This window comes from Falco punctatus, assembly GCF_963210335.1.
Source record: "Falco punctatus genome assembly, chromosome: 5".
Lineage (NCBI taxonomy): Eukaryota > Metazoa > Chordata > Aves > Falconiformes > Falconidae > Falco > Falco punctatus.
Window position 1 is genome coordinate 73,306,011 of NC_137584.1, and position 213,152 is coordinate 73,519,162.

Genomic DNA, 213,152 nt, shown 5'->3' on the forward strand with positions numbered 1-213,152 from the left:
GTTGCAGAGGGTCTACACCTGGGCTGGGCTTTGCAGGGCAGAGCCCCCCAAGTCATACAGAGCAGGGACCTCCATCCCACAACCATACCCCTTCTGCTCAGACCATCCAAAGCATTATCACCTGCCCCACACCATGCATGACCATGCCAGCCTGTGGTCCTGAGTGCCCTGTGGTCAGGATGCATCCTACAGCAGCTGTGACGTCCCCTCTTCTTGCCCAGCACGTTGGAGGAACAGCCAGATGCAGCTTTTGGGTTTTGGGTAGGACTTGCAGTGTCTCAAGGAAAAAAAAAACTCTCTGAGATGCCTAGTGGAGCTGTACCATGCCTTCCTCAATGCCAGGAGGGCTGTGACCACCCAGTGAAGGATGGCAGGCAGCGGTCCCTCCCCAAGTCACCCCTTGGCACAGCCCTTGCTCCACTCTGCATTTCCCATCTGAGGGTCCTCCATAATCGCCACTGTGTCCTCCCAGGGAGAGGCAAGGGTCCGTCTGGACCTGGGCACCACCATGCCCACTCCCTGGGAGGAGGCAGCGTGCATCGCTCGCTGTCCCCACCGCAGCCTGGCCCGGCTCCTAGATCATCCCTGCCAGGTAGGGTGGGAGGAAGAGCCCCACGGTGCCCAGCAAGCAGACGATGATGAACATCCAGAGGAAGATGCGGTCGATCACCATGGCCACGTACTTCCAGTCCTCCTTCACCTGCCAAGCGGAGAGGGGCCATGAGCATGTGAACCCCCGACCTGTGGGGACCCCTTGGGGTTAGGAGACCACCCAGGGCTTCCTCTACATCTGTTGTTTGCCTCAGGATGAGGAGATACTCTGTGTCTTGGGGTATCTTGGAGCAGCAAGGCTGGGGGATGGACCTCTCCGGGGAGGCTCCTTGGGGCAAAGGTAATCCCACCCAGGGTTTTCTGAAACCACTTGGGTAAAATTAGGGGTTCAGCCTCTGAGCCGGGTCCCAGCAGGGCAGGCTGGGCCATCTCTGCTCTCCAAGGGCGGGATACCACAGGCAGGAGAGCAACCTCCAACATCCTTGCAGCCAGCAGGGATGGGAGCTGGAGGAACCCTCAGCTGACCCTGTGGACCAGGCATCTCCCAGGTGCTCATGAATCTTCTCCCTGGGGTCCTCAGCAGCCAGGAAACTAACCAGGGGTCCCAGCACTGACACCACACCACCCCCCATGGAGATCCAAGTGGCAGGAGGCAGGACCCAAGGTGGGACCCTACCCTCACCCTCCAGCTCCCAGGGGCACCCACTCACCGAGAAATCAGCATCCTCAGCTCGCAGGTGGTCCGCAATGTACTGCACCCCTTCCAGGGCCTTCAGGATGCTGGGAGACAGCATCAGCCCCTGGTCTGAGCCCACCTCCTCCTCCTCCCCCTTGGGGGGAACCCGGGGAGCTGACTCCCCCAATGCCTTCCCAGCTTGGCGCCCACAGCCATAGTGGCACTGGGTGCCCTGGCCATGGGAGCCATCCTGGGACATGCGGCTGGGATATGTCTTCTCTTCCTCTTCCTCCTCCTCTTCCTCCTCCTCTTCTTCCTCCTCCTCCTCCTCCCACTTGTCATCCACATCTGTCTCCAGCCAGCACCGTGAGGTGCTGAGCCTTGTCCCTGGGAGGTCATACTGCCCCATGGTCCCCTCGGGGAGAGGCGGTGCTGGGGGTCGCTTCATGAAGAGCCAGCGAGGGATGAAGTCCAGGAAGAAGCTGCGTACCCAGTGGGGCATCGTGTGGGTGCTGGGGGAGCGGTGATGGACGTTTAGGACGAACACAGTGATGATGATGGAGAGCGTGACAAAGATCATGGTGAAGAGGAGGTACTCTCCAATGAGAGGGATGACCAGCGAGGTGGATGGGATGATTTCCGTGATGAGCAGCAGGAAGACAGTGAGGGACAGCAGGACAGAGATGCAGAGGGTGATCTTCTCCCCACAGTCAGAGGGCAAGTAGAAGACCAGCACGGTCAGGCAGGAGATAAGCAGGCAGGGTATGATGAGATTGATGGTGTAGAAGAGTGGCAGACGACGGATGACAAAGCAGAAGGTGATGTCAGGGTAGATCTCAGTGCAGCAGTCATACTTCTTAGAGTTATAGGTGCCAATGGCATTTATGATAGCCCACTCGCCGCTCTCCCAGTAATCCTTGAGGTCCACGTGATGCTCCATGTTCTCCAGGTCGATTTTGGCCTTGTCATAGGTCCAGGAGCCAAACTTCATCTTGCAGTTCTGCTGGTCGAAGGGGAAGAAGGTGACATCGATGCTGCATGAGCTTTTGTAGATGGCAGGTGGCACCCACTTCACCTTCCCGTTGGAGAAGAGGTGGGCCTTTGTCATGTGGGTCACAGCGAACTCCCCATCGGCGCTGCAGGCATGGAGAGATGCAAAGGTCAGAGGAGGATGAAGCGTTTCTCCCAAGAAATAGGGCCAGGAGCTCCCTCAGCTCTCAGGGCTGGTATGAGCCTTGATTTGAGGCTGTGGCCTCATCCAGCATCCCTGAAAGGTGCTGGGTTCATCCTCCTGGGCATCATCCAGAGCACGGAGATGGGTGGGAACAGGAGCACTGGGCATGGGGAGATGGACGCAGGCTGATCTGCATCACGGAGATGGGTGGGAACAGGAGCACTGGGCATGGGGAGATGGATGCAGGCTGATCTGCATCCTTGCCAGTGGGGTGGGATAGAGGGCAGGAGGCCCATGGGAGCTGGCAGTGCGGGGAGCTGCCGTGATGGGATGGGATGAGGAAGGGAAGGGAAGGGAAGGGAAGGGAAGGGAAGGGAAGGGAAGGGAAGGGAAGGGAAGGGAAGGGAAGGGAAGGGAAGGGAAGGGAAGGGAAGGGAACCTGGTCCAAGGGATGCCCCATCTCAGCAGCATCACTCACTTGTTGTAGAGCACAATGTCAGGGATCCAGATCATCTCAGAGGGCACCCGGATGGAGGTGACATTGTCAAATTCTGCTGGGTCCCAGCGCAGCTTGTAGTCACTCCACTCCTGGAGGGAGACACGGAAGGGAGGGCGTCAGGTGGCCCTGTGGACCAAGCTGTCCAATGCCACCTTCCTCCTCCTCTTCTGGCAGCGTCCCTCTGAGGAACAGCCCCATGGAGATGCCACCAAGCCCCTCTGGGCAGGGTCTCTCTGCCCCAAATGATGTGCCTTCCTTGATGTGCTCCTGCCCTTGCCCTAGAGAGGGAACAGGCTCCTACCTGCTTCAGCCACACGTTTGTCGTCATCATTTGGTTCTTCTCATCCTGTAGTGGGAAAGAGGGAGTGATGAGAGGAGACAGGCAGAAAAAGCCCAAGGGTTTGTCCCACCACTGCACTGGCCCCCAGATTCTTCCTTTTACTTTCTGCCTTCTGCCTTTGGGATTCAGCTCCTGGGAGCAGCTGGAACCAGTCCAAGTCCAAGGAGACACCGTGTTTCCCCATGGTATCTGCTCACTAGATGGCAGCAAGAAATCGCATTTTGCAGTGTGCAGCTCTGAGCTGCTCGGATGGGTGGACAAATGCACATGGATAGAGGAATGGATGGGTGGTGGATGGGGGGATAGCTGGATAGGTAGGTAGGTGGGTAGATGGATAGGTAGATAGGTGGATGGGTGAAGAGGTGGGTAGATGGATAGGTAGATAGGTGGATGGGTGGATAGATGGATAGGTTGATACTTGGACAGATGGAAAGGTAGGTGGGTGGATAGATGCATAGGTAGATAGGTGGGTGGGTGGGCACGTATAGATGGATGGATGGACAGACAAGCCCAGAGGTGCTCCAGGGCAGGTAGATGGTGGATGAGGACACGGCAGGGATGGAGACCTGTGGTTTTACTTGATGCTCTCCTGCTGTCAGGGAAAGGGAGGGTTTGAGATGGAGAGGAGAGGTGCAGATCCCCCTGCTCATTGGAGGTCTGAGGGAGGCAGGGTGGGTGATTTGTCACCTGCTGGAGATGGCCAGGAGGTTGCTAGTGCCCAAACCCAATCTCTCACTCGTGTCCTCAGGCCCTAGTCTGCCAGACCAGTAGGACCAACTGGTGAAAAGTCAGATGCCACACGGGCCAGGGAATCTCCGCCAGTAAGCTACGCACCACGTCGATCAGCTGTGCAATGGACAGCCCAAACTTCACGATGACCACGTCAGAGGTGTTGGGCACCGGCCGCGACCAACGGTTGTAGCCAGTGAAGAGGTGCTTGAAGAGGCGCTCCTCGGCATGGCTTCCAGGCTGGTCCGGCAGGCAGGTGGCTGTGGGGAGACAGGGATGGGGATGGGATGGGATGGGATGAGATGGGATGGGGGAGAGCTTGCTGACCCCTCCCTTCCCCTACCTGCACCCCACTGAAATTGGGTGCCCATTCTGGACAAGCCCCCTCTCCGCTGCAGCAGGCAGGGATGGTAACCCTCACCCTAGGATAGAAATTAGTCCCCTCAAAGCTGCCCCGTGCTCGTCCTGGGGAGCAGAAAGCGGTGCAAGGTCAGCCTTGCAATGCTGGTCAAGAAAATCCCACTCTGGAGTGGCTGAGGTCCCTCTCTGGTGCTAACTGGTCCAGCTTTGCAAGGTGGAGGCTGACCCAGTGCTTGAGACAACTGCAGCCTGCTCAGAGACCATCCCTCAGGCTGGGCTGGAGGCAGGACTGGGAAGGAGTGCAACACTCTTTGCTCTGCCTAGAAATCACTGACATTGGTCTTCAGCACCGTCAGCTTGCGGTGCATCGCTCGGCTGTCCTTGCTGGCTGCAGAGCCCCATAAATTTTCACCAGCAAGTCGAGGGAAGCCAAGGGAGGGAGGGAGGGAGGACTCTGCACAGTGAAGTGCAGCCAAAGGCACGTTGTATGGGTGGCTTTACCCTGAAGAAAGACGGGTGTACGGCCCCATAGCATGCCCCATGTCCCATGCAAGCTCTCCTCACTGGGCAGGCAAGCCCAGCAAGGACCCTGGTTATTGCACTTTGGCCAGGGATTGAGTATCTTAGAGATGTTGGGGAGGGCTGGTCCCAAGTGAAGGGACAAGCAAGATTCCCAGCTCATGGGAGGTCTTGTGTTGATGGCAGGTGGAAGCACTATCCATATTTTTTTCCTATCCCTCCAACACTTCTAGCTTGAACAGGATGGATCTGGGTCCCAGAGGTACTTCCCTGGGGGGGATGACCCAGCAGAGCAGATCACCCCACCCAAGGGTCTGGGTGGTGCCAAGCTGCTCTGCAGACACAAAGCCCCTCCTAGCACGGCACGTGGTGGAGGACACCATGCCACTGTGGAGACTAGGGATGCTGAGAGACTGCATCGGGGTAAACTGGGAACCAACCGGTTTTTCATGCACATGCACCACAGCCCCCTCATCTTCCCCTCCCCTTTCCTCAAATTTAACCCCCCTGGGGCCCAATGGGTGATACCCAAGGGAAGGCAGGGTCAAGCAAAGGAAATTCATGTACCCCAGGGAAAGCTGGAGCTGCCCTTACCCGCCTGGAAGGTGACAAAGCACCATGCGACAAGGGGGGTGATGCCATGGGACAGCCGCCCCATGCTCCCCGTGCTGGACCCCCTCCCTGGAGCAGTTTGCAAAGCCCCCCAGGAGGGACCAGGGGGAGCGATGAGCTGAGATGGTGGCGGGAGAGGAGGGTCAGCAGGGAAAGCCACCATAAGGGACCTCCGACGGGGTGTCCTGCATGTCCCCACCATTAGCAAGTGCTGGAGGAGCCACGGATGGAGCTGGACGTGGGCTGGGATGGCTTCAGCAGGGACACAGCCGGGCCAGGGCGGGCACGTGGTTTGGGACGCTCTGCCAAGTCACCTGCCCCAAATTTCATTCCTGGAATGACAGCAGAGAGCAAGACTGTCACAACGATGCCACTGCGGCACTGGTCTGGGAGGTGACGGTCACCACAATGTCACAGTGGTGCAGGTCTGAGAGGTGACAGTCTTGCTACAGTCCCCTGAAGGCCGCTCCCAGCCATGCTCCAGGGCTTGGAGCTAATCTGAGCTGCCACCATAGCAGAGTTAAGGGAAAATGTCCCCAAAGATTCTGCTCCCCGCTTCACGAGTGCTCCTTTGGCAGGCAGGGCATGAATCTGGGCAGCATTGATCACAGCTGGGCAGCTGGAGCGGGTAAGCTAAAGCAATTGGGAGCCCAGGACTCCCTCCAGGTGATTTAATAGCTGAGATGGAGCCTGGTGCTTCAACTTTTACTGGGATGACCGGAAAATAATAGGTTTCAACTATCCTTCTGCCCTCCCTGACTTGAAACTGCTTCATGCCCTTGGAGGGAGGGAGAAGGAAACATCTCAGCTGCTCCAAGAGGCTGAGCCACCCCAAACGGGCTCCTGAGTCTGGTTTCTCCAGTAGCACTCATCTCTGAGAAGAATGCTCATCCTTTTTCCATCCACCCTCATCCATTCAACCATCCATCCATGTAGCTGTTCAGCCACGCATGCATGCACGCATCCATCATTGCATCCACTACTTATGCACCCATCCACCCATCCATGGATGTGTTGGGTTACCCTCCCCAACACAGTAAAGCTCTGCAAGGGGAGGAATTCCTTGCTCTGCAGAGGCTCCAAAATCTGCTCCTGCTTAGAAGGTGACTTCTCCACACCTGACCTATGCCCCCAGGAGCAGCCTCTCCTCTCTAGGAGGCAACCTCCATTCCTGAGGAGTAGGAGGCTCCCAGCCCAGCACTGATGTTGCTAAACAAGAAGCTCCTTTAGCTTCAATTCCTCCCTGGACCGGTAAAACCATGAAGCCCTCCTGAACACATCACCATTTTCCACACAGTTTTCAACTGATTAGTACAAGGATGGTGGAGGGCTGGAAAACAGGAGAAACACTGTCCAATGCACTGAGATGGAGAGAAAATTATGGGTATGTCTCTCTTGGCTGAGATACTGAAATATACTGAAGAGTACAGGAGGGTGCTGGGGGAGCTGCTCTCACTCTAGGCTTGGTTATAGGGTCATGAGTGTGGAATTCGTGGCTTCCCCAAAGCTCTGATAAATAGTGGAGAGGGAAAAGAGGTGCCCTGGGTGATGCAAAGCTGTACATGAAACTGCCTGTACATGGCAAAGGGGGTTTGGGGGGGACATGGGTAGAGGGGAGCCCACGTGGGACATGCACCTGTGGGTTGCGGTGGGGATGGGTAGGTGAGCGGGAGGGGGGCCATGTGGGTGGGAGACCGCACACAGACCACCCCAGGGTGCTGAGGCACCCCGCAACCTGGCTGACACCTCGCACCCGCATCCCCCTTCCCTCTCTGGCCACTGCTTCACCCACTTCAGTGCTGCTCCGGCTGCATCAGGCAGCTCTGGCAGAGCCTGCCAGCAGGGTGGGCAGCCCTACCCTCCTGCCTGACCTTTACCTACAGCCCTGCCTCATCTCCCTGCATCCAAACCATTTCCCTGATGGATTTTCCATCACCCCGTGACACAAAGCACTTGGTTTGAAGTGCTGAGCCTGCAGCAGAGATGCCCCGGGAGGCACCTCCATGCCTGCAAAATGCTGCTCCCTGGTACTTGCCGACCACTTCCCTGAGGGATGCAGAAACCTGCCCTGCACTATGCTAAGGGCTGGAGCAGAGGATGCCTGTGACCATGGCAAGCCCAGTGAAGCTGTTGGCAATCCTAACCTGCAGTCAGGAGGCAGCGAGAATAAATAACTTATTTATTGGAATTTAAAGGTGGACAGCTGGGAATTTTTAGTTTTTAGATGGGAACTTCATGCAGAGCTGGGAAACTTTCCCTGCTGCTGCCTCCGCACCGCTCCCTGATTTTCCTTGGCACTCTGCAAACAGCTTTCATCGTGGATTTTTGCAGGGAAAAACAGCTTCTCTCCTTCCCACCAGCCTGGACCCAACGAACCCCCTTACCTGCTGCGGGGAGAACAGGGAGGGGTCCCCGAAGCCCCTGTTCCCTCTGCCATGCCGAGGTTGGGATGCTGTGCTGCGGAGGGCTCCGGAGAGGACTGGGATCCAGTGAAGGATGTCTCAGCTTTTACTCGAAGCTGTGGCAGTGACGACAGGGGCTGGGGGAGGAGGGAAAGCCATGCCCAGGCAGGGAAGGAGGGGTGGCTGGGGGAATGAGAGGGAGGACGGCTGGAGGGGCATCAGCTGCCCTGGCCCTTCTGGTCCCCCATGCATTGGCAAAGCTTCCCCAGGGTTGGAAAAGGCTGGATGTGCTAGGGTTTTCTCAGCCTCTTCCAAGGCACTGCTCGGCCAGGGGAGTGGGAAGGGGGTGGTGGGCTTTGTGGGTGAGGCTAAGGAGGCAGAGGGAAGGAGACCAGGAGACGAAGTGCCATGGAGTAGGAGAGCTGGAGCATGGAACAGGGTGTTGCAGGGCACATTGTTTGGGGTATTGCAGGGGGCATCACCACGGGGCATTGCAGAGGGCATTGCATGGGGCAGTACATGCAGTATTGCATGAGGCATCACACAGGGCATCACAGGAGGCATTGCACGGGGCATCACGTGAGGCATTGCACAGGGCATTGCACGAGGCATCACGTGAGGCATTGCACAGGGCATGACACAGGGCATTGCACATGGTATTGCGTCAGGCATCACATTGGGCACGGTGAAGTTCCAGGCTCTTGCACCAGTGCGGAGAGGCAGGGTGCTGCTTGCCCCAGTCCCCCCACCAGACCAGGGTTTCCCCATTTGCCCTGCAGCCCTGGGCTAGGGGTTTGGTGCCAACCTGTCCATGGGCAGGGCAGCTCCGGGAAGCAGCAATGTCCCCTGCTCTGGGGAAAGCCAGGTGCAAGGTCTTGAGCTGGCCCCACACAGCACCTGCCTCAGGCCCCATAAAACGCTGCCATGGGGATGGTTGCCAAATTGGGAAAGCAAAGTCAGCACAACATCCAGCACCACCACCACCCCTGCAGACCCCTTCCCCCTGCTGTCTCGGGGATGGGGACAGGGTGACTTTGGGCCGGGAACGTGGTTCTTCCACTGCAAGAGGATGGGAAACGCAGGGCTCCCCACTGCTTCCCGACCACCCGGGCAGGGCAAGACCCAGCCTTCCCAGACCAGCCTCTCTCCTTCCTTCCTGCTAGGAAATGCAATGTGCAAACTTCCTGTAAATGAAGCCCAAGGGTGCAATTTGCAGCCCTGGGGGCCCTGCCCGATGATTTGCTTCCTTTCCCCTGGAAGATAAATGCAAAAGCAGACCCAGGCATGGAGGGCACCTAAATTTGCTGCTTCCCCCAACTCCACTGCAGGACCCCTCTATCCTGCCTGCATCCATGCCCACTACTCTTGGGATGCTGAATACCAGAAATCCATGGGGAAGAGGACCACAGAGTTGGTACCCTGCCACCCCACCACCCCAGCAGCAGTGGGTGGCAAACCCAAATAGATAATGGGTGGTTCCGTCTGCAGCCCCATGGCCACAAACATCTCAGTGATGCAAGCATCGCACTGGGATGATCCAGATATCTCATCTATGTCATGATTGCATCAAACCACCTTTCTGGGTTTTTTTAAAGCCTGGCAACCTCCCCCTTCCCTAGGCAACCACACTGCAGCCAGTGGTGTGGTGCAAAGCCCTGTCCCCATGCCACAGCACAGAGCCCTGAGGCCACGTCCCAAGGCTGCCCGCAAGGCCAAAGGGAGGGTGTTTGGTGCTGGATGGACCCCTGAAGCTGGGGTGATGGGGAGTGGGGGGAGATGGAACAATGGATGCCAGAGGGATGGGGAGCAGCTGGCAATTGCAAGGACTGCTCCAAGAGATCGATCTGGGCCCACCAAAGGGAGGGAATTAGGGAGAAGGATGAGTCAAGTAAGACCATGGAAAATTAATCAGGAAAAAAAAGACAACCTACATTGATTTTTCTGGGGAGGAAAAAAGAGAGCTGACTGCAGGGATAGTGGATTGAAGGCTCAGAGGGTGGTGGGAAGCACTGTGGGTGCTAGGGAGCCTGTCTCCTTCGCTGGGCTCCTGACTGGAGGTGGAGGGCCAGTTAACACCACAACCAAACCGATCCACCCTCCTTTCCCCCTAGACAGCAGAGGAGGGAGAGAAAACAGACGCAGAGATAACACTGACGCCTGGCAGAGCGCAATGCATCTTTATTTTGCTGCCTGCAGCTCCTGCAGAAGCGCCGCTGCTACTGCCCAGGGATATTTCTGCCTCTTGCCCATCCCTAGGGTGCACCACGGGGATAGCAGGGTGCCCCAAGCCCGACGTGCCGGGGTGGCCCTGGCCATTCCCTCCAGCCTCCCGGAAGAACATCCAGGCTTGCAAACACAGAGAGATTTTCTGCCTCCAGCTGTTCTGCTGCCCAGACCTCAGTGGGTTGGGAACACTGGAGTTGCCAGTTTCAATTTATTGCCAAGCAGCTCATCTCCAACCGCTCTCCTGCTGCCTGCTCTGCCCTGCGCAGGCTGGGCAGCTCCCTCCCCTCCGCCCTGCCTGCAGCTCCAGAGCCAGCCTCCGCTCCTGCCACCCCAGGGGCAAAAAGGCTCTTCCAAGCCTGGACAAGGTGTTCCCAAGAGTGAAGGATTAACTGGGGCTGGCAGTGGCAGCACCCATGCCAGGAGGGCAGTGATGCTGCTGGACTACCGGCGAGATGCAGCTAAGTGCCAAAAGAGCTGGACTTAATTTTTAAGACCCTCTGGGGAGCCCTGGGAGCCCGGTTCAGGCCAGGCTCGGGGTGTGATGACTTAGCTGTTGGCACATGGGGCTGGATAGCTGTGAAAAAAGGGAGCCCGTGTGGCTAAAGCTCTTCCAGGGAGGACCAAAGGGATGCAGAGGTCTGCTGGGGATAGGGATAGGAAGTAACTCCCCACAGAAGGGTTTTCCCCCGGGCAAGGGGCTGAGTACATACGGTGGCACCAGGCTCTGCTATATGATGGCTGAGCTCCTGCAGGATAAATGCATCAAACACTTGGGGCCGGGGTGAAGGGCATCGCATATGCGATGGCATCATATGTGTGATGGTGACACATGTGCAACAGCATCATGTGTGCAATGGCATCACGAGTGATGGCATCGTGTGTGCGATGGCACCAGGTAGAGGGTACCAACCTCCTGTCCCTTCCTGGTGCTGCCAGCTCCAGTGTCTAGACCTCTCTGCAACCACCTCATGCAAACAAAGTCTCAGCTCCCAGAGCCGGGGAGAGGAGCCAGGACACCCCAAAATCTGTGGAGATGAGCTGGGTTGGGGTCCTACCAGCAAGCAAGGCCATACACAGGGTGACAGTGGAGCCCGTCCCCACTGTCCTAGGGCTCGGCGGTGGTGGTGGCTTGGGCAGCCAAGCTCTGCCAGTGCCGGCTCAGCTCAGCGTGGAGGTGGTGGGAGGCATCGTCGAGGGTCTGGGCCAGGCGTCTAGTGAGACGTAGCATGTGGGCCATTACGCGGACACCCTTCCACAGCCTGGGGAGGAGAAGAGTCGACTTAGTGTCCCCTGTGTCCACACCAGCCTTCCTGCAATGGGGTGTGGAAGGTGATGCTGAAGCACTGGGGCTCCTGGGACGGGGTCCCAACCTAGAGGAGCAGGTACCCCAATTCTTCCATCCTGGTGAACACTGCTCCATCATCACATTGTGGCTCAGCTGCACTGGGTCACTGGTTCAGGAGTGACAATCCCTGCTCCTGACACCTCATCCCCCAACCCTGCCCTCAGAGGACCCCTCACCGGCCCTGCTGTGGTGGCTTTAGGGCAGAGACACACGCACGGATGTTAATGGTGGTGGTCTGCTGAGCATCTGAACACCATGTGTCACCTGAGAGCCACCACAAAGGCTGTGGGACCCTTGGGGACACCCAGACACCACCACCCCCAGATGTCTGCAGCCTGGGGCTGCTCCCACCTGAAGAGTTTGGGATATCTGCTCCATGGAGCATCTCCATTCTCTTCCCATGGCACTTACTTCTCCTTCTTCTCAGCTGTTTGTGGGTGATCAGCCTCAGCCATGTGAGCCTCCAGCTCCCTGCGGATATTATCCAGGCTCTCCTGAAATTCCAGGTTGGCCCCATGGATGGCAGGCAGCGCCTCGGTGATGATGTCCTGGTAGCGGGTCTGGTTGTCCTCCAGTGTGGCTGCCATCTCCACATCCTTCAGGCTGGCCTTGGTGTCCTGCAAGAGGTTCTTGAGATGATCCAGCTCATCACGAGAGACAGAGACAGGAGGTCCAAGGGGGCTGCAAGGGCTGGGGGTGTGGAAGGTGATGCCACAGCGCTGGGGGTCCTGGAGGGGGTCCACATCCTGGGCGAGGTGGTATCCCAGCTCCTCTGTCCTGGTGCTGAGTGTCACATCCTCTTCAGGTACCCCCTGGATGGTGGCAGGGGGACCGAGGGTGCAGAACCCCACCAGCAGACACCAGCTGGGGGGCCCTGGGACCATGGTGTCCTGCAATAGCAAAGAGAAATGGGGAGGGGGTCAAGACTGTGGCTGAGACAGCCTCTGAGACCCTTTTGGGTCCCCCTCTACTTTGCACCAGCAAAATCCTCCAGGCACCCTTACTTTCCCCTGCATACGCATCTCTGGCTGCTGGGATCTGGGGGTGCTGTACCCCACTCTCCTCACACCACGGAAGACCCTCCCTGGGCGGGAGGGAGGACCCTTTATGCACCCCCTCAGCACATCACATGGAGTATAGCAATGGGGAAACTGAGGCACGGAGGGGTTAAGATGAGGGTTGGAAGGGCCGGGGTGAGGCTGATCCAGATCATCCTCCCAAAACCCCCTCCGGAGCCATGGAAAAGCAGCCAGGCTGCGGTGGCTGGGGAGGGGGGGGTGTGTGGGGGGTGGGGGGTGGGCAGACAATACAGCTCTTTCAAAACCACCGCCGGAAAACCTTGGCGCCAGGGCTGGGGAAGCGGATGCCAGAGGCTGCTGCCACGGCAGCTGCAGGGATTTGGCGTTTGAGGGTGTCCCCACCGGCACCTCACATCCTCCCAGCCAGCCCCGAGCCCCTTTGCAGAGGGAAGGGGGGGGGGACCCCCATCGGTACCACAGCTCCCTGCCAGCACCCTGGGGTGCAACGAGCTCCTCAGGTCTCAGGCCAGCACCCGGCAGGGGTGAGTGGCTCTCACTTTAGAGCAAAGGGCCCCAAAAAGCAGGATGGGGGGTGGGGTGAGGGGGGTGCAGTGGGGAGCCCCCAGCACGGAGCTCAGCACCGCAGCCCAGCCCTGCCAGGAGCCGGCCATGCTGGCACTTCTCTGGCACCAAGGCTGCTGGGTTGTTCCTCCCAGCTCTTCCCACCAGAACAGCACCAGGCCAGTAACGTTTTTCCTTCCCCCGCCCCCCCCTCCCCCCAATTGCTCCCACCTTTTGGCCACGGCAGCTGGGACTCGGGGGCGCTTGCAGCCCTACTTTTGGGGTGAGCAGAGGGGGTGCGCTGGAGCTGCCCCCACTGCGATGGGAGGAGGAAAAGCCTTCGCCCCCCCGCCGATCTGAGCCATGCCAGGAATCGGGGAAGGGGGTTTCACCCGCCTGCCCGGCACTGGACCACCCTGGGAGGGTGCTGGGAGGTCCCATCAGGTGTCCCAGGGACAGTGGGAGGTTGGCGACAGGGAACGGGGGACACGGAGCCTCAGCAGCAGGCTGCTGCTGATTAACGCATGGCTTGTCTGGGCTTGAGCCCCCTTAAAATAACTCTTCTTCCCCCCTCCCCCCCCCCAGTAGCCATCCTAGCAAGGAACAGACCCCGCCAGCCCCGCTCCAGCGGGCAGGGGTGCAGTTACCCCCCTAAGCACCCCCCCTCCCCCCCCGCGCCAAAGCTGTGCCCCAGCCAGCATCCCACCGCTTGTTTTGCAGGTGTGGAAACTGAGGCAGGGGGCTGGGATTGCGTGTGAACCCACTGCCGACCGCCCCCCCCCGCCCCCGCCACCACCCTCGCTCACCACTTAGCGTCCTGCCACCGCACTGCCAGCGGCTCCTCGAGGCAGGGCCGGCCCCCACGCACGCACACGCATGGCCACAGTCATGGCCACGGTCACGGCCACCGCCACGGCCACGGCCACCGCCACGGTCGAGTGTGCCAGGGCTGGCTCAGGGTGCACGGAAGCCGCGTGTCCCCACCGGCTGTGGGGCTGCCTCTCCGGGTTGCCGCTCGGGATTGCTGAAATGGCCAGGCAGCATGCACGTGTGTGCACGTATGTGCTTGGCATGTAGACCTGTGCTGAGCATGCACATATGTGCTCAGGGCCCACGCAGCTGCCTGGTGGTGTGCAACTGTGCTCAGCAGTGCATACACCTGCTTAGCAGTGCACGCGTGTGGTGAGTGTACACGCACATGCCTAGAAGTGCACACATGTGCTGAGTGTGCACACGTACACTGGCTGTGCCTGCACATGCCTGGCAGTGCATGCACATGCTGACTGTTCACACGTGTGCTGAGTGTGCATGCACATGCTTAGTTAGCAGTGCACACACATGTCCTGAGTGTGCCTGCACATGCATGTATGCCTGGCAGCATACAGACATGCTGACTGTGCACATGTATGCTGACTGTGCATGCACATGCTTAGTTAGCAGTGCACACACGTTGAGTGTGCATGCATGTGCTGAGTGTGCACATGTGCTCAATGTGCACACACATGCCTGGTAGTGCTTGCGCAGCCTCACTGTGCACACATGCTTAGAGACGCACACACATGCTTAAAGGTGCACACACATCCTCAGCAATGTGCCTGGTGGTGTGCATACATGGTCAGCATGCACATGTGTTTCACATGTGCACATGCACATACGTGTGTGCATTTATGTGCACATGTGTGTATGCATGTCTACATACATTGTGTGTGCGCATGTATACTTACATGTATGCATGCATGCAGGTGTGCACATGTGCATATAGGTTTGCATGTGTGCATGTATGTGTGTGCGTCTGTGCATGTGAACATGCATGTATGCATGTATGTGTGCACAAGTGCATATAACTGTGCATGCATGCACGTGTGCACGTGTGCATATATGTGTGCATGCATGTATGCAGACATGTGCATTTGCATCTCTGTGCATGTGAACATGTGTGCATGCATGTGTGTGTGCACGTGTGTGCCCGCCTGCAGCACATGGCCAGTCCTGCCCGTGCACCCCTGCCCCCTCCTACTTTCAGCCCGATCAGGCTGCTCGGAGTTGGGTGCGGGCAGGTTGGGTCAGAGGGTGCTGCTGCACCTTGGGGTGCCGCGGGAGCTGAGGGGGAAGCCCGGACTCCCCGTTAATGGGAGAAAACGCGATTACGGACAAAACCCGGGCAGCAGGGAGCCGGGGGGCTGCCACCACCAGACGTGGGGCCGGAATCCCACAGCCCCACGGGTCCGGGAGGGTGCTGGTGGGGCGGAGCGGCGTGTCCTCCGCGCAGGGGTGACCTGCGGAGGGTCGCAGGCGTCCGGGAGCGCACCCTCCGTGACGGGCGCAGGCGGCGGCGCTAGGACCCAGCCCGCCGCCGGCCCGGGGGCGGGGCGAGGCCGTGGGGGCGGGGCTGCAGTGCGGCGGAGGGGCCTCAGCGCCGGCGGCGGAGGTGCCGCGGGTTCGAGCCTGGGTGCCGGCGCGGCGGCTGTGGGGCGGCCATGGCGCGGCGGGCCGTGTTGTTCGGTCTGGGCGGTGTGCTCCTCCGGCCCGGCCTGCAGCACTTCCTGGGCTCCTGCGAGCGGGACTGCGCTCTGCCCAGGTATGGCCTGGCCCGGCGGCACTCACTCGCCCGCCCGCCCGCGTTTCGGCGGGTGGCCGCTCGGCTGGAGGCACGTAAATACGAGGCGACAACACTTGTGCGTGTGCGGCCGCCGCCCGCGCGGGGTCTGCGCAACCGGGGCCGTCCCAGCAAGAGGACAGGGCTGGGGACCCTCTGTCCTGAACGGGAGGTGGGGGTCCCAGTGTATACAACGGGGTACAGGCTGAGGACCTCCTGCCTGGATTTGGGGTGCAGGCTGGGGGAAGGTGGGGGGGCTCTCCTGGATGTGGGTGCAGGTTAATTAAGCCCATCCCAGCCCCAGTGCTGAGACCCGACACAACTCAGTGCACAGGCTGGAGCTGCCGAAACCCAAAGCACCGACCCCCTGGAGTGGCTTCCCAAAGCACCGACCCCCTGGAGTGGCTTCCGAACAGCTCCTCGCGTCCTAGTGAACCCTTTGCCCCATGGAATGTGGGGTGTTGGGGAACTGGTAACACCAAAAGCTCCCAAAGAGGAGCCAGACTGGTTCTGTCTGTCAGCACCTCCCAACAGCTCAGGCTTTCCTGGCAGCGCCTGGGTGTTTGGAAAGGAAAAAAAAAAAAAAAAGCTGGGAGTTAAAAAAGGAAGAATAAAATATTAAATAACTAAATGCTGGAGGATGTGGAACAGATGGAGCAATAAATTCCCAGATTATCAGGTCATCAAACATCTTTTTGCTTCGCTTTATAGTAAAAAAAAAAGTGACAGCAATCTTGCTGGAACAGGTAAAGCCACTTTATTTTTAACTGAGCTGTGCTTTTATCGACTTGGAGGAGAGCTTTGTCCCAAAGCCAGTCGCTGTAATCTTGTTTTATTGCTGCCTAAGAAGGCCTTTTGTGATCTTGTGATAGGGACACATTATTTTCCCTGAGGTACAGCTTACAAAATACCTTGCTCTTTGCACTTCTTTTTTTTTTTTTTTTTTTTTTTAATTCCTGGCAAAACTCCCTGCTCCTCTGTCCACAGGGTGAAGTAATTGAGCTGCCAGTGGAAATAAATGGGCAGCAAATCTCTTGGTCCTGTGATGGAGATGGACCGTCTGGGTGGAGATGGAGGATGGAGCTCCATATCCCCAGTGCAGAGCATCCCCCTCCCCACAGAGCACCCCAACACCCCCTGGTATTGGGGTCCTCTCCCAGCTGACCTCTTCTCCCTTGTCTGGCAGGAATTTCTTGCAGGAGGTCATGTTTGCCAGTGGCTCTGATGGTCCTTACGCCAAAGCGATGAGGGGGCAGATCACCCTGACCCAGGTGAGCCCTCGGGTACCAGCATGGAGCATTGCCAGCTTGATGGGGCTCGGGAGGGAGCCGAGGGGAGCAGGCTCGGGGGTGCACTGTGCTTCGCGTTTTGGGTGTCGGGGGTACGCTGTGCTTTGGGTTTTGGGTGTCAGTGGAATGCACGCAACTCCAGAGGACTACAGGGATGTTGTGAGGTTATGCAGGGAGAAAATTAGAAGGACCCAAACCCAACTAGAACTTAACCCAGCTACTGCTGTTAAAAGACAATAAGAAATATTTTTAGCAATTTGTTAGCAAGAAAAAGAGAGCTGAGGAGAATCTCCATCCTTTATTGGATGCTGGGGGGCAGCGGGTGGAACACAGTGAGAAAGGATGGGGAAGCGGCTGAGATACCTAACGCCGTCTTTGTGTCAGACTTTTAATAGTCAAACCAGTTGTTCTCTGGGTACCCAGCCCCCTGCGCTGGAAGACAGGGACAGGGAGCAGGGTGAAGCTCCCATAATCCAAGGGGAAGTGGTCAGTGACCTGCTGCACCACTTAGCCACACAGCAGTCTATGGAGCTGGATGGGACCCACCCAAGGGTACAGAGGGAGCTGGTGGAAGTGCTCACCCAGCCACTTTCCATCATTTATCATCAGTGCTGGCTCACCGGGGAGGTCCCACTTGGCCGGAGGGAAGCCAATGTGATACCTGTCTACAGGAAGGGCTGAAGGAGGATCTGCAGCCTGGCCTGGGTGCCAGGGAAGGTTACGGAGCAGATCACTCCGAGTGCCGTCACACAACATGGGCAGGACAAGGGGGATCAGGCCCAGCCAGCCTGGGGTTATGACAGGCAGGTCCTGCTTGACGCGCCTGATCTCCTTCGATGACAAGGTGGTTCAGCGTGTGAGGGAAGGCTGTGATGTCTGCCTGGACTTTAGTGAAGCCTTTGGCACATCCCACAGCATCTCCTGGAGAAACCAGCCGCTCATGGCTGGGACGGGTGTACTTTATGTTGGGTTAAAAGCTGGCTGATGGCTGAGCCCAAAGTGCGGTGGGGAATGGGATCACACCCCGCTGGCAGCCAGGCACCAGTGGTGTTCCCCAGGGATCTGTGCTGGGGCCAGCCCTGGTTAATGCCTTTATCAATGATCTGGACGAGGGGATCGAGTGCTCCCTCTGCACCTTTGCAGATGATGCCAAGCTGGGCAGGAGTGTTGACCTGCTGAGGGGCAGGGGGCTCTGCAGGGGGGTCTGGGCAGGCTGGATCGATGAGCCGAGGCCAATTGCGTGAGGGTCACCCCGGGCGGTGCCGGCCCCGCGCTGGGGTCACACCAGCCCCAGGCAGCTGCGGGCCGGGGCCGGGGGCTGGGAACTGCCCGGCGGGAAAGGGCCGGGGGGGCTGGGCGGCAGCGGCTGGGCATGAGCCGGCAGCGAGCCCAGGTGGCCGAGGCCAGCGGCACCCTGGCTGGTGTCAGCCATGGCGTGGCCAGCAGGGCCGGGGCAGGGACCGTCCCCCTGCGCTGGGCACCAGTGCGGCCGCCCCTCGAGCCCTGGGGTCCGTTCTGGCCCCTCACCCCCAGACAGAGCTTGGGGGGCCGGAGCGTGTCCAGAGCCGGGCAGGGGGCTGGGGCAGGGGCTGGGGCACCAGTCTGATGGGGGGGCTGGGGGGTCAGCCTGGAGAGGAGGGGGCTCGGGGGGGACCCGATCGCTCCCTACAGCTGCCTGGGAGGGGGCTGCAGCCAGGGGGGTCGGTCTCTGCTCCCAGGTCACAAGCGACAGGACAAGGGGGAACGGCCTCAGGTTGCACCAGGGCAGGTTTAGGTTGGAGACTGGGAAACATTTCTTCACCGAAAGGGTGTCCAGCACTGGGACAGGCTGCCCAGGGAGGGGGGGGGAGGGGCACCATCCCTGGAGGGATGTAAAAGACGTGTAGATGCGGCGCTTGGGGACTTGGGTTAGTGGTGGGCTTGGCAGTGCTGGGTTAACAGTTGGGCTTGATGCTCTTAATGGTCTTTTCCAACCTAAACAATCCCATTATTCTATGACTGCACGGGTGTTTTCCAGCTCTTGTCACTGATGGAAGAGGGCTGCAGGCAGCACGCCTCTGCCTCAGGCATCACCCTGCCACCCACCTTCTCTGTCACCCAAGCCTTTGAAGAGATGACGGCCAAGGGGATGATTAATGCCCCCCTTCTGCAGGCAGCAAGGGTGCTGCGGAGGAACGGTGGGTGCTGAGGATTTTTAGGCAAGGGGTGCTGGAGTAAGGGTGCTGTTCCCCTCCCAGGCAGGTGCCACGAGGTTCCTGGTCTATCTCACCACCGGATGCTGGTCGATCCCACCAAGGCCTACATCATCATCTGGGCAATCCTGATTCTCAGCATCCTCTAATGAAATATTCTAAGCCCAGCTACCAAGTCCATCAGAGATGTTATCACCCAGCCAGCAATTAGGAGGATGTTGTAGCCCTTGGCCCCACACCATGGCTGGTCCATGGGCTCAGCATCTCACTGTGCCTGAGCTCTGGCTCATGTCCTACTTGCACTGGGGTGGTCAAGCCTTGCTTTCCTGGAAGTACAAATTTGGCATAAGCTCCTGCTGAGCATCCTTTGATCTCGGGCTGGGGTGTCCTGGTCTGGACAGAGCCTTGCAAATTGGAGATTTTAGGATGAGGTCTAAGAAATGCGGCCAGGCAGGAGAGGTGAAAACAAAGGCGCTCTGGAGAGCTGGAATGGGAAAACCAGCACTCTCTGCTTTGCCTTTCCCTAGGACTTAAGACGGGCATCCTCACCAACAACTGGGTGGATGACAGTGCTGGGAGGCTCTTCACGGCCACGCTGATGAACCTGCTGCATCGCCACTTCGACCTAGTGATCGAGTCCTGCCGGCTCGGAGTGCAGAAGCCAGATCCCAAGATCTACACCTACGCCCTGGATGTGCTGCAAGCGAAGCCGCAGGAGGTACAACCATCACCCCAGAAACAGGGCATGGAGGGTCCCTCCAAGCACCCAAAATCCTTGGCCAAACACCGTGGCTGCCCTTCCCGGAGAGCTGAGCCTCTTGCTGGTGTACCTCCAGGTCATCCTTCTGGATGACATCGGGGAGAACTTGAAACCGGCCCAAGAGATGGGCATAGCCACTGTCCTCATCAGGGACACCGAAACCGTCCTGAAGGAGCTGGAGGAGCTCTTGGGCATCCAGGCATGTAGAGGTCGTCTGAGTCCCCTCTGTCCCCAGCTCTTCTGGTGATCATCTGGGTCTTTCTGCGATGCGGTGCTGGTGGAGGACTTGCAGGTGGCTTTGGAAACGAATGGGATGGGGGCTGTGATCTCCTGCAAACCCTGCCCATCCCCAGTAACCTCATCCCCTGGACCTGCTGAGCCATGCTGATATCAAAGGGATGGATATCTCAGCAGCAGTAGGGTGGTGGGGATATCCCATGGAGCTCCAGCCTTGCTCAGGAGCTTGCCCTGTCCTCCTCGCCCTGCAGCTTCTCACCCAAGAAGAGCCCCTGCCAACTGCGTGTGATCCATCTGTTGTGAGCCACGGATACGTGCCCATCCGGGTAGGTGGAGGTGACTGCCTTGGTGACAAGGTGTCCCTGGGTTTGGCAAGGCTTGGAGGGGGGCAGGTGTCCTGGGGAGAGTGTTGAGCCCTGTGCAAGGACGTGCCAGCCAAGAGGTGGCTTGTCGGGTTGTCCACCCTCCTGCATGAGCTGCTGTGAGTGGAGGATGCTGAGGTTGCCCCATCATTCAGGTCTTCTCCATCCACCCCAGGGGCTAAAACGTGGTTGTGTGGCTCTGGGGTGGCAGGCTGGGGCAGGTGGAGGGTTGGAGGGGTGAAGCTGTGCCACCTGCAGCCAGCAAGGGCTCTCCGTCCCTTCCAGCCCGGCATCCAGCTGCACTTCGTGGAAATGGGGCACGGCCCTGTCATCTGCCTCTGCCACGGCTTCCCTGAGTCCTGGCTTTCCTGGCGCTACCAGGTGATGGAGGAGACTGGGAGGAGGGTGGTGATGGGATGCTGGAGCATTGTGGAGGGTGTACATGGCCACCACTCCTGGGGGTCCCAGGGCTGTCCCACCACCCTGCCTTGAGCTGTGAGGGACACAACCCAGGAGTGTTCCTCACCCTCCAGCCTCACCAGCCCATGTTTGCCCTCCTGGGGACATCTCCAGGCATGCTGGGGTGGGCAGGTGTGGGATGGGTGCTGGCACCAGGGGAGAGTGGGATCCAAGGGTCTCTGCATCCTTCAGAGGCTGCTGCTTTCCCTTACAGATCCCAGCTTTGGCTGATGCTGGCTTCAGGGTGATTGCTGTGGAGATGAAGGGCTACGGGGAGTCCACGGCCCCACCAGGTGAGCTGGGCTTGCCAGGGTGTAGGGGGGACGGGGAGGTGTGGGGCTGGAGCTGCCGACCCCAAGGCTAAGACCCAGGAGGAGGTGAGCAGAAAAGCCTTTTCCTGGGGGGGTGGAAGCTGTCCTGCTCCTGCAGCCCCAGCAGCTCTGGTGGATGCAAAACACATCCTTAGAAATGTGTAGATATTAAAATGATGGCGATTATGTCCTTTGTGCAGATGTCAAAGAATATTCCCAGGAGCAGATATGCAAGGTGAGGAGCTGCAGGGTATGGGCATGGGCAGAATGAGTGCAGTGTGGAGGGTGGCATGGGCTAGTAAGGCATGTTCCCTGGCAGGATCTGACCCTTTCTCTCTTCCCCAGGACCTGGTGGTTTTTCTGGACAAACTGGTGAGGAACCCCCCATGCTAGGTCCTTCCTTTGCAAGGTTTGGGTGTGTGTCCCCCTAGCTGCCTTTCACCTCTGCCTTCCCATGCAGGGACAGCTGAACTCCCTGGTGACTTTGTTGCATGCTGGGACATCTGAGCTCCCCAGTGACTTTGGTCCAAAATTGGGGTAGCACCAAGCCCCATCTTTGTGTTCCCCATGGCTAGGATTTTAGGGATGGGGATGTTCCTACAACCCATTGCCAGTGGAGACAACCCATCCTTGGGAGGGTTTCCAGTTCTTTGTCACCTTCTCGTGGACCTTGTGTCCTTGCTGAGGATGGGGGGATGGGCTGGTGGCATCTGTGGCTCGGCAGGGTTTTGGTAAGGCAGCGAGATACTCATGGAGAAGGATGCTGGGCTGCGTCCCCTTCATCCTCCTTAAATCCCAACTGCAGCAGCTCCCAAGTGGCTGGGGTGGCTAGGGGACCAACGTTGCCTCGGCACAGCTCAAATCCAGTGTCATCTCGGCATCTGATCCACTTGGGTTTGGGAGGTCCAGGTTTGATTCCCGTCCTGGCGAGGGGATGGGGTTGATTCCTGCACCTTTTAAAAGAGATGAAGGGTAGGGAAGGGAAGGCACAGCCCACAGATATGCCAGCATCTCCAGGGCTTTTTCCTTGTGAAATGGCTTCCAAGGGAATGAGTCCTTCAAAAAGAACAGTGCTAAAAAAACCAAAGAAACAAGGGGGAAAAAAAGCCCTTGAGGTTTTGCAACGGCTCCTTTTTGAGGAGCCATGGTGGTTTTGTACCAGCATCAGAGCTGGGATGGGTTTTCAGTAGGGAACCAAGCTGGGCACCACAGGAGCAGCAGCTCTGGTTTGGTGCTGAGCGGGTGAGGATAATGACCCTGACGTTTTGCTGGGGAACTGCCTTCATGCTGAATTAAAAATTATAAGGAAAATGGATATAGAGGTGCCTATTGATGTGCAGCCTGGCAAGTGGGTGGGCACCCCTTTGCTTTGGGGTGAGCTTGGTAGATGGGATGTGAAGTTGTTGCATGCTGTATGGCTGAGAATTCAGTTTTCCCTGCTCCTCTACTACCATCAGGGCCCATCCTGCTCCTCTGCCTCCCAGGAGAGCTCCTCCTCCTTCCCCCGGGACAACCTGGGGGATTTGGAGGAAGATAAATGACTTTGTGAAGCTTTGCATGTTGTTTGAGCCTGTATCGGGGATGCAGAAGATGCAGAGTGGTCCAGGAGCTAGCACAGTGATGGCCAGGGGTGGTGGGATGAAACCTATCAGCATGGAGGGGGACCTACTCAGCCCCACATCGGAGGTGGGAGATGTTGGGACTCCCACCAAACCCTCTGCCCCTTGTTGGGGGTCTTAGATGCCGGGTTTCATGCTGTGGAACAGCAGCAAGCAGGGCTTGCTGACACACAGCTGGTCCCGAGCCACGTCTGCCAGGAGGGAATTTTAATTATACTTCTAAATATCAGCTAATTATGAACCAGCCGCTGTGTTGTCAGGAGCACCGGTTTTAATTGGATTTATTTGTAGGTGCACAGAGAGGTCAGAAAAATGGAATAGAAGGGGGGGAACAGTGACCTCGGGGTACCCAGCTCCAGGCAGGATCCAGCCAGCCCTGGGGGATTCTCCAGCCCCTGGGGATTTGGTTGGCTCCACCAATACCAAGACGTTCCCGGTGCTGTCACCCAGTGTGCTGGCAGTGGTGGGACCCGTATCGGTGATCCCAGGGGACAAGCAGCCTCCAGACATGTTTTTGGTGGATAATATCGAATCTCTTTCCTCCAGAGGCTCAGGTACTTTAAATGTTTAATTAAGTTGGAGCAAATTGCTCCAGGGGATCAGGTAATGCTGCTTCCTTGGGGGAAAAAGAAAAGAAAAAAACACAAAAAAGGGTGGTGGTGGGGGAATAAATTATTGCTGTTTTCTCATCTCTCTGCTGCTTCAGAGGAAGGCAAATCTCTCCTGCTGATCGCTCGTGGGCCCTGGTTTTGGGGAGGATTTCGAGGTGCTCCCCAGGCTGCGGCTGGGGGGACACGCTGACGGTCCCCCTCCCCACAGGGCATCCCACAGGCTGTGCTGGTCGGCCACGACTGGGGCGGTGCCGTGGTCTGGAACATGGCTCTCTTCTACCCCGAGAGGGTGAGGTGGGTCTGTGCCATGCAGGTGGCTCCTTGGGGACTGCCCCTACCCCCAGGCATCCTGCCCTCTCCATTCCCCCTGCTGGAGCAAAGCCCTGGCTCATGCAGGGCACCCCAAATCTGGCTGCGATGCTGACTCTGCCCCTCTCTGTGATGTCCCAGAGCTGTGGCCTCGCTCAACACCCCATACAGACCCGCTGACCCCACTGTGGACATCGTGGAGAAGATGAAAACCTATCCCACCTTTGAGTATCAGTTCTACTTCCAGGAGCCGGTGAGTCCAGGACCACAGGTTTTATCCTCTCCCTCTCTTTTGGGGCTTAAATCCCTCCAAGTACGGGAACGTGCCCATGTCGGGGTCCTCAGCTCATGGCTGGGCATCACCTGCCCCGTTAGCCAGGGTGCCACGCCGTGGGGCTCTCGCTGTCACCCCAGCTGCAAATGGCTTGTGGTCCCCCTGCCAGACCTTGTTCCCGTGCTGAACTCAGCAAAGAAACATGCCCAGCTTCCACCCAAGCCCCAATGGGCAGCAGGATCCAGCCCTGGGGTGGGTTGGGTCCCTGGGGAGGGTTGGCTTCACCTGTGGTGTTTCCCCCCCCCGTGCAGGGCATCGCAGAAGCAGAGCTCGAGAAGGACATTGGCCGGACCCTGAAGGTCCTGATCCGCTCCGTGCGCCAGGAGGTAGGCTGAGGGTGGACCCAGAGCGGGAGCAGAGGTGTCCTCTCCAAGCCCTGCTAGCTTTCTTGGGGTTCTGCATGTGGCACCCTCTGCCCTTCCACCTCACCCACACCAGGAGCCAAAAGCTTCAGGGATGGCTTTGCAGTGGCCCGCAGTGACCCTCAGGCATGCTCCACCCTGTGTCTGCCATCCTTTTGCTGCCCATCCACAGCAAGGTCTGCGTTCGAGTCAGCCATCAGTAGGGACCAGAGTGAATGCATCCTTGTAAGCAGCGAAGGCCTGCACCTCTTCAGGACTCAGAGCTGACCCTGAGTGGGGATGGAGAAGACCCCTAGAAAGCTGTGCTGCCTGGGGGGTGGCAGCCCAGCCCGGGGCACAACATACCTGCAGGGTGACTGTGCCAGCGTGGCAGTGCTTCCTTACCCCCTGCAAATGTTAATGTCTCGCTGCAGGGTGAAAAACTTTGCAGTTTAAAATAACAGTGCCCCAGGAGTGCGCAGGAGGCCATGCTTTGCTGGCAGCATCCTTCTGCCATCCCAGCCGCCTGCTCCTGGCTGCTCCCGGCTTCGTGGCCTGGGGCTGCGCTGTCGGGTCTTGGCATCCCTCAGGATGCAGCGGTGCTTGGTGTCTGCTCCCAGCTCCACAGCCCAGAGCCGTGCGGTCAGTTCCTGCATCCCTGAGGATGCAGCAGTGCTCGGTGCTGGCTCCCAGTGAGGAGAGGCATGGAGCCCCAGGTGCCTGCAGCCCCCCTGGGTGGTTTTCCTCCCTGGGCATGGTGCTGCCCCTGCCTTCCCTCAGTCCCCTCTCTCCACAGGACCGCCTGCCCTTCACGCTCAACTTCCACAAGGTCTGGGAGCGAGGTAAGGCTGGGGGGACCTGGCTTGGATGGGGATGCTGCGGGTGGTGATGCTGCAGGTGGGCAGTACTGTGCTGCTTCTTGCAGGGGGGCTGCTGGTGGGCTTCCCAGAAGACCCCCCTGCCAGCCAGATCCTGCACGGCCCCGAGCTGCAGTACTACATCCAGTGCTTCAAGAAATCTGGCTTCAGGTAAGCTCAGGAGCCCAGGGGGCTGGTGGGGTACCCCCCTTTGCAGAAGGGGGACCCCCGACCTGCCTTGGCCTTGCTTCATAACCCCAAGAAGGCACGAGGCTGCCGGAGGGGGGCTGCTTTCCCCTTGCAGGCTCTTCCTGCGCTGGCCATGCTGTGGGCAGTGGGCTGGTCCCCATGGTGGTGTCGGCAGGAGCTGAGTCCCAGCATCTCCATCCCATTCCCCTCCTTCCCAGTGGTCCCCTGAACTGGTACCGTAACATGCGACCCAACTGGCACTGGGCACTCTCTGCCAAGGACAGGAAGGTGGGGACCGATCCTGCCCCGTGGGGAGTATTTGCAGAACCAGCACGTTGCCCACCTTTGTCACCTGTGTCTCCTATAGATCACAATGCCAGCGCTGATGGTCACAGCTGGGAAGGATGTGGTGCTGCATCCCAGCTTGAGCAGGGGCATGGAGGAGTGGGTAAGCCAGTGTCCTCCCATCCCACCCCTGCCCAGGATCAGCATGCACCAAAGCTATCCTGTTTCCATAAGTTCCCACTGCTGGAGAGCCCTGGGGCAGGGCCATCGTGCTGAGAGGAGCTGGATTTGGCCCAGGCGCAGGGACTTCACTTGATAAGGGGGGACAGGCTGATACAGGGTGGGGGGAGAAGGGGGTATTTGTCTCCTCTCCTAACTGCAGTGGGCAGGAGGGGATTTGCTGCTGCCAAAATAAAGAGCTGAGGGTGCAGGGGCAACCTGGGGTGGGCTCCTGATGCCCAGTGTGCCAGACGCTGCCACAAACCAGCCCCTCTCCACTCTCGCGCATCCCTCCGTAGATCCCACAGCTGCACCGGGAGCACATTGAGGAGTGTGGGCACTGGACGCAGATGGAGAGGTACTGCAGGCAGCGTGGTACACGGCCTCGCTCCATCGGAGCTGGGCTCCCCTGTGTCCCAGGGGTTGCTGGCTCCCACCCCAGCTTTGTGCTGTGCCCCCAGGCCGGCGGTGGTGAACAGGATCCTGGTGAAATGGCTGGAGGGGCTCCCCCCCGACATCCCCCTGCCCAAGATCTCCAGGCTGTGAGCAGGACTGGCAGGCAGAGCCCTGCCCCGTACCTCCCTCCTCCCTGGCCTGATTTTGCCTTTAGGGTTGGATTTTTGCCTTTAGGGCTCGATTTGTGTTTTTTTTAGAGCTTGATAGGTGGAAGTGATGGGTGAGCCAGGGCTAGGAGGAGGGTGGCGCACCACATTGTCCCTGCTGTGTGGCAGCTAAAAGGGTATCGGTGAGCTCTCTGAGGGGGGGAGCCTGGGGTGTTGGGAGATGGTTTGGGGCTGGAGCCATCCTCGTGCCACGTGGTTTGTTTTGGTGTGGAGGTTTTAATGCACTAATAATAATTAACGCTGCCTTCTGCTTTGTTGAGAAATAAAGCACAAAGTGACCCCAGCACCTCGGCTCGTCCTGTAGTCTTTACGGTGCAGGGTCGTGCAGCATCTTGCTGCCTCTTCCCTGTGGTGCCAGGGCTCAGCCCCTGCCTGCAGCCCCCTTCCCCTGAGCTCTCGGCCCTTCTCCTGGCCCCAACAGATGTGGTAAACAGGCATCCAGCACAGCATAAGGATTTGTGCAAACATGCTTGGTATTTCCACCCCCACACCCCTGCCTCCCAGATTTTCCCCAGCCCTCAACTATTTTCAGCTGGAGCGTTGTGGTTTGTCTGTCTGCATCCCTCCTCCCAGCCCATCCCTGCTCTGCCAGCAAACCCAAGGGAATGTTTCGCATCCGGATTCATCCCTGAAAAAGGAACTGCGTGGATTTGGGGTGGGGGGAGAGAATAAAGCCAGCCCCTGGGTAGGCAGCGAGGTGTTTAAACCTGCTCCCCCCAGCCTGGAGTTATCTGTAACCCTGGCTGTCGTCCTCTCTGGGTTTGCTGGCAGGGAAGGCAGCCTCGGAAGCAAGTGCCAGAGCTGCGCTGGACTCTGCTGATGAAATGTAAAATCCAAAAGCAGCATCCCCGGGCAGCTGGGAGCTGCAGACAAGCACCCGCCCCTCGGCCCTGCCCAGGGAGCCAGACAGGCGCTGCCAGGACAGCCTCTCCCATGGCACTGGCATCTGGGCTTGTGGTTTTAATAGGTGTTGGCAGCTTCCCACCAGCCTTCCCTGCACGCCAGCCCTTGACAGGGGCCTGACCTGGGTGTTTCCACCCAGCCCAGGGCAGGCTGCAAGGCTGCATTGGTGCCCAGCAGTGCACCAGCCCTTCTGCAGATCCAGGGAATGATTTTGGGAGGCAGGAGGACCTGCAAAGAGCTTCTAAGCCCCCTTCCCACCTTGCACACCACGTAATACCTCCCCGTGCACCATGCATTGCCACAGCAGGGCATCCCTCTGCTCCAGCAGCCCCCTTCCTGCAAATTCCCACCCCATGCCAGCTCCATGCCCTCTCCCCTGCAGCCTAGACTGGCTTCTCCAGCTCCCATCCCCCACCCTGGCTGTGTATGCCCTTGGCCCCATGGGATGCATGCATCTACAGTGCCCCAGGCATATGTGTCCTCAGCACCCTGGAGTGCACACGCCCTTGGTCCCCTGGGTACATGCATCCCCAGCCCCACAGGTACACATGTCCTCTTGTCCTCATCCCCCCCCCCGTGCATGCATCCCCAGTCCCTGGGATGCACGTGTCCTCAGTCCCCATAGTGCACGTGTCCTCGGCTCCTTGGGTGTACATGTGCTTGGCCCCCCAGGTGCACGTGGCCTTGGTCCCTTGGGTGCATGCAGCCTCCATCCCTGGGGCGTACGTGTCCTCGGGTGCACGCATCCTCGGCATGTTCAATGAGCTCTGATGCCCATGCAGGCTGGTGGGATGCAGTTAGCCCAGGGCACCTGGTTTAGGATGGAGACACCCCACTGCTTGCAGAGCAGGGACCCAGGAAACCAGCCAAGCCAAAGCAGACTTGGGCTTTGATGCTGACAGTTTTGGGAGGGCATGGCCAGAGCAATGCAAACACCATCAGAAGAGATGCAAAGTCCAGTCTAGGTTTCCTCGGAGGCCTCACCCTGTCTGTCAGAGGGTTTATTCCCAGGAGAAACCCTTCAGCTATTAACATGAGCAATGGCATTGGCTGCTGCTAACAGTACCCATGGGACCGGGCCCTGATGCGATGGATGGAGTCTGCAATGAAAAAAGAAGTCTGGCTTTGGACTGGGCTCCTCTGAGCCATTTCTTTTCACAGCTCACAGTGGCATTGGGCACAGCAGAGGGAGAGGGACCACATCCCTTGGGATGCTGCAGAGCTTGCATCAGCAGACCCCTCCCCCGGGGTGGATGTGGTATCCATCTGCATGAACCGTGGTGGTCCTATCCTGCTCCCCTCTCAACTCTTCGATGTGAAAAAGAAGAAACTGTCTGGAAAACCTCAGGGTGGGTTTCAAAGCCCTGATCCAGCAGCAGAGGCTTGGATAAAATCTCCCAAAGCCCTGGCATTAGGGGCAGCTCCTGGAGCTCCCAGGGCAGCACACAAAAGACTGGGTTTATTTTTTGGGAGGTACTTGCAATTCCCACTCTACAAATCTAAACACTCACCTTGGTGAACAACAACAAAAAAATGGATATTGAGAAGAAGAATCACGACATGTCCCTGGGGGAGCAGAGGCTCAGCTGCTCTGAGCAGTTCAGTTCTGGCAAAGAATAAATCCCACCGGGGGTGTGAAGTTACTCTTCCACTGGGCTCAGCAGCAGTGGCTGGACCCAGCTGCATCCGCTGCTGCGTCTTGGGGTTTACAAGCTGCAAGGGTGCAGGGTGCAAGGTTTTGGTGGTCACTCCTGTTATGTGGGGGAGTAGCCCCCAAAGCAAACCAACTCTCTGGTGCAGAGCAGCCCTTGCTCTGGCTGTGGCACTGCAAACCTGGGGGGTTCAGGGCTTTCCCAGGCCAGCCAGGGCTTTCTTGCTCTTCCAAAGAAGGAGGTGGTGCACAGAGGGTAAAATCACAGATTAGTTTAATTTGCTTAATCCCTCGGGGCCTTATCTCACAGGGTTCGTCTGCCAGTGGGCATGAGGGGGCTGCAGGGGAGTGCTGACAAGGCATTGCACTCAGAGAAACTGTGAAACCCAGCCTGGAGCCAGCCCAGCCCAGCAGCATCCCCTGGCTCCATCCTCTGCTCTAGCTGGGATGCTCCGATAGTGACCATGTGGGCGACAGCGGCGGCACCCAGTGTGTCCAGGACCCGGCCACAAAGACAGGGCTGGGTTTGCGAGGCTGCTTGCAGGGTGTTTGCAAAGTGATGCACAGCTAAAACCCCCAAATCTCCAATTCTGGCACTGCTGGTGCAATTGGGCACCCCCCCCTTCCATGCTCTGTGCTCATCCGTGCTGGTGCTGATGAATGTGACTGTGAATCCTTCCAAAGGTCAGCGAGCACGAAGCCGGGAGGTCTGACCTCCACCATCCCTGGGATGTGTTGCTCCAATCACCAAGGACAGGCAGCAACCTTCCACTGCCACTGCTGTTCCCCAGGACACTCATTCCCCTGAGGAGCGCCATGCGCAGGAATTAAAGCTTCAGCTCCTGTTACTTATCCTCCATCGGCTTTTTTACCACTTAAGCAAGATGCTGGTATGGCAGTGGAGGTGCATGTTCTGTTGCCCTCCCCAGCCTGGTTCTGCTTCAGAGAAGCTGGTGGCAGTCACACCATGGTCAGGGGACAAGTGTATCTGGTAGGGACAGTCACCCCTAGGGTTCCTCCTACCCCTCTGACCCCACCAGTGTCTCTGCAATGGGTGAGATGAGTTTCTGCTGGAAATATCTGCTGGATGGCATGGATGGGGTGCAGGCTGAGCATGCAGGGCGCAGAGTGCACACACACAGGGTGAATGGTGCACATGTATGGTGCAAAGTGCACACATGGGGTGCAGGATGCACATATATGGTGTAAGGTGTACACACAGGGTGCATGCACAGGGTGCACAGCATGGGTACTGGGGTGCAGGGTGCAGGCACCAGAATGCAAGGGATGGGCAGCAGCGTGCAGGATGCACACACAGCGTGCAGGGTGCACAAGTACAGTGCAGGTGATGCAAGGGTCGGCAGCACCCAAACCGCCTCGATTTTCAACTTCCCTTGTGGAAGCGGTTAGCTAGGTGCAGCTGGGTAAGGAGTCTGATAGAGTAAAAATAACAGCAGGCTGTTATTCAGCAAGGCAGCCTTTATTGGAGCACGGGGGGGCACTGGAGGTAGCTTCACCATCAGTGCAAACTGCCAGAGCCTAAATACCCTAACATTACAGTCCCAAGATCGCTGAGAACTCCTTAAGAAACCTGAGATTAAAATCTCTGGTCCAAGTGCACAGTCGTCTATCCTGGTGGTCTTTGGGTGGCTGCCGGGGTCTGCAGATGAAGGCTTGTAGTCTTCTTCACTGCACCCACCCACTGACCTTTACTTCTGCCACGTGTTCTCCCAGGCTGTTGTTGCCATTCTCTTGTGACTTTCTTATCTTTATGGCCCCGAGCACCTCTTATGCAGGTGCCTCCTCCTCACACCCATCCGGAGCCACTTTTGTTCAGCTGAGTACCTGTATCTGAGGTATTTAGGACATCTCCCTTGTTCTCGGGGCCTTAACCCTTTCACAAGGTGTGCACATGCGATGCAAAGGACACATGAGGTGCAGGGTGCATAGTGCAGGGTGCATGCAGGCAGTGCAACGTGCGCACTCAGGGTGCACAGCGTGAGTACTGGGGTGCAGGGTGCACACACAGATTGCAGGGAGCGGGCACCAGAGTGCAAGGCGGGGGCAGCAGCATGCAGGGTGCAGGCACTGGGGGTGTCGGGGTGCACAAGCAGGATGCTGGATGCACACATCAGGTGCAGGGTGCAGGTACCAGAGTGCAGGGCACACACATGAGGTGCAGGGTGCAGGCACCAGGCTGCAGGGTGCACACACGGGGTGCAGGGAGCAGGTACCAGAATGCAAGGTGCATCCACAGGGTGCATGCATGGGGTGCAGGCTGCACACACAGGATGCCCAATGTGGGTATTGGGGTGCAAGGTGCACACTTGGAGTGCATGCAGGGGGTGCAGGGTGCAGGCAGAGCCTGGCAGGGTCATGCTGGGGAACTGTGGAGGGTGCAGAGCCCCAGCCCCGGGGCCGGCCTACTGGCAGGGTCTGGCAGGGTGACCCTGCCCCATGCATGCAGCAGGCGGGCTGGAAAACCCACAGCTGCTGGGGTTCACCTTTGAAACCTGTCAGAAAAGAAAAGAAAAGAAAAGAAAAGAAAAGAAAAGAAAAGAAAAGAAAAGAAAAGAAAAGAAAAGAAAAGAAAAGAAAAGAAAAGAAAAGAAAAGAAAAGAAAAGAAAAGAAAAGAAAAGAAAAGAAAAGAAAAGAAAAGAAAAGAAAAGAAAAGAAAAGAAAAGAAAAGAAAAGAAAAGAAAAGAAAAGAAAAGAAAAGAAAAGAGTGTATAGGCGGAACCCACAAAACCACAGTTGCTTTGGGGCACTGGCTCAGGGCTGCTGTGGGAAGGAGGTGGGCCTCATCCTGCACCTCCAGGACCTTACCCCACAACAGACCCCTGCTCTGCCACTAGCTTTGCCCCATGGGGTTTGGATGCAGGGGGGCAGGACTGCACCCAGCCATAGTCACTTGCACCCACCAAGCTTGAGGGCACCAGGTTAAATTTCAACCCAGCGCATCCCTGGACTCTGGGATAGCTACGGCTTTGCCACAGGGATGCTCAGTTAATATTTCAGCCCTGCTGGGACTGAAAATGCCCCATTTGCTGGGTGCCAAGGGCGAAGGTCCCTCTGGGGCCAACACGCCTTTGCACAGGTCAAGCCAGAGCTCAAACTGCAGCATCAACTCCCTGGGAGCCAAACCCACCCTGGTGTGAGGGTGGACGATGTGGCCAGCACCCTGGACCAAAAAAACCCTGGAAATGTGCTGTTTTAATTGGCTTCTCCCTCAAAGGCTGCCAGGTACCCATCAGCAGGGATGCTGATCCGCAGGGAGGACATGGTGGGACTCGGCCTGTGCCCAGTGGTGAGGATTAAAGGAAAATATCTCCCTGCTTCCATACTGGCTCCAACTCTGGTCCTGTCGTCCCCTCCTCCAGACGTTGTTCTCTGGCCCCATTTCTGAAAGGAAGCAATTAACTTGGAAAAGAGAAAAGAAAGCCCTTGGAGATTGAGAAATAAAGAATAAAAGCTGCCTATAATTAAATTTCAACTATTTTATTTTTAAACTGAGAAGAAAGGAGACCAAAAAAACACCCTCACCTGATTTCTGCCTGACCTGAGGCACTGCTTGAACAGCTCTCAAGATTCAGACACTCAGAGCTTCAGCAGATCTCCTGCCTCACTTGCCCCCACTGATGTAGGGGACGTAGCAGCTCTGGGAGCCCCCCAAGCGTAGGCAGCTCTGGGGAAGAGCACAACTGGCAGAGGAGGGGGGCAAGGCTCCAGCCACAAGCCAGTTTTTTGGGCAAACCCAATCTCCAGGCTCCTGCAGTGGCTCCGTGGGCAGAGCCTCAGGTGTCCACCCCTGCAGCAGGGTGGCAAGGCAGGCTCCCTGAGTGCATTGCAACTTGGGCATGCACTGCAACTGGTAATCCGTTGAAATATGGGAATGAATGAATTGCAATTTGTGAATGCATTGTAATTTGTGAATGGATTGGCCATTCCTGGTGCAGATGTGACAGTGACAAGAGTGGCTGCAAGGGCAGGAGATTCCAGCAGGACCCCACTGCTGGGTCAGCTCAATGCCAGCAGCTGCAGAGGTGCCTGTGAGGGTGCAGAGAGGGGCTTCTCCCAGCTCCCAACCCCATTTTGGCTGCCTCAGAGAACCCCAGCTAAGCCACAGCAGCCGATAACCCTGTGTCACCCTGGCAGTGCCGGAGAGCTGGCAGTGTTCAGGGTCCGCAGCCCTGTCCTCCCTGTGCAAATTGCACACCCCGGCGTGGCAAACCCACCCGATGCATCTGCTGGCATTGTGCTCCCAGGATTTATGCCAGTGACCGCTGGTCTCCCGATCCCCAGGGTAAACCTGGGGGACTGAATCCTTCCCTGACCTGGACGTATTATCTAGGAGCTGCAGAAGAGCCCCCAGCCAAGCACTGCTGTCAGGATGTCTCCAGGAGAGACTCTGCTGCTCACCGGGGCATTTTCCATCCCACCAAAAATGTCATCGATGCACAAATAAATTCACAAATAGCTTCCACATCTGGCAAAACGCCACTGTTTTCTTTTTTATTTTTATGCTTTCTTTCATCCTTTAATTGAACTATTCCCGGCCGTGCTGTTCTGCTGTAATTAGCCAAGATGTGACATCCCTCCTGGATGTAGCTGAGAGCTGGCAGAGGCTGAGGTGGTGGTGGTGGTGAGCTGCATCCCTCCCCATGTGCATCCCCTTCACCCTGCACTGTTAATGAATAATCTCTTGAGTTGGTGTTTTTTTGGTTTGGTTTTTTTTTTTTTTAGATTTTGATGACCTTTGCACAGCACTTGGACCCAGAGCTATTGGCTGGGCAGCCCTGGAGGTGTCTGACCCCAGTCAGCTGGACCCCTTGGTGTCTATCTGGACTTGAAGGTGTGTCAGAAGATTATTCATTAATTTGCTGCATTGCAGCCAGGAAAACATCAGCAGAGTTTCAGGATGGCCAGGAGGTCAAGGAGGTTTGAAGGTAGATGTGAAGACCCAAAGCAAAAGCTGCTGGACATGCTGTGAGGCCCTTTGCAGGCTGCACAGCTCTTGTTCTGTAATTAAGAAGCAATTTCCCCCCTGGTTCATGATTGTTTTAAGGTTGGGTCTCTGAAAGCATCCCATGGTCACGGAAAGCAGCTGCCTGCAGTGGTGGTTCCCTGCCTGCTCGGGGCTTGGAGCAGTGCTCCCAAAGGTCACCTTGCCTGAGTTAGCCAGCTCAGAAAAATTGTTATCATCCCCTCCTTAATGAGGAACCAGGGAGGGTTTGCTTATCACCGAAGCACAGCCACAGAGCGCTGCAGAGCTCCTGCAAATCGCTGCTCCTTGCCTGTCCTTCAGATGAGACCCATTCCCCAGCTGTCTCCTGTCCCCCCTCTCTGCTCCGGATGGGATGGTGGGGTGCGTTTGGGGTGCAAGGCACGGAGCATCCTCCTCCTTGCAAGGCAGGGAGTGAAGACCCCCAGCACCTGTCTTGCGCGTGGTGATGTGATACAGCAAGGTTGTCGCATCACTCAGTGCCTGAAGCTCCCCCGTGCACCCACTGCTGGGTCCCCCCAAACCTGGCAGGGCCTTTTCCCTATTTCCTGCATTGCCCAGCTTTGCCTGGTGCAAAGGCTGCGGGTTCAGGAGACTTGCTCCAGGGCTAGGACGCCCCAGAAGAGAAATGGCTTCTCCCCAAAACACTCGAGTTTGCAGCATCCCTGTAAGATGCAGGACTCCAGGTTCAAATCCATGGGTGGATCCTGCTCTGCCAGCCAGGAGCAAAGGGCTCAGCCCCTCTCCTCCCCCAGGGAATCAGGCAAATCCCTAGGGAAGGGCTGTTATTCATTATCCTTACAGCCTGGAGAGGAGCTCCTCGTTGACCCACAGGGCAGGAGCAAGCTCTGCCAGCCTTGGACCTGCTGGGATCACCCCTCGTCCCAGGGCAGGAGCAGCCAGAGTCATTCCAGCAGCATCTCACAGGGAGGCTGACGGGATGGTAAGGAAAAGACAGCGCAGCCAAGATGGGAATTTCTCAGGTTTTGGGGTGGGAAATGTGGTCCAGGCAGCGTGGAGCCATGTGCCGTGGTCAGAGCAACGCGATTTTATTACCATCTTTGATACGGATTTAATAACCACCATCTCCGTGATGAGACATGGGAAGGTGTCCCAGAAAAGGGAGAGGGAAAGAAAGCCAACAGATTCCCTGGATAGATCAGGTCAGGCTCTGGCTGCTGAGCAGGAGCATTTTCTAACTCCTGGATTTTCACTTTCCTCTATTTTTTTTTGTTGTTTTTGTTTTTTCGGTTGGGTTTTTTCCCATTTTTTTCCTCTCTCTCTCTCCGCACCTGGCTCGCAGACCATCCCTACATTTGAACTTGCCTGGGGGATGCTGCCCAGCCCCATCCCCCACCCCCCACCCCCAGGACTCCCTGCAGCTGTCTGGGCCATCTGCAATAGCTTCCTGATGGCTCTGGCTCCAGGCAGTGTCACCTCCCTGGGCAGGGTGATGGGCCACCCACTATCCCTGCCCTGCCCAGCCCCTAAAAGCAGCCTATGGGGGGATGGGGGTGGGGGGGTGTGAAGGGATGGGGAGGCGCGAAGGGATGGGGCCTGCAGGGAAGGGTGCTGCCGACACCCCTGGAAGAGCCCTTTCTGCATCCCTGGAGAAGTTTGGCCAGTTTGGGGCCAAAGTTTCTCTTTGGCTGGAAGCTGAAGCCATCACAGAGGTGGGGGAAGGAGAATGAGCTGTGGGCAGAGGAGGGAGCCTGGGTGGGACGGGGGAAGGCGGAGGGTTTGCTGATGGAGAGGGAACAGGAGGAAGGAGACTGCATGAGGTGGCATGGGAACAAGTCATCCCCTGCAGCCAAGGTGGGACATGTGTTGGCAGGGCAGCAAGTTGGATCCAGTCCTGCCTGGGGCAAGGGGATTGCCCATCTTCTCTAGGGCTTGATGCCCAAACCCACACCAGGTCCTTTCTTGCCCAAGCCCCAGCCTGGGCTGGCCACAGCCAGGGAGAAACTGTCCCCCGTGTCCCCCCCAGCCAGGACTCATCTAAACCACCCTGGGGATGCCCTGCCTTGACTTACCACCTGCCTGGAGATGGGATGGGGCTGGGTCTTTTGGCTGCACCCCTTCATGCCAGGCCTGGGGACAGTGTCTCAGGATGGATGGCTGAGGTGGGAGGGAGGTCCCAGCCTGGATCCAGTCAGCCCCTTGTAGTGGGACCATCTGGGAACACTGGGACATGAGGCCATGCCCATGGGCCATGAGGTAGCTATGGGTGCCGAGACCAGGTCTGAGAGGACACCAGAGCAGAAAAGGCCATGCAAACAAAGGGGACCCTGGCACACATCATGCTGTAGAAGGGAAGGGTGGACTGTGCTCAAGGGAAATGTCTCAAACAGCCCAGGAGTCCTTCTAATTCTCCCCACTGACTGCAAAGGGAGTTCAGGCTGACTTGCTCACGTGGAAACATCTCTGCTCTATGGACTCAAGGGGTTGAGATGAACCTCTGTGTCCATAAATAATTAATCCTTTTGGAAACCTGGCTCTGGTACAGTGGTCTTGACAGACAAAGGATGGGCTGTGTGGAAAAGCAGGGAAGGCACTTGCTTTCTTCTGGTTTAACACTTGTTTTCGGTCCAGGTTCATGGCCAAGGAGGAGTCAAGTTCCAGAACTGGGCCAAGACTTACGGCTCCTCTCCGGAGCTGTACTTCCAGCCCACCTCAGTGGAAGAGATCCGGGAGGTGAGGACGGTGCTTCCAGATGACAAACTGTTTGAAATAAGGAAGAGGAAAGACCAGGAAGGGCTGTAATGCTCCATCATGTTCAGTCAGAGAGGTCCCAGATGGTGGCAACATGAGTCCTTCCATTAGCTCCAGGAGGTGGCACATCCTACTGAGCTGCACATGTTCTTCAGCAGATGTGCCAAACACCTAAAAAATGTAGAAAACTGGCACGCCTGGCCCCAGTTGGACTCTGTTCTTTGGGCATCAGCATCTGGCATCCTTCTGGCATGCCCTGCCTGCCCCAGCTGCCATGCTGAGGGATGGGACTCCTGTGTCACTTTTGTCTCCCCAGAGATGCCTGTCACCCTAGGGTGTTTCAGGTGGGCATCGCCTCTTTTGGGATCATAGAATGGTTTGGGTTGGAAGGAACCTTTAAGGTCATCTAGTCCAACCCTCAAGGATGATCCTAAGGGTTGTCTTAGGAGGTGTCTGGGCTCCAGGGGTGGTTTTAATCCCAGATGATGGAGTTATCCAAGTAAATGGATGTCCACCATGGGTGAGATTTTAGTTTGGGATGTTTCACAGTGCCTCTGGCATCTCTCTTAGCACATGGCATTGAGGGAGATGTTGGATGCTGTTGTCTTTACAGATCCTGGATATGGCCAGGCAGCGGGACAAGAGGGTGAAGGTGGTGGGGGGTGGTCACTCTCCTTCGGACATCGCCTGCACCGATGACTTCATGATCCAGATGGGAAAGATGAACAGAGTCCTCAAGGTGAGACTGGCTTCTAGGAGGTGGTGTGGTGGCCCTGAAATGTGGTGGCACCCCTGTTCGTAAGGCCACCGAGGGTTGGGATGTGTTGCACCAACACTGCCATACCCAGGGTGGGAGGTGGAAGGATGGAGAGGCTTTCCTCTCCTCACAAGCAGGAGTTTTCCCAAACCAGACCCTGAAATGCTGGCACAAGACTGGGGGATACATTTTCCCGGTGTAAAAGCATCCCTTGTGCATTGGAAGCGTATGGAGCGGCTATAAAAATGGAAAGAAGTGATGTCTTCCCAGCAAGCATTCAGTGAGGGCTTAGCCTTGGAACATTGTCCTCATCACAGCATGGTCTGCTGGATGGGAAGGAGGTACCTGGCAGGATCACCTTCTGTGGCGAGCTTGCAAAGGTGCCTCAGGGAGAACAGCCTGGCAAAGACCCGGCTGGATGTTCATGGTCCATGGTTTGTTCCTGTGTCAGGTGGGAAACGTCCCTGTGGGAGATTGCTCCATTCAGTGATGCTGGGAAGGAAACAGTTCTTCCTGGTTGCCTGTGAATCATATCCTGAACAACTCTGGGAAAAGGAGAGCTGCTGAGGAGGGGTTTTCCCGACCTCTGCTTTGCATCCAGACCCCCAGCGTGTAGGAAGATAGTGGGGTCTTACTGGGGCTGTATGGATGACTGGTTATAAACAGTGAGAGAACTGACTCTTGTGCACACCTCTGTGTCATGTGTGCATGCAAATGTATGTGTGTGCACGCCTGTGTCGTGTGTGCATACACATGTATGTGTGTGCATGCTTCTTGCGTGTGCATGCATGCATTTGTGCCTATATATATGCATGCATGTTTCTGTACATGTGCATGTGTGTGTATGTGTGCAGCTGAAGATGAAAAATCCTGACTCTAGCAGCATATTCTGGGAGCTGGCTCATGAGTGGTAATTAACAGCGATAATTAGTTAAGGAACAGCTCCCTCCCTGACAGCTCTGTCTGTCAGAAACAGGATGAATAGCTCCTAATGGTGAGAACCAGGAGCTGGTTGAGCAGGGCAGGAGGGCAGAGAGAAGAGGTTTGCTGCAGGCAAAGCTTTGCTGGGGGGACAATGTCTTCCCCCCTTGCGTTGACCAGCACCTGGGAGAAGCTACGGGAGAGGTTACACACCCTGAGACTGGGGAGAGCAGAGGGGAGGCGGGTCTGGACCAGGGGCAGGAACCAGTGGCACCATTGGGTTGGATGAGGTTTAGGTTGAGTGAAGGTCTGAGGAAGGTGGCAGCTCAGGATGGAACAGGTCCCTCGTGGTCTGTGGCTTTTCTGTAGAGACGTTATCAGCTGCATGGGTAAGAGCAGAGGTGTTTTCCATGGGGTGTTTTCTCCTCTGAGCTGTGTGACCTTCTCCTCTCCCAACCTATCCTTTGCAGGTGGACAAGGAGAAGCAGCAAGTGACGGTGGAAGGTGGGATTTTCCTCTCAGATCTGAATGTTGAGCTGAGCAAGCATGGGCTGGCCCTGGCCAAGTAAGTGGGATACGTGTGCAGGGCTGTCCCTGGGCATCCTCCCAGGTATCCAGCCTTGCCCCACATCAAGTGCTGGGATGTAGCAAAACAAAGATGTTTGAAGAGATTTTACTGTGGAATAGGGGTGTTTCCTTCAGGATCTGGTCTTCTACCAGTGTTCCGCAGACTACAGGTCAACCTTCTCCACGATAGAGTAGCTGATCCTGCCTCAAAGCAGGAGGCTGGACTTTATCCCTACCCTAACCCTATTATTCTCACTGCCCCCACCAGTCTGGTCCTTTCCATTTCATCAAGGAAAACTGCATTCCCTGACCCTCCAAAGGTGAAAGCGAGCGCCCTTCCTAGGAATGCCTTGCATGGGGCAGAGGCGGATAGCAGTCAGCTCTGGGCAAAGAAGGCTGATGGTGGGCAAAATTAGGTTAGAAATGAGTCTTTGGTGGAAAAGGGCAATTAGCCATTGGAATATCTTAGCAGGAGGTGTGGGAGTATCTTTGCTCTGCATTGTTTGGCGATGTCTGGTGTCCGCAGAAGAGGAGGTGGAACTGGTGGGCAATCAGGGCAGAGGGTGGGATGCTTTAATCTGATCACAGCTGATCCCTTTGCCTCCAGTACTGTGGTTCTCCCTTGCTGTGGGTGTATTGTCAAGGTCTTGGTAAGAGCCACGTTCAGACAGGGGTTTGCAAAGGAAATAGCCATGGAGAGCGTTTCTCACACTCAATCTCTTTCATTTGCTGACCTCAGGGAAGAAATGGCTCTTGTCTTACAGTCTAGCTCAATAGCTGTGTTCCTCTGTCAGTGAAAGTGATGGGTTTGTCAGAGCCAGGGACAGGGTGAGAGTTCAGAGGAATAAGCCCTACCTGAGCAGATGGCCAACAGTATGAGCAGGAGACCCTCACAGTGGAGGAATCCACTGAGGGTTGCAGTGGTCACAGAAACCATCGCTGGTTCAGGAGGTCCCTGCTCCCCAGCTGCTGGAAGCTGTAGGAGTATTTGGGGGAAATGGCAGGAACAGCACTGTTTGCTTTAACCTTCTACCATCCCCATGTGCCCACCTTGGCGATGGTTGGAGGGACAGACCTTGGTCTGCAGACCTTGTGCTTGTGGATGCCACTTCCAGCCTTGCTGCACAGTGATGTTCCTGGGGTAAACCCAGGTTCCTCACCCCGTGCTCTGAATGCATGTGGGAAGGATTGCCTCCACCCCAATGAGTCACTCTAGGTTGGTAGGGAGAGATGGGATACAGCTGAGCTGACCATGGTGATCTGTGCTCGCCAGCTGACTCTTCCTCCCCATGGACTATAGCAACATCCTGATCGATATGTACCCTGAAGGGTGGGAAACCCTGCTCGTTGAGGCTCGAGAGTCCTGGGGGTCTCTCTACAGGGTCTGCATGTGGGGTAATGCCTGGCATGGTGGGCTGTGCCCCACACCATGTCCTGTGCACAAAGAGCCTCACTCAGCCCCTTTGTCTACCCCCAGCTTAGGAGCCATTTCGGAGGTGGCAGCAGCTGGTGTGATTGGGACAGGGACGCACAACACCGGGATCAAGCATGGCATCCTCTCCACCCAGGTGAGACAAGTTGGGAGCGTGTCGATGCATGGACATCAGCATCTTGTGGGCTTTGGGGTAGATGTCCCACCACCCCAGTCTGAGCCTGGTGTGCCTGGCCCTGGGGTAAGGAAGGAGCACACTGCAAGCAGGCAGGGTTCTGTCCCCCCATCATGGAGCTGCTGTGGGGGACCCCCATGCCCCCCATGCATAGTGGGACCTCGTCTGCCAGCCAAAACATCATGCAGCTTAAAACTGCCCTGTCCCTGTGCTTTATGCTTTTATAATCTAATGAATAAACTCTGTACCAAAGGGAAAACAATTCTTGTATCGGAGTCCCCCGACACCAAGTCTCTGCAGGGCCCAGGTCTGTTTTTAATTAGACACTTATGAAAACCCTCAACTCAGCTCAAATGGAGAAGGGGCTGGGGCACCAATCTGATGGGGGGGCTGGGGGGTCAGCCTGGAGAGGAGGGGGCTCAGGGGGGACCCGATCGCTCCCTACAGCTGCCTGGGAGGGGGCTGCAGCCAGGGGGTCGGTCTCTGCTCCCAGGTCACAAGCGACAGGACAAGGGGGAACGGCCTCAGGTTGCACCAGGGCAGGTTTAGGTTGGAGACTGGGAAACATTTCTTCACTGAAAGGGTGTCCAGCACTGGGACAGGCTGCCCAGGGAGGGGGGGAGGCACCGTCCCTGGAGGGATTTAAACACGTGTAGATGTGGCGCTCGGGGCCATGCCATGGGTTGGTGATGGGCTTGGCAGTGCTGGGTTAACAGTTGGACCTGATGATCTTGAAGATCTTTTCCAGCCTAAATGATTCTGTGATTCCATGATTCTGTGAAATCCTGTATGGTGATTCCACTGATGGTTATGGAGAAGTGAATCAATCTGGGGGAGTTTTACTTCTTTATTTGATGGTTTTTCCTAGCATACTCCAGAGAGAGAAGGATCTTTTTCATCCAAGGTAGCAGGAGGGGCTGGTGTAGGCAAGCTCTGCAGAAAGCACCCTGTGATGATGGTCATGCTACAGGGGTCTCCCTGCTTAGCCCCCAGCCCTAAGTTTTGGAGTTTTGGGTTGAATGCAGGATCTTGGCATGGAGATGGGGCGCATGGAATGCTTGCTGAAGCTTTGCTCCCCTCTCAACAGGTCGTAGCGCTCACACTCCTGACAGCCTCAGGAGAGATCCTGGAGTGCTCCGAGTCCATCAATGCAGATATATTCCAGGCTGCCCGCCTGCACCTTGGCTGCCTGGGCATCGTGCTCACTGTCACCTTCCAGTGTGTGCCCCAGTTCCACCTGCACGAGGTGGCCTTCCCCTCCACCCTCACTGAGGTATGATGTGGGAGATGCTTTTAAAGCCACCTTGGGGATAAGCAACGTTGTCAGTGAGGTAACATGGTTGGAGGAAGATTGGGAAGTGGTCGCATGCTGGTGGAAAATCCCACATGTGTGTGTAGGTTGTACTTCTCCTGCATCTTCATGGTGTCCTTTAAGCTGGAAAGTTCTCCAGGGTGATGAAGGAAAAGAGATGTTTCTTAGGGAATGCCACTTTAACTTCCCACAGATGGAACAGCATCTTCTGGGACCAGAGAGGTGCAGGTAGTGGGGTGGGGAGGAGAGGTACACGTGAGTGCCATCTCCATGCCACGTAGGGCAGTGGGGTGCTTGGGAGCTGCAGCAAGATGTGCATTGCTTTGCGCAGTTGGTGCTCAGGAGCAAAGCAGGGCTTAGGGTGCAGCCCCTCGCTTGGCTGCAAACTGAGCCAGTGGGGCGGTGGGAAATGGAGGTGCTGAGTCCCCTTGAGTTGGGGGAAGACATCTGCTTTGTTCTCAGGGGGGCTGCATGGAGCAGAGGCAAGGGCTGAGCCTGCTCTGGCAGCTTTGCTGGCCACAAAATCTGGGAGGAGGCTGGGTGGGGAAGCCCAAGCTGCTGTGAGTCTACAAGGAGGAGTCCTTCGGTCCTCACAAAAGAGCAGATGGGACCTCTGCACCTCGCACTGGGACCCTCTGCAGCCACCCCTCTGTGTCCAGCCTGGGGGAGCTGGGCAGAGAGGCTGAGCTGTGTGTGAAAGACATGGAGATGAAAGTAATTTCCCTTATTTATTATTCCTGGTGCTTTTTTTGAGAACTGCAAGGCATCACCTGCTCTTAGGAGAACTTGCTTTAGCAGAGGGTTGAATTAGGTGATCTCCAGAGGTCCCTTCCAGCCGTGACCATTCTGTGATTCTGTGATCTCTGGGAGAAGTTGTGTCCATCCCCAGCTCCCTTCAGCTTCACATCTGGCCCAGGACAGCTCAGGGGTGTGAAGGTGATGTGAAACCTCACCTCTTTTGTTATTGCCACACTCACCCCTGAGCTGTTCCCAGGCTCCTCTTTTAAAACTGGTCCAGACTGATAGAGATTTTTTGCATTTATCCAGCCTGAGATTCAAATAACTGATTTCACTGTCCTGGACCAAACTCTGTGCAGCCCCAAGGTGGCTCTTAGCTGCAGGAGATGGCTAGTGGCTTCCAGTGTCCTCAGGAACCTGCCAAAGAGTTTCTGCACTCACCTTGAGCTGCGGAGAGCGACTCTGAGCTGGAACATGGCTGTGTCCTTCAGAGACATCCCCTGGGTCCTGGCAGGGGAGATGGGACCGCTATGCTGTGGGAGGATGCTGTGGGAGGGCTGGCCCACCTGGCAGGTGGGAGGCGGGCAGGGACTGCTGCCTGCTGTTCTGGGCATGATCCCCAGCTCGGAGGGGCTGCGTGGGCTTGGGGTACATTGCAAACCTGAGATCTAGGGGGGCAGAGGGTTCCTGCCTGGGAGGGGACTCCTGGCTGGGCTTGGGTTTACTGGGGGGAGCTGCATGTCACAGGTGAGACCAAGGTGGGGGAAAGGAGGGTGAAAACACTTCTACTCTTCTTGATTTCACCTCTGATTTACATTTGGGTCTGGCGAGGTGCATGCCCTCTGGAAGTGCCCTCTTTAGGGAAAAGAATGGACATCCCCATGTCCTGGCCTCTCTGCATCATCATCCTCACTTCTCAGCATCAGTTGTCCCCTGCCTGACTCAGCGCAAAGGTGACAGAAATCAGACCCCCTCCTCCAGCTGTGGGTCTGTCCTTCACGCACAACTCTGTGGGTTTTCAACTGTTCTCCTGCCTGGTGAGCAGTGCCTTAACCTCAGTGATGGCAGGGACAAGCAAGGGAAGGGCAGCCGCAGTGGTGGGGAGCTGTTTCGGGCTGTGCAACACCAGTGGTCCCACTGGAGCAGGCATGGAAGTTTGCCCATGGTCATCAGCTTCATCTTCCCTGGGCTGCCTCCAAGCCACGGCGGGGCTGAGCACAGAGGCTCCAGCGCAATCAGGTTAGAGATACTGAATGAGTCTGCAGGCGTCAGCGCTGCCACACTCAGCATTTGCTTCTTCATGGGAAACGTCACCGTGAGATGGATGAGCCAACACCTCTGCTCCGTTTAACTCAGCATTCACGGGCGCCGGCAGGTCAGTGATCTGGTAACTCCAGGCACGCATGACTAAGCCTAATGCAGATTTAATATTCCAGCTGGAGAAAATTGCCCTTGCTGGAAATCTTGGGTTGGCCTGATGAGCTGATGTGCTGCCTGGACCAAGGAAGAACAGGGAGAAGAGTTGCCTGCGCTGAGCCAGCATCCCTCGAGGCAGGCAGCGCCTAGCTGGGTCCCAGAGGAGCAGAGCAGCATCCCGCAGGGCAGAGCTGCTCCCATGAGCCGTGCGCTCTCCGAGGAAGTGCCGACTCCCATCTCGTTGTCTCCTGCTGCTCAGCTAACAGAAAGCCTTGCTTTTTCCAGCAACAGATGGGCCACTTAAAATAGTCCATGAGCATCTTGTGCTCTAGATAATAACTTGGTCCTTCCCTGTGTGTGAGGTCTGGGTATTTTTTGGGATGGACTCTCTATCTCCCAGTGTGAAGTTGGGTTTAACTCTTTTTTTTTTTTTTTGAGCTGAACTTGGGACAAACCGTGCTGGGGATGAGAAGGAGTGGGATGGGTGACACGGTTCAAGAGCCAGATTGAACAAATCCCTTTATCAGGATCCAACCTCAGAGCTGCATTTGGGAAACTCCCTTTAAACCGATTGTTCTGTTGAATTGGGCTTGTCTGTCTCCATTTTACCAAAGTGCTAAATCACTCAGACTATGTTGTATGGTGCTAGTAACTGGGATGTCCCCAAGGGAGGTAGCTTTCTGAGGAGGGTGTCTGACCTGCTCTCTCACAGATCAGGATCTTGCATGGCTCTGACGGTTGCACATGCTGTTTTCTCCTGGCAAGCTCTGCTGTCCCGCCATCCATCCTCTCCCTCTTGTCTCCGCTTCATGGCCATGTCCCTCCTGAAGACAACATCTTGCATTAACCTATGAAAGGGCACTTAGTTGACCGTGGAGCACACAAGAAGTTTAGATTCTTGTTCAGTGTGTGGCTGAGGCACTGGGGACAGTGTCCTGGGATGCTGGTACAGAGATGCTTAGTGCTGGAGAGTGGTTTCCTTCAGCCGAGCCTTCCATCCCCGGGAGGAGCCAGGTTGAGACAGACTGATTTCTCTCAAAAGAGGCATGAAATGCCCCTTTTTGGGGCAGTGCATCTCCTGGGCTTTACGAGCTTGGATCTCCATGTGGCTTTGTGGCCAATGTTGGGTGCGATCTGGTTCCCTCAGAAAGCCTTTTGAAGGCCCAGTGGGCATTTCTACAGAGTGATTTGAAGGAATTCTTTCTCCTGGGAACACATCGAAACCAACTTGCCCTGTCTCTGCAGTTATGTAAACTCCTTTTAACTGCTGGATGCATTTCTTTGGAGCCCTCCCACCCTCACGGTGTTGGGAAGCCAGATGGAGCAAGCTGGTTTTGTGATGCTGAGCCCCTTCACAGCTGGGACAGCTGGACACAGCTGCTGTGTCGGGATGTGATCTACTGCCTTTCGTTGAGCAATCGTCCAGCTTGTCCCAGATCATCGCTGGAGGCCGCAGCATTGCAGAGGGTAAAGCCTACAGAGAAGGGGCCACCTGCAAGTTGAGAGACCTGGTGGCCTTCTAAATGCTGTGCTGCCTCACTGTGTTCACTGGAAACAATGAAGATTTCTGGATGGGGAAACAGGCATTAAGTCTACCAGGAGGGAGAAACCAGGAGGTGGCAGAAAGGGACCTCTCCAGGAGATTGGATCTGCTTCAACCACCGATTGTCTTTGTCTTCCTGTGAGGTCTGACATCCCTGTTAGTGCATCCTCAGCAGCATCCTCATCTGTCGTCTCATTTGGGTCTCACAGGTCCAGTCCCAGTCCTGGCTTATGACAGCACAAGCCTTCGTTAAGTTGGGCTCATGAAAAAAAAATATCCCTTGGACAAATGCAGCAAAATTTGTTGCAGGATTGATCAGAGCTGCAGCACTAATAAAGCTCTGAGAAATGCTGTCCTTAATTTTTTAAGGACTGAATAATTCAGTGCCCCATTGGGGTGGCTCAAACACCACCTGGAATGTGAATGTAATGCGGTTTTGCAGTATCTGCTTCGTCAGCCCTGATCCACAGGCACCCAGTGGTCCTCGTGCTGAGCTGCAGGTGGCTGGGCTGACTGGGGAGGGGGGCAGAGGGGTCCGTGCACAGTATCCAAGTCCATTAGCATGTCTGCCTGCCTGCTCTCACCCCTCTTAAGAGCAGCTGCACCACAGCAGTCGAGAGCTGGAGCACTTCAGGGTCTTGTTCTTCCTGGGAGGTGGGAAAGGAAGACAGAGGAATAAGAGAAACCCACCAAGATATTTCCCCAGGGTGCCCTCCCAGTCTGCAGTGAGTTCATTACCAGTGGTTCCAGTTGCAGAGGTGATGGGTTTGAGTTTAAAGGCTCAGGAGTGTTTTTTGCTTGTGAATGGCCTCTTTGCACCCTGAGCTGGGACTTCCCTGGTGCCCTGCAGCAGGGAGTTCCTCACTGTAAATGGATTTATTTTTAAATGTGGTGGGAGCCTGCCAGCTCCTTACATCTTGGCCCTCACCTACCCTGCCAGACTGCTTGGACCTTCACTGCATCCTCTAGCACCTTTCCTCAGCCACATTACCAGATTGAGTGTTGGTTTACACCTCCTGAACTGCCTCTTAGCTAGGAAACTTAAGCTCATGTGCAGGATAACCCTGCTGTCCTGAGCAGGGCAGGTACCCTGCTCAGCATCATCTCCCCAGGCTATGCCCTCTGCACAGCTCAACCCATCTTTCCGCATCCCTCGGGGCTGTTAGGAGGGTGAAACAAGAATGCACTCTATAAATATTAATGCCATTATCAATTCTCAGTCATTGCTGCTCCTCGCCTGCTTCCCCGATCTCTGGCTTTCATGTCGAGTGGCTCAGTGAGGCGGAAGAGAATAATGGCAAGGGAGCAGGTTGCTTGAAATATTTAAGCCTGAGTTATCTAAGACATTGCGAATAATATATGTGTCAGAGGAGCCGGGCTTGGATTTGTGGTTATATAAGAACTGCATGCTTTCTTTTCTGGCCTCGTGATCATCTTTATCACTGGGATAAACTCAGCTGCCCTAGCTGCTGACAATGACCACGAACAAGGCGCAGGACTGAGAGGGTTTATTGCACAGCTGAGGTCACCAGAGAGACCTGCAGAGCCTCCCTGGGTGGTGGCAGGGATGCACTCAGCATCCCCTTGCCTCAGATGTGCTGGGAGGCTGATGAGAATGAAGATGGGTTAGTCTTAGATATGATACTTCTTCCCCTGATCTGTGCAGCCTTGGGGCTTCCTGAGCTGGGGGTGGTTTGTATGTATGGCGTAAGGCAGTGGGTTTCTCTTCCAGGAAGGTCTCTGCTCTGCTTCTGAACCCATGCAAACTTTTAACTGCCTGCAGACTTGCACAGCTTAGCAAGCTGGTGGGTGAAGAAGTGCTTCTTTCGGTCTGAGCCCTACCACATCCTAACCCTAACCCAAACCTGAAGCCTTTGGGGGATGTCCTAGGCACTGGGGATAGATCCCTCAAGCCTCATCCCTCCAAGACCACCCTGCACCTAAACCCCCTCTCCATTGCTGGGCCTGACCTCATCCCTCTTAGCCAGAGGGACTGTTGGTTTTGGACTCAGTGCGTGGAAGTGACTCTTCCAACCAGGACTCAGACACCGTCCCCTGCTGCGGTAGGACCCTGCCAGGCACAAGGCAGCACACAGGCAAAGGGGGAGGCTGAGCATCCGTCTCTCCCAAAATGAGAGCTCCCCATGCTCCCTTGCTGCCCTTCATTGCTCTCACAAACCTATGGGACATGTGCTCGTGACTTCTTGTGTTTCATCCTCCACAGCACCTTGGCCACAACTGCCCCACGTCCCATCCTAGCCCTTTCCCCGAGGACAATCCAGAGCCACCAGACCTACACTGCAGCAGGCGCAGTGCCTGACCCTCGGCTCAGTGAGCTCTTGAGGGTGTTTGCAAGCGAGAAAGCAAGTGACTTCTTTTGACCCAGTCTTTATGAAGCAAAGGGATTTGTTCTGGGCTCCTGGGAAGGAAATGAAGGCGAGCAAAATCCCCCAGATCTCTGCATGCTTCAGGGTCATCTCTGTTGTGTGCGTTGGCCATGTCACAGTGACGAGATTTCCACCGCCTGACCTCTGCCTCCGACTCCGGCGCTCAGCCAGCAGACAACGTCCCCAAGGACTCCTGAAGCCGGCTCGCTGTGCTGTAATTATCCTACAAAGTCGCAGGCTTATTTTCTTCAGACTGATATCACCAGAATCAAAAGCGCACATTGAAAAGGTCACCCTGCTAGCTATTTGCTTCTGCACTCAAACGCCACAGCTGGAAGACAAACAGACGTCGGCAGGATCACCTTGGGAAAGCTGCATCCTTCTTTTCCCCACTTCTTTTACTACTTTGATGCGTTTGTTCCTAAACGGGACCAATGAAAACCATGGGATTGCTGCTTTTGCCCTGCTTCTACTTGCACGATTGTTAACTGTTTCCAACATAGGACCTTTTCTAGCCAGAAAATGGGTTGTTTTGGGAACATCTTAGATTTTGTGGCTCTTTGGGAGCTGCAGATGTGAAGATGAAGACAACAGCATTAGCTGTCTCACCAGTTAGCAATTAGCAATTCTCACCAATTACGGGAATACACTAGTTGTCTTCCTATCCTCCCTGCTTTAACAGGACCACAGCCCTCACTTTATGGCAGGGTCACAGCAAGATGCTCGGTGCTAAAGCAGCCCAGCCTGGTTGATTAATAGCTCATTAAGACAAGTAACTTAAATGACCTAGCCGGAAAGGAGCCGAGACCGTCCTGGGGTTATATCCATGGGTCATTGCACCTTCTCTTGTGTCAAGCAAACTCCTCAAAGCAAAGCTGCTGGGTTTTGAAGCCTTTCTGCTAAGCTATGGGAGATCTCTGCAGGGGGTGGTGGGAGAGGCTGTTTGCAAGAAAGAAAAGTGCTGGCCCAGCCAAAATAGCACTGTGGGCACAGGGTCCCTCTATGCTTGCACAAACGGGCAGAGAGAAGGGATGCAGGATGCAGGGTCTTTTAATTTCTGCAGGTGCTGCCGTGTCAGGCAGCCTGGGACGGGACCCCGGTGACCCTGGGAACAGGCTGAGTATGTCCTGAGGCTATGGTCACCCCTTCGAGCCCCATTATCTGTGTTGTCCTGCCTGTTCCCTGCCCACTCAGAATCCCCATGCCTTGCTGTCCTTGGCTGCTGGGCAGGCAGCTTATCCGAGGAAGCTGCCTTTCTTAAAGCCCTTTTTGGTGTCTTTATGTACGATTTGGCAATTCTGCATTTGAAGCAGGGGATGTCTCTAGGACAGGGCCGTGTAATGCCTCCCGGCTCCATCCTCTGTTGCATTCTGGCTCCATCATCCACTGCATTCCAGCTCCATCCCCTGTGGCATCCCAGCTCCACTCCCTGTTGCCCTGGGGCTCCAGAGCTGCAGAGAGCTGTGCTGCCAGGGTGTCAAAACTAGGGAGAGCATCCCTGACACTGCAGCAGGAGGTGGCTTTTGGTAGCCACCAGTCAGTATAGAGTTCTTGGCTTTATGGCTGGAGGGGGCCCTTCTAGCCCTAGCTGTGCTGCCTCATGTCTGAGAATGCCTGATGGAGCAGTTTGCGGGCTGCAGAGGTATGATGGCGGGAGGACACAGGGTCTGAGCTTGGACACATGCCAGATGCAGGTCCAGCAGCATCTTCAAGATGGGGAGCTCCATCACAACTGAGAGGAGACAACAGGCATGCCCTGTTCCCTTACCCAGATGTCGGGTCCATGGGCTCTGTTAGCCCCTTGGTGCACGGCTGGGCTGTATTGACTCCCCTCCAACCCAGGGCTCGCTGAGACTCTGCAGACAGACTCCTTGGACCAGCCCCACCGTCTCTGGGAGTCCTCTGAGGTCCCTCCACCCCTGGCTCCTGGGATCCCTGCTGCAGGGCAGGGGACAATCACCATGGTGGATTTCTTTGGTTATTGCAGGTACTCGATCACCTCGAGGACCACCTGAAGAGATCCCAGTACTTCCGATTCCTGTGGTTCCCTCACAGTGAGAACGTCAGCATCATTTACCAGGACCCCACCAACAAGGCAGGTCCCACCGGGCTCCATGTGTGAAGGGAGAAGGGCCCGTGCATGAAGCTGGGTGCCCTCCCAGAGCTGGCCTTGCACCATGGGCTTGCAGTGCAAGGGCTGCTGGGGTGGCTGATCAGGGAAACAGCATTTTGGGGCTGGGCTGGACACTGCCCGTGCTCCACAGTCAGAGGGTCTCAGGAAACAGATGTAGTTGGGGCTGTCCAAGCTCTTAGCATCCTCATGACAAAGCCTGGTTTCTTTCTGGGGCTGTATGCGACCCTGTTTCATCACAGGAGAGAGATCTGGGGAGTCCTGGGGTACCCTTCTCCAAACCCCTGCTCCCAGCTTGCTTCTGGTCCGGGCTTGTGCTCCCACCTTCGTGCCTGCTGGCAAGAGAGCTGCAAACCCTGCTAGTCCCTGATAACCATCATCTTCCTCTGCTTGGCTTTGCAGCCCCCCTCTTCCTCTGCCAGCTGGCTGTGGGATTATGCTGTTGGCTATTACTTGCTGGAGTTTCTGCTCTGGATCAGGTAGGAGCATGCCCTGGGCAGCAGCTGGGGCAAGTGTAGGTTGGCCTCATCCAGATCTGTTCTCTGCACCTTTACAATGAAACCTGTGCTGCTTCGCTGAGAGCCCCAGGGCTGACGGCAAGGTGGGACTGGGACCCGGAGAACCCCCATCCCGGGGAAAGGAGGAGGCGCCTGCCCTCCGAGCGAGCCCAGCCCCTGCGCAGGCGGAGCGGGCTCGGGCTGGGACCGACGCCTGGGGCCGCACTGCCCTCGTGTGCACGGAGGTGGACCGGCACACCGAGGCGGCACGGGTCGGCAGCGGCACGGGAGGGTTTGGGGGAACGATGTTGGCTGTCGGCATGTCCCGAGCACCAGGGTGGAGAGAGGAGATCCGGCCGGGTCATGGCGGCTGGGCTGGGAAACTGGACCCTGGTGGCACAGGAGAGCTGGGCTGGACCCCGTGAAGAGGGAGAAGAGAGGCTGTGGCTGCTTAGGACTCTGCCAAGGGGTCCACCCTGGCACTCCACCCTGTTCCCAGTATCTCTCAGTCCCCCAGTGCTAGGATGCTCTGAGGAGGTACAGAGGCCACAGGGGGCAGGGAAGGTGATGACCAAGCACCCCTTTTCTAGCTTGCAGCAGGAGGCAGAAAAGGGAGCTGAGGGCAAGGGTGCAAGGTCCAAGATCACGTGGGATGAGCATGGGTGAGCTCGAGGCAGGGCTGAAGGACCCCATGGGCTCCAGCACCCTTGGAGGATTGCAGCTTTGCTTACAGCCCCTTGGGAGAGCATCCCCTTGCCCAGCATCCCCAGGCCTGTGGCACCACAGCTCACAGCCTGCCCTTGGCAAATCCCTGGGCAACAGCTCTGGGATCAGACCTCACCTCCTGCTCTCTTCCCTGCAGCACCTTCGTGCCCAGCTTGGTATCCTGGATCAACCGCTTCTTCTTCTGGCTCCTCTTCAGCTCCCGAGTGGAGAATATTTCCATCAGCTACAAGATCTTCAACTACGAGTGTCGCTTCAAGCAGCACGTTCAAGACTGGGCCATCCCCATGTAAATGGCCCTGCAGGCCCTCCCTGGCCACCCCCAGCTGGGCTTCATGCCCAGACCCCATCCCCTGCCTGTGCTCTACCTCAGCCCAGGCTGCCTGGAGCAGGGGCAAAGCCATGGACGAAAGGAACTGGTCCAGGAGGAGGCACCATTCCTTCCTCCAAGCCTAGCATGGGGACCCTTCTGCATGCCTGCCCTGGGGTACCAAATCCATGCCACACCATATCTTGGGGCTTTGTGAGCACAAAGCAATGGGAGGGGTGTGCTGGGACATGCCAAGCCATTCCCTGAATTAGCGTGGGGCCAGGGATGGAGCTGTGGTGATGGGGGTTCAAACCTGAAGGGAGCTGGCTATGCCCATGTCGGCATTAACTGGGGCTGGGGGCTTCTCCTGGGCAGTGAGAAGACGAAGGAAGCCCTGCTGGAGCTGAAGGGTGCCTTGGAGAACAACCCCAAGTTGGTGGCTCACTACCCCGTGGAGGTGCGCTTCACTCGGGGGGATGAGATCTGGCTGAGTCCCTGCTTCCAGCGAGACAGCTGCTACATGAACATCATCATGTACAGGTGAGCCATGTTCCCACTGCATCCCACTCTGCTCCTCCTCTTCCTCCCCAGGTCAGTATGCTGGTGCACCGGGAGCCGCTCCCAGAGTCCTGGCAGCAGCGAACGCCCAGCCCAAACACCCCAACACTGGTTCTCTGCTGGCTCTGGAGAGTTGAATCAAACGAGCTCCTGCACCTTTGTCCACTCACCCCACTCAGACATTTGCAGACATCAAGCCAGCAGGGATGGGGTGGCCTTGGAGCACCCTAGAGCCACCCAGCCCTGTTTCTTGAGGATGTTGTCCACGTGAGGGTCCACTGGCCAAGAGCTGGTGGAGTGCTTGTTCCTGGAGGGTTTCCATCACCTGGTACTGGTCAAAGAGCCCATGGTGATTCCCTAGGTTGTCCTCCCCAGGAGGGGAGTTTCTTGGGGAGGTTTCATGCGTGTGCAAAAATCCTCCCACAGGTCCCACTAATGCCCTCCCTACCTGACCCCCCCCCCAGGCCCTACGGGAAGAACGTTCCCCGCCTCAACTACTGGCTGACCTATGAAGGCATCATGAAGAAATACGGTGGGAGACCACACTGGGCAAAGGTACCGTTGGCCCCACTCCTCTGGGAGGAGAGGGTCTGCAGAAGGCTGTCCCTTCTGCTTCTCCATCACAGCTCCTCATGGGAGTGGGGGGGTTTGCAGTTGAATGGGGTTCAGAGAAGGGCCCCCACATCAGGCTGATCCAAGAGGGAGATGGGTGCCTGAAGGAGATGGTGTTGCCCTGTTTGCTGCCCGCCTTGGGCACGTAGATAAGGGGATGGAGGTCCCACCACTTCTGCAGGGGCTTGCCACAGGGGTGGTGGGGGTCCAGGGCCAGTGACACACTCCCCAGTGATGGGCAGCCCCCCCAGATGCTTTCTCTCCTGCAGGCCCACAGCTGTACTCGGAAGGACTTTGAGAAGATGTACCCAGCCTTCCCCAAATTCTGCTCCATCCGGGAGAAGCTGGACCCCACGGGGATCTTCCTGAACTCCTATCTGGAAAAGGTGTTCTACTAATGGGGGCAATGCCAGGGATGGAGGAAAAATCAGCCATTGCCCCCTTCTCAGGACACCCAGGTCCTCTGTGGTCTCAAGCTGCTGTACCCCCAGCTCTGCCCTTGTCTATGTGACAGCAGGTGGCAAGTGCTGGCCTCATGGGCAGGGACATGCTCTGATCTTGATGTTAACAACACTCTGCAGTGCCTGGAAATCTCTCCTGGATACCAGCAGCTTGCGGGGGGACCATCTCCCTGTCCCCCCAAGACCTGTACAGTCCCAAGTGGCTCCTGTCCAATCCAACATCTCAATAAAGACCTTTCTTTGAGCTGACTTTAGCTGTGCCTGGGCTTTCAGCCTGGATGTGTGTCCGATGGAGGCACTGTGGGAAAATTAGCTTTTTTTTTTGTGGGGAGGGGCAGGGAATTGGAGAAAACTGGGACCTAACAGAAGCATAGTATTACAGAAAAGATTTTAGGGTAAAATCCAGCTGTCACTTTCAGGACAGTTGGCATGCACGGGGTCCACTTCACCATGGCTCCCCGAGCAGCACAGCCTGCCAGCTCAGCGCATGCTGGTAAGGGTGACAGAAGGTGGAGCGGAGCGGGGATGCTCCCTGCGGGAATGGGAAGGTGATGGTACCACACAGCTGATAGGCTGCATAGCAGTCATCAAATGAAGACTCTATGAGAAGATGTCCACTGCCGAGCCAACCGTTGTGGCTAAATTACTTTCCCCAGATGAAATAATCTCACTGTAATGCTAACACACACCTCCATCTCAGAGTTACCTGCCTCCGAGGTATGGCCACACTCACTGGGCATGTGGTACCAGCCAGTAACAACAATATGTATGACTAGAGTCACTCAAACACCACGTAAATGTAAAGAAAATGGACTAGTCCTGGTCCGAAATAAGTCCCAAGAGGGGGGATTGTGGTCTAACCTCCTGAACTACCAAATTCTGATTTAGTGTTCAACTATACACAAGTCTGTGCATAAAGTTAGGTCAAGCTGACCCGCTCTCTAAAGGTGTTCTGAATGGAAGGGCTTCTGATCGAGGGAGCCAGCCTTGGGGAGGTGGGAAACAAAGAACCAGAATGAAAAGAACACCATTCCCTAAATTACACAGAAAGAAGCCTTCAAGTGAGGAAAGCTCTGGTTATAAGAGGAGACAGACTGACAAGGTGTTGCAGTGCAGTGACATCCACAGAAAACTGAAAATAGAACAAAGATAATTGTGCTAGTGGGAGATTGTGACATCCAACTCAAACAACCCCCCGGAAACAGGGCAAACCCTGGCTTGAGGAGCACGCGTAGTTAGCAAATCCGTCAGCAGTGCTCTCTGAGGAGGTGTACTGATTTGCTTTAGATGTGAGAAACTTGTAAACAGTCCTGTGCATGATGAATGAATATGCATTACACTCTGAAGTATAAAAAGTGGACAAATAAGGGGAGAAGTTAGGGAAGACTCCATCGTAACTTGGATCAGTCCATGCGCTGAACCTGTCTTCTCCCCCACAGGGACGCCTACTGGGTAAGAGCTTTATTCTGTGACTAACTCAGGCTAGCTGTTACTGGGTGTGTTGTTCTGAGCTTGCTTTGCAGTCAGTGTATTATCACTGACAATCTTTGAACCTTGTTCTGTCACAAACTTGCATTTTGTATAACAAAACTCTTCAGCTGAAGTTCATTTTGTATAGATCTCCAGAGATCTGAGTGGTTGTTATAAGGGATTTGACGCAGGGATGCTGTTGGGGTGTGTGTCCCTGAATAGGCTGGTTGAATCACCCCCCAACACCCCGGGCTCTCAAAGCGCAGGTGGTGGGCAGGCTGGGGGGGGCACAAGGGTCTCGTTTTCCTTGGGAAACTGCCAGGCTGATCAAATATAAGGGGTTCAAGGAAACCCCCCTTCTTAATGTGACAGGTGCCCAGCCCAGGGGACTGGGGAAGGGGCTTGGTGTCCCTGTACAGCCCTACTGCGGGGGTCAGGGCTGGGCACGGAGACCAGAGCCCATTGCACAGCCTGGGGCTGGTGCCAGCTGTGTCCTTAAGCTCAGGCCATCACCCCCCCCGAGGCACACAGGCAGGTTTTGGGAGGAAGAGGCTGCCTGCCAGGTCCACCCCAGCATGGCTTGTGTTGGTGTAAGGGAAGCCATGCATGGGCAGATGGGTTGTGTCCTCTTCCAGGTGGGACCACAGCTGTCCCATGCTGCCAAAACCTGCAGTAGATGTTCCTCAGGATCCAGTGGGGTGATGCCTGTGCTCCTGACCCTCCTCTCCTGAAAACCGTCCCTGCTAGACCAACCTGAACGGTACCAGTCTGAGCCCTGCTGACATCGCCAAGAGATGGGGAACGGAACATGGGTTTCTCAAGAGGAGTGGCAGGATTTCTCAGGATGGCCAGGACAGTTGGACAGCAAGTTGACAATGCTTTCAGAGAGATACATTGTCAGCTTGCTCAGTTGGTTGTTCAGAGAGGTTCCCAGTGCCATGCAGCCTCCCTGCCCTGCAGGGTTATGTAGGAAGAGAGTGCAAGATTTTATGGGGGTGACACATCCCCAGATCTTGTGACACTGCTTGGTTTGACTCTCTCCCACTCACTGCTGCCATGGTTTCTGTGTGTGTCATCTCCCCACAGCTTCACAAGCATCATGGCCTGGGTGTCTGGTGGCATGGCCAGGATTGCTGGTGTGCAGGACAGGATGAGGGGCACCAGCAATGATGTCTCTGGGGTTGATCTTGATGGACCATGACAACCCATTGATGGGCAGATGTGCTTTGGCTTCTACAGCCATCGGCTGGCACACGGGTATGCTGCAGCTCATGCATCTTACTGAGCTCAGGTCATGCAAGGTAAGATGCTGGAGTCATGTCCAATGCCAGCTAACAAACCTGGCGTTGCAGCCATGTCTGAGCAAACAGGTTGAAGAACACGGGAGGAAGGCTTCAGCAAAAGCATGGATGTCACTGCTGGTCCCCAGGAGCATCAGGGATGAAACAGTGGGAGATGCTGGAAAAAGTGCATTGTCTCGGGGAAAAAAATAGGCACAGTGGCTCGGCTGGTGGTCTGGTGGTTCCTCCTAGAAGCTGCCAGTTCACTGAGGTTTAACCTGGTCTCCAGCCCTCAGAGCCAGGCAGGGTGTAAGGTCTGAAATTTTTCTTTCTATCTTTTACATTTATGCAAGATCTTGAGAACACAACCTGAGGGCAACCTAGAGAGGAAGGTCAATTGTTTTTTGAACAAATAGTTAAAAAGTGTGAAAAGGAAGCAGGTGAAGATTCACATGAGTGAGCTGGCCACCCTCCTGGGAGGAGGGTTTTATCCACCCTCAGATTCTGCTGCAGTTTCATTTCTGCTGTGCCAGTTTCTGACAACTCTACAAATCTGAAGGTTGTATAAACTGACATAAATTTCAATTTCTTTTGCAATGGACTTCTTTTGTGGTCATACTTCTTCTTCCTACAGAGCTGATATTTGAATGACTTTAGTATCTAAATAACACACTCTCTAATTTTAGCTGTATTTATTGACAGAAACTTTGGGGAAGATTTCTTTCCAAGGAAAAGGTTTAAGTCTCTCAGCACTTGTATTTCAGTTGTTGGACTTGGTTTGCTTAGAGAAACTTTAGTCCGATTAAATGCAAGAAACTCTTTGAACTCTTGGAAAATTAAACTGACACCATTGTCTCAAAACTTGTGCTTTCAGCCGAGGGTGTGCTGCATCCAGTGTCTAGTTTGGTGCTGTAGAATGTGGATGCTTTTTTATATTTTCTCTGAAAATTCTTCCACAATTTTCTCTGCATAGTAGTTTTGCTGGCATATCCACAGGTCCTACATGAAGCATTTTAGGTGAAAAAATGCCAATCAAAATCACAAAAAAAAAGTACACGATATAAAAGAGTAAATATAATCCTAATGCTAATTATACTTGCTTTTTTATATTTTTTAATAGTCCAGGTTTAAAGATGTATTTGTCTGTTATCTCTAGGACTGCTGTGATTAGCAGCACACGTAAGGGTAGCGGTATATCCAATCTGTGACAATTATAGAATCATGGAATCATATATGTTAGGAAAAGACCTTCAAGAGCATCAAGTCCAACCATTAACCCAGCACTGCCAAGCCCACCACTAACCCATGGCCCCAAGCGTCACATCTACGCATCTTTTAAATCCCTCCAGGGACGGTGCCTCCCCCCCTCCCTGGGCAGCCTGTCCCAGTGCTGGACACCCTTTCGGTGAAGAAATGTTTCCCAGTCTCCAACCTAAACCTGCCCTGGTGCAGCCTGAGGCCATTTCCCCTTGTCCTGTCACTTGTGACCTGGGAGCAGAGACCAACACCCCACACCACCTCGCCTTATCCAGTTGCAAGGAATTGTCTGTTTAAAAGTAAATGTCACATCTGCTGCGGAGTCTGGTCTGCCAGCCTCCATGTCTCTAGGAAGTCTCTGTCTTCTCCCACTGTCGTGCATTAAATTATGCACCCACCACTGGAGCTGACCTGAAGGACACTTCAACATTAAGCTGTGGAGTCCTGTGAAGAAGTCAGAAATAGAAAACTTCATAAAAGCCCTGCTGTAACCCTGGAGGAGGTAGTGGTAATGTCCTTCTCAAATCAAAGCAGTGAAGAATGTTGACTATGCTCCTCTCTCCCCTTCAGGAGGATCTTGCAATACTTTCTTCCCTCGGGACCATCACCTTCTGATCTGCAAACAGTTCAGTTTCCAGTAAACGATAACACCCCACCACCCACTTAAGGTCACCCCCAGTTTGGTGTTGGTCTATTAGGATGGTAGGACGAAGACTCAGAAAATTTGATGAGTTCAAGGGGATCTCACGCCATGTCCTCTGTCACTGTGAACATTGCTGGGAGGGAGTCCTGTAATTCTGCACCCTTTGAAGTACAACTGATGCAGAGGGCATCCAGATAGTCATTCTTAACATCTCCTCCCTGTCCAGGGATGCCGGAAGCATGGCCACCACCTCCTATAGCAGCCCTAGTCCAGGATGCTCCGGCCCAGATGATGGAGCCCGGCCCATTGCCCAGGGACCTGGTGTCTGTCCTGGCAGAGGGATGATGCTGCTTTCCCATTTGCAGGGTCAACCAGCAGCAAAGCTGAGCACATGTGCAGAGGACACCCTCAGGTTTCACAGGCGTGTGCACATTCGCAGGTCCTTCAAGCACCAGCATGGCCCCTCTGTCCCCCCAGCACCCCTGCCTGGATCCCCACATCCCCAGTTTACCGGCTGGTCCACTGCTAGCTGGAAACATGCAGCACCCACACACTCATCCTATAGGCACCCTACACTGTGGGTCTGCCTGGGTACCAACCAAGACTCTCCACCTGCCTGATACCCCTGCTCTTGCACAGCTTGAGATTCACATAGCAAACGGGAAATGGAAAGGTGGGGACAGAAAAGAGAGTCACAGAGAAAGAAGTGGCTCACCAGTGAACAGAGCTATGATGAAGACAAATTTTCATCTGGTTGCATGCTTAACCTGAAGAACATTGTGTCTCCTGTGGCTACCAACTGCCCAGCACTCAGCAGACTTGGGAAGCAGGGAAATGCCACAGCACCCCAAAACCTGGACCCATTGCATGTTGTGACTGACTTCAAGTAGGATATGAACATCACCCCAACCACTGTGTCCTAGAGGAGACCTGCTCAGGTCGTTGCTGCAGGACCAGGAGAGCTTCCTCCAGCCAAGATGGACCCTGGTAACATTTCTATCTTCAGGCTTTAGAAAGGGACAACTCATTGTGTCCAGCATTTACTCTCTTTCAAAGAAAAAAAAAAAAAGGCCACATCCTCAGTCTGCACTACCTAAAGGAAGTTTCCCTTTCTGGGACCACAGAAACCATGCTGCTCTGCGTGCTTTGTCCCACCTGGCATTCCTGTGGCTTCCCCTTGGTTTCCTTCTCCACCAGGGTAGGGAGATGATGGATGATCCATCATCTTTTTCTCTGTCCTTGATGAATTTATTACCTCAACAGGATCCAGATGGGTGCCTGCTCCCAACTGAAAGTCCATTCAAAGATGCCATGCACAGCAGCTGCAGAAAACCATGAGGAAATACCCATGGCTGGGGTAAAAGACAAGCTCCTTCAGCAGGAGGTACACTTGCCTTGCAAGGGGAGAGGGAAGGACACCCACGAGGGGCTTTGCAAGCAAGAATGAGCACTAGGAGAGAGGGTGGGGGAAAGCAGTCTTTGTAGCACCTGTTGAAGTGATTAGCTCTGTTAAAAGGTCCTGTAGAGGTACGCAAGTGAGATCAAGAGACGTTCTACCTTGGCTTCAGCAACCGTGGTGTTGAGGAGGGTGTGGAATCCATGCACCTGTTCTTGTATCCAGGCATAAAATTTCCCAGTTGGACATTGGAATAGAAGGGAATGGAATGGGATAGAATGGAATGGAATGGAATGGAAGGGAATGGAAGGGAATGGAAGGGAATGGAATGTGTGGTGTATGATGCATGGACTCCAGGAGCGGATCAAAGGCACGAAGATACTCGAAGACACCTCAAAGACACTTTATTAAAATGAAGCAAGCCTTTCATACCATACCTTTACAGGGGGCTGACATGTCAGCCTGTAACTGTGCTCAGTAATTTTCCACTCTTGGCTCTTTTTCTATTGCAGACACAGCGACTTAGCAACTCCCTTCATCTACAAGGCCACAAGCCCTGTAGATGATACTCTGTATCTTAGAGTTTCTCTCCTTGCTCCCATGGCTTCCTTCCAACAAGCGTAACTGTCTCTCTCCCAAGGCCGGTTTTTGCTCACTGACTTTGTCGAGCTAGCTCGAGAAACACCCACAGGAATGGAATGGAATGGAATGGAATGGAATGGAATGGAGTATTTTCAGCTGGAAGGGAGATCTTCCATGCTAAGTCAGAGCAAGAGGTGATGTCCACTGGCACCAACCATTCCGGTCATCTGATGAATGCCAGACTGTAGTTTAGATCATCATTATGATATTATTGTTATTGTGTTGTTGGTGTAGAACATTTTTTATGATGGAAACGATGGTAGCAAGCATTTGAAGTTAATAGAGAACTATTTAGACTCTGGCCCAAGTGATTTCTGGGGACAGAGAACATCAGCTACCCAAACTTTTCTTCAAAGGTTTTTCATTTATTATTTTTTAAAGAACTATTTCACATGATTCCGCATACGTTCAGGGAAGACCTGAGTCGCTGTCCCTGGAGGTATTTAAAAGATGTGTAGATGTGGCACCCAGGGACATGGATTGGTGGGTTTGACACTGTTGGGTTAAAGATCTTTTCCAATCTAAATGATTCCATGTTTCTATGATCAGGGAGACTGAAAATGTCATCCTCCCAAAGAAAGCAGAAATCTACCACTCCCTTACCGTATCCATTCACAACGACCTGCTGCCATGCTAGGAAGGTACGACAAGTCACCTCATTTTTTCTTCATTTTATACTGAAGTTTCTTCTGATTTCTACAGAATAACACCAATACAGTTTCAGAAGAAGAGTCCAGGCTTACAGTCATAGAATCAGAGAATCATAGGACTTCCAAGACGACCACTAATCTGTGTCCCTAAGTGCCACATCTATGTGTTTTTTAAACATCTCCCGGGATGGTGACTCCACCACATCCCTGGGCAGCCTGTCCCAGTGCTGGACACCCTTTCGGTGAAGAAATTTTTCCTTATATTGAACTGGAACCTCATCTGGAACAATTTGCCTGTTGAAAGGTTGGATAGAAATCCACAGGGCAAAAACTTTCCTTGGTGATCAACTCAGAGAATTCTGAAGTCCAAAGTACATCATGCTCAAATGCAGAAAATTAGCTGCCTGTTTTACTCTAATTTGCTATTTCTTGTAAACTATGGATTATTTTTTTTTAATTAATCCCTTGTTGTTTGTCTACCTTTGAAGGACATCCTTCATGTCTCCTTTAGCATTGTAAAGTAATAAGCTCATGAATTCGTTACTGCCTTCCTTTCCCATCAGTAGGTGGCATACTCAGAAAATGAAAAAGTTAAAACACCAGAATCCAGGAGTCACTCATGTCTGCTTTAGGAAGATCCCTTCATTACTTGATTAGTTAATTCTGAAAATGGACTGCTGGGCCAGTTAGCCAAGCCTAAGCAGGAAAGTGTCCTGGAGGTGGGCCACCTCCAGTACAGCAGTGTAAAGCACCACATCTTACTTTCCCGACCCACACCCCTGCCCCTCCTCCCCACGAGCATCTTGGGTCTGGATCTCAGTGTGACAGTCACTGCTTCACCAACAGATGCTGCCAGGAAAAGTGGAGTACAAGCCTACAAGAGGATGCAACCCATCCTTAGCAAGGGCATAAAGAGAGAGTTGGAAAGGGGAATGTTTGAAACAGCGCAAGCGAGCATGAAAAGGTACTTCCAGGACCTGAAGGTAAGTTGTGCACGTTCTTGTTCCTTGGGAGCCTCTCTACAGCCATGGGTAGTGTTTAGGGGTAGAGGACAACATCCCAAAAAAGGGTCTGGTGAATACGTGTGGTAAGATGAAGGCATCTCCTTGCGAGACGTTGGCATCAGGAGGCTTTCATGTGCACTGGGAGGCTACTGCTGGCATTGCTTTTGTGGCACGAGTCATCTCCAGTGGTGCCCAGGAGCATTATTAATGTCATTAATTCATTATGGCTGCTCACCAGTGTTGACCCACCTTAGCTCAAGGAACTGATGTGGGCCTGAGCCCCATACTCGAGGGTCTGCCCACAAATACCTAACTTAACTAGTAGCTGTCACCCATAATTGTCAACTGGATCACTCCTATCCTCAAATTAATAATGATTTGGGCTTTGGAGTAGCTCAAACTGCTGCCTCTGCATCGGAGAGCTCCTCAGCCCCAGCAGGCAGGAACAGGGTAGGGCTGGAGGGGGGAGGGGCTCTGAGCCCTGTCCCCTCCTCATATGCTGGGCCATGTGATGGCTGCAGGTGGAGATAATCAAGAAGATGGAGAAGGACTTCTCTGACATGCTCAGCCTCACCTTTTGCCTGTGGGACCAACCCAACAGCAAGCTGCCAGGTACAGCCTCGGTGCACCAGCTTGAGGTGGATGTTTTGTGCCATGCATGCAGCCCCAGGTCCTGCACCCCCCTTTTGGAGGTACAGCAGGGAAGAGCAACAGGATTTCCCAGCTGTGGCTTAGAGCTGCAAAACTCTCAGGTGCAAAGATATTTCTGCTGCTGCGGCCAGGGATGGTCTTTGCAGTCTAAGTGGGGCACCAGGGAAGAGGGATGAGAAGAACCTGAGCCAGTCCCAAAGAGTGGGTGCAGGGCATGGCTTGGGGAGGGTTTCCTGCAGCCAGTTTTGGTTTTTCAGTTTCAAGAACAGATTTCAAAACCTCACTCTGCTTGTCATTCTTTGCGGGAAAAAAGAAAACTTTGGGATAAATCTGTAGGCATATACTTTATTCAAGCCAGTGGCAGCTTCTTTCCTGCTTGAACACACCTATGTCTTGGAGATCGGTGGTAAACGCTTTGGGGTGAAGTGAGGACTATGGGCTCATGCAGCTCAATAAACCTGCCCAAAGAGAGGGGAAAATGCAATTTGTGACAAATGGCCTAGCTAGGAAAGCTGGCCCATGCACTGCAGGTAGGTGTTAAAACCCTGATGGCTGTGCTGCGGGAAGCATGTGCCCGTAGATAATTAACCTGCTGCAGCATCATAAACGAGCATCTGGGCCAAGTTTCTTGTTCGAAATCCAGGGTGACTCCTGCACAAACAAACGAATTAGTGCTAAGGCTGGTTATGGCCCTTCAGGCACAGTGTGATGCTGTGCCCGTGGGGGTCCCAACCAATGCCCCTGGCCCTGGGATTGCTTTGGAGAGAGTTTAGCAGATCGCCTGTGGCTGGATGGGTGAGCTCTGGCCAAAGAGCAGCCCTGGGCAGGTTTAATTTAGTAGTAGAGCCCTTTCTACGCTGCAATGAGAAAGGAGCTCATGAATGTCTTTTTCTGAGGTGTGGTTCTTCTGTAGGGTGGGAACAAGTGATGGTCGAGCTGCCGGGAGCTGTTTTTGCTCTCCTGCATGTTTCCCAGGTGGGGAACCAGCCCTGGCTTTCTGCTCACTGAAAACAGCTCCCAGGGCTGACCCTGCCTTTGCACCTCAGCCAAAAGCCAAGCATCCAAGTTGCTGGGGCAGTTCAAGCTCCAAGCTTCCCAGGGTGAGCTTGGAGGCAGTGGATGTGCTTGGCCATGGGTCTTCTGGACCCCAGCTGAGCACACTTACCTCCTGGCTGGTCCACATCAAGGAGCAAGCCTTCTCCTGGCTTTTCATCCCTGCATCTTGTATATGTTTATCATCCTCTAGACTTTCGTAGGGTATAAATCAAGTCCCCTGCCCTTCTGCTGATCCAGCACCCTGGGGCAGCTGTGCTGGAGGCTTCCTGGACTAACAAAGCTGTCCCATGCCAGGACCAACCATCAAAGGGGTGAGTGGTGAGCACCAGTCATGCTCCTGTGCCTGAGTGATGACACAAGTGACCTCAGCTGGAAAATGTCTTAATTATCTTCTTTTTCTCCCTTAAGTGGTTCTTGAAATACAGACCACTGTGAGGTCTTACCACCACTCCTCTGAGCACAGTCTGTTGTGGAAAACCAGGGCTGACCTGGGGCTGAGAGATTGAAACTGCAGAAGCTCAAGGAGAGGGGGCAACCTTGCCACCACATGCTCTGCTTCTGCAAGCATGGGAGGGGACCTTCCCCAGGCTTCTGCTGCCCTCCACCCTGTCCACTGCACCAGCTCACGCCAAATTATTACACTTTCACACTTGCAGATTTCAGGAGGATAAAGCTTCCCAATTTTAGCTAGATGCCAAGACATGAGAAGTCACAGGATCTTTTAAACCTCATTTCCTAACAGAGGAATTGGCTTTTTAGAATTTCTTCACTTTGCTTGGGGACAAAGCATGCAATCACCATAGCAGGAGTGGAGATGGGATGCCTGCACAATAGTTTCTTCACCCAAGTATACCATTCATTTTAGGGAGCTACCCTTGTGGTAGCATGTCCATCATGCCAATCCTGCTCTGCTCTTTCTGCTCTTGCCTTAAACATCCCACAAAAACCACAGCCAGGAGCAATTTGCCCGGCTAAGGGGACTTTGGGGCTGATCCATGGCTGGCTGTAATCTCTCCCCTTGGGCAAAGTCTGTCCTCAGGGATTTTGGAGACTTGAATTCAGGTCTGTGTCAAGGCTGATTAGAGAAAACTGGCTAGGAAAAGAATTTCAAAGTGGAGGGATTTCAACACCCATGCATTTTGGGTGTGAAGAGTTGTGCTGGCCATCCCCAGCTTCTGGGATGCCCCTTTCAGTTCTGGTGAGAATGGGCAGTTGAGTTTGGGCAGCTCCCTGCCCTGAAGTAGACATCTATCCCAGGTCAGGTGAGCCACCACCTCGGCCTTAACTCCAGGGTTTATGAGGGTAATGAACTCAGATGTCCCAGCCTGGGTGATTTGACTTTCATCCCTATACACCTTCAATTCAGGTTTCAGAGACAGATTTCTCCCAGCATCGGTGATAAAAGCTTAGATTATTTACTATGAGGCTTTCACGCCCAGTGGGATTGTGACAATAAGAATGCCCTTTCAACATGAAAAAGTGCAGAAGGTGAAAAGGCAGCTGAAACACCCTGAAAGTGCCTGAGGACACTGCAAGAGAAACAAGGGTCTTTTAAAAACGGTGAGTATGAGAATGCATGAGCGCATCTCAGCACTGGGTAGGCCAGGGACATGCCCCAAACAGGGCATGTTTTGGAGAGGGATCATAGCCCTGCCTGTAGCAAAGGGAAGAGAGACAAGAATGCTGCAGCAGCATGCAGCGCTGGCCATTTCTATGGAGAATCAGGTCCCCAGATCCTGATGGAGTGATCTTGGCGCTGTCTGAGGGACCAGAGCATCCCATACAGGTCCCTTATGCCTGCAGCAACTCATTCTGATTGCTCCCTGAGAAAAGAGACCCTTGGCCCTGGGTATCTTCCCTACCAAACTGCGCTGAGTAGAAATAACGCAAACTTTGCAAATAATACAGATTGAGCTCCAAGGTTCAGCTCTGCTTGGAGGGTTTGGCGGAGGCTTGTTTCCAGAGAGTAAAATAAAATCAGGAATTGCCTACTTGGATTGCTCCAGAGGGGTGCATAAAGCAGATCTGGCTCTCTGACAACTTCCTGCCGTAAGGAAAATTAGCTGTCCTTCTTGGCATCCCATGGAAATGTCAGAGGAGGGATTATAGCTTGCAGCAAAGCAGAGGGAAGTACAACAGGGTCTGCTGGGACAGAGGCCAGAAGTGAGTGGAGAGCTGTGTGCCATCTCCTGCAGAGCTCCCTGGGAGCTTCTCCCACTTTGGAATGGGCTGGCCAGGGTTTGGAGCAGGGAAATGAGGGAAGAGTAAGGATGTTGAGATCAGAGGCCATCCTGCAGGAATAGCTCTTTTGGGAGGTGTTGGTGATGGAATTAATGCACCTAGCAAGGAGAAAACTCCCCCAGTATTTGCATCTGCTGCAGTGGTCTGCATTCAGACCAGATAGAATGAAGAAATTTTTTTATGCTGGGGGCGGCGAGGCGGTGGCCCAGGCTGCCCAGAGCAGCTGTGGGTGCCCCATCCCTGGCAGGGCTCAAGGCCAGGCTGGACAGGGCTGGGGGCAGCCTGGGCTGCTGGGAGGGGTCCCTGCCCGTGGTGGGGGGTGGGACTGGGTGGTCTTTAAGGTCCCTTCCCACCCGAACCATTCTGTGATTCTATGACTTCTTCTTGCACCGCTCCTTCAAGTCTGCCTTTGACCCGATTTGCATTGGGCTCTTCAGCACCTTTGTGCATTGAGCATTGCTGAGCAATGCTGAACCTTGGTCTGTTTGGGACAACGCAAGGGAAGACCAGGGAAAGTGATAGCTGTCTCCTTTCTGCTCCAGACAGCTGGCTTTTGCTTTCCATTAGTGGTAGGAAAGTAACAGAAATACAGGATTTTGTTCCAAACCAGCATGCCGTTATGAGGAACATCATTCCATCCCTCTGATCATTTTTGTGGCCTCCTCTGGCCCTGCTCCAATAGGTCCATGTGTTTCCTGTGCTGAGGACCCCAGAGCTGGACACAGCGCCGCAGGGGGGGGTCTCACCAGAGCAGAGTAGAGAGGCAGAGTCCCCTCCCTCAACCTGCCGATCACACTTCTTTTGACGCAGCCCAGGATGCTATTGATGCTGTGCCTAAGGCAGGTGGTCAGGGACCTGCCCAAGTTGCTCCACGGTTACATGCCAGCAGGATTAGCCAGGTCTTGGGAAGTGCACTGAACAAAGACGGTGGTCAACAAGGTCATGCCAGGGGCCAGAGCCTGATGTCCTCTCAACCGGCAGCAAGTTCTTCCAGGACTTGTTCTTCAGCAGCATTCCTGGAAAGAGTGCAACAGTATTGCAGTCCCGGGATGATGTTTTTCTGCCATTTTCCTCTGAGAGCTCTGCTGTGCCTGGGTTTTGTCTGGGATGGATGCTTAGCTTTCTTGCTGAGGCATTGTCTGGGGGCATGGGGCAAGGCATGGGAGACCTAGCATCTGAGCTGAGCTTGTGGTTTGGGTTTCTCCTACAGCTGGTGAACAGAGAGGCCATACAGGAGGTATTTTTAGCCCCACCTGTTTTAGGATAGGATGCAATATCCTGCAGAGTTCTTTACATTGTGCTCACACAGGCTGCTAGTGGCCAAAGGAGGCTACGGGGCTGACAAAGGAGAGGCAGAGTGTTTCTGACTGTCCTTTCCTTATGTTGAGACAAGTAGGAATGACCTGGAAATCCAGGAACAAAATGATCACAATGGGATGTATCAAAGAGCAGCAGAATTGTAGAATCATAGAATCACAGAATGGTTTAGTTGGAAGGGACCTTAAAGACCACCCAGTCCCACCCCCTGCCGTGTGCAGGGACCCCTCCCCCCAACCCAGGCTGCCCCCAGCCCCGTCCAGCCTGGCCTTGAGCCCTGCCAGGGATGGGGCACCCACAGCTGCTCTGGGCAGCCTGGGCCAGCGCCTCGCCGCCCTCACAGAGAAGAATTTCTTCCTCATCTCTCATCTCCATCTCCCCTCTCTCAGGTAAAGCCATTCCCCCGTGTGCCATCGCCACCTGCCCTTGCCCAAAGCCCCTCCCCAGCTTTCTTGCCGGCCCCTTTAGGCACTGGCAGGTGCTCTAAGGTCTCCCCGCAGCCTTCTCCTCCCCAGGCTGAGCCACCCCAGCTCTCCCAGCCTGTCCCCACAGCAGAGCTGCTCCAGCCCCTGAGCATCTCCCTGGCCTCCTCTGACCCTGCTCCAGCAGCTCCATGGCCTTCTTATGTTGGGGGTCTCAGAACTGGCCAATAGAGTTTTTTTCTTGTTTGATTTTTCTGACTAGTTAAACAGAAATTGCCACCAGGAGTTTTGAAATTTTTTAAGCCACCACTCATTCTTTAGTAGAAGCAAAGCAACACATGAGCTAATTGTCTTACTAAAGCCAAATAAACACAAAGAAGCAAAATCTCATAAGCCATGCTTTTGGCTTGGCAGGACAAGATGATCCAACTTTCATCCTTGATAAAACAACTCTAAAGAACTTTTTGTATCCTAGTACATCTTGTCTTCATTCCCTCAGTGATACACATGCACGGTGAAATGTTTGCTGCCATCTAAACTTGCGTGCTTTCTTCTCAAATACCCACACTAATTTAACCTTGGAAACTCAGCTGCAGGCAGCCTGGTGTAGGAAGCAGTCAGGTCTTTCTTCTTCCCCAAGAAACCTATAATGGCATGATTTTGTTCAGCTACTGAGCAAACTAAAAGTATCTCACCATTACTCATTTACTTAGGCAAAGCTTCTAATTGACTTACATGTCTCAGCAACGTGCTCATCTCTGCCCCCATTGCTTCTAATCTTCCTGCAGCCAACAGCCCCCAGCCCTTGTTTGCCTGGAAAACCAGGACTGATGTACCGCATTAGTGGTGCAATATATATAAGTCATGGTGGTGTTTGCAACTCCATCCTTTTATGCTCTGTGTTTTACAGGAGTTCAGACAGAATAAGAAAGAAAATTACTATCATCCTATATACCACTACCCAAAGAAAAAAAAAAAGAAAGTGAATTGATCTTGTGTCTTCTGATAAACTTGCCTTAGCTGCCAGAGAATAAAACAGCAACAATTAAATCTGGGCTGGCCTGGGGATAGGATCAATCTACAGACAACATCAGCAGCATCCCCTACCTGCGCTATCCCCTGCTCCCCTACCCTGGCTGTCCTCTCAATCCTTCTGTCCCTGGGAAAACAATGACTCCTGGAGAGTCAGCAAGCTGGGGGAAGACCATCATCTATCTGATGGTCTTTTAGGAGGGACCTCTAATGACTGGCAGCTATTATTGAGCATTGGGTACAGCAGAACTGTTTAATGCTAAGCCACAGTCAGTCAGCTCCTGCTTCATCCTTGGGGCAACACTAGATGATTTGCAAGACACCCTGCTAGAAGGTAATGGAAAGTAAACAGGAACCTCAGGTGACAAGAGCATGATGGAGCTGGTCCTAAACTTGAAAGCTAATAACAATACCCTGCACTGCAAGGAGCTCCTGGTAGTATGGTTGGGTATGTCCAGCCCAGGATGTAAACTCAGTCTTAAAAGTCTGTGCAATACATGCCTTGGAGGCCATGCTATTAAAACACCGCTCAAGCCAGCTTGAAGACAGGTTCATTGATATTATGGGCACTTGGAACTGGAAAAATCACACATGTACACACAAATTTCTGCCCGTTGGCCATGGAGACACCACCAGTGTGCCTCGACAGGGTGCAGAGGGAGCATTCTGAATCCCTGTCCACCATCTGGCCCATTGGTCAGAGACCACTGTTCTCATGAATGTCTTTAGCAGGGCAGATGCAGCCCAATATCCCTCAATTTAACATCTCTACTCCACGTAACCACCTGGTGTGCTCTGCCTCCTCCTGGGCTCGGAAGTGTTTGTTTGGGTACTGCTGGCAAACGAGGCTTTGGAGAGATGCTGGCATCACTTGACGTCAATTCCTGCAGACAGAGATCATCATGAAAGCCCTTGAAAGATAAATTCTTTTGAAGAAGAAGAGTACCTACGAGTCCTTTGTGTTGTCCATCCAAGGCACCTTATTGCTGTGAAGGTAAGACTGGTTCTCCATCTAATTCTGCGTCTGCCCCTGTGAGTTTGCTGTCTGGCCCTGGGATGTGTTTTCCCAGCTCTCGTGTGGAGTCTAGGTACAGAAGCCTTTAGTTGCACTGGCTGAAAGAGGACGTGTAAATGTGTGCCCTTGGGCGATGTCCTCAGTGGCTCACAATCTTATTTCCAGGGAAAATGTTTGAGTTCCAAAACCTACTGCATAAATCCCTTGTGTTGTTGATACTGTTCTCCCATCCCTTGACTGTCAAAGCACATAAATGCATCATGCTTCTCTTGTGGGTCAACTGGAAGGTCTTCATCCCTGGGATGGAGAAAGCAGCATGTGGGGTAGGGGAGCAGAGACCTTGTCAAAAGCTACTGGGAAAAGCTGGAGGGGAACTGGAAGAAGTTACTTGAAGATTTTGCTGTTGAATAAAGGAACTTTTTTAGGTTGGCAAAAGTAGGTTGGGAAGAGGGGGATTGGGAGGTGGAAATCTGCCACTGGCTGGTTCCCAGGCAGCGTGGCTTTAGGATCAACAAGAGCGTGTTGGTGTTTCCTATCATTGCAAGAGGGGCTGCTCAGATAAGTGGGAAGGAGACATGTGAGCGGATAAAAACTCATCTGGAACATGACATTGAGGTGGAAGGTGGGAGGGAGATGTTTGAAAAAGCAAAGGAGAAGATGAAGAGCCAGTTCCAGGGTCTGATGGTGAGTGATGCTTCGAAACTTGCTGTTGGCAATCCAGAAAGTGTGATAGACAAATTAATGGCTGGACTGGTGGTCACTGCAGAGTGCTTTTAACGCTGTTATGGACCATGTGGGGTGCAGCTAGTAAGACGACAGAGTGGTTGTGCAAGAAGCAGCTTGCTCTGCAATGTCATAAATGTGATCGTCTGGAAATTTCAATGACAAAATCAGCTCTTGATCAGCTTCTTCTGATTTTTGGTTGGATTCAATTCCCTGGTTGCCCCCAAAACCAGCTTTGCCATCTTCTTACGTAGCAAGCAAAATTATGGTTTTCTAGGTAGTAATTTCCCAGCTTGGTTCCTTCCTTTCCTGATTTCTGACCTCACATGAGCTCTTCCACCTCATCTCTGACCATTCAGACCATTCTTGCATGTTGAAACCTGATGGATTCAGGCCGTGATCACACAGGCCAAGACTCATCACAGTTATTTGAGGGAAGTTCCTTTATACTGGCCAGAGATCCAGTGATGGACACCCGGTCCCACCCGGGCGGGATGCGGACTCACCTAATAAACTCATCTGCTTTGCGTATGGAAGATCAGTTTTGATGCTTTCCCAGCAGGTTTCTTGGGTATGACCAGGTCAAAGCTGCCATCACTAATGTTACAACCATGGTGATCCCAGCAGGTAGTAGTGCAAATTGGGAGTTCCTGGAGCTTAATGGCTCTTTCATCTGATGTCTGATGCTGTCATCCTCTGTGATAGCAGAAACATCTCACCAACATGCTGGAGAAGGATTATTCCAACATGCTCAGCCTCACCTTTCGTCCATGGGACCAGCTGGTTGGGACGTGGCCAGGTATGGTCCAACCTCTCTGGTGTAAATGTGGTGGATGGAAAAGTGTTTGGAGACAGACTTGGGGTGCTCTCTGTGTGTCTTTTCACACCATATATTCCTAAATAAACAACTGAAGTCCATGACCGCTGAGCGTACTTGCATGTTCTCATTCATTTCTACCGGACACATTATGATTTTCTTCCCCTTCTACAGAAAAAAGAGTCCAAAACCTAAATCTGTTTCATTTAGCTCTTCTCCTTGCTGTTTTCCAGAAGGCATGCCAAGAAATCCGGGCTTTGCTGAAATCCCTGTGACAGCTCGAGCGACCAAAAAGATCTGCAAGTAGAGTCTTTCTTTTCTTCTTTTTCATCAGATTTGGGTTTTTTTTGGTTTTTATCCTTAATTGCTTTTAAATGATCAGTTCATTGCTCTTCTATGTTGACCATCACGTGAGTGGGAATTTTAGAGGTATTATAGATTAGATTCGGTAGGTTAAATGCAGGCTTGTAAGGACCCAGGAGGGTGTGAATCTCTTGTTGGTCCTGTGTCACATCTGCCAACCCCTCATGAAGGGGCTTTTCCCCATTGCTGGCCTTGCTTGATGAGCACTGGAGGTGCCTCAACTGCTTTGTTGAACATCTTTTAGGGAACAGAATAGTAGATGAGGTGTATGAGTTTAATTGCACTTATACTAAAAGTTAGCTGTAGCTTGTGCATAGTTTTACACTCTTTTTGTAAAGGTAAATCCCTTTTTTCCTCATGTATTTGAGTTTTTCAAGAAGCCAGCAGATTGAGACTCACCTACACCTGAATCAAACCCAGGACCTTCCATGACAAATTTATTGTGTGGTGTATAAACAGAGAAGGATGTAAAGGTGCAAAAGAGCAATTCTGCTGGAAATTACCGGAAATCTCATAAAATATTAACCTCTTTGGATTACACGTGACTGGTACTATGAAAGAAGTAACCAGGCTGCTTGGTCAGGTGTTTTGTATTAAGATGAGACCTTGGGAGTACTCTGCAGTAATTGTCTTTATTTGCTGCAGCTTTGGTTTCACTGGGGTAAGTGTTGCAGATGTTTGGCCAGGTCTGGACGGAGCATGCTTTGATGATGGTTTTGGCCTTTCTTAGAGGAAAGGCAGCTCAGCAGTCAGAGCCCTACCCCAAGCTGTTCAGACCTGCAGTGCGTTGTCTTTCCTTGTCCCAGACTTTCAGGGTGTCCTTTGGTAGGTGTCCCAAGGAGAAGCCTTGGTCAGGGGTGGCTGTGGGAGACAGCTGCCATGGATTCACATTGCACCGCGGTAGGAGGAGACCTGCAGCCACCTGGCTGCACCCCTGGAGATCTTTCCTCCTGATGGAAGAGGCAATGTGTGTCCTCAGGATGGCACCACGGCTGGAGATGCCCCTGGGCAAGGAGCGCTTGCCCTTCTCCCCCTAGGTCTTGTCATCCTTTTTCCAAGTCTAGGTCTTGGTCCCAGTAGGTTTATGGCTTCCAAAAAGGTGTGTTGTCATGGCCTGTCTGATGGCACCTGGGGGGGGGCGAGTGGCTCAGCCTGTGATGCAGCATGCTCAGCTCTCCAGGCACGCCTCTGCCTGGCCCCATCATCCCTATGGATGGTGAGCCAGCCACCAGCCAGCAGTGACCCACCATCCCAGTCTGCCCAGTGCTCGCTCTGGCAGTGTTCCCAGACAAGGAGCAGTACACCCATGCAAAGCCACCCCAAGGGGACAGCAGTCACCCTCCTGATTGTGCCACTGGGCCAAGCTAGCCACCACCACCCCCAACCCTGTAGAGATGTTGGAGGGTGCTTTGCTCTGCTCCAGGACCAGGGATGGGGTGGGGACAGGGGGTCCAGGGGACCAGGCTAGGGGCCCAAATGGCCTGGGGCAGCTGCAAGCTGCAGCAGGGAGCAGGCAGCACCCCACAGGCAGCAAAGGACTTGCAGCAGCACCTTTAAGCTTCCTCCCCACCTTGCCCCATCCCAGAGACTGACCCTGGTGTGTGCATCTTGCACTGCTCTGCACAGCCCACACCGAGGCTGAGAGCAGCGCTGGTCTGGGGTCACCTCAGCTTATCTCTGGTCCTCCGTGCCTCAGTTTCCCCATGGGTGCAGGGTGGACAAGCACCTTTCCCCTCTCCGGGGGCCGCAGTTGCTCCTGCCCGTTGTGGGCTGAGCTGGGCAAGCGAGCGGAGAGTGAAAGGTGTGGACACCCGCTGGAGCTGGGACACGGACCACCTCATGCACCCACCTCCTGCCCCAGGGGCAGGACTCCTAGGGGGAATCCCCCGACCACAGGCCAAGCGCACGTGGAGGATGCTCCTGCCCCGGTCCCCCCTCCCCCTGCCAGATCCTCCCAGGGGATGCTCCTGCCCCGGCCACCCCTCCCCCAGCCCGGCTCCCCGCTGCCGGGGCGGCCCGAGGCCGGCGAATGGGCGGCGGGGGCGGCCCCGGAGGGTGGGGGGGGCGTGGGCAGCCGGCCCCCCTCCCGTTCCCCGCCTACAAAACTCTCCCGGCCGAGCGGTCTTCGCTCACAGCCTCTCGGCTCCGCAGCCGCCCCGCCGGCCCCGCACATCGCCCACCCCGGGGACACCCCCCACCCATGGGAGGCTGGCGGGGAGCGACGGCCGCCCCTCTGCGTCCGTGGGGAGCTGGCGGTGAGGTCGGGGGGTCCCCTTGCTCTCCTCGCCTCCCTGTCCCGGCCACCATGGCGCAGCCGGGGGACTGAGCGCGAGGGAGCCACGGGAAACTCGGTCCCGCGTGGGTCCGTCCAGGAGGTGAGTGGCACCGGGGCGGGAGGAACGAGGGACACGCAGCTCCGGGAGAAGGGAGAGGGGTGAGTGTGGGGATGGGTCCCCCTACACGCGTGGGTGTGTGTGTGGAGGCGCTGGTGTCTCCCCGAGCATCCCTGCGTGGTGAGCCGCCCCCCCTGGGTGCTGCCGCCGCGCCCTGGCCCTGGGATGCAGGAGCGGGGAGCGACTCCGGGGTGCTGTGCGACCCCCTCCCCACGGGGTTACACGGGTGATGTCTCCCCCGCGGGAGTGGGACCAAGGGCCTGGGATGCTGCTCCCGGCCAGGCAGTCCCTGCCCAGCCTGCTGCCAGCGGGACTGGTTTTAGCTGCCGGTGGAGTGGCAGAAGCTGGGGGTCTCCATGGAGCACAGCACCCATATGCTGACAGTGGGGGGTGGCTGGGGAAGACACAGCAGTGCAGGGAATGAGTTTGGGAGTGCTCAGCAGGTCCCACTTAGCAGGTGGTTTTGACTCCTGCCACACCAGAGCCCAGCTGAGGGCTGATTCCCCCCTGCCAGGCTGGGTGCTGTGATGAAACGTTTGTGGCAGCAGAGACACAACCCTCCCAGTGCCAACAGTCCTCACTGTGGGCATGGACCTGTCGCTGGGACCAGCCCAACTCAAGAAGTGACAGCAGGATCAGGCCTGTGGGGAGCACAGGCTTGGCTCACGGTCAGGGTGCTGGGATATCTAGAGGAGGCGTGGGTGCAGGGGTACCCCAAGCCCTAGAGCTGAAAAAGGTCCTGGGAGGCTTGCATGCATACACTGGGCCCCCATCTCCCCAGCCCTGGGGGAGGGGCAGACATCCAGGGCACACCCAGAGTGGACACCAAGGCTCGACATCTGTAGGGCGTGTGGTCAAGCACAGGTGGGTGGTTGACCCCTTGGCCAAAGAGGGGCTCCTGTGTTGGTGGTGAGCATTTCATGGAGCTGCAAGGACATGGGCAGGACTTGTGGTCCTGCCGAGCTTGCCCATCAGCTTCTCCCTGCCTTCACCGGGGTGGTCTAGCTCTTGTTTTGGGCACTGCCAAGCCCAGATGGGACCATGGTCAAGTCAGGATACTTGGTGGTTAGCTTTGCCAAGTGAGGGCAGAGGTCCATGTCACCAGCCCCAGCCCACACCATGTTGTATTGACCCATGGGGCCAGAGCCATGCAGGGTACATGGATTAGCCAGGATCAGGCCCCTGCCATGTCAGGCTGTACCAAGCTGCCAAGCACCATCTCACATATCTGTTCTGCTCCACCAGTGGCAGGACAATGGAGAACAAGGCCATGTACCTTCACACCTTCAATGAGAGAGAGAACGGCTCCATCTTTGAGGAGCCCTTTGAGGGAAGGAACCTCTCCAAACTGAACCTCTGCGAGGATGGTGAGTAGGGGCTCCACATGCAGTTTGGTCTGGGGGGAGCTTTGAGCCTGGTGGTAGAAACCTGGAGAGATTCTGCGGCGGGACAGGAGAGTTTGGATTGCTCAGCTCAGGAAAAAGCTCAGCAATTTGGCTCCACACAGGCAAAGGTGCCTGGCCAGAGTTGGGTGCTCAGCTCCAGCTGCAGGTCCCAGGGAACCAGAGCAGAGGAGCAATCCCTGCCCTTGGGAAGGGGAGGGTGCCTTGGTGGGAGCAGCACCGTGATAGATGTGCATGTCCCAAATGGAGCACATGCATTCGTGTGATGGATGATGATGATGGAGAGAATGGAGAGAAACTCCTTTCCTGCTGGCACAGCTTCACTGGGAGAAACACTCAGGGAACCCCAGTGCAAGGTGGTTTCTGTGCCTCCTCTCCTATCCCCCCCCTTTCTGGTCGGACGGGGGAATGACAGACCCAGGGCACCATGGACCTCTCGAGGTGCCCAGGCTCTTGTTTGGTTCTGCCACACTGACCAAGGCTGTGCTCCAGGGAAAGTCCCTTTCCTTGCTGAAGGCTGATGTTTTGGTTGGTTTTTTTTTTAATCCTCTAAGCCTGTGGCTCTCTTTTATTGGGTCTTCTCCAGAGATGCCCTGGAGTGGGGTTGGTGGCACCAGAGCTATGCAGCAGGACACAGCAAGACCTGCTTCTGTCTCCTGCATGTCTTAGCTGGCCTCTCTCTCCACTGTGGACTTGCTGAGCCCTTTTCCTTCACTCTTGCCCCATGAAATGCTATCCATGTTTCACCAGATCCAGGCTTGGTCCCCAAGCAAACAGCCCTGATGCATTTTTCCCGAGGCCTTTGCAGCCTGGGTGGGAGAGGCCAGGGTGGCAGAGGTGCCTGCTCAAGCAGAGATGTGAGGTCCTCTTTGCTGGCAGTTGTCCTTGGAGAGGCTCGCCAAGGCTCGTGGCTCCGGCACGATCAGCAGCAGAGTGCTCCAGCACGGTGCACAGGGTTGTTTCCCTGTCCTCTCTCCTCTTGGCTGAACATGGTGACTTAAGGGATAGGATGAATGGCAACAAGTTCCTCCGCAGCGCAGCAGGCACGTCTCCGTGACCACCCCACCTTCCCGGGTGCCTTTGCGTAATAGGTACCAGTGGAACTGGACAGTGATGAGGATGATGGCTCTTCTAGCCTGGAGGTGTCACTGAGGTCCAGCTGGCCTACACCCTGTGTCAAAACTGCTTCCATAGGAAGGAGTCTCCATAGGAAGGAGTCTCCACAGGAGCGAGACTCCCTTCTGAAGGGAACAAAAAACCTTTGCACACTGGTGCACACTGGACCCCCTTCTTAGGGAAGTCTGCTGCTTCCCTGGAGCACAGATTAAAAATGTGAAGAGAAAGCTTCCCACCCTACGGCCCTAAAGTTATTATCCAGGAGTCATTTTTTTCAGGTGGGCAGGAATGAAGTTGCAACAAGAAGTCTGAGGGCAATCAAGAGACTTCAGGGCCATGGGACAACAGGACAAGGGATCAGGAGCACAAGCAGTGTTCTCCTTTGCCCTTCTAGCTGCAGGGAGTGATGAGGGAAGAAACAGGAAGACCCAGCAGATCTATACCTGGCTCTGAGCCTGGTGTCACTGGCAGAATTTTGTGTCTTTTGATCATGGGTTGGTCTACATGACACCAGACCTGCTGACAACAGATGGGGTACACCCATCTCAAAGTGGGGAGAGGATCTTTGCACAGGAGTTAGCAGGGCTCATGGAAAGAGCTTTAAACTAGATTTGAAGGGGGAAAGGGATAAACCCAGGCTGGCTAGAGATAAGCCTGGGGGCAGCACGTCCGTGTTTGAAGGACAGCGTGCTAGCGAGGTCCTTTGGTCTGCTGTCTTAGGGGAGGTAGGGGATGGAGGTCCATGCGGCAGCAAAGATGCAAGGGTGATTGATTTGTTAAGTGCCTGAGAACAATCATATAGGAACTGGGGCTTCTCCCACAAAAAAGGTGGTGGGATTTGGTTAACAGTTGGCTTGAATATGAGCCGGCAGTGAGCCCAGGTGGCTGAGAAGGCCAATGGCGTCCTGGCTTGTGTCAGCGATAGTGCGGCCAGCAGGGCCAGGGAAGTAATTGTCCCCTGTACTTGGCACTGGTGAGGCTGCACCTTGAGCCCTGGGGTCCGTTCTGGCCCCTCACCCCCAGACAGAGCTTGGGGGGCCGGAGCGTGTCCAGAGCCGGGCAGGGGGCTGGGGCAGGGGCTGGGGCACCAGTCTGATGGGGGGCTGGGGGGTCAGCCTGGAGAGGAGGGGGCTCAGGGGGGACCCGATCGCTCCCTACAGCTGCCTGGGAGGGGGCTGCAGCCAGGGGGGTCAGTCTCTGCTCCCAGGTCACAAGCGACAGGACAAGGGGGAACGGCCTCAGGTTGCACCAGGGCAGGTTTAGGTTGGAGACCGGGAAACATTTCTTCACCGAAAGGGTGTCCAGCACTGGGACAGGCTGCCCAGGGAGGGGGGGAGGCACCGTGTAGATGTGGCACTCAGGGCCATGGGTTAGTGGTGGGCTTGGCAGCGCTGGGTTAACAGTTAGACCTGATGATCTTAAAGGTCTTTTCCAACTTAAATGATTCTGTGGTTCTGTGAAATCTGTGGGGCTGCTGGACTGGTCTTGTTTTGAGGAAGCTTCCCAGCACTTCTGTCCCCCACCAGAAGTATGGGATCAGGGTGACGGGGGACTAGTCGTCCTGGTTTTAGGTGCATGAGACATTCCCAGAATGCGATGGAGAGCCCTGGGTTCCAGGCTGGCCCACATCCAGGCTCTGAGCAAGCTGGGAACACCTAGCCCTGGACAAACTGCCTCTGGATGCTTGCGCAGTGCAAGTGGCTTGTGACGGCTATTGCAAGAGATGTGGCATTGCAGTGTGGGTGTCTTCACCTGCCCTCCACCCCCCAGGATGGGGACAACTTTGAGTCCAGACAGTGGATTTCCCACCTGGGTGAAAACTCAGTCTTGCTGCCATTCCCCAAACTTGATGTCACAGAACCACAGAATGGTTTGAGTGGGAAGGGACCTTAAAGACCATCCAGTTCCCACACACCCTGCCACAGGCAGGGACCCCTCCCCCCAGCCCAGGCTGCCCCCAGCCCCGTCCAGCCTGGCCTTGAGCCCTGCCAGGGATGGGGCACCCACAGCTGCTCTGGGCAGCCTGGGCCAGCGCCTCGCCGCCCTCACAGGGAAGAATTTCTTCCTCATCTCTCATCTCCATCTCCCCTCTCTCATGTAAAGCCATTCCCCCGTGTGCCATCGCCACCTGCCCTTGCCCAAAGCCCCTCCCCAGCTTTCTTGCCGGCCCCTTTAGGCACTGGCAGGTGCTCTAAGGTCTCCCCGCAGCCTTCTCCTCCCCAGGCTGAGCCACCCCAGCTCTCCCAGCCTGTCCCCACAGCAGAGCTGCTCCAGCCCCTGAGCATCTCCCTGGCCTCCTCTGGCCCCGCTCCAGCAGCTCCGTGTCTCTCCTGTGCTGGGGACCCCAGAGCCGGACGCAGCGCTGCAGGGGAGTCTCACCAGAGTGGAGCAGAGGGGCAGAGCCCCCTCACTGACCTGCTGGCCGCGCTGCTCTGGCTGCAGCCCAGGGTATGGTTGGGGCAGCGCCCTGCAAGGGTCCCCCTGTTCCCAGCTGCTCGCCTGCTTCTGCCTCTGCCCACTTTCCTGCTGCCAGCTTTACAGATCCAGCACCCACCCCACCCTCCTGCAGCAGAGAGAGGTGCAGATCCTGCGCCGGGGCTTTCCCCATGCTCTGCCACACTGCAGACATGGCAGAGGGGGTGGTGGATCCTGGAGGGAGGGATGCCTGAAAGGATGGGAGAGAAGAGTTGGTGACCTCCACAACTGAGGCCACCATTCCCAGTCATGACCTTGCCCTGGTGTGGGGCGATGGCAGGGATGGTGCAAAGTATTTTCCTGGCTTTATATTTTTGTGGCAAGTTGCCCTGGATCTCTCAGAGCAAGGCTGCTCATCCATAACTGGCTCTGATGCAAAGCTGGCCCTCCAGGGAACCCCGTTCCCATGGGACAGGTTGCTGGAGCAAGGCTTGTGGGACTGTGTCTCATCTGCAGCTGCACAGGGCGATGGCAACCCTGAAAGCTTCATCATGAGGATGGGACTGCCCAAATCCCTCCTGGGCTGCTGGGAAATGCTTGGCGTGGGGCTGAGGACCCATGCAGCAGCCTGCTGCTTGCTATGACCCCCAGGACAGCAGCTCTGGAACCCCCAGGGCTTGAGGGATGAGAAGTCCTGACTGCTTTCAGCTTTCCACCTTCTGACCGGGTGGGTCACAGCTCCAGCTCCCCAGGGCATGGGCAGAGGGAAGAAATATTTGCTTTCCCCTTGGTTACTGGCCGGAGCCCGCCCGTGGGCTCCTCGGAGCGGGCTGTTGTGAAAACCCTGCTTACGCAGCTGCGGTCCCTCCTGCTCTTCCGAGAGCAGTGATGAGGAGTGGGTGGTTCGGGGCCCAGGGCCAGCTCCTCCCGGAGTCTCCCAGGACCTGATATAAGTGTTAATGTCAGAAAAATATTGCAGCTTTCCTCATTCTGAAACCCTCGGCTCCATCTGTTTGGCTGGTGACAGCAAATGGGAACCGCATGCGGGTAATGAATTGCAGACGGAGGGGTCCCAGAGGAGAGGTACCGCCTTTCGCACCTGAGCTGAGGCACCCCATGCACCCCACATCCCCACGGGATCCCCTCTGGGTGTCAGTGAGCCTGACCTCAGCACTTTATCATTTTGGAGCCCCAAAATGGGGCTGAGTTCAGCAATACGCCCAGTGTAACCCTTTGCTGACTGGAAGCTTTTGCAAACCTCTCTGTCCTCCAGCAGGACAGACAGACCATCAGTTGGGGAAGGGTCTCTGCCAGGCTAGAGGCACCCCCAAGCCTGTTGTACCTCCTCTCCATCTCTGGTACCCCAAGAGCTGGTTGGTCCCACAAGGAGCTGAGCTCCTGCCCCCTGGGTGGGTGGTGGGATGGGTTGAGGACCCAAAGCCTGTCGGGGGTGGTCTTGGCTGGAGGTGGGCATTGCTCGTGGCCAGGGATGAGTGTGGTCTCCTCCCCAGCAGGTTTGTCTTTGGGGTGGTGGTGCTTCACCCTTTCTGTCGGGTTGATGCAGGCTCTGGATTGGTGCTATGCTGTGCCTTGGGGCTTAAAGGGCAGAAAGCCATGGGATGGAGACACCCAAATGTCAAAAGAGTAGGAGTTTTGGACTCCACCTTTTGTTGATGTCTCCTTAGAGACATCTCAGATCTGGCAAGGGGCAAAACCTGGCGGCTCTAACTGACCTGGCATGAAGTTGCTGGTTCTCAGCTGCTCTCGGAAGCCTTGTGTTTCTGCAAGGGTCCAACACAAAAACACAGACACCCAATGCCTGGCACTCCATCCCAGAAGCATGGGGTCACCCAGAGAACCAAGGCATGAGGCTCAAGCTGTACTGCAGCCTCAAGGCTGGGGACAGAGAGATGCAGGGGCTGTATCCAGATCAGGCTCTGGCTCCCACCTAAGACCACAACCTGGCCCAGATTTCAACATGAGCTCAAGCTTTGAACACGTGCAAAGCCCACAAGCAGATGCCTTTTCCCTGCTGCTGGGTTCACAGCACAGGAGCCTTTCCTTGTCTTCCCTTTCATTTTCCTCCTGGCTATTTTATTCACCAAGCCCTCTCTTCTTCGCACACATCTCTTGCTGCGCAGGGCTTGTGGCAGCATTGATGAGGAGCTCGATCGCAGCTAGCACAGGTTTGGGCAAGCAGGAGCTGGCAGGGGTGTCAAGATCTAGGCATTTCAGAATCATAGAATGGTTTGGTTGGAACAGACCATAAAGACCATCTAGTCCCACCCCCCCGCCATGGGCAGGGACCCCTCCCCCCAGCCCAGGCTGCCCCCAGCCCCGTCCAGCCTGGCCTTGAGCCCTGCCAGGGATGGGGCACCCACAGCTGCTCTGGGCAGCCTGGGCCAGCGCCTCACCACCCTCACAGGGAAGAATTTCTTCCTCATATCTAGTCTGAATATTCTTTCTTTTAGTTTAAAACCATCACCCCTTGTCCTATCTTCCTCCATTCCCTTACTGCTGCTTGCCTCCTGCCTGGGCTGCAGGCAGGGAAGGCAGGGAATGGGGACAATGGGTGGGACTGGGGGGGGGTGACGGCTCAGCAAGAGTGGGTGATGCTGATGTTTTCCTACCTGGGATCCTGGCTGGGCCCTTTGCATACCATCTCTGCCTGTGCAGGAGGGGAAGCGGGTGCATGCCGGAGCTGGGCTGCCTTTCCTCAGCCCAGACCCACAGCACCAGCATGGGCAGGATCGGTCCTGTCCCTGCCCGCTGCATTATATAACCATATAATTGTTTAGGTTGGTAAAGACCTTTAAGATCACCAATCCATCCTGGCTAGATCCCCCTGCAGAGCCTTCCTACTCTCAAGCCAATCAATGCTCCCATTCAACTTGGCATCATCTGCAAAGGTGCAGAGGGAGCACTCGATCCCCTCGTCCAGATCATTGATAAAGGCATTAACCAGGGCTGGCCCCAGCACAGATCCCTGGGGAACACCACTGGTGCCTGGCTGCCAGCGGGGTGTGATCCCATTCCCCACCGCACTTTGGGCTCAGCCATCAGCCAGCTTTTAACCCAACATAAAGTACACCCGTCCCAGCCATGAGCGGCCGGTTTCTCCAGGAGATGCTGTGGGATGTGCCAAAGGCTTCACTAAAGTCCAGGCAGACATCACAGCCTTCCCTCACACGCTGAACCACCTTGTCATCGAAGGAGATCAGGCGCATCAAGCAGGACCTGCCTGTCACAGAATCTTTTAGGCTGGAAAAGACCTTTAAGATCACCAAGTCCAACCGTTAACCCAGCACTGCCAAGCCCATCACCAACCCATGGCTCCAAGTGCCACATCTACGCATCTTTTAAACACCCCCAGGGACAGTGCCTCCCCCCCTCCCTGGGCAGCCTGTCCCAGTGCTGGACACCCTTTCGGTGAAGAAATGTTTCCCAGTCTCCAACCTAAACCTGCCCTGGTGCAGCCTGAGGCCGTTCCCCCTTGTCCTGTCGCTTGTGACCTGGGAGCAGAGACCGACCCCCCTTGCTGCAGCCCCCTCCCAGGCAGCTGTAGGGAGCGATCGGGTCCCCCCTGAGCCCCCTCCTCTTGAGGCTGAACACTCTCAGGTCCCCCAGTCACTCCCCATCAGACTGGTGCCCCAGCCCTGCTGCCTTTCCCTGGACACGTTCCAGCACCTCAGTATCTTTATTGGAGTGAGACATAAACCTGTGCTGGCTGAGCCCGATTGCCTGGTTGTCCTGTACATGCTGTGAGATGGCACGCCAAGATGATCTGCTGCACAGCCTCCCCATCAGCATTGCTGGTGGTGTCCCAGCTGCATGTGAGCCTTTACCTGGGAGTGTGGACCTGTGCCAGCATCCATGGTCCCGACTCAGGGAAGGCTGTGTGGGTCCACACTGGGGCAAGCAGAGCTGTGCCCACACCCATGAGGCATTGCCAAAATTATATTTGCAATATTTTCTCCCACTGGGAGATGGAGCCCAGGTGGACTGGGTGCATGATGCTCTCTCTGACACCTTGCCCTGTTCCCCAGGTCCCGGGCAGAGGATGAAGGCAGTAGGACGCTGCGGCCGGCTTGGCTCCTTGGCAGCACTGAAGTATGCTGTGGTGGGACTCTACCTCCTCGTCTTCCTCATCCTTGTTGGAGTCTTCATTCTCGCAGGTAAGTGTTGAACCTAGGCCCTCCCTGTATGGTGCAGTGGTACCCTAGGGTGATGCTCCCCTGTGCAGGAGCTCAGAGGGAGCTGGGTCTGGCTGTGGACATGGGACCACGTCTCTGCAGAGGTGTTCAGGAGGGTGTCCAGGGAAGGAAAATATGGGATCCAGCTTTTAGCTCCTCGGGAGCAACAACATGAGCCCATGCCAGTTCCATACTGCCCATCTGGAGCGGTTTTGATTTAAGCTTTGAGGCTGGAGTTGCTGCAGGGTCCAGGCATCGTATGCTCGTGATGGTGAGGCTCAGGAGCCCTGTGATTTGGGCTCAAATAATTCCCATCACTAGGTTGAAGCTTCTGGGTTTGCACCAGCTCCCCCATTTTGCTTAGGGTAAAGATGAGCCCTGGCTCCATCAGTGACGGAGGTCCAAGCAGCTTGCAGACAGGGCATTATCCTTGCACAGCCCATCCCACATGTGCCAGCAAGGCTCCTGCCTCCCCTCCCCAGCTTTTTGGTGAGCGCAGGGATGAGAAAGCTGCTCGCGAATGCCTGTAATTGCTCCCAGCCCCAGTTCGTCCCTGCATATAGATCCCATGTGGTCTGCGTTGCCAGGCTTGGTTTCCCCCTTGTGCTGGAAGCAGTTTGGGAAGATGTCTGGTTTAACCCACAGTCCCAGTACCCCCGCCTTGCACCCATACCACCCCCGTGTGGGGCTCTGCTGGGGAGGGGGGGGGGCTTGAGTGGGTGCCACAGGAGGCTTGGGTAAGAAATGCCACCAAGGACCAGCTCCTCGCTTCACCTCCTTCCCAGCTTTAACCCCAGCATCCATGGAGGGGGAGGGAATAAGGGGCCCTGCCTTTTCAGCCCCAAATCCCCACTAGCTGCTCTCCAGGCCTGGGCAGGGCAGGGCAGCGCTGCCCCCGCACCATCCCTTTGGCATGATTTTCTGTGCCTTGCCAGTGCCTTGCCTGCTGCAGGCAGCTGGGGGGGTGATGGATGTCATGTTTAACTCCAGCTGTGCTAATGCCAGCACCGTGAAGGCAGCCTGTGTCTTTTGCAAAGGGTGGATTTAGTTTTTTCCTGGGAAGGGGAAAGGACAGAGGTGGTTTTCTGGAATTTTGAAGCCTCTCCCCCTTATTTCTTGCATTACATTGTTTTAATGTTGTTGTTGGCCTGTGAAACCCTGAGTGAGGGATGCCATGAATTGTGCAAAGAGCTCGGGACAGGCGCTCTTGTCCTGGGCTGAGCTACAGCTGCTCACCCAAAAGCAGCTCCAGCAATAACAATAACATTATGGCATCGGCTGACCGTGGGGAGACCTGGAGGCTCACCATCTCGGGCATCTTCAAAGCCCCACCTCCTGGAGTCCCGTGACTGGCAGGATTTCAGCTTTCAGTAAGACCTCAGTAAAACCACCTTACCCCCCAGGCTGTGGACCACAATCTTGGAAAAAGAAAGGGAAAATGCAGAGAAAAATAATCTCTTTCATTATGGCTTTCTGCGTGTTGGGAACCTTAAGCCAAGCCTCTGGCTTTGGGTGTAGCTGACTCACAAGGTCTGGAGCCAGCTCTGCCGACTCTAGGTGCCTGGAGTGGTCTTATCACATCAAGGAAAACGACAGGCACAGGCTCGTCTTGCAACAGGGCGAGGAGACCACATCCACCTGGGATGCACATGTAGCCTGGGGAGACAACTCTGACGGTTCTCAGCTTCAGGTGTTCTCAGCTTCAGGTGTCTGCAGCTGAAACCTTGACGTTGGAGTTGATGGTCCTTGGAGGACCAGGACTAGATATTCATGAGCACCCGTAACGGTGGAGGGCTTGGTTTTTCCATGGAAAATTCCACTTTGTGCTACTGGAGACCAAACACCGGCTTACCAGAGCTGAGACCTTCTGCCCAGCATCCCTTGTCTCCCATCAGAGGGAAAGGTGCACAGAAAGATACAGCATTTAGTGAAGTAGACTTGCTCTCACCTGCTCCTTGGGTTGGGGAGAGCCACCTGCGATGCTAGAGGGACATCACTGTTTGATGCCACCTTTGTCCTCCCACAGCTGTGGTGAGGTCCCTGCTCAGAGCAGGTCCCACCTGGAGCAGACACCATCCCACCCAGGGCATATGAGTGCTGGAGGTCCAGCTCAATTCCAGGCCTGATGCTCTTTGGAGAGGGATGTGCAGCTGTGATATTCCAGCTGCTGCCCAAAAAGCAACTCTCACCACACTGTTTGGACAAGGATGATGGGAAAACTGTGCTCCTGGTCCACACCCTGGGCTGCCAGCATCCCTTCACCCCAGGACCAACAACAGAGCAGGGATGCTCTGCCTGGCTTGCTCTACTGCTTCCCATCTTCCCCCAGGGGAAGGGAGGAAAATTCCCAAAAACATCCTTGGAAAGTGCATACGTGTGTAAACGCACACAGAAATGTGCATGTATGCTCCAGCTTACATGGAGGGGGACCTTTTACAAGGCTTTTTGACAAGATGAGGGGTGATGGCTTTAAACTAAAAGAGGGGAGATGTAGATGAGAGATGAGGAAGAAATTCTTCCCTGTGAGGGCGGCGAGGCGCTGGCCCAGGCTGCCCAGAGCAGCTGTGGGTGCCCCATCCCTGGCAGGGCTCAAGGCCAGGCTGGACGGGGCTGGGGGCAGCCTGGGCTGGGGGAAGGGGTCCCTGCCCATGGCGGGGGGGTGGGACTAGATGGCCTTTAAGGTCTCCTCCAGCCCAAGCCATTCTGTGGTTCTATGTGAGTCTATGAAAGAAACTTCCACACGCCACAGTGCTTCCCAGCAGGAGTGGGCATTGTGAGGGAAACCAGCCCCCCTTGGAGATAACCTTCCAACATGTGCTGATGTCCCTGGCATGTTAACCTGGTGGTTTTGGTGAGGCAGCTGCCCTAGGCATAGTTTTGAAGCCGGCTTGGGCAGGTGTCCTGCAACTCACTACGTGCTCTGTGAAAAGGGGTTAGAAAATGAGTAAACTGCCAAAAATACCATGAACCACCTCAGAGCTGCGGAAACAGGATGTTTTCAGCAACAGAGCCGGGGTGGTTTCAACGCAGTCTGCTTTTAATATCCTCTCTCGCAAGCCTGGCAGCAGTTTTCTGTCTCCTGGGGGTGCACACTCCCTTTCTCCCCATCCCTGACACACACACAAACACCCCATCCACTAAAAAGGCACCTAGCCCAAGGTTTGGATTCCAACCTTGGCTTTTTTGCAAGGTCTGGGTTAAATCCCAGCCGCCTGCATGCACAGACCTGCACTTTGGTGTTTGAACCCGAATCCCCACCTGGCCCCATGCCCAGGCACCCCAGGCACCCAGCCCTGAGCAGCTCTGCAGCGGTGGGAGGCCAGGCAGGGCTCATTAGGACACGGCTAATGAGCCAAGCACCTTCATGGGGGCATCTGAACCATGCATATGGATGGGCATCCAACTTGCACCCCATCTTCATGCTCATATTTGCATTGAGAGCTGGCCACATTTCCACACTTCACACCCCTGGATGCCTGGTAGAAGTGTCCAAGGAAATGAGCACCCTCTAGTTCAAGAGCTGTAGCCCCAAAACTCATGCTCTGAGGATGCCGGTGGTGATGAAGGCAACAGCCGCATCCCTGCGGCCAGCCATCACATGAGCACTCCCTAGTCAGCTCCAGTGCAAACTCCTGCTCCCTGTGAGCTGGCTCCAAATTGGGTCTGTGCCTGCAGCTGGTGTCTCCCTGGGGTCACAGAGCAAGCCTGAGGTGCCCAAAAGCTGCCGGCAGCGTGGCCCCGTGCTTGTGCTAATAAGTCCTGAGACTCATGCTGGAGCTGAGTACTAGCTACTCCCTGCCATCCCCTGCTCCCTGTCCTGCCCATCCTTCCCCAAAACCTTCTCCTGCAGCCATTTTCTCAGCCCAGAGTTTCATTTCCACCCTTTCCAAAATGCTGGAGATGTTCTCGTGCAGAAATGGGCCGTAGGGTGCTGAGTTCCTATTTGGGCTGGAGGTTTGGGATGCCCAGACCCGCTGCCCATTGTGCATCCAGTCGCAAGGTGAACCTCACACTGAGCACCTGCCTGACTTCCTTGTGGAAATAAAACCCAGAGGAGCTGGAGGCAATGCCCCAGGGCTCATAGCTGGGTCCAAATCCTCAGCAGCGCTTCCAGCTTGGAGACCAAATGGAGGTGTCCTGCAAGACTTTGCACGCAGCATCTTGGTTTTTTTGCAGCTGTGTCATGCTGCAAAAGTTGGATTGCCAAGTGTGGTGAAACAGTCGTATCCAGCATGTACATTTCTGCTTTGCAGCATCACCTTGGCTATATGTGAACCTAAAACGGGAGGAGAGAGATTTTGGGCGCATGCAAGGGTGCAGGTGCCTGTTCGTGGTGCAGGTCCCGGCAGCAGCAATGGTGTGTAGTGCAGGGGTGTGCATGCACAGCTGTGCTTGTGTGTGCTTGTCCCCTCTGCAAGGCTCCTGCCTGCGGTCCCTGTGGTACAAAAACATTTGTGTGAGTGCACGTGTGCATGGCGCAGGGTGTGTGTGCACAGGTTGCAATGCAGACGTGCAGAGAAGGCAGGTGCATGCATGCACGTTTGCGTCATGCCATGTGCATACATGTATGCATATATATGTATATTTAGTAACCTCAAGGCTTTCTCTCCTTGTACTTTTTCAACCTTCCTGCAGCAAGCTGTTCCACATCTTACCTGCGTGAAACCCCCTGTCTCTCCAGGGCTCTACTTTGCTGCCTTCATCGGATGCCCATTAGGTTTTTAGTACCTTTCACGCCCATGTGCACGACCACCAGCACATGTGCAAGGCACAGCCTTGCACGGGGCTGGTGTTGGCCTGTTCAGCAGTAGCAGAAGGGATTTTGGGGTAGGACCATGGGGTTTTTGTAAATTTTCTCTCCTTGAATTACTGGTGGGGACAACAGCTAGGAAGATGGTATGTCCCCATAATAAATGGTGGAGAGGGAGCAGCTGCTCATGCAGCCCTTTGGGGACTGTCAGCTCACCCCCTGTGCTGCCAGGTCTATTTTGAGGCCCCATGGCAGGGAGCGTGTCTATGCTGGGTGCATGCATGTGTGTGCATTTGCATGTGTGCACTGGATGCATGTGTGTGCTGTATGCATACATGTGTGTATGCCTGTGCTATGCACAGGCATGCATGTTCTCATGAGCATAAGCATGTGCTGTGCTCATGCCTTCATACATGTGGGAGTGTGTGCGTGTATGCACAAGCCGTGTACATGCAGTTATGTGTGTGCTCCAGGGTCCTAGCAACTCTAACACTTCCCCAACTCCCGGCTCTTGCTTTCATGCAAAGAACAGAAATAGAGGAGGGTGGCATGGGCCCACATCGCTCCTCTGACAGCCCTGTGCCTGTAGCCCTGCCCTGCAGCTTCACCTGCCGAGTGGGTCAATGTCCGTGCCTCTGCCTTGCAGCAGGATTAGTCCATCTTACCATGCCAGAAAGTGCAAAGTGGGAAGCAGAAGATCTGGGAGGCAGGAGACCTTCTGGCATGCAGGCACGTGCATGAATGGAGCAGCCCAAGGCTGGAGGTGTTGCTGCTAGGAAGCTTCCTGGTGTGGTTTTGGCTGCAGGATGCTCTGGAGCAGCCTTGGTTGGTGGCTGTGGTGCTGGGGCTGGCAGAGGAGAGCCGTGGGGATCTCCACTGGTTATTGAAAGGGATTTGTGGGAATTTGGGGAACGCTGCAGGCTTTGCAGCTAACTGCAGATGTGAAGAAGGGGAGCTCGCCCGTGTTTCCTAGCCCTCAGCCAACAACAGGACCTGGTTGTGCTGGCCACACAGGGCTGCTTCTCCCCTTGGTGGCGTTGCATGAAAGCCACGGTTGTCTCTGCATCCATCATGGGCACGCTGGGTCTGGAAAGGCTTTGATAGAGCAGGTTTGGTCACCCACACAGAAGGCAGTGGCACCCACCCCTTCACCAGCTCCATGGTGATTTTCCCCAAGGACTTCCCTTGCCCATTTCCCTCTCCCGAGGTGGCCTTGGGCATGTCACCTGGTTGCTTCGCCTGTTGTGACCCCCTGCGGGCAAAGCCGGTGTCCACTGGGTGCCTGGCACGAAGGGACAAGCGATAAACAGTGATGTTGAGACGTCCCCTCTGCAGTGATGTAGGTGACAAGCAGGGACATGCAGAGGGGACCAAACAATGTCCCCATGCTCCAGGAGGATTGCTCCGAGGTGACACACTGTACCCTGGAAAGCTGGGACAGGCCAGCGGTGGGATTAATTAACAAGGCTTAATTAACAGAGGAAAGAAGCCTTGGGTGCCTGGAAGATGCTGCTCCATTCAGCACCCACTGGCCCTCCCAGAGGCCCCTCCCCAGGCACAAAGGGTCCCCTCTGGGCACCTAGTGCCACTGCTGCGGGTGGCCCCAAGCCCGGGGAGGGCTGGAGCCCTTTGCGTGTGCACGTCTGCCTTCACCCTCTCCTTCCTCCTGCAGTTTTAATTCAAACCAAATGCCTTTGCTTGGTTTCTCCTGTGTGGAAATGAGAGGGTGAGCTGCCAGGCTGGTCCCACGCCAGCCCACGGCATTGTGCCAGCCAAAGCCCCACCACAGCTTAAAGAACAATGGGGATTTATTTTTATTTTTTTTTAATAATTCTTACTATTTGTGTGGGTTTGGCTTTGAGTCCCCCACCCCAGGCTGCATTGGAGACCCACCACCAATGCAAGGCAGAGGGAGGAAATGCTAGTCCCCTGCCTGGATGAGCATTTTTGGGATGCACCAAGGTATGCAGTGGGGTGATGGTGTCAAGGATTGGGCTATACTGGGTGCTGCTGGGCTTGCTGGGCATGGGGTTGCTGGGGCAGTGCTAGGAGCTGCTGAGAGCAAAAGTTTCTACCCAGATATCCAGGTTCCCTCTCCAAACTTTGGTGCTCTGGGAGGTGGTGCAAGGCCAGGAGGGGTTTGGGGTGGGTGCCTGGATGGCTGGGAGCTCTCTGCCACTGGTAATGCAGAGGCAGGGGGTGAAGGATACTCCTCAGCCAGGGTGGGTTTCCTCCCTTGGGAAGAGCTCTGGCAGCCCTGGGATGCAGGATGTAGTGTTTGGAGGCTGACAGCAAACCACACCCAGAGCTGTGGAGACCTGTCAAGCCAGCTTGATGGTCTTCATTATAGAGCAAGGGGCTGAGCTCAGGTCCAAGATCAGTGGCCATAAGGGGAACCTGCTTGCTAAAATTAAAATTAAAGCCTCAGTGGGGGAAGAAGCAGTTTTAAGGTCTGGATTTAGGAAAGGAAAGTGGATGCTGTTAGCAGCCAGTCTTCTGACCAAAGGCAAACACGAGACGGGCAAAGCCATGATGCATCATGACCTATCTAAAAAGCCCAGAGCCAACCCAATGCCCACAGCTTCTGGGAGCATTTGCTGTCCTTCCTGAGTGAGGTGCCTCCTTCTCCAGCCCCGAGCAGCTAACTTCCTTCTCCAACCATGGAGAAAACCGTGGGGCCAAAAAGGGGCTGATGCAACGGACCTTTTGGCATTTGAGGTAGGGCTTTCACCTCCAAGCACCAAGGAATGGGGGATTTCCAAGCACTCCTTGGGAGGAGGTGGGGTTGCACCTCTCAGGAGGGTCCCACCTCCATGGGGTGGTTGCTCATGCCCCGTTCCTCTCCATCCCTTCCAGTCTCCAGACCGCAGACTTCCCCTGAGGACCTGAAGGCGCTGATGGGGAACGTCAACCACCTCAACAAGAGCTTTCGGGACATGCAGCTGAAGCTGCTGCACCTACCTCTGAAGGGGGACATGCTGGATCACATCTGGAGGCTCCAGGACCTCCTGCAGAACCACTCGGACTCCTTGTTCCTCATGACGGGGTCACTGCAGAAGCTGGAAGGGCTTCTCTGGAGCCTGCAGACCCAGGCCAGCCAAACTGACAAGGCAGTGTCCAGCCTCTGGGACAGCCTGACACAGCAGAGCGACACAGCTCAGCAGGAGATATACAAGCTCTCCGTGGAAGGCAACAGCAGCCGGCTGCTGCTGCAGCACCACGACCACCTCCTGAGCCACCTGGGCAGCAGGGTGGAGAGTCTGAGTGACCAGGTGACAACCGTCAGTGGGGCTGTGGACACCATGAATAGGACCTTCTCCTACGACGTGAATATCCACCATACTCGCATCCAGGATCTGCAGGTGCTGATCAGCAATGCCACTGAAGATGCCCGGCAGATGCGCCTCATCCACATAGCCATGGAGGAGCAGCTGAAGCATGAGCTGGCCATCCTCAACAACGTGACAGAGGACCTGCGGCTGAAGGACTGGGAGCACTCCATTGCGCTGAAGAACATCTCTGTGATACGGGGTAAGCTGAGCATCCCTTTTAAGTAGCTCCCTCGCTGGTGCATGAAGCTGTTGTGGGGAAGGGGGTGTCCTCAGTGCTTTGGGTCGTGGTGGGAATGGTTCCTGTGGGGTTGCCTCAGGTACTCTTTGGTGTATTGGTACTCTTTGGTGTATCAAATCCACCAGGCACCACTGTTTAGGTGTCTGTGGTGTTCAGATATCTCCATCACCTTGGACTCTGGGACCCTCCAAATGCTCCTCCATCCATTTTAGGAAGAAAGCTCCTAAGGTTCCCTCAAAGATGCCAGGGAAAAAATCCTCTTTACTCCATTTTCCCCCTCCTGTCTTCTCCTCCTTTAACACACTCAGCCCCTCCCAAATCACAGAATCATAAAATCACAGAATGGTTTGGGTGGGAAGGGACCTTTAAAGGCCATCTAATCCAACCCCCTTCCACGGGCAGGGACACCTTCCCCTAGATCAGATTGCTCAGAGCCCCACCCAGCCTGACCTTGAACACTGCCAGGGATGGGGCATCTCCCACCTCTTTGCTAACTCTTGACCATTGACTCTAGTTTTACTGATCCCCTTTTTTTCGTATTTATATAGTTGCCTTGGTAATTCTCCTCCTCAGTCTACTAAGCATCTCCCTTCTTCTTAATTACCTGCAAGGTCCAGCCATTTGTCACATGGTTACCTCATGGGCGTAGCTGTATGGACAGGGTTAACCATCTGCTTGGACATTTCTTCCTCTCAGATGTCAGGGATTTCCAGCTGTTTCATATCTTACTGTCTTGCTGCTGTGGGATCACACATTTCTCTGCATCCCACAGCACGACGTCTCCTAGGACAGCCCAGCTCCAAGGGGACCAGCTCAGGTGGAGATGCCTGCACTGGAGAAACCCATGGCTGCTGTGGTGGACCCCAATCCAGTTGCCTGATGTGACTGGGGAGCAGCAAGAGGAGGGTCCCCCTGTGCTGCACCAAGGGAGAAGTAGCTTTTGCTTCAAAGATCTCTAGAGGCTAAAGTAGGAGAGGGAGAGGAGGGAGCTACGCTCCTTGGGAGCAGCTTGGCTTTGTGGGATGTTGGGGATGGGAAAGGGTCAGGCTCTTCAGGAACAGGAGCAGCCAAACAGGGCTGTGATGGGAGCCAGCAAAGTCATGGACATCTTCATGGATTATGGCAGGAGCACAGGGGCACCCGATGAAATGGTGGGCAGCAAGCCCAGGAGAGGCTCAGCCCTTTCTTGCATGCCACCTTTTCACCCAGCTGGAGCTTCTTGCTGCAGGACTTTGTGGAGGTAGAAACCTAAGCGGGTCCCAAAGGAGCTGGACAAATTCACGCAGGGTACATTCATGGCTGTTAAATGCCATGACCTGATCGTAGTACTGGTGAATGAACTGGCCATGGGAGGGGGTAAAACCATGAAGGAACACAGAAGAGCCCCATGGAAGCCCTTGGGGGCAGAGCAAGATGTTGTGGGGCGGTTGTTTGTCCCACTTCTAGGCTGTTGGCTTGCACCTGTGGAGATGCAATGGGCTGTTGCTCATTTCTGGTGCTTCCAGCTGAAATACCAGATGGGGAAGGAAGGGGCTGACGCCAAGGCACTTGTTCTCTCTGGCTGTCTGCTGAGCCAAGAAGGGACAGATGTGGTTTGAACAACAACTGCATCTCCTCATCCAGGCCAGCCACCACCCTTGGGTACCAGCAGCTCACTGGGGTCATTTCCCTGGTCCTTGGGGGACATTGGCTCCCAATGGCTGGGTCAGGGCTGCTGGGACCACATTGCACCCACTGCTTTGAGGTTTTCATAGCTGCCCGCCCACCCCCAATGCCCTCTCTTTCCCCCACTCCTGTGGGGAGGATATTACAGTCTCTTGGATGAAGCCACCAAGGAACAGAACCACCACAGAGCCCGACACCCGTGCACCATGTTACTCCAATTAATATAAGCAGAAAGCAAAGCAACCCCCCTCCCAATGGGCCAGCACCTGATTTATCATCTGCTGCCCTGACACATTCCTGGCATCCCTGACTTCCCCTCTCCCCATCCCTCCTCCTTCCCTGCTTTCTGTTGGCAGTGATGGGACATGGGTAATGTTAGGATCCTTGTGCCCAGCTGGCTTTACCCCGGCTTCAAATGTCCTTGGATGGATCCACCTTGCTCCCGGCTGGATTTGAGCCAACAGAGCCAGTCCTGGGAGGTGTGGGGCTGCCTGCTTGGGGGTGCATTTTCCTTCCCCCAAGACCTCAGCTACCCTGGGTTCTCGCTTTTGAGGCTGTTTGCTGGTGATGGCAGCTTGGGGAGGTCCCCGGGCTTGTCTCCAGAAGCTGATCATGCCAAGGACCTCGCATGTCTTAGGGAGGGCTTGGCCCTGCAGCGCAGAGCAGCTCTGGGTCTTAAATAACAGTGTCACCAGGAGGGAGGATGCCTGGGATCCACCGCCTGCCTGGATCTGCTTGCATAACTCACTGGGTGGGATGTGCTGGCTTGCAGCAGGTCTGGCAGGGTGATTGCAACGGTCCCATCTGGCCGTTAGATGTGTGCACGTCATGGAAGTCCTCATCCTGATGGTTTTGGAGGGCTTTTCTCCTCTGCTGATGCAGCAAGCAGCCCAGCCCTGTGCAGGCAGGAGGGTGAAGCATGGGTGCATCTGGGCTGGGGTTTTCTTTCCTGAGCACAAGCCTCAAACACTGCGGGGTGGGGACCAGCTTGGCATGGTGTCTGCAGTGCTGCTCAGCCTCTCCCAGCCGCCCCTCCCAGTGCTTCTCCATCCTCCACCCCAGCTGTTCCCTGTGTCACAACCCACCAGCTCTCCCTGGGGGTGGGACCATCTCTGCTCATGGATTTGACTGGATGTAGCCAAGAGGAAGGGTTCTGGTGGCTGATGGGCCACAGGGCTCACTACTGTGGGAATAGCTCTGAAGGACGAATGCCAAAACCTAGAAGCCTGCAAACAGGATTGGCCTGACAATCTGCCTATCCCCAAGCACCATTTCTAACCCCAGGCATTAGGGAAAGGGAATAAGGGCCAACATATCCCATGCCAGGCTGTGTTCTCCCAGCCTCCAGCTCTTACAAAGCAGATGAGATTGTCTGTTGCCCGTGGTCATTCTCCATGAAACTTAGTTCCCTTATTAGCCTGTCCATGCCCTTGACCTCCTCAATGTCCCATGGGATGGTTTTCTGAGATGGTAGAAGAAGTAAGATGAGGTGAGGTGAGATGAGATGGTGGCAGAGGACTGGGGGGCTGCACCGTACCAGCTGATTTTAAGCTGGAAGGGCAGCTCCAACACCCATCCCACCGAGAGGTGCCCCAAGCAGGCAGCTCCCACATCCCTTCCAGGGTTAATAGAATTGAGGTGGAGTCCTAGTGTGGGTTATTTCCCAGTGTGCTCATAAAACCAGAACAGATGGCAGTTGTCGGAGCTGCCCCCGCACAGGGGACCTCAGCTGAGCCATGCTGAAGCCAGTGTGGGGGAAGCAAGGCATTTCATGTCAGCAGGAGTTGTGCTCCAGTGCCATTGGTGTGGGACATCTTTGCAGAGGATGCTTGGGGCAAAGTCAGGGTGATGAAATGGGAGACCTTTCCTCAGTGGCTCCTACCGTAGATGTTTCTAGGGTTTCTTTTACTTTTGCTTGCAGTGGGTAAGCATCTGTTTTGTTTATGCAAATGGCTTTCAGCAGCCCAACCTTTACTGTGTTGGGGTGCAACAGAGTAGGGAAGAGCTTGATCTGAACCCAGGAGCATGACCTAGGGGCATGTATAGTTTTTACTGCTTGTGCTGGTGTGCCTGGGACCTTCAGGCAGGAGATACCACAGCACCCCAGGGAGGTGGGGCTGGGCAGGGACCCCTGGGACCACCCAGCCCACCCCCTGCTCAAGCAGGCTCTCCTACAGCAGCTGCACAGGATCACATCCAGGCAGGCTCTGGACGTCCCCAGAGAAGGAGACTGCGCAGCCTCTCTGGGCAGCCTGTCCCCATGCTCCGTCACCCTCAAGGGAAAGAAGTTTTTCCTGCTCTCCCCACGGAGCTCCCTGTGCTGCAGTTTGTGCCCGTTGCCCCTTGTCCTGTCGCTGGGCACCGCTGACAAGAGCCCGGCCCCCTGACACTGGCCCTTAAGGTACCTGTGTGCATCGCTCAGGTCCCCTCTCAGTCTTCTTTTCCCTTTCTACCTTCTCCGTAGTGGGAGGGGTCCCTGCCCGTGGCGGAGGGTGGGAACTGGATGACCTTTAGAGTTATCATTCAACCTAAACCTCCCCCCAGCCCCATCTGCCCCCAGCCCCGTCCAGCCTGGCCTTGAGCCCTGCCAGGGATGGGGCACCCACTCTCTCTCTCATCTCTCATCTCCATCTCCCCTCTCTCAGGTAAAGCCATTCCCCCGTGTGCCATCGCCACCTGCCCTTGCCCAAAGCCCCTCCCCAGCTTTCTTGCCGGCCCCTTTAGGCACTGGCAGGTGCTCTAAGGTCTCCCCGCAGCCTTCTCCTCCCCAGGCTGAGCCACCCCAGCTCTCCCAGCCTGTCCCCACAGCAGAGCTGCTCCAGCCCCTGAGCATCTCCCTGGCCTCCTCTGGCCCCGCTCCAGCAGCTCCGTGTCTCTCCTGTGCTGGGGACCCCAGAGCCGGACGCAGCGCTGCAGGGGGGTCTCACCAGAGCGGAGCAGAGGGGCAGAGCCCCCTCACTGACCTGCTGGCCACGCTGCTCTGGCTGCAGCCCAGGGTATGGTTGACTTTCTGGGCTGCAAGTGCACATTGCCGAGTCATGTTGATTTAATAGCTGTTGTGTAACACCCTTCTTTAATGCTATGGGAACTAAAGTATTTCACCATCCACCCCAGCACCTTCATAACAGTGCGTACCTTGCCTGGCTCCTGCCCCGTGTACCCCTGTGGAACAGCTATTTAACATTGCTGGACCTTCTCCATCATGGAGAATCCTGCCTCTCCTATCCAGGGCCAGACAGTGTCCCCGCTGCATGTGGTTCCTCTTGTTCCCAGCAGCTACGCCTCCTCATTGTACTCAGCTCTCCCGGGTGTCCATTGTTCTTTGTGTCCTTTTGATTTGCCAACTGACAACAGGAGACATGTCCCCAGGGTCTATCCCTATGTCTCTCAGTGCCCGGACATGTGCACCACCTGGGGAAGAGGATACGCAGGGCTAGCTAAGGCAATATTTCCCTGTATTCTTCTCCCAGCCCCTGACCATCTCCAGCTCAGGATGTTTCCTGAGCTTGCTGCAGTTCATATGCTCAGGAACCCACTAATTTCTGCATAATATTTGCAGATCGTAATTACCCACCCATTAGGACTGCTAAACATCCCCCCTGTTCCTCTCCGGATCCTTTGGCATTACCATGTTGTCTGTAGCCCTGGCTGGTTATTAGCTTTCCGCACAACTGTGAGATTATGGCTTTTGGGGTTTCTAGGAAAACAGTTTTTAGCATTTTCCAATTATCACCCTGGCTTGGTAAGACAAAGACCAAATGACCCCTCCAGGCCTCTTTCTGCCCTATTTTCTATCGTCCCATGAGTCTTTTCTTCTTTTCTGTTCAAATTCTTTCTTCCAATTGTTTTAGCTCGTAATTGTTTTCAGATTTGCAGACTTGGCCCTTTGCAGGCTGAGGAACATAACTCTGTTACTGGGTTGGACTTTCTGCTCACTCACAAGAGTTCGCACCAAAAAGCAATCACCAATGGCCAGTTCCTGATGAGATCAGTGATGCAAATCATCTCCTAAAGGTTCATCTCAACATTTCCAAAGTGCATTTCTTTTTTTTATTATTATTATTTTCTCTTAACATTATTTCATGGGAGATGTCACAACTTTCGGTCAAAAGGAAATTCCAGGAGACTGGAATTTCCCATAGAGTCACGCTCAAGGTGGAACCACAGGAGTTGTAAGGTGAAATTTTCTGGCACATGGGGCAGGTTCATGGAGTCATGTTTGGCCTTTAAAATCCATAGATCATGGAAGAAGGCTGCTGGCAAGCTGCCTCACTGTCACTTTGCTCCTGTCTGCAGGGGTCTGTGTTTATTAGAGGTCCCTGGATACCTGATAAATGATAACAACTGGTGAAGGGTGGGTGGGTGGATGCACTCATATATCTGCTGCACAGCTGCAAAACTGGGGTGCAATGGCTGCACTCCAATATACCTGTTGTTTTTCAGGGCCACCAGGACCTAAAGGAGACCAAGGCAATGAAGGGATAGAGGGTGAACCTGGTCTTCCTGGCCTGCCTGGGCTGCGAGGTAAGGAACAACACATCCAGGATGCCCATAACCCTGCAAGCCTTCACCCAAAATCCACAGAATCAATGGGATGCCTCCTGGTGACTTCCCAACCTATCTCTTGGGACCTTGCTGGCTATGCACAGGTCTTGAAGAACAACGGGGTTAATCTGCTGCCCCATCTCCTGCCAGACTGCCAGTCTTGAGTGGCAAAAAGTCTCTTTCATCTCCCAGCTGGCCCCAGGACAGTGAGAGCCGAGAGCCGAGAGCCGCAAGGGTCCATCACCTGTAGGTTGATGCCCCCAGGCTCCTTTGACACAGCCACCCAGCCTAGGTTCCTGCAGAACCTGGCCACCACCCTGTGGTCTCTAAAGCCAAGCCCTTACAAGGCACCAGGGCTGGCCCTACGGCCTGCACCCCCCTGGCAGCACATGGGGACCCAGCATGGGGTCTCTCCAGCCTGGCAGGAGTGACTCGGCCACCGGCTGCAGCTCTGAGGCTTTTCATAGGACACTTTTTTGAATGCCAAGAATGCCATTTTTTCCCCCACTTCTTAATTCCAACTATTGTTTTTGAGAGAAATGCAATTAGAAAAAGAACAGAAGATGCCCCCCACTCCGAGAAACAGGACTCAGCTTCAGCCTTTCTAATTTTAAATCAAACCTTAGAAATACTGGTTTAGCATCCAGGAGCCAGTGATGGCACAGAGGTGATGGAGGATCCCCTTTGCTGAGGGCTTTCTGTCCCCAGGAGCCTCTTGCCAATTGATCCTGCCTGAGGCACAGATCTTCCCCATCCCAGAGGATGTCCAGCCCTGGCTTCACTTTGACTGCTGAAGACATGATCCACGTAGGACTATCGGTGTCAGAGCCAGATTCAGCACCTCAGCGCTGCGCATCTCAGCTGCTGGTACTGAGCTGGGCTGAAAACCTCACGTTTTGGTCCACCTTTTCTCCCTGCTCCCTGGTGGGCGGCAGGACCAGCCAAGCGCGGCAGAGCCAGCCTGGAAACCGGATCACTCTCCCAAAGCCCTTCTCAGTGCTGGCTGCCCGTGCTCGTTTCACCGACGGCTATATTTTTTTGCGTTGACAGATTCATGGCTGTTTTTCTTGGGTGTAACAAGCATCAGAAATACATTGTCTGGCTTCTTTCCTTTTTTTTTTTTTTTTCTCCTTCTTTTTTCTTCTTTTTTTTTTATTTAAACAGAAAACAAAACAATCTCTGGAGGGTTCACCTTTGGGAAGAGTTGCTGAAAGGGCCACTATTTTTAAGTCTTTGTCTTGCTTTCTCTGGTGCTTTTCTGGATGTGGTCACAGCACCAGCCCTTTGGATGTAAGGTCAGATTCAGGTGCAGCCAGGCATTGTAAAGCATCCCTGGTAAATCCCCTTTTTCCCAGCGAATCTACTATCCTGCCTTTTCCCTAGCTCGTCTACCCAAATACAAAGCCAGGTCCTGACATGCTGCAGCATCCCACCTGGGAGGGAGGCAACGTGCTGCCTGGACATAGGACGGAAAGCATTAATCCCCAGACCATGTCCACTAGAGCTGGTGCCCAAATTCCTCCTGGCAGCTTTTTTTTCCTCTTAAACCAGAGAAAAATATGACTAAGTTTGGAAAAGCCCAGCCCAGGAGGGGCAGATGGCGCAGTGCCAAGGGAACCCAGGGCTCCCTCCACACAGGCAGGGGAGACCAGCAGCATCGTGCCAGGCAAGGGGCTGAGCTGGGGTGCTGGAGGAGCTTCTCCCCAAGGAGCTTTGGATCTAATCCAAATTCAGGCTCAGGCTTAGGCTCAGGCTCTGCTGGGTTGATCTGGTGGGACCACCACCCACAGAGCCCACCAGAGCCCACCAAGAGCACGGGGTCCCTCACTCAACCTGCCCTTGCTAGCCCACGTGGATGGAGCACATCTCTGGGGCTTGGATTTGTCCCCTACAAAGGGAGCCCAAACTCCCAGAGTAAAGCCCCCATTTCCCACCTCCTGGTGGTCAGGGTGCTCAGAGAAAATGTTTTAGTCCAAACCCTTCTCCAATAAACAGCAAACTCACCTGGTCAGTGTGCATGGACGCAAGGGACCTGCCACTCATGCTGGGCACATCATGCCTCCTTGGGAGTCTCTGCTCCATGCTGGCTTTTTGCATTTCCTCCTTGATCTCCCAACTTTGGAGCCCAGTTACCTTAATCTGACCTTTAAGATGCTCAGAGCTGCATTAGCACCAGCCTGTCTATGGGTTAAACTGGTCCTGTATCCGGGGGCAGGGGCAGAAAGAGAGGATGAGGTGGACTTTCAGGTGTCTCCTGATAGTCCCAAAGTCCTGGCAAAGAATCAGAGACCAGCTGGCACATCTGCTGGCACGTCTGCTCTGTGTGTGTGTGTGTGTGTGTGTGTGCGCGCGCATGCACACATCTGGTTTGTGTAGGTCTCTGCTGCAACAGGGTCATTTTTGCATCTTTGTCCTCACCCCAGGGCTACCCGGGGAGAGAGGACCACCAGGACCACGTGGCTTGAAAGGTGACCAAGGAGACCTTGGCCCTCCAGGTCCAGTGGGGATGCGGGGATTCAAAGGTAAGGATCAGCCTCTGTGCATGCTCCCGGGTCGGTCGTGGGGTCTGGCTGGGCTTGCTGGGCATCAAACTGGTTCTGGAGACCACTGGGACAAGGGACAGAGACACTGGTCATGGGTGTGAGAGTGGTGGGTCCTGTGGCTTGGGACCCACTTGGAGCTCCTGGGGGAAGAGGAAGTCTTGCTGAGCTGGGCGCATGCACATAAGCAACCTCTGCACCGAGATCTTTCCACCAAGACACAGTGGTGGAGAGAGTCGGGCTTGAAGGGAGAGGGGCAAACCAGTTGGGTTTGTGATGCTTCTGCCATGTAGTGGGGCTCAGCACAGGCAGGCGGACAGTGCTGCCTGCACTAAGCCCTCCCCAGAGCCCTGTGGGGACTTGCTGGGCTGCCCTCACGTGCTTGAGGGCAGCCCAGCAAGGGTTTTAGGAATAGCCTTGTGTTTGTTTTCTGGTGACCTTTCCTGTCTCTCTGTGGTTTTGGAGAATCTCACCACACCCTGGCTAAGAGCAGGGAGAAGCTGTGGGTGTAGGAAGTGGCCACGCATCTATTTAGCAGGATGGATTTGTCCCAGGAGACTTTTTAAAAGAAGTTCCACGCTGCAACCTAAAAAGGGATGGAGAATCCTAAAACATGCTCTTTCTGCCTCCAAACGCCTTGTGGGCAGGGGGAGGCAGGAAGAATCCACCCTAAGGCAGGTGCGCCACCCTGGGCAGAGCTGCCCTGCCTGCAGCCTGCCCTGGTCACCAGTGGCCAAAATGGTGTATTCCCCTCATCTCATGCTTATGGATGATGTTGACCTGGGATGTGGCCACGCTGGCCACCAGGACCTCAGGCCATGGCCACAGACCAGTGTCTGTGTCTGGAAAATGCCCGGAGCCCCTGCAGGCGGCACTCCAGGCAGCAGGTGTTGCTGTGCTTCTGGAGGTCCCATGTGTTATTCATCTTGCAAGCTCTCGCTTTCATGCACTGAGCTCCTTGTGTGAATTGCACGTGTGAAAGCTGAAGGAAAATGTCCTCTTTACATGTCTTTCTGTGCTCTGTCTGCAAACTTGGCATCACGTTGGTGAGCTGGCTAGAGCTGGTATCCAGTTTTCCTGTATGTCCTCCAAAGTGCTGGTTGTTGCCAGGGGCAGGGGTTGGCGTGAGACCTCCACATCATTTCTGGTGGCTCATCCTTCACATGTGGTAGCCACAGCAGTGCCCATCTTCTGTATCTTGCATGCCACCAGAAAGCCCCTTGCAGTCTAGGGGCAGGAGCACATCTTTTATCCCTTCTGCACTTTGTGGTGACTTTAGAAGGACCTTTCCTAGAAATATGCCATCCACCTCCCAGTGCCAGTGCCTCCTGGTGCAGCCCCAGCAAGCTTTAGGTCCAAGCAGAAAGAAGACGCAGGAGATGAGGTGTTGCCAGTGGCCACCTCCTGTAGTTGAGGGAGCAGCGTGAAGTTCCCAGAGCTGCAGCTCAAGGCAAGAAGGTTGCCTGCAAGATTAGCACCCATCTGGTCCTCTTTCCCTTGAGCCATCACTTCTGTGATCACCCACCTTACTGACACAATGGCTCTGTTCAGCCCACCACTCTCCCAGTCACCCCAGTCCAGGTACGAGCTGACCACCTGGGTCCCCTTAGCTGCTGGAGATGGCTCTCCAGGCCACATGACTGGTTAGATGATATTTATGCAGGGCCGTGTAGTTTTGAAGGACACTGCTGGGTGCTATTTCCATCGCCCCATCCCATCTAACTGGAAGCCCAGGGTTTCTGGGCTGATGTGGCTGGGGCAAGTCTCCACACTCCCACCAAAGCAGAGGCTGCCAGTGGGGCACAGAGCCCTATGTGCTGCAGGAACAGAGAAACCAGCGTTTCATGCTTGTTTTGCAGCACTGTCTCTTGGGTTTTTTGGAGATAACTCTGGCCTCCAGGATTGCAATGTCGTGTTGTGGGGGTGCGGGACTTGGAGCTGCAGGATGAAAACGCCTGGTCTGATGCTGCAGGAGGTCAAACTAGCCCCTGGATACTAACGCAAGGGAGACATCGGCGCCGAAATGTTCCTGGCAGTGCATCAAACGCCGAGGTCCGCCAACCAAAACCACAACATGTTTTGGGACCGCAGTTTCCTTTCCTTCCCCGGAGCAGAGGAAAGTGGGCTTTTCTCACTGGCCAGTGCCAAGCACTCATTAGACAAACAAATTATCCCAGGGAGCCTGGGCCGGTTGAATTGGGCTTCAGTAGAGGACCAAACCCTGATGCCAGATTTGTTCTGCAAAACACATCCCTGGGGAATGTGTCCCTTCTGGAGGGAGGAGGTTGATGGACTCCTGCATCACATTTCCACCCCTAAGACAGATACGTTAATAGCTGCTGTGCTGGGTCAGTGCTGAGATGTGTTAACAAACCCCATGGTGGGCATCACAGCTCCACCAAGGAGCTCTCTGGAGACACAACCCTGAGGCTGAAGCCTTTCTCCAGTACTTACCAGCCCAGGAGGTGGTGGAGACCACCCCCAGCACAGCCCTGCCTTCAGGGGAAAGCTGTGGGCACACCACAGTAGCAGAATATCAACTTCCCCAAGCCTGGTGACCCTTCCACAAAGCTGGTCTGCATCTCAAGCCCCCTTCCCCAGGGAGATGAAGCACTTCTGCTCTTGGTTTTGGGAGATGATGGGTCAGGTGGCATGCCGAAGCGTTGATGGACCTTTGCCATTTGGTGCATTGCTTCTAGCTATCATCCTTTCATTGGTATAGAGTAAACCCTGTACCTGAGGAGGCCTCTTGGCTTGAAGAAGATTAAGCTGTCTCCAGGGCTCCACCGGCTGTGGCCTTGATGCACCCTCTTCCTCATGCATTTCTCAGAGGCATCCTTGGTTTGGGGTAAGAATGACTCTGCAGTGGCCAAGCCATCAGGTGTTCTCTCTGGAGGGATGAACCACCTCTAGGTCCCACCAGAGCCCAGCACCCGCACAGGGGTCCTGGCTTCCACCTCCTCTTACTGGCCCATGTGGATGGAGGTCATCTCCAGGGCTTGGATGTGTCCCCTACGAAGGAAGCCCCAAACTACAGCCCCTGTTTCCCACCTCCTGGAGGTCAGGGGTGCTCAGATAAGAGGGTTTCATCCAACCCCTTCTCCATTAAATAACAAACCACACTGGCAGAAAGCACTGAATTTCTATGGTTTATGGGATTCTCTGAAATTTATAGGAAACAGACAGAGCCAGGCAATGGTCCAAAACCGGGCTTTAAGTAAAGGCCTGTTTTTCTGCAGCACTAGTCTTACACTTCTATAATGACTTTCTTCTGAGCACAAGAGAGCTATTGGTTCCCTGGGAAATGCAGCCTGTCCTGGGGTGGGGAGCATCTGAGCCTCCTCACCAAAAATCCCAGGTCAAACCGTCTCACAGTGATGGTCTGACCTGGTCAAGGGACAGCTTGTCCTCTCCGCAGCAGAGTCCTGAGTATTTTCCCTTGTTGATATTTTCCTATCCTTGATGCATTTTCCCTCAAAATTACCCCAGTGGAGTATTATTTTCCTCATTTCCAAATGAGGAAAATTTTTCTGGAAAGTGAGTATACATCAGTCATCTTCACTCTTCTGTGGAGAACATCATGCAGGGAACACTTTCAGGAGGAAACAGCAGTAAATGAGCCATGGTAAGGATGGCTAATTTATAGATAAATTCAGGGCAATAAGAGAAGTCCCCTTCCTAAATACCATGTGTAAGCAAGGAGGAGGTTTTCTGGCATATTGCTGAAGGCAGAACATCTTTCTGCCTGTGAAGATGGGGATTTGGCAGCTTCTCCTGGGGACTCCTGCGAGACCACAGTGGTCCACCTCACCCTGCACACCCAGGAGCTCTTTCCACCCTCCTCTGGTGACATCCTTTCCCATGAGCTATGCAGGTCTTGTGCCCCGCCTCTCTCAGAAGCACTGATTTTTGGAACAGAGGTGATGCCCAGGAGCAGGACGTTGGTGGGGACCAAGTTTCTGCCATGGGAAGAGCTGAGGGTCACTTGTCACAGTGTCTGTGCCAGAATTGTGTGCACAGTCCAGAAGAACCAGCTGGAACTGCACCGATTCACCTCCTGTGGGAAATGGCCAAGCAAAACCTTGACACTTGTTGAGTGAAGGCACTGGATAGGACCTCCTGGTAGGACCAGCAGTGATGCCAATGAGGGGCTCTCCTGAACTGATGGGCTCTGTCCCAGCCCCAAGGCTCTCTCCATTCCAGCTCGCAGGGATGCCCCCAGCTGGTTATGCTCTCCAGCCCTGATACCTCAGGAAGCTGGGCTTGACCTCAGGGTGAAGTCAGCAAGTTCTGCCACCAAAGGGGCTGTCCTCTGCTCATCAAAGAGCTTCTATGGAGAAAAGAGAGACAAGAAGGGGGGAAAAAGAGAAAAGAAGGAGAAAAGCCTTCCAGGAGAGCAAGGAAATGAAGGGACTTGGAGGACTGCATGGGAGAAGCCAAGGCGGATAGGGAAGCACAAGGCACAGGGGATGGGATGTGTTTTAAAGCACCCTCGTGAATCTGTTGGCATCGTCCATAAAGTGCTTCTTTCTTTTCAAGGGTCTTTTGTCTGCCAGATGTATATGAAACTAAAAAAAAAAACAAAAACAAAACAAAACAAAAAAACCCCGAGCAAAAAACCAACTCAGCTTAAACCTAGCGCAGCAGTGCAGGTCAGGGATGGGAAGTGGAAGCACACCCAGAACAGTGTGCTTTGGGTTAGACCCACTGACCCATCCCAAACCAGCATCAGCTCCTATGATGGGCTGTTCCCAGTGACATTTGGGAGAGGTCCAGCTGTCCTGCAGAGAGCATGGTGGTGTGCATGGTGTCACTGTCCCAGGCCATAGGTGATCTCAGGATTGCTCCTGGGGCTGCCCTCACTGCCTCCTCCAGCAGCTCCCATTGCACTGGCTCCTCCTTTCCCATTCATAAGCAGTTCCTGCTCCTCAAGAGCCCCTGGACCCATTTTTAACTGCTCAGCATCCTTAAGCTGAGCCTATCTACTGCTTTTTGGAGACCTTGGTGCACTCCATTGGCTAATGACACCCGCATCAGGGCTCCTAGGAGAGCAGCATCTGGCCCTGAAGATGTGCTGGGTGTCTTGCTCTGCCTTGTGCCAGGAGCCCTTGTTTTTCCCCGCAGCATTCCCGGCTGCTGGAGACATCTCACCATGGGCTCCACTGCCTTTTGCCAGCCCTGCTGCTTTGTAGAAACAGATCTGGAGACATCTTACCATGGGTTCTGCTGCCTTCTGCCAGCCCTGCCACTTTGTAGAAACAGATCACAGAATTGTTTGGGTGGGAAGGGACCTTAAAGACCATCTAGTCCCACCCCCCACCATGGGCAGGGACCCCTCCCCCCAGCCCAGGCTGCCCCCAGCCCCGTCCAGCTTGGCCTTGAGCCCTGCCAGGGATGGGGCACCCACAGCTGCTCTGGGCAGCCTGTTCCTCTTGCAGCGGTGCAGTATGGTTTCAATTTGTGCCAAGTTTTTTTGCCTTAGTCTTTTTCTGAACAGTTTCTAACCATTTGTGACAGTTGTCTCCCATCATTAAGAGTGTTTCCTTCTCCTGCAGCATCTGTGAAGTCCCCAGCTTGTCCTGGTTGCTGTCACCTCCTGTGACCAGCAAGACACAGCAGTTATTCACTCCAGGAGTTTCAGCCCACAGCATTCCTGACCAGTGCAGCTGATACATTCCTGTCCCTTGAGCTCCACCTTTCCACCTTCAGCTCTCTCCATCATTCCTATAGGATGCCCTATAGGATGCAGCCCGGACCCTGCAGGGAAAGTGCTTCTGCTCTAGAAGAGCTGGAGTTTTGAGGACAAACACATCAGAATCGTAACTGTTGCTTTCCAACCCCCTTTTCTTGGGGCTGGGGAGGGAAGGTGGTGGAGAGCATGGGCTGCTCCAGTGTCCCAGTACCATCACGTGCTGGCGAGCAGCATCTCTGGCCTCTCTCCCGCTGCTCAGGGGGCTGCTGTCATCTGGTTCCCATCAGCGGGCAGGCTGCAGGCAGCTTTCCTCCATCTGACACAGCTGCGGCTGCCCAGGGGAGCAATCTCGCCTTCCCAGAGCCTCCAAGTTAAAGGGCAAGAATTTCCTGCGCGGTCTCTCTCTCTTTTTTTTTTTTTAATATTTTATTTTATAAGAAATTTCTGAGCGTGTGTGTGTATGTGTGTTGTTTGTTGTTCTTACACGGAGACAAAAGAGAAGGATATGTTGAAGCGGGGCTGTGCTGCAGGGCTGGGACTCGCCTGGAGCATCATTGGCAGGAGCAGCCTGGAGCCTTCCCTGGCCCCTTCCCTCTGCAGCCTTGGGGCAAAGCCAGGACCAGCAAAGCCAAGCCCATGGTCCCACTCAGGACAATGTTTTCAGTGGTGCTCACCACGGGAAAACACAGCTGCTGCCTGCCAGGAGCAGGGGGCAGGGATTAAGGGAGGTGGTGGGATGCAGGCAGAGGCAGCCCGTGCTTGCGAGATACAGGGAAAGCCAAGCCATGACACAGATAATTATTGAGCTTATTATTTTTATATGGAAATAGGCATGGTTTTGAAGGCAGCCTGTTTATCCAGCTGGTCTGAACGCCCGGCATCATTGCTTCTTGGTGGGTCAGGGTTTGGGTTCAGCAAATCCACTCATAAGGAGGCACCAGCTGGATGCAGGAAGGGTCGATGCTCCGTTGAGGCTGCAAGAAGCCACATCTCTGTCCCTGATCCCTGCCAAATGAAGCAGTTTTAGCCCCAAATAAGGGTTTTCGTCCCCAAATTCAGGGTTTGCTTTCTTCTATTCCTGCTCTGCTGCTGCCCTGCAGCCAGGGCTTTGGCTGTTCAGGGCAGGTGGGGTAGCAGAGTAGGTGGGATGGTTTGAGGGACCAGCAGCCCTCCATCCTCCATCTGCTAAGGGACATGCACCCCAGGAGGATTTCTGGGGGGTTCCCCATCCTCCCATCCTTACCTTGCTCTGGGAGCAGGGGCGTATTGCACAGCCCCAAGCCCCCCACTGAGGGGTTACCCAGGGCAGGCCCCCCCTGGCAGATACAGAGGGAAAGAGCCACTTTGGGCATGAAATACAAACACATAGAGCCTGGGGAGCAGCTGGCCCCACATGGGATAAACCCTGTATGAAGCTGTGCTTTCCCAGGGCCGGGTTGGTTCTGCCTTTAAAAAGAAGCATCCCAGGAGAAGCCAAAGGAGCGAGAAGGTGGGTGCCATCACCATGCAGCATGGCTGGGGACTCAGCAGAGGGGCTGACAAATCTTTTGCTGTTTCAGTTTCCCCATACTGAGAAAGCCCTCCAAGAGCTAGACACACAGCTTTACTTAAGAGCAGGATATCCAGTAAAAATCTGATTTTAACAAGATTTATGCCCCGTGCTTGCTCTTTTCACAGGTGACCGAGGCCCAAAGGGTGAGAAAGGGGACCGAGGTGGCAGCAGCATGGGTAAGCTCTTGCTCCTGGTCATCTCGCTGGTGCTCCGTGCATGGTGTCGGTGGTGTTTGCAGGGTTAGGAGCCTGCAGGGGAAATGCATCTGCCAAGAGGGCAGCACAGCAGCAGTTGCTGCCAGGACAAGGCTGCTGAGTCCCATGCTTTTGTCCTGCCGGGGCAAGGAGGAGCCAAAGCTGGCGGGAAGGGTGAAGGGATGTCAGCACCATGCGAGGACTGAGAATGCTCGAGGAAAGTGGTTGTGATGTTAAGGCAGAGCCAAGCAGGGGGAAGCACTTTGCTTTGCAGCCCCAGGAGCCATCAGCGTGCTGAGATCCTGGGCCAGGCTGATGGGGCTGGACTGAGGATGCCCGAAGCTGGCTGGGAGATTTCACTGCCTGCTTTTTCCGGGGAACAAACAGGATCAAGCTCAGGGCTGAGCTCTCCCACCCTCACAGGTGTTTTGCTGGCAAACAGCATCATCCCTAACCCAGGGACATCCTAGAGCTGGCAGCAAGAGAAATGAAGGCCTGGAAGGACACATCTCCCATCCACTGCCCCAGGGCAGAATTGGCTGAAGAAGCATTTTTCCAGGGCTTCGAGATGGAAATGCCTGTTTGAATGGAGGCACCTGGGCCACAATGTGCTGCCGACCTCCCATGCCCAGCAGCTCTGCCATTGCTTTGGGATTTCCTCTGGGGCCAAGACCAGCAAGTGCCCAGTGATCCCCAGTGTTCGCTTTCTGGGCTGGCAAGCCAAGAAATGCCAGGGAATGAGCATGGAGCCAGATCCTGCCCACCCTCTGCTGTGCTACAGCTATGCTGTGCAGGGAGCTTGTCCCTGAGACCCCTGGCGATGCTGAGGGTTTCCTCAAAGCTTTGGGCATCCCTCCTGCCACCCCAGGGACATCTCTCCTTCGGGACATCCCTCCTGCCTCCCTGAGGACCTCTCCTGGGTCTCCAGGGACATTCCTCCATGGAGATATCCCCCCTGTCCCTCTAGAGCCATCCCTTCCTGAGGATATCCCTTCTGCCACCCTAGGAACATCCCTCCTTGGGGACATCCCTCTTGCCTTCCTGAGGATATCCCTCCTGCCTCAGGCACCCAAGCAGGAGCTCCAGGTCCCAGCTGCCAGCCACCATGACACCCAGTGGTGCCAAGCAAGAGCAAGGATGTGGCAGGGTTAGAAGGGAAGCAGCAGCAGAGGTAGCTGGGGAGCAAGGAGCATCATGGTGGGATGCACCAGCACCCCAGCAAAGACTGCGGGCCACAGTCCCCTCCAGCCACTGCTTGATGGGCAAGCGCAGCCAGTTTCCCTCTGCAAAGTACAAATGATGGAGTATATCACTATTTAATGTCCTGGTAGACACACCCCACCTCTACCTCCTGGTGACTTGATGTTTGCATCCATATTCCCAAACCAAAGGGGCCAGAGCAGAGCAGGGGCAGAGGGAGAGGATGATGGGGAGCCCAGGGAACCAGGGGCAGATGGTGTCCATTACCAGGGAGGAGATGATATCTCAGCCCATCTGCAAAGAATCAGGCCCTTGTTTTCTCAGCCACCTGGAGTTATTTCTCCTCTTTAGCTTTTCCTTTCCTGTTTTGCTGGTTCTGGGGGCTGGGCCAGGGGGAGGTCAAGGGGTTTGGAAGTAATTGCTGAAGCAAAACAAATGCACATGCACAGGATGATGCTCTCAGGGTTTATTGGGTGTGTTGGAGAGGGAAGGGGCCATAGACCTGCTCCAACATGGATGAGGCCAGGCCACTTTGCAGGCAGGAGGTTGATGCAGGCAGAGAGCACAGCTGGGATGCTCCTGTGCTGTTCTGGAGCTGCAGCCTAGGAGGGCCTGATCTAGAACAACCTTCTGCAGCCCAACAAGGTGGACAACCCTGCTTGGGTCCTGGTGTGTCTCCTGATGGCTTCACCAGCTTGCTGGGGCCAGTACCTGGGCACAGCCTTGGCTCTGGCCACAGCTTTTGCAGTCCCCAGGGCTCACGGGCACTGAAACAGCCCTGGGCTGGGCTGGGCAGGGCTGTGGGGATGTTACAGGCAGCTGGCCCTGGTTTGGGAGGAGACTTCTGGGTTTTATTAGCTTTTATTAGCCTTCTAAGTAATGCTTATTAGAGGCTTAAGTGGAAGGGTAGTGGCCAGGACTTACATGGCTGAGTTCTGTGGCTTTATTAGCAACCCTCACCCTGCTGATTAATGCGAATGTCTTGGTTGTGCCTGGATCCGTGCCCTGATTGTGCATCTCTGCCCCCTCTTGGGGAAGCAGTCATCGTTTTCCAGCATGCATGGGCTTTGAAGAGCATCCAGTGAAGAGCTGGGGTGAGAACAGGCTCACAGCTGGAGGAATGAGGGCTTTGGGACTGGCAACTGGCTTGGGTTGGAGATATGGAGCTGGTCCTGGACAGGATGAGCAACCACCTGATGTTGGATATAGGGAACTGGTCCTGGACCATCGGTCGCCTGCCTGTTCTCCAGGCACCAGGGAACGTGGGCAGCTCTGGAGGCAGAGCAGGATGGTTTTGTGGATGGAGGGGGTTATGCCTGCCGGTGGGCTCCATGCTCCATTTAGCTATTTCTTTCCCATAGCCATCACAGACATGAGGTGACAGCACCCAGGGAAGGATTCCCTGCCCTGGGATGCTCCAGGGTGCAAGAGGGATGATGGTTCCAAAGCCCCAGTGTTGCATGGTGCTCGGAGATCAGGCAGGCAGGTGGACTCCCCAGGTGCTGGTGCCTAGGGTCACTAAACATGTGGAACTAGGAAGGTGATGCTGTGTGGCTTGCCACCTTGACTTGAGCAGTGGAGAAGTGCTGGACCCTGGGTTTCCCTGGCCAGGATCTTGCCTGGAGCAGGGAGGCTGGGCTGGCTCCCTAGCAGGGGACACTGGTGTTGGACCCAGCACAAGCTTAGTTTGGCAGGAGCAGCTCCCCTGGCAGCTCCAGGCAGCGTCCACAGCTCCAGCGCACATGTTTGCCTCGGAAGAGTCACTTCATCCAGCCCGCTGATGACACCATCCCTGGGGTGAGCCAAGGAAGCTGCCTTGGTGAAGCTGCTCGAAGGCTGGGAGGAGACACCTCATCCCAGATAGCAGGGACTGGTTGAAGGAGACAGCCAGCAGCATCCCGAAGGAGCCCCTCTGCTGAGATGTGATGTCACCCCTCCAGGTCTGTAGCAGAGCTGTGGACAATAGCAGCGAGATGGTTCAGGGGCAGCAGGAGATGTTTCCTGGCTCCTCGGTGAACCTGATGCTCTGCCCAGATCCTGTAAAACACGCTCGGGTTTTCTAGACTCGTTCTTGAGCCTGAACTTGAGCAGATCCTGGAAGTGGGAGATGAGGTGGTGCCAAGGCCAAGCAAGGACTGTGCTTTCTGGAGGTCATTGGAGGAGGTGGCCCTGTTCCCGCTGGGAGCAAGCCAGGGAAAACCCAGAGTCTGAAACATGAAAAAAGCAACTTTTGTGCAGGCCCCAGCCCGTCAGCAGTGCCAAAACCCATTGCATCTCTGTGCAGCAGGTCCCAAACGCAGCTCTGGTCTCTAAATGTCCCATTAACTCTGCACCCCCCAGCCCCGAGAGACTGGGGCAGGCTGGGACCCTGCTTCATCCACTATGGCCAACTTGGTCACTAGCTTGGTTGGCCAGGGTGCCTAAAGAGACCTCAACTAAGCACGACTGCCCGCAACATCCCACCACCATGGAGTTAGAGCAGATCTTGGACCAGTGTCAGATTTTACCCAGCTCTTCACAACTCCTTCTGCAATGGTCACCTCTTGGTGAGGTGGAGACCTTTTGGATTCATCACTTGAGAACCTGCCATGGTCCATGTACTGGCAAAATCACAGACAAAAAGGTTTTGTTCCCTTTTGCATTGCTGGGACTTTAGTGGCAGCTGTGGTGGTGGTGGGTTTGATGGTGTAGAAACGGGGCGCAGCCCCTTGACCCCCTCTCCACCAGTGACCAGAATGGAATGTAGAGAGATGAGCTGGAGCATCGACGGTCATCAAGGAGGAGACCTCGGCCTGCCTGGAAATGCTTCACACAGCAATCCAAACCCCATTTATCTTTGCATTGGAGAAATAATGTCGTTGAGCATGGATGGGGTGGGGGGGTGGGGGGGAAGAACCAAACCCAAGCCCTGGCTTTCAGAAAATGTCTTTAAATCAAAAATCTCTGAGCAGCTGCAATACAACGTTGTTTGGGGGAGCCCAGCTCCACCCTCGGTGGCTGTCCCAGCCCATGGTGAGTCACAGAGCAAGCCCAGCTGCCTGACAGTGATTTTTCACTGTTCAACCCCTTTTTCATCCCAAATAACAGGGTTTGTGGTGTGTTTCTTTTGCTGGGTTTCCTTGGCTGCGGGTGGAGGAAGAGCCGTTGTGATTTGTTTTTGGAGCTGAGGTCCTCGGCCATTCCCCCGTCAGATAAACCACTGCCGCCCCGTGCCTCTCCCTGGCTGAAGGATGAAGGGTGACCATGCTGGTCTTGCCTAGCAGGAGGGCGGTGATGGGAGGAAGAAGGCTGAGCAGCCAGCTGGGCATGGAGGGAGCAATGCCATGGTGGGAAGGAGGATAAGCCATGTCCTCTCATCCCAGTTTGGCATTTCAGACTGGTGTGAGCCCCCTCTCACTTCAAGCATGAGGTCAGGGTCCAGCCAGGTAGTGTGGACTTGATCCGGGGTCCTGTCTCCAGGCTGGAAGAGCCTCCTCGTGACCTGCTGTCCCCTTTCATAGTCCCTTTTGGAAACTCTTTGTGCCCTGGTTTTGCGGCCATCTCGCTTCTTCCATCGGTTGCTCAGGTCTCTCTTCTCATCACAAGCTTGTGCTGTCTCTGGTCTCACCTTGATGGCTTCAGGACTGACCCTTGCTTAGCGTCTGCCCTCCCTGCAGCACTTTTAGGCTGCAAATGGGTTTCCCATCTTGGCATAACCATTGCAAGGCTTAGCCTCCTCCAACAAAACCCTGGATTTGATGGGACCCCTCCAGTACCATACCCAATAGTGGTGGGATGTCCTCAGGTCTCCTGAGGGTCCATCACCCAGTGCTTTCTGCAGCCGTGCATGCCAAAGGGAGGGCACAGAAGGTGGACCAAGGCAGATGAGGGGCAGCATTTGGAGATGCCACCACGCTGCCCCTCTGACCTCCCTCTCTTTTCCCACCAGCAGCTGCTGAGGAGGGGATGATTCGGCTGGTGAACGGCTCTGGCTCCCACGAGGGACGGGTGGAGGTCTTCTACGACCGGCGTTGGGGCACAGTGTGCGACGATGGCTGGGACAAGAAGGATGGAGATGTGGTGTGCCGGATGCTGGGCTTCCGAGGCGCTGAGGAGGTGTACCGCATGGCCCGGTTCGGCCAAGGTAAGACCTTTAGAATCATAGAATCAATCACAGCAGCATTTAGGTTGGAAAAGACCTTTAAGATCATCAAGTCCAACTGTTAACCCAGGGCTGCCAAGCCCACCATTAACCCATGGCCCTAAGCACCATAATGACACCTTTTTTAAACACCTCCAGGGATGGCGATTCCACCACCTCCCAGGGTGGCCTGTGCCAGTGCTGGACAACCCTTTCAGTGAAGAATATTTTCCTAGTATCCAATCTAAAACTTCCCTCATGCAACTTGAGGCCATTTCCTCTTGTCCTTCCACCTCTCCTCCCACCTTGCCCAGTATAGGTACATGAGGCCAGCCCATAAATAAACAAGAGACCCCCCAAAAATGAGCCTGGAGGCACCCAGCAGGTCCCCACGAGCAGGACATGGGCTGTGGTGGCCCAAGAAGCTTCAGTCTGGTTGAGCAGTGGTTTATTCAGCACAGCCAGCCCCGGGTGTCTGCAAATATTTTGGCCTTGGCTTGTGGGACCGTGTGCGAGCACATTGCTGGCGTTGGCCCAGGTGGCTCCTTCCCCTGCTCTGGCTCCCTTGGTGCACACACCCTGCCACATGCTGACTCAGCGCCGGAGGACTGTCCCTGGGCTTGTTGTTTTTGAACAAATGTTTTGGGTTTTTCAGTTGGATATGACTTTTGAAACCTATTTTCTCTTTAGAATAACAAAAGAAAAAAAAAAAGAAGAAGAAAAAGCTTTTAAAAACATAGGGGAAATGTCAGGAACGCTTTGGTGGGTGGAAGGGTGGCTTTTGGCCCCAAACTGTTGGGTTAAGATGCTTGTGCCCAGGCCCACTCCCTTTCTACATAGGCTTTTTAACTCCTTGAGTTGCCTTCTCTCCAACTGCTCAGGGCTGCCTGGGAGACCATGGATCCTGAAAGCAGGTAGCCACCATGGCCATCATCTAGCCATGACCACACTGGTTTACCAGACCTGCTCTGTGAGCGCAGCTAGACTCCTCCAAAAGGTGGTGTCCTTCACACCAGCCTTGGGAGACCACAGAGGTTTTTTCACCACCACTGACCTGGCTACCCACACCTGAGTTTCTTCCCCATCTCACACCATGGTCCTCTATCACCCCCCTAAGCTAGAACAGCCACTTGGGATCCTGACACACTCATCATGCAGAGCCTGCGTTGGGGCATGGCCTTGACTTGGGTTGTTCCAGCTGGGAAGAGCTGCCACTCCATCTCTTGCAACCCCTTCAGCATGGCAAAGAAAGCCCCCAAATCCCCCAACCCAGCAGCCTCTGGATGCCCAGAAGATGCAGAGGGACATGGCCTCAAAGGTCCTGCCACACCGCTGTGCCGCCTTCGGTTATCCTTGATGGCGCAGGAGGACCCCATCTATTTCCCACTGAGCGTGGCACATACAGTGCCTTGCCATGGCCACAAACTGCCACATGCTTGTGGCTGGTGTCTCTCCTGCGGGTGTTTCCTTCGGAACAGGAATTGTGTGTCCCTAGGGGCTCGGTGGCCACCAAAATCTGGGGCTACTCCCCTGCCATGTGCCAGATGGACTGTTGCACCCATCACCCATGAAAGCAGACCTGGGGTCCACATTTGCACAGGGGCAAATGAGGAGACTCACAGATTTATAGCACGATTTGGGTTGGAAGGAACCTTTGAAGACTTGGTTTTGTTGAACTTCATGAGGTCCACATGTGGCCACTTCTTGAGCCCATCAAGGTCCCTCTGGATGGCATCTCATCCCTCCAGCAAATCAACTGCACCACTCAGCTTGGTGTCATCTGAAAATGTTCTGAGGATGCCCTCAACCCTACCATCATTGATGATGGTCATTGTTGAAGGTATGGGAGGTTTAGGTTGCATATTAGGAAATTTTTTTTCACCAGAAGGGTTGTCCAGCCTGGGAACAGGCTGCCCAGGGAGGTGGTGGAGTCACCATCCCTGGGGGTGTTTAAAAGACGTGTAGATGTGGCACTCGGGGACATGGGTTAGTGGTGGGCTTGGCAGTGCTGGGTTAACGGTTGGACTCGATGATCTTAAAGGTCTTTTCCAGCCTAAATGAGTCTGTGATTCTATCATACTGGTGTTTATCCCAGTAGGGATCCTTGAGGGACTCCTTGCATTACTATGAAAGTGCCCTTGGGGAAAAAAAAAAATAATTGCAAAGGAAACAGAGGGTTTTGCCATGGAGGGGGGCTCGGGCTGGGGAACAGACTCCCCCCAGCCCCATCCCAGATCCAGCGACTCCAACACAGAGCTTTGGCAATGGGGGCTTGCGGTGATGGGGAATTAGAATGCATCACAAAAATTCATGCCAACCAAGGAGAAAAGCTGGGATACGAAGTGTAAAACTACAAGAGTCAGTATTGATTCCGGCATGTGGGGTGTCCCAGCTAAATCGGGGCTCCCAAATGTGATTGCAGATGGGTTTCTTCTCCCCTTCAGGTGTTCAGGTACACTAAGGCTGAACTAATCACTTAAACCCACTACTGATTACTAATCCCAGGAAAACTTTGCAAAGCAACTCTATTTTTGCAGCATTTTCGCTGGTTGTCTGTTGGTCCGGATGCCCCTGGAGCTGGTCTTGCTGGAGTTCCTGATCTCCGGCCCCAGGACATGGTGGGAGGCTTTCAGACCCCTGTCAGGGGGCTGTAGGATGCTGCCATTATCTTGGCTGCCCAAGGGCATCCTTTATCTTTATTTGGCTTGAAGCTTCCAAGAAGTAAAATCCTGATTTCCAGTTCTTTTGTTTGTTTTAAGCATGAAGAAGACAACAAATCTACAGTAAAACTCCACTACCTCTTTATATTGCAATGTATAATGTGAACTAATATATATTTTAACAAATTTTATGTATATTACTATAGAGAAGGATTGCTAATAGAATTAGGGGAGGGAATTTTTATAACAGACGAAGCCTTTTGTTCAAGAATGGTGTGAATTATTTCTGCTTTATCTTTTCAATTTATTTCTGCTTATCCTGGGATGCGGGGATGCAGTGCCCTTGGCCGGAGGGGATCCACCGAGGTGCACTCACTGGATCCCTGGTTTTTTGCAGGCACGGGGAGGATTTGGATGGACGACGTCTCCTGCAAGGGGACAGAGGAGAGCCTTCTGCACTGCAGCTTCTCCAGCTGGGGCAAGACCAACTGTGGTCACGCTGAGGACGCTGGTGTGAAATGCCTGACACCATGATGGGGGGGCACCCCCCCTCCTTCTGGCTGCAGGGGTCCAGGGCAGGGGCTCAGCCCACCCTGCAGATCTCACCTGTGCTTCCTGAAATGGTTTTATTATTAGAGAAATAAATGCCTTTTTATTATTCTCCACCGTGCTGACACAGCTGTGCTCAGAAGGGGGGGTGGGGGGGTTCAAAGAGCAATGGGGATTCATGGAGGTCCAGGGGGGTGCATGGGGGGTGTGTAAATACAGACCTTGGGTCAGGCTCAGCCCTGGGTGGGGGTGCAGCGCACCCTGGGTTGCCTGAGCTCTCCCCCAGGCCCACTCACAGAGACACCCCCAGGCTTGGGGACCATCCAGAGACAGAACCTCCACCAAGGGGCTGGCAATGCCATGGAGACTCCCCCCCAAGGACCTGGGGACCCCACAGAGACCCCCTCAAAGACTTGGGGCCCCAGCTGCACTCCAGGACACCCCCCCCAAAGGCTTGAGGACACCACACACAGAGGACCACCCCCCCCGGGTTTGGGAAACCCCCAGTGACCCCCAAGGGTGTGGGGACCCCACAGAAAACCCCCCCATGGGTTGGAGACCCCACAGAGAACCCTCCCGCGGGTTGAGGACCCCACAGACACCGTCTCAAGGGCTTGGGGACCCTGCTGCACTCCAGAACCCCCCCAAAGGCTTGAGGATCCCCCTGAGACCCCCCCGCAAGGGCTCAGGGGTCCCACAGAGAGACACGCACCCCACCCCCAACACCCTGATGCCCTCTCGGGTACCCTCCGAGGCCTCGGGGACTCCTTATAGATGCCCCTCCTAAGCCATGAGACCCCCCACACCTCCTTGGGACCCCCCAGGCGCCTCCTCCAAAGCTTCTCCCCCCCCAGGCACCGCCCCCGGTTCGGCTCCGCCCCCTGCCGCGCTTTGTCCGCCCGCGGCCGCCGTAGCGCGGGGGAGGGGGGCGGTGTTCCCGCGCGCGGGATTCGAACTGCGGGCGGCAGGTAACGGCGGCGGGTCGGGCTGGGCTGGGCTGGGCTGGCTGAGGGGGGCCGGGGCGCCGTACCGGGGCGCCGTACCGGGGCGTTCGGGGCTCGGTCGGCCGCCCCGCATGGGGGTGGGCAGCTCCCGCTCCTCCTCCTGCGCGGGCCGCCGGCCTGGGCCTCCTCTGCCCGCTGAGGTGGGACTGGGGGGCCGCTACCGCCCTCAGGCTGGGAGCCCCCGTCATCGGCCGCCCCGTCCGCCCCCGGCCTGGGATCCCTTCGCAGAGGTGGGAGCCGGGAGACATCTCCTCCCTCTCAATCTGGGACCCCCCCCCAGAGGTGGCACTCAGCAGTCCTCTCCTGCCCCCCATCCCCCTCCCCCCCCCCCCGCCCCGAATCTCCCCTCATTTCCAGAAGTAGGATCTTGGGGTCCTTCCCCACCCCACTCTGGGACACCCACCCCCAGAGATGGCACCCAGTAGTTCTCTCTGGCTTTCCCCCCCAACCTGGGGCACCCTCACCCTCAGAGGTGGGACCTATAGTCCTTGGCCACCCCCAGTCTGGGACCCCCACCCCCGGAGGTGGCATCCAGCAGTCCTCCCCCCCTCCCCCCAACCTGGGGTGTTCACACCCGGAGGTGGGGCCCTGGAGGCGCCTCCTGTCTGCCCTCGGCCAGGGATCCCCTGTCACCCAGAGATGGACCCTCAGTCCTGTCACCAGGACCGGGAATACGGAACTCCTGAACACCTGGATGCCGTCAGGTGGAACAATCCCCGTGCGTCCAGCACTGCAATAAAGAATGCCTGCTTCTTCATGCTACCTTGGCATTAAGGAGCTTCATATTCCCGATTTTGGTGACAGTCCCATCCCTGCTGTGGTGCCAGCTGTGCTGCGGGCTGGTGGGAGCAGCCTGGGGACGCTTCCCCTACCCCTGGCCACCAGCTCCTTCCCGTGGTGCCACATCACTTGCCGGTTCCCTTGGGGCACTGGTCCCAGGCTCTTGCCTGACTGCAGAGCCACCCCCAGACCTCTTATGGGGTTCACTTTGCCCTCTGTGAGCTGAGGCAATTGCTCTTGTGGGGGACACAGCCATGACAAGCTGTGGGGTGACACCAGGGAAGGAGGGAGCCTAAGGAGTTGGGTGTGATGGAAAGCACATCCTGCTTCAGCTGTCAACCTGATTGCGTAGCAGGAGCTGGGAGAAGCCAAATTAGCAGTGAGTTACGCCCACTGGGTGTAATTTGTGTAATTTCTGTAACTTATGTCCTTTAATGTACTGTGTCTGTAATGCCCCTGCATGGGTCAGGGCTTGAGCCCTGCACAGCTTGTGGTCCCAGATCCTCCTGAGTGCCTTCCTCTGGCTTTTTTGGAGGTGGTGTAACGTTTGCAGCGATGGAAGCCTTCAAGTCTCAGAACAACCTGGTCCACAGGGAGAGACCTGGTGAGTTGCATTCAGGCGTGAGCCCCAAATACTTCAGAGGGGCTGGCAGGGGAATGGAATGCTTTGCCGTGGGCCCAGTGCTTTGCTGCAGGGAGGTGATGGGTGTTAAACTGGCCTGTCGGGGTGGGTATTGTGGTTTAACCCTGATGGGCAGCTCGGCCCCATGCAGCCACTCGTTTGCTCCCCTGCCCCCCCAGCGGGATGGGGGAGAGAATCGGAAGGGTAAAAGTGAGAAAACTCCTGCAGTGAGATAAAACCAGTTTAATCGGAAAAGCCGTATGCACAAGCAAAACAAACTCAGGAATTCATTCACCGCTTCCTGTCAGCAGGCGAGTGTCTGGCTATCCCCATCCCATGTAGGGGTGACCTGGGAAGACAAACGCCATCATTCCAAATGTCTGCCCCCTTCCTTCTCCTTCTCCCCAGCCTTATTGCTGAACATGACATCATATAGGCTGGGACGTCCCTGTTGTCAGTTGGGGTCAGTTTTCCCATCCTTGTCCCCTCCCAATTCCTTGCTCCTGGCAGAGCAGCTGGAGAAGCAGAAAAGGCCTTGATGCTGTGCAAGAACTGCTCAGCAATCACTGAACCATCCCCATGTTGTCAACAGTATTTTCATTGCAAGTCCAAAACTCAGCCCCGTACAAACTGCTATTAAAAAAAAAATTAATTCTATCCCAGCCAAAACCAGTACAGTAGCTTAGCCTGGAGAGTAGGCAGGAAACAAAAAGCTGTGCTCAAGATCAGGCTTGAGCATAAAACTTCATAGAAAACTGTCCAGGGTGAGAAACCTAACGAGGGTGGTAATGACATCTCAGTGAGACTGGAGTTGGAATTTGGTAAAATACTGGGGGAAAGGTGGTTTGGAAAGGAGCTTTTCTAAAAATCTGAACTCTTTCTGCATGTAGCACAGCACATGTGGTAGCGTCACAAATGTGATTTGTAATTAAAGCACCAAAGCTCCTAGTGAGAAGCTGCAAAGCTGCTGCTTCTGTTTGATCTGTTGTGCGGGGTCATTCATGGGGCTGGGTTTCTCTTTCCTCTTTAGATGCAGGGCCAGTTTCTGTCACTATACCAGCATCTCCCTTCATGCAGAAGCTTGGATATGGCACTGGGGTCAATGTATACTTGATGAAAAGGTACGTGTGAGAGCACAGGCATGATGTGGTGCTCAGGAATAGGGCTTGGCATCTTTTTTCACGTGGAATAATACAGGGGTTGGAAAGTGATTGAGCTCTGAGCAATAAAGTGCTGCTATCTTTGACCTTCAGATGCTCCCTGCTCCCCTTCAAATGGGCATGGAGCTGAGGAAGAGGTGTTGGGTATCATAGAACTACAGAATGGTTTGGGTGGGAGGGACCTTAAAGACCATCCAGTTCCCAGCCCCTGCCACAGGCAGGGACCCCTGCCCCCAGCCCAGGCTGCCCCCAGCCCCGTCCAGCCTGGTCTTGAGCCCTGCCAGGGATGGGGCACCCACAGCTGCTCTGGGCAGCCTGGGCCAGCGCCTCGCCGCCCTCACAGGGAAGAATTTCTTCCTCATCTCTCATCTCCATCTCCCCTCTCTCATGTAAAGCCATTCCCCCGTGTGCCATTGCCACCTGCCCTTGCCCAAAGCCCCTCCCCAGCTTTCTTGCCGGCCCCTTTAGGCACTGGCAGGTGCTCTAAGGTCTCCCCGCAGCCTTCTCCTCCCCAGGCTGAGCCACCCCAGCTCTCCCAGCCTGTCCCCACAGCAGAGCTGCCCAGCCCCTGAGCATCTCCCTGGCCTCCTCTGGCCCCGCTCCAGCAGCTCCGTGTCTCTCCTGTGCTGGGGACCCCAGAGCCGGACGCAGCGCTGCAGGGGGGTCTCACCAGAGCGGAGCAGAGGGGCAGAGCCCCCTCACTGACCTGCTGGCCGCGCTGCTCTGCCTGCAGCCCAGGGTACAGTTGACTTTCTGGGATGCGAGCGCACATTGCAGGGTCATGAGGTTCTCATCCACCAACACTCCAAAGTCCTCAGGGCTGCTGTCAATCCGTTCTCCACCCAGCCTGTATTGATACTGGGGGTTGCCCCAACCCAGATGCAGGACCTTGCACTTGGCTTTGTTGAACTTCATGTGGTTTGCACAGGCTCACCTCTCAAACCTGCCAAGGTCCCTCTGGATGGCATTCCTCCCCCGCAGCGTGTTGGCGGCAGCACATGGCTCGATGTCGTTAGCAAACTGGCTGAGGGTGCTTTTGATCCCACTCTCTGTGTCGCTGACAAAGGTGTTGGCAGTGCTGGTCCCAGCACTGATCCCAGCTGTCCTGTGTGTGCTGGAGGTATTTGTCCTGGGAAGGAGCCCATTGTTTCGGGATAACCCCATCAGCTTTTCTCTGGCTTGGAATTCAGGCATTTGGGGTCTGTTCTTGGCTCTTCTGTGGCCTACTGGGCAAGCTACTTCCCTCCCCGAGCCTCGGCTCCTCCTGAAAATGAGAATCAATGAAAATCTTAACTAAAATGCTTGAAAATTTGATGGAGGAGCTCTGTATATTGGCAAAGCATCACTGCACCTTTGCGGCATGTGTGTTAGCAGACTATTTCAGCGTTGTTCTTTATTAATTCCACAAAATAAAGGGAGGTGTTCTCCAGGATACCTCCTCAGTGTGAGGTGTGAGCCTTAACTGTGGTGCTGCCTACAAACTGAGCAGTTCTGAGTTGTGTGGCTTTTCCTGTGCAGATCTCCCAGAGGCTTGTCTTGCTCCCCTTGGGCTGTGAAGAAAATTAGTTCCAAATGCAACAGGAGCCAGCAAAGCATCTATCAGCAGAGACTGAATGAAGAAGCCAAGATTTTGAAAGACCTCCAGCACCCAAACATTGTGGGTAAGTTTCCAGCACGGCCTGTATCCCTTAAATTGCAAACCAAGCTGTTGGAGCCGACTCTGGAGCCAGCTGATGTGACGTGAGGCTGCTGTGGGGTTTCTTTGCTGTCTCTGGCTCTGGGCTCCTCCTGCACTGAGGGCTGGGGATTACAGACCTCCCCATCTGGCTCCTGGAGCCCTGGCGGGGTGACGGCTGGGAGGACACGCAGTGGGGGCATCACTTGTGCCTGCCCCATCCTTACACTTTGGAGATGGGTTGCTGGGCTGCCTGCACCTTTGGTCAAGCCCACCATGGAACTTACTAAGTTGACTTAGTCTTGCCCTGTGTGATGGGGACCTGGAATTGCTCCTGGACTGCCAGGGCAGTGTGGCTGGTGGCAGAATCATGGGACTGTTTAGGTTGGAAAAGACCTTTAAGCTCATCAAGTCCAACCATTAACCCAGCACTGCCAAGCCCACCACTAACCCATGTCCCCAAGCGCCACATCTACACGTCTTAAGGGACGGTGCCTCCCCCCCCTCCCTGGGCAGCCTGTCCCAGTGCTGGACACCCTTTCGGTGAAGAAATGTTTCCCGGTCTCCAACCTAAACCTGCCCTGGTGCAGCCTGAGGCCGTTCCCCCTTGTCCTGTCGCTTGTGACCTGGGAGCAGAGACCGACTCCCCTGGCTGCAGCCCCCTCCCAGGCAGCTGTAGGGAGCGATCGGGTCCCCCCTGAGCCCCCTCCTCTCCAGGCTGACCCCCCAGCCCCCCCATCAGACTGGTGCCCCAGCCCCTGCCCCAGCCCCCTGCCCGGCTCTGGACACGCTCCGGCCCCCCAAGCTCTGTCTGGGAGTGAGGGGCCAGAACGGACCCCAGGGCTCGAGGGGCGGCCGCACCGGTGCCCAGCGCAGGGGGACGGTCCCTGCCCCGGCCCTGCTGGCCACGCCATGGCTGACACCAGCCAGGGTGCCGCTGGCGTGTGCAGAGTGCTCCCAGACTGCCGGCAGCCTGAATTGCCACCGTGCTCAAAGGGTGGATGTGTGAGGCTCTGCCTTGATCCTCCACTGGCTCAGTGGGGTTTGCCCAAAAATTTGGTATGTGCTGGAGCCCCTTGGTGCTTCATTGCCCACTGAGATCAGCGTTGGTCTCTGAGAGGCAGTTTTCTGGGCAAGTTACCAACAGAAACGGTTATGGTGGGACTCGCAAGCCACTGGGGCTGCCCTGGGAGCTGGGAGATGCCTCGCAGCCAGCACAGCGCTGGCCCAAGGAGAGCTACAGGCTGGTTCTGGAGAAACCTCCGCCTGCCCCAGGGCGGTGCTGGCAGGCAGCTCTGGCTTCCGATCCCGGGGGGAGGGAGAGGCAATATCACAGCAGTATCTGGTGTGGCTTCTACGTGAGGAATAAGTCTCCAGGTCCCACCCAGATGTCACACCATTGCGAGTGACAATGGAGGCTCTGTCATGGTCTTGGCTCCCCGTAGTAAGAATGTTTTGAGAAGCTGCTTTAGTGTATGTTTAATTTCTGCTCTTATCTTGTCTAAAATCTCTCCTGCCAGTCCGAACAGCAGCTTTGTCTGACTTCATCCTCTTATTTGTGCTTTAAACTATCTCGATCACTTATAGCAGAAATGCAAAGAAACTTTGTAACCCTAAAATGGCATGTTTTGCTTCTGGCAGGAACTGAAGAGCAAATAGGGTCTTGACCTTTCACACTGCAAACATTTCACTGTTGGGTTTTCTTTGGTAAAAGGTGCCGAAAATCATTTATGGGATAACGCTTTTGCTATGCCGTTATGCAAGACTTTGCTATTCATAGCTCCACCTGATAAGTATTGTTTACAGACAGGAGTAAAACGTGGAGGAAGAAAGATTACATGACAATCTGTATAAGCATTAAATCTTACTCTTGTGAAATGGCCACTGTGAGACAAAGGCTTGGCTTTCCCAAATGTTCTCCCGCTCTTTGTCTTGCTTCTGTAGCTCCTTGTATTTGCAGTTGAGGATGTTGGTCCTGCAGCTCTGCCGCTGCTCTCCTTCTGGTTCTCTCTCTTTCAAAGATCAGGGTAACACCGGCCTGCCCCTGGCACGGGGTGCAAAGCTGACCTGGGAAGCAACATGGGGGGTGTCTGTGGGCTCTCTTGGAGGAGGGGGCTTCTTTACGTTGCCATGGTGTGTGGCTTGTGCCCCTGCTTGGGGCTGTGCAGGCCTCCATGGACGTTCCTGTGGCTTCACTTCGCCACGTAAAGCTGTGAGTCAGGTCCCCCGGCATATGAATTTTTTGGGGGTTGGTTGCAGCTGCTGGGAAAGCACCTGGGTAACAGCCCCAAACACTCTGGTGCCATCAGGCCGGCAAGCACATGGAAACAACTGGTGCCTGCTTCAGCTCTAACAAATCAATCTTTGTTGGAAGGTTACCGTGCATTTACTGAGGCCAACGATGGAAGCATGTGTCTGGCCATGGAGTACGGAGGAGAAAAATCTCTCAATGACTTAATTGAAGAAAGAAGTGCAAAACGGTTGGGCCCTTTCCCTGCTGCCATGATTTTCAAAGTTGCCTTGAGCATGGCGAGGGGGCTGAAGGTACGTTTATTGTTAACTGTAGCTGTTCTGTGCAGAATGGTATACACTGGTGACACTGGAAAAATAAATGAATTCAGTGTGCGAGAAGGCCATGCTGGCAGATGGAGAGCAGGTGCTGTGACGCTTTGTCTAAGGTCTTGGTAGGTTGTTTTTTACCAGGGTGCTGTACGAAATCAGGTGAAAACTGAGCCCTGAAGCTTGAGATTAAATATTAATTAATATAAAAAGAGCTGCAACAGAGGTTTTGTCACCAACGTTCTTCTGCCCTCCCCTGGGGCTATCTGCTCTCCCTGCTTGCTAGCCAGTGAGGAGGCTGGTGCTGGCTCCTGCGTCCTTATTCTGCACCGGGCAGCTGCAGGGAGCTTGGCAGTGAAAATGGTTAGCTGATGCCCACGGCTGCCAGCTGGTGTGGCTTATGTCCCTTCTTTCGCCGAGCTGTTGCGCTGAGGTTGTGTTTAGGTGGGGAATGGAGGCTGGGGTGCTCTGTCTAAACCATAGCACAGATTTTGAGTCTCCTGCTGGCTATGCCAGCGCTCAGGGTAAGTTAGCACAAGCTGCCCTGGCCACGGCAGCGAGTCCGGTCCTATTGCTGCTGAGGACGTGCAGCTCTGAGCTCCCAGGACAATGCAGGCGTGTGCTTGGCCATCAGCTAATGCCCATGCTTCGCACCTGCTCTCAAGTGTTTGTTGCTAGAAGCCCCTTTTCACTAAAAGGCAAGCGTAAGCCTCCAAAACTAGGCTGGGTGGAACAACCTGCCTTTTTTTTTGCATGGGTTAAGGTAGGTATTGACCCATACTTGAGGTTTTAAGGCTAAATATGTTAAACATGAAGAAGCTGGTGCTCTGTTGTCCAGATGCGATGGCTCTTGGTCCCTTTCCATAGCTTTATCTGCAAGTGGGTGTTAACAGCTTCTCTCTGCCTCTTAGTATCTTCACAACGATAAGAAGCTGCTCCACGGGGATATCAAGTCTTCAAACGTGGTCGTCAAAGGTGACTTTGAAGCCATCAAGATCTGTGATGTGGGAGTGTCCCTGCCCCTGGATGAGAACATGACAGGTAGGTCAGGCTGCCAGGAAGGGGACCTGAATGCTTGGTGGCTGCCAGAGTTCGGCTGCGGGAGCAGAGTGAACACGCTTACCCTCCCGGGGCCTTGGAAGGAAGGACTGGCAGCAGTTTGCACCATGCGTGGGGTGAAGGGGGTCTACGGAAGGTCCAGCTTTAATGCTCCAGGGTTTTGCCTCATGCCCTCCTGCATTGTGTGTTCACTCCAGTGGGTGGGAGTGAGTGCCGTTGTACACGGGATGTTGGATCAGGCACTGCTGGACCCTGTTGAGATGCTCTTGCCAAAGACTTAAGTAAATTAATCTTTCTTGTAGGGCTAGAAGGAAGCCTGAGCCAACTGCGAGCATTATAAAGACTTCATGTAAATGAGAAGCAGATGTCTAATGGCGTCGTGGCTTGGCTGTGAACAGCAGGAATGTGTTTGGGTTAATTACAAGAATGCTTTTCTCCGCTGCTTTACACAGCGCTTGGGCCTGCAACAGCCTCATAATTTATAAAGCTGTTCTACTACATTTTTATTAGTAGCTGTTTCCTTTTATAAGGAGTTGAGAGAGCTGGAGGCAGCACCCCAGCATAATCTCCTGGAGAGGAGTGTGGTTGAAGTACCAGTTTCTGGGCTGGTCTAACAGGAAGAGGTTCTCTCTGCCCAGCCCTGATTTTGGCTGTTTGCTCCTGTGGTCTTGAGGAAAAAATGGGCACCCGCTGATGGCAAGGTCCCCGTTCATGCGGCAGGCAAGGATTTAAGCTCAACAGCCCGTGAAGTGTTGAGGGATTTTGGTGTTTGCTTCTCGTTATAGGCTGGGCTTTGAAGATCAACCCTGCAAAAGAAAAGTTTCTTGAACAGCTGAGGTTGCTGACAGCTCGGGAATTTGCTAGGGAGAGCATGGGGGAAATGTGGCACCATTCTCTGAGGAGTGGTGTGTACGGGGTCGAGTTGGAGCTGGTGCTGCCTTCATCAGGCTGAGGGCTGATCACTTCAACTCTTCTGAGGCTAGACAATTAAGATCAAGGAGGCATTAAACTAAACAAATTGTGAGAACTTGGTTTGGGCTGGAGTAAAGAGAACAAAAGGACTGTGTGGCTGGCAGGAGGCACTGTAGTGGAGGCTGAGCCTCGTCAGGGCCGGGATGGGGTTGGAATTGTCCCCCTGTGTTGTTTGGGAAGAGTGCCGTGTGAGGGCTGTCACCCCTGTCCTGCTTCCTGGGGGTGTGTGTGTGTGTGTGAGCAAGCTGAGGAAGGGAAACACCTGGGTAAAACGCAGGTCACTTCTTCATTGCGGGGTGTTTTACAGCAGGGTGAAGCTCAGAGCACAGTTCTGGCCTTCAGTTCTCTGCACGCTCTGCGTGGCCTCACATGCTCCAGCATGAAATCTGCCAGAGGTTTCTCCACAGTCCCTACTATGATTGCTGGGCCTGTGGGAGAGAAGCACGAGCCCTGCTGGGTCTGGCACTGCTGCGGAGCAAGTCGCAGGTTACAGGGGATTTGAGGCTACATGGGGGTGGAAGAAAAATAGGTTCGGGCCCCCAGAAGATCCTGCCCTGTGGCTTTAGCACACCTGAGTTAACCAAGGGGCTACATACCTGCTGTGTGTTGAGCTGTGACTGTCTGAGCATCTGCAAGTCCCAGAAGACACCCAAGCTGTGTTGTTTCCTTCCAGTGAGCAACCCAGAGATGTGCTACATTGGCACTGAGCCCTGGAAGCCCAAGGAAGCTCTGCAAGATGATGGCGTGATCACCGACAAGGCCGATATCTTCCCTTTTGGGCTGACTCTCTGGGAAATGATGACCCTCTCCGTGCCCCACATCAGCCTGAGCGGTGACACTGATGATGAAGGTTTGTTTCTATACCTTGCTGCTGAGCAACTTCTGCTCCTAGAAGTGCTTTCCTCTCTTAGTAGGAGTGATTTTTACAGTGTGTGTTAGTACGCCTGCTATGCTGGGTGTCCCTTGGGTGCCATCCAAAGGGCTTGCAAGTGTCTGTCTGCACCTGCTGCGCCTTCCCGCCCTACCCATCATCCTGCGGAGTTCACTGGGGTGTTTGCTGCTGCGCAGAGGTGCCCAGCACTGCCCCAAGGCCATCCCGCAGCCAGTGCTTGTCAGTGCTGCTGTCTTTGTGCAGAGGGCTGGGCTGCTTTCAACTTCCTTTAGCTTTTTAACTCCAAATGAGAAGTTGATAAATGATGATCATTAATCATTGCAAACCAGCAGTCTTTGTAAGCGCTCCAGCTGCTTGTCTAACAGCTGGAGAGAGCTCTTTGAAACTCAGCTGCCTGTCAGGTGCCCATCCAGCATGGTTTGGTGGGGTTGAAAGATGTCCCTGAGCCTGAATGCAGCTCCCTTGCGAGCCCTGCGGCATGCTCAGCCATGTTCCAGCTCTGTCTCACCTCCATGCAGCATAGGAGCAGTCTGCCGGGCTGTCACTGTGTGGTGGATGCTATTGAGATACTGCTGAAAAGATGTGGCTGGAAAAGCTTAAAATGATGTCGGGCTTGAGATTGTGCACAAATATAGTTGAGGCAGCTGAGCGTTTTGGAAAAGAAAAGCTAAAGCAAGTGTGCTGTGCCCAAGCCAGGGGTCCTGGAGGCAGCACCTGGGCTAACAAAACACCCTCTCGTCTGACAAAGCGCCGGGGAAGCAGTTAGAGTTACTTTGCACACCTCCTGCGTGCCCAAGTGGGGATTTGTTATAGACTCAGAATCATTTAAGTTGGAAAAGACCTTTAAGATCATCAGGTCCAACCATTAACCCAGTGCTGCCAAGCCCACCACTAACCCATGGCCCTGAGTGCCACATCTACACGGTGCCTCCCCCCCTCCCTGGGCAGCCTGTCCCAGTGCTGGACACCCTTTCGGTGAAGAAATGTTTCCCTGTCTCCAACCTAAACCTGCCCTGGTGCAGCCTGAGGCCGTTCCCCCTTGTCCTGTCGCTTGTGACCTGGGAGCAGAGACCGACCCCCCTGGCTGCAGCCCCCTCCCAGGCAGCTGTAGGGAGCGATCGGGTCCCCCCTGAGCCCCCTCCTCTCCAGGCTGACCCCCCAGCCCCCCCATCAGACTGGTGCCCCAGCCCCTGCCCCTGCCCGGCTCTGGACACGCTCCGGCCCCCCAAGCTCTGTCTGGGAGTGAGGGGCCAGAACGGACCCCAGGGCTCGAGGGGCGGCCGCACCGGTGCCCAGTGCAGGGGGACGGTCCCTGCCCCGGCCCTGCTGGCCACGCCATGGCTGACACCAGCCAGGGTGCTGCTGGCTTTCTCAGCCACCCCCTCCTTGTCCAGAGTTACACTGGGCAGACAAGGCAGGGAGAGCAGGTGGGATGGGCAGGGGATGCTACAGCTGCCTGCAGGCAGATCAGTGCCCTGGAGCAATACAAATCTAAAAATCCTACCAGCTGTGCTGGGAAACCTCCTGTTGCTCCAGCCTTCCTGCTGGCACAGACCCGCAGGCTGGTTTGTGTTTTCTGACTTGGTCTCCAGGCAGCCAGGGCATTTTTCCTCACTCTCCTGCTCTCAGTGTCTCCTGGCTGCAGAGCTTTTTCCCAGACAGCTCTGCAGGGGTGACTCAGTTATTCTGCTGGGAGAAAGGGGGTAGATCCAGCTTCAAAACAAGCAGTTTAAGTCAAGGGGAAAGCAATGATGTAATTCAGGCAGTAATTGGTGCTAACAAAAACCCAGCAAAATGGACATGAAGGTCATGTCCCACTGCATCCCTGCAAGGCAGGACTTGGGGTGTTGGTTGAATAGAAGCTCAACATGACCCAGCACTGTGCACTTGGAGCTCAGAAAGCCAAATGAGCCCTGGGATGCACCCAGTGTGGCCAGCAGGTCAGGGGAAGGGGCTCTGCCCCTCTGCTCCGCTCTGGTGAGACCCCCCTGCAGCGCTGCGTCCGGCTCTGGGGTCCCCAGCACAGGAGAGACACGGAGCTGCTGGAGCGGGGCCAGAGGAGGCCAGGGAGATGCTCAGGGGCTGGAGCAGCTCTGCTGTGGGGACAGGCTGGGAGAGCTGGGGTGGCTCAGCCTGGGGAGGAGAAGGCTGCGGGGAGACCTTAGAGCACCTGCCAGTGCCTAAAGGGGCCGGCAAGAAAGCTGGGGAGGGGCTTTGGGCAAGGGCAGGTGGCGATGGCACACGGGGGAATGGCTTTACATGAGAGAGGGGAGATGGAGATGAGAGATGAGGAAGAAATTCTTCCCTGTGAGGGCGGTGAGGCGCTGGCCCAGGCTGCCCAGAGCAGCTGTGGGTGCCCCATCCCTGGCAGGGCTCAAGGCCAGGCTGGACGGGGCTGGGGGCAGATGGGGCTGGGGGGAGGGGTCCCTGCCCGTGGTGGGGGGGTGGGAACTGGATGGTCTTTAAGGTCCCTTCCCACCCAAACCACTCTTTGATGGCCAAGTGACAGCTAGGGAGAGAAGCCCCACAACCCACGTGAGCAGAGTGGTTTCCAGCAGCCTTTCCAACACCTTTGCCACTTTATTATCCAGGTGAATCTTTTGATGAAGACTCCTTTGACGAGGAAGCATACTACGCAGCCCTGGGAACCCGCCCAGCTCTCAACATGGATGAGCTGGACCCATCCTACCAGCACATGATTGACCTTTTTTCTGTCTGCACCAGTGAGGACCCCAAGAAGCGCCCCTCGGCCGCGTGCATCGTGGAAGTGCTAGAGGCGAGTCTGCCCCAGGAGTGAGAGCATCCGCACTCCTGCAGCATTTACCCTTATAGTATGGGGAAGCCTGCGCTGTGTACTTGATACCAGACCCTAAACCTGTTGAACAATAACATGCCTGAGGTGACTGGGACTTGTTCTGCTTCTAGGGCACTCCCCTTCTGCCTACACTTAGGTCCTAAATAAGCTACAGGCTCTCTGCAGTAGTTTTGCGTTTAAACCCCCCTCCCTCTCTTTTTGTGTTGAATTAACAACAATTTTAGGACGGAGACATTAAAAATATATTTTCTTCTTCATTTCAGCGTGAAAGTAGTGCTTTTTTTTTCCTCCTAAGGTGTGCGCAAGTAAAGTATTTGCGCTCCCCAGGTGGTTGGGGACTGCAGCACAGTACCAAGGGAGAGCAGCTGCAAGGTCAAGGAAAAGGTTTCCTGATGCAACAGGTTGTTACAGGGAGTTGTATCTTGCTAAGAGGGTGTAGGGTCAAGAAAAAAACCCCAGTCTCTTGGGGATTTGTTAAAACCTTGATGGTTGGGGAAATTCCTGCCCACAGCTAGCTGGAGGCAAGGAGACTGCAACGCGTACTTACCCTGCTCCCCCACGCAGCCCTCTGCTTCTGTTGCAGCCACTGCTGTCTTCTCCCAGCTCCTCGAATCAGGAGACCGCTGGAAGCGTTCCCGCATCTTCTGTACATGGAAACAAGCTCGAGCAGCAGCTTTTCACACATTTTATTGAGCAGACAACCCCCGTGACAGCTTCCCCCGCAGCACAACACCGTGAGGGTTCCAGACCTTAAGTACCAGGGGAAATCCTGCCACGAGTCAGTTGTTTTAAGACGTTTAAGACTCGGTGCATAAATTTAGCAACTGCTTGTAGTAAGGCTCCTACCCCAGACAAGCCCTTGACAGTACTCAGACTGCTGAGAGCTCAGAATTACACACCCAGACATCAAGGAGGAAACGGGTATCTTTATATTAATTAACTTTCAACAAAATTAAGTTACTTGCAATAGAATTTAGTTTCAGAAGACACAAACCTACCTGAAATGCAAGCAAGGCTCCATGGCATACGCTAAAATACAACACAACTCTGTACACAAAGTGACACGCTCTCCCCCGGCTCCCTCCCAGGGGAAGGGAGAGCTAGCTCTCAGCAGGAAAACAGCATTTAGCCACGTAACAACACTTCCGTGTTATTTTAAATATCTAACTTATCTTTAGATTATTTCAACAAACCCCAACTTGTAATAACCAAGTCAAATCAGTTGTTAAAAATAAAATTGTAAACGAGGAAGTTGGGAGTTTGGCAGTATCTTGTTGCAAACAGCTTGCCGTCCGGCGTTGGGTCAGAGAAGGCGATTTCATCCGTGCTCAGGTAGCAGCCATACATGAACGTGCTCCTGAAAGAGAGAGCAGAGCTATCGGCATGCTGTGAGCGGCTGGCGGCTTTACTCGGCTCCTAAAACACACCGCAGGGGTGTCTGCCCCTCCCGCCCTCCTCTGCAGGGAGTTGTTCTTCTGTCACTTCGCTGCTGAACCAGAGCTCGTTGTGAGATGCCAGTTTGCTCCCTTGGGTTCTGGTGTAATCGGGAACTGGGAGGCATTTTGAAATTCGAAGGAGGGTAACATAAAGCCAAATACAGGCAGAAACCCACAGGCAGAGTTTTACATGGAAACCCAGAGGTTCTGGTTAAATATCTTGGAGCAGCTCTGGAGTGAAGCCCACCACAGCAGTGCCAGGGCTCTCAGGGGCACCCACAGGTCACCCAGGTCCCGCTGGCTAGTGTGTGGATGGGGAAGGCGTCAGGGAGGTGGCACATCAAACACCAACCACAAGAGGAACAGGAGACCAAACACCAGCTGAGGAATTTTCAGAATATTGAGCTCCAGATACTATCATGTATGATTATATAAAAATATATCCATAGGTACTCATATACTTTAATAGCTGGATTTTATACGCATATAGCGAGCAGATATGACACCAAGATGATACTACAGGCTCTAGGACTACCAAGCTCAGCCTCAAGGTAGTCCATGTTAACAGAAGAGGGGAAGTTTTTAAGTCTTCCTCCCAGTTTGGTCTGAGCTTGAAAAGCTTGGAATTTCCTGCCTGGAAAGACTCAAGTGTTTGGGCCCATCAACTTGTCTCGTTAGAAAAAATATTAATAATAATTTCCCAACAAGCATAGCTTTTCTTGGAAAATCCAGCCCACGTAGCTCTGTGTTCTGGTTATACCCAGTAGGTTTACAGCTTGGCCCACACTTGTGTCAGATTTTAAATAAAAAAATGACTAAAGTATTAAATTATACATGAAGTATCTGTTCACTCTATATCCTTCCACTATGGAGTGAGGATTCCAGACTTGCTTAAGGATACAAATTTATCCCTTCCCATAAGCTCCTTTCAAAGGCTTTTTGCTGCAATCATCGCTCCCCGCCCCGCCAAGGATAAACCCTGCCGCTCCCCACCTGACCACGTCCACCATGTGCCTGGCGATGCCCTTCCTGCGCTTCAGGCTGAACACCCAGATCCTGCTGATGCCACAGATGCAGGGCTCCGGCTCCGTGGAGCAGCGCCAAGCCCGGTGGTGCTGCAGGGCGTCCTGGCTGGGGGACGGCACAGCTCCCGGCTCCGACAGCACCCGGAAAGCCTGCAGGGATGAGCAGAGGCATCAGAATGCTCCTTCCCCACAGGACACAGAGCCATGGACCTTCCTGTGCCCCTGGTCTTGCTTTCCTGCTTTCTTACAAGGCCGACCACCGCATAAACCAGTACCCGGAGCAGGGTCGGATGGAAGCTCGCTGTGGTATCAGCTGTGCAAGCTCAATTAACTCCTGCCAGCAACACCTCACCCTGACAAAAGCACAAGTTTTATCTTGATTTCTTTTTTCTTTCTTTCTTTTTTTTTTTTTTGTGTTTTTGTTTTGTTCATTTTGTTTTTATTTCCGTAGTTTTATTTTCCTCCCTCCTGTGCTAAGCTGGACTTTCCAATACACAGGCTTAAGCAAACAGTACCCGTTATGAGCCCGCAATTTCACCCCTTCCCTACGCAATTAACACGTACCTGCTTGATTGATTCAGCCACTAAGCACCCAACAATCATCTTCTCATTGGACACAAACAAGTACGTTTTAGTCTTGGCCGGGCACCCCAAAGAAACTTGCTTAAATCCCAATTCATTATCTACAATTTCTCGCACATCTTCTGCCTAAGGAAAAAGAATCAGAAATCAGAATTTCAAAATCAGAAAGAGGCACGCTGGGTACGCACAGACATGTTCTTTGACTGCATGAATCCTGTCAGAAAAAGGGACTCATTTCCCCAAATAATCCTGTATTTTCACAAGGTCAGGCTTCATTATGCAGCCACAAAATGCTCTGCAGCTCCCCACCATACCAGGGGCAATCACTGCACATGCAGCTAATCTGGCAATAATAATTTTTTTTTTTTTTAAATGGAGGTTCTTTAGAAGCAGTTTTTAAACAAGGGTGCTTCCCCACCCCACAACAGCCCGCTGACAGAACAATCGTTTCCCCTGACTGTGGATAATATTACAGTACAGGCTTTCACTCGTGTCTTCATCCCTTTACACCTTTTGCAGGGTCCACCTGCCTCTCACTGGGATGGAAAGAACTGACTGGGTTATGTTGGTCATGTAAAACAAGAGCTTCGGCACAGGGAGCAGGTTTAGGATGTGTCTGGGTGGGTGTCCACAGCAACCCGGATTGCTGCCACAAACCCACTCGGCTCTCCTGTTCACCCCGTGCACTGGCAAGCAATGCGTGATCACACACTGAGGTAGTTGTGGGAGCTGAGCCAGCAGAAAGCTCATCTACATCATAAACCCCAAAATAAACAAACATGTACCTTCTTGACGGCATATTTTGGGTCATTTGGAAGAATCAATACAATTTTCCCATCCCAGAACTCTGCCACAACCCTTTCATTCTTCCAACCCTGCAACAGAGGGGGGAAAAAAAAAAAACCCAAACAACAAATTAGCGGTCTAGCAAGAGAGAGGAAGTGATTCAGTGAAGACACTGGCAGATGAAGCTGTAATCTGAACCGCTTCAGCTTTCAGGAATAAAGTCAAATTCATCAAACTGATGAAGGCAGACAGTCGCTGGAACTGTCTAAACTTACACTTTAACCTCCCCTCTGGATGACAAAACATTTGCCTGCAGCTGCCCCGGCCCTGTACCTGGGCACCACATGCTTCCACAGCTGAGCTTACTCCTTACCACGTATCTGAGTCCCTCGAGGAATCTCTCATGGTGCTGGATGTGCTGGGCTTCATCCTCCAGGCTAGCAGCAGTGTAGATCATGCCACATGACTTGCAAATCACGGCACCAAAATGCTTCTGACCTGCGTCCTAGTAAGAAACAGAGCCAGCTAAGCACTCTGAAGTTGTTCAAAACCATGTTCAGTTTACAGAATGAGGTTGAGAATTGGTTCTAGTGACAACCATCAAAGATTCAAGTATTTGTTTTCCTTTGAACTTGTGAAGAGAAGGACAAGCTTTTGCTTATTTGCAGAATATTCGGACCTACACAGCGTAAATTATCCAGGGAACACAATGAATGCAACGTTTGGAACGAGCGTTGAAATACATCAGCAACATCCTCAGAGGAAAAAACCTAAAAGACCATGACAAAAAAAACAAAGGACAACTATGCATCACCTTTTTTTCCATCAGTTACCTAAAAATAACCTTATTTTTTATCTCTGTCAGTACACAGAGAAGGGAAGAGAAGGAACTCAATGCCAGTTGTGCAAGCAAACAGCAGATTGCTCTCTAAGTAGTGAGCTGAAATGAAACCCGGTTTGTTAAGGACTCATTTCTCTGTGCTGGCTGCTACTGCAGCAGCTGCTTTCCCTTCCCCCCATCCCAGTTTGGGCTTCCCCCCCTGTCACAGCACCCACGGTCTGTCCTGTGTGGGCCCAGCAGTGAGACAGCCGGCCGTGCTGAGGGCAGCAATGACTGCTGAGTACACGCTGCTGCTTCTCTCTCAGTGCAGGCACTCAGCTGAGTTTCTCCCTTCCACGGGGAGCAGTTTTCAAAACACTAAAAAAAATCTGTATCCGTGAGGTGTCACATTTGACAGAAATCACCCAAGCTACTCAAAAGGTGCTAGAAAGGGCAAATCAACAGAGAAGAATGATCACATAAGCCCTGTTTCCTCAGGAAACAGGCTTGAAAATGTCTGCATGTCACCAAGTGAGAACAAATGGTTTACTAATAAAATTACTCATTGCTGAGGGCGTATTTTCTTGAAACCCATACACGCGATGGCTACGTGACACTCAAGCCTCAGTAACACCGTCTGGCCTACTCCTGCTCCGGTACTCTACACCAAAGGGCGACAGCAGAAATACAGACATGGAGCTACCAAAGAGGGACTCACTTGTCAAGAGCAAGCTCTGGGCTCAGCTCTGTTGCACATTCCTGCTCCCATGCTGCCCTGTCTGACGTCTGCTGCTGTGGTTGCAATGCTGTGCTGACTCTGCTTGCACAGCGGGCCAGGAAGCCGTGGGAAAGGAAAATTATCCAGCCAAATTCACTCCTATAGCATCCATACAGGCTTCGCTGAGTTCCCCTTTGGGTTTGTTGGGGTTTTTTTTGTTTGTTTGTTTGGGGTTTTTTTGTTTTGTTTTGTTTTTGGTTTTTTAATATTATGTGCCATAAATCTCTTTTGAATTCTAAAATGTAATAAAGCATTAGTCCCAGGGAAAACATAACAATGTATTTCCTAGCTACTACCCTGTCCTAATCTAGTCCTAAATACGTTAATCACTGTCCTGTTATGGTAGTTGCAGTGTGGTTGGTTTGAGGTTTACAAATAAGGAAATCTACTTATCGGTTAGCCTCAAGGTTTATTTCTTCTTTCCTTACCACCCCGAGGACCCAGCACACCCAGAGGGGAACCTTACAATGATCATCTGATCTCTGGAGTGCTTGCAGAGCTCTTTCACCTTCTTGCTCTTCTGCGAGGTGAGAGATGGTTTTGCAGGTGGGCTGGACCCAAATAGAGAAGTTCGTTCATCCTGTATAGCCTGCATCCTGAAAATCGTTAGAGAGAGATGAAAATTAGTCACTGCAGGCAAAAGTTAACATTACACATCGGGCACCAGGGCAGGGTAGCGGCTCTTATTACAGAACCCCCCAAACTAAGCCAGATACAGCAAAGCTTCTCGACAGCTGTGGTGCCAGCTTTTCTGGGGGAGGAAAGAAAGTAGAGGGGCTCTAGGAAGAGCCACAATTGCATCAGAAGTTAAATAACCCTTGATCAAGCACCTCTCCCACAGCCATCCTATTTTCCAGTCTCCCCTCAAGGAAGGAAATGAAAAACTGAACTCCAATAACCTACAAAGCATTTCGTCTAGGATTTGATCAAGGTGTACAAGAATTAGTGACAAGATTTTGGCCAAAACACACGGTTGCTTGGTCTCAAATCCACAATCCATCTACCCATGGGGTCTCAAGATGCTCTCCCTGCCAGTCACTGCTTCACCACCACAAGTCCCAGCCCCTCATGCCCACACCCCTTCAAACCAGTGCATTGGCAGCATCAAGAAAAGCCCTTGGTGCCAGGGCTAAGCTTTCCTCTGCTGAGCAAAAAAGGACAGCTGCACAAAGAGGGGAGCAGACCGAAGCAAGGCCAAGAGAAATTTTTCATATTCAAATCCACACATGGAGGCTTTACATGAATTTTGAAGTTTATGTGGGCTTCAACTACAAGGAAACACATTATTAGGGGTGTTAATAATCGCACAGTTTTTCTAATTTACCTTTAGACTTCTCTACATAAGGTGGCATTTCTTAATCTTAAAGTAGGAAATTGTAACTGTTATGCAGTGAACCTCAACATGGAATTAATTTAGAGATACATCAAACAATTTTATAGATTTGGATACTAAGAAGAATTTCCAAAGCAGAGACTTCATGTAGGAAAAGCTTGTGCTCATCAGCTTCCCAGGAGACAACTGCAAATCCAAGACTGATTTTCAGTTAATCACAAACACCAGGATTTCCACATATTCCAGGGTTCCACTTGCACCACGGAAGGTATTTGAAAAGCCACATGAGGAAGCAAAGCAAATATTGCAATCGGATCTCTCTTTCAACACTTCTGTTGCAGAAGAGTACAGTAGCGCAACAAGTTTATTTTGGCTCTCTTAGGAGCAACTTTAAATGGAGGATTTTTATGTTCACAATAAACTCTGCTCAGAATGCTTTTATTGTTAACAAAATGTATCAAGTGGATTCAATATGGGAGAAGGATTAGTAACTCTGCTTCTTGTGTAGGAAAATAAGCCTTTTCCCCCTAGAGGTCTATGAGTACAACAGCAAATTAATTGAAGAAATAACCTAGTCAATCAGACACCGGGCAATACAATTACACCTTGTGAGTAAAGGGCACCAGTGCCTGCAAGTAATTTAGCAATATCATGCTGTTTACGGAATCAAAATGCAAACTTCACGTAGAATCATAGACTGGTTTGGGTTGGAAAGGACCTTAAAGATCATCTAGTACCAATGCCCAAGTGCTTGTGCTTCATTTCCATCACAGTAAATATCAAACATTGCCCAGCAGACTTACAAAATACCCACTCAGGTGAGCATGGAGAAATGGAAGAGAAACAGGTGCTTCCATTAATCCTTTTCACCTATTTTTATTACAACTTTTGTCTTGTCTTTGGCATCTAGATCAAAACTTCTGAGCACGCTGCTATCTAGCACTGCTGTACTAAAATTTATCAAATTAAAAAAAAAAAAGTGCAATACAAAACACACCTTTGTAGGTGTAGCAGTGCAGTTACCCATCTTTGCACTACAGGGGATTTCTGCATAGCACACATACTTCTCGGAGTGCTAACATTGAAGATAATTGGTCAGTGTTAGCCAGGGCACTGTTACACTTATAAAAGCTATCACAGGAAGGGTTACTATGGAAAAGCAATGAACCTCACGGCAGAGAGAGATCAGTTTGACACTACATTTAAAGAACACGAGTGTTCTACAATACCAGCACAAGGCTGTTAAACAAGCCTTCTGAAATCTTTAGCTCTGTAGTTTTAATGTCAGAGCCTTCCCCAAGAGCGAGTCATTCCAACAGTTTAAAAATTCATACTGTAGGTTTAATTTTAAAGGAGGTTGAGCGTGACAGAGAAGCTGCCAGTTCCTGCAAGAGCCACACACTGGCCTAAGCGAGTTAGTGATCTGCCCTGTCAAACATTTCCAGCATTACTCAACAAGTAACTGGGCAATTCAACTGGCTCGGTTAACTAAGCACAGAGTCGAATTTTCATACACTGTAGCTGATGTACGCTAACTTAGCTTAAAAGGTTGCTTGCAACACAGAACTGCTTCGAACATGGCAATAACGCCCATTCCAGAGCCATCGCTGCCGTATCGGTTGGCAATATAGGTGGACTCAACCTCACGAGCATGCATTCTGCTTGCTCCACGGCATGACAGACAGAGGGATACGCAGACAGCCACGCTACTGATCAGATTCTAGTGAGGGACAGCAATGCCCCCTGCTCACTGTAGAGCCAGCAACATTAAACTGTGCCACTGAACTTGCCAAATTCATAGAACCACAAAATGTTTTGGACTGGAAGGGACCTTAAAGACAGACCACCCAGTCCCAGCCCCCTGCCACAGGCAGGGACCCCTCCCCCCAGCCCAGGCTGCCCCCAGCCCCGTCCAGCCTGGCCTTGAGCACTGCCAGGGATGGGTCACCCACAGCTGCTCTGGGCAGCCTGGGCCAGCACCTCACCGCCCTCACAGGGAAGAATTTCTTCCTCATATCTAATCTAACTCTACAATGAGTAAAAAAAATTTGTTTTTACAACTCTGGTATCAACTCAAGTTCATAGTTAGCAGTGTTTGAGGGTCTCAGGCTACTGGGAAGTGCAGGTCCCTGATTAACAGCCAGTACATAAAACTGAAAGTTACTGCTCATTATAGACAGTATAAATATGGAGATACAGAACACAAAGAAGTAGTAAAAATAAATACACACACACACCCCCCCTGCCATGGGGCCCAAACACCAGCAAGGCTGTGCCATTCTTGGCGATGAATATATCCTGAAACAGTCCCCTAAGCCAAGAGAAAACTATGATTTCCCTTTCAGTAAAAATAATTTAAAAAAAATGGCTCAATAACATGTACAGATTCACATGGAAAATGTACTATGGACCGCAGGCAAATGTGTATTACCTTATTTACAGGCTAGAATCCCCCTAAATCAACACCAATTTAATCTTGCATCTTTTCTTTAAAAGAAAAAAACAACCACAAACAAACCCAAATCACGCTCCCACTCCCAGACCTTACAAAGGCTAGGAGAAAGCTAAGATATTTATTAAAAATTAGTATAATTAAAAACAAATTCTGCAGATATGACACTTCTGATCATTCTTTTGAGAGAATTAGCATAGATCAACCTACCTTTTCTTGCTGGCAGGGGGTGCACTGAATATGGGGTAGACAACAGCATTTGAAGGAGATGCTGGAAAAAAGGAGTGAAGTTATGAGGCTTAGAATCCTTTTTAGTTGCAGAACATGTCGATACATGGAAACAGAAATTCAAACACCAATGGGACTTCAAAATGACACACAACAGTGCAAATGATCTATACAGACAAGACTTATAAGAGCACTGGGAAGCTGTTGATGCAGGATATAAAAGGTACGTCCATGGGTGGTATCCAGCCATGACTACCTTCAATGCATTTAAGTGACGTTGATCAGGCTGTCTGGTGCTTTCTCCTCTCACAAGCAGAAATTTCTGCTGCAGTAGTTTAGTGTTTCCTTGGCTATTAATTAAGCATGTTAATCAAGCAGGGGTTTCTCGATTTTCCATTGTTTTGGCTAACGCAGCGTGAAATAGTTTCTTCAACCTAAAGTATAAAACTACTACATCGATACCAGAGTTTCATCCTACAGGGCATTACAGAAAGCGGAGCCTGCCAGAGACCCATGGCTTTACAGAGGTGATGGTCAGTTTGATGGGTATAGCAGTGGCAGTCTCAAGGCAAAGGGTTTTTTCTAACAGCAAGAGAAGGTAGAAAGGGAAAAGAAGATTGAGAGGGGACCTGAGCGATGCACACAGGTACCTTAAGGGCCACGTGTCAGGGGGCCAGGGCCGGGCTCTTGTCAGCGGTGCCCAGCGACAGGACAAGGGGCAACGGGCACAAACTGCAGCACAGGGAGCTCCGTGGGGAGAGCAGGAAAAACTTCTTTCCCTTGAGGGTAACGGAGCACGGGGACAGGCTGCCCAGAGAGGCTGTGCAGTCTCCTTCTCTGGGGACGTTCAGAGCCTGCCTGGATGTGATCCTGCGCAGCTGCTGTAGGAGAGCCTGCTTGAGCAGGGTGGGCTGGGTGGTCCCAGGGGTCCCCTCTGACCCTGACCACTCTGTGGTGCTGTGATAGAGAAGTTGGGAACTGATGGGCTCAGCACTAGGTTACAGCACACAAGCTGCAAGTTTTAGGCTAATTTAGCAAGGCTTTGGTAAATAAAATTAGTTAGGAATACACTTTCCCCTCAGGTCTAAAAAGTTTAAGTACTAGACTGCTTTATGCTCTCATATTTTGGCTGCATTCACAGATAGAGACCCCTTAAGAATTACAGAAACACTGTCAAGTACATAAGCAGAAAAGTGGCCCTAACAGCCTCCAAAAAACATACCTTGAATATGAACCAGCTGTTTCTAGGGAACAGGACACAATAAAAAAAGTGTCTTGTTAGTTATCAGCATGGAAAAGATCATGAGGGTTCATGAAGAAGAGACTAATAAACAATAAAAAGCCTACAGCCTCCTAGAAATGCAGGATGTTAGAGAACCAGGACACTTCTCAGGAAAGGCCCCAGCAGGCAAATATATCAGGTGATCTTTAGGAATGCGATGGCAACAGTTTTATAAACAGGTGGAAAGCACAGTAAGAGGCGTCTTTTTTATAGACGTGGAGGTAGCAGAAAGCAAAGCGGCTGGCAGCACAGAGCATGCCGCTCCTCAGAACAAGAGGAGGCATGGAGAAATGGTGACCTTCAATAACACAGGCTTCACTACGATCCAAGAGCAGATAAATAAGTTCCCATGTGAAACAAAACCAAAGGGAGGGGAGAGAAAAAAAAAAAGCTGAGAAGTGCTGGCAATTTCTTCAAGAAACTGATTAAGACCAGATGTGCCAGAAAGAAGTGGCGTAAGTGAGAAATACAGCTAAATCATGATTTTTTCTCTCACTGGAAACTCAAGGAATCACAAAGAGAATAGAAACCAGGGGAGAGCAGAGCAGCAACACGAAGGACTGAAAGCAGAAATACCAAACTGCAAAATGAACTTTACCTGGGACAGCCACAATACCAGGAAAGCATCCTGTAACAGCAAGAGGAAAACCTAGAAGAGAGTCTACCAAAAGGGGAGGAAACACTAAAGCCAGATGACAAAACATTTAGTGCCTTTTTATTTCAGTCATCAATAAAAGAATTAGCTGTGATGAGAGTGTTAGCACAGTTCAGACACAAAGGAGATATGAACTTCCACAGCTGGGGAAAGATGTTGACAGCACACTTGGATAAATTAGACCTTTTCAGGCTAGCAAGAACGGAATTAACCCAGGGCTGCTGAGGCTGGAATAGTGAATGCTGCCTATTTTAAAAGGGAAAAATAGAGAAACCAGGAAATTAGGATAAAATAACATGACCTCAACTTCTGCAAACATACTGGCACATGTCAGTGCATACTTGGAAGATGAGACAGCAGGTAGAGGCCAACACATTATTTTGCCTTAATAAAATAATATTTAAGCAACATATTTTCTTTTTATAATCACTTGCTATTCCCAAGAGGAAAAATAGTAAGTGTCTTAGAATTAAAATATAACTTCTGAAAATTCATTTGCATTAGTAGGGAAATATGGTCTCTGTAAACCAACCATAAGAAAAGGGGCAAATTTGGCAGGGGGGGAGTTCATATTCAAATAATTACTGTTAATAATTCACTGCGGAAACAAAAAAGTATAGCGTGGAGTTCCCTTGGTGACCATCAGGAGTAGGCAGTAATATATGCTTATAACCTTGTAGATAATAGCCAGCACATAGGGGCATTTAAGAATTTAATTTAAAAAGCATTCTTGGATTGAAAACAGTCAGAAACAACTACGCCAAAATAAGGATAAGGGGAATCACTAAACAACAAGCCAGGGCAAAGTAAGAGATCAGGATTAACCCTCTGGGCAGCAGCTGCATGCAAAGCACTTGGGTTATGGTCAACCTCAAACCAAAGGCATCTCACAAACAAGTTTCCTGTGGAAATGTCTCCATTCACTGCATGTGAAATATATGAATTACTCCCTTCCTGCTAATTAATGCTCATAAGGCTCCAAGTGGAAATCTATTTGGGAGTACCACACCAGGAAAGACATGGCTCAGTCTGAAGAAAACAAGTAAATAAAAAAGTCAGATGCTTAAAAATCATGATTTAAAAATGAAAGCTGGAAGGATCAGGGTAACAGTCCAGGGAGAAAAGAATGAAAAAAAAAAAAAAAAAAAAAGGTTTCAAATACATTGAGTTCTGAAATCTTACTGGGAATGGGCTACGTAGTAAAGGGAAGAGTAAAGATAGGTTAGACATCAGGATAATAAACAGTTTACAGGCTGCTTAACACTGAAAGAGTTTAATCAGGGAGACAGCAGACTCTCCATCATTACTGTCCAGGTTATTTAAACACTAAAATATAGGACAACCTGAGAATTCAGCAGAGTTGATCCTGCTGGGGAAAAGCAGATAGCCTAAGAGATTTTTGAAGTCTCTTCTGCCTCATTTTCCTAGAGAAACAGAATCAATAGACCAAGATGTATATAATCCAACTTACCTTGTTTATTCACCTTACGTGGAGATTGGCTTGAAAAAATAATGCAATCATCTGACTCCCAGCTTGCAGAAGAACTGGTATCACCAACATCCTATAAATTAAGACAATTTTTAGGGAAAAAATAAAACTCTCCATTGATTAACTTCTCAGACAGCAGCTACAGAATCACATAAAGCCTAACTGACATCATGAAGTGTTACTGACAGCTGTATTTTCCGGTAACAGAATGCAGTCTTAGCAGACTACCTGTCTCACCGTTATTAAAGTTACACCTGAATGCCGAGTTTGAAAAAGTTGCTGAAAACATTGCACCCCAGCACTGAGGAAAAAATGATTTCCTGCAAGTTCCTTGCAGCCTTAAGGAGTACCACCGACATTTCTCATCTACCTTATTCCTCACCTACCCTCTTCTAGAGGGACCTTGACAAGCTGAGAGGTGGGCCTGTGCAAACCTCGTGAAGTTCAGCAAGGTTGAGTGCAACGTCCTGCACTTGGGTTGGGGAGATCAAAAGCAGAAATACAGACTGGGCAGGGAATGGGCTGAGAGCAGCCCTGAGGAGAAGGGCTTGGGGGTGTTGGTGGATGAGAAGCACAACGTGACCCAGCAATGTGCGCTCACAGCTCAGAAAGCCAACTGTACCCTGGGCTGCAGGCAGAGCAGCGCGGCCAGCAGGTCAGTGAGGGGGCTCTGCCCCTCTGCTCCGCTCTGGTGAGACCCCCCTGCAGCGCTGCGTCCGGCTCTGGGGTCCCCAGCACAGGAGAGACACGGAGCTGCTGGAGCGGGGCCAGAGGAGGCCAGGGAGATGCTCAGGGGCTGGAGCAGCTCTGCTGTGGGGACAGGCTGGGAGAGCTGGGGTGGCTCAGCCTGGGGAGGAGAAGGCTGCGGGGAGACCTTAGAGCACCTGCCAGTGCCTAAAGGGGCCGGCAAGAAAGCTGGGGAGGGGCTTTGGGCAAGGGCAGGTGGCGATGGCACACGGGGGAATGGCTTTACATGAGAGAGGGGAGATGGAGATGAGAGATGAGGAAGAAATTCTTCCCTGTGAGGGCGGCGAGGCGCTGGCCCAGGCTGCCCAGAGCAGCTGTGGGTGCCCCATCCCTGGCAGGGCTCAAGGCCAGGCTGGACGGGGCTGGGGGCAGCCTGGGCTGGGGGGAGGGGGCCCTGCCTGTGGCGGGGGGGTGGGACTGGGTGGTACTTAAGGTCCCTTCCCACCCAAACCATTCTGTGATTCTACCTGTCTTTGACTGCTGTGAGACCAAATTCAGCATACAACAATGATCATGGGTTTTGTCTCTCAGCACCTGAACACCTACACATGCCCCTGCTTTTGTTTTATTGTGGGATGTGGGGGGGGTTTCTTTTGTTTTTAAGCAAATCTCAGCTGTAAAGGTTTGTATCATTTCTTGACCTTTGCATTTCTCAGACTCTGCTTCATTCCCTGTCTACAACTAGGCATCTTCACAGCTTCTGGAAGCCTCTCACACATGTTCTATAAAAATGAAATTTTGCCAAACTGATTTTTGCCTTGAACTGCTCTTTTTGTACATGACAGTGCATTATTTCCCACCTCATCAGGAACCCTAGTAAGTCACCAGGTAAGGCAATTGGCTGTGGCAGAATCTGAGACTAGATCAACACAGAACCTGACCTGTAATCAGTTTGCAGTAACAAAGTCACTAAGTTCCCTTTTCAAACACTCTGTGCTTATGGTTAACCTCTCAGAAATAGTTTGCCAACACAAAACCCTGCCATCACAGCAGAATCAAATGCTTTTTTTCTTTTTTTTTTTTTTTACTGCACGTGCAAGATTAGATTGCACAAGCTAACGTTTGTGTTTTTATTAATGCTACATTGTAAAAACTTTGACAATTGAGTCAGGAATGTCAGAGATACTAAAACAGTGCAGGTGAACAAAGGAGGCAATAAACTGTCTTTTGTTGAACCAACCCAGGAACACAGAATGCATTAGCCATATAAAAACAGCTTCCCATCTTGTTAACTGCTTCCTTTTGATGCTTGGTATTAAATACTGTGGTACTATTCCAGTGGCTTTTCCTACATTTTAGAACCAGAATGCCACAGCAAAATACAACATTAAAATGTAATGAAATAGCTTGCAAGCCTGTTCCAAATTTGTACTTTAACACTGCACTCATTCCATTGCCACCTTTATCTTCGACACCTAAGCACTACATTGGAAACCAAAATCCACATCCCAAGCTAAACAATTCTCTAGCAAATCATAACATTAAAAGCGAGGTCTGGCAAGCATTTACTGGTTGGCAATAAGCAGGACTCATTGCAAAGTTTAACTATTCCAGCACTGCTAAACATATTTGTACAAGAATCAAATGGATGTTTTAAAAAAAAACCAAACCAAACCAAGCAACACCAAACCCAACACTTCCCTGTCACCAGAAGTATTCACTGCTAAGCTGGCAACAGATAAAAATTACTCTTATCTCTTTGGCGATATACAAAAAAGTTACAGTTCAAACAGACCAGCTCAGAAAACTTGTTGTTTGTTTGTTAAAACATGAGCAACTGGGGCTAAACCTTGCTTCCTTGGAGAAGGGAGCTGCAGAACTAGCACAGGTTGCTCCTGCTGAGAAAATAATCCCTAAAAAGATAATCCCAGAACAGATCAAAACCTGCTAGTGCCACTCGAATTACAGCACAGGCTGTACCAGCAAGCAACATCTTGTGACCCAGGAGAAATCTCTAAATAAAGACACTGGAGAAACAATTTTGCTCTCTCTGTCCGATTACTTCACTGGCTGAAAAGCACGTGGCTAGGGAAAAACAAAACTGGCTTCAAGGAGCACAGCAGCAGAGCTCTTGAGAAACGCCTCCTTCCTCCAGCTCTGAACAGGTAGCATTTTGCAGACAGAGAGCTATCCAGAGAGAACACTCAGGATACGGTCTCATGACCTCCCATAAAACTCACCAAGTTCAAACTTGGCATTTGCTACATTTATTAAAACAAGAAAGGGGGGGAGGTAAAAAGATGCTTAAAAACTTATTTTTCAGCTTTGCCCTTTATCACAGAAAAGAACAAAGATACAGATTATTGTCTTTTGGGAAAACATCCATCACAAATGGAAGATTTCACTGCAGCTGAGAGCTAGTGACAGACAGGGATGATGACAAGAACTGCCTGAAAGTTTACCACACTTCAATGCCTTCATAAGGCAGGAATAAATCTGTGAAAGTTCTCCTAGGCAAAATCCACTACTTTATCTATAATAAACACCCTGTGTGCAAATAACCAGAGCATGTGTTACCTCCAGCTCAGCAAGCTCTTGTGTATCACATGAATGCCTATGTGGGTCCTGACAACACTGCTACTCACCATGTTCTCTGCGTTGCTGTCTCCTGCAGCTGCAGACTCAGAAGCACAAAACAGACCAGAGGTGCTTCCGCTTTTCTGCGGAGATGCTGTTCCTTTGCATGCCGAACCTCTCTCTCGATCTACACAGCTTGTAAAGTCCTCCCTGGTTTTATTTTCCTTCTTCTGAGGCACAGAAATAGTTCTTAATATACTGCCCGCCTCAAGAATTTTGTTTCCATCAACTGAAATAGATTTTGCAGTTGTCGGTGGCCTGGGCTGATCATTTTCTTGCAGAGATTTGGGGAGACCGTGAAGAGGCTTAGTGTCTACAAGTGGTTTTTTAGAGTGTGATTTCTTCCTGGCAGAGAAGAACGCTGCTCCCAACTGGAGTTTCAGGGCTGGTTTAACTGTCATGCTTAGGACTCTGAAGGGTGAATCCATCTTCTTTTTAATTAGGCAACTGACATTCTTTTTCTCCACACTGGGTTTTCCCACTGGTACCTCTCTCTTTGCCTTCTTAAGTACTTTGGGGACAGTTCTGCCATGCTTGGAGTTTGTTGTGTGCTTAGTTGGCTTTGCACTTTTATTCCTGCTTGAGTTCTTGTTTGTCTTTTCAGTCCTGCTGGCAGCTGGGAGATTTTCATCCCTGTTCCTCTCACCCAAAAAGTGGTTCTCATTCAGTTGTTTTCTCTCAAGAGGAGTAAGGTATCGCTTGTTCTTGCTGTAAAAAGACGCTGCAGGCACAAAGGGCTTGCACAAGGAAGTGTTTTTTGGGGATAATTTCCTCAAGGGCTCCCTCTGCGTGGCTGTGGGATCGCTGGCTGCCTGAAGGGGTGAAATATCCAGCCTCCTTGACAGCACCGGCTTCACTAACACAGCGTCATTTTCCTTCATCTCATCGCTGGAGCTAGGTGACCATTTTATTTGAGAAGCAAACAATTTATTTCTTGATTTTTTTCGTGGAGACAGACCTCCTGCAAAGCCTATCATCATTTTTTTCACAGGAGTCTCAAAGGCTAAGGATGAACTGCAAAAAGAATTACAGAGCACAATATCATACATACTATCGAAAGTTTTTCAATTACTGTTTTACTTAATTTTCACTCAGCCTTGTTGCCTGTACTGGAATAAGCCGTAACAAATACAAATATTAAAATATAATATACAAGCTTTTCAATTATTGTTTTACTTAATACTTGATTTTCCACTCAGCCTTGTTGCCTGTACTGGTATATGCCCTGTAAAAACCACAAATATCAAAATATAATATGCAAAAATCAAAAGGCCATTCTCCAAGTATTTTTTTCTAACCAGCAAATTATTTTCTTGCCTGAACTTGTTAAAGCACCTGGGAACGACACTCATTCTACTTTCTGGAATGCTGCCAACAGGACCAGCGCTTATTCATGATTAAAGGGGGGGGGGGGGGGGGGGCAGAAAAAAAAGCTTATTTTGTTTCAGACCAAACCTGTCAACTCAGATCTGTGCCTCTGAAAAAGCTTGTGCATCCCCTGCCCTTGTATGCAAGACTGATAAAGCTCAGGGGGCTGTCTCACAATATTTTATACCAGTTTCTGAAAGGGACGCACTGAAATCTCACTGTGACAGCCATTTCAGAATCTCAAACATTGACAGCAAATCACTAATAGCCTCTGAACCCACTGCCCAGGGGGAGAGGATGCATTTAGACAAAGGACAAGTTCAGCCATTGCTGGTTAACTATCTGGCACATAGCAATGCAGGGCGTTTCCTCAGTGAGTATTTACACCTTATCTCAGGAATCTGTCTTTCCATCTCAGCGATCAGACTTCACTCTTCTCCCCCTTCCAGAAGTATTTTTGTGGGCAATGTTCAGGAAAAGCACGAGAAAAATCTGTTCCGCTGGTACAGTTAGAAAAGAATAAGATACAAAGTATTCTTTTGAGTTTAAATCTTGGGGGTTTGTTCATGGCTAGTGCCTTCTCCCCCACTGGATTTTGGGGGAAAGAAAAAAAAATCTGTAATTTTTTTTAGGCATATGTAACAAAGGAACTATTTTGCTATTAACACTGGAAGACTTTCAGATAATTTGTGCAGACCTCAGTATTTTTTATCCAAGTATTTTCAAATGGGAAAGGCTGAGGCTTTACCACAAAGAAATGCAAACACGAGGGAGTTTATTTCTTAAATTTGTAAACAATTAGCGTTTAGGTTTTTTTAGCTTTGGTTTCCATACGTATTAGATAAAACCTCTCAAGATGTTAAGTCACTGAATAATAACCATGGGCTGATGCTGTGTCTCAGAATCATCTTAATATTTTTGCAGTCTATATTAAAAGCTCTCAAGGATTTTAAACGTCTATTTTATTCTATGTGCAGCAATCAGCTGCTTTTATTTGGAAAGCAAAATCTATGAGAAGTTAACATACCCATCGGTATCAGTAGAACTACGTCTCCTTTTCTGCGGGGTAACACCTGCCATGTTTTCACCCGAGTGCCTACAAGAACACATTTTTAAATAGCTTGAAACAGGATTTCCAGTAAAAAACAAAACCCCCTAAACTTAGTAAAGAAGGAAGAGAAGGTGGATGACTGGGAAGAAAACACTGAATGGAAGCAGTTTGGGCATGACAGAGACTAGAACAACACAGGGCTGTGATTCGGTTGAGCATAAGCTGTAGAACAAGCACACACAGAAAGGATATTCCAGGTCAAGTCCAGTTCTGTCATCATGGAAAAATGCATCCTCAAGTCCCTCATCTAAGATGAAGTTGGATAATTCAGAAACGTGTTTTACTTTGTCTCTTGCAAATCTCATTCCAGACCCACAGACATGGTTCCTAGAAACTTGCTTGCTCCTGCCTATATTCATAGTTTACTCCCATGAGGATTTCATGTTGGCGTTTACCTTCCAGCTGAGACAGCTCTTTACCCAACAGGCTTTTAGAGTTTCTCTCCCACCTTCCATCTTGTCACATACCATAAATCACACTTTTTTAGCCTTCATTAACACAGCAGCCATTTAAACCAGTTTAACACTTGACACTGTTTGCTCCATCTCTTCCAGTTGGAGATAATTACCATCCAGTATTAACTTTTCTATTACATGACATTTCACAACTGAAACCCCAGAATAAACAAATATCCTGTATCCAAGACAACTAATGTAAACGTTCATAAACTGCTAGAATGCCAGAAAGAATAATTTATTCAATCATCTACCAGCAGAGGGAAGCTCCTCCTAACCCGCCTGCGTTAACACACTGCTGATATTGGGGAAGCGGTGACTGATGACAGCCTGGACATGACATACTGTTGTCAAGCCAAGGAAGACCAAGGACATGAGTGGTGGCAGAGGATTGAGCCAGGAGCTGTGTAGCTGCAGGAGTAGTTGTATGATCTCAACACAGAGTGGTGCTGGCAGAGGGGAACTTCAAGAGAGAGCAGTTAATGCTGTAGAAACACGGGGCAATGGTAACAAACCAGCAGGTACGTGGGATAAGATAGCAGGTGCAGGTGAAAGGAAGACGACAAGGACACAGTGCTGGCAGGAGAGTCAAGGCACACGCATAGCAGTGAGCAATCCTTACAGTTCCCTGTAAGGATTTAATCCCATTAACCTGAGGATCCCACGCAGCTCCCTGCAGAGCAGCGCTCTGCTGCCAGCCGCAGTCACCCACACCCCTTCCCAAAATGTTCCTAAGACAGTTCCCACCAGCCCCTCACCTCGGTATTGCATCAGACCTTCATCCCAGCACCCCACGCCTCTCCCCCCACAACCCAGGACCTAACCGAAGCACTCCACACCCCCCAGAAGCTTCCTCCCCGCACCTGACCCAGCACCAAGGTCTGGCCCGACACTTCCCCCGCTATCACCCCGGTCCCCCACCCCACCTACACCAGTATGTGGGGCCTGGTGCACATCAGCGCCGCACCAAAGCCCCAGCCCAGGGCCCTGCAGACCTCACCGCCCGCCCCCAACCCCACACCAGGCCCTGGGCCCAGCGGCTCCCCCCTCAGCCCAGAGAGGTGCCCCAGAACCGCCCCAGGCCCTGACACCCACACCCCCGTTCTCCGTAAACACAAGCCCTGCACCTCGACACGGCACCAGACCCTCACCACCAGATCCCCCGCAAGCACTCGACCTCCTTCCCGGCCGCGCTCCCCCAGCACCACACCGCGCCAACACTCCCGCGCCTTCGAACCCGCGCACCTTCTCCCGCCCGCCCGCTCTCCCCCTTCTATTGGCCGAGCATTTCGTCACTCACACCCACTTCATCGCCATTGGCCTTAACTGCGGCGCGCCGCTTGGCACCCGCCCCACCCTCTTTCCAGCCAATCAGACAGTAGAGCTCGCCACACTCCCCAAGAGAGACTCCAGCTCTCAGCGTGCCCCGCGAGCACAGCACCGCCTCCGCGCGGGGGCTGATGGGAGTTGTAGGCCGTGGGGCGGGGGCGCGGGAGGGCCTACGACAAGGGGCGGGGCAAAGGCCAAGGGGCAGTTCCCGGGTGCCCAGCACTGCTTCTGCTTTTACACGGGCCACCGGGGTCCTGCTGTGAGGAGGGGAAGGCAGGCGGCAGCCACGGCAATAAAGCCAAAAATCATTCATAAAGCCAAGGGAGGTTCTTCTTCCACTGGGTGGCACCCCCTTGCTCCCTCTGCGGCGAGGGATACCGCTTCCCGATGCTTTGCCGTCCATACGGAGCCTCGGTAATCGCCGGCGGCGACCCTCCTCGGCGAGGCCGCAGCAGCCTGAGGGGCCACAGGGCGGCGACAGCTCCATGGAAGCCCCCGCTGAGCGCCTCCTGTTGCCGCCCCGGCACACTGCGAGCACAATTTATATAAAAAATGAAATTAACAAGATAGCATAAAATGCGCTCGCAGCCACCCCCCGCCCACTGCTCCCCCCTCCAACCACAGCGCGGAAGGAGCGTTGCGCATGCGCACACGCGCCCCGCAGGCAGTGCTGCGCATGCGCGGCGCGTAGGCCCGCGGCGTAAGGCGCATGCGCAAGCCTCGCTGTGACGTCACCTCCCGGGCGCTCTGCGCATGCGCAGTGCTCCCCCGGCTTCCCCTCGCGGCGCGGCGGTTCACGTGTATGGGGAGGAGCGCGCGCTCCCATCGTACTGCGCATGCGCGGCGCTCCGAGCGCACGCGCTCTGCGGCCCGCTCGCCTCCTCCCCCCCTCCGCGCTCCGGTCGCAGGCGCCGCTGGAGGGGGACAGCGGCAGCAGCGCGGAGCCGCGGGCCGGGCGGGCCGAGGAGCCGTCGACATGGTGTTTTACTTCACCTCCAACGGTGAGTGGGCCAGGGGAGAGCGGGGCGGGGGGGCATGTGGCGGGCCGGGTCCCGGCGCTGGGAGGGGGGCGCTGGGCCGCGGCCCTGTCCGGTTCGTCAGCCCGGTACCGGCACCTGCTCCCGGCCCTGGGCACCCCCGTTAGTCCATTCGGTGCCTTTTGGCGGGCCTCTGGGCTGGGCTGAGCGCAAAGGACCCGCTTTGGGCCAAAGTCGGCTACAGCTTAACGTGATTTCAGGAGCTGGGCTGGGGGTCTCCCCGGGGCTGGGGGCTCTCAGCAGCGGGCAGTAACCCACCGAATGAACAGCGCTGCCGGTAGGTGACTTCGGAAAAGCTCTCTCAAGCGTCCTGCTGTCCGAAGCTAGAGGAAAGACATAACACATAAATTGTCTCGTTATTTTTCCTTTTGTGTAGACCGTTCTCTTTTGCTTGCCCCTGTGGAAAGGTCAGCCATTCTGAAGCATCAGGGATCCGTGGTTTGATCCAGTACAGGCTAATGATACAGAGGGTCATACAAGAATGCTCCTTTTTGGTTTGCCCCCAGTCATTTCACCAGTGTGTAACTGGGTGAAATGGAAGTTTCAGTATGGTTTTTACCCCATTGTATCTGCAGGCTGCAATTTTATAGCGTTGCTTTCCTCAGTTCCAGAGATGAAGTTTCTTAGTGAGAAGGATTTGAGTGTTTGGCTGCCTGTGCGTAAAATAATAGGGATTTTGAGTAATCTCCGTTTTGGTTATGTTAGTGTTCCCCCACTGTTTTGGCAGGATGGGCTTCATTTTCACAGAACCATCACTAATGCAACTTTATTTTTGAGCATTTAATGTTATGTTTATGGGTAGTGCCTGGAGTCATGATGATCTTGCATCCTCTGGACTCTCCTATTTGGCCAGGGTGGATTTCTTCCAACCTTTGACTCCCACAGGCCCATAATCCTTTCATATTTTTGAATTTCCATTTGGTTTTACTCCATTACTAAACTGAAAAATACTGTCTGGTCTTTGTGGTAGTGATTTTGGATTTCTAGTAAAAATGCCCTCATAAAGGGCTGGGTCAGTAAGCAGCTTGGGACCCAAGTCATTTTACTGTGAGCTGTAGCATGTGAAGCATATTTACTATTTTAGTGACTAAAAATTTGAGGTTAGACACCATGTTTTCAAACGATGCTTTTTTGGAGGCAGATTTGGTCACCTGCATTTCATTTGCTTACGCTTACTCCTTAATTTGCGCACTATTGCTTTAGAAATCCTGCTGCGGATTCTGTTTGTTCCACAATGGTATATGAAAAATGCAGATCTGTGTTGCTGCAACAGGTTGTTTCAGCCACTGGCTGTTAGGGTGTGAAACTGTCTGCTGAAAACCTGCTTGCAATAATTCTTTGTGCTGAAGTGCTCAGCTGCTCTAGGTCCTGGGGAAGAACAGCTAAATTTGAGCGCAGCGCTGAGGCTTGTAGCTATTTGCCGCATCATTTGCTCTCACACAAGGTAATTGTAAAAATTGTAGAAGCTAGAAATGTGACAATCTGGTAGGTAGCGTTGCTGTGTAATTGGGATTTCCCTGCTGCCATATACAAGAGCAGAGCATTTTATTTTTTTTTTAAGCAGGCTGCTCAGTGGTTTCTGCAGCAGGACTTTCCTGATTGCTCTGTGTCCCTCTCCCAGCTGTGCTGACCTTTGGTTATGATGCTGAGAGGACATTCATTTGGCTTCCCAGAACTGGTAGTGTCTTTACTGCATGATGGAATGAGCCCTAAAGGAGAGGAGGACTTTGTTTTAAGTGTCCTCGAAGGGCACAGATGAGACAAATAAGTTTATGGAACTTCGGTCTTTCCATTGTTTTGTGAATTTTAATCCTTTCAGACTACCTGGGGGAGGTTCACGTTGGGCTTCTGGTACTTTGGGGAAATGAGGGCCAGGCAGGTGAGCTGTTTCACTCAAGGCCACACAGGGACTTAATCCCAGACTGTAAATACGATGTCAGCCTTTCTGGATCTCAGACGTGTGTTTAATTGGACAGGTGATACAGTTACACAGATACAATATGATCTACCTGGATGTTGAGTGTGTTTTGCCCAGAAAGCTGCTCCTTGCTGGATAGTCTTCCATGGAAAGCAGTGGAAATGCCACTGCCACTTTCCAAAGCCCATTGAAGCATTCGGGCTAAAATGTGGAGGAAGCTCAAAAGAATCTTCCTTTGGCCCCTAGGAGGGAAGTGGGATGGATGGATGGATGAATGAAGCAGTTTTCATTCTGATTTCTGTGACCAAGACTGGTGTGTTTGTGATTTCTTACACAGTTTCTCCAAACCTCTTTTGATTTGTTTTCTTCTTTCTGTCCCTCAGTTGTTCCTTCCGTTTACACCATTTACATGGGAAAAGATAAGTATGAAAGTAAGTACATTGATGTAACGATGCCTAATGGCTTAGATTTAGATTTTTGGGGTTTTAAGGTCATTTTGAAAGGATGTCTTTGATATATTGTTTGAAACTTGTCCACCCTTGCAAGTGGTTCATACTTACCCCTCTGAAATCCACTGTGTTACTTTTAGTTAGGATAAATACATTTTGTAAATGCTCTAGGCAGAGTAACTGCCTTCAAATACACGTGAAAACTAACTGAAAAACAAAAACTGTTCAGATAAAAATATTTTTCAGGTTGTGTTTGAAAACTTTTTGCAAACCAGCCTTCTGTTTCCCTGCTCAGTCTGTATTTTTCCCCTCTCCAGTGAGCATTCGTACTTTGTAGGCTTCCCATGCCCGTCCTCTCCCTCACAGTGAAGGTTACAGTTCTTCTGCGGCTCCTCTTTCCACATCAGTCGATGATGTGAAACTGGGCATCTCACTCCAAGGGAAAAGTGTTAGTGTGGCTATTTTGAAGACTTGCCCTGAAAGTCTCCCCCTGTTAGATGCATATTTGAAGAAACATATTTTCACTTTAAAATTGCAAAATTTAGTGATGGAGGTGTTCCTGGCATACCTGTTTCTACCATACCTGGACCAGGCAGGTGCAGCATTAAAGCCCTCTTCTCTTTCTGTTCAGTCACCACACAGTGGCTGACCAACAGTGGAGGATTCCGGCTTGACAGGTAGTTGAGTTTGTTGTTGATGAGGTCCTGGGCTTTACTTATTGATGCTTTTATTCCTACAGATGAAGACCTAATAAAGTACGGCTGGCCTGAAGATATCTGGTAGGTACTGAGACTCACTGAAAAAAATTGCCTTTCCTTATGCAGCTGAGTTAACGATTGTAACAACCCTCCGGCTTCCACAGGCACTGTAGAGTCTCTTTTTTTCCAGGGCCATTTAGCAGTTTACATGCAACCCCAGTGTGAAGGTGGATTGCAGCAGACCTGGGTGCAGTTGTTGGGACTCCGTTGATTCAGAATCCATTCCCCTGCATCTGCCCCTCAACCCCCCGCTTTGTTCATCATAAGAGCTGGCCCTTTTGGAGAGCTTTTTGGGGTTTATCTGTGCCTGGAGCTGCTGGAGTAGCAATAACCTGTGTAACTCCATACATAGATATTTGTGTTTCAGAATAGAGGTGCTAGCTTGCTTTTACTGCGTTTAGGAAATGGGGAGAGTTAATGGGAAGGGCAGCTTGGTATTTGTAAGAGAGAGCACCCCCAGAGTCAAACAAGAGTAGCAGCTCCTGAATATCTCCATGCATGAACAAGTAAAATGACAAAAACCAAAAAGCTATCAAAGACCAGGGAGAGTGGAGGCACAAGCCATGTGAAATCATGGAGCAGTCAGACTGGGCCTGGGGGTGGAGCTATGAGTTTTTTGAGCACAGTAAGTGCTGTGCCTAGAGAAAACTGTCTGTTGTCTCCCAGTGCCTTTTCCTCTGTATGTGCTTCACATCACAGCACCACAGGGCGGTGGGGCTGGACAGGGACCCCCGGGACCACCCAGCCCACCCCCTGCTCAAGCAGGCTCTCCTACAGCAGCTGCACAGGATCGTGTCCAGGTGGGCTCTGGACATCCCCAGAGAAGGAGACTGCACAGCCTCTCTGGGCAGCCTGTCCCTGTGCTCCGGCACCCTCAAGGGAAAGAAGTTTTTCCTGCTCTCCCCACGGAGCTCCCTGTGCTGCAGTTTGTGCCTGTTGCCCCTTGTCCTGTCGCTGGGCACCGCTGACAAGAGCCCAGCCCCCTGACACTGGCCCTTAAGGTACCTGTGTGCATCGCTCAGGTCCCCTCTCAGCCTTCTCCTGCCCAGGCTGAACAGCCCCAGCTCCCGCAGCCTTTCCTCACAAGGGAGGTCCTTTGGTCACCCCTGTGTGCAAGTACTGGCCTGGCCTGTAAAACAACCTGTCTCAGGAGTTGGAGTCAGTGAGCAGGAGCAGAAGAGTTTGAGATTTTGATTCTTGCTGGGTGAAAGCCATGTGTGCTCTAAGCAGACCCGCTAGAGCAGTGGCCAGAAGGAAGCACACTGACATGTGTGGGTTGGTTTTTTGGCTTGTAAGATCTCATTGGAAGAGAGATCCAAGAGAAGGGAAGTTCCCTATCCTGTTAGCAGCAGTTGGTGGCATCTTTGCTGGCTATATTAGTCCGTAAAGTTTCTAGACTGATAAGGTTTGTGAGAAGTTTATGAAGGAGTTGGCTTGCTTTCAGGCACTGTTGCACAGACCAGATGTATCACAGTTGCTGCCCTCTGCTAACAATTCGTAACAAGAATCACCATGTGGCAGTGCTGTTCGCTGCTCACGAGGGCCTTTGCCAGGATGAGCTGAAGTGTCTTGGTAGAACTGAAGCTTGAATAGGTAGTATCTAACGTGCTCCATAGGGGACTATGGGGGACGTTTTGTCAGCAGGCAGCTAACTGGCGAGGGAATGTTTTTTTCTTTTCTAGCAGGAGAGATGGTGATTCAGCAGAATAACTGTTGTACCAGTATCACATTCACTTTCGGTCTCATGTTTGTCCTATTGCTACATAATTTAAAGTAGGCCTATGCTGTTATTTAGGAGCGACCTTGAGATGCGTCCTCAAATTGCCTGAACCATAAAAGTCATCTTTCCCTATCTTTTTCGTATCTTATAGCTCACACTGACATCATCCATGCTGTTTTTTTCGGAATCTAGTGCCATCTCAACAAAATAACATCAGTCCTTTTGTGGAGGTGTGGGAGTTGTTACCCTAACGGTGTCTGGCACCTTTTAGACTTACTTCTGTTTAAGAGGGGTCCAGTGGAATTGGGGTAGGAAGCTTGGGAGGGACAGGCAAGAGTTCATGCGTTGGTGCTTGTTGGTGGTTTTCTGTCCTGCAGCAGAAAGGAAAAAGTCCTGTTATGTTAAAAGAAAATAGTGTTAAGGAAGGCTGGGAGGTGACATGGGATCAGTTCCTCCCCGTCTGTCCTTGAAGTCTGCAGGGTTGGGGTGAGTGTTGATTGGGACAAAGGCTTGAAAAATAGGTGGTCATGGCAAAGACACAGTCAAGTTAGAAAAGATCTGGTGAAGAGCAGCTGGAGCCATCAGGGAGTTGTACAGCCGTGCTGTAAGGAGGACAGAAATGGAGAGCACTCTTCAGTCTGGTGAGGAGAGGGCTGGGGGGGTGGAAATTGAGGCTTATGAAACCTTGGAGGCAATGAATGAAGTGAGCACAGAGCTGGGGTTCACCTGTTATTGGGACTGGCACTCGCTGAACCCACTAGATCCTGTGCACTACCCAGGCAGCATTGCCTGTTGCCGCTGTCAGAAACTGAACGCTGCACTCCATGGACCGTTCTACCGAGCAACTGGGATTTTATTTTAATTTTTTTTTCCTCTGTGAGCTTGAGACCAGTCGTGTAAGTGGTGTAATGGGCAGTGCCTGCTGTGGAGTTCATGAGTTGGCTGTTTCTCTTGATAATAAATAGACAGACCAAAACACCACATACGTAGTCTCATCATGTGAGTGTTGTCTGCATGCAGTATGCCATTTAAAAGAAAGAAGAGGAGGGGGAAAGGGGTTTTATTTTTTTGTTCTCCCATTGAGAGGACTGGTGTTTCTTAAAGGGCAGTGTCTGACTCCCTTACCTCCTTTTAAACATGTATATCGTGAACTATTCTATAGTTTTGTTGTCCATGGAGTGGCTGTTTTGTCACTTCCTAGGAAGTAAGTCTTTCAGAACAAATCACCATCTCTTATCCTCTGTTAAACGTGCTTTTTTTATTCTGTAGGTTTCATGTGGATAAACTCTCTTCCGCGCACGTGTACCTTCGGTTACACAAGGTAATTCTGTGACACCTATATTTAAAAACCTTAATATTCACCCCCAAAAGAACTGCACCTGGCCATTCTGCAGTGATTCCCATACACAAGACCATCTTTGCTCACGTGAACCAGGGCTCCCTAAGGGTGCAGGTAACCACCAGTGTGGGGAGACTGAATTTACAGCCTCTGTTACTAAACAACGCAGAGAAGAGCAGGAAGATTAACATGGTCCAACAGAACTAGTGATTTTGGGCTTGACACCAGGCATGGGTCTAGGATCCATCACCCTGTTAAAACAGGGAGAATGCCTTTGAGAAAAGCAAGGCGCAAATCACTTGTGGCGTTTCGAACCTCTCCTTACAAATGCCACGAAAGACATGTGAAATGTGGAGTGTAGAGGTCCTGGCCGTGTTTGCGGAGCATTACACCCTGCTTCTTGGCTTTCAGGCGCTCATCAGCCCCTACAGCCCCCCACCTCCAGCCACTCACGTTGCCTTGCTCTGTCACAGGGGCAGACGGTGGATGACATTCCTAAAGAAGTTTTGATAGACTGTGCCCATCTAGTGAAGGCGAATAGCATTCAAGGTAATACTGGTTTCCTGGGAGATCGGTGTGAGGTGTTTGTGGCGAGTGTTTCTGGTCCACACGAGCATGTGTTCTTTTGGATCAAACATTTGTGATGTTTCTGCTGTAGTGCTTTCTGCTAAGCCTATGCCTGCGGGTCTTACGTGAAGCAGATGTCATTTGCAGCTGCTGGGGCTGCCCATTACACTTTTATAAGGAGGAATTTTAAATCTCTGAAATTCCTGTTTGTGTCTCCATATTGCTGCCTGAGCCAAGGAGGGCTTGCAGTCTCTAACACCACCTTGGGGCCCCCTTCCATAGTAATCGCTCTTCTGGCAAAGACGATCTCCATCTGGAGTTCGTTAACACTGCTGCAGCGCTCATGTTACTGCAGAAAATGATGTCGTGGTGTTCTTCCGTTTCACTGTAACGCTGGAAGGACTTCTCAGTTTTCTTCTTTCTTGCCTAGCTAGTCATGTTTGTGACAAGAATAACTGCCAGTGTTTCCATGTGCACAGAAGACTTCAAGACCTTTCAGCACGGAAAGAATTGCGATGTTTCCCTTCTCCCCTGCTTCCTAGGTTGCAAGATGAACAATGTCAATGTGGTGTACACACCGTGGACTAACCTGAAGAAAACTGCAGACATGGATGTGGGGCAGATCGGCTTTCATAGGCAGAAGGATGTAAGTGTTTGCTGCGAGCCAGTGACAGTGACCTGGTGGCAGACTGTAACCTTTCTGTGTTAGGAGCTGGGTGGATTGTCTTCAGCATTTGCCCTAAAGCCAGGGAACTGTCCACTTGAGAAGTGTAAGAGAGATACCAGGAACGTGTTTGGACTTGCCTGATCATTACCTGAAGGTCCGTGGTTGGGTGTCAGCCTGTAGCAGAGTGTAGCCTGTACACTGTGTGTTTCCAGACTGCAGCATGGTGCAGCTGACAAGTGTTTGCTGATGCACAGTGGTGTCACACGTTGGTCTGTGCTATCTGTTTGAATTTATCTCCACGGAAATAATCTCTTACTGCAGCTGAAGAGCCTGCATATGAGCAGTCACTTTGGATCAGCTCACAGGCAGTAGTGTAATCACACGTCTGGAGGGCTCAGGACTTGGACTTGCTGTGCAAAGGAGGGCTGTGTCGGGTCCTGGAGGTGTCTGTTGCTGTGTTTGCTCTACTGTCTCTGCTCCGAGAGCTGTCTCACCCTGCTGCTGCTTCGGAATTTGTTAAACCTGTTAAAAGGCAGAGCTGCTTAGCTTTGGTATCGCGTCAAGGCAGCACACTAAGCTATTTCCAAGCCTGACCTGTTACCTGCAGATAATGTTAATGCTTAAATTCTTGTTACCAGTTTGGCTGCTGGGAGGGAGGGCTCTCTAGACGTGCAGTTGCTTGACTAAAACAGTTCTGGACCAGGGCAAGAAATGCTAAAAACCCTGCAGTCAAGAAGCAGCCTGTGCGCTTCTCTGCCCAAAATGATCTGCAGGGACTTCCTGCCACCTCTTCAGGAATTGGCAGAGACAAGTTCTTGTCTCTTGGCTGCTTTGTTGAGGCATGTGCCAAGAAATGAAATTAGTCATGCTTATGTACTTAGCAATGCTTATGCTTATTAGCAATGTGCTTCTGAGTGTTGGGAGTAGGCCTCTCTATGCCATTACACAACCTGCTGAATAGCCCTCGGTGGCAGTGATTTTCCTTAGCATCTGTTTTTGTGGGATTCAGCCATGCGTACAGTGGAAATAGGTTGTTTTCTTTCTGTTGAGAAAGTGCCAGAATAAAAGTATTTTTTTATAAGGATCATAGTTCTTTGCACTCCAAAGGTGAAAATGCTGACAGTGGAGAAGAAGGTGAATGAGATCCTGAATCGGCTAGAGAAGACAAAAGTGGAGCGCTTCCCAGACCTGGCTGCTGAGAAGGAAGCCCGGGACAGAGAGGAAAGAAATGAGAAAAAAGCCCAAATCCAAGAGATGAAGCGGAAGGAAAAGGAAGAGATGAAGAAGAAGAAAGAGCTGGAAGAACTTCGGTAAGTAATGAATTGTAGTGCCAACTTCTAACTTACGCAGTTTTCATCAGTGCTCGGAGAGTCATGGGTCAGCAGTTTCTGTTCAATACTCAGCCCAGTGTTACTCAGTGTTCAGCTGACCTGCTCTGGCATAGACGTCTGCACGGCCCAGTGATTTCCTTTGTCTTTAGAATAAATGCATTTTCCTCATTTCTCTTAAAATAAACCTGGATGTTAAACCATTGTTAAAAAGAAAGGACTGTGTCTTTTGAAACCTGTTCTTAACTTGGGTGAAATTGGGCAAGCTCTCTGTCATTGGGATGGGAGCAATGGCTTCCAGGTCCATGCAAGCCTTGGAAAGCACCAAGCCTTCGCTAGTGTTCTTCAGCTTCCCCTTGCATCACTGATGTTAACTGAAACACGTGTGAATCTTCAGTCATGTGCTCCTTTAAACACAGAATGAGGGATGGTGTTTTGAAATGTCATATTGACCTCTCTGTCGTCTGGCAACCAAACATGCAGCAGCATGCGTGAGCTTGTTCCTCAGCACTGACGGCCCTGTGCAGCACTGGATGTATCCGCTGGCTGGCCCCAAAAGCTCACTTTTAAGCTTTAGTAAGTCGTGTTTATCTGTAAATGATGGTGAAACTGGAATTTTAAAAACTCCTGGATTTCCCAAGTGATTCAACACATGTAGAGGTCAGAAAAGAGGGCTCAGAGAAGCACAATAAACTGAAGTCACCAGCAGGCACATCTGTGCTTCAGAGTAAGAGCTCTGCCTGCTTATTTAGCCGTGCCCCAGAGCTGCCTCTTGGCCATCCCCCAAAGTAAAGGATTTTCTGCCTCCTGGGGTGATCTAGCTGGTAGTTCCTGAACAAAGCTGTGGGGAAGCAGGCTGCGTAGCGCCTGGGCTTTCTCTGGTTGTTTTAATTAGTCAAAGAATATGAGATAAGCAAATACTTGTCTAGTCTGCCTGAGTTCAGAAAGGAAGAAAATTTGTTTTTCTGGTACTTGTTCCTGTTTTATCATAACGTCTCTCTGTTGGTGGGTTTTGAAAACATATAATGCAAAATAATGTCATTTCCCTTCCAGGAGTTACTCATCATTAATGAAGGCTGAGAACATGTCCTCTAATCAGGTAAGAGCCAGTAGATGCCCACAGAAGCCTTTCAGAGTCAGCTGAAATTCAATGCGGGATTGTGATGGTACAGCTCCTGCTTGGTGACTCCTGCTTGACAGAGCACATCTCCGTCACCCCTTCTTAGTGAAGGACATTGCCACTTTCCTCTGCTTTCTGAGAGGGCCCTGTCGCTTGTACATCAGCCAGGAGGAGCCTGTGCTGCTGGAAATGTGTGTGAAGTCCTTCCAGTGCCCTTCCCACTCCAGAGGAAGAGCAGGTAGAGTTTTTAAGTGCAGCACCAAGCTTGCCTCTCCTTTTGAGCTGCTTGAGCATCACCTGGTGCATGAGCAGAAGAGGTGTGCCTAATGGCAGCCAACCATGACCTGCATATGCCACCTTGGTACTTCAAGGGAGGCAGGGGAAAATGCTCATTTTTAGCCAGAAATAAACTGGAAGTGTAAGGAGAACAGTTTGGGGAGGGATGGATATAGGTGCTGAGGGGCAGAAGAGGAAGCTTGAAGCGATGTGCTCGCAGAGAGCAAGCAGGTGTTGGCCCAGGATGAGCAGTAGAATACAGCTGCAGTCTGATCGTGGAAAAGGAGCCAAAGCAGGGAGGAGCTTGAGGGAAGTGAGAAGGTGGATCACAGGAGGGCTAGGGGCTGAAGTTTGGAACAGGTCCTGCTGTGCACTGGATGCACCTGCGCTTTGCCTGAGGTCTGGCGTGTCTGCAGCTTCCTCCTTGGTGGGACCTTGGGCAAATAGATCTTTGAGCTCCTCTGAGTGACCCTCAGTTTAAAATGCAACTTTTACATCCTAGTCCCTGACTTATCACCTAGGTGAGTGTGTGGTTTTCAAGAATTCCTGACTTTTTTGCTCCTGTTTGGCATGCAGATCCACTTTGAAACTCCAGCTGGGTTGATGTGGGAGCATCTCCTGACATGCTGAAGCAGGCAGTGCCCTATTAGTGACACTGGCTAGGGAGGGGCACAGTGGAAATGCTGTGCAGGGGGTCTCCTCTCAGTACCTGACCCTCACCTGATGACAGATTGTTTTCCTTCTCCCGAGTTGGAAAGAAGCTCAGGTTGTGATACAGGGATGGTCCATGAAGCTGCTGGAGAGCCTGTTCTCTGGTTCCTCCCCAGTTGCAGCACATGGGCTGCAGTTTCAGGGAAGTGATGCACTGCAGGGACAACAAATAGTGACTGCTCTTTCACAACTCAGGGCTGTTCCCCCTCCAGACCTGCTGTTGTGCGTCTGTCTGGTCTGACTTCATGGTGTCTGTGGCAGGAAACCAGAATAGCAATTCTGAAATCCTGCTGAATGCCCCATTTCACCATTTTCCGTTTTAGCATGCACAATGATCCTGATTTGTCTTTCTTCCCACAGGATGGCAACGATTCAGATGACTTTATGTAAATAAAGTCTCTCTCCTTTCTCAATCATGAGGTGGTTTGGGATGTCTTAAATGTGTCACCATCGCTAAGAATGCCAAAAAAAACCCGCAAAAAGTGAACTCTGACTTCATTTCTTCAGAACCTGGTTGGTTCTCCCGGCAGCCTAACCAGCTCTGTGCCATGGACAACTTCTGAAAGGAGAAGATCAATATGTCTGCACATACATCTCTTTCGGGGATGTGGGTGGAAGGAAGCAGAATTGTCTTTCAGTTCTACAAAGACAATGGTATTTATTCTAGGGAAGGGGTTGGTGTAGCTCTTAATACAGTGAGATTTAAGGAAAACAAATTTGTGCTGGTCTCACTGCTGCCCCGGCAGTGGAGCGACTCAGAAACAGTTGCCACTAACCCAGTGTCACAGGTATGTGCACGAATGTGAGGCTGCTGACTGCGTAACTCTCCTTTTCACGCTGGCAATGGTCAGCAAAGCTGGGGGATCCCTCTGCGATTGGGGGGTGTACATTTGGGTAAGCTCACAGCTGCTGTGCAGACCTCCCCAGCCTTGCTGGCTGTAAATCTGGTGGCTCATTAAATACAGAGCTACAGATGATGAAGTCTGAGCTCGGCTGTTGCAGCCTGCATAAGTGCATGACCACAGGCTGTGATATGTGCCTTTAGCACAGAGTCAGAATAGTCTCGAGGTGTATTTTCTTTTGAATTCTGCTCAGTGTCTGGGCTGTTCCTTGGAAACCTCTGAGGAGAGAAGTTTGTGACGAAGAGTTGAGTTTTGCACAGCGGCTGCGCCTGTCCACACCAGAGCTCTTCCCTGAGCACTCTGTAAGGTTTCTTGGATAAATCTGTATGAAACGGCCGCGGTGATCCTTGCAGCACCTGTATATATGTCATAATTAAATTCATACCATGCTGATAAAACGTGCTGCGAGGTGGGAGTCAGCTGGCGCGCTTGTGCCTTGGTGAAGAGCAGGGAGGGTGTGCGGGGTGTCTCAGTCCAGCAGAGGCACGCGGAGCCCAGCTGTGCTGAGGGGGGACAGGACAAGTCTAGGAAGGTGGGTTTGGGGTGTGACTCTGGAGGCCACAAACTCGCCTGCAGCCTCGGGAGGTTGGGGAAAAGGCCCCCCCGCCTCTGGCTTTGCATCTCCCCAGTGTGAAGGAAGGATGTCTGCTGGTTCAGGGGTGGTGATTTTGGGGGGGAAATATGCAAAAGGAAATTGAACCTTAACGAACTGAAGTCTTGACAGCCTCATCAGAGAATACTGAATTACTGCAGGAGAAGAAAACTACCCTAGTACAAGGCCCTGGGGGTGTGGGGTTGGGGCTGGGGGCAGTGAGGAGGGGTTCAGGCCCTTGTCAACCCCATTTCCTTGCTGGGAGGTAGAGGATGGTGGGCTGTGCATCCTCTTGCTGCCCATGTCCTGTCTCTGCTTGGGCTGACCTGAACCTGGAGTGTCTCCAGCTTGTGCCACTCCAGATTCTCCCTGGTGTCCCACCTGTTTAGGGACCTGATGTGCAGACTGGCCAAGAGCCTGGTGGTGGCGGGGGTGTGGGTAAACCACCCCGGGTCTGATAGGGACACTGAGGCACAGTGCAGCGACCGTTTTCTTCCTCCCTCCCAGCTGCCCCTGGCAGAGGCAGGGGAAACGCGGGGAGTCTGGGCGGCTCTGGTGGAGCAGGGCGAGGGGAGAGGAGCTGGGGGGACCCTGTCTCACCCTGCATACCTGACACCGCTGGGTCTCCCTCCTCCCCGCTATCAATGGGCCCTTTCATGGGATGGGGTGTTGGCTGGGGCGGGTGACCTGGAGGCTGGTCATGAGCTGTGCTGCCATTGGCACCACCCGCGGCTGCAGCCCTGCAGCTGCAAACTGTTGTGCTTGGCTGCGGCACCTGCCCAGTGCCTCTAGTGTTCTCTGGCCTTTGTCGATGAGTGATGGCCCCTGTACATGGCTGCTATGGGCCATGTGTCCCCAGGCACCTCCTGCGTGGCTGCCTGTGGGCTGCGTGTCCCCAGGCACCCTGTGCATGGGTTCTGTGTTCTCAAGCACCCTGTGTATTGATGTCCGTGGGGCTGTGTGTCCCCCAAACACCCTGTGCATGTGGGCTGCGTGTCCCCAGGCACTCTGTGTGTTGATGTCCATGGGACTCTCTCCCCCCCAAGCACTCTGTGCATCTGTGTCCATGGGGCCTTGTGTCCCCAGGCACCCTGTGCATGGCTGCCCAGGGTGGGAGATGCTGGGTCCATGCCGTCCCTCCATGGCACTGTTCAGGACAATCCATGGGGAAGGGCAAGGATGGTGAGAGGCTGTGCAGCCCCAGCCACGATGCTCCCCTCCGTCCCCACCCCACTGGCCAGCAGCAACCAAGAATCACCCTCCCGACAGCAAGCGGTCCCAGCTGCCGTCAGCACTTCCCACCCAGCCCTTCCCCACCTCCACTCCTCGTTTATTTATTAATCCTTTTGCTCCCAGCTCTGAAATCCTATCGCCCACCCTTGCCACTGCCCGGAAAGCGCAGCTCTGGCTGGTGTCAGGGGAAAAACCCTGCCCTTGCACATTTTTTTGCAGGGCCGGGGGAGGATGTGGACGCCCATCCACAGGCACTGGCACAATATTATGCTAAGGCTGCTGCCTGGCCAGATGTGCTCTGGCTTTCCACAGACGCAGGCATTTGGGAAGGGGTGAGGAGGTCAGGGTGGGGGTTACAGCATGGCCAGGTCCTGCCTAGTTGGGGGAAACTGAGGCACAGTGTGGTGCTGGGCATGGCTGAGGCTCTGACCCCCCGCTGTGTGCCAGTTTGGTTACGATTCAGCATATGGGCTGGGTGCTGAGGGTCAGTGCGGCGCAGGCAGCACCCAGTCCTGGCACCCAAACCCTTACCAGCACCCACAGCCCAGCCACGTGCCCACAGCGCGCTTCCCTCCGGCCCTCGTGGCCATGTCCTCACCACTGGCACGGGAGACAATCACACAGGGACTCACTGAGGGCTCAGGACCCCCAGATGGACTGGCATAGCCCCCAGCACCAGCAGCTTTGCAGGGTGCCCGTGTCCCGTCCTCCCCAAGCACCGGGCAGGTTTGCGTCTCATCCCTTGTCACCATCTTGGGACGGGGTGCCCCCACCAATTAAACCCCCCTCCCCCAACCTGGGGGAGCTCAGGGCTGTCTCCTGGCCCCCGGCACCCCAGCAAGTTGAACCCAGCCCTGCCCAGGCCTGTGGCCCTGTCAGCCTGTGGCCCATCTGTGTAACGAGTTGACAGGTCTCTGCTCCCCCCAGCGCACCCTGCTCAGAGGGCTCCCCCACCCCCACCCCCTGCTGCCTCTGCAGCCATGGCAGCTGCAACCCGGGGCCAGGGCCGTGTTGGCCCGCGTCAATAACCAGCCTTGGGCTGTTCCTGCGATGAAAACAGGAAACTCCTTTGCCAACAGCAATAAACCACCCGGCCGGCTGGATCCTGTGCCCCGGGCAGGGCAGGGCACGGGGCTCCCCGAGCTGGGGCTCCCGGCGGATGGAGGGGATGGGGACGGCAGGGCTGGCCTGGCTGCTATCCCCAGTGCCGTGATGCTCTTGGCACCATGGCCCCGGTGCGGTACTTGGGCCCCCCACCCCTGCTCCGGTGGTGTCCCCCTGCAGCCAGGCCTCGGGGACCCCAGGTTCGGCTTGCAGAGGAGATGACACTGCTCCCTTCGATGCCGGCAGCCTGTCCTGCCTGACAGCCCGGGTTGGGAAACTGAGGCACGGAGCAGAGCAGACACGCACCTTCCTGGTGGCGGTGGGGTCCTGGCTGCTCCCCCACTCCCCGGCAGGGTCAGCCTGGGGCAGGGCGATGTTGGGGGGCTCTGGTTTGGGGGGGAGCCGAGAGCCCCATTTCTCACTGCCAAGGGCATGGGGGCCACATGGGGGACCCTGCAGGGAGGAGTGTGGCTGTGGTAAGCGGGGAAGGGGCTCTGCCAGGGGGGAGGTTGGTGAGCAGGGTCCCTGTCAGAGACTGCGTCTCCCATGGCACACATGCATATTTGCACACGCCTGCATGCACACGTGTCCACACATCTATGGGCACGCTCTGTGCGCACGCCTGTATGTGTAGGCATACGCCTACCCGTGCACATGCATACTTACTCACGCACACGTGCACATGCACACACATTCACGCACACATATGCACACACACATGCACACGAACATGTGCACATGCAAACTCATGCACATTCTCACTTGTGCAAATGCATGCATGCACAGTCATGCACACGTGCTCATTCATGCACATGCACACGCATGCACTCACTCCTGCTCACTCCCTCATGCACCCACGGCTGCAACACACTTTCTCCCACCACTTGCTCGCAGCCACCAGCAGCAGTTTGGCTGTGGGTGTTCCCCTGGTGCACCCCATCCCCCCACCCTGTCCCCCCAGTGCAGACGCCGCCTGTCCCCATACAGCTTTATTGTGCCGCGAGTACATTGGGGGGACAGATGGGGGGATGAAGGTGGCTGGGGTGGGGGCCAAAGGGCACAAACCAGCTGCACCCCGTCCCGTGGGGAGCCCCCACCCTGGGGCTGGGAATGGCCGAGCCTGGAGCCGGCAGCATCCCTGAGAGCCAAGGACCAGCCCCGGACCCTCGCACTGGGGGGTACCGGATCCCCTCGCCCCCCTGTCCTGTGAGGCTCTGCCTCACACCCCTGCGGGGGATGCCCTGGAGGTCCGGGGGGGGTGGCTGTCCCCGCTGTCCTGGTGCCCTGGCTGACAGCAGGCTGGGTTACTGTCCTGGGGGGCCAGGGGGGCCCGGCAGCCCCGGGGGGCCTCGCAAACCGGGGTCCCCCTTGAGCCCCATCGGGCCAGCCTGGCCCACAGCACCGGGGGTCCCAGGGAGTCCTGGTTTGCCCCGCGGGCCAGGGGGGCCCACTGGCCCTGGCACCCCAGCCGGCCCCGGGAGGCCAGGGTCACCCTTGGGTCCACCCTGTCCCCGAGAGCCAGATTGCCCAAAGCTGCCCTTGGCACCCTTGAGGCCAGGGAAGCCTTTCAAGCCCAGGGGACCCCTTTCGCCCTGGGGGCCAGGGGGTCCTGGGGGGCCAGGGGAGCCCTGGGGTCCCGGCGAGCCCATGCTGCCCGTGTCGCCCTTCTCTCCTTCACTTCCTGGTGGGCCCTTGATGCCCGCGTCACCCTTGAGGCCACGGGGGCCCGGCAGTCCCGGCACACCTAGGGGGAGAGGAGGGGGTGATTAGGAAGCATGGGGCGGGGGGGTAGGACTCTGAAGTGGGGAGAGAGCGGGATGCCCCAGCCCTGCAGCCCTTGCTGTGGGCTCCAAAGGACACCCGGCATCGCGCATGGGTGTGGGGCCACTGCAGGGCTCCCCCTAAAACCAGGTCCAGGAAACGGCTGGGCTTGTTAATTAGGGCAGCCCTGTAATGATGCTGATGTAGGTGTGATATGGCTCCAAGCTGGGCAGTCCATGGCAGAGCATGAAGCTGCCAGGGCGTCCATGGGCTCCATGGAGCTGATGGTGGAGCCAGGATAGCCCCACTGCTCCCCTGGGTGGATGGATATGTCCCAAGGCCACCTGAGCCACCAGGGAGAGCTTTGGGCACCCTCACCATGGGGCAGCCATATCCTCTCCAGCAAGAGGAGTCCCTCTGCAGGCCAGCCGTGCTGGAAGGACATGGGTCACCTCCCCGCTGTCCCTGTCTCCCCACGCAGGGACAGCTCTGCAAGCCAAGTCCACACAGCTCCATGCTCAGGATCCTTCTGCACCATGGGCAGGTGTCTGGGTGCCTTCATGCACATCCCAGCACTGCCTTGGCCTTAGTGATGGTGGTTTGGGTCCTCCACCACCTGCCTGGGGTGCAGGGCACTCCCAAAGAGCCCAGATCCCACCATGCTCAGCCACAGAAGAAACAGCCCCCGAAGCAGCCTGGCCCCAACCCACCCCCAGGCAGGGCTTAGGCTGTGCCCACCAGGCTGCACCTCACCTCGTAAGATGGTGATGTTTTTCAGCATCTCCCCATGCCGGACATCCACTACCTTCATCTCCTCCATGACCATGGACAGGTTGCGGATGTCAAAGTCCAGCCGGGCACTGAGCAGGCTGTAACGCTCCCGCAGCAGGTCTGTGGTGCCCTGGACCAGGCTGAGGGACTTGTTCAGGTAGTAGAGCTCCTCAGCATGGGTGTGGAAGCCCAGGGTGCAGGAGAGCCGCACGTCATCCAGGTAGCGCAGCATGCTGTGGACGTGGCTGTCGGTGGCGTTGATGTTGGCAAAGATGGTGCTGATCTCAATCTCGTGGGACGTCATGCGACCTTCTAGGGTCTCGAAGCGTTCAGCCGTGCGGTTCTGCGTGTACCTGTTGTGGTAGCGCAAGTCATTCATGTTCTCCTCATGGTCATCCAGGAAAGAGGAGATGTTGTCCAGCTGCAGCTGCAGACCCATCACCTGCAGCACCAGGTCATGCATGCTCTCCGAGTTCTGGCCGACCTGTCGAGCTGCTGCACCAACGCTGCCTTGGATGGTCTTCACCAGCTCGCTGGTCTTGGAGGAGGTGGCCCGCAGCCCGCCAAAGAGGCGGGTGTAGTTCTGCCACTCGGTGACAATCTTCTGCAGCGTCAGCGTCTCCTCATCCGTCTTCCTCTGGATGACCTGGATCCAGTCAGAGGTTTGCCCCAGGGTGAAGTTCATCTGCTGCATGGCTGCTCGGACATCATAGCGCTCCTGGGCCAAGCCCTTGAGAGAGCTGTCTAGCTGGGAGGTGACCACCTGCCAGCCCCCAAGCTGGGCCAGGAACTGCCCCAAGCTTTCATTGACCTGCCGGACGGACAAGGAGCAGTTGTCCACCTCACTGGTGATTTTGTTGCTGGTGGATGAGAGGTGGTCATGGGTCTGGGAGGTCCGGTCAAGCAGGATTTCTTGAACTAAAAGCATCTTCTGGATCTCCTCCAGCTCACCCTGCAGCTTGGTGATCTCCTGGCCCAGCTGTCCCGTCTCGTGACAGAGGGAGCAGTTTCCCGAGGTCTTCTCATCTGAACAAAGGGCAGAGGGGTCTGTTACCCTACCCTGTCCCTCACTGGGCCTGGAGACCCTCCTGCTGAGAACCAGAGAGGAGGAAGGAGCCTCACCATGGTCTGTCCTTGCAGACCCTGGAGATGGGCACCACAGACCCATGACTGGGTCAACCCTGACGCCACCAGCCTGCACCACCTCCCCACCCTCATCCTGCTCCTGCCACCTCTGTGCAGCAAGTTCTCCAAAAAGCCCAACCCCACCAACCCCACCCTCAGAGTGGTACAGTTCTCTGTCCCCAAAATCTTGGGAGATAAGTGGGTTTTGGCCCTGGACCTGAAAAGTAGAGGTGCTTCAGCCCCCGGCTGGCAGCACCGAGCAGCTGAGATCCACTCAGCTGGAGGGACACGTGGTGTCGAAGCCTGGAGAAGACCTTCAGGTCCAGGTACAAGCCACTCACCCAGCCCCTGGAGATCCTCCTGGATGGACACAATCTTCTTCTCATAATAGGTCTGGGCTGAGCTGATGTCGTTGGAGATGGAGTTGACTTTCTTGAACACTGTGGAGGAAAGGTGGGGGGTCAGGGGGAGGTGGGCAGGTGTCAGGGTGAGCTCATCCTCCACACCTTTCCTCCCAGCTTGTTCCCCGGCAAGGAGGGTGGCCAGGGCTTGAAGCGCCAGGCTGGGCAGCTGGTGGGTGCTGGCTCTGTGGGGTGGGTGTCCCTAGGGGCTTTCAGGGTCAGGGCTTGGCTAAGGTCTACAAAGCATCTCCAGAGGCCCAGCCCCAGGGAGAGTGCCATCCCTGCGCTGAGCCTGGGAGGCTGTTTCTTGCCTGTGGAGGTGATGGGGTGGCAAGCTCTGGGCTCTGGGGTGGTTCCTGAGGTCCCCCATGGGGGTAAAGCCATCCTCCGGTGAGGCGGCATCACACCCAGGGTTCTATGGGTATCCCAGGGGCAAGTCAGCGTGAGCTGGATGCTTCTTTCCACACCTGAGTGCTGCAGGTGCTTTGGGGGAGCCCCAGTATCCCCGAGGGTCTGCCCCAAGGAGGGGAGGCAGGAGCCAGACCCCACAACCCAGCCCAGCACTCACCTAAGGCAGCCAGCACGGTCACGACCACGATGAGGAGGATGGAGAAGACGTAGAGGACTTTGACGGCAGCCTGGAGGGAAAGGTTCTTCTGGCACCGTCTGCAGCTGGTCTGTGCCCTACCTGAGCGCAGAAAGGGAAGGATCAGGCCCTGCTGCACCCCCTGCCCACCCCGGGGGATGTCCTTACCACTCGGTCGATAGCTGAAGGTTGGCATCTCCTCTTCCTCTCCTCCCACCGGCTCGTCTTCTGAAAGCCAACACAGGAGGGACCTGAGCTGCCCGCACCCTCCTGCTCCCAGCCCTGGGGATGCCGGTGGTCCCTGGGGACACCGGCTGAGCCTCGGCGGTCCCTGTGGACACCGGCTGAGCCTTGCCACAACCCAGCATCCCTGGGAAAAAGCTGGGAAGCCACACGGGAGCCATCACTGCAAGCCAAAGCCTGGTGGCACCAGCCTGCAGGGTCCTGTCCCTGCTCCCCTGCCTGCTTCTGTGGCACTCAGCTGGGCCCTTTGCACTCCGAGACCACAAAACTTGAGGAAATTTGTTTGAATTTGGCTAAAAAGTGGGGGTGAGGGAGAAGCTGCTGGCTCCCAGCTCCCAGCCCTGATGGACTTTGCAGATTCCCAGCTCCTTCTCGCAAAAACCGTGGGAGCAAAGAAAACCCACATGCCACCCTGGCCACCACCCAGCCTGGACCCCCAGCCCGGTGGGGGGCAAGTTGGGGTGTTGCTGTTGGGTCCCACCCACGGCTCGGGCACAGGGGACGCACTCAGCACCGGTACCCAGCCCCGAAGGAGCCCGGGGCAGGGGATGGTGCCTCCCTCCCTGGCTCCCCAAAGCTCCCCCGGAGCTCTGCCGTGCCGAGAGCCCCCTGCAGCCCCCCGCCAGCTCAGCCGGCCCCTGCCCGGGGCCTCCCTGACCCCCCCTCGCTGGCAGGAGGGTTTCCAGCTGGGGGTGCCACAAGGGGGGCTACAGGCACCGTGGCACCGGCACCCCCCACTTTATACAGCCTGGCTTCCCCCAGGCAGAAGCGGGCAGGGGACAGGAGAGGGGCTGCAGGCGGCGGGGCCCCCTGGGCTGGGGGTGGCAGTGATTCCCTCTGTCCCCCCTGTCATGGCCCTTTGCTTTTCAGCTGCTGCAAATTTTCCTTTAGGGCCCCATGGAGTCAACAAGTGACGGGCTCTGAGTGAGCGAGGGTAAGCCTTGGAGGCTCCCCCCCCAACCTGTGTGTGCGGTCTCTGGCCATGGCGAGGCCGGCTCAGCCCCCCCCATCCGTGGGGAGATGCTGCCCATGTGGAACAGGAACGCGTTGGGCTTTGGAGGGTGCCAGCTGCCCCCCCACTCCAGCGTGGCCATCCCCTCCTGTCCCCCATGCCACCAGCCCCACTCTTCTCCCCACAGCTCCAACCCCCCCTCCCTGGCTTCCCCCCACTCACCTCTCATAGCCCCCGAGGTGGGGGGCAGTGGGTGCAATCCTGCACCAACCCAGGCCTCACCGCCCCGGTTCCCGCATCCGCCCCGGCACGTCTCTTCCCGGCGAGCGTCAGCGAGCGGCCAGCATGGCCGGGACTGCTCCCCCCCGCCGGCCCCCCGCTCCCAAAACTTCCTGGGGAGCCTTCAAAAGCCACCACAGTGGCGGAGCATCCCCATGGCCGCCGGTTTGCCCATGACCTCTGTCCACGCGGGATGGGGACGGGTGACTGGTGACGGCAGAGCCCGGCTGGGCTGGATGCTGGCCACCAAAAGGCGAGGCGCTGGGATATGTGCTGGAGAAGAAAGGCTGGTCCCGCGCCCGCCCTCCTTCCCTCCAGCCCTAATGACTAACAAATGTCCGTCTGACACTGCGCTGTGCTGTGCCGTGCCAGCCTCACTTGTCTGGGAGGCCTGGGGGTCTGGGGAAAGGGTCCTGGTCTGGGGAGAGGGTCCTGGTCCAAGGGTAGCAGGGCTCAGGAGTCTGGCTTAGGGAGATGGGGGGCTGGGGTCAGGATTGGGGAGCTAGGGTTTGGGTATGTGGATCTGGGGCAGGGATATGGGGTGATGGGTCTGGGGTCTGGCCCCTGGGACCAGGTCAGGGACGTGGGGTGCTGTGGTTCAGGGTCTGGGGCCCTGGCTGGGACCCAGGGTGCTGTGGTTTGGCTCCCGGCTTTGGGTTCAGAGTGCTGGTCCCAGTCCAGAGACGTGGGATAGGGGTCCCCTGGGGGTTGGGGATGTTTGGGGTTTCCTTGCCGAGACCCCCTCCCCACCAAGGCTTTTGTGTCGGGCTGCTGCTGCCCTCTGCCGAGACCCGGCTGGGCTCCCAGGCAGCCTTCCTCCCCACATGGCCTCCCTCCTCCTCCTCCTCCTCCAAGTACCCCTCAGACACCTCTGGGACACTGAGGGAGGGTCTCCAGCTGGCCAAACCTCCACTACTCCTGCAGCAGCTCCCTGCTTGCCCCAGCCCAGGCCTGCTCCTCTCATCTGGGTTTTATTAGTTGATTTTCCATAATATTCCCCATACCAGCACGTGTCTACCCCCTTGTCACTCGGATGCAGCTCCTGGACATTGCCATCTCGTATTTTTGGGTCCTGCAGCCTCCCTCTCACCCCCCTGGCCATTTCTGGGATATTTTTTCGGTCTCTCAGCTGCTTCCTCAAGCCTTCCCCAACACGTCATACTGGAGAACGTACCAACACCTATCACCATCATTTTTTGATCGCCAGAGCCCCAGAAGTGATGCTCTTGCAGTGGTTGTGTCCTTCGATGCCCCAGCCCATGACATCTTCTTGGGGTTCACGAGGTGGCTGCAGGAGGGTGCTCACTGGCAGCTGAGGTCTTCTTCCCACCACCTTCATCCTCGGCAGCTGCAGTGTGCTGCTCTTCCTCAGCCCCTTCAGGCCGTCCCTGATGACTCACAGCTGGTGGAGCCAACCCAGAGATGTCCCCCTCAGCCAAACCTGGCTTCCTTTGGCTGCAGCTCTTGAACTGCTGCCTTGCTACGGGATTTACCAGCTGGCTAAATGCTGGTGCTGCATCAGTGGCGGGGTTACTCTCCTACGTCCCTGCCGATTCAGCACTTGGGCTGCTGGCTTGCCACAGAAGCACTAAATATACTTCTGCTGGGGTGGCAGATGAGTCCCTGCCACAAGACACCGGACTGCCAGTTCCTGGGCTACCTGCCATGCCCTGGATCCTGCCATCAAGTGCAGCTTGTCATGTGAGTGTCCCCAGGTGAGCCCACAAGTCGGCTCTCATTAAACACACACGAGCATCCTCTGCCTTCAACCAGCTGATGGACCAGAGCTTGGGGTTCCCAGGGTCTGTGCAGCCACCGGGCGTATGGTCACCCTCTGCTGCCTTCACCATTTGGTTTAATGATTGGACTGGATGACCTTAAAGGTTTTTTCCAACCTAATGATTCTACAATTTCTATGATTTTAAGTAGCAGAGGGGCTCCTGAGAGCCAGCAGGAGATGGAGAATGATACAGACAACGCTTTGAAGACCATGAGGAGCAGCATCAGGAGGTCACCCGGAGGTCACCAAGTGGGGCTGAGACTCAGGTGTTGGACACTGGCGGCTCCCCTCTCCTCCTCCACCATTCCCAAAGGCAGCTGAGCCTTGAGCTGCGATTCCCCGGTGTTGTGGGTGAACCCCCGTGGGCAGTGGAGTGTGAGAGGCAGAGAAGGCCTTGATACTGTGCAGGCACTGTGACAACTAAAGCATTCCTCTGTTATCAACGCTGTTCTCAGCCCAAACACAAACCACAAGCTGCTATGCAGAATTTAACTCTATCCCAGCCAAACCCCATGCAGAAAGGAAGAAAAGCAAGAAAACTTGTGGGTTGAGATAAAAATTGTTTAATAAATGAAGGAAAAGTGGAAAAAGGGAAAGAAAATAAAGCAAGCAAAGCAAGGGATGCCAAGGCATCCTTTTCTCAGTGTCTTCCACAGTCCTGAGCAAAAGCTGGCCCAGCTCTCCCAAGCCTTGCACAGGACTGCGGATGGCAACACCATGCCAGTGCTTCCAGCACTGCTGGAGAGCCCAGCACCGTGCTGGATGGTATGAAGAAAACCAATTCCATCCCAGTCAAAACAAGTAAAGTCTTCCCTCCCTGCACTTCAACACCGTAGCAAGAAGATGTTGCGCATTATTCAGTCCTGCTTAAAAGCCCCCCAGCCTTGCCTAAAAGCCTCCCAGCCCTGCTTAACACCCCCCCCCCCCAAAAGCCCCCTAGCCCTGCCTAAAAGCCCTTCAGCAAACCCAGTGCACCCATTTTCTCCCCACACCATGAGACACGACACACGGAGACAGCAATCTCATAGATGAGATGGGGGGCTACAGCCATGGAGCATCCCCCTCCTCACAGTCCCTTGGTAGCATGCCTTCAGTCCAGTGCTTGTAACTGGTCCCATCCTCCTGCAGCTGTCTGAGCCAGGGGAGGACGTTGTCCTGGGGGCAGACCTCCTCCTCACATCCACGCTTCATCTCCAACGGGAAGCCAAAAATAATTTGGTAAGGGCGTAGCACTTCTCCCCGTGCCCGTACAGATCTGAACCCTGCCAGGATCAGGGGGAGCATCTTCACCCACTCCCTGCCAGCCCCCAAGGCCAGCTGCTGCAGAGCTGCCGAGGCCGGTCCCACCTGGCTGGGCTGCAGGAGGTCGCACAGCAGCTCCACGCTGCATGCCTCCATCACCAGCTGCACAGCATCCTGGAGGAAGCATGGCACGTGCAGCAAACGGATGGCACGAGGTGTCCCGTACCGTGTAAAAATCTCCTCGAAGAGCACCTTGACTGTCTCCTCTGCTGTCTTCTCCCACACTGGAAAAGCCTCCACCCATCCTGAAAACTCATCCTCCACCACCAAGAGGGAGTGGTACCCCTCCTTGGTCTCAGGGAGGCCGCTGATGTAGCCCAGCTGGAGCTGCGACCATGGCCCCTCTGCCCGCTGGGGCAGCACCCTGCCCACTTCGTTCCTGCCCGCAGCACACAGAAGGCAGCTCCGCACCCAACGGGCCACCTGTTCACTGTCACCTTCCCAGAGTGCCACCTGCCGCACCCTTGCCAGGGTCCCCTCTGCCCCCTCATGCAACCAGTAGTGACACTGGGCGATTATTTCTTGCTTCTCATGCTTTGAAGGCTCCCAGATGTGGCAGCTGCCCACAGCCCTGACAGACATCGCCCTGGCCCTCCTGCCCACCTTCTGGCTCCACTCCTTCTCCTCCAGGTCCTTGCTCCTGTCCCCTCCCATGCACCTGATGTGCAGCATCCCTGGGTTGGTGTGGACCCACTGGAGGATGCTGGGCCATAAACCCTCACCGGAGCTTGCCCACGATCCTGATTCCCACTCACCAATCTGGCTTTGCAACTCTTCCACCAAGGACCAGCAGCTGGTGTACAAATAGAGGGGTGAGGAGCGTTGGTGACTATACAGGAGCTGCTTGAGAGCCTCCAGCTCTGCATCCAGCACCGAGCTACCCTGGGCCACCCCGAGCAGCCACCGCTCTTCCAGGTTGGCCGCAGCAAAGCTGATGGAGTCAGTGTTGTCGCTGGCCATGAACCACACGTTGGCCTTGGGGACGTGGGAGGGCAGCAGCCGCAGAGGGGGAGCGGTGGGGACTGGGGTGCTGGGAGGGTACCTGCACTCAGGCTGGGGGCTCTTTGCCATTGCCCCCGTGTTCACCAGCAGCAGAGTCCACTGTGCTGGGTACGAGTCCGTCCCGCAGGACCCCAATGCTTCACCCCATACAAGATACTTCCAAGGGGAGTGGGGCATCTGGATGACGATGGGGGCCAGCCCTGTGAGGGTCTCAAATGCCTGCACGGCCCAGATGGCTGCCAGGCACCCCTTCTCCTGCGGCAGGTAGGAGGCCTCATGGCTCTTCAGGATGCGGGAGCTGTGTCCCACCGGGACCAACCGGCCCTGCTTGTTCTCCTGCAGCAAGGAAGCTCCTATCGCCTCTTTGCTGGTCGTTAACCTGATAATGAAGGGCTGGGACTTGTCAGGGAACCGCAGGGTGGGCGCAGTCAGGATGGCGTGTTTCAGGCGGCTCAGCTCCTGCTCCTGCTTTGGTCCCCATTCCCATGCGACCTGCTCGGTGGTGAGGTGGTGGAGCGGCCGGGCCAGCTCCCAAAAGTCAGCGATGTGATCCTGCAACGAGATGAACTGCCCGAGCAGCGAGCGGAGGCTGTGGACATCCCGCGGGCAGGGTGCTTTGCTGATGGCCTCCAGCTTGCTGGCCTGGATCTCCCTCCCCTCAGCCCCAATTGTCATTCCCAGGTAGTCCACCTTGGGCTGCACGAGCTGCACCTTCTCAAACTTGGCTTTAAATCCTGTTTTTTGGATCAGCTTTAGGACTGTCTTTGTTCGGGCTCTGGTTTCCTTTGGGCTTCTCCCAGTGATGAGGATGTCATCGACGTAGGAAAAAACCCAAGGTTGATCTCCTCGGGGCAGCTGGAGCAGCATCTGAGCCACCCGCCGGTGCACGATGGAGGTGGTGCTGTGGAAGCCCTGGGGCAGCCGGGTGAAGAGATACTGCTGGCCCCTGAAGGTGAAGGCAAACCTGGCTCTGGAGTCTGCTGCTAAGGGTATGGCGAAGGAGGAGTTCGATAGATCCACCACTGAGAAATACTTGCTTTTGGGGCTGATGGTGGCAACAAGGGTGGTCCTGTTCAGGACCACTGGAGCCTCCACCATGGGGGTGGCCTTGTTGATAGCTTTGCAGTTGAGCGTCAGACGCCATGTCTTCCCGTCGCCTTTCGGGATGGGATGTAAAGGGCTGTTGGAGGAAGAGGTGCCTTTCACCACCACGCCATCAGCCAGCAAGTACTGCAGCATGTTCGCCACTGCCTCGTCCATATCGTCTGGCAATGGGGGTTGCCACTGGAAGGGCACCGGTGCCCCACTCACGTTCTCTTCCCCGGACACCAGCCCACAGTCCATCTCGTATTGCGCCCACACATATGGGAATTCCTCCCTCCACTGCTCTTTGTCCTCGACCTCTACCACCTTGACATGGCAGGCTAGCACCGCAGGCCTAGGAAGAGCTGGGGAACCTCCCTGCTCCAGGAGGCCATCATCAGAGTGTTCCCAGATCTGCTTATTCCCCGATGGCTCCGGCATGGCAGGGAGGTGCTGATCATCCCCATATGTGGTCCCACTGATGGAGACGGGGGTGTCATGGCACACAGCAAGGTACAGCAGCTGGGGGTACTGCTGCACTGTGGTGATGTCCACATGGGTGTCCACCAAAGCATTCACCTCCTTGGAGCCACCCACCCTGGCTCTAGCCACCCCCTGCCCCTGCTCCTGCTGGTGGGTTTTGTTCCCCATCTCTGTAGGGTATGCCTCGGTTTTTGTCTTCAGGATCTTCTCCATCAGCCTGACTGCCAGGTCCCTCGTGGACCGCCCTTCCCACTCCACCATGTCTTCTCCCAGGCAATGCAGCTTCTCCCACACTTGCCTCCTCTGCTCCTCCCCAGACATTCCCTCTGCTGATGAAGGGTTCAAGTCCTGCCTGTCCCTGTCCCCTCGAGGGACAGTGGCAGCATCCTTGTCCTCCGCCCACAAGCCCAGGCTCTGGGGCGAACCAGTGGTCCTTCCCTCCTCATCCCCGCTGGTGCCTGCCTGGACCAGGGGCTGAGTTTGACCCACCTGGTCCCTGTGGCCATCACCCCCCCTCACCACAACCCCATCTTGCACTTTGCGTCCAACAATTGGCTCATCCCAGCCATCTTCCCTGAGGTGTGGGATGCTGCTGCAGATGTTGACTGCCGTCACCGAGGCCATGTGCTCTTCCTGCTGGGCTTCCCCACCTCGGGTGGCTTTTTGGCAGGTCCCTGGCTTCTCCAGCAGCCCCAGCGCTTTCTGCTCCAGCTCGATGCATCTCTCAGCAGCCTGTGTCTGCAGCCTGGTGGCTCTCTGGCTCTCCTTGGCTCCTTGGAAAGTCCGGCACTGCTTGCTCCCATTCTTCAACTGTGCCATGTGCCACAGCAACCGCTGGTCCCTGCTCAGCCGCCAGCCTTTACCAAGGCGCTGGAACCAGGAGAAGTTAGCAAACTCCTTCTCCGTGTCCCCCACTGCCGGCTGCTGGGGGAGAGCATCTTCCACCCAGGGCTTGTGACTGTTCTCCTGGATGAGCATCCCCAAACCTGCTGCTTGCGAGGCTGGCGGAGGGGAAACTTTCCCCTTCCGCTTGTCTTTCCTCCAGAAACAGGCCATCACCACGAGAAACAGGAAGGAAACTGGGTGTTACCCCGACGGCCCCTCACCTTCGCCTCCCACCGCTATGGCACAGGGGTTTGCGGGAGGACTGGGGGCTTGCAGTAGCACTGGGGGATGTCTGTCTGTGCCAGCACCGGTAGGAGCGGCAGCGAAACGGTTACAAGGCTGCTCTGTGTCTGGGGAGGAAGAGGAAGATGGTGGAGGAAGAGGAAGGTTGGTGAGGCCTCTCTCAGGGGGATGATGGCAGCAGTGTCACAGCTGAGATGGCCCTTGCTCCGGAGATGTCCCCTCTTCCGCAAGCAGTGGGGCTGCAGAGGACAGAGCAGGGTGTGAAGCCCTGTGAAAGGGAGGGAGCACCAGCCCCCCCCTCACCCCCAGAGCTTGCACCCACCTTCTCCGTGGCCGTGGCCAGCCCAGGCCTGCTCCCGTTCACCCGGGGGCTCCGGGGACCCCGTATGATCTGAGGAGAGCATGCAGCCAATGTCCCACCCATGGTCCCAGGAGAACACGCACCTATGTGTCCCACCCATGGTCCCAGAACTTGCACCCTCATGCACCCACATGACCCACAGATGGTCCCAGGGAGTTCTTGCATGCCCATGTACATGTGTCCCCCACACATGGTCCCAGGAGATCTTGCATGCCCATGCACACGCATGTCCCACACACAGCCCTGGGAGAACATGTACCTGCGTGTCCCTTGTACAGTCCCGGAAGAGCCTGCAGCCCCATGCACATACATGTCACACACACGGCCCTGGGAGACCTTGCACCCCTGTGCACACACATGTCCCATACATGGTCCAGGGAGAACATGTACCCACATGTCCCCTGTACAGCCCCAGAAGAGCTTACAGCCCCGTGCACACTTGTCCCCCACACATGGCCCCAGGAGAGCTTGCACCCCTGTGCACACACGTCCCGCACAGGGCCCTGGCAGACCTTGCAGCCCCATGCACACGTGTGTCCCACACACGGCCCTGGAAGAATATTTATCGACATGTCCCCTGTACAGCCCCAGAAGAGCTTGGAGCCCCATGCACATGCATGTCCCACACATGCCCATGCACACTTGTGTCCCACACACGGCCCAGGGAGAGCTCGCACCCCCGTGCACACATGTGTCCCATACATGGTCCAGGGAGAACATGTACCTACATGTCCCCTGCACAGCCCCAGAAGAGCTTGCGGCCCCGTGTACACGCGTGTCCCAGATCACACATGCCCACGCACACTCGTGTCCCCCGCCCGGCTCCGGGAGATCTTGCACCCCCGTGCCCCCACGCCCCCCGCCCGGCCCCGGGAGAGCGGGCCGCCCCCCACCCACGCGTGCCCCCCGCCCCCAGCGTGTCCCGTACCGGATCGCTGCGGGCGCCGGGCGCTCGGTACCGCGCGCTGCTCCCTCCTCCCGCTGAGGGGGGGGGCGGCCCACCAGCACCCGCACGCCGTCCCGCCCCTTCGCTGGGCGCCAACCAGTTCTCCCAGTTCCGAAAACTGCGTGTTTTTGCACTGGGCCGTAATCGGCAGCCGAACAATTGTTTCTCGGCCCTGGGGGCGGGGGTGGGTGGGGGTTGCGGTCTGGGGCCCTGGGGCCCTTAAGGGAGCGTGGGGGGAAGGGTGGGGGCATGGCAGAGGGGGGAGGGGGAATCGTGCCTCAGTTTCCCTCGTGGCAGCGAGAAATGTTGCAGCTCGTGGGGTGGGGGACACGGAAGGGGTGCGGGGTGGTCCCGCTCAGCCACCTCCCCCGTGTCCGCGGCCGCGGGTGGGAAGGGGATGCCCCGTTGTACCGACCCCCCCCCGCCACCGCAGCACCCCGTCCCCCGGGTGGGGGAGGGGCAATAACGGCCCCCGGGGGAATGGGGTGTTTGCGGAGATAACAGGGTGCGCAGCGTCCGACGAGGTTTTACCCCCCCAGATTGTAGCAGCCAGATTTTGGGGACCCCAGGGAACCCCCTCCCCGTGCCGGGGGGCCGTGCCGGCGACGGCCGTGGGAGATACACGCCCATCCCCGCGGCACCGCGGCGGCGCGCACCGGCACGGCGGGGGGTGGGGGGGGTGGAACGTTGGGGGGGGTTGGAACGTTGCGGGGGGGCACCGGGAAGAGAGGGGCGGGTCGGGCTGGGGCCGGTCCCGCCGGTTCCAGAAAGCTCCGGGGCCGGAGCGGGGCGGACCCGCAGCGTCGTAGCCGGATAAATAAGGGGCGGGCGGCCGCGGCGGAGCTCGGCGGGGCGACCGGGGTGCAGGTACGGCATCCCCATCCCATCTCATCCCCTTTCCCATCCCCATCCCCTTCCCACCTCATCCCCTTCCCATCCTTTCTCTTCCCTGCGATGAGCTTTGCCGGTCTCAGCCAGCGCTGCAGCCCCGGCCCGGGCTGGGGACTCAGGGGTCCCCCCTCGGGGTGCCCCTGCCCTGCAGCTGGGGTGCAGTGGGGTGGGAACGATGGGGGCTCCATGCCCGCTTTGGTGGTGCAGGGGTTATGCCTGGGGGTCAACCAAGGGGGGGGGGCACGGGGGGGGGGGGCTGTGGGGCAGAGAGGGGGGCTGTGCACCCCAGGGTGCCCCCCCCGCACCTCCGGGCAGCGCCAGGGGGAGGTGGTGCAGCAGGCGATGCTTGGCCCTGCCGGCAGGAGTTTCCCACAATGCCCTGAGATGGGCAGGATGAAGCTGAGCCGGGGCGGGGGGGGGGGCGGGGGGCGCGGGGAGGAAGAGTTATTTGAGGGGCAGCACTGGGGGGAGTGGGCAGCAGTTCCCACAGCCGGTGCTGCAGTGGGAACTGGGGGGCGCTGGACCAGTGTCGCTGGGGGGGAACCGGAGCCCCACTGCGGCTGGACCATTGCACAAGGTTTGGGGCTTGTTTTTTTTTGGGGGGGGGGGGGGCGGGGTCAGCCATTGCACAACCCCGGTGGCCCTGCCGGCTCCAGCTCTGGTGGGGTGGGGTGATGGGCGAGCTGGGGGTGCCATCCTTGGCATGGCACCCATCTGGGGATGGGGGCTGTCACTGGATATTCCCTGCCCATTCCTGTTCGCAGCTGGCAGGAGCCCAGCCCTGTCCTGGCTCTGCCCCCCCCTCCCCCCCCAATCCCCCCTAGCCCCTCTCCATCTCCCAGGGGGAGCAGGGGAGAAGAAAGGCACCGCTGGCTCCCATGGCGGGGGGAAATCCGTGCCCGGTCACTGCTTTGGCCGCCTGCCCTGCCTGGCCGCGGGCCTGGGTCTTGTTTGTGCCGCAGGCAGGCGGGTGAGGGAGGGGGGGAGAGGGTTCCACATCCTGGCCCCCCAGCTGGGGCTTCGAGTGAGACCCCACTGGCCAGGGACCCCCACTCCTGGGGACAGCTCCCCCAAGTAACAGGGCATCAGCTCAGTCATTGCTGTGTCCTCAAAATAGTGCCCCGGGGGGGCGTGCTGGTCCCCACTGCTGACTCAGAACCCCGTGTCCCAGGGAGGGGGGGCAGATCCTGCTCTGAGCCCCTGCTCTGCCCGCACAGGCAGCTGCCTGCAGGACGGGACCATGGCGCTGCTGCTGCTCTCGCTCCTCGGCCTCCTGCTTGCCTGGGAAGGGGGCCAGGCCCTCGTCCCCCCCGGCGAGCTCAAGCGTGAGTGGGGGAGCTCTGGGGAGGAGGGGAGCAGCCCGGGTGGGTGCTGGGGTGTGGGGTGGGCAAGGGACCTGGCAATACCATGCCCAGGGCAGTGCTGAGTGGGGAGGATGCAGGAGCCATGAGGTTGCGTTAGGGGGGGGGTCACAGCTTTTCGTTTTGGGGGGGTGGATGTTCCCTGCAGGCTGGGGGAGCACATGGGGTGTCTGTGGTGTGGGGGGAAAGCTGTGCCTATGGAGGGGCTAGATGGGTGGGGGCACAGCATCATCCCTGGGGGGCTGGGAGCTCAGGGTTGGGGCTGGATGCTTTTCAGTGGCGGGAGAAAGGAAGATTCTGCCCCTGAGCTCCCCCCTGAGCTGGGGGGGCAAGGGCTGGCATGGGCACAGCGAGAGCCGGTGGCAGTGGCCAGACAGGGATGGCACAGCCTGACGGCTGCCCTGGCACGAGGCCATTCCTTGGGGGGCAGCTGGGGGCTCATGGCCAGCACTGCCCAAATATTGGGGGTGGTGGGCAGGGAGATGCAACCCCAGCCCAGGCGAGATTTTTGGGTCACTTTTCTTGAGTTCTGTGAGCTGTTGGTGAGCAAACAAGACTCTGCACCCACAAATACTGCTCTTCCTCCTCTCCTGCCCGCCCCCTCCAGAGATGTCAGCAGCTGGCAGCAAATACATCGACACAGAGGTGGAAAATGCCATCAACGGGGTAAAGCAGATGAAGACCCTCATGGATAAGACCAGCAAGGACCACCAAGCCATCCTGCACACCTTGGAGGAGACTAAGAGGAGGAAGGAGGTGAGTGAGGACGAGGAGGGTGGCTGCTCTGACCCTGGTGCCCAGAGCCCCTGGTGGGGCTTGGTGTATCTGAAGGGTTTGGAGGATCTCACGCCCGGGGTCTGTGCATCCTGGCAGCTGGGGGCCAGGGGGGCTGGGGGAAGATGCCCTCGGGGCTGGATGCGGGTGCCTTGCAGGAGGCAGTGCAGCTGGCCCGGGAGAAGGAGCAGCAGCTGGCAGCGAACCAGGAGGTGTGCAATGAGACGATGCTGGCGCTCTGGGAAGAGTGCAAGCCCTGCCTCAAGCAAACCTGCATGCGCTTCTACTCCCGCACATGCCGCAGCGGCTCGGGACTGGTGGGGCGGCAGGTGAGTGGTCCCACAGCACCCGCTGATGCTGGGGAGGGAAGGATTTTGGCCTGATCCTGCTCCCCTGCCTGGCAGCTGGAGGAATTCCTCAATCATTCCTCGCCCTTCTCCATCTGGGTGAACGGCGAGCGCATCGACTCGCTGCTGGAGCGGGACCAGCGGCAGGAACGGCAGTTTGAGGACCTGGAAGAACGTTTCGGGTTGCTGGAAGATGGGGTGGATGGCATCTTCCAAGACAGCACCCAGGTCTATGGCCGCATGTATCCCTTCTTCCGAGCACCCTTCAGTGGCTTCCGCGAGGCTTTCCGTCCCTCCGTCCAGCATGTCCGCTTCCCCGTGCGCAGTGAGAGGTTTTCCCGGGAGCTGCATCCGTTCTTTCAGCATCCCCACCACGGCTTCCACCACCTCTTCCAGCCGCTCTTTGAGATGACACAGCGGATGCTAGAGGAAGCACAGGGTGGCTGGGAGCACTCGCTGGGTGGCTTTGCCTCAGGTAGGGTGCTCGCCACAGGCGAGGTGTCATGGGGCCCCCAGTTTGGCTGGAATCAGCAGGTTTATGTCGTATCCGTCGTCGTGTCCCCCCCCTTCTTAATAGGGTGTGACTAACTTAGAGGATGAGCTCAACCCTAACACGACACATCAGAGAATCCCCACGGGAACCCAGGAATCACAAGCTCCACTGTTAGCAGAGCTGGGCTGGGTTTTTGGGATTTCCCCCCCACACACACAATCTTGGCTGCTGGAGCTGCCACCATCCCAGGAAGGTGTTTGTTTTGGGCAGGCAGTGCCGGCTAACAGTGCCGTCACCGTCTGCCACCGCAGCCCCGGCTCAGGCGGCTGGGAAAAGGGATATTTCGAAACAGAGGTTGGCAGGGAATGCTTTGCTTTGGAAAAAACAGCTGGAGGGGGGTCGACATTCCCTGAAAAAAACACTTTCATGTCCCCCAAGAGCACCCTGGGGTGTTGGCTGGGGCCAGCCCTACAGTTTTGCCCAGGGTTGGGGGGATCTGGTGCTGCCCCCTGCCAACCCTGCAGTGTTTTGGGGTGCTGAGGCCAGACTGGGCTTTCCACAGAGTCCCGTAACTTCAGTGACGAGCGCATGGTGTGTCGGGAGATCCGTCGTAACTCAGCCGGCTGCCTGCGGATGCGGGATGAGTGTGAGAAGTGTCGGGAGATCCTCTCTGTGGGTGAGCTGGGGCCGGGAAGGGCAGGAGGGACGTGTTTAGGGGTTCAGATGCAGTGGGGTGTGAGGGGGCACATGCACCGGGGCTGGGGGGGGCCTGAGATGTGGTGGAGTGCAAGATGGTGCATGCACTGGGGCTGGGGGTGAGGTGATGACATGCAGGGGGGTGTAAGGGGGTGCATGCTCCGGGGCTGGGGTTGAGCCCTGGCACCCCCTGATACCCCCCGCACCCCCACCCCAGACTGCTGGCAGACAGACCCTGCCCAGAGCCAGCTGCGGGAGCAGCTGGAGGACGCGCTGCGCCTGGCCGAACGCTTCACGCGCCGTTATGACGACCTCCTCCATGCCTTCCAAGCTGAGATGCTCAACACCACGAGCCTCCTGGACCAGCTCAACCGCCAGTTCGGCTGGGTCTCGCGTTTGGCCAACTTCACTAAAGGCAATGACGGCTTCCTCCAGGTCACCACGGTGAGTCCCACCAGCACCACAGCATGGCCAGAGGGCTCGAGCCCCCCCCTCTGCCACGGTCCCCCATGCAGGGCTGGCAGCCACAGAAAGTGGGTCAGGGGGAGAAAGAGGCAATTGTGCGCCTGACTGGGCATCTGTTGGCACAATAGCTGGCTGCGAGGCTGGGTGCCAGGGCGAGGGGCCAGCACAGGGGCTAGCCCGTCTCTCCTGGCTTTGTCCCCCACTCCCAGGTCCTCTCCAAGACTCCCAACCTTGAGGACCCCTCAGCCCCCCCTGACACACAGGTGACAGTGCAGCTCTTTGATTCGGAGCCGCTGTCCCTCACCGTGCCTGGGGACATCTCCTGGGAGGACCCCCGCTTCATGGAGATCGTGGCTGAGCAGGCGCTTCAGCACTACAAGCAAAATGTCATGTGAGTCTGGGACCCCCCATCCCCATGGCAGGGCTGGGGGGGAGCCATGGCGTGGCTCACCCCCACCCATCCTTCCTCCGGCAGAGAGTAGCCGAGTGATGCTCCCAACCACCGCTGCTGCAGCCCCGGTGCCGCACCAAGCCCCCTCTGCAGCCCTCTCCCTGTGCCAGGGGATTTAATGCCACTGCCCCCCTCCCCACGCTGCCAGGGCCCCTCTTTGGGCCCCAAACAGAGAATAAAGATAGAGTCAAACACCCTGACTGCGCTCTGCCTTGCATCTTTGGGATGGGCCCTGCCAAGCAAATAAACCTTGCAAAAAGCAGCCACGTGTGCCTGGGGCCGATTGTGGGATATTGTGAAAGGGGGGGAGGGAAGCGAAGGACCTGGCTCCCTCAAACCCACTCTGGCAGGAGCCCCCCCACCAACGACCCAGGGGCTTGCTGCAGTCTCCCATGCCCCATGTGAAAGGGGTCCAGGTGCCAGGTCCTTCCCCTCCTTGGGGACACAAAGGATCATGCCCTGCGTGACCACCACCCCACTAGGGACAGAGGAGACTTGGCCCCCACCCTCCTGCTGGGCCCCCACACAGCCCTCCCCACAGCCAGCACAGACCCACAGGGAGTTAGCTGTGGGCAGATGCACTTTATTGGGGGGGAGAGACAGGTTGGGGAGCAGCGGGATGAGACCCAGCCCTCCCACCCCCCCCACCCTGAGCCCCTTGTGAACAGGGGCAGAGGCTTTAATCTCCCCCCGGGAAGGGCAGGCACAGCCTCACCATCCCCTCCCGGAGCCCTGGCAGTGAGGCAGGGGAGAGGTTTCTCCCTCAAACAGCAGCAGGCTGGCAGCTGGCATCACCACCACCGCGCCGAGATGGTGCAGGGAAATAAATCGCGGGGCCAAGCCCGACATAGGGTGGCGAAGGCTCAGCTCTCGCTGTTGATGGCCGTGGTCTCCCCCTGCAGCAAGCCTTCGTGTTCGGCCGTCCTGCTGGTCTCCTCCACGCACCAGGGCAGGCGGGCGAGCAGGGGCCGGTGCAGGCCATTGTAAAGAGCAGCACCCACCAGCAGCACCCCAAACCCCAAGATCTCCAGGCCATGGAAGGTCTCCCAGCCCACAGCCAGGCTGACAGCCCAGATGACGAGCGTGCGGAGGCTGTCCAGCACCATGCGGGTGGTGGCACTGATCTCCTTAGTGACACTGATGCCAGCAAAGTTGAAGAAGGCGATGCTGCTGATGTTACCCAGCAGGGCCAGGGCGATCAGGGGCTGGTGGCCAATCTGGCAGAAGGCATCGAGGGCATCTTCCAGTGTCCGCCGAGGGTTCCCACTGAAGCTGCCCGCTGGGATGTAGTACATGGGCACCAGCAGCAAGGCCAGGATGATGAAGCCAAAGAAACCTGGATGCAAGGGGGTGTCAGCTGGGCTCCAAGCACCACTTGGGGCTGCCTATCCCTAGCGCCCTGCCCCCAGCTAACCCCACCTTCCCTGTGGGACCCAAACCTCCACAGCAGCACCCACTTTGCAGCCTGCAGTCCCCTCCCCGCACAAAGCAGCCCTCCCCTGGCTGGGTTTGCAGGATGGGGCACCCCAGAGAGCTCAGCCACCTCGGCTGATGTTGCAACAGACCTTCAGTGCCGACGGCCCGCAGCGGGTGCACATCGTGCTTGTAGACAAATTTCTCCTCCAGCACCATCTGGATGGCAACAATCACCTGCGCCATGATGATAAGCAGGTCACCTGCAAGGAGGGGAGAGAAGTGAAGGCAAGGGGAGAGAAGCAAAGGGGGGCTGAGCCCCCTTCTCCCAGCCTACCAGACAGGCAGCATGGCAGAGCCATGCCTGGAGAGCCAGGCACATGCCCTGTGGGGAGTTATTTCCCCGCCATGGCCATCCCACCTCCCCCAAGGGCCACTATGTACCTGTTATCACCTCGCTGAGCTTGTGTTTCTGGTCATGAGAGCTGTGCAGGTCAGCCAGCCCCACCACCACCAGTCCCACAATGGTGACCAGGATGCCCAGCCACTGGCTCAGCTCCAGTTTGCGGCCCAGGAAGGCCACAGAGAGGAGCCCGGTGAAGATGATGACGGATCCTCGCAGCATCTGGAAGCTGGAGGCACTGGTCATGTTCAAGGCTGCACAGGGAGAGACAGACCCATGAGCTGCATGTGCTGCTGGAGCCAGCTAATGCTGCCACCCCTCTGCTTAATAGTCTGCTGTGGTAATTAGCAGCACATCAGTGATTAACTGCAGGAAGGGGCAGTGATGCTGTCTCCCCCCACTCCTATTTAGAGCTGGCAGCAGCGAGGTTTGTGCCAAGATGCAGCCCCATGTCTCTGCTCCATGGGAACACCACACCCCCTGAGGAAAACGGCTTACTGAGCCCTGCTACAGCTCGCTGCATGAGTGGGAAGTGTTTGCTCTGACCCCTCTAACCTGCTTCAGGGTAGACACCCTCCAGAAACATATGCACCGTGGAGTCCTGCAGCCCAACAGCTGAGTCCAGCCTCAGGGACAGCCAGGTCCCTGCAGGGCAAGAGGGGACAGAGGTGGCATCCCTGTCCCCAGCACTTACCCACATACATGATACTGGTCCCAGTCATGTCACAGAGAGCAGGGGGCAGGAAGAGCAGCGGGCTGAAGGGCTGTGATGGGGCCATGCTGGGCTCCGGCCTGAACCGATCCCTCCACAACAGCAGGTAAAACACCCCCAGGCAGGAAAATTCACCCAGGAACATGCCCACAGCCTGCAAGAGAGGCGGGTGAGGGGGGCTGGCCCTGCCTGCAAGGCCCTGCCTGCCCCGGACAGGGGGCTCACCTGAAGGAAGGGGTGCTGAAAGCCATGCTCCTCCGTCCCACCGCAGCCACTCGCACTGAAGTTATCAGCCCACCTACATGGCAGAGGAGAGGGTGATGGTTAGAGCAGCGGGCAGCGGAGAGTCAAAGCATACCTCGAGAGCCAGCCCAGGGCTGTCCTCTAGGCCATTAGCCCCCCGAGGTGACAGCTCCGGGGACAGGACATCCATAGCGAAGGAGACAGCGGGGAAGGAGACACTGCTGTGGCTGCCCTGACCTGCCAGCAGCTCCTGGCCCAGCTCCCGGCCCTGAGTGACAGGCAGAGAAACTGATACCTCCATGTAACAGCCCTGCAATCCGGTGTCCCCACGCCCATCGCTGCCGGCACGCTCGGCCAGAGCTGGCCAGGCAGCACCGTCTCCTGGCTGGGCAGACCGCGACAGTGTGGTGGTGGTGGGGGTCACCCCGACCTCTTTCCTCCTCTGTATGTCACCAGCCTTAAAGATGTGGGGGCTAAGGGACACAGGAGTCAGAAAAGATGTGTATCACAAGCTGGGGGCAGCAGCTTCCTCTACTCACACCTTCAGCCGTGGTTTTGGGGCACAAACCTCCTCTTCTGGGTATTCCAAGCAGCACAGAGGGCAAGGCTGGATAAACACAGGCTGTGGCACAGGTTCCCATGGCCTGTTTTGGCAAGGATCTCCCCTCTTTAGGGGCCATCCGCATTGGGAGGGGACCCCAGACGCTCAGTGGCCAGCTGCCAGCCCCCAGGCCACCCCCAGTGTGGCAGTGCACCTGACACAGGCAGGCAGGCACCCCACTCTCCTCCGGCCACTTTTTGCTGACGCTGAGTGGCCGCAGATCTGCTGAGCTTGCAGAAACAGCACGTGAGTGGAGATCAGGGCAATCCCCAGCTCGTCCCCTGCTGCTTGGTGAGGGGCTTTTCAGCCAGGCCAGCAAGATTTAGGAGTGAGTCAGCCCCGGCTGACATGCCACAGCCCCTCTGCCACCGGCCAGCTCAGGTCTGTGTTTTGCAAGAGGCTTTGGGGCCACACGTGGGTCTCATGAGCTGTCTGAGAGCTCGGTGCCATCTCCTGGCTCTGCTCTGCCCCGCGGGGGTCTGTGCCTCAGTTTCCCCATCCAGGGACCGTGGTCTGCCGGGGCAAAGCTGGAGCCTGGCCGTCCGGTGAAACCCCACTGATGGCCCACGTGTCTGCCCAGCAGCACTGGGACGAGCTGGCCTGGCAGGTCTGGCTCGCCTGGGCAGCTCTTGGGAACATTGTCCTCACCCTTGCTGTGAGGGCTGGGAGCACCCCAGGGTGCTCTCCATGGGAAGGGCCTCAATCCAGTCCCTGCCTGGTTTTTAGGGTGAGCTGCAGGACAAAAGCAGGCACACGGAGCCTGGTTTTGGGGGTACTCAGATGGCTCCTCCCCAGCACCATACAGCCGGCCACAGCACCCCTTGACAGCACCTGCAAGAGGGCTAGAGAGCCCCAGCTCAGCTGGCCATGCACCCTCTTCCCTCCCGCATCGCCTGGAGCTGGGTCCCCAGCCCTATGGGGCACCCTAAAGCCCAGCCCTGGCCAGCTTTGCAGGGGGGGCACAGGGCAGGTCCCGGAGCCCTGCCAACACAGCCTGGACCACAGCCTGGCCTGGGGGGGAGGGGAACAGCCCCCTCGCCCCTGCGTGGGGCTGCGGGTGCAGCGGGGAAAAGGCCCGAGGGCAGTCGTCCCCAAAACCACGGAGGGGACCCGAAGCCCAACCCGGGGTGTGGCATCCTCGGACCTTGGGGCCACCAGCCATGGGATGGATGGAGGGGACTAGAGGCCTGAAGACCGGGCTTAGACCCCTGCGGAGGGGGCGCGGGGCCAGGGGGCGCCCAGGCCACGCTGAGGCCCGGGAAGGCCCCGAGCAGGACGGTGGGCCCAGCCCCGAGCCCGAGGGGGCCGAGGCTGCTACGGGACCCTAGCCCCGGGGTGCGGGTTCCCCGCCCGCCGCCGGGAGGACTCACTTGGCCGCCAAGGTGTTGATGGAGCCGGTGACCAGCATGAGGGCGGCCAGGCCCAGCTGGTACCGGGACCAGGCCATGGCCCCGCCACCGCCGCCGCCTCCCGCCCTGCACCGGGACCGCCGCCGGCCCAGCCCCGCCCTCTGCGGGCAGACCACGCCCCCTGACGAGGTAGACCACGCCCCCTGCCAACATAGGCCCCGCCTCCTGGCCGTCCCGCCCCGCCCCCGACTGGCCGCCCTCCGCCCCGCAGCGCCTGACCGCGCCCACAGGCAGCGTGGCCCCGCCCCCGCTGCGACGCGCGGCGATCCCGGTGCCGCCGGTGCCGCCGGTCCCGATAGGCCCTGCCCCGGTGCCGCCTGTCTCAATGCCGCCGGTCCGGCTAGGCCCTGCCCCGGTGCTGCATGTCCCGCTGCATTCCACGGTGGTGCATGCCCCTGTAGGCCCTGTCCCCGTGCCGCCTGCCCCGGTGCCACCGTCCCCGTGTCGTGCACCCCGTCGGCCTCGGTCCCGCCTCTGGGGCCCCGCGGTCCCCGCGTGGCCCCGTGCCGGCATCCCAGTGCCCCGCTCCCGGGCCCACAGTGCCGCGGGCAGTGGCCCCGGGACCTCCGTCACGCGTGACCCCGTGTCCCCACCGTGGCGGTGCCGGCAGGTGGCGCTGGCGGAGCAGGGCCGGGCCCCGCCGCGCTCCCGAGCCCGGCAGGACCGACGGGCCCGGCCCCGGCCTGGGTGACCTGCCCGGGGATAGCCCTGCCCCGGATGGCCCGGGCCGGGATGGCCCTGCCCGGGGTAACTGTGCCTGGGCTAACCCTGCCCGGGCTATCCCTTCCTGCCTGGATTAACTGCCCGGGATAACCCCGCCTAGACTGCCCCTGCCTGGACTAACCCTTTGCGAGGCTGGGTGGGGGCGCTGTCCCCGGGCCACCCTGGGGTGTCAGGGCCATCGGTCACAGATGCAGCTCCACGGCAGCCCCCCTCAGCCCCACCCCGCCAGCTCCCTGGGACTGGTTGTCGGGGGGTAGTTCCCCCCCTCAGCCCCACTGGGGACCAGCCCTGGACCCTGGGGTCTCACCAGCCACCTGTGAGCCCCAGCCCCAAACCGAGGGGTGTCAGAGGGCCCCTCCACACCCGGCAGCTCTGCTGCCGCCCGCTCCTCACCCACCACCCCCCCCACCCCCCCCACCCCCCCCACCCCCCTCACTCCCCGCCTCCAGCCTCCCCGCCAGCCGGAGATAAACTGTTTTTCCATCCAACGTCAGCCCCAGCGGCCATGACCTGTGGGAGGCTTCGGTGGGGGGTGGGGGGAGAAAAATCCACTCCAAGGGCCTTCTCCAAGGCTGTCTGCACTCAGCAGTTAACCCTTCCCGCGGCTGGGGGTGTGGGCAGCGCCTTCTGCCCTCTCTGCCCCCAGGGATGCTGTGGGCAGGGGACCTAAACGGGACCTGGGGAGGGGTGTGATGGGGAGGGGACTGAAACGGGCTCCTGGGGAGGAGTGTGACGGGGAGCAAGCGCTGGGTTTGGTGGCTTTGCCGTGGGGGGCTCCTCCTGAAACAGGGCCAGGGCACAGCAGCTCCCCCAGACCCTGGGGGACCGGGACACCCAGCAGCCGCTGGTACCCACTGCCATCGGGCTGTTGGGTCTACCTCTGGGAGCTCTGGTGACCCCTGTGCCTGCAGCACCCCAAGCATATGCCGATCCCCCCCCCGGTGGGGACCCCACGTCCGAATTGCAAAGGCAAAGGAAGCAGGATGCGGCCACCTCCTCCCAGCCCCGCCAACTTCTTCTTCAGGGCCACTGAGCGTGTGGCCTCACTCCAGCCAGCCAGACAAACACTCCCCGTGTCCCCCCTGTTCCCCGACCCGTCCCTCCCCATGGAAAAATACTGGGTGACAAGATGGTGAGGGGCGAGCAGGGGGCACGGCGGAGAAGGCAGCCCCCCTGTGGCAGGTGGCTCATGCCTGGAGGGGCCCAGCCATGCATCTTCATGGGCACTGGGCCACCTGCCGGTGTCACCTGTGGGTACAATACAGGGTGGGCCAGCTGGGGCTCCAGTTCTGGGATGGGTGAGCGTTCCAAGGACATGTGGGTGAGCGGTGGCAGAGCCACTGACTTCCAAAGTCCCCTGCAGTGTGCACAACATGTGCCCACCCTCCCACATCAGTGCCAGCCTGCACAGACACCTGTGTGGGGCCATCCAGGGTCCCTGGGGTCCCCAGAGGGGAGGAGATGGGACATTAAGGACAACCAGCCCCACGGGACACTGCAGCCACAGACCAGGAGGCACCCCCCTTCACCCCCAGAGATGCTCCCCAGCCCCATGTAATTAACGAGGCCATGAAGCCCATCCTCTCATTAACAGAATGTTTAATTCTTCCATCTCCTGGGCTCTGCTTCCATTTCCCCGCGCTCGAGGCTGCCAGCCGGAGCGTTCCCATCCCTCCCCTTTCACCTTTTCCTGGGGGGGGGGGGGTTGTCCGCCCACCTTCATACACACACTTTGCCCAGGGTCACAGGCATATGTGGGCAGGGACACTGCTGCCTGCATCCACCTTGTCTTCATCGTCATCTCAAAAGCAGCTGCCCCAGCGCTGGGGGAACCCACATCCAGCCCTGATGCCAGCTGAGGAATGGGGTGGCTCTTCCTCAGGGTGCACCCAGCTCTCGGCTGCGGGCAGAGGTTGAGGGGGCAGCTCCGGTGCTGCCAGGTACCCCCCAGGCAGAGCCCACTTGACCGCTCCAGTGAGGTGAGGAAGGGAGTGACATCACCCCATCCCCCTGGAGTGACATCATGCCACAAAGGATGGCGCAATGCTGGCCATGGAGATGGCACCAGCTGCAGTGGGTTCCCGCTGGCACTCCCCATCCCATGGCTGGATCCAGCTGGGCACAGTGTTACCTCCCACGCTTCTCCCCAGATTCGGATGAGTGGAGGGGCAGGTTGGGGACAGGGAGAGTTGATCCCCAGCATGTCCTCGACCCTGGGGTCCCAAGTCCCTCACCTGCCTCAGGATGACCTCAGCATCCAAAAGGCCCTGGTGCAGAGCAATATGGGGATGGGGTGGGGAAAAGGTCAGGGTAATAAAAATAAAAGATTTCCCCCTCCCCAGCGGTGTCTGCCAGAGCTTTTCACTGGGTTTAATGAGCTGTGAAGGGAAAACACAAACATTTAATAAGGGTTTTTAAAGAAATATGAAACCTGAAAACGGCTTTAGAAACCAGAGCAGTGCCAGTTTTAATTTCTTTTTCTTCCCCCCTCCCCCCCCCCCCCCCCCCCCCGCCTTAAACCCTTCATTTCCCCATTCTCTACCTGGTTCCCACCCCCTACCTAACCCTTTTTCAGCTGAGATAACTGCCTTCACTCCCCACCTTTTCTCCTCCTCTTCCTCAGGGCTTGGAGGAAGCTGCAGGATGAGTCCCGGCTGCCCGGACCCGAACTTTCCCCATGGCTGTGAGCGAGTGGCTACGCTGCTTAATACCAGAGAGGAATTTTAAGTCACTCCAGTGGACTGTAAATATTTGGGCTACAGCTGACAAGGAAAATTTAAATGCTTTGAGAGGGGAAAAAAAATCACTGGGGATGAAGCAGTGGGGGCGGATGGCTCAGGCACTCCTAAACCCCTTGGGATCTGCCCAGAGGCTCCTCCACAGGGGACACCTCTCAGCCCCCTGGCATGGGGGTGTCCCAGCTCCCGTCCCATCCCCTGCCCACAACAGGGTCCTGCCTGCACAGCCCTGGTCTGGCTGGAGAGGACTAGCCCCTGTGGATCCCTATGGCTCTCCTGGGGATGCTCTACTTCTCCAAAGTGGATGGTGGGGCTGGGGGACCTGCTGGAGGTGGCTGAGCCTTTTGTCCTGTCACTTGGCGCCACTGGGAAGATCCCAGCTCTGTCCTCTTTCCCACCAGGTATTTACAGCCATGGTGAGACTCCCCTGTGCCTTGTCTGCTCGCCAGTTCCCTCAGCCTTTTCTCCTAAGAGAGATGCTCCAGTCCACCATCTTCACAGCCCTTTGCTGGACTCTTTCCAGTATATGCACATCTCTTGGGGACTGGGGAGCCCAGAACTGGACCCAGCACTCCAGATGTGGTCTCACTAGCACTGAGCAGAGGAGAAGGCTCCCCTCCCTCAATCTACTGGCAATGCTTTGCCTACTGAAGCTCAATACCCTCAGCCTTCCTTGCAGCAAGGGCATTCTGTTGGCTCACGGTCAACGTGGTGTTCACCAGGTCCTCTTTGCTGAGGTTCTTTCCAGTTGAGTGGCCATTGCTACATGGTGTTGTTCCTCCTCAGGGGCCAGGACTTTGCATGTCTCCTCATTGAACTTCATGAGGTTCCTCTGACAGTTTCTCCATCCTCTCCAGGTCCCTCTGGCATCTCCAGCACTCTCAGCCCTGTGTCACCAGCTCAACAAGTCCATGCCAACTGATCAGTGACTTTGTCCCCAGATGCCCCAGTGCCAGGAGGATGGGCAGTGCTGAGCGTATTGGCAGCTGCATGCAGAGGGCTGGGAGCCTGGGGGGACCAGTTACACCCTGGGAATCGTTGTACTGGATCAGATCAAAGCTCCAGCTGGCTCAGCATCCTGTCTTCCTGATGGGAAACACTGGAGACAGAGGAGGATGAAGGGAAGCCTTTACCCCCTCCAGACGCACCCAGGGGCAGCAGGGAGGGATAACAGAAGAATGGAATGCTGGGGAAGCACCCAGTACCCCCTTGCCCCTGCATCCCATGGGTGCACCTTTGGGCACGGTGAAAGCTGCTGCTCAGATGAGCCACTCTCTCTCCGTCGGCTGCTGCCAAGACAGATCTGCGCTTTGCAGGCTTAGCATTATTAGATTAGCTGGCGGCTCTTGCCTGGGTTTGGAGGGAGCAGGTTTTATCCACTTAAAGGCAGGAGAGCAGCCCAAAGCTCTGCTGATGGCCCCAGCCACCGAGATGGCATGTCCCTGTCCATCCTAGTGCATCCTGGCCATCAGTGGTGCCCAAATCCCCTTGGAAGTTTGAAGCCAGATGCCCACCACCATTCAAGGTACCCCCCGGCTCTCTGCAGAGTGCATCTCCTGTTTGTGCCTCAGTTTCCCCATGCCACCCAAGACAGGGGGGCTCAGCCCTGTCCCCCCAGGGTCACACAGCAGATCACAACTGTTGAATGCTTCTTGCTGTTGCATGGAGCAGAGGGAGATCTCCAGCCTGGGTGAGGGCTGCAGAGATGCTGCTATGGGCAGAGCAGGAGGGATACAGCTATGTTGGGTTTGGGGGGCTCTCATGTGAAAAGCTGCTGCAGGGTCCCCTCTAGCCTTCCATCAGTGGGTGATGGTGGGATGGAAGAGGTTGGGGAGCCCCAAAGGGCTCTGTGCTACCTAGCTGCCCACCCAAGACCCTTCTCCTACTGAGTCCACCAAAGGATGCTGCAGCCCTGGCAGAGATTAAAGCTGAGCTTTTCTTTCCTTCCTTTCCTCTCCCTTGTCCCTAGCTAAAGTCAGGAGAGGGGCAGAGGCTCATCCTGAGGAAATTCTCACACTTCCCGGTCCTGCAGAGCAAAGGTGGTGGGGCACAAATCCCCGGCATGGGGAGGTCCCAGGGGACCAGGACCCTCAGCTGCCAGCCCCTCCTCCCCATCCAGCACCTGAGGGAAGGAGTCGAGGCGGTGCTGAGGTTTGAACCATCCTTTATTTCTCTCTCTAAGGAAAGTAACTCAGCGGTACAAATATACTTTGGCATGAGAACCAGAGAAACCTTGCCAGGGGGAGTGCAGCTCCCCATGGGTGCCCTAGGATGAGAAAGATGCAGAGAGCGAAAAGAAATTCCCTGGAGTCATCAGCAAGTTTCCCCCAAGACTCCTGTCTGATAGATATTTATAGATTTCTATAGATACGACGATAGCATCATTTATAATAAATATCCTTTCTGGTATCTAACATTATGTACAGGTCATCAAGTATTAGAAACATATTGTTTTTCTTCTGTTAAAAGGTGAGAAAAGAAACAGGTGGGCTGGGGGCCTTGGCTGTTCTCAGAGTCCCCCTGGAACCCCCAGAGCTCAAAGAGGGGCCAGTGCATGTCATGGTGTCCCTGCTGGCAGGGGGACAGCCTGTGCTTTGGGTGCTGGCAGGGGGAGCACGGTCCTGGGGGGGGGGGGGTGGGTGATGGGGGTGCTCTCCGTGGGGCTGGGGGCTGCCCCATGCATGGAGGGGGACAAGGAAAGATGGTTTTGCTCCTGTCACACCGTGATGAGGTGGCTGTGCCAGAGGTGACCCCCGGGATGTCCTGGGTCTCAGATGGGGGAAGCCCCAGGAGCATCCCCTGCTCTGGGCTCAAGGTGTCAGGGTGAGGTGGGTTGAAAGGGGACTGGCGCAGCCCAGGGCTGTGAAGGAGAAGAAGGGTGAAAAAGTCTTCCGATGCCCCAGGTTGTCCCCCCAAAAATGCTCCCCAAGGGTAATGGCTCCAGCCCCAGAGCTGCTGCGGGGAGGATGGAGAGGTGGTCCCAGGGGACTGTGCTGCGGCTGCCTGTCCTGCCTCCCGGGGATGGCTCTGAGCATCCTGCTGCCTCACCATTAGGAAAATCCTGGGGACGCCCAGATTTGCCCATCTAAAAAGGGTTAAAATAACCCCATAAAGCTCTCTGAGGTCTGCCCACTGAGTTGTGGCAGGCGTTTTCGGCAGCCTACGTGACTCACGGCTTGTTTTCTCGGCCACAGGGGCAAGCTGATGTGTGTAGTGATCAAAAAGCTCCGTCTAAGCCCCTCTTAGCCTGATTTGCCCGCTGATGCGTGCTTGCCTTTGCTGTGGCATCCCTTGCCTCCCGAGGACCTGCCTTCCCTGGCGTGTCCCCATGGCTGGAGGGGGCAGAGGATGGAGGGGACAGGACCCTGCTGCTGCCCACCATCAGGGCCGGGAGCCACATGTCCTCCTCTCCCTGCATCTCACAAGGCCTCCGGTGCACACACACTCATGTGTCCGGCTCACGGCTGTGCCATTGCACGCAGCCTTGCACGCTCAGGCTGCCATGGGGCTGCCCGGGGGCTGTGGGGGTCCCCAACCGCTTGCACAGAGGTATCACAGTGGGAGATGCAAGCGTACCCCTCACCTCATCAGGTAAAAACACCCTCCAGCTCTTCAAGTTTCACATTTTTGAGGAGTGGTTTTGCAAAATAAAATAAAATAAAATAAAATTAATTTAAATTAAAATAAAATAAAACCAGCAGCTCCCTTCTTCCCGCTTCAGAGAGGACCGGGGCAGCCTTGCCACTGCTCCTGCATCCCCTTTGAGTCCTGTCAGAGGAGCACAGCCCATCGTCTCCCCGGGGGGGTCCCAGCCCACTGCCTCCCCCCTGCAGTCAGACCCCGGTGTAGTTTCCTCCTGCCATGACCAAGAAAGGTCCTTGGCCACAGGGCCAAGGGAAAGGGGGGTCCAGGGAGCATAGGTGGGGATGGAGAGGGGCTACACGGAGCTGCGACGCTTCATGAGCCCCTGGAAAGCTGCCAGGCTGTGGAGACCAGTGGAGACAGAGCTGATAGCTGACCGGCGGGCATTGCAGAAGCATCTGTTGGAGGGGGTCTCTGGACAGTGGCCAGGTGAGGAATGGCTCTGCTCCACGCAGGTATCCGAGTTGGAGAGGTCCCTGGGGATGATCATAGGGATGGAGTACTGCAGCTTCTCCCGGCTCTTGTACCACAGGCACGAGCACATGGATTGGAAGTGGAGAACCTCAGCGTAGACGTTCCGAAAGCCACCCCCGCCACCGCCGCTGCCCCCCACTGCTGCTGGCGCGGCCGAGGTGGTGTCCGTGGTGTGGATGCTGCTGGCTTTCCCATTGCGGGTGAGCAGCGCCCGGTGCTCGGCATCCCGCTTCTCATCCTCGGCATTCATGGTCATGAAACGCAGCACCACCAGGTTGAGGAAAGCTCCAATGACCGTCAGCCCCGTCAGGATGTAGACGAAGCTGAAGGCCACATACTGTGGCTTGTTCTGGAGGGCTTCATCCTTCTGCAGGGCCACATAGTCCCCAAAGCCAATGGTGGTGAGGGTGATGAAGCAGTAGTAGTAGGCGTGGAAGAAGCTCCAGTGTTCGTAGTAGGAGAAGGCAGCTGCCCCGATGCAGAGGGTGCTGATGCAGGAGAAGAACCCAATGGTGACCATGTTGGCCATGGAGACCTCCGCCCGCCTCATGCCAAGGCACTTCTTGATGCGGTGGAGGAGGTACCTGACAAAAGTGTTGATCCTTTCGCCCAAGCTCTGGAACATGACGAGGGTGAGGGGGATCCCCAGAAGGGCATAGACCATGCAGAAGACCTTCCCCCCGTCCGTGCTGGGGGCTGCATGGCCGTAACCTGGGGAGCAAAGCCACAGTGCAGGATCAGCTTGGTGGTCTGAGGTGGGTGCAGCACCTCAAACCACTGCCCCAACTGGGTGGTTAACCTCAAACCGCTTCCCTGAGTCACCAGTGGTGGACCCCAACCCTGACCGGTGCTGTCCTCACCCCCAGGCACACAGAGTGACTACAGATGGCTCTGAAGGCTGGGTGGACAACAGGGTCTCCAAATGAAAATGAAGAGGAGGGAGCTGGAGAAGGGGGAAAGCCCTTGACTTGTGTGGAGAGGAGCTGGGGGACTGGCAGAGGGTGACAGATGAGGTGCTGCATCTCTGGGTTGGGGTGGAGGCAGCTTGGGAATGCTTGGATGGACCCTAGCTGGGGTAGGGGGACGTTCCCCAGCCTTGGGGTTTTGGGAACTGGAGATCGCTCTTCCCTGAAATACCCATCCCAGGATGACCCATCTCAGAGCAGCTGGGTGGGGAGGCACAGGAGATGGGGAAAATAGGGATTTTTAAGGATTCAAGAGGCAAGGGTGGCTTGTTCTCCTCTGTCACCCCAGCCCCACATCCCTGTGTCCCCGTGGCCCACCTGGAGGCTGCTGCTGGAGCAGGGGGAGCATCTGTGCCCAGGCCTGGGGGCCCCAGCTGGGTTTCAATTAATCTCCAGCCTGCACAAACCACGTGCAGACAGGACCTTCTCTGCCTCTGCACTGACACGTTATTTGTACCTAATGGCTCCTGGGCACCTGCAGCTGGGCAGAGGCAGCTGAGACTGGGGGATCTGTGGGTGCCGAGCAGGCGATGCGCAGTGGGAAGTGCCCTTGCTGCCAGGCACCACCTGCTCCGCTTCCCCTTCCCTTTTCCTGTCTCTCTCTTTTTTCTTTTTTTTCCTTTTCCTGTCCCTTTGTTTCTCCTTTTACTTTTCCTTTTCCTTTCCTTATCCCTTCCCCTCTCCTTTTCCCTTCCTTTTCTTCCTTTTCCTTTCCTTCTCTTTTTCCTTTTACTCCTTTCCTTTTCCCTTTCCCTCTCCCTCTCCCTTTCCCTTTCTTTTTTCCCTTCCCTCTCCCCCTCTCCAGCCCCGCACTCCATGGACGAGCACTGGGTGAGGGCTGCCGAGGGCTTCAGTGCTGAAGCCCAGAGCCAGAGGGACAGGGCCCCAGCAGCAGGCAGGGCAGCAGGCAGGTGCATCAGATAGGGCAGCAGGCAGGGCAGCGGGCAGGACAGCGGGCAGGCAGGAGCAGGGCGGGGGCTGGGGGCTGAAACACATCCACTGGACCCTGAGCGTGTTTGGGACAGGGCTGGGGGTGCCAGCACAAGCACACCCGCCGCAGCACCTGCTCCCCCCATGCCTGCCCTAGCAACTGGACCAAACCAAGCACCCACGGCCATGCGATGCCGCAGCAGCCCCCGAGCCCGTAGGAACAATGGAGGGGAGCCCATCCTGCCCCAGCTCGGCTTAATCCCGGCTGGGTGGAGGTGGGCAGCATCCCTGACCGTGACCCTTGCCGGAGCCTCGGAAGGCCAAGGATTAAGCCAGGCCAGAGTGATGTGAACATGAGGATCATCAAATCCCTGCCCAAGCTACCTCTGAGGAGCTGGGGTGACCTGTCCCAGCTGCCAGCGCTGCCAGCTTTGGCTGTTGTTGTGGGAGCTGGAGACCATCACCGCACAGCATCACTGCTCTCATCAGTGCCGGGTACCAGCTTGCCCCTTCCCTCACTGATGGAAAAGGGGGCTGCTGCTTGCTGTCCCCTCCCCAGTGGTAGAAAGGACACCAAGGCAATGCCAGGCCACCTGGCTGGCCACCGGGTCCCATAGTAGAGCCAGGTGGTGCATTTCAACCCGGGGTCACATCCTGCTGCCCTCAGGGCAGGCACCAAGGCCTTACCCTGCCTGCCTGCCCCTGCCCTTCAGCTCCTGCCAGACACCTCTGTCCCCCTCCCAACAGCCCACATCTCCTGTTCCTCATGCATCAGCTGATCCAGGATGGGGTTTTAGGACACAAGCCTTAAGCAGTGCCCAGGGGCCCTGTCCCTGCCGACAGCCTGGCTGAGCATCCTCCTGCCTGCCCCGCACCACTGCAGCCTCCCGCAGCTATATTTAGCCCTGGTTCCCCAGGGAAAGGAGTTTATGAGCTCTCGCAGTGCGTCCAAGCGTCCGTCAATCTGCCAGGCCCCCCTTTCCCGGCTTTAGCAGGCGCTGCCTGATCTCCAGCACGTCTGAGGACTGGGGGAAGGTGACCGTGATATGTAAACCTGCCAGCGGGGAGAGAGAGACCCCAGGAAGGTGGCAAAGAGGTTGAATCCCCGAACCTCTCTTGTACCTGCAGTTTCATCCACCGCAGCAAGGAAATGCATTGGAGAAGAGGGCTCGGCTCCCGGGGATGCGTCAAAGTCCCGGCAGCTGCCAGATTCAACAGCGGCTCTGCTTGCCCCGCTGCACTGGCATGCCTGACTTTGTGGCATGTCCTGGCCTGGCAAAGCTCCCAGGCACAGGCAGCAAGGCTCCCTGCCATGCTCCTGCCCTCCTTGCAGAAGGAGTTCAGCATCCCTGCTCCTCTCTATCTCCTGCCTCCCTCCCACAGCCCCCCCAAAACCTCCCCACCAGATGGGTGCTCCTCAGAGGGGTGTCCCAGGAGGGATGCTGCAAGGGAGAGCACGGCCAGGGTGCTCTGAGTTCCCATTCAGGGTGCTGCAAGCAGGCAGGGAGCACAGCGTGTGTCCCCGGGGGAAAAATATGACATGTCCCTGAGGAACGCGGCCGGCTTGTCGCCTTTTTAGGGCTGTGGAGGAGCAGGGGTGGATCTGGCTGCGGCTGCGGGGAGCAGGTGCAGGTCTCGGCTGGCCCCTGGCCTGGAGCAAATCCCGGGCTGTCGGGAGGGATGGATGGTGGGGATTAGCAGGGCAGCTGCTGGGGACGGGAGGAGGGGTGGAACTTTGCAGAGTGGAGGTGTTACAAGGCTGGAGAGTGAAAAGGGTTGGGAAGTCAGGGAGAGGTAGCACCGGGTGCTGAAGGGAGAGGGCTGAGCCCCCCAGGGAAGGGGTGCATGGAGGCAGGCCAGAGGGATGGAAGGAGGCAGGGCAGGGCATGAGGCATCCCAGCTGACAGCAGAGGCTGGGAGCTGGGATGAGCTATTAGAGGTATGAAGCATTCAGGAAACCAGCTCCCTGCTTTACAAAATCGCTGCAGGAAAGCAGGTGCTGGCAGTGAGCGAAGGCTGGTGCCCACAAGCCACAGCCCACACCAGGACACCTCCATGCCCGGGCAGGAGCCCTGCATGCTGCTGCCCCAGCCATCACGCTTCTCCTCCTCCATTTCGGTGGTGGGGGACGCTCCTGGGGTTTGTGCTGAATCCAGGGTGGGTTCCTACCATGGGTGAATGCTGGGTGGATGCACGGCTGGTGTCCCCCTCCCTTACCCAGTGCACTTGCTGCCTCTTGTCATTGCAACAGCCTGGCGCCCACAAAGGCATCACAGAGCTCTTCACTGTGGTCTCTGACCTGCCGCAGCTCTCACTGTCCATTGCTGGGCTGTGAGGCTACAGGAGTGATGAGGGACAGAGGGGAAGCTTCAGGCATCCCAGCTGATGGTGACATACACACACACCTACCAAAGCATTGACCACTCTGGGGATCTCCAGTGCTTGGGAGCATCCCCAGTTTCTGTCTCAGCCTGGGACAAAGATAACCCTTGTCCTTCCAAGCCTGGGACAAACCCATCTCTGGTCCTTCCAAGCCTGGTTTCACACAACCGCGAGACCCCACAGCCCACGGAGCACTGCCTCCCTTCCCACCCTGCTTCCCAGCAAGTTCAGCAGCAGCCACCAAGGTCAGTACGTTCTGGTGCGTTTTGGGGAGAAGGGAATGACCCATCCATATCTGTAGACACTGGAGGATCCAGTCAGGAGTGCCCCAGGGATGCCTCTGTGGAGGAAAAGCCTCATCCTCTGGAGATGTCATCCCCTCCATGGAGACCACCCTCTACAAGCAGACTCCATGCTTACAGCTGGCTGGCACAACAACAAACATGCAGCAACGCCACAGTCCCAAAGCCCTTTAGCACTCAAAAGCAACCAACACCCAATGCACTCAGACGCTCGAGTGCCTGCCCCAGGCACCCTCTTCTCCTGGCCCTCATGGAGAGACCCTTGGGGCCACCCAGAGATGGAGCCAGTGGGTGGGCATCCCTTGGGGTGCAGTGTGCCCTGGGCAGCATCCTTCTCCTCCTCCTTTTAGTGTCAGCCCTGTAGCCAGCCCTGCATCCCCCTAACCCATTGCTCCCAGTAGGGACCAGCATCCCACTCAGCATTTTACGGGAACCCATTTCCTGATGTGTCCCCTAGGTGACATGAGCTCAGCCAAGGTACAAAATGTGCCTAGGCAGTGCCCACACCCTCTCCAGTGCCCGCAGCCAAGAGCAACCTGGGCTGTGCCCAGCCCTGCCAGTTTACCGGTGCTGGGGCTGAGCCTGGGGACCGTGGCTGCCCCCCAGGCTGGGGACAGGGACCCAGGTGATGCAGCCAGCACATGGGGTGCCCCTCGGCGCTGCCTGGGAGATAGCCAGTCCTCCTGGGGTGAGCAAACAAGCAGGCAGTGAGCGGCTGGGAAAGGCAGCATGTGGCAGCAGCAGCAGCGCTGCCATTCTGCCCCGAGCAAACACGGCCCTGGCACGAAGGGACATGGTGCTGTCTGTGCTGCCTGGGGACACGTGAACCCTGCAACACCTTGTCCCCGCTGTGCCAGGGGTTAAGGACAGTGGGAAGGGGCTCATCCTGTCCAGGGACACCTCTTGGGCAGGGCAGGGCAAGAGGCAGCTGGAGCAGAGGGACGGGACCTTGGGCAGCAGCTTCCCAGGACTGGGCTGAACTTGGGGGATGCAGAGCTGGAGCGAGCCCTGGCACCCACAGCACTGGGCTGCCCTTGTCCCAGCCAGTCCTGGACCAGAGCAGGGACTGTCCTCGCTACACCTTCACCAGGGCAGGTGAAGGGACAGCCAGCTCACCGTCCTCTCACCTGTCATCCACCTGCCCATGCATCCTTCTTTCCATCTACTCATCCATCCATCCATGCACCCATTTACCCATCCATCTATCCACCCATTCATCCATCCACCCATCCTTCTATCCATCCACCCATTCATCCGTCCATGCATCCTTCTATCCATCCACCCATCCTTCTGTCCATCGACCCATTCATCCATCTATCCTTCCATTCTTTCTTCTGCCCATCCATCCTTCTACCCACCCATCTATCCTTCCTTCCTTCCTTCCTTCCATAAATCCATCCTTCCACCCACCCCACCCATCTCTCTCCCTGCCCACCCTCCCCCCCATCCCCCTCCCATCTCCCTACTCCCACCTCCCCACAGCATTCAGTCTCCCTTCCCCAGCCCAGCCTTGCAGTGCCAGGGGCTGCCCGGGGGGGTGCCTGAGTGTCACCCCAGAGGGGGGTCACACTGGGGAGGGGGCACTGTGCCTGGCTTGGGCCTCGTGTCTCTGTGGAGTGGGAGGGATCCTGGGGTCGGAACCCCCCAGGACACCATATCCCCAGCAGGGTCAGGGGGGATGGAGGTGGGGCCAAGACCCTGGGCTCCCGTTGCTCCCCCAAAACAGTGCTGGGGTCACCCCCCCAGTACCCCATCCCCTTCTCTGCAGCAGCACCTGCACCCCTGCCACCCCACTGGTTCCCGCATCACTGTGACCCCTTTTCCTCAAATTTATCCAAAGGGGCTCAGAGCCACCCCCATCCCTGCTCCTGCCGCAGTGGGGTGGTAGGGGGCAGCCCCACAGCCCATCTATCCTGCCCTGGGAGAGGGCAGAGCAGGATGGTTTGGGGGTGCATGCAGTCCCTGTACCCTGCAGGCACTGCTGCTTGCAGGCGGGGGCCAGGCCCTGCAGTAGCCGGGGGGGTCAGGATGGTGTCATGGAAAATCCCAGTGCCGGCCAAGTGCCCTGTTTGCACCGAAACTGGCAATTTTTCCCTCGGACCTGGGGCTCCGCCAGGCTCCTTCCCAGCCCCCTCCGCCCCCCCTGCTCTGTCCCTCCCCTCCTTCTGCAAAACGGGGGTGCAGCCAGGGCCCCCCACTGCCCTGAGGGGCCCTGCAGCAGGAGCGGGGGACTCTGTGCTGGTGAGCCAGGCGGGATACCCCGGTGATGGGCACAGCTGGATGCTGGTGGACACCCTGATGCAGGAAGCTGGTTCTTTTTTGGGGGACACTCCAGAACCCCATGGGACAGCACAGGCCTGCGGCTGGGGACATCCCTGCAGCCCCGAGGATGGATGAGATGGCGAGCAAAGCTGCTTTCTACACAGGCACGGGAAAAAGGGGCCTCTGGGGGGGATAAAAAGTCATTTAAGGCCTTAGGACAGATTTCTGGTGGCTCTGCCTGCCCTGGGATGGGCAGGGATGGGGGCTGCCCTGCCTGCATTGGCTTCCACTGCTGGGCAGAGGCAGCCTGGCACAGGCACCCAGCACCAGCACCATGCAACAGTGCCCAGCACCGTGCACCAGCACCGTGCACTGTGCATCTGCACCCAGCAGCGTGCACCAGCACCCAGCAGAGCACAGCAGCAACATGCAACGGTGCCCAACCCTGTGCACCAGAGTCCAGCACTGTGCACTGGCACCCAGCACCAGCATCATGCACCAGTGCCCAGAACTGTGACACCCCCAACCCTGCACAGTACCCCATGGTTACAGGAGGCCCCGAGCCCCCCCGAGGGGTGACAAAGGCCCCAGCCCCCTTCAAGACTCAGACCCCAAAGGACCGCTCCACACTGGCTCTCCCCACACCATCTGCAAACACAACTGGAGCTCGAGTGGGATGGGGGTGCGGCAGCAGCTCAGGCATCTCCCCGGGGAGTTATGGCCTGATCCGGTCACCCTGCCACCTTATCCCTGATGAGATAAAGCTCCTGAGCCCTCGATGGCTCTTGCTGCAAAGCTGCTTACGCCAGGGATGCTTCCTTCCCCGCCGCCCTTTCCCTGGCCAAATCCTGCTTGTGTTCCCCCGAGGAGCAGGTGGGTGCCATAAGCTGCTCCTCATTTACAGAAAATGGAGTTATGCTCCATCATTTTTTGGCTCAGGCCTTGGCAGGGCTGAACAGAAGGCTCCCCCATCACTCAGCCCCGGCCCTCCCCATGTCCCTTCATCCGGGGTCCCCCCTGTGAAAAACAGGATGTGGCTCCTTCCTCCCGGTGCTGATTAGTTTGGGTAGTGGCAAAGTATGGAGGGGTGTGTACCAGCACCCAGCACCATGCATCAGTGCCCAGAACTGTGCAACAGCACCTTGCACCAGCACTCAGCACTGTGCAACACCGCCCAGCACTGTGCACCAGCACCATGCACCAGTGCTCAGCACCATGTGCCGTGCCATGCACTGTGCACCACGCCATGCATCAGCACTTAGCACCGTGCACCAGCAGCCAGCACTGTGCACCAGCACCACGTGCGGCGCCATGCACGATGCTAAGCACCAAAACCCAGGACTGTCTGCTAGCGCCGAGCCTATGTGCAGTGCCATGCACGGTGCACCAGTGCCCAGCACCATTCACCACCACTGCGCACCAGTGGCCAGTATTCTGCACCACCACTGTGCACCACCACTCAGCACCATGCATCACTGCTTAGCACCATTTGCAGTGCCATGCACTGTGCACCAATGCCCAGCACCACTTGCAGCACCAGTGGAGCCCTTCTGCCCCACAGCTGCTCTCCTTCACCCCTCTCCGCAGGCAGGCAGGTGAGACCCCCACCTCACTGCAGCATGCTCATCTCTTGCTCCTTCAATTAACCCTCCCGGCCGTGATTTATCCAAGGTGTCGGTGCCTGCTATAAATCCTGCGCTGCAGTCACTTCAGCCTGAGAGCCGCCTGATAAATATTTAAGCTGGCTCATAAATCACACGCCGGCAGAGCGGGGCTCTCCCGCAGCTCCACTTTGGGTCTGGCCTCTTGGCACTAGATCTTGCATCATTGAGTCCAAGCAACCAGCCACAGAGCTTGATCATTGGGGAAAAAAATCCAAAAATTAAAAAAAAATGAGTTTGGTTTTTTTTGCCCAGTCCTGGGTGATGAACCCCCTTCGCCTCAGAGCATTTCTGCCCTGGCACGTGGTGTTTGTGCCTTGCTCTGAGTCAGGCTTTGCTGGTGAGTTTAATGAGGCATCAGCTGGGAAAGGCCAGGTGGGGGGCAGGGAGGGAGCAGGTATTAATTGCTGTTATTGCTCTGGGATGGAGAGGAGCAGGGAATTTATAGCCTGGGTGGGCGGAGGGGGGATGCTTGTGGAGGGGCAGTGCTCCTGCCAGCAGGGTCCCTGGGCTGAATCCCGTGAGAGAGGACACTCATGGTAGCTCCTCCCTCTGCCATGCCACAGGTTTGCAGGAGCCTCGCTGGGAAGAGGCTCTGCCTCCTCGGTGAAGGTGCTGAGCCCTGGCTGGGAAGGCTGTGGGGGCAGTGGGCTGTGACTGCCGTCCCTAAAACAAACATCGCTGCTGGGAAAGGCTCAAGGACATCTCTGGTCTCGGTGCATACACACCACCTCCCCATTCAACCTCTTTGTGCTCATTCCCTGCTATCAGAATCAGTAGCAGAGGTGCATATGCCCTCATTAGGTTTCAGAGTGAACACCCCAACCAGCAATCCCAGCATACCACAGGCAAAACCAGCCAGTGCTGCTTTCTGCCAGCTCCTGCAGCTCAGCAGCACTGCTGGGGTACACGAATGAGACCCCAGAGTGACTGAGGAGCTGCCAGGCTGGACAGGGCCGCTCTCCTGGGGAAGAACCCTGCGCATCCCCAGGGGTTGAAAGGGGTGAGATGCTGCCTGTCTGTCCCTGCTGCCTGTAATAGGAGCGGGATCATGCACTGGGCATCACCTCCTGAGGGGGTCTGGGCTGAGGGGAGAGGAATTCCAGCCCTGGAACAGGGTGATACAGTTTTTCTCCCTGGCACATTAATTCTGAAATCTATCAAAGGCATGTTCGTAGGTGCCAACACTCCTTTCCACTGCTGTTTTGTTTTTTTTTTAGCAGGCATAGCTAGGGCAGGATGGGAACAGAAATGTCCAGAGGGGCCAGAGGGAGAGGGTGCTCCACCCCTGGCCTCCTCCCCTCCCCGACCAGCCCCACTGCAGCCCCAAAAGTGCTGCAGCCTCCTCCTTATCCCAGCAGCAGCACCTCACCTGCCTTCCTGAGCTGTTTCCCTGTGCTGTGTTGCTCAAGACCACAGAATCAGGGGTTCTTCCCCTCCCACCAGTGCCAGCACTGGTACTGGCAGGGTTGTGCTGGTCCCACTGGCACCAGAGGTGGCCAGGGGTGCGTGTGCCAGAGTGTCCTTCCTCCTTTTTCTATTCCAGGGCCAAGCTCACAGGGGAGAGATGCTCCAGGTGTGATGGATTGGGGACAGGGACATTGCCACCAGAGGTGGCAGTCCAGGGATGGGGGTGTTGGGGTGTCTGATGCAGAGACCACATGCAGAAGAGGGTCAGTGGGGACCTGGTCTCACCCTGGGGTCTCCTGGCCCTGGCTGGGTAGCTGCTCCCTTGGTAAACAAGTGGGGAGGGAGAAGGGCTGTAACAGATGGTGACACTGTGGTGGCATTCGCCACCTGCCCGGGCCCACATGGCCACTTGTCTTTCTGCACACAGCGAGGTGGGGGAGCGGAATGTGGTTTCTGGGAGCGATCCAGCGAGAGCCACTACAGCTGGCCCTGCAGCATGGGGGCCCTTGGTGCGGGGACAGGGACCGAGGTGACAGGGGACGTGTCCAGCTGACGCTGACATCCCACAAGGGGACCCTGGGGCTGGTTCTGCCCAGCTGCAAGGGCAGGCGCGCTCTGTCCCTGCCCGCCGTGCAGCTCCCCTTGCCCTTGGCTTTGCAGGGAGAGGGGCAGTGGGTGATAGCAAACCTAAAGATCCTGGTCCCCTGTCCCCCTCCGTGGTGCTTTGAGGGTTCCCGGGCACTGGGGCAGCTCCTTGGGGGCAGGCTGCACCCCACTAGCAGGGTGCAGGGTTTGCAGAGGGAGGGGCTGTGGGAGACCTTCAGAGCAGCACTGGGAGGGCAGCTCGTCTCTTGGCTCTTTTCCCAGATAAAGGCAAAGAGAAAAAAACCCACAAAACACTGAAATATAAGAAAAACTTCTGGGGTAGGACCCATCGCCCTCCCGGCTTTTCCTCCTTCCCGTTTTAAAGCTGGCCACAGCACGGGGATCTCAAATGGCACAGGAGCCCTGGCATCCTGATTGCCTCCCCAGCACAGAGGGGTTGGTTAGTAATTTCCTGGAAGAATGCCTTTTTTCCCCACTGGAAAATCCCATTTCACGGCAATAATGGAATTTTCTTTCCCCTCTTCCCTGACAGCAGTGGTTTTTGATGATACTGCTCTCTTTGCTGGTACATGCTGGCCCCATTCAGCAGCACCCGTGCTCCATTGCAACAGGCCAACTAAAACGCCTGCCTTCAAAATCATGAGATTTTGATAAAAACAGTATTGCCTGACATATTTATGTCCGCGCCCTGTCTCTCTACGCACCCTTGGACATCACGGAGGGGCTGAAGCTGCCAGGAGAGAAGGGCTTGACGCCTGCAGAGCAGCAAAGCCCAGTTGGGGACATTCCCTCTGCATTTCCCTCCTGCTCTGCTGCAGCTGGACACATGTTTTTCGGGCCTGGGTGTCATCACCCCAACCCCAGAGGGGCTCTTAAGCTCCCACATCAAGCCCCAAATGAGGTTTTAATTCCCAGCCGCAGCTGGAGGGATGCTTTCCTGAGGTGTAACGCTTGCGTTAGGGCTCAGCCATGCTTAACCATCCCTTCTCGATCCCTCTGGGACTCCAGGCAGCTGCAGGCAGGGCAGGGGAGCTGGGGGTCCTGGGCAAGGCAGGGCAGGGGCCCCAGTGCTTGCCCACAGCTCAGTGCTGAGCCATGGCCCCTCGGGACTGTTCACACCGGGCTGGCTTTGTCTCCCTCCTTCGTCACTGCAGCATCCTTTGTGTGGGCTGGCGAGACGCTGCTCGCTCCGGCTCGCTCCTCTCCCCAGCCCCCTGCGCACCCCCTTGCCCGCTCCTCCTCCCTCTCACGTCAAACATAAGCTGCTTGTCTTCACTTTCAAAGCCGTTCCCAGCTGCTCCCGCCAGCTGGGAGAGGCCAGACCCTGCCTGCGCTCAGTCTGCAGCCGCTCCAACCCCGTGGCTCAGCCCAAGAACCAAGAGCCACCCCAACACCCATGTCTCAGTATTGCGAACCAACAGCCACCCCAACACCCGTGTCACAGTGTTGGGAACCAACAGCCACCCCAACACCCGTGTCACAGTGTTGGGAACCAACAGCCACCCCAAACCCATGCTTCAAAGCTGAGGTCCCACCAGCTCTCCCCTCCCTCCTGCTCTTGCCTGCATCTCCCTGGGGCCATGGCACCTGTGGGGATGCTGGTCAGGGCCAGGCCAGCCATGTGCCAGCCCGGGTGAGCCACCACTTGTCCCACGACCCTCCAGGCCCTGGTGGTGTGCTAAGCATGGGGCACTTTGGGGACCAGGGGATGGTGGGTCACCCTGGGTGCTCCGAGGTGACCCGAAGGACAGACAGGTTGATGATGTGACCGGGTGAACGTACAGAGCAGCGGTCTGGAACCCGGGGAAACCCTGCACCACCACCCCCGCTCTCCCGAAGTGGGGGACCCCCGAGCAGTGCTTCCTCAGGGACTCCAGTTTCTGGCACCCCTGGGTTGGGTTGGGTCGGGGCAGTGAGACCACCCTGAGCACCATGATGCAGTGCCCACCCCTCTTGGTAGGGCCAGAGCGTCTGTGCAAGTCCCCATGTTGTCCCCTCCGAGGGTGGGGGTCCTGTCAGGATCTCACCCGGGAAGGGCTGGAGATGGGCTGCAAGGGAACCCTGTCCCCAGGGGACCTTCCTCCTCCTCCTCCTCCTCCTCCTCCTCCTCCTCCTCCTCCTCCTCCTGCAGGGAAAGGGTCAACCGAGGAAATCGCCTGTCCCGCAATTCCACTGTGACCACAAGACCCAAGCACTCGCTGCTCCCACTGCCCTGCTGAACTCTGCACCCCTCCCCGGGAACCTCCCTGTGGGGCTGGAAAGAGAGTCCCAGCTCAGACCACACCACAGACACCCCCAAACTAGGGTGGAAGTGGGGGTGAGGAGCCCTGAGTATGTGTGGGGGTCCCCAAGGCTTCAGGACATGGTGGGGAGCCCAGAGGCTGCAGGGATGGGTGCAGGGGGTTGCCTCAAGAGTAGACCAGAGGCCACGGGGATGGGCAGGTTGCCGTTCCCCAGTGCAGGAGCGATCCCCGATGCCTCCAGTATGGGCGTGACAGAAAGGGTCCGCGGTCAAGGGCTCTGGGGCTGGGGAGTGAGACCGGCGAGTAGCCCCGATACCGTGGGGGTGGGCGGAGGTCCTGGCGCGGGGTTCCCAGGGCCGAGGAGCCACGGGCGGGTCGGGTAGCCCTGACGCCACAGGGATGGGCAATTTCGGGAGAATCCCGGCTGGGGTTTCCCGGTGGTGGAGAGATTCCCGTTTGGGAGACTCGTCCCTCTCCGGGGGGACGGGCGGAGGTCGGGCGAGGCTTTCCCGGGGGCAGGGGTGGGTAAGGCAGCCGCTGCGGGGCCGGGCGTGCTGGGGAGCGGGGCGGCGGGGCTCCCCCGGGGCAGCGGGGGCTTGGCGGGCAGGGCGCCCCAACACCGCGGGGATGGGCGGGGAGCCGGCGGGCGATTTCCTGGTGGCGGAGGGGTCGGGCAGGCGGGTCTCCCCGCTACCACGGGGATGGGCGGGGAGCGGGGGTGTCGGTGGGGGTTTCCAGGTGGCGGAGGGGTCGGGCAGGCGGGTCGCCCCGGTACCACGGGGATGGTCGAGGGAGGTCTGCACGGTGCGGGTGGGTGGGTGGGCTGACCGGAGCCGGTACCCCTCAGCCGGAAGGCGAGGGGAAGGTCTCGGGGCGGGAGGGGGAAACGGAGAAGCGCCGGGGCGGGGGCAAGCGGTACCTATGGTAGTGATGACGGTGATGGCGAAGTAGAAAGAACCGGCGAATTTCCACTGGACGCCGGCCTTGTGCGGCTTGAGCTTGAGGACGACCCACTCGAGTTCTCGGTAGCTCTCGGCGCTGAGGTTGTACTTGCTCTTCAGCTCCTGGCTCTTCACCTCCAGCCGCAGCCGCTCCGCCGTCTCCTCCTCCGACTCCAGCGCGTCGAAGACGGCGGCGCCCACCAGCAGGTAGGTGAAGGTGCACATGATGAGCGCCAGCGTCCGCACGTTCTGCCGCTTCATGGTGCGGCGGCGGCGGCGGGAGGCGGCGGCGGGGCCGTCTGGGGCATGGCGGCGGCGGCGGCGGCGGCGGCGGGCCCGGCGCGGCTCGGCTCGGCGCGGCGCGGCGGAGGAGCGGGGAGGGCGGCGGGGGCGGGGGCGGGGGCGGGCGGGGGCGGAGCTGTCCTTCAGCACCAGCGCCCCGCACCGCCCGCCCGCACCTGCACCCGCCCCGGACCTGCACCCGCCCCGGGACCCGCATGCACACCGGGTCCCGCCCCGGGACCCGCCCCCACACCTGCATCCGCAACCGCACCGGGACCCGCACCTGCACCCACACCAAGATCCGAACCCACACCGGGACCCGCCCCGGGACCCGCCCCCACACCTGCATCTGCATCCGCACCGGGACCAGTACAGGGATGAGCACCCGCCCCGGGACCCGCACCCACACCGGGACCAGCCCCGGAATCCACACCCACACCTGCATCCGCATCCGCACCGGCATCCTCACCCGCACTGGCATCCACATCTGCACCGGCATCCGCACCCGCCCCGCAACTGCACCTACCCCGGCACCCGCACTCGCCCCGGGACCAGCACCGGGATCCGCACCCACATCTGCACCCACATCTGCACCGGGACCCGCACAGGGATCCGCACCCACACCTGCATGCTCACCTGCACCCACCGGCATCCACACCGGCATCCGCACACACATAGGGACATACACCACGTCCCGCACCCACACCTGCACCTGCACCCGCACCCACCTGCACCCGCCCCGGGATCTGCACCGGAACCCTCACCCACACCTGCATCCGCACCCACCAGCATGTGCACTGGGACCCCCACCCACACTGGGACCTGCACCCACACCAGCGCCCACACCATCACCCTCACTGGCACCCGCACCCGCACCCACCAGCTCGCACTGGGATCCACACCTGCACAGGGATCTGCATCAGGACCCGCACCTACACAGAGACCCTCGCTGGCATCCACACCTGCACTCACCGGCACCCGCCCCAGGACCCGCACCCTCAACAGCATCCGCACCCATCAGCATCCGCACTGGGATCCACACATACACCTGCACCCGCACCCACTGGCACCCACACTGGGATCTGCACCCACACAGGCACACACACCAGGGCATGCACTGAGACCTGCACCCACACAGGGACATGCACCAGCACCCCCACCTGCACCAGAACCTGCACCCACACCAGGACCCGCACCAGAACACACACTGGCACTGGCACCCACACTGGAACACACACCTGCACTGGGACTTGCACCCATACCTGCACTGGGACACACACCTGCACCAGGACATGCATGGGGACACACATGGGGACATGCATCAGGACATGCACCAGGACCCACACCAGGACAGACACCAGGACTTGCGCCCACACTGGGACTCGCACCCGCACCCTCACTGTCATTTGCACCTGCCCTGCACCTGTACTCACACTGGGACCTGTACCAGGACACACGCCCACTT

General features: G+C 55.4%; 11 protein-coding genes across 26 annotated transcripts; 6 read left to right on the plus strand and 5 right to left on the minus strand.

Annotated features, from left to right (window-relative positions):
- Positions 1 to 315: 315 nt before the first annotated feature.
- On the minus strand, positions 316 to 14,350 carry CHRNA2 (cholinergic receptor nicotinic alpha 2 subunit). 5 transcript variants are annotated; one of them, XM_080388001.1, is made up of 8 exons: positions 13,821 to 14,350; positions 11,846 to 12,324; positions 5,444 to 11,348; positions 4,076 to 4,230; positions 3,203 to 3,247; positions 2,881 to 2,990; positions 1,263 to 2,364; positions 316 to 700 (listed from the first exon to the last, which is right to left on the minus strand). In XM_080388001.1, the coding sequence occupies exons 3-8, from the start codon at positions 5,661 to 5,663 to the stop codon at positions 575 to 577; spliced, it is 1,758 nt and encodes a 585-aa protein (XP_080244127.1). In that variant the 5' UTR covers positions 5,664 to 11,348; positions 11,846 to 12,324; positions 13,821 to 14,350; the 3' UTR covers positions 316 to 574. The 5 variants fall into 5 exon arrangements, with proteins under 5 accessions (XP_080244127.1, XP_080244126.1, XP_080244125.1 ...); XM_080387999.1 differs by having other exon boundaries at positions 607 to 2,364; positions 5,444 to 5,793; positions 7,846 to 11,348; XM_080388000.1 differs by lacking the exons at positions 4,076 to 4,230; positions 5,444 to 11,348; positions 11,846 to 12,324; positions 13,821 to 14,350 and having other exon boundaries at positions 3,203 to 3,983.
- Positions 12,367 to 26,792, plus strand: EPHX2 (epoxide hydrolase 2). 3 transcript variants are annotated; one of them, XM_080388005.1, is made up of 19 exons: positions 14,355 to 15,592; positions 16,797 to 16,881; positions 18,917 to 19,076; positions 19,619 to 19,809; positions 19,928 to 20,050; positions 20,340 to 20,414; positions 20,736 to 20,831; positions 21,124 to 21,202; positions 21,421 to 21,455; positions 21,566 to 21,592; positions 23,659 to 23,744; positions 23,901 to 24,012; positions 24,345 to 24,419; positions 25,231 to 25,276; positions 25,360 to 25,462; positions 25,699 to 25,768; positions 25,848 to 25,928; positions 26,284 to 26,342; positions 26,446 to 26,792. In XM_080388005.1, the coding sequence occupies exons 1-19, from the start codon at positions 15,492 to 15,494 to the stop codon at positions 26,528 to 26,530; spliced, it is 1,689 nt and encodes a 562-aa protein (XP_080244131.1). In that variant the 5' UTR covers positions 14,355 to 15,491; the 3' UTR covers positions 26,531 to 26,792. The 3 variants fall into 3 exon arrangements, with proteins under 3 accessions (XP_080244130.1, XP_080244131.1, XP_080244129.1); XM_080388004.1 differs by lacking the exons at positions 14,355 to 15,592; positions 19,928 to 20,050 and adding an exon at positions 12,367 to 12,995; XM_080388003.1 differs by lacking the exon at positions 19,928 to 20,050 and having other exon boundaries at positions 14,357 to 15,592.
- Positions 26,793 to 26,795: 3 nt separating this feature from the next.
- On the plus strand, positions 26,796 to 60,605 carry LOC308064083 (L-gulonolactone oxidase-like). The gene is made up of 12 exons (XM_080388008.1): positions 26,796 to 35,107; positions 36,757 to 36,858; positions 37,490 to 37,615; positions 39,025 to 39,119; positions 40,599 to 40,689; positions 41,816 to 42,001; positions 50,112 to 50,219; positions 50,658 to 50,734; positions 51,615 to 51,764; positions 52,161 to 52,325; positions 52,808 to 52,898; positions 53,225 to 60,605. The coding sequence occupies exons 1-12, from the start codon at positions 35,105 to 35,107 to the stop codon at positions 53,351 to 53,353; spliced, it is 1,323 nt and encodes a 440-aa protein (XP_080244134.1). The 5' UTR covers positions 26,796 to 35,104; the 3' UTR covers positions 53,354 to 60,605.
- A 12,771-nt stretch (positions 60,606 to 73,376) lies between these two features.
- On the plus strand, positions 73,377 to 116,068 carry SCARA5 (scavenger receptor class A member 5). 2 transcript variants are annotated; one of them, XM_080388007.1, is made up of 9 exons: positions 73,377 to 73,770; positions 75,034 to 75,155; positions 82,769 to 82,897; positions 90,522 to 91,196; positions 97,344 to 97,424; positions 99,869 to 99,967; positions 107,355 to 107,405; positions 112,555 to 112,746; positions 115,801 to 116,068. In XM_080388007.1, exons 2-9 carry the CDS (start codon positions 75,044 to 75,046, stop codon positions 115,935 to 115,937), a joined length of 1,476 nt encoding a protein of 491 aa, XP_080244133.1. In that variant the 5' UTR covers positions 73,377 to 73,770; positions 75,034 to 75,043; the 3' UTR covers positions 115,938 to 116,068. The 2 variants fall into 2 exon arrangements, with proteins under 2 accessions (XP_080244133.1, XP_080244132.1); XM_080388006.1 differs by having other exon boundaries at positions 73,378 to 73,770; positions 112,552 to 112,746.
- Positions 116,069 to 116,836: 768 nt separating this feature from the next.
- On the plus strand, positions 116,837 to 129,747 carry PBK (PDZ binding kinase). The gene is made up of 8 exons (XM_080388321.1): positions 116,837 to 116,920; positions 118,206 to 118,340; positions 119,389 to 119,479; positions 121,037 to 121,179; positions 123,568 to 123,737; positions 124,664 to 124,793; positions 126,457 to 126,633; positions 129,267 to 129,747. The coding sequence occupies exons 2-8, from the start codon at positions 118,292 to 118,294 to the stop codon at positions 129,470 to 129,472; spliced, it is 966 nt and encodes a 321-aa protein (XP_080244447.1). The 5' UTR covers positions 116,837 to 116,920; positions 118,206 to 118,291; the 3' UTR covers positions 129,473 to 129,747.
- Positions 129,748 to 130,396: 649 nt separating this feature from the next.
- Positions 130,397 to 150,684, minus strand: ESCO2 (establishment of sister chromatid cohesion N-acetyltransferase 2). Of its 6 annotated transcripts, none has more exons than XM_080388294.1 (12): positions 149,921 to 150,684; positions 149,130 to 149,242; positions 148,076 to 148,144; positions 145,689 to 146,694; positions 142,339 to 142,429; positions 138,913 to 138,973; positions 135,384 to 135,513; positions 133,693 to 133,824; positions 133,319 to 133,408; positions 132,516 to 132,659; positions 131,920 to 132,101; positions 130,397 to 130,847 (listed from the first exon to the last, which is right to left on the minus strand). In XM_080388294.1, the coding sequence occupies exons 1-12, from the start codon at positions 150,428 to 150,430 to the stop codon at positions 130,709 to 130,711; spliced, it is 2,667 nt and encodes an 888-aa protein (XP_080244420.1). In that variant the 5' UTR covers positions 150,431 to 150,684; the 3' UTR covers positions 130,397 to 130,708. The 6 variants fall into 6 exon arrangements, with proteins under 6 accessions (XP_080244420.1, XP_080244424.1, XP_080244422.1 ...); XM_080388298.1 differs by lacking the exon at positions 149,921 to 150,684 and adding an exon at positions 149,742 to 149,860 and having other exon boundaries at positions 149,140 to 149,242; XM_080388296.1 differs by lacking the exon at positions 149,921 to 150,684 and adding an exon at positions 149,766 to 149,782 and having other exon boundaries at positions 149,140 to 149,242.
- A 103-nt stretch (positions 150,685 to 150,787) lies between these two features.
- Positions 150,788 to 163,150, plus strand: CCDC25 (coiled-coil domain containing 25). Its single transcript, XM_080388322.1, has 9 exons — positions 150,788 to 150,944; positions 153,282 to 153,329; positions 154,087 to 154,126; positions 157,095 to 157,146; positions 157,638 to 157,713; positions 158,274 to 158,377; positions 159,506 to 159,708; positions 160,780 to 160,825; positions 162,194 to 163,150. Exons 1-9 carry the CDS (start codon positions 150,920 to 150,922, stop codon positions 162,221 to 162,223), a joined length of 624 nt encoding a protein of 207 aa, XP_080244448.1. The 5' UTR covers positions 150,788 to 150,919; the 3' UTR covers positions 162,224 to 163,150.
- A 3,490-nt stretch (positions 163,151 to 166,640) lies between these two features.
- On the minus strand, positions 166,641 to 173,978 carry SCARA3 (scavenger receptor class A member 3). Of its 4 annotated transcripts, none has more exons than XM_080388303.1 (6): positions 171,726 to 173,978; positions 170,480 to 170,536; positions 170,291 to 170,410; positions 169,663 to 169,761; positions 168,179 to 169,222; positions 166,641 to 167,408 (listed from the first exon to the last, which is right to left on the minus strand). In XM_080388303.1, exons 1-6 carry the CDS (start codon positions 171,730 to 171,732, stop codon positions 166,969 to 166,971), a joined length of 1,767 nt encoding a protein of 588 aa, XP_080244429.1. In that variant the 5' UTR covers positions 171,733 to 173,978; the 3' UTR covers positions 166,641 to 166,968. The 4 variants fall into 4 exon arrangements, with proteins under 4 accessions (XP_080244429.1, XP_080244428.1, XP_080244426.1 ...); XM_080388302.1 differs by having other exon boundaries at positions 170,477 to 170,536; XM_080388300.1 differs by having other exon boundaries at positions 170,291 to 170,536.
- Positions 173,979 to 180,585: 6,607 nt separating this feature from the next.
- CLU (clusterin) lies at positions 180,586 to 185,545 on the plus strand. Its single transcript, XM_080388309.1, has 9 exons — positions 180,586 to 180,734; positions 181,976 to 182,083; positions 182,727 to 182,875; positions 183,052 to 183,222; positions 183,298 to 183,715; positions 184,296 to 184,409; positions 184,647 to 184,873; positions 185,104 to 185,285; positions 185,370 to 185,545. Exons 2-9 carry the CDS (start codon positions 181,999 to 182,001, stop codon positions 185,374 to 185,376), a joined length of 1,353 nt encoding a protein of 450 aa, XP_080244435.1. The 5' UTR covers positions 180,586 to 180,734; positions 181,976 to 181,998; the 3' UTR covers positions 185,377 to 185,545.
- A 368-nt stretch (positions 185,546 to 185,913) lies between these two features.
- On the minus strand, positions 185,914 to 190,242 carry SLC35F6 (solute carrier family 35 member F6). Its single transcript, XM_080388316.1, has 6 exons — positions 190,088 to 190,242; positions 188,099 to 188,171; positions 187,856 to 188,027; positions 187,203 to 187,415; positions 186,911 to 187,021; positions 185,914 to 186,681 (listed from the first exon to the last, which is right to left on the minus strand). The coding sequence occupies exons 1-6, from the start codon at positions 190,162 to 190,164 to the stop codon at positions 186,209 to 186,211; spliced, it is 1,119 nt and encodes a 372-aa protein (XP_080244442.1). The 5' UTR covers positions 190,165 to 190,242; the 3' UTR covers positions 185,914 to 186,208.
- A 3,106-nt stretch (positions 190,243 to 193,348) lies between these two features.
- KCNK3 (potassium two pore domain channel subfamily K member 3) lies at positions 193,349 to 211,675 on the minus strand. Its single transcript, XM_080388311.1, has 2 exons — positions 211,384 to 211,675; positions 193,349 to 198,414 (listed from the first exon to the last, which is right to left on the minus strand). The coding sequence occupies exons 1-2, from the start codon at positions 211,664 to 211,666 to the stop codon at positions 197,525 to 197,527; spliced, it is 1,173 nt and encodes a 390-aa protein (XP_080244437.1). The 5' UTR covers positions 211,667 to 211,675; the 3' UTR covers positions 193,349 to 197,524.
- Between the last annotated feature and the right edge of the window lie 1,477 nt (positions 211,676 to 213,152).

Excerpts from the sequence above, each read along its gene's own strand:
- CHRNA2 (XM_080387998.1), bottom strand. The coding sequence starts at position 3,697 with ATGCATCTATCCACCCACCTACCTTTCCATCTGTCCAAGTATCAACCT. Across the intron at positions 2,991-3,202 it reads CAAACGTGTGGCTGAAGCAG|GAGTGGAGTGACTACAAGCT; the intron begins GTAGGAGCCTGT and ends GTCTCCCTCCAG. Across the intron at positions 2,365-2,880 it reads GACATTGTGCTCTACAACAA|CGCCGATGGGGAGTTCGCTG; the intron begins GTGAGTGATGCT and ends CCATGCCTGCAG.
- EPHX2 (XM_080388005.1), top strand. The coding sequence starts at position 15,492 with ATGGCGCGGCGGGCCGTGTTGTTCGGTCTGGGCGGTGTGCTCCTCCGG. Across the intron at positions 21,203-21,420 it reads GGAGTCCACGGCCCCACCAG|ATGTCAAAGAATATTCCCAG; the intron begins GTGAGCTGGGCT and ends TCCTTTGTGCAG. Across the intron at positions 21,456-21,565 it reads CCCAGGAGCAGATATGCAAG|GACCTGGTGGTTTTTCTGGA; the intron begins GTGAGGAGCTGC and ends TCTCTTCCCCAG.
- LOC308064083 (XM_080388008.1), top strand. Across the intron at positions 40,690-41,815 it reads ATGGCATCCTCTCCACCCAG|GTCGTAGCGCTCACACTCCT; the intron begins GTGAGACAAGTT and ends CCCTCTCAACAG. Across the intron at positions 52,899-53,224 it reads GGAGACCACACTGGGCAAAG|GCCCACAGCTGTACTCGGAA; the intron begins GTACCGTTGGCC and ends TCTCTCCTGCAG.
- SCARA5 (XM_080388006.1), top strand. The coding sequence starts at position 75,044 with ATGGAGAACAAGGCCATGTACCTTCACACCTTCAATGAGAGAGAGAAC. Across the intron at positions 82,898-90,521 it reads TGGAGTCTTCATTCTCGCAG|TCTCCAGACCGCAGACTTCC; the intron begins GTAAGTGTTGAA and ends CATCCCTTCCAG. Across the intron at positions 112,747-115,800 it reads CATGGCCCGGTTCGGCCAAG|GCACGGGGAGGATTTGGATG; the intron begins GTAAGACCTTTA and ends GGTTTTTTGCAG.
- PBK (XM_080388321.1), top strand. The coding sequence starts at position 118,292 with ATGGAAGCCTTCAAGTCTCAGAACAACCTGGTCCACAGGGAGAGACCT. Across the intron at positions 118,341-119,388 it reads GGTCCACAGGGAGAGACCTG|ATGCAGGGCCAGTTTCTGTC; the intron begins GTGAGTTGCATT and ends TTTCCTCTTTAG. Across the intron at positions 124,794-126,456 it reads CCTGGATGAGAACATGACAG|TGAGCAACCCAGAGATGTGC; the intron begins GTAGGTCAGGCT and ends GTTTCCTTCCAG.
- ESCO2 (XM_080388294.1), bottom strand. The coding sequence starts at position 150,430 with ATGGAGCTGTCGCCGCCCTGTGGCCCCTCAGGCTGCTGCGGCCTCGCC. Across the intron at positions 138,974-142,338 it reads ACGTAAGGTGAATAAACAAG|CATCTCCTTCAAATGCTGTT; the intron begins GTAAGTTGGATT and ends CCTTTTTTCCAG. Across the intron at positions 135,514-138,912 it reads CCCCCTGCCAGCAAGAAAAG|GATGCAGGCTATACAGGATG; the intron begins GTAGGTTGATCT and ends AACGATTTTCAG.
- CCDC25 (XM_080388322.1), top strand. The coding sequence starts at position 150,920 with ATGGTGTTTTACTTCACCTCCAACG. Across the intron at positions 150,945-153,281 it reads GTTTTACTTCACCTCCAACG|TTGTTCCTTCCGTTTACACC; the intron begins GTGAGTGGGCCA and ends TCTGTCCCTCAG. Across the intron at positions 157,147-157,637 it reads TGTACCTTCGGTTACACAAG|GGGCAGACGGTGGATGACAT; the intron begins GTAATTCTGTGA and ends GCTCTGTCACAG.
- SCARA3 (XM_080388300.1), bottom strand. Across the intron at positions 169,223-169,662 it reads GGAGGATCTCCAGGGGCTGG|ATGAGAAGACCTCGGGAAAC; the intron begins GTGAGTGGCTTG and ends CCCTTTGTTCAG. Across the intron at positions 167,409-168,178 it reads AAACATCACCATCTTACGAG|GTGTGCCGGGACTGCCGGGC; the intron begins GTGAGGTGCAGC and ends CTCTCCCCCTAG.
- CLU (XM_080388309.1), top strand. The coding sequence starts at position 181,999 with ATGGCGCTGCTGCTGCTCTCGCTCCTCGGCCTCCTGCTTGCCTGGGAA. Across the intron at positions 182,084-182,726 it reads CCCCCCCGGCGAGCTCAAGC|AGATGTCAGCAGCTGGCAGC; the intron begins GTGAGTGGGGGA and ends CGCCCCCTCCAG. Across the intron at positions 182,876-183,051 it reads AGACTAAGAGGAGGAAGGAG|GAGGCAGTGCAGCTGGCCCG; the intron begins GTGAGTGAGGAC and ends GGTGCCTTGCAG.
- SLC35F6 (XM_080388316.1), bottom strand. The coding sequence starts at position 190,164 with ATGGCCTGGTCCCGGTACCAGCTGGGCCTGGCCGCCCTCATGCTGGTC. Across the intron at positions 188,028-188,098 it reads TTCAGCACCCCTTCCTTCAG|GCTGTGGGCATGTTCCTGGG; the intron begins GTGAGCCCCCTG and ends CCTCTCTTGCAG. Across the intron at positions 186,682-186,910 it reads GCGGGCCGTCGGCACTGAAG|GTTTCTTTGGCTTCATCATC; the intron begins GTCTGTTGCAAC and ends CCTTGCATCCAG.
- KCNK3 (XM_080388311.1), bottom strand. The coding sequence starts at position 211,666 with ATGAAGCGGCAGAACGTGCGGACGCTGGCGCTCATCATGTGCACCTTC. Across the intron at positions 198,415-211,383 it reads CACCGTCATCACTACCATAG|GTTACGGCCATGCAGCCCCC; the intron begins GTACCGCTTGCC and ends TTTGCTCCCCAG.